This window comes from Castor canadensis, chromosome 18 (assembly GCF_047511655.1).
Source record: "Castor canadensis chromosome 18, mCasCan1.hap1v2, whole genome shotgun sequence".
Lineage (NCBI taxonomy): Eukaryota > Metazoa > Chordata > Mammalia > Rodentia > Castoridae > Castor > Castor canadensis.
The window spans coordinates 32,126,060-32,369,048 of NC_133403.1; the positions used below are offsets into that span (position 1 = coordinate 32,126,060).

General features: G+C 46.9%; 6 protein-coding genes, 1 long non-coding RNA gene and 3 other non-coding genes across 22 annotated transcripts; 8 read left to right on the forward strand and 2 right to left on the reverse strand.

Moving 5' to 3' along the window:
• Nucleotides 1-24,399: 24,399 nt before the first annotated feature.
• On the forward strand, nt 24,400-24,472 carry Trnav-gac (transfer RNA valine (anticodon GAC)). Its single transcript has one exon. It is a non-coding gene; the product is annotated as a tRNA-Val (tRNA).
• Nucleotides 24,473-37,877: 13,405 nt separating this feature from the next.
• Msi1 (musashi RNA binding protein 1) lies at nt 37,878-62,011 on the forward strand. Of its 5 annotated transcripts, none has more exons than XM_074060595.1 (15): nt 37,878-37,982; nt 38,152-38,192; nt 38,758-38,839; nt 38,941-39,025; nt 41,940-41,981; nt 43,691-43,783; nt 47,082-47,130; nt 48,566-48,648; nt 49,253-49,370; nt 52,645-52,725; nt 54,293-54,349; nt 57,223-57,291; nt 58,001-58,188; nt 58,584-58,647; nt 60,202-62,011. In XM_074060595.1, the coding sequence occupies exons 1-14, from the start codon at nt 37,924-37,926 to the stop codon at nt 58,623-58,625; spliced, it is 1,089 nt and encodes a 362-aa protein (XP_073916696.1). In that variant the 5' UTR covers nt 37,878-37,923; the 3' UTR covers nt 58,626-58,647; nt 60,202-62,011. The 5 variants fall into 5 exon arrangements, with proteins under 5 accessions (XP_073916696.1, XP_073916697.1, XP_020034663.2 ...); XM_074060596.1 differs by having other exon boundaries at nt 58,034-58,188; XM_020179074.2 differs by lacking the exon at nt 54,293-54,349.
• Nucleotides 62,012-67,954: 5,943 nt separating this feature from the next.
• Pla2g1b (phospholipase A2 group IB) lies at nt 67,955-79,810 on the forward strand. Its single transcript, XM_020179046.2, has 4 exons — nt 67,955-68,113; nt 72,613-72,772; nt 73,270-73,397; nt 79,600-79,810. Exons 1-4 carry the CDS (start codon nt 68,080-68,082, stop codon nt 79,716-79,718), a joined length of 441 nt encoding a protein of 146 aa, XP_020034635.2. The 5' UTR covers nt 67,955-68,079; the 3' UTR covers nt 79,719-79,810.
• A 4,374-nt stretch (nt 79,811-84,184) lies between these two features.
• On the reverse strand, nt 84,185-96,344 carry Sirt4 (sirtuin 4). 3 transcript variants are annotated; one of them, XM_020179062.2, is made up of 6 exons: nt 96,281-96,325; nt 94,850-95,026; nt 92,411-92,937; nt 89,207-89,501; nt 88,896-89,105; nt 84,185-86,365 (listed from the first exon to the last, which is right to left on the reverse strand). In XM_020179062.2, the coding sequence occupies exons 3-5, from the start codon at nt 92,905-92,907 to the stop codon at nt 88,953-88,955; spliced, it is 945 nt and encodes a 314-aa protein (XP_020034651.1). In that variant the 5' UTR covers nt 92,908-92,937; nt 94,850-95,026; nt 96,281-96,325; the 3' UTR covers nt 84,185-86,365; nt 88,896-88,952. The 3 variants fall into 3 exon arrangements, with proteins under 3 accessions (XP_020034651.1, XP_020034650.1, XP_020034652.1); XM_020179061.2 differs by lacking the exon at nt 94,850-95,026 and having other exon boundaries at nt 96,281-96,344; XM_020179063.2 differs by lacking the exon at nt 94,850-95,026 and having other exon boundaries at nt 92,411-92,908; nt 96,281-96,338.
• Nucleotides 96,345-100,462: 4,118 nt separating this feature from the next.
• LOC141419057 (U4 spliceosomal RNA) lies at nt 100,463-100,603 on the forward strand. Its single transcript, XR_012443729.1, has one exon. It is a non-coding gene; the product is annotated as a U4 spliceosomal RNA (small nuclear RNA).
• Nucleotides 100,604-101,250: 647 nt separating this feature from the next.
• LOC141419056 (U4 spliceosomal RNA) lies at nt 101,251-101,391 on the forward strand. The gene has a single exon (XR_012443728.1). It is a non-coding gene; the product is annotated as a U4 spliceosomal RNA (small nuclear RNA).
• Nucleotides 101,392-113,388: 11,997 nt separating this feature from the next.
• On the forward strand, nt 113,389-164,206 carry Pxn (paxillin). Of its 7 annotated transcripts, XM_020179065.2 has the most exons (16): nt 113,389-113,551; nt 125,701-125,869; nt 150,538-150,764; nt 151,082-151,197; nt 151,627-151,763; nt 151,852-152,053; nt 153,487-153,622; nt 155,101-155,973; nt 156,942-157,217; nt 157,477-157,785; nt 158,421-158,522; nt 158,817-158,987; nt 159,064-159,237; nt 160,253-160,334; nt 160,458-160,606; nt 161,959-164,206. In XM_020179065.2, the coding sequence occupies exons 2-16, from the start codon at nt 125,857-125,859 to the stop codon at nt 162,223-162,225; spliced, it is 3,234 nt and encodes a 1,077-aa protein (XP_020034654.2). In that variant the 5' UTR covers nt 113,389-113,551; nt 125,701-125,856; the 3' UTR covers nt 162,226-164,206. The 7 variants fall into 7 exon arrangements, with proteins under 7 accessions (XP_020034654.2, XP_020034653.2, XP_073917194.1 ...); XM_020179064.2 differs by lacking the exon at nt 125,701-125,869; XM_074061093.1 differs by lacking the exons at nt 113,389-113,551; nt 125,701-125,869 and adding an exon at nt 149,225-150,289 and having other exon boundaries at nt 151,145-151,197.
• On the reverse strand, nt 143,677-150,139 carry LOC141418874 (uncharacterized). Its single transcript, XR_012443536.1, has 3 exons — nt 150,061-150,139; nt 148,980-149,036; nt 143,677-144,024 (listed from the first exon to the last, which is right to left on the reverse strand). It is a non-coding gene; the product is annotated as an uncharacterized lncRNA (long non-coding RNA).
• Nucleotides 164,207-168,178: 3,972 nt separating the features above from the next.
• Rplp0 (ribosomal protein lateral stalk subunit P0) lies at nt 168,179-172,681 on the forward strand. The gene is made up of 8 exons (XM_020179044.2): nt 168,179-168,236; nt 168,508-168,609; nt 169,896-170,071; nt 170,182-170,269; nt 170,386-170,532; nt 170,646-170,831; nt 172,039-172,179; nt 172,446-172,681. The coding sequence occupies exons 2-8, from the start codon at nt 168,556-168,558 to the stop codon at nt 172,611-172,613; spliced, it is 960 nt and encodes a 319-aa protein (XP_020034633.1). The 5' UTR covers nt 168,179-168,236; nt 168,508-168,555; the 3' UTR covers nt 172,614-172,681.
• Nucleotides 172,682-176,125: 3,444 nt separating this feature from the next.
• Gcn1 (GCN1 activator of EIF2AK4) lies at nt 176,126-235,011 on the forward strand. Its single transcript, XM_020179078.2, has 58 exons — nt 176,126-176,174; nt 181,334-181,436; nt 184,888-184,951; nt 185,476-185,607; nt 186,063-186,171; nt 188,572-188,670; nt 188,759-188,893; nt 189,831-189,899; nt 190,009-190,117; nt 190,669-190,743; nt 190,976-191,104; nt 192,124-192,174; nt 192,529-192,627; nt 192,869-193,042; nt 195,568-195,720; nt 197,377-197,469; nt 198,339-198,414; nt 198,551-198,710; nt 199,978-200,167; nt 200,262-200,386; nt 201,136-201,314; nt 201,917-202,010; nt 203,115-203,228; nt 203,348-203,546; nt 204,882-205,037; nt 205,480-205,661; nt 206,481-206,561; nt 206,894-207,037; nt 208,636-208,763; nt 208,929-209,118; nt 209,335-209,405; nt 210,325-210,490; nt 211,038-211,232; nt 212,432-212,678; nt 213,285-213,406; nt 213,699-213,813; nt 215,010-215,189; nt 217,136-217,356; nt 218,666-218,734; nt 218,921-219,059; nt 219,162-219,358; nt 219,561-219,703; nt 220,208-220,325; nt 220,435-220,650; nt 221,875-222,039; nt 223,364-223,525; nt 223,788-223,880; nt 224,165-224,308; nt 224,401-224,670; nt 225,470-225,583; nt 226,040-226,270; nt 228,141-228,334; nt 228,440-228,554; nt 231,141-231,237; nt 231,645-231,793; nt 232,227-232,334; nt 233,579-233,797; nt 234,324-235,011. Exons 1-58 carry the CDS (start codon nt 176,157-176,159, stop codon nt 234,447-234,449), a joined length of 8,016 nt encoding a protein of 2,671 aa, XP_020034667.2. The 5' UTR covers nt 176,126-176,156; the 3' UTR covers nt 234,450-235,011.
• The last annotated feature ends 7,978 nt before the right edge of the window (nt 235,012-242,989 follow it).

The window sequence follows — 242,989 nt, forward strand, 5'->3', positions numbered from 1 at the left end:
CCTGTGCAGCACCACAGAACTGGAAAGCCTGGGATTGTGCCACTGCCCCTGGTCTTCCTCAGTGACTGTCTGTCCATCGTCTCTTGACTGGAGGATGGAGCCCCTGGAGGTAAAGATCCAGATCTGTGTTCTGTACAAGGGACTGAGCCACGCTCCCTGCACCTAGGGACCCGGATGCTCTTATGTCAGACAGAGAGGCACTACTAGGGTGGAAAATTCCAGGAAAGCCAGGGCAGTGGGTATCCCTCCTTCTATCCATCACCCTTCCGCCATCCATCCATCCATCCATCCATCCTTCTGTCCATCCACTGAGTCACAGATATCCATCATTCATGTTAATACTAACCACTAATCAAGGGGCATGCTGGTGAAGACTGTGAGTTCTGGGGCTGGACACGTGGCCCAAGCACTATAGCGCCTGCTTAGCAAGCATGAAGCCCTGAGTTCAAACCCCAGTACTGGAAAACAAGCAAAACAAAACAAAAAACCAAAAATCCCTGTGAGCTCTAGCACCTGGTATGGTGTTACATACCTATAATCCCAGCACTTGGGAGGCTGAGGCAGGCCCAGAATTGTGAGTTCAAGGGCAGCCTGGACTACATAGCAAGATCCTGTCTCAAAAAATAAAATCTGTGACTTCCTTCCTCCCTCCCTTCCTTCCTTCCTTTCTCCCTCCCTCCCTCTTTCCTTCCTTCCTTCCTTCCTCTCCTGTCTCTGTGCCTGAGTTTCCTCATGTGTAAAATGCAGATAATAACATTACGTCCATCTCATCTCATAGGGTCGTTGTAAGCATTAGATGAATTCTTCTGTTTAAAGTACTTAGAACTGGCTCATGCCTATTGAACAAACGCTAATGTTACTGTATTTATCATTAGTCAAGGAAGTTCTCAGGGGGATCCTGAGGTTTGAACACGGTGCCAGGGAAATATACAGGTAAGGGCAAACAGCTTGCTTTGGGGGTCAAGTCAGGGAATGCTGAGATTCCTCTTTTTCTTCTTTTTTTTTTTTTGGCAGTACTGGGTTTGATCTTAGGACTTAGGGCCTTCCTTGCACTTGCTAGGCAAGTGCTCTACCGCTTGAGCCATGCCTCCGGTCCTTTTCGCTTTAGTTATTTTTTGAATAGGGTCTCCCATTTTTTTTGCCCAGACCAGCTCGGGCTGCTATTCTGCTATTTATGCCTCTTTTGTAGCTATAATGAGAGGTGTGCTACAATGCCCACCTTGCTTGTTGAGATGGGATCTCAATAATTTTTTTCCCAGACTGCCCTCAAACCTCAATCCTCCCTGTTTTTGCCTCCTGAGATTGCTGGGGGGTTTTGTTTGTTTCATTGATTTTTGCTGCATACAAAGCTTTATTTTTATTTGGTTCAAAACTTGGGAGGGAGTCTAGGGCTGTTAACAAGTTGCCTGGATGCTTATAATCCTAGCTACTTGGGAGGCAGAGATCAGGAGGATCACGGTTCTAGGCCAGCCTGGGCAAATAGTTCAAGAGACCCTATCTTGAAAATACCCAACATAAAAATGGGGTGGTGGAGTAGCTCAAGTGGTAGAGTGCCTGCCTTGCAAGCATGAAGCTCTGAGTTCAAACTTCAGTGATGGAAAAAAAAAAGCTGCCTAGTGGCTAGAGAGAGGTTCAGGCTGAAGGCCATGCCAGGCACCCTCCAAGGCTGCTGGGGAGGCCTTCTAGTCATATGTGAGGGAAAGGCACTCAGAGATACTTGTCTCACCCGGCCTGGGGGGCTGCCAGCCTGCAGAGGTCAGTCAGGTGGTCACTCATCTTCTTGATGAGCTTCAGGGCCAGAACCCAGGGTGTGAAAGTCCAAAATGGCTTGGTTCAGACTCTTCTCCAGGGTGAAGGTGGCTTCCACAGCATGTGGGGTTTGCCTCACTCATCTATTTTGTTTTTTATTTTGGGTGGGTCTGGGGTTTGAACTCAGGACTTCACACTTACAAACCAGGTGCTCTACTGCTTGAGCCACATCTCCAGTCCATTTTGCTCTGGATGACTTGCCCTTGTAAGTGATCCTTCTGATCTCAGCTTCCAGAGTAGCTAGGATTACAGGCGTGAGCCACCAGCACGTAGCTGTCCCACTCACTTTGAGAAGGCTCTGTACATCCTGGAAGAGCGCTTGGCCACCACACTGATCGTGTACCTTCAGGGTGTGCTGAGGGCACCTTGGTACTTCTCAGCCAACTCATGGACGAATGGCCCCACAGTGGGCACATCGTCACCATTCAGTTGCAGCCCAATGAGAGGCAGGTGCAGGAGGCCTACAGGTGCAAATTGACCAGCAGACTGACAGCAGCTCCACCTCAGTGGAATAATTCTGATGAGTCTGGGAGGTCATGATTGGTTGTCAATACAAAGGTAACCACAAAGAAATGGTGTTGGCTGGTCATTGAAGGAGGACATGGATAATCCCAGGGTTGTGAATGGAGAGGAGATTCGAAGGAGGTTGGTGGCTGAAAGAGAGAGAGTCCCCAGGTCTGTTCTTCTGATCTGTCCAAACACTTTTTTTCTTTTTTTCAGTACTAGGATTTGAACTCAGGGCCTGTACCTTGAGCCACTCCACCAGCCCTCTTTTGTGACGGGGTTTTTTTTTTTTTGAGATAGGTCTTATTTGCCCGGGCTGTCTTTGAACGACGATCCTCCTAATCTCTGCCTCCTGAGTAGCTAGGATTTCAGGTGTGAGTCACTGGTGCCCAACAGTCCAAACACTGTTGAAGCAAGAAACAGATTCACAGGACCTCTGGGCACACTGCTCCAAGGTTCCTATTCTGGATTCTGTTTCCAGCAGTGATTGTTTAGAGTTCAAAGATGAGAGAAGAGAATGGACCCCCCACCCCCCCGCCTCCAGATGTGATATGAGGGGTTCCGCCCTGGTCCCCTTTAGGACTGAGACATGCTTTTCCAAATCCTTCTCTATGGCTTGCCCATGATTGAGAGCCAGAAGCTCAAGTTCATGGTTGCTTCTCAGTGTAACTCATATCCTTGAACATACACCAGGTATATGCTTAGCCCCCTCATCTCAACTCAGGCCACCTCAGCTCCAGCTCTTCCCTCTTCCCAGTCCATGTCCTTTCTTCCCACAGGTCTTGATCCCAAGAACCCCTGTCACTCTGCACTACAATGCCTAATGGCTTCTGACCAAGTCCAGGTCCCAGCTCAGGGTGGGTGGCTAAATGATCATGTGAGTGTGTGGGGGGGGTGTACTTGTGGAGTCACACACGTACATACATGTTCTCATGTGCTCACTGTGAGTCTCACTGCACAGACACGTGCACTTGTTAGCCTGTGCTCTGCAGGCATGGCAGTGACCATGCCAGACATGGAAATGTATGTGCATTTGATTCTCCTGTCAGGTTCCCACAGAACTCACCTCTGCTGGTTTCTCCTCCTTCCTCTTAGCACACAGAGCACACAAGTGGCCAAGAGGGGCCCAGATTCGGATGCCAAAGCCCAACTGCAGTTCCTTATTCCCATCAGGTTTATTTCCCAAGAGTAGGTCAAGTTTGGACTCTTGGAACATCAAGCTCTCTCTCTCTCTCTCTTTAAATTTCTTTTTTAATGATGCTGGAGTTTGATAGGCAGGCGCTCTACCATTTGAGCCACTTGGCCAGCCCTTTTTTAGGGGGATTGGATATTTTTCAACATAGGTTCTTTTGAACTATTTACCTGGGTTGACTTCGAACTGCAATCCTCCTGATCTCTGCTTTCTGAGTAGCTAGGATTATAGCAGTGAGACACCAGCGCCCAGCTCAAGCTCTGTTTTGACTAGGGTTGGCACATGGAGTGTGGAAGTCAACAGTATGGGTTTCCCAAGGACAGCAACCCCAGCCTTTAGTCCTATCTAGCCCCCCATGAGGTAGCTGGTGTCTTCTACCACAGTGGAGGTTAAGCTATAGTCCTGGTTAAGAGAGGATGGGGCTGGAGATGCAGTCAGTGATAGGGTACTTGCCTAGGGTGAGCAAGGCTTTGGGTTAGATCCCTAGCACCGCCTGATAGAGAAGAGGAGAGGAGAGGGGAGGGAAGGGCAGGGGAGAGGAGGGTGGTGGAAAATGAGATGAGAATGAGAGGGAGAAAACTGTGGAATGAAACTTTTGTTTTCATTATTATTAGTATTATTATTTTTTGGTGGTACTGGGGTTTGAACTCAGGGCCACAACTCTAGGCAGATGCTCTGCCACTCGAGCCACTCCATCGGTCCGAAACTTTTGCTTTCAAATCCCAGTTTTACCTCTTAGCTGTGTTACTTCAGCAACTTACTTGCCTTCTCTGATCCTCTATTTCCTTCCCTGTAAAGTGAGAGCATTATAATAGCAATAACATTGAAGGGCCACAGAAAGGACTCAACAAACGTTAGTTTTCTTATTATTTTGATCCCATCTCAGACAAGTAAAGGGCAGAGAAATGTGCTTTTCCACAGGAAAGGGCTTTCATCAAGTAGTTACATTATCTAGCCTTATGAAGCAGTGCCCATTTTATAGATGAGGAAACTGAGGCCCAGCAGAATGAAGGAACTTGCCCCAGGTCACACAACAAGCGAGTGACAAAACTAGATTTCAAAGGTGGTCTGACTCTAATTCTAACTGCCTTGTCATTGGGTCTAGAAGCTTCTGGGTAGTGGCAACTTACATGTGCTGCCTGTGTGCTTGTCTAATGTTACCGCCTCTGATAGAATATGCTGGGATTTGCAGGTAGTCAGATTTTATGGGAGGGAAAATAGACATTTCTCTTTGTGCAGAAAGAAATGCAAGTGAGACAGTTAACAGCGCTGAGCAGGGAAATGGGAGGTTCAGAAGGCAATTAATGCTTCTGTCTGAAACTGTAAACAGATAGTTAACCGGCTCTGACACCACCAGCACACAGACAAAGGCAGACAGAAAGAGCGCACCGCAAGGAAGCTGGGCATAGACTACGCCCAGGGTGGAAATTAAATGTTTTCCTGAAAGCAGAAAGGAAAACCATGGTTAAAACCAAGCCATGACTCTAAGTCTGTGACTCCACGACAGTGTAAATTTAGTGAGTAAAGGCACTTAATTTGTACCTAGGTGTTGTGAATCCTAAGGTCTTACTTGACATTCTTTCTTGACCTAAGTTTGTAAAACAAAAGTAATAATTAGAAGTGAGTCTTCAACATGCAGTCATTTTAATTATAGATATATGTGTATGTATATGTATCTTTTTATATCTGTATTGATCTGTTTCTATATATATATAGGGGGAGAAAGAGGACACGAGGGTACATATCATAGCATGTTAATTAGAATGCTTTTTTTTTTTTTTTTTGGGTGGTTCTGGGGTTTGAACTCAGGGCTTCACCTTTGCCAGGTGGACACTCTACCACTTGAGCCATGTCTTCAGCCCCTAGTAAGAACTCTTGGTTAAAGATGCCCCACCACTGACGAATGGATTAAGAAAATGTGATATCTATACACAATGGAATTTTATACAGCCATGAAGAAGAACGAAATGTTATCATTCGCTGGTAAATGGATGGAATTGGAGAACATCATTCTGAGTGAGGTTAGCCTGGCCCAAAAGACCAAAAATCGTATGTTCTCCCTCATATGTGGACATTAGATCAAGGGCAAACACAACAAGGGGATTGGACTATGAGCACATGATAAAAGCAAGAGCACACAAGGGAGGGGTGAGGATAGGTAAGACACTTAAAAAATTAGTTAGCATTTGTTGCCCTCAATGCAGAGAAACAAAAGCAGATACTTTAAAGTGACACAGGCCAGTAGGAGAAGAGGACCAGGAACTAGAGAAAAGGTTAGATCAAGAAGAATTAACCTAGAAGGTAACACCCACGCAAAGGAAATCCATGTGAGTCAACTCCCTGTATAGCTATCCTTATCTCAACCAGCAAAAACCCTTGTTCCTTCCTATTGTTGCTTATACTCTCTCTTCAACAAAAGTAGAGATAACGGCAAAATAGTTTCTGCCGGGTATCGAGAAGGTGGGGGGAAGAGGGAGGGGGCAGGTGGGGGGGTAAGGAAGGGAGTGGGGGCAGGGGGGAGAAATGACCCAAACATTGTATGCACATATGAATAAAAAAAAAAAGAACTCTTGGTTATAAGCAAGAGAAACACAAACAGATGCAAACAAAAAAATTAATAGTAATAATAATTATTGCTTACTCTTTCACAACTGGCTCCATGAGCTCAAGGATATCAATTAGTGGAGCTGGGCGCCCGTGGCTCACACCTATAATCCTAGCTACTCAGGAGGCAGAGATCAGGAGGATCGTAGTTTGAAGCCAGCTAGAACAAACAGTTCCCAAGGCCCTATCTCCAAAAAATCCTTACCGAAAAGGGCTGGTGGAATGGCTCAAGTTGTACTCCCTGACTTCAAACCCAGTACCGCAAAAAAAAAAATCAATTATTGTTCTTGCCATGTCTTGGCTCTGCTTTCTTTTGTGACTTCCATCTGAGACAGACACTCTCCTCCCCAAGGTGACAAGATGGAGCTCAAAAGTTTCAGACCTGCCTGCTTTTTCTTCCCAGTGGAAGAAAAAGAGAGGTGCTCTTTACAGAGAAAATCTCAGGGCTCTCTCTGATTGGCTCTCACTGGGTTACATGCTCATTCTTCAACCAATCCTGTGTCCAGGCTGGATCACAGGCCCAAGGCAGCTGCAGGATTGGAGGAAGCTCCATTCCAGGCACAGGGACTGGTATCAGGGATCCCTAGGGAAAATTGCAGCACCATCTGGAAGTTCCTGCCTTTTTCTTAAGTCAACTTAAGGGGAAGAGGTCATCAACAACAACAATAATAAACAATGCCAGGCACTGGTGGCTCACACCTGTAATCCTAGCTACTCAGAAGGCAGAGATCAAGAGAACGACAGTTAAAGTCAGCCCAGGCAAACAGTTGGAGACCCTACCTTGAAAAAACCCATCACCAAAAAGGGGCTGGTGGAGTGGCTCAAGCAGTAAGAGTGCCTGCATAACAAATGTGAGGCCCTGAGTTCAAACCCCAGTGCTGCCAAAAAAAAAAAAAAAGATGTAGGCCCTGAGTTCAAGCCCCAGTACTGCAAAAATTATATATCTATAAAATAAACAATAATGTTGGCAACATTTATTGAACACTCACTATGTGCTAGGTATTATGTGAAATGTTTTATGTGTGTTATATTTCTCCTTATCTTCATCTCAATTCACTGAGAGTTTAAGGAACTTGCTCAAATTCATATAGATAGTAAGGAGTGGAATTAGACAGTCGTTCTGCAAGTCCTGAGCTCTTAGCTCTGAGCTCAGGACCAAGAGGTGGTCTCTCTCTTTCTCTCTCTCTCTCTCTCTCTCTCTCTCTCTCTCCTCTCTCAGAATTACTGGCTTCCTGCCAAAGAGGAAACCTTGAGCCTCCTACAGGGGCCACCTTGCAAGGGTATAACCAGTGTGAGATGGCAGCTCTCATTTAGAGTCACTTATGATTCCCAGATTCCAGGGATTGTCCTGGAACAGCGCCCAAACATTTAGAGGTCTGTTGCAAAGGAAGTCCGATCCAAAGGTTTTTGTGGGCACAGGAGACAGGATTTCTTGGTGCCTCTGCCTTCCCACCCAGGAGGAATGTGCTAGGATTGAACTCCTGTTCTGTCATTAACTAGCTGTTTGTGCCCTTGAATAAACTTGCTTGATGTCTATAAGCCTCAGTTTCTGCATCCATTAAATGGGCACAATAGCATCTTCCTTAGAGGGTTGAGTTCTTGTTGTTTTGTTTTGTGGTACTGGGGATTATGTGATGATATTATTGAAATAAAAGCTGCTAGCAGGCTCCAGTGGCTCACACCTATAATCCTAGCTACTCAGGAGGCAGAGATCAGGAGGATTGAGGTTCGAAGCCAACCCTAGGCAAATAGTTCTCAAGACCTGCCTGCTGGGCTCTCTTACCTTCTTCCGCCTCTGTCCAGCATCCATGGCTGCACAGGACAAAAATGAACATTGCACATCTGCTTTCTGGGTTCAAGTCTCAGCTCAGCTACTCTCTTCCTAACCTTATAACCCTAAATCCCAGGTGAGAAACACACCTCCACCTCGAGGTCTGATGAAAACCTCTCTGTGGATGTGCCCAGCTCAGGGTTGTTTACTCTCTGGACAGACAGAGTTGGGTGAGTCAAGCTGCCTCGGGAAGGGCCTGAGGGGTCTGGTCAGCAGAGGGGCCCTCTCCACCCCACTTCCCATCTCCTGAATAATTCATGACAGACAAATAGTTGGGCCAGACCTGGGGCCCCCCTCCTCCTGCCAGGGAAAGGAAAAAAGTTTCTAATTACAGATCAGTAGGCCAGGCTCCCCTGGGGGGGGCCCCTGGGCGCTGCACACAGGGGGTATTTATGGGAAGAGAGGAGAGGGGAGGAGCTCGGTCCCTGCCCCTTTCCAGAAGGAACTCAACTCCTTTTGAAATTGTAGACTTGGCCAGCCTAAGTTCCAGGCGGGAAAGAGGAAAAGAAATTCAGAATCAATCAGCAGAACGGAAAAAAAGCCCACGGAATGGTCAGAGAGAAGACGTGTCCAGAAGAATGCCAGGTCAGGGAGGCACTTCTGGGGAGGACCTGGTGACCAGAAGTGGCAGAACACTGAGGGAAGAGATCTGTGAAAATCCCATGGAGAGCAAGGCAAATTTGGGGCTCCAAAGCGGGGTGTCCAGGCTAGAAAACTAGAAGCTCCGTTACAATTCTCAGCTCCGCTACAATTTCCTCATCTGTAAAATGGGCAGAAACTCTGAATCTACTTGACAGTGTTCCTGGGAAGTTAAATGAGTTCATATATGTGCAGTGCTTAGCATGCTGCCTGGTACAGAAATTAAAAATATATATTAGCAGTAGTATAGTTGTTATTCTTCTGTTTTGTTCAGGCAGTACCAGGGTTTGAACTCAGGGCCTCATGCTTACTTGGCAGGCGCTCTACCACTTGAGCCACTCCACCAGCCTGTATTCTTTATATGGTATTACCTTGATGAAGAAGTGGGTGAAGGGTGACAATGACAAGAGGACAGAGTCAAGGATGTTGCTGGGGAAAAGAACAAAGGCTGTAGGGCAGTTTAGCACAGAGATTCACAGTAAGGGCTCCCTCGGCTGGGCTGTAGCTCAGTGGGAGAGTGCTTGCCTAGTGTACGAGCAAGGAGCTGGGCTCAATCCCTAGCACATTCGATCCCCAGCACCTCCACCAAAAAAAAAAATCCCTAGCATCACACACACACAAAAGGACCCCATATGCTATACCATTATGTATGTATATATATAATGTATGTACATGAAGTAATTATATATTACATTATATAATTATATATATATATATATTTGCATTACTGGGGCTTGAACTCAGGGCCTCAAACTTGCTAGGTAGGCATTCTTACTATTTGAGCCACTCTGCCAGTGGCACATTTTTTGTGATGGGTTTTTTTTTTTTTTATATTCACATGTGCATACATTGTTTGGGCCATTTCTCCCCCCTGTGATAATTATTTTTGAGGTAGGGTCTCAAAAACTATTTGCACAGGCTGGCTAAGAACCAAGATCCTCCTAATCTCTGCCTCCTGAGTAGCTGGGATTGCAGGTGTGAGCAACCAGTGCCCAACTATATATAATTTTTTGAGACAGAGTCTTCCCATGTAGCCCAATTCCAGGTACTCCTGCCTCAGCCTCCCAAATGCTGGAATTACAGGCATGCACCTCCATGTCCAGTTCATCAGATTGTAATAATATGAATATATAAATAAAATTCATATTCCATATAAATATAAAATATATATTTTATATATATATAAAATTGGCCAGGTGCTGGTGGCACACAGCTGTAATCCTAGCTACTTGGGAGATGGATAGTCATGGTTCAAGGCTAACTTGGGCAAATAGTTCATGAGACCCTCCCATCTCCAAAAATAACCAAAACAAAATGGACTGGAGGAACAGCTCAAGCGGTAGAGCACCTGTTTTGCAAGCATGATGCCCTGTGTTTAAACCCCAGTCCCACCAAAAAAAACGAATTTTTTTTAAAGAACTAGGACCTGAAATCTAGGTTGCTTTGGCTCAGATCTCAGCTCTGCCTTTTACTAGCTGTGTACTCTTAAGCAAGTTGCTATACCTCTCTGGGCTTCCAGTTCACTGTCTTCAATACTGGTAGCCATGGCAATTAGTGAAGAGTAGGGAACAAAATGAGCAAGGTCCCTGTCCTCATGGAACTTAGTCTAGCAGAAATGTTTTGCAGATCTAGGGCATTTACTCATACTTTCTGTGTGCAGGGCCTGTGCCCCCTGCAGACCTTCACTCAACAAAATCTCACAGCATCCACCCTTGAGCTTACGTATGAAGAGACTGAATGAAACTCAAAGAAGTGAGGAGTGAGGTAAGGATGGGACAGAGGGGGTCACTCGACAGCACGGATGAACCTCCAAACTTGCACGCTAAGCAAAAAAAAAGGCAGACATAAGCGAGTACCCATTGTATGACTTCATTTATTTGAAATTCTAGAAAATGCAAACTACCCAATAGTAACAGAAAGTAGATCAGTGGTTGCCTGGGAACAGGGGTGGGAGGGACATTGACTGGGGACACAAGGGACCTCTTTGGGGAGATGGAAATGTTTTTCATGTGACGGTAACACTGCGAACATAGGTTTATGCACTTATTAGTGCTCATAAAACTGGACACTTCAAATTGGTGTATTTTCTTTTCTTTCTCTTTCTCCTTCCTTCCTTCCTTCCTTCCTTCTCTCCCTCCCTCCCTCCCTCCTTCCTTCCTTCCTTTCTTTCTTTCTCATGAGACAGGCAGAGTCTTGCTAGATAGTCCAGCCCTCCAACTTGAGATTCCCCTGCCATAGCTTCTAGAGAGTGCTGGGATTATAGGCATGTACTACCCCAGTGGGCTTTAAAATGAGTGTGTTTTTCTTGCACGTAAATTATACCTCAGTGAAGCTGATTTTTAAAAAGGGAGGTGGAAGAATTGTTTATCAGAGTCCTGCTGTTCTTCTTATATCATTTGAGTGTCTGATTTAAAGTTCATTTGTGGGCAGAAACTGTTTTGGATTCTCTTCACTTCTCAGCAAAGTTCTACCTTTTTTTTTGGTGCTGGGGGTGGAACCCAGGGCCTCACACAAACTAGGCAGGTGCTGTGTCATTTGAGCCACTCTGCCAGCCCTTTGTGTGTGTGTTGGGTATTTTCAAGATAGGGTCTCAAGAACTATTTGCCCTGACTGGCTTTGAACCTTGATCCTCCTGATCTCTGCTTCCCAAGTAGTGAGGATTACAGGCTTTTTTTTTTTTTTAGCAGTTCTGGTACACTCAGGGCCTCAGGCTTGCTAGGCTTGCTAGGCAGGTGCTCTATCACTTGAACCACTCCTCCAACACCAGCAAAATTCTTAAATCCAATTGTTCAGATCAACAAATATACCATGGGCACCTTACTTTCTTTTTGCTGGTTGCCAAAGTCACAGAGCAATTGTTCTAGTGGGAAAAAGAGAAGAAAATAGACAACTAGTCACAGTTCAGTGTGGGAAGTGTCCTGACGGCAGAGCAGTTCATTCCGGGGCCACACGAATAAATCCTGCACAAAGCCTGGAACTGGGAGTGGTAAAGATCCGGCTTCTGCCTGGGTTCAAATCTTTGCTCTGCCATTGCTGGCTGTATAACTTTGCATGATCTCCTTAGCATATCAGACCTCAGTTTCCCCCTCTGGAAAATGGAGATCACAGTAGCTCAAATTTAGAGGGAGGATGTGTGAATTAAAGGGGTCACTAATGCCAAATGCTTAAGAATTGTTAGCTGTTCCATTGTGATGGAGGAGCAGGGAGCTACAGAGGGGCCCAGAGGGAGGGAGGAGGGTTCACTTAACTCATCAGAGGTGGGAGAGGGGTCAGAGATGCTTTCCCAGCGAGGTGACACTTGAGGGAGGAACTGGCCAATTTAAGTGATCATAGAGGGTGTGTGGAGGGGAGGGAGTAGGAACAGCTTGGAGCAAAAGCTCAATAAATATTTGCTCAATAAAAAAAAAAAAATAAATAAGACTATGCAAGGTCTGCCTGTAACCAGGGAGGCAGACTGGGGGGTCGAAGGGGTGTCCCCAGGGGGCGGGATCAGGCTCTACTGGCAGGTTCCAGCCCCACCTGGCCTGGTCCTACCCCACCCTATCCCCTGATAGATGCTAGACTTTTCCAGATCTGCGACCTGGAGCCATCGGGAGGGGGAACGGTGGTGAGGGGGATCCTCGAGGGGTCTGCTCCCCCTAAAGAGAATGGGCCAAGTCCCTGCGCGGCGCCCCCGCTGTCCGCGCCACAAAGGGCCGCGATCAATGCGAGGCGGGAGCGGCCGAGGGGCCTCCTCTTTGTGCGGCTGTCTCGGGCCTGTTTGCGCCGCCGTCTCCGCGTCCCCATTGATCAGGCATGTGGAAAGATTCCGCCTCCCGGGCTCCCTTTGTGGCCGCGTTGCCAGGCTGCGCCCGCCCGGCGGGACCGCACCGCGCACCGCGCTCCCGCCGCCCCGGGCACCGCTGCAGACGCGCGGGCGGCGCGGGCCCCGGAGCACGTGCAAGTGCAGGCCGCCCAGGGATACCGCGGGTCTGGGAAACCACCACCACAACAACAACCAAAATCTTTTTCTTAGTGTAAGTATGTCCCACTCGTTTTTCCAGTATGTACGGGACATACTTACACTGAAAAAAAGATTTTTGTTTTTAATCTGACTTTCACACTGAACTGGACATCCTGTGGTTAATTTGGCATCCCGGAGACCTAGAAGCCAAGTCATTGAGTTTTGTGTTTGTTTGCTGGCTTTTTTGTTTTGTTTTGGTCTACCTCCTCCCTGAACTACTTTTTTTTTTTTTTAAACCCCTGAGCCAGAGTCTCCCTTGTAACCCAGGCTGGCCTCAAATCTGAGATCCAGCTGCCTCCACCGACTGAGTGATGGGGTTACAGGCGACCACCACACCCAGCTAAATTACTATTTTCAGTTTACTTTTATTTTTTTTTAATGATTCCAGAGATGCTCATGCTAAGCAAGCATGAGCAAGCTCCACCTCCAGCTCCGTCCGAGCTATTCATATATATCTTTTTCTTTCAATGAGTTCTTTTTTTTTTTTTTCTTAGTTTGTTTGAGACAGGGTCTCGATATTCAGCCCAAGCTGGCCTTGAACTCATGATCCTGCTGCTTTAGCCTGGAAGTGCTGGGAGAACACTAGTATACCACCTTGCTCCATTTAAATTAATGTATTTACATTTTTTGGCTTATTAACAGTGATGTACTGATGTATTCTTGACGTACATTAACTTGAAGAAATATTAACTGTATGGCAATGCATTTTTACCTATGGGGACACCCTGTGGCCACACCCACATCCGGAGATAGACTATTCCCATCACACTAGAAGGTCCCTCAAGTCCCCGCGCACATCCGTGCAGCTAATATTCTGACTTTTGTCATTGTAGATTAACTATTGTCGAATTTCACATTAATGGAATCATACAGTTTGCACTTTCTAGAATCTGACTTTGTCGCTTTTCATGTCTGTCAGTCTGTGAGTTTTGTCTACATTGTGGGTTGGATCAGACATTTGTTTCCTTTCCCCACTGGCTGAGGAGTGAGTCCTCCATTATCTGGCCGGTTCATGGTTTGTTATCCATTGTCCTGTTAATGGATATCTTAGCTGTTTCCAGCTTTTGGCTGCTGCCAGTAAAGCTGTATGATCATATGCGTACTGGTCATCATAGGGACTTAAACATATTTTTCCTAAGCAATATTGCTTGTGAATGCCTGGGCTCGAAACACTGATCTTACTTTTTCCTCCTGCACAATAAACGTGCATTACACCACTACACATGTGTATGTGAGCACTTTTGTATGAACCAAACCCACCTTTGGGTCCCCTCGATGGTCACTTGCCAAAGTGAAGAATAGAGGGCAAGAGAACAAGCAGGCCAGGGGCTGGGGCTGTTCTCAGTGGTGGAGCATGTGAAGCCAAGGCCCGGCATTCAGTCCTCAGCACTAAAATGGTGGATTCTGGGCAACTGCGTTCACTGCTCTGCTCCTTGGTTTCTTCATCTATAAAATGGGTGTGCTAATGGTAAGTATCTCCTCAGGTAGTTGGAATGGCAAAATGAGATAACGCCTGATAAAAATCCAAAGCACAGGAGTGGCCTGTAGTGTGTGCCCACCTGTGACCTACTATCAAGTGCTCATGATATCAAGCATGATGAATGGGGCAGGTTAGATGCCGACTTTTGGTCCTTTCTCATTTCTGCTCTTATCAACCCATTTTACAGACGAGGAAACTGAGGTTCTAAGAGGCAACTTGCCTAAGATGTCATAGTTAAGTTGCAAAGGCACCCACCCCGGGTGGTTTCTGCACCTGAGCCAGGCCCATGCCTGGAGATGAGACTGTGTTATAAGGAGGAGCTGGGTACCTTGCCTCTCCTGCCTGGGTCCCCATTTTGCACCCAACTCAAAAGCAAGCAGCTTTCTCTTTGGAGGGTGGGAGGAGCTAGGCTGGACCTTTCCAGGAGAGGCCAGGCCTGCCAGCCCAAGGGCAGGTGGGAGGACTGGCAGGGCAAGTCCAACGAGTCTTCCAGAAAGCAGGAAGCAGGAGAAGCCCGGCCCTCCTGCAGCCACAGCCGCTGGGCACAGCCAGCATTGCTACCTGCCATCTGAAGGGCACGGGAACTGCTGATCTCAGGCGATTAGCATAACAATCCCGATCCCAAGTCCTCAGGCCCCAAAGCTGTGTCTGCACAATCCCATTTCAAGCCAGCTCTTTCTTTAGCTGGCTAATTAGGGTATGTTGGGGAGGGGGGGTAATAACCTTCTTAAAGGGCCCTGCACCCAGGGCCCAGGCTGCAGATGGGAGCAGGACTCAGCCTGACAATACCTTCAGCCCTAGCAAAGTTGTGAGTGCCTCCCAATCAATTCCTCAACCAGGGCATAAGAACGCCTGTCCCCACCGACCCACCGAGACTTCAGGGGCTTCCCATTAACATCACACTGGCCCCTTTACTGCACAACTGTGGGATAGATGTGTCCTGTTTGCACTTGTCATCTGGAACTTGGCACATAGTCTAATGAAGAAAAGCTTGTATGGCAGACTTAGCTTTTTTATTTTATTGATTTTTTTTGCGGTACTGGGATTTGAACTCAGGGCCTACACCTTGAACCACTCCACCAGCCCCTTTTTTTGTGATTTTTTTTTTCTCAAGATAGGACCTTGTGAATTATTTGCCCAGGTTGGCTTTGAGCTGTCTGCCTCCTGAGTAGCTAGGATTACAGGCATGAGCCACTGGTGTCTGGCTTTTGTTGTTGTTGTTGTTGTTGCTGGGGCTGACCATGAACTCCGGGGGGCTCCAGTGAGCCTCCTTGCCTCAGCCTCTCAACTAGCTGGAACCACAGGCATTCACCAAGGCACATGCCAGGTTCTCAAACATAACTGGAGCACAGGTTCTCAAACATAACTGGAGTCCTAATGGTCTTGACCTTAGGACTCTATCTACCTACTTTAAGAGCCCATCCAGGTGACAATGAAGGCTGCAAGGTAGCCCCAACTGGGCAAGTCCCTCAGGGTCTTCCCTCTGGCAGTTCTTACTTCAGGTTCCTCAGCTCCTCTGTGACCTTCTGCCTTCCAGGTCCCAGAAGCCAAAGAGTGCAAAGAGGGTGGGATGGGCAGAGAATGAGCTTTGGGATGAGGTAGAGCTGGATTCAAATCCCGACTCTCTTCCTTACCCACTGTGTGTACCTTGGCTTATCTCTCTGATGCTCACTTTTCTCACCTGTACATGAGGACAATCAATGTTGGCTTCAGGGACTGAGCATGTAGAGTGGTGAAGTGCTTACCTAGCATGCTGAAGACCTTAGGTTTTATCTGCAGCTCTGCACACTAGCAAAAACCCTGTTTCAAAAATTTGCTTATAGACTGGGCACGGTGGCTCATACCTGTAATCCAAGCTACCTGGGAAGCAGGGATTAGGAGGATCTTGCCAGCCAGTGCAAAAAGCTGGTGAGATCCCATCTTCACAAATAAGCTGGGCACAGAAGGCGTGGGTGAACATGTACATTGGTAATCCCAGCTATTAGGGAGGCCATAGATAGTAGGACTGTGGCCCAAGGCCAGTCCAGGGAGAGAAGGACAAGACCCTATCTGAAAAACAAGTGAAGAAAACAGGGCTGGGGGTGTGGCTCAAGTGGTAGAGCACCTGCCTAGCAAGTGAGAGGCCCTGAGTTCAAACCCCAGTACTGACCAAAAAAAAAAATTGTTTATAAACATTTGTTAAAATAATGGGGGAAGAAGGGCTGGAGGAATGGCTCAAATGGTAGAGCGCCTGCCTAGCAAGTGTGAGGCCCTGAGTTCAAACCTCAGTACCCCCAAAAACCAAGGGGCAGGCCCAGTGAATGGAAGCCCTCTGTCACTCTTCTGTGAAAACATCTACAGCCCTATTACCAAATTGGTTATTGCTTCTCAGGTGTCCATTATATATCAGCCCCTGCTTAGTGCTTAAATTCTCTCTTCAATTCTCCTCACACCCCTGTTAGGGAAAGGGTTCTGTACTTTTTGAAGGAAAATGAAGGAAAGAAAAGAAAATAGAGAGGCAAAGTGACTTGCCCAAGGTCACACAGCTAGAAGGTTTCAAAGGGAAGCTAGAACCCTGTTGACCCTAAAAACCTCAGCTCTGGGTCTGGAAAGAGGGGAGTTGTCACTGCCACTACCTTTGTCCCATTCTGCTGGTCTGGCAAGTCCAGGTGTCTTTGATCACCCAGAGTGTTAAGAGCATTGCGCTGAGTTCTGGGGGAGAGCAGGGCACAAGACAGACCAGACACAGATATCCTCCTGCACTCCAGGAACCTTAGGGTCCTGCAGAGAAGTCTCCTGAGTAGGTGGTTCCTGAACTGCAGGGGAGGGGAAGCAGGCCAGGGAGAGGGAGTGCAATGCAAAGACCCAGGGGTCTACACTAGCCAGTGTAGCTGAGTGGGACCCAGTGAGAGAGGATGAAGAGCCAGGCCTTCCCTCCCTCCCTTCTTTCCTTCTCTCCTCCTTCCATCCCTTTCCCTTTCCCTTCAGCTCCCCTCCCCTACCTTCCCTCCCTCTCCCTCTCTCCTTCCTTCCTTCCTTCCTTTCCTACTACTTCCCAGGCACTGGGCCAAGGCGAAGGCATCTGAGTTTCTCCTGACTTCCCCCTGTCTTCCCATCTCCCCTCCTATCCCCTCCCCCTCTTCTTCTGTTCAGCTGCCCCACCCCCCACTGGTCCAGCTCTTCCCCCCTCCCCATCTCCATCCCCACCCCCTGACAATGAGTACTGAACCCTGAGACCAGCTCGCATAGAATTGCCCCTTTAAGGAATCCCTAAATCCGGACACCCCTCTCCTCCCCCACCTGAGAACCAATTAGGGTTCCCGAATTCAAGTAGAGGCTTTTGTGTGTCACGTGTTTGGGGAACAAAGCCCTCTGCGGCAGGAATAAAAGCTTCTATTCAGAAGCCAGTTAGTTCTCATTCTAAATGTTTCCACTCCAGCCTCGCCTTCTTCCCAGGTTCCCAGGGCCGCCCAGCTCGGCCTCACCTTCCTGCGCAGCACCCCGCATTAGTGCCCTACCCAAAAGCAGGTGGCCACAAAACCAAGGCTCTGCCCAGCTTTTCTTTCCCAGAGATCATATGACACCAGTCGCCTAAGAACTGGGCCCTGTGCTTGTGCTGCTCCTGCAGGACTATTGTCCTCAGTACAGCTGGGGAAACTGAGGCTTATAGCGGTCAGGACACTTGTCAGCTAGTCAGGGGGAGAATCTGGACTCTCTTGGCTGGTCCTAGGATAGGATGGGGTGAGGGAGAAGCTGCCGTTTATTTTTAACAAGATCTAAGGGACCGGGCGCCTGCTGGGTATTAGTTAGGGTTTCCCCACAATCCAGGTCAAAGTCACAGTCAAGTTCATGCAGCATAGGAACTGGAACTCAGGTCTCTGAGGGAAATAGTGGAGACCTCAGGTCTGAGAACGCACAGCTGGGGACAGTAGGAACGTTCATATAATGGAGCCATTAAGAAGAATGTATTGATACCGAATGGAAATTGATATATTGCCAAGAGAAAAAGGCAAAGTGCCCAGCATAATATAATCCTTTTTGGGTAAGAGACTGAGGAGTTACACACACACACACACACACACACAGTGCACATTTCTAAATATATAGAAAAACTGTAGAAGAATATAACATGAATTGTATTCACTTCCTATGAATTCATTTATTATATTTTTATTTTAGTTTTTGGTGGTACTGGGGGGTAAATTTAGATCCTCGTAACTGTGCTCTGCCACTTCAGCCATGCCCAGCCCTGTTTTTTCCTTTGAGCAGTGGGAATGAAGGGTAGAAAGAGGCACCATTGTGTGCCTTCTCAAAAACATTTTCTTACCTGGATCAGGTATGTATTTTATAAACGATAAATACTGCTTTTGTCTTATTAACTATTTTAAAGTGCACTCAGTATCTTCCCAGTGTTTTGCAAACATTGTTTCTATCTAGTTGCACATTTTCATCTCCCCCAAAGGCAAATCTGGGGGTCCATTAAATAGTAAACACTCCCCAGTCCTCCCTTCCCCTGCCCCCGGTGATTACTAAATACCTTCCACCTCTATAGATCTACCTTTGTGTCTGGCAAAAGGCTTCCGGGTTGACTTACCATGTCTTTGAAGTTCAAACCATGTCAGTAGCATTTATTCACTTACCATTCCTTTTTATGACTAAATTGTTATTACATGTTTATACCACATTTTGTTCATCCATTTCTCATTTGATGGATGCTTGGGTTGTTTCAATATTTAGCAACTGTCTTCTATGATCTTTCTTATACAAGTTTTTCTGGAGGGAAAGGAACTGGGGTTTGAACTCAAGGCCTTGTACTTGACACTTGAGTCACACTCCATCATATACAAGCTTTTATCGAAACACCTGTTTTAGAACCAGGTGTGGTAGTGCACACCTGTAATCCCAGAACTTGGGAGGCTGAGCCAAGAGGATCTTGAGTTTGTGGCCAGCCTAGGCTACATAGCAAGACCTTGTCTTTAAATACATAAATAAGTCTGGTGCAGTGGCTCAAATGGTAGAGTGCCTGCCTAGCAAGCATGAAACCCCGAGTTCAAACCTAAGTGCCACCAAAAAAAAAAAAAAATACATACATACATACATAAGCCCCTGTTTCCAACTCTTTTGGTAACTACATAGGAGCTGAGTCATATGGCAATTCTATATGTTACTTTTTTTTTTTTTAATGGGGCTGGGATTTGAACTCAGGGTTTCACACTTGCAAAGCAGGCACTCTACCACTTGAGCCACACCTCCAGTTCCATTTTGCTCTGGTTATTCTGGAGATAGGATCTTGTGAACTATTTGTTCAGGCTGGTCTCAAACTGTGATCCTCCAGATCTCAGCCACCCAAGTAGCTGGGATTACAGGCGTGAGCCACTGGTTCCTAGTTTTATGTTTTACTGCTTCCTGAACCACAAAACTGTTCTCCAGGGTGCCACATATTTTATATTCCTATGAGTACTATAAAGAAGGTTTCAATTTCTCACATTCTTGTCAACACTTGTTATTACCTATTTATTTCACTTATATATTTATTGTCATGCTAGTGGGTGTGAAGTGGTACCTCACAGTGGTTTTCCTTCTTTCTTTTTTGCAGTACTGGTGTTTGAACTTGGGGTCTTCACCTTGAGCCACTCCATCAGCCCTTTTTTGTGATTTTTTTTTTTTTTTTTTTTGAGATAGGGTCTCCTGAACTATTTCCCTGACCTGGTTTTGAACCAAGATCCTCCTGATCTCCACCTCCTGAGTAGATAGGATTACAGAAGTGAGCCACAGTTAGCGCCGGGCTAACTGTGAGTTTGATTTGCATCCTCCTGTTTGTCAATGTTATTGAACATATTTTCATGTGCTCTTTGATCATTTATGCTATGTCCTTTGGAGAAATACCTTATTTATTTATTTGTGGGGTTGTGGTTTGAACTCAGGTCTTCATGCTCACAGCACAGGCATGCTACCTCTTGAGTCACACCTCCAGTTCACTTTGATCTAGGTATTTTGGAATATAGAATTATTTCCATGTGCTGGGCTCAAACCTGGATCCTCCTGAACTCACCTTTCCAAATAGTTAAGATTATAGGCATGAGCCACCAGCGTCTGGCTGGAGAAAAACTTCTTCAAGTCTTTTGGTTGTTTTTTTTAGTTTTTTTTTTTTTTTTGGTGGGACTGGGGTTTGAACTCAGGGCCTTGCACTTGGTAGTCAGGCATTCTTACCACTTGAGCCACTCCACCAGCTCTTTCCATGTTTGTTATTTTTGGGACAGGGTCTCACTTTATGTCCAGACTAGACTAGACTGAGATTCTTCTAATTGTGCTGGGATGACAGGATACACCACTGTGCTCAACCACTGGTTAGAATGGGGTCTTGAGAACTTTTTATCCAGGCTGACCTGGAACCTTGATCCTCCCATTCTGCCTCCCAAGTTATCTAGAATTACAGACTTGAGCCACTGATCGCAGATCCCTAAGAGGAAATAACCTTTAAATTATCTCTAGTACCTTCAGATTTGTTTTTTTGCAAAGTATATGCATGTACAACTGTACTGTTATAATAAACAAAATTTGTTATAAAAAATAACTACAAGGGTCAGACATGGTGGTGCATAGGTAGGAGGACCGAGGTCCCAGGCCCACTCCAAGTAAAAAGCACAAGACCCTATCTGAAAAATAACTAAAGCAAAAAAAAAAGACTGGGGGGCATGGTTCGAGTGGTAGAGCACCTGGCCAGCAAGCTTGATTCCCTGAATTCAAAATCCCTGCACTGAAAGCGACAAACATGGCAGAGGTGTAACTCAGAGGTAGATCCTGGTTTAACATGAGGAAAACCCTGGTTTTCATCCCTAGCACCAAAAAAAAAAAAAAAAAAGTGGCCCAAACAAATACAGTTATCCCTTGTATATGTAGTGGAAGATTGGTTCTAGGTTCTAGGACCCCTACCTACAGATACCCACATCTTTGGATGCTCAAGCTCTTTCTATAAAATGGAATAGTATTTGCATATAATCCATGTACTTTTTTTTGAGACAGATCTTGCTATGTAGCTCAGGCTGACCTTGAACTTGTTATGTAGCCTAGACTGGCTGTATTCAGCAGTACACAGTGATGGGTAAGATGTGCCTGGGGTAGAGAGGCCTGGGTGGAAGCCTTGCTCTTCTTCCTACTTGCCATGTGACCTTGACCAAAGGGTGACATGTCTCTGGACCTCAGTGTCCTCATCCATCATGTAAAGATACTAACAATTAAAACTGCATCGTAGAGTTATCTATGAGTCAATGAAGTAACATGAGAAGTCCTTAGCCTGCAAAAAGGGCTCAATAAACACGTGATTATCATTATTACTTCAGTCCTAAGCAGGGCAGTGTGTCTGCCACACTCTACCTGTTTGTTCATTCAATCAAGATATACAGAGTGCCTATTATGTGCTAGCCACTCTGTGGGGAGCAGAAGAAAACAGTCCTTATTTCAAGAACAAAACCTCTGGTATGGTTATGTATAACTCTAATCCCAGCTCTCAGGAGACTGAAGCAAGAGGATCAGCAGTTTGAGGCCAGTGTGGCCTATGTAGTGAATTCAAGGCCAGCCTGGGCTACATAGGGAGACCCTGTCTCAAACAACAAGCAAGCATAGAACTTAGGATACAGAGACAATAACCCAGTGACAGTATACATGCACTCAAACAGACATTGCAGCAAATGCTACAGGGGAAAGAAATGGGGAAAAGGCAAAATAAAAGTTCAGAGAAGTGATCATGCAAGGTTTCTGCGGGGAACTGACACTTGTGCTGCAAACTGAAAAGGAGAAATGAATCGATGCGGTTTGGGAGGTAGACACTCCACACAGAGAGAAGGCCTCAGCAGAGGAAGCAGTTCAGGGATGGAGGCTCCAGCCTGGGCAAAGGCTGTGAATGAGGTTGGCAATTTCCAGGCTATGCAAAGCCAGTTGATAGGGAAGAGGTGAGGGGGACTATGGAAGGATGAGGCTGGAGAGGAGGCAGGGGCGAGATCATGCAGAGCTTTCCCATCCACTGTTAGAGCCTGGGTTTTCTCTACCATTGCAGGATAGCCACTGAGGAGTTTCAGCTGGGGTAAGGACAACCATGGCCACCAGAGATCACTATGCTGTCACATTTCACTAAGATATCTTGCTGGAGGAGGTGGCTCCTGGGTTTCCATGTCTCCCAAGGAGACAGAAATGATGGGATTCAAGAGTAGTTCAGAACCTGTGTTCAAGACCCAGCTCCCAATTTCTTTGTTGTGTGGCTCTGGGATGCTACGTATCCTCTCTGGACCTGGGGTTGTTCTTCTGTCAAGTGAAGATGGGGGTTGGGGGGACGGAAAGGGAGAGGAAGAGGGGGAGGGAAGGAGAGGGGGAGAGAGAATAAATGTAATTACCTCAGTTTTGGAAGAAAGGCTAAATAATCAATTGGTGTAAATTGCTTAGCAAAACACCTAATATACTCAAAGCACATGAAAAATGGTAATTTTGGCGACTGTTACTGTGTTACTGTTGTTATATCAGGTAGAGAGAAGTGGGCTTGGCTACAGTTAAAATATTTGATTCCCGGGGCTGGGATGTAGCTCAGTGGTACAGCGCTTGCCTAGCATGCGCGAGGCCCTGGGTTCGATCTCAGCACCAAAAAAGAAAAGACAAAAAAAAAAAAATTTGATTCCCAAGTAAAGTCCCAAGTAAAGTACTTAGGACTGTGCTTGAAACACAATAGGAATTTAGTAAATATTTGTTCCTTCTCCTCCTCCTCCTTCTCCTCCTCCTCCTCTCCCTCCTCTTCCTCCTCCTCCTCCTTCTTTCTCTCTCTCTCTCTCTCTCTCTCTCTCTCTCTCTCTCTCTCTCTCTCTCTCGTATTCAGAGCCTCCCATTTGCTAGGCAGACACTCTACCACTTGATCCATGCCCACCCCCTCCTTTCTCCTCTCCTGTCCTGTCCTTTCCTCGATTCTCCCCTCTTTTCTTTGATACAGGGTCTTGCTATTTTTCCCAGGCTGGTCTCAAACTCCTGACTTAAGAGATCTTTCTGCTTGAGCCTCTCAAGTGCTGGGATTATAGACATGCACTACCATGCCTGGTTGCTTTCTCTCTCTCCCTCCCTCTCTCTCTCTCTATATATATATATATATATTTTTTTTTTTTTTTGGATGATACTGGGGATTGTACTCAGGGCCTTGTACTTGCTAGGCAAGCCCTCTACCACTGAGCCACACCCTGGCCCATCTCTCTACTTCTGATGAGTGAGTTATATCCTACATCAGTCAGTCAGCCAACACTGGCTAAGCCTTCATGTGGGGCCATCACCATGGCTGACACTAGAGAAAATAGTTGGGCAAACGGGAAATCCAGAATTCAGCCAGCACAGGTACTCACCGGCTCTCCTTCAGTGATCACCCACTGCTCTATTTCTGGCCAGTCCTCTCTTTTCTCTCCATCCTACTCTACTCTCTCCCTCCCTTGAGCTTCCAGCTCTCTCTCTCATACTTTGCTTTATGTAATTTGCCATTTATTGGAGTGTACATTTTTTAAGAAGTGGCCGCAGGTCTTATGCAGGTTAGGACACCTCCAAAATACCTGCCTAGGACACCTGGGAAAGGTGTATTTGACCCATTCAATGCAAAGATGAAGCCACTCAGACCTAGCTGTGTGACCTTGGGCATGACACCTCTTTAGGTGGATCTCTGAGTGTCTCTATCTATAAAATACAAAAGGGCAGCAGAGACTCTGTATGGCAGCTGTTCTCAACCTTTCTGAAATTGGGACATTCCTAATGAATGACTTTCCCATGTGTCAGGCTTCCATGGGCATTCAGATAATACAGCCTGAAGTCCTACACAACCCCAGTTTTTCCTCTTTCCCTCAGGAGAGCATGTTCAAAGGCCAGGGAGCAAGAGTGATGTTATTATGGGCATAAACGTGACTCCACTTTCCTCATCTGTTTCTTTCTTTTCCTTCTGCATTTATTTATTTATTTTTTCTAATCGAGGAAAGCATTTTCACCCATCAGTAGAGGTAATGATTAAGAAAATCAGGCTGGAAGTGGGAGACCTGACTTTAAACATTCTTTATCATTTTTTGCCTGGGGTGTTCACTGGTCCTCAGTTTCCCTATCTCTGAAATGGGAAGATCATAACAGAACCAATCTCAGAGGGCTGTGGGGAGGATTAAATGAGATCACGCAGGAAAGTTGCCGAGCACCATTCTGAGTGTCTGTCAAGGGCTCACTGCAGTTGTCAATAAGCTAAGTGCCGGTGGCTCACACCTACAAGCCTGGCTACTCAGGAGGCAGAAATCATGTCTGCAGTTCGAGGCCAACCCAGACAAATAGTATCTCGAAAATACTCTACACAAAAAAGAGCTGGTGGAGTGGCTCAAGTGGTAGAGTGCCTGCCTGACAAGCATGAGGCCCTGAGTTCAAACCCCAGTACCTCCAAAAAGAAAAAATAAATCAATTTGTTAATATCTACTGTTATTGTTATTGGTTACATGTTCCATGGGACACCTAGAAAACTGGGCACAAAGATGATATCTAAACAGTCCCTTAGCTTCTGCCAAATTTGATCTTTCATGTGTTAGTCGTCCTGGGCACTGGTGGAAACAGATTCACTGTTTCTTTGCCTTGGTAATCCTATCCACTCCCCTCCAACATATCCCCTTCAAATTGTTTTGGTTTGCATTTTTTTTTTTCCGGTGCTAGAGATCAAATCAAGGGCTTCATGTATGTCAGGCAAGTACTCTAGCTCTGAGCCATATTCACAGTCATATCCTCAGCCCTATTTAGTAGTCTTTAAATAACCTTGCTCAAATTATATTTGCTATATATTTTTTTGGTTGTTAAGATGAATCCGTGTACAACTAATATTTGCAAATAAAATAGAAAAAAAGAATCTATGCTTACACAAAAATTCCATACTCATATTAACACAAAATATGTTTTCCTTTCCCCCTCAAATCTCATGTCGATGGGTGGTGTCAATGTTTTATGGTTTGATGTAAATCCTTTCAGATAGTCAGGTGAAGTGGTGCACACCTGTAATCCCAGCACCTGGGAGGCAGAGGCAAGAGGACCTCAAGTTTGAGGCCAGCCTGAGCTATGAGTGAGACTCTGTCTCAAAAAAAAAACAAAAAAAACCATTTTTTAGACATTTTCTTTCCATATAGAATCTTGCATTATCATTACCAATAAAATTGTCACTTTGGTGATTCCTCCCTTGGCTGCCTAACCCCTAAGGACGCTGCATAGCTCTTGATTACTTTCTTACCAGCTCTAAAATCTATAGAAAGTAGAACTGGAAAAACATAGGGAATCATCTTATCCAGAGACAGCAAATATGGTTGTCCTTGGAATCCACAGGGAGATTGAGTCTATGACCCTCAAAGATGCCAAAATCCAAAGGATGCCATTAGTGTGGCTCAAGTGGTAGAGCCTTTGCTTTGCAAGCACAAAGCTCTGAGTTCAATTCCCAGCATCACAAAAAAGAAAGAGGGAAAGAAAAATCCAAGGATGGTCAAGTTATTTATGTGAAAGAGTTCACTATTTGCATAGGACCTAGCATATCCTCCTGTAATAATTTAAATAATCCCTAGATAACTGTAATACCCAATACAATGAAAATGTTATGTAAATAGGTGTTACACTGTATTGTCTTGGTAAGAATGACAAATTTCAAAAGTCTGTACATGTTCAATACAGATGCAATTTTAAATAAATATATATATATATATTTTAGGTTGGGGATGTAGTTTACCACTAAAGCACTTGTCTAGCACATACCAGGCTCTGGGTTTGATCTCCAGCACTGCAAAAAATAAGTAAATAAATAAATATTTAGATTTTTTTAAACAACACATGGTTCGTTAAATTCACAGGTGACAGATGTGGAACCTTTGAATATTGAGTCTACTGTAGAAGGCATACCTTCCCCTAACTCCCAATTACCTGCATCCATGGCAGACATCACTAATCAATCACAGATTTCTATCCTTACCCAGTCCCAGCCACTACTGATCTGGAGAACAACTGAAACCAATTTCCCAACTCTGAAATAATCTGGCCACTTTCCATTTTGCACATGAATAAACTAGGGCTCAGAGAAGGGAAGAGCCTGATTCAAGGTCAGAGACAAAGCCCCAGGCTCCAGCTCCCTGTGTAATGTTTTTTCCACATATTCACTGGCTCCAAAAGTGATTTCCCTGTGATTGCTGAAAACCTGGCCTCTAGGGAGAGGACTCAGAGAGGGGACCTGACCTCTAGCCAGCCCTTGATCTTCGTGCCCTGCTTGAATGTAACAGAAGCCCTTGCCAACAGCCTGGTATCCCCTCCCCCACAGTCACCATGGACAGACCTGTGGTTTTCAGTTTCCCAAAATAAACACTTCAAAAATATATTTTTTTTAAATAAAGGAGGCATGCTCTTTGCAAGTTTGTTCTTAGCCTCTGAATTGTGGAGTTATTAACTGACCAGCCCAAATCAGATAGTTAATGACAGCAGAGAGACGACGTCTGTTGCTGAAACCATAAAACTCCCAAAAGCATCTCCCTTTCACAAACCCATCAAACCAACTCTGGCAGTCATTGAAAGTGACAGTGAGAAAGACAGAAAACCGGAGAGTCAGCAGGTCTAGATGGACTGTGGGTGTTCTCAGCTGGGCAAGCGGAATCATTTATTTAATTCCCTCCCCACCAGGGCAGAGGGAAAAGTCAGGAGGAGAATGGAGACAGGTAGAGCTGGGCTCTTGGAGTTGCTAGCAGTGTTACCTTGGGTATGTCACTTCAGGTGTCTTAGTCTGTTTCCTCCCCTGTAAGACATGCATATTAACAGAACCCAGTGCATGTATTGAGATGCCAAACCGCAGTCCCTAAATACAGACAATTGTTAAGAAGAAACACTTAGAGGGGGCTGTGTGGTCCCAGCTACTCAAGAGGCCTAGGCAGGAAGATCACAAACTCAAGGCCAGTCCCTGCAGAGAGACCCTTTCTCAAACCAGTTGTCACGCTCTATGTAATGATGGTTTGGGGGTTTTTTTGGCAGTAATGGGGATTGAACGCAGGGCCTTACACTTGCTAGGCAAGCACTAACCCCTTGAGGCATGCCTCCAGTACCACCCTTTTTTCATGATGTCTTAACCAATAACAGACTGTATAGATAATGATGATTTCATAAGATGTGAATGGAACTGAAAATTTTGGTTGTCTAGTGACATCCCAGCCCTCATAATATAGACACACATCCATGTGTTTGTGGTGATGCCGGCGTGAACGAACCTACAACCTGCTGCATTGCCTGCACATCCTCACAAAATGACAGCACATAGGATTATGTAGCGTGCATAACACTTGATAATAAAGGACCAGTTTACTGCCTTGTTATTTTCTTTACTATGCTTTTTATCATTTTTTTTTTCATTTCTTTTATTTATTTATTTGTTTATCATGTTATTTTTTGCTGGGACTGAACCCAGAGACTCACCCACGCTAAGCACATACTCTCCTACCAAGCTACACCCCCAGCCTTATCACTGTTTTAAAGCATACTACTTCCTTCTACTTATAAAAACAAAAAAGTGTACTGCGTAACCTCTGGCTGTGTTAAGCCAACAGGAACCTTGTACATCTTGTGCCTACTGACTCTTGACTGCATCAAAAGGCCACATCAAATGATTGACCTATACCATCTAGATTTGTGTAAGGACACTCCATGATATTCCATAACAATGAAACCACCTAGGGACTCATTTTTCAGAATATAGATCTCTGTTAAGTGACACATGAATGTATTAAAAAAAAAAAAAAAAAACACCTGTAAGAGAAAGAGTAGGGATAGCTGTCTGTCTCATCCAACATCTCATCTTCCAGCCCTACCACTGTCACTGCCTCCAGGTTAGCTTTTTTTTTTTTTTTTTTTTTTTTGGTGACACTGGGTTTTGGAACTCAGGACTTTACGCTTGCAAAGCAGGCACTCTACCACTTGAGCCACACCTCCAGTCCATTTTGCTCTGGTTATTTGGGAACTAATTGCCAAAGCTGGCCTCTAACCTCAGTCCACCCAGTCTCAGGTGTGAGCCATAGGCATCCTGGGTTAGGTTAGCGCTTAATAAACAAATCCTTAGTGTAACATTTGGGTCCTGAGGATGGGGTATGGTGGTAGGGAAGGCTTAGCACAAGGTCCCTGCCCTTAAGGAGCTGTCATTCCCATTTAATAGCCCAGAACCACTTATGATAGAAGGTTGATTGTATATGCATTAAAGAGATACTATATGTTGTGTTCATGATGGAAATTCTGGCATTAGACTTGACTTCAAACCTCAGCTCCCCCAACTTGCTGTCAATCTGGTCTTTATTAGTGAGTTTACCTCTCAATGTTTATTTTTCCTAGTCTGTTGAATAAGGTCCTGCCTCATAGAGTTTTTGTGAGGATTGAAAGAATGTGCAGGTGCTGAGTGCTTAGTACAGTGCCTGGCACAGTCATCATTCAATACACCTTTGCATTGAAATGATACTTTATCATTTTCTATGTGACTTTGGACAAACCACTTAACTTCTCTAAGACTTGTTTTCTTGGCCATTAAAATAAGAATATAGTGGCTGAGTGCAGTGGTTCAACATCTGTAATTCCAGCTACTCAGAAGACAGAGGTCAAGATGATCATGGCTGGAGTCCAGCCAGGGTAAAAAGTTAGTGAGACTCCATATCAAACAACAAACCAGGCCTAGTGGTGCATAACTGTTATCCCAGCTACATAGGAGGCATAGGTAGGAGGATCAAGGTCTAAGGCTAGAATCTGGCAAAAAGTGAGAGATCCTATCTGAAAAATAACCTAAAGGTAAAAGGGCTGGAGATGTGGCCCAAGTGGTAGAGCACCTGTGAAGGAGGAGCGAGGCCCTGAATTCAAAACCACAAATTCAAAATGTGAATATAAATATAAATATAGGTAATAGTTAGACCTCGTAGAATAGCTGAGATGATTCAGTGGGAAAATCCTTGAGAAGTGCTTAGCACTGTGTCTGGTATATGGAAAGTGTTTAATAATTTTTAGGTAATAATAATAATAACAAAGATAAAAGCAAAGGATCACGGGAGAAAAGAAAGTAAATTCATTGCGTTGAATAGGAATCAAGAAAAGGTTTATACCAAGTAAATGACTTTTTTTGGTATCATCTTTATTAAGATACAATGTACCTACTTCAATGCTTTTTAACAGATTCATAGAATTGTGCAACAATCCTGTAATCAGTTTCAGAACAGTCCATCATTCCGAAAAGGAAGCTACTACAATCCCTCCCCCTCAGTTCTTCCCCTTGCCCCCCAAACTCTAGGCAGCCACTAGTTTACTTCCTGTTTCTGTGGATTTGCCTCTGTGGACATCTCATGTAAATGAAATCAGAAAATAGGTGGCCTTTTGTTTCAGCCTCTTTTGACTTGTCACAGTGTTTTCAAAGTTCATCTGTGTTGTAGCATGATTCAGTACTGAATTCTTTTATTTATTTTTTTAGGTGGGACTAGGGTTTGAACTCAGGGCTTCGCACACACAAAGCAGGTGCTCTGCTGCTTGAGCCATACCTCCAGACCATTTTGCTCTGGTTATTTTGGAGATGGAGTCTCAAGAGCTATTTGCCTGGGCTGGCCTTAAACTTTGATTCTCCATATCTCTGCTTCCCAAGTAGCTGGGATTACAGGCATAAGCGTTGTGTGTGGACATATTTTTCTATTTCTTTGGGATATATATGTAGGAGTAGAATTGCTGGGTCATATGTTTAACCTTTTGAGGAACTGCCAGACTGTTTTTCACAGCACTGCACCATTTTACGGCCCTAATTTCTCTATGTCCTTGCCACACCTGTAAATAGCTGTCTATTCAATGCTAGCCATTCTTGTGGGTATGAAAGGTATCTTTTTTTGGAAAAATGTCTATTCGGATCCTTTGCCTGTTTTTTTTTTTGTTTGTTTTGGTGGTATTGGGGTTTGAACTCAGGGCCTCCGCTATTCCCCTTGAGCCACTCTGCCAGCCCTTTTTTGTGTTGGATATTTTTGAGACAGGGTCTCCCGAACTATTTGCCTGAGCTGGCTTTGAACCTCTATCTCTCCCTCCTGAATAGCTAGGGTTACAGGCGCGAGTCACCAGCATCCAGCTGCCTTTTTTTTTTTTATTTTTTTCTGGAGTGATACAATAGTTTTATTTGAAGCCTAAAGCACACATGTTTCTCTCATATAGAAGGGAGTTTCCTTTAGGGTCTTGGGTTCTAAGATAAGACTTTAATTCACCCTCTAACATGGTTTCTTTGGAAGTGAATTAGAAAGGGAGCAAGACACAGCCTGGGAAGAAATCATGAGTGTAGTTGGGAAGGTGCAAGAAAAGGGGAGAAGTTATTCAAATTAAGGTAACTAGCTGTGTGCAGGTGGCTCACACTTGTGATCTCTGCCTCCTAGCTACTCTGGAGGCAGAGATCAGGAGGATCATGGTTCGAAGTCAGCCAGGTAAACAGTTCTTGAGACCCTATCTCAAAAATACCCAATAGAAAACAGGGCTGTGGAGTGGCTCAAATGATAAGAGTATCTGCTTTGCAAGCATGAGGACCTGAGTTCAAACCCCAGTGCTACAGAAACAAAAACCAAATTACCAGAGCCCCAGCCTGAAGAGGTGGCAAAGGGAAAAAGCTCCCGATTCCTGGTGTAGGGTTGATGGTGCCTTCTTTCCACAGCAAAGACTCACTTCAAATAGAGGCGACACGGCTAGGATTACATTCCATTGTGAAAGGCCTACATGGTCACGGTGCACAGGGTGACTGGACCTTGTTGTACACTTTAACCAGGCAGGATGGTGGCCCAGTTTCCCAGCTTCTAGAGTCATTTTTGTCTTGAACCCAAAGGCCAAGGTCATTGAAGTGGCACTGTTGCAAGATTGCACCATGGCCTTCCAGCTCCTTCCACCTCACAGCACTCAAGGTTTAGCGGCATCTGGTCCCCTCCCCAGCACTTAGCCAGCCATGTCTGGGTTAGCAAAGGCAGACAGAAGGCGGTGATGGAAAGGAGGAGGGCTGCCAGGTGCACAGGCGTCGACCCAGGGGCAGCTCCCGGCCATGTTTAATTGACTTATTATTTTATTTGACAGTACTGGGGTTGGAACTAAGGGACTATCTTGCACTTCTAGGCTCTCTACCACTTGAGCCACGCGTCCCCAGCCTCTCTGACTGGGGTTTGAATTTAGGTCTTCCAGCTTGCAAACCAGGTACTCAACTGCTTGAGCCACACCTCCAGTCCATTTTGCTCTGATCTCAGGGGTTGGCCTCGAGTTGCCATGCTCTTGATCTCAGCCTCCCAATTAACTAGGATTACAGGCATGAGCCTCTGGCACCCTGCACTTTTTGTTGTTGAGATTGGTTCTTGGTAATTTTTTGCCCTGCTGATCTTAAATCACAATCCTCCTGATCTCTGCCTCCTGAGTAGCTAGAATTAAAGGCATGAGCCCACTGGTGCCCAGCATTGGGTCTTTGTTTTTTAATTTCATTTTATTGCTCTTGATGCACCAGCTCTTGATGGTGTCCTTTGAAGTGCGAAAGTTTTTAATTTAATGATGTCTAATTGATCTATTTTTTTCTATAGTTTTAGCTCTTACATTTAGATAATTTAGGTCCTTGATCCATTGTGAATTAAGTTTTGTATATGGTATGAGGTAGGGGTGCAACTTAGTTCTTCTAAGTGTGGATATTCATTTGTTCCAGCACTGCTCATTGAAGACACTTTTTTTTTTTTTTTTTTAACTCAATGCCTCAGCCTTGCTAGGGAGGAGCTCTACCACTTGAGTCACTCCACCAGCCCTTTTTATGAAGGGTTTTTTTTTTCTTTTTGAGATAGGGTCTCTCGAACTATTTGCCTGGGCTGGCTTCAAACTTCGATCCTCCTGATTTTTTTTTTAATTTTTATTTTATTCATATGTGCATACAATGTTTGGGTCATTTCTCCCCCCTTCCCCCACTCCCTCTCTTACCCCCCGCCCCCTCCCTGATCCTCCTGATTTCTGCCTCCTGAGTAGCTGGGATCATAGGCATGAGCCATCAGCACCAGGCTTTTTTTTTTTTTTTTTTTTTTTTAAGTATTGTCTTAAAACCCTTGTCAAAAATCAATTAACTGGGTTGGCAGAGTGGTTCAAGTGGTAGGGCGCCTCCCTATCTAGTGTGAGGACTTGAGTTCAAACCCCAGAACTGTGAATAACAAAACATAACAAAAAAATCAATTAACTGTAAATAGGAGATTTTATTTCTGGACTCTGAAATCTATTCTATTGATCTATATGTCTGCCATGCCAGTACTATACAGTGTTTTTTTTTTCAGAGCTGGGGTTAGAATCTAGGACCTTGTGTGTGTTAGGCAAGTGCTCCCCAATTGAGCCATACCTCGCCCCACCCCAGCCCTTTTTTTTTTTTTTCGGTACTGGAGTTTGAACTCAAGGCCTGATATTTTCGGGCACTCTACCAATGAACCATGCCCCCTTTCCTTTTTGCGTTAATTAGTTTTGGGATAGGTTCTCAAGTTTATACTTGGTCTGGTCTGGACTGTGGTCTTCCTGCTTATGCTTCTTGTGCAGCTGGGATGACAGGTACGTGCCACAGACACCCAACTTTTTATTAGTTGAAATGGGATCTTGGGAACTTTTTGCCTCAGCTGGCCTCCAACCTCAATCCTCAATTCTCTGGACTTCTGCCTCCAGAGTAGCTAGAATTACAGGCGTGAGCCAAGGTACCTGGCCCTACCCTAGTCTTGAAGATAACTCAATTTGAGCTGGGTCAAATTAACTGGATCAATAAATACACATAGAGCTTCCTTCTTTTAGTTTTGTTTTGGTGGGACTGTTATTTGAGCTCAGGGCTTCACGCTTGCAAAGCAAGTGCTCTACTGCTTGAGCCACACCTCTCATCTGTATTTCTCTGGTTATTTTAGAGATGAGGTCTCTTGAACTATTTGCCTAGGATTGACCTCAAACCTTGATCCTCCTGATCTCAGCCTCCCAAGTAGCTAGGATTACAGGAGGGACCCATTGGCACCTGGCAGAGGCTTTTTATTTTTATGCTTTAGAGTTGTTAAGGTGCTTCTGTATGCATGATCTCACTTCTTGCAGCAACTCTGGGAGGAAATGGAAGGTCAGAAGTCTAAGTGACATATTCCCTAGACCCACCCAACCAGAAACAGCAGGGATCCCAGGACCAACCTGTGGGTCTTCTGACTCTCAGTCAAAAACTCTCACTATCTCCTCTATTAACTCCTGGTTGAGCTCCTGGGAAGGAAAAAGTAACCTAGATGACCTTCGGTAAGTGAATGGATAAACTGGGTGCACACAGTCAATGAAATATTATTCAGCACTAAAAGCAAAATCAAAACAAACAAACAAAAAAAGCCCGGGCACAGGTGACTCACACCTGTAATCCTAGCTACTCAGGAGGCAGAGATCAGGAGGATTTCGGTACAAAGCCAACTGGGCGAATAGTTCTGTGAGTCCCTACCTCAAAAATACCCATCACAAAAAAGGGCTGGTGGAGTGGCTCAAGGTGTAGGCCCTGAATTGAAGCCCCAGTACCGGAAAAAAAAAAATTGTCTAAGCATGAAACACATGGAGGAACCTTAAGTGCAGGTAACTAAGTGAAGGAAGTGAATCTGAAAAAGGATACATATTATATGATTTCAACTCTGTAACATTCTAGAAAAGGTAAAACTATGGAAACAGTAAAAAAATCAGTGGTTGCCAGGCGCCTACATACTCAGGAGGCAGAGATCAAGAGGACTGCCATTCCAAGTCCAGGTAAATAGTTCTCAAGTGGCTCAAGCAGTAAGAGCGCCTGCCTAGCAAGCATGAGGCCCGGAGTTCAAAATCCCAGTGCTGACAAAACAAACAACACCAACCAAAAAAAAAAAAGTCAGTGGTTGCAGAGGACTAGGAGAAAGAGAAGGATGAATAGGTGGAGCATAGAGAATTCTTAGGGTAGTCAAAAAAATATTCTGTGTGACAAGCACTGGTGACTCATGCCTGTAATCCTAGCTACTTAGGAGGCAGAGATCAGGAGGACAGCAGCTGGAAACCTGCTCCACAAATAGTTCTTAAGACCCTATGTCAAAAGCACCCAACATAGAACAGAACAGGGCTGATGGAGTGGCTCAGGTGCTGCCTAGCAAGTGTGAGGCCCTGAGTTCAAACATCAGTACCACCACAAACACCCCAATTCTGTATAATTCTGTAATGGTAGATATATGTCATTCTATTGTCCAGATCCATAGTTCAAGACTGAACCCTAATGCAAATTATGGACTTTGGGTGATAACAATGTGTCAGTATAGGTTACAGCAAACGTCTCACATGGGGGACATCAATAATGGTAGAAGTTATTCATATGTGGTGATTGAGGACATATAGGAAATCTCTGTTCCTTTTGGCCAATTTTGCTGTGGATCTAAAAACCACTCTAAAAATAAAATTTTTTTTTTAAGTAAGGGAAGGTTCTAAAATGGCCTGATTATAGATGAAGAGTTCCTAATCAGCTTACAATATTTTTTTCCTTTTCCTGTACAGACAAGAACTGGGATGTCCTGGGTAATCCAGGGCTTTGCCTGGTATTGCATTTTTCGAAGAATGAGAACACAGCAAAATATTTTCAATGCTAAAACCAAACATACTATAATTTAATCTTTAGTTTTGTTCTCAAAGATGCTAGTATATTTTAAAGCAGTATTCCTCCAAGAGTGGTCCAAGGAAAACTTGTTACCAGCATCATCTGATAGAACAGCTTGCTTAAAAAGTGCAGTTTTCGACCAGGTGCACCTGGCTCACGCCTGTAATCCTAACTACATGGGAGGCTGAGATCAGGAGGATCAAGATTTGAGGTCAGCTGGGGGAAATAGTTCTTGAGACCCCCATCTCCAAAAATAACCAGAGCAAAATGGACTGGTAGAGTGGTTCAAGAGGAGGTAGAGTGACAGCTTTGCAAACGTGAAGCTCTGAGTTCAAACCCCAGTTCCATCAAAAAAAAAAGAGAGAGGAGATGAATTAGTCTCATCTTCCCTATGAGCAATTTCCTGATTTAAAATTGTGTATCGTCCTATCTCTGATTTGTCCCACCTTCCCTATCTCCCTTTCCTTTCTCATAGCACTTAATTGCTATTTATCTAGCTCTTATCTCTAGAAATTAAGCTTCATGATGGTAGGTGCTGAGAATATAGTACTTGGATCAGTGTCTGGGATGTAGAAGGTGCTCAATAAATGTAGAAGGTGCTATATCATCTTAGTGCTTGGGCAAAACGTCATTTCTCCACTATCTTTCTCAAGAGCATTTAAAAAAATTATAGCTGGGCACAGGTGGCTTATTCCATATAATCCCAGCTACTCAGAAGGCAGAGATCTGGATTGCAGTTTGAAGCCAGCCTGGGCCCAGAAAGAAGCTACACCTACATCCTCTAATCTCAGCCTAAGGATCACTTTTCCTTAATACTACCAAGATCCTCAATTTACCTCATAGATGCATTGTCCTGTGAGGGCTGCCCCTAGAAGGACTTGTTGCACCTAAGGTGAACAAAGTGAACTGAAGCTGTCAGGTGGAGATGAACCCGAAGTGGGAGAGGACTCCTCTTAAGTCCACCCACACACTACTCTGCTACCAACCAAAAGGAAATAGACACTTCCTCCTTCCAGGTCCAGAACAAGGGTGCTAGTATATGACTCCTATCTCAAACTACTTCTTACACAGTCTTGGTTGGCTAAATGGTCCTTACCACTTCCTATCCTCACTAGCAGGCAAATCAATGTTTATGGATCCTTGGAGTTCTACACACCCAGCGCCCCTCAAGAACCCCATGATAAACACAAGGAATCTCAAGTTCAGCCCTAGGAACGTTCAGATCCCTAACACCGGGGATAACACCTGCTGACTGTCACCTGGGTCTCTCCCAGGACACACCTGATGTTCCCCAGCTGTGTTGAGAAGGTAACCATCCTGTGTGGGATGCTCCCTACCCCCAATCCAGGGGATGCTGAGAAACTGTGGGACAGAGCAGGAGGGTACAAACAGGAAAAAGCAAGTTTGTTTGTAGTGTCAGGCACATAGGGTGGCAGGATATACCTGCTGAGAGTTCCCCCAAGGTTGGGGTGGGCGGAGGAAAAAAGTGCTAAGTGGAGGGAAGAAGCACCTCCAGGTTCTTATGCTCAGAGCTGGGGCACACATTAACCAAAGGTGTAGGAATACAGGATGGACGTGAAGGTGGGCGGTAAAGGGCATGCCACCACCGATTATCACTGGGTTGGTTATACTGGCTGGATTTAAGGAAGAGAGGAGGTGAGCTGGGAGGGAGGGGCTTCCGTGACAGAGACCCCCAGCAGGGATAGGCACTGTGATGGGGCGTTAGCTGCCTTAGCCTCGGCTTTGACCCTTTCTTGGCTGGTTTCAGGGCAGTAAAGGATCCTCAGGCTTGGATATGGAGGGGGGAATGAGTGGCCTCTGGCTTCAATGGACATCCAGGAACCAGATGGACTTTCTTAGAGTCCTTGCCAAGCTGGAGGGAGGCAGTTTTAGGGGTGGATGAAGTGGTTTGGGTGAAAGTACTGGGGAGGGGGGAATCCCCAAGACCCAGAAGATGGGGGAGGAGATAAAGAAGTTCGCCTGCACGGGGAGTGGTCTCAAGATGAGACGGACAGAGCAAAGTAACTCCAAACGCAGTGGGTAGGTAGCTCAGCTTCTTCCAATCCGATTGGACTGAGATAGAATTCTGCAAAAGAGGGGGTCATTCGGAGGGGAAGATACACAGCCGTGCCATCGGGCTCCTAAACTGGAAACGGGAGACTCTAAGAGACACTGACTTCTTTCCCAGCTCAGTAGGGAGCGGGCGGCGAGCGTCTGGAACCCGATTTCCCGAATCCAGACAGGAGTTGGAATGGGGCTGGCAAGAGCGAGACAGGGAGAGGTTTCTCATAATGAGGAGGGGGGGGGGGGAGTTTAGGGGACGGTAAACTGGGAACCCACACTCAGAAAGGGGGATTTCTCAACAGACCATAGGGACCACAAGCGTGGAGAGAAAGAGTTGAGACGGATTCTCTCTCTAGACAGCAAAGGCAGAAGGGATAGGGGAAACTGATACGGTTTCTACTGGGGTGCTAATGGAGGCTCCCTACTCGGGACGGGGGACACTGAGGGGGTTCCCCAATTGGATATGGGATACTAGGAGTGGACTGAGAGCCGCTAAAAAGGAACTAAATTAGATTCAGAAGAAATTGGGGCTCCCAGAGCGGCTTCTCGCTCCAACTAGGGGAGATTGAGGAATTCTCACCAGTTGGAATGGGTGGGGATTTGGAGGATACTAAGGCTATCTCCAACCCGGTCCAGGGAGATTGGGAGGCGCCCTTAAATTCTGGATAGCGGGGACCTGAGAGGGAGGACAGGGCGAGAGGGGGGGGTGTTCCCGATCCGGAACCGAGCTACCTTGAAGACACCGGGAAGCGTTTCATTCCGGGAGGGCGTTCCCGCGGCCCGGCCCCTGCGCTGGTGTGGGTGGGGGGTGCGGCCGCGCCCAGGTCCCGGCCCGCACCGGGATTCGGGGGGTCTGTCGCCCCCGGGGACCCGAGAGCACGGCGGGAGGGGGGTCCCGGCGCCGTCGCCTCCGCGGGCGCCCGGGCGCGCGGGCGAGCGCGGGGCTTTATGCGCGCAGGGCGGCGGGGGGAGGAGCCGGCAGGTCGGCCCCCGGCGGGCCCTCCCCTCGGCCGTCCCCGCCCGCCCGCCCGAGCGGGGTCGGGGGAGGGGGCAGCATGGCCTGTCCGTCCGGCCCCCTTCGCCGCGCTCCTCATCTGCCCCGCGCCGAGCGCCGCCGCCGCCGCCGCCGCCGCCGCTCCCCTGCCCGCGCCGCCCGCGGCTCCCGATGGAGACTGACGCGCCCCAGCCCGGCCTCGCCTCCCCGGACTCGCCGCACGACCCCTGGTACGACCCGGCCCGGCCCAGCCCGGCCTGCCCGGCCCGCGACCGCCCCAGCCCCGCCAACATGGCCGATCCGGGTCGGGCCGGGCCTCCCCGGGGCCCGGGCCCGCGCCCCCTGCGCCCTGGCGCCCAGCGCTCACGCGGGCCCTTTGTGTCTCTCCTCCTCCCGCAGCAAGATGTTCATCGGGGGACTCAGTTGGCAGACTACGCAGGGTGAGCCAGCCCGGGAGCGCCCGTCGGCCCCGCAGAGCACCCTGGACGCCCCCAGCGCCCCAGACCCGGGCACCCCAGCTCGGCCCTGCGCCCTGCTGACCCCGGGCACCCTCGTGCCCTCTTTCGCGCCCCGCTCGGGGACCCCGAGGGCGCAGGGCGATCCGCGAGTGCGCACGGCCCTGCGGGTGAAGGGGAGCAATAGAGGGGTTTAAGGGGCATCAGGGGGGTGGGCTGGGCCCCCGGGACCCGCCAGCGACAGCGCCAACTCCGCTCGCACCTGCGGCTCAAACTTTTTGTGAGGCGGCTCCCGGAGCGGCGGGAACCCGGCCGGAGCGGTTCCCCCCCCTCCTGCCCAGCTCGGCCCTTGGCTTCCCGGGGCCCCGGTGGGCGCCAGGGGGCTCCTGGAGAGGCCGGCAAGCGCAAGGGGGGGGCCAGGCTGTGGAGAGCGCGCGGGCAGCTTGGCGCGGGGGCGGCCGGGCCGCGCCGGGGTCACCCGGGGCAAAGGACGGGGGAAGGGGGAGGGCGTGGGGCCCGGGCTGGTCCAAAGGCGGGTGTGTGGTTACAGAAGGGCTGCGCGAATACTTCGGCCAGTTCGGGGAGGTGAAGGAGTGTCTGGTGATGCGGGACCCCCTGACCAAGAGATCCAGGTGAGCCCCTGACTCCCTCCTCCTGCACCCGGCTCGCCCCGCTTCACCGCTGCCACTCACTGCCATGTAACCATCTGCCTCTCCCTCACTACGCCGCGCAGGGGTTTCGGCTTCGTCACTTTCATGGACCAGGCGGGGGTGGATAAAGTACTGGCGCAATCGCGGCACGAGCTCGACTCCAAAACAGTGAGTGGCCCTCGGGGCTTCGGGGATCCTTAGGGAGAAGGGAGGCTGCGGAAGGAGACGGCCCGCACTCTCCCCAGGGGACAGTCGGACTGGGTCCTTGAGGAAAGGGAGTTTTCTGAGTAAAAGGGTTGCCATGCTTTGAAACTTTGTCACTAGAGTTGGGGGCAGAGAGGAAGAATGATCCCAGGTCGCGAATGAGATGCTAAACCCTCTCTCCGTAGCATTGGTGAGGGAAGAAGCAGTTACTACCTCCTCCCTATAAGTACTAATCTTAATGCCTCAGAGCTTGGGGTGGGGCTGGGTCCCTCCCCTAGCCCAAATTGAGTGAGTCAGGGCTGCAGTGACCCACGGGTGGCTTCTCTGAACTCTTAACTAGTATTTGGCTCTGCTGACACCCCCCCTCCCACCTAGACCAATGGCAATGCATCACTGAGTCCCCTCTCTCCCTCCTCCGCCGACTTTGGTCAATGAGCTCCTTGCTTTGTGTAGAAGACACGGACCTGCTTTGCCCATACAGGGGATTTATGAGACGAGAGCCAGCTTGCTTGGGGAAAAAAAAAAAGCACTCTGAAAACTAGATCTTAGCAGAAGCTGCTTGTTTGGCATTCAAACTCCTGCAACATTTTGCCACTGTCCCACTGCTCCCCAATGTCTTGAACCCTGCAGGGGGCGCTGGCGGAGGCCAATTCACGGGGAGAAGGAAAAGGAGAGAATCTGAAGAGGGCTTACTCAGTGATGGGGGTGTCTGTCTGCCAGGCGGCTGGGACAGTGTGAAAATCTCCGTCCACATTCCGCCCCCCCACTCTCCCCAGGCCCTGGGCCTCCCTGCTTGGGTCAGCCACTGGCTCCTGTTTACCTGCAACAATGGCTGGTTGTGCCCAAGAATTTGTTAAATTACCGCCTGTCCCCAGCTCCTGTTATCTGCCCAGTGGCTCCTACTCCTCGCAGTAATGAGCAAATGAGGCCAGGCCTCGACTTTGCCGGCTCTGAAAGGATCTTCTTGGCGCAGCCTGAGTGACCCAGGCTGGGAAAGGAGAGACAGTGGCCTATTGTTTTTGGTGATTATCTGCCATCAAGCTGCCTGTTCTCCTACCATCCCCTGTCCTCAGAATGCACTAGTGGCTTCTGCAGAACTCAGGAAGCTGAGTTTAGGGACTGGGGTTGGGGACTGGAGTAGTGGAAGATTGATAAGCAGGAGGAAGGATGGCGAGATGGGTATCCTTAGGACATAAGGACTCACCAAGGGCAAGGAATTTGTCTGTGTTTGGCATCTCTGGGCTGGGGAAGGGGGTGAGAGGAGGTTTACTGTGGAAATCTATTTGGGGTTCTGACTTTCACCTTTTATTTACTTGTTGGATTTTATTTATGTTGCCAGCTGTGAGTCAGAGTGGAGGTGGGTTGTGTCAGGGACTGGGTACACGTGGGTCTGGGGGAGTGTGGCTTGGGCACCATCTCCCCATTAGGGTCTGTGCAGGGGGACTGTTTGAGGTATGGAGGTGGCTAGGGAGGCTGCATCTAGGAGAAATAGAAGGATAAAAATGTCCATAGAGGTATGAAATCAAAACTTCAGTCAGGGGCAGTGGGTGTCTTTTTTCTTGAGCCCAGTGGGCCTTTGCTAGAAAGGGGATATTGCCCTGGTGTGGACTTTGTGGGTTTCATTATCTGTAGGCAGATTCCAGTAGGAGAGCTGGCCCCTTCCTGGTCTGTGCCATTCAGGCAGGCAAGCCAGAGTCAGTTTCCTAGAATGAGACTGAGTTTTGAACAGAAGGGACTTTGGGAAAAGATAGATCTTCCCTGTGATTGGCTGGTGAACTTAAATGATGTCCACCCATGTGGGTGGCAAGAAACTCTCTTGCCTCAATAGGTCCTGCATTGATCACAGTTTCTCAAGCCATGTCTCTTGCTGTTTGTCAGCACTGCTAGAATACCCAGGTGGATCTTGATTTTTCCCTCTGATTGTTCACAGCCAAGGGCAAAGGTGGCCTCCTGATAATAGCACCTTTGTTTGTGCAATGAAGGGCAGTTCACAAAGGGCCGCTTTCACCTACGTTATCTCTTTTGCTTCCCTATAGCTGCCTCTGGGAAAAGAGGGGTGTGATTATCCCCACTTTGCAGATTAGGGAACTGAGGCCCAAGAGGGGCAAACAAAATTACCAAGATCACAAGCCCCATAAACAGCCCAGAGTTTCTAAGTCCCATGCCCTTTCAAGTCAACACTCTGTCTTACCTGAGCCTACTTGCATTTTTAGGAGCTGTTTGCTTGCAGCCTGCAGAAGGGCTGCTAGAGGCTGGAGGTATTGGGCAAACAGAACTGAGACTATTCCTGGTGATTCTGAACTCTAATTTTGTAGCCTTTCTCAGGCAAAATGTATTTCCATTTGCAAGGCTTCCAAAGTCCAAATTGCATGCCTTCCTAGATAGTCAAGTCAGTTAGGCAAGGGAGGCCCTCAATGTACCTGACACTTGCAGGAACAAGAGTGGTTTATATCAAATAATGTATACACATGTGAGTAAAAGTAAAAACGATAAAATTTAAAAAGAAAGAAAAAACGGTTTAAAAAAAAAAAGTGTTTTATGTTATTTTTGGTTCTTGTTTTGTATGCCTTATCTCAAGTAATCTGCAAATGACCCTTTGAGACTGGTACTATTATTATTTGTCCATTTTGCAGGTGAGCTTGACCCTGAGGCTCAGAGAGGTTAGATAACTTGTCTAAGGTCTCACAGTGAGGAAGTACACAAGTTGGATTTGAACCCAGTCACTTGCTTAATCATTATGCTTTCCTGCCTGAGATTGTTGTGGTTTCTGTCACTTTTGTGTCTTGAGATGAGAGGTTGTCAAGGCGAAGTGCTGTATGGTACCGATCTAAAGTGTGATAACCAAAGACCCCTTCTGACCATCCCCTTTCTCTTTCAGATTGACCCTAAGGTGGCCTTTCCTCGGAGAGCACAGCCTAAGGTAGGTGTATCTGGCACTGGGAGGAGCTCTCTTACCTTGGGCTACTCTGGACAGTGATTTTCCCAATAGTCTCTTCTATGGCAGATGCTTCTGGAACCTGTGTTTTGAGTGTTTCTGGAATGGACTGGGGCAGGAAGAGGAGATGTCTGTTCTCTGTATAATGAAGAAAATATGCATCTTTCTTAACTGTCTTCTGGGGTAGACTGCAGAGGGGATTGGGAGAAAGGAGAACTGCTCAGCAGACTCATTTTCCTTTATTTGAATCCAGTAGAGTATGGACCCTGAGTCTAATTCCAACCTCATAGATCACAGCCTCTGTGCCTGGAGCCTCCAGGGGTCAAACACAGGGCAGGCTTGCCCCCTGAAGCTGAGCTAGAGTTAGGTTGATCGAGGGAGCTTACTTCTGACTCCCCCTGCCCCCATTCCCAGCCACCCTCCTACCTCTGGTGTGAGGCACGCTGGACTTGCATGTGGGGAGTGGGGGGAAAGTCTGTCACCTGTTGTCTTTCAACTTGGGTTGTCTAGGGCTGCTCTTTCAAGGACTCCGTTTGGTGTTCTGAGGAGAGGGGCAGAAAATGGGTTTCTGAGTAGTTGAACAACATAGCACTCAAAACTTGTGGTATAGGGTAGGGGCGTCAGATTTGATTCTAGGCCTCCAGGGGTCAAACACAGGGCAGGCTTGTCCCCTGAAGCTGAGCTAGAGTTGGGTTGAGCCAGGGAGCTTACTTCTGACTCCCCCTGCTCCCATTCCCAGCCAGCCTCCTACCTCTGGTGTGAGGCCTAGATTTGATTCTAGGCCTCATGACAAGTAGGCAGATCTTAATTGTTAAGCTATTGACTTTAGGAGACAGAAAGGGCAGTTACAGGATAGGAAGTCAGAACAGAACCCTTGAGTGTGCTGACTTATCATGTGTCTTAGGACTGGATCCATCTCCAGGAGCTCTCAGTTTCCCCCTTTATGCGGGGGTTGGTAGGAAGCAGGGGGCTTTAAGATTCTGAATTCCATTAAAGTCCCTAGCTCCTACCAGGGCAAAGAGAGAGGGACAGTTTTAGGAGACAGGAAAGGGGCATCTCTGGAAGGGGTCCAGCAGAGGGCCTGAAAGCAATTATGGAGCAGGTATTCGAAGGAAGCCACACCAGGGAGCACATGGTTGGAATTGGGTTAATTCCATTAAGCAGTTTGGTGACAGAAGGTGCTTTAGTGTTAGGATGGGGCTGGGAATTGCCGCGGATTAGCCATGCGCTCCTGGGGTAATTAGGACCATGTGTTCTTCCTAAAACAGGGTTGGGGCCATGGGGCTGCCAGAGGTTGTGTTGGGAGGAGGTTGATGAGGAAAATGTCGGCGTTAAGTTCAGGGAGACCCTGCAATGGCCTTGGTGTCTCCCAGGAGGACTGGTGGGGTCTTGGAGCTAGGCTGTGGGTCTGGGTCATTGGTCCGCCCCCTTTCCTGTGTGAGTCCTTAGGGAAGGCATTTTCTAGACACACTCCAGGGATGGAGGCACACTCAAGCCAGCCAGGGTGTGGGGTACACAGCTGCCTGTGACAGGCCTAGAGGCAGGGGTCCAAGGGGGAGCTTGGGGGGCCTTCTGAGAGGCTAGGGCCACAGAGAGCTTGTCAGCTGGCATCCTGGCAGGGGGGCTTGAGCCCCTGCTGGTGGTGGTAGGCCACAGGACTCAGATGCCCACTTTCTCATTCCCTCCCCTAACAGATGGTGACTCGAACGAAGAAGATCTTTGTGGGGGGGCTGTCAGTGAACACCACGGTGGAGGATGTGAAGCAATATTTTGAGCAGTTTGGGAAGGTGGGTCTTAACTCGGTGCAGGGGCGTTGCTTTCTGGGACTGTGAAAGTGTAGAATGGGTCAGTAGCAAGTGGGGACTGGCTAGGTCATCCCAATTCCTACAAAAAGTGAAAGGGGACTGGATCCTTCTGTGGGTGGTACATGGGCTCTTGGCCCATCTATGAGCCTCAGACTCTCAACATCCCCAAGGAGAGGAAGCCACCCGGTAATGTGCCTTTTGTTGCCCTTCCCCTGAGTTTTTCTCCTGCTTATCTGCATTCTCCCAAGGGAGGAGGTGCTCCAGTAGCCAGTTCAATCCAGTCACCCCTTGGCCTCCTGGGAGTTTGCACCTGTCCAGGCCAAGGGCAGCTGTACCTTCCCCCACCCCTTCCTGGGGAGGATGATAATTTCTCAATAAATATGACTCCCCACTGCAGTCAGTACACTGCATGCAGATGGGGCACTGGAAGCAGGAGCTGGGGGGGCTGCTGATTTCTGAGGTATTGGAAACTTAAGAAAGCACCCCAGATTCTGATCTGACCCAGAAGATTGGTTCTCAGCTCCGCGGTGCATCAAGGTTGGATTTTTGGGTCTGCAAAAAGGTAGGAAGTGTGGCACTGTAGACAACAGGGTGTCCCCAAAAAGGTGACCAGTGTGTACTTCGAGGTCCCAAGGGAGATGGTGGAGAGGGGTCCAAGTCTGAGGTGTAGTGGTGAAGGGGGCTGCTTTGCTTGTGCCAGGTGAGACAGAGCAGAGGTTGGTCTCAAGGCATCTAGCTCCCCAGCAGGCCAAGCTGGACGAGGCTCGGGAGATGGCCTGTGAGCTGAGGCTGGTTGAGGGGGTCCACAAGCCAGAGGATGCTGACGTGTGGGGGCCAGAGGCCTCGGCTCAGGCGTCTCCTTGGGGACCTGGGTCCAGGATGCAGGGCAGGCCCGGCCTGGGCCCCAGGAGGGAAGGGCGCTCCTGGGAAGCAGCAGGCCCGGCTCGGCTCCGGCGGGGTGTCTTTGTGTCTGAGCGCCGAGCATTAGCGCTCGCACTAATCTGATCCAGCAGCTGTGATTGGAGGCCGCCTGCCCCCGGGGCCGGCGTTGCCATGGCAACCGGGCCCCAGGAGAAGCCGTCAGCGGCCGCGTCTTTTGTTCGGGCCTAAATCGGCGTTGGCATGTGAAACCGGCCCGGGGAGGCCAGGGGGAGCCGGAGAATAGGCTGCCAGGGAGCGAGGGGGACAGCCGGGAATGCCAAGGGCCCCGCGGCAGGGGGCTCCCCCGCCCGGATCGAGGGGCCGCCACCGTGGGGGGAACAATGGTCAGCCGCCATGGCTGCCACTCAGGCTTAGCGGCCGCCGAACTTGGCGGCTCCCACTGGTCAGCAGGCTTCGGTCGCCTCCCCTCCCCCTCCCTCCACCCCCCCCCCCCCCCGCCCGCGCCCCCCTGTCCCTGGGTTCCCATGGAGACCAAAGCCTATTAAGGACACTGGGTGTGGAGCCTCCCTCCCCTTAGCTGGTCCCAGGAGGGGACATCGGTGGGGGTACCCTGGACCCCCAGCCACTTTCCTTGCTCCCTGCCCTGGCCTCAACCCCACCGCCCCACTGGGGGTCTGCATAGCCAAGGCCCAGGTTGAAGGGTGTTGGAGACCAGAGATGCTGGATTTGGAAGGTTGGGTGGAAGACAGCCGGAAGGACTGGATTTGGCCTGAATCAGTTTGTAGGTCGGGCAAGAACTCAAAACTGTAGGATTAAGGATGAAGGTGTGGCTGGTTCTTCTCTTTATTCACTCATCCATTCAAAAAATAATTGAGTACAAGTCAACCTGCTCAACAGAATGGTGACGATGGTCATAACTGACAGAGACCCTGTCCTCATGGAACCTTGAAGCCACTTCAGGCTCTCTAGCTTTGCCACCCTCCCCCATGTGACTGTGTGCAAGTCCTCCATAATAATGATAATAATAGCTGCTATTTATTAAACACTTGCTAAACCCCAGGTAGTTAAGGGTGTTACATGCACTCTCATTCAACTCCTCCCCAAGAGACAGTCACTCTTATACCCAGTTCCCAGGTGAGGCCTCAAAGTCATGGAAACCTGAATTCACTTGCCCAAGGTCACCTAACCAGCAAGTGCAGGATCAGCATTTCAACCTGGGCCTGTGCTTTGATCAAAACCCTTCTTCTTGGTTTCTGTTTCCCATTGCTTAAACAAGGGATGGGGAAGATGTGCTGAGCCTGAAGTGTCCCCCCAGTTTGGACAGGCCAGCTGATTTGCGATTTGAGACTCAGAATGTGGCCAGAGAGATGGAAGCAAGGGTGGCAGTCTGCCGCAGGAAGCTCCTTGGGAAAGAAGACGTCATTTCCCCTCTGAGATGCTCCAGGGTTCCTGCTGAACCAGTCTTGGTTCCCTAGCTAGAGGACCACCCTAGTTCGGGGTCTACACATTCCACTTTACTGAGGCAGGGGAGACCCCTGAAAACACATTAAGGGCCTGGAATGGGGTGAGGAGAGTGGGGGAAGCTGTACCCCTTGGTTTCCTTTATCCTTTGCATGACTGGCCATTTGGGGGAGGGTCAGGCCTGCCAGCCCCAATTTCCTCTAAGGTTGAATCAGACAGGAGAGCAAAAAGAAGGATGAGGTGCAGGCACAGGGAAGGAGGTGGCTCTCCACGTGTTTGAGAGGATGGCTGGAGGGAGTAGCACATAGCTATGTCTGGGGTTCAAGAGAGGTGCCTAATGTAAACCCTCCCCTTCCTTAGTCCCTTCTCCTCCCCCAATCAGTGGAAGGCAGGCAGCCCAGTCACTGAACTCTACTTGCTTTAATTACAGCCTCTAGCTAAAGGAAACCTCAATTAGAGAAAAGATCTGTACCAGGAGAGGGGAGTCAAGTCTGGCTGCTGCCCTGTCCTCCTGGCCTTTTGCAAAAAGGGAAGAAAGAGGCTTTTGCTTCCCTGTCTCATAATCTTATTCCTGTATTTCCTTCCCTAGCCGTTGCTCTGTGCTTCTTCCTTCTTGGTTAGGTTCGGGACTTGCTGTGTGACCTTTTGGAGGCAGTTTTACCTCTCTGAGCCCATTTCCTTATGTAGCCAGTGGAGGTCTTCCCCTGCAGGGAATATTGGGATGATGGGGATAAAGTGCCAGCTTAATAAATGCAGGCTGATCCACTGAGCATCTGCTGGTTGACTGGGGTGCTGTTGTATCCAGGGAGATTGTAGATGGAAACCCATTCCCTGAGTTTGGAGCAGATTTCAGATAAAGTCTGGAGCGGGCAAGAGGGGAGTGGGTGAAAGGAGCTCCTGGTGTTTGGTGGGTCTTCTACGGCAGGCTGTGTTTCAGGTGGATGATGCCATGCTGATGTTTGACAAAACTACTAACCGGCACCGAGGTGAGTGCACCCCTCCCCCTTCCCAGGCTGGGCTGGGGGGCCTTGGTCAGCCAGGGGGCTGCAGGTCACAGCTGCCCTTTCATCTCTCCTCCTGACATCCTATCCCTGAGGGTCTGCAACCTCTCCAGGGCCTGGCCTTACAGAAGGCTTTTGTCCCGAGTTTCCTGTGCTAGAAACTTGTCCAATTGCAGCCATGGAGAGAAGTAGAGGACAGCCCCCCCCTTCCCCCCCCAGCAGCACCCTCCACCTCCGCCTAGGCTTACCTTGTCCCTGGTAACTAGAGCTGAGGCCAGGCTGCCCCTGGGGTCAAGCTGACTCCACAGTCCCAGGCAGTCTGCTCTGCCCTGTCTCCTGCCCCAGCCTTCCTGCCCCCACTCCGTGAACCTGTGAACATTGGGCCATGCTGTGTGCTCTGCCTGATTTTGTTTTGTTTTTGGGTTTTTTGATGGTACTGGGGTTTGAACTCAGGGCCTCACGCTTGCTAGGCAGGCAATCTACCACTTGAGCCACACTGCCATCCCATTTCGTGTTGGGTAGTTTTGAGATAGGGTCTCTTACACTATCTGCCTGGGCTAGCCTTGAACTGAAGTCCTCCTGATCTTGCCTCTTGAATAGCTAGGATTACAGCATGAACCACTGGTGCATGGCTCTCCCTGGCTTTTCTAAGGGCCTTGCCTTCTGAGAAATTTCATCCAGCCCTAGGGATGTGCAGGAAGAGGCTGGGCTGTTTAGCCTCAGGCCTTTTGGCCTTTTGGCTGTGTGTGTGTGTGTGTGTGTGTGTGTGTGTGTGTGTGTGTGTACAAAGGTATGTTTGGGTATGTACACCTTTGTATAAGTTGAAATGAATGTTTAGGGATATTCTTTCTTTCCTCTTTGGAAAGCCCTTGAGGGAGAGAAAAGGCATATTAAGTATACAGTTGTCCTTCGTTTCTGTAGTTCTGCATTTTCAGATTTAAACAATTTCAGATGAAAAATACCCAGAAAAAAAATTACATGTAAAAGGTTGGGGATGTAGCTCAGTGGTAGAGCACTTGCCTAGCATGTGTGAGGCCTGGGTTCAATCTCCATCATCACCAAAAAAAACCCCTACACACAGCGTGGATTTTGGTATCAGTGAGAGGGTCCTGGAACCCATCTCCCTCTGATTCTGAGGGACGACTGTATTCTCATGGTACCTCTGCCACTTTCTAACTTGCTGTGTAACTTTGAGCAAGTTGCTTCACTTTGCTGAGCCTTGGTTTGCTCATCCATAATTTGGGACCAGAAACCCCGTCTCACCTGGTAGTTGAAAGTCTCCTTGTCTGTGGGCAGAGCCTTTCATTAACTCCCAGACACTTGGCCACAAAAGAGCAGCAGTGTATCTATATGGCCTGGGGGGAGATGTTGACCATGACCCTGGTTCTGACCCTGCCCTTGCCCCTTCTCCAACCTCTAGGGTTCGGGTTTGTGACATTTGAGAGCGAGGACATCGTGGAGAAAGTGTGTGAAATCCACTTCCATGAAATCAACAACAAAATGGTGAGCTAGATTACGCCTATAATCCCAGCTACTCAGGAAGATCTCAGTGTGAAGTCAGCCCGGGCAAATAGTTTTCGAGACCCTATCTCAAAAAAACCCTATCACAAAAATGGGCTGGCGGAGTGGCTCAAGGCGTATACCTTGAGTTCAAACCCAAGTACTGCAAAAAAAAAAAAAAAAAAAAGTGAGTTGGATTGCATGGAGGTTGAGGTGCAGAGAGAGACCGGGGCTCCAGCCTGAGCCAGCCAGAGAAGTTCTGGGGTTCTAGAAGCAGTCAGGGCTTCACGGTGAGCCGGGCAGAGCCTGTTCTCCTACCTCCTGAAAAGGTAGCAGAGAGGCAGTGTCACATAGTGGTTAATTGGGTCCCTCTCTGAGTCTCAGTTTCTCCATCTGTAAAACGGGACTCACAGTAACAAGAAGGCTGTGATAAACCTGGTATAAGCATCCAATGCAGGCAGGCAGGAGGACTTTCGTACATTGCCTTGCATAGACTGCCCTGCATAAATGACAATTATGAAATTCATAATGAAGAGATGTCTACCATGGGTTGGGAGGGGGAGAGTGACTTCAGCTGTGGGAAGGACTGACTGTTGTCTCACTGCAGGTGGAATGTAAGAAAGCTCAACCAAAAGAGGTGATGTCGCCGACGGGCTCAGCCCGGGGCCGGTCTCGAGTCATGCCCTACGGAATGGACGCCTTCATGCTGGGCATCGGAATGCTGGGTACGTGCTAGGCCAGCACCTGCGGCTTCTTCCTGCCCGGAACTGCTCCCAGGGTTGCGTGGGTGCTGCATCTCCTCTGTGGTCTGCCCTCCCCACTGAGTCACAGAAAGCAAGGCATCTCCACAGGTCTGGCAGTCCTGCCCAAGGTGGGGTTGGTTTGGTTGTAGAGTGCTGCCCTCTTGTGGTAACCAGAATAGTCCGGTTGCTTCATATTAATTGGTACTCTGTCCATCCGTCCAGTCTCTTATCCTTCCATCCACCTGTCCAGCTGTAGGTATAGAGCAAGTGTGCCAGGAATTCCAACAGTGACTTTTCTGAGATGTATGGCCCGTCAGGAGAAGACAAATAAGTGAGGAGATAAGGAGATTTAGATTTAGGGTGCTCAGGGAGAATGGTCATAGGGAACTGGACCAAGACTTAGAGAAACCAGAAAATGAGGAACATTTTTGCTGAGTCTGCAGGTTGAGCAGGCGTCAGTTACAGCAGGGGATGGGAGAAATAAGGGAAAAGTGTTCCTGACAGAGGGAAGGACATTCACGAAGGTCTTTGGGAGGGTGAAAAGAAAGCTGCCTCTTCTTATTCACTCAACTAATTTTTAAGGGGTTGCTTTTGAGGGGCAGGACCTGCTCTCTTCAAATGAGAGATAGGAGTAAGCGAACACCAATTACCACAGCGTGCTTGGAGGCTGTGGGAGGCCTAAGGAGGCACCTACTGCCCCAAGGGGTCAGGAAGCCTCCCTGGAAGAAGCAAAGACTGCAGTGAGCCTTGAAAGTGAAGTACAGTTGGGTGCTGGTGGTACACGCCTGTAATCCTAGCTACTCAGAAGACAGAGATCAGGAGGATCACGATTCAAAGCTAGTCCATTGCAAATAGTTCGAGAGATCTTAACTTGAAAATACCCAACACAAAAAAGGACTGGCGGAGTGGCTAAAGTTGTAGAGCAAGTGTGAGTTCAAACCCCAGTACTGTCAAAAAAAAAAGAAAGTGCAGTCAGTCACATTCTGGGCCTCGGAAAGGATGTTGAATTGAGGTTGGCCCCCAGGAAGCTCACAGTCTCCCTGCAGAGACAGATGGAATATACAGTACAGTGTTTTTTGTTTTTTGTGGAGTTTTTGTGGGATTGGGATTTGAACTCAGGGTTTCATGCTTACAAAGCAGGCACTCTACTACTTGAGCTGCACCTCCAGTCCATTTTGCTCTGGGTATTTTGAAGCTGGAGTCTCAAAAGCTATTTGCCCAAGCTAGCCTTGAACTGTGATCCTCCTCGTCTCAGTCTTCCATGTACCTAGGATTACAGGTATGAGGCACCAGTGCCTGGCAGTACAGGGGTCCTTTATGCCAGTTATGGGGGTACCCCACAGAGAGGTGCTCTGGGACTTCAAAGAAGGGGGTGTGGTATAGGCTAGAGGGTCAGAATTGTGATCACAGGACAGGTGGGAAGGAGAGCGCTGTCCAAACAGGGTACAGTCTTTCTCTTGAAGGTTTTTATTGTTGTTTTTAACTTTTTATTTGGAAGGTTACAAACTCTCAGAAGAGTAGCAAAAATAGAAAAACATAAAAATATATAACATAAGCCAGATATGGCAGTGCATACTTATAATCCCAGCTACTCAGAAGGCAGAGCAGACGGATCATGGTCCAAGACTAGCATGGGCAAAAGTGAGAGACCTTATCTGAAAAACAAACTGAGAGCAAAAGGACTGGGTGCATGTTTCTCAAGTGGTAGAGCACTTGCCTAGCAAGCTCAAAGCCCTGAGTTCAATCCCCAGTACCACCAAAAAACCCCATAACATAAAAGAACATACCCACATCATGGGAGTCACCTGGTAGCATTTGATCCCATTTGCTTTATCATTTTCATTGTGTGTATGTGCGTGCACACAGGCATGTTTGTTTATACACACGCATGATGATTTTTCCCTGAGTCACTTATGGGCAAATCATATGTGTCATGACCCTTTACCTTTATCCATAAAATTAGGAATCCTTTAATGTACCTACAATATAATTGCCATCTTCTTTCTCTTTTCTTGCAGTGCCCTCTCACCCCCAGCAGATATCTTACACAAGTGCTCTACCACTGAGCTATATCCCTAGCCCTTGTTTTGTGAGACAGTCTAACTGTGTGACCCAGCTGGCCTTGAACTCATAATTCTCCTATGTCTTACTCCTGAGTGCTGGGATTACAAGTGGGGTCCACAACACCTGGCTTTTTCTTCCTTTTTTTTTTTTTTTCTGTGTGGTACTGGGGCTTGAACTCAGGGCCTTTACCTTGAGACACTCTTTTTTCGACATAGGGGCTCTTGAACTGTTTGGCCGGGGTGGCTTCAAATTATGATCCTCCTGATCTCTGTCTCCTGAATAGCTATGATTACAGGCATGAGCCGCCAGTGCCTGGCTTTCTTTTTAAAAAAGTGTTTATGAGCTGGCTTCACTGTCGTTAAAAAAAAAAAAAAAACACCAGGCATGGTGGCTCATAGCTATAATCCCTGCAGCAGGAGGAGGCCAGCCTGGCTACATAGGGAGGCCCTGTCTCCAAAAATTCAGGAAAGAAGGAAGGGAAGAAGGGAAGGAGGAAGAGAACAAAAAGAAAGGACATCTAATAAATAGTGAGACAGATGGTTAAGAGCCTTGGTGCCAGGCAGATCTGAATTTGAATTTCAGTTGTACCACTATTACTAGCTATAGGGTTTTTCTTTGGGAAGACAAAAATCAGCACTTAGAGAAATCATGAGATATGTTCTGATGGTTATCAATGCTGTGAAGGGGAAAACAAAGGTGCCATGGTGGGAGGCAGGGCTGGGAAGACCTGTCCGTGCTCAGTGAGACCTCATTTGAGGAAGAATTCTAGACAGTCGACATACATAGCTTGTGCAAAGGCCCTAAAGTGGGGATGAGCTTGGCAAAGTTGAGAAACAGCAGGAAGCCAGTGTGTGGCTGGAGCTGAGGGAAGGAGGGCAGAATGAAGGAGATTTGGATAGAAGCCAGGCAGAAGCCAGAGCACCAAGGAGTTTTGGTAAGGGAATTGGACTATTCTCAGCCAGTTAAGTCTCGCCTCTCTGGACTTCAGTTTCCATGTCTCTGAAACAAGGCTCTTAATAGTATCTACCTATTGGGGTGCTTATGAGGTTTAATGAGATAAAAAAGCACAAGGCTTGGCATGCAGCAGGTATTTGGATTACCCATGATTGAGGTGGAGGAGGGGAATGAGTGGCTCAGATCCCCAGTGAACAGGATCCCAAGTGTGGGTGACACTGCCCCTTTGCCCCATCAGGTTACCCAGGTTTCCAAGCCACAACTTACGCCAGCCGGAGTTACACAGGCCTCGCTCCTGGCTACACCTACCAGTTCCCTGGTAAGTCCTGCTCCGTGTCCCTCTGCCACCAGCATGTCCCCTGTGCCCAGGCAGTCTGACTCCTCAGGGCGGTGTCTGGGGTGCATGGCTGGGGGTCTGCCTGCTGGAGGCTTGGAAGGAAGGGCACATCTGAGGAAGGAGGGCCTCTCCCATCCTTCTTCTCCCAGCTTCCCAGAAGCTGGGATGGGAGGCTCCTGTTGTAGTCCTGCATGGCACCATTCTGTCCCAGGCCCTTTGTCCTCTGCGTGCCTTTTGCCTTTCTGTCCTCCCCACCCTACTCTACTGTTGCCACTTCCACCTAAGAGGCCGCCGGGCTTGCAGAGGGGGATCCCCCGCTCCAAAGATCATGTGGGGCCTGCCTCCAGGGATAGACACATTTACAGTGACTGGAGTGCTGTGCTGAGCCCTTGCAGGGTCGCAGAGCCCTTTTGCTAAATGCTGAAGAACGACTTCAAACCTCTATTATCACCACTCTCATTTGTAATTCAACATGAAGGTAACACTGGACCTTAAATAAGTGTCAGGAAACCCATCAAAATTCTGGGTGATCCTGAGTACTCAGTGTCGTTTTCTTTGAAAGATCGAAGATCAAACTTTGGCAAGGCTTTTATTTGTTTTTGTGGCACTGGGACTCCAACCCAGGATCTTGTGTATATGCTAGCTGCCAAGTACTTTGCTACTGAGCTACAGCGTTAGCTGTTATTTCTTACTTTGTTTGCAGTGCTGGCTATCGAACCCAAAGCCTTGCACATGTTAGGCAAGTGCTCTACCACTGAGCCGCATCTCCAGGCCATTTTTTGGTCTTATTTATTTGAGGGGTCGCTAGTACTTGCGTCCTCTGCCCCTGGGGCTGTTATGATGGCTAAGCTTCCCAATAACCCCCAGGGAGGGGTGACTGTCCTCTTTGTACAGACAGGAAAAGGGAAAGGTACTCAGGCAACTTGACTAGGAAGTGGTGGCACTGGAAATGGAACCTGAGCCCAAGTCCAGCCTATTGGTTGGACTGCTCATCATTAAAAAAGAAAAAGGAAAGAAAAAAAAAGTCAGGAGCGAGGGGCTCATGCCTGTAATCCTAGCTACTCAGGGAGTAGGCAGAGATTCGTAGGATCGAAGTTCAAAGCCAGCCCAGGCATAGTTTGTGAGACCCTATCTTGAAAAAACCCCATCACAAAAAAGGGCTGGTAGAGTGGCTCAAGATGTAGGTCCTGAGTTCAAACCCCAGTATTGCCACAAAAAAAAAAAAATATGGATTATGGGAAGATTATTCTTTGGAACAATCCTTACTGAGCCTTCTAAGAAACATCCAGAATCCTAGCATGAGCATTGCTCCATGCCCAGGGTATAGGTGGCAACTGCTTGCTCTTTCTCTCTTCTTTGTCTCTCCTCTCTGTGTTGTCTGTCCCACCCGCCCTGCCTGCTGGGGACTCCTATCATCATCCCAAGCTCTTGGGTCCTGTGCATGGCCTGTACCCTCACCCAGTGTCCCTATAGGTACATTTGTCCCCCCTGGGGTGTGCCTGAGGGGCCTCCCCTCCTTCCTCCTAAGTTGTTTTACGTTTCATTTTAGAATTCCGTGTAGAGCGGACCCCTCTCCCGAGCGCCCCAGTCCTCCCCGAGCTTACAGGTCAGTTGCTCGGATTTCCTATGTCTCATAGGCCACATGGGGAAACAGAGAAGGGCCCAGGGACCCTGGGAAAGCTAGTGGGACCCTTTCCTCCTGCCCTCCAGCCCCCTGGCTGTGGGGACACAGCAGACTGTGTTTGGGCACTGACCGGTCTGTGTAGCTCCTTGCCCCTTAAGGGTGGGGCATAGAACCATGCCAAACAGATGGAGGCAAAGTCATTCATTCATCCTTTTGGCAAATATGTAGCACCTCCTGTGTGCCATGTACCATGGAGGCTCTGGTATCCAGCAGTGAACAGGCCAGGATCACAAACTCAGAGCACAGTGGGCCTGTGGGGGGTAGGGGAGAGACACTGCCCACAGGAGTGGGCATGCCTACACTCGGTGCCAGCCTGTCCTTCCAAGGGGATGTAGACCTGGTACCCTCACAGTTCATCTCTCCAGAGAAGCCAGAACCCAGATTTGGCTTTCATGTGAATTTTTTAATTATTTAAAAATACTGGCAACAAACTCCAAATTATCAAGACACCATAGGCCAAATGAAATGTATTGAATCATCCAGTCTGGCTTTAGCGATGGTCATTTGGGACTTCTGGGGTCACAATGGTCACTCGGCCATTTCTCTGGCTGGCACTTCACCTGGGCCAAAGAGCTGAGCTGTGGAACTGGGTGAGGCCAAGTGGAGGGCTGTGTGTGCACAGGGTGGGCTGCACGGGGTTTCCCTGTCCAACCTGCTTCTCCCCAACTCTATTCCATACTCTTCCCCCATCCTGGCCGTGTGTGGAGATATGAGTATGGACGCTGCTTTAGTTAAGACCTTCCTTCCAAGGGCTGTGCAGGGTGCCCCCAAAGTGGGAGAGGGTGAAGAAGGAAGGAGACAGAGGAGGAGATAGAGGCTCCACCACGAAATGAGGGGCATTTGATGAGCAATTGGGGTGAGGAGGGGTTCATTTTACTCATGTAAGACCTCTGGGTTGGCCCTGGGAACAAGTAGGGTCAGGTCTCACAGAATATGCAGGCTAAAGAGGGACACAAAAATCTATCACTATAAAGAAGTGATTTCTTTACATTGTGATAAAACTCGCTGAGGTTGGCTACTGTCCAAAAACTAGACCTCAGCGCGTTAGTGCCTGCACACCTGACTGGAGAGGTGTCCCCTCTATGGATGTCTTGGAGGGGAGATGCGGGTCCCTGGGCTCAGCAGTTCTTGGGAGTCTGGGGTCTGAACTTTTTCTGAGGAGAAAAGGAAACTTGGGTGTTTCCTTCATGTTTCATGTGGTCAGTACATGCTTATTGTGCCTATGCTGGACCACGCCCTTGGACACCAATGGTTGAGTTAAATAAGGCTCCTTCCTTCTGGGAGCTGATAGGGAGGAAAACAAGTGAGGTATTTCAAAAGGCTAAGTTTCATGGGGCAGATGAAGCATGGAAACTGTGCTAAGGGAATAGGGTGTGGGTGAGGGGCTGGCGCAGGACGAGTGTTCAGGGAAGGCTTCTCAGAGGAGGTGATTTCTAAGAAGGAGCCAGTTGCCTGGGGATGTGGCTCAAGTGGTAAACCACCTGCCTAGCAAGCACAAGGCTCTGAATTCAAACCCCAGTACTGCCTGCCCTCCTCCCCGCTCTGCCAAAAAAACCAAGGTGCCAACTGTATGAAGCTCTTAGAAAAGACCCCTCTGAGTTACAGGAACCATACAGTTCTAGATTTGAATCTTCCAGCCCAGTGACTTTGGCAAGGGTGTTCAGGACCCCTTGCCTCAGCTGTAGTTCAAGGTCAAGGTCACTCAAATAGCTCCGAGGGGTGCTTCTTGGAATGGAAGCTTAGTGTCCTGAAGGGTTGCCAAATGCAAACTCTGAAGCCCTTAACCCCAGGGAGCTCTCAGCTGAAGCCAACAGGTTATTGAAGTAGAGGTCCTACCAGGGGTGGAAGCACACAGCTGTAATCTCAGCACTGGGAAGAGGAGGGTCAAGAGTTCGAGGCCAGCTGTGCTACACAGCAAGACCCTGTCTCAAACAAAATTAAGCAAAACAAAAAGCAAAGGTCCCTTCTATTTCTTCACCAGACATGTATTAAGCACCTGCTGTGTACAGACCAAAGTGCTAGGTGCTGTGGAGAGTGGATGCAGACAAGCAACAAGGGAAAGGCAAGGCCCCTGTGTCTGAAGAGACAACAGAAGGGAAACTGCAGGGGCTCCTGGCATGGCTCAAGCAGTAGAGTGCCTGCCTAGCAAGTATGGCTCCCTGAGTTCGAGTCCAGTACAAACCACCAAAAGCTTAAAGAGAGAGAGAGAGAAAGGAAGAAAAGAAAAAAAAAAGAAAATGCAAGGGGGCTGAGGGAATTTGGGAGTTTGGGGGCTGATTAGTCAGGGAGATCCTGATGGGTACGCTGGGGAAGAAGGGGAGTGAGGGACACAGGACACACAGCAGAAGGAACACAGCAAGGCTGTGGCTTCCAGTGGAGTCTGTCCTCAGCCAGTCCCCCTTGAGGCAGGAGCCTGCATTTCTGGCTAGTCAGTGATGGTTGCGGAGAGGGACACAAGCTTCTGGCTGCTTGGGGCCAGGTGGTCCCTGTTCTGCCAAGGAGCCTGGAGAAGGGGCAGCAGCTCAGAGCCACCCTCTGAGCCCAGGCATCCAGGGGGAACCCGAAGCTGAGCTGCTCACTGGGAAGCCATCTTCATCCTTACCTTTCCCATCCATTGGGTCAGGGCACAGGATGGTGACCCAAGGTGGCTTATTTCTGTTTTGGCCCTGGGGCCACACAGACCCCCCGCTCTGAGATGGGGGTCAGGCAGGAGAGACTCTGCCCAGATGGTGGGCTTCCTTCATTGCCACTGCCCCTTCCCTGGCTATGCTGAGTACCCAAACCTTGCCTTTCAGCCATTCCTCTTACTGCTTATGGACCAATGGCGGCAGCAGCAGCAGCAGCAGCTGTGGTTCGAGGGACAGGTGAGGCCTTCTGGGAAGGGAGGGCAGAGGGCAGAGAAGCCCAGAGAGGAGAGGAGGTGGCTACTGTTACCTCGTGGTGAAGGGGCCCATTTATTCACTGAAGTGTTAATTGAGCACCTACACTGTGTCGGACATTGTACCATCACTGGTGATCCAGCCAGGAGTGACGCTGGCAGGGCCTCTGCCCTCTGGAGCTTACAGGCTATAGGGGCATCAGAATTAAAAAGACCATAATTCTGTAGGATATCTGCTCTGGGGGAAGTCTGGTACCAGAGGAGCTCTCCAGCTGGGGCCTCTAGAGAAGGCAGGAGAAGGGCAAACAAGGAGGAAGAAAATGCTTCTGGCTGAAGAGAGCACGTGCAAAGACGTGGAGACCAGTTAGCATGGCAGAGTGCAGGACTAGGGAGTGGGGACAGGAATCTGGGGCCACAGTGTGACATAGGTCAGCTATAGAAAAAGCACTAGGCGACAAGCTGGAGATAGGTTTGATGGGGCTCACCAGGGATGGCTGCTGAGTGGCCGGCCAGGAGGTGGTGGGACCTGGGGTGGCGACAGTGGTGAGGATGGACTTGGAGCGATCTGCAGGGATAAGGCCACAGGACTTACTGGGATGTGGTGGTCAAAGTCAGGGTGGGCAGAAGAGGTTGGAGGGATGCTTTGGGCCACAGTGGGTGCTGGGACTATCACCGTCTTCTTTCTGGGTTGTCAGGCTCTCACCCCTGGACGATGGCTCCCCCTCCAGGTTCAACTCCCAGTCGCACAGGGGGCTTCCTGGGAACCACCAGCCCCGGCCCCATGGCTGAGCTCTATGGAGCAGCCAACCAGGACTCAGGGGTCAGCAGTTACATCAGCGCCGCCAGCCCTGCCCCCAGCACCGGCTTTGGCCACAGTCTTGGGGTGAGTGGCCAGGCCTGGTGGCCTCCATCTCACCCTCCACCCTGGGAGACTCCCAAGATGGGGGAGGGAGAAGCCTTGCCTGTCTTCTCAGGCACAAGGGGAAGGAGAAGGTATGATGGATGGGAACAGCAAATGTCACTGAGGATTGCTGTGGAAGTTAGCATTCAGGTAGTAGACATTTAAGCATCACCTTCTAGAAGCCTGCATGCAGGTTTCCAGAGGGTACTGACTACATGCAGAGTCCTAGGCCCTGCCTTGGAGAATCTTTGAGCAAGTCTGTTGTGGGGTGATAGGGCAGAAAAGGGCCTGTACCTCACCATGGGGTCCCTGCGCCAGAAAGCAGGAGCCCGGGGCTTTCCCCAGCATTCTAGGAATCTTAATTGTTTTCTTTTCAGGGTCCCTTGATTGCCACAGCCTTCACCAATGGGTACCACTGAAGCAGGGGACAGGAGGCAGGAGGTGAGGAGCTGGGGAAGGACATGGGGCAGGGGTGGTACCAGGGAAGCTGATATTGGGTGATGTTGTCTGGGACATAGACCCCATTGCTGTCCTCAGAGTCCACAGCCCACTGCGGGAGAGAGACCTTTATCCAGCAGTGGTCAACAAACAGGAAAAGCAGCTCCGCACACTACAATTTTAAATCTAAGTTTAAACCACAGTCAGGCAGGCAAAGATTCTTACAGCTGACAACACCTAGCATTGGTGAAGGTACAGGGGAACTGTAAACTGGCCTCAGGGGTCCCAAAGGACAGTTTGACAGTACTTATCCAGATTTTAAACATTCATGCTCTTTGACTCAATAATTCTACTTCTAGGCATTTATTTTAAAAACTGCAAGTAGGGCTGGCAGAGTGGCACAAGTGGTAGAGCACCTGCCTAGCAAAGCATGAGGTCCTGAGTTCAAATCCCAATACTGCAAAAAATAAGTAAATCAGAAAATAAGAGAACCTGCAAATAGCTGAAATGACCATCAAAAGAAGAGTAACTAGATAAATTAGAATATATGCATATAGTGGGATATTACACAGCTATTAAAACGGGATACCTTTGACACATGGGTCTGGATCACAGTGCCTGGTGGAATGGTAGGGCATCATTCATTCAAATACTGAACCCTATTCTGGTACACACAGCAAGATGAACAAGTGAGACAACTCTCTCTCACTGTATAGACAAAAGTAAAGCAAACAAGCCAGCGCCTGTAATCCTAGCTACTCAGGAGGCTGAGATCAGGAGGATCTCTGGCAAATAGTTCCCCAGATCCCATCTCTAAAATAACCAGAGCAAAATGGACTGGAGGTGTGGTTCAAGCAGTAGAGTGCCTGCTTTGCAAGTGCAAAACCCCAGTCCCACAGAGAGAGAGAATGAGATAATTTCAAACAGTGTGTAGGGGGCTGTATTCAATGAGGGGTTCAGAGAAGGCATCTTTGATTTGGCTGGGTGTGGTAGCATGTGCAAGAAATCCCAGCACGTGGGAAGCTGAGGCAAGAAGACCGTGAGTTCAGGGCCATAGTAAGACCTTGTCTCAAGAAAAAGAAAAAGAAAAAGCCACCTCAGTGAGAGCCTATAATCCTAGCTACTGGGGAGATGGAGGAATCATGATTTGAGGCCAGCTGGGGCAAAAAGTTCTCCAGACACCCGCACGCATCCCAACCACGTGGTGACTCACACCTGTCATCTTAGCTATCAAGGAAAGCATAGTAGGAGGATCTCCATCCAGGCCCAAACCAGACCTCGTTTAAAAAATAGGACTGGTGGAGTGGCTCAAGTGGTAGAGCGCCTGCCTAGCAAGCTTATAAGGCCTTGAGTTCAATCCTCAGCACTACAGGGGAAGAAAAAAAACAGACATTTAAATAAATCCAGCCATTCAAAATCTGATCAAGGCCCCATCCAAATGGGGAACAGAAAGTGAAATCTGTGAACAAAGCTGTCCTGGGAGGGGATTGTTCTGGGGGCTCCAGAGAGGGAGAGAGAGGCCGGGCAGGCTCCCTACAACCCACCTCTGTCTTCCAGCGCCCCAGCCTGCAGCTGACTGAGGACCAGAGTGAGCCAGCTAGGGGGCTGGGACACCTCAGCCGCAGCCGCCCCGCCCCCACCGCGACTCAGCCTGCTACTGCCTGCCCCCTTCCCCTGCCCTACTGCCCTGAAGTCTGGCTCCCCTACTAACCTCCCCCTTTCCTGCCCTTGGCCTCTTTCCACACCTGCCCCTCTCCCTGCCTGCTTTTATTTATTTTGGATTAGCCGGATGCCCTCCTGTCCCCTGGATCTCCCCTCTCCCTTCTTGGGTCTGCCCCTCCCTCCCTGCCCATGCCTCTCTAGGACTCCTGCCCCCCCCAGAAGGCTTTTGTATTTGTGCATTGTAGAATGAGGGCGGAGGGAGCCTGCTATACACTGCAGCCCCAACCCTTGTTTTTTTTATTCTGACTTTCCCTCCTTTGCTCTTTAACTTTTTTTTTTTTGCTTTTTTTTTTTTTTTTTTTTTTTAAAGAAACCGTTTTTAAACTATTTCTAGGTTTGTGAATGTGAAGCCCCAGGCCGCAGGGGGCAAGGGGCCAGGTGCCCCCCACCAGCTGAGAACAAAGTGTGTATGTGGGTGTGGGCCCCTGGCCACCTCCCTCCAGCCCTGGAGAGGAGGGCAGGGCTGCGGGCAGGCCAGGCCGAGCCCCTGGAACCGTCCTGTATCATATGTAAATACTGTGAGGCGAAGCCCCTGCCCCTCTCTCTCAGACCCCCTTGGGGGTGAGGGCATTGCCTGATCCCACAGGGCAAAGGTCTGTGTCCCTCCCCCCCCACCCCCTGTTTTTGTCCCCTCCTCAGACACCATTACTGTAAGCTTGCAGGCCTCAGCTCTGGCCACAGCAGGCCCACTCTCTCAGGCCCTCGGGGTCAAGGCCTTGGGCCTGCTCACCCTGAAAACCCAGTTTGGGGGCAAGGGGCGAGGGAAGAGACGGGCTTGCCCAGAGCCACTGCTGGAAAGGAATTAGCTCTCCGAAGGTCTCCCCTGCCCCTGCCTAGGTTGGACCTTCATGGTTTTTGCTCTGAGCCCCTTCCCCATGAATGGGCCTCAGGGGGCACTTAGGTAAGGAGCAGATGCCAGGGGAACGCAAAAGGCTTCTCAGGGAATCCCCACATTCTCTCACTGAAGTTTCCCACCACGATGGTCCCGTGGCCGGAGCCCTTGGCAGCCCCTTACCCTGGAGCCCCTGTCAAAGGAAAAAGGCTCAGGCTGTGAATATGAAGTGTGACTTGGCCAGGGTGGTAGGGCTGAGGCCTACCCACTGTTGTCACTGTTCTGTGTCTCTCCCCTTCCCCCAGATCTGAGGTTGGGGGCCTATGCTCCCTGCCCCATCATGGCCCACCCTCTCAAAGCACCCTTTTGGAGAGTTAATTGTCTGTATGAGGTGCTCAACCTATCAGCCCTGGGAACACAAAGCAATAATCTTTATTACCAAGACGCTCGGCTGTTTGTGTTTGGGTTTTTTCTTTTTTTTTTTAAATGTTCCCTAATAAAAGAGAAGCTGCATTTTATTGGTTTTTATGTTTAATTTTCTACACATTTGAGCTGAGTCCTAAGAGACTTAGGTTCCCTTTTCCTCCCATCCCTGGACCCTCTCACCCCATTGGGCCCAACCATGGGTTCAGGGCCCTGGAATTCCGTTTTCTGATTTGTTTGGGGAATTTTTTTTTTTTTTTTTTTTAAGATGTTACATGGTGTTTTGAAGCCAGCAAGTTACCATCCTCCCGTGTCTCTTCTCTCCACATCTGTTTCTTTTTCCAGGTTTTATTTTGTTTTAAATTCCTAATAAATTATTTGAAAACGGTGCTAAGCTTGTGAGTGCCTTGTGTCTCTATGTACATCCCGGTCTAGGTATTCTGGGGGCAGCTTATTTGCCTGCTATAGAGGCAACAGAACTCCACCTCTATCCTCTTAGGGTTCCAGCCCAGGCCCCCAAAATTAAATAGACATAAGACAGATTAACAGGAGAAAGCTTTATCTATTTACTAAAAGCTTTACAAGGTGTGGATGCCTTCAAAAAGAAATGACCCAAAAGAACCAGGTGTGGTAATGCCCATCCTGTAATCCCAGACTCTGGAAGCTGAGATAGGAGGATCTCAAGTCTGAAGTCTGTCTGGGCTACATAGTGAGATGCTATCTCAAAAAAACAAATAAACTCCAAGTAAATGTTATTTGAAAAGAAATGACCCAAAGAAGCAGGTAGAGGTAGTTACTTATATACTGCACTGAACTGGACAGAATGGTATGTCATGAAGAAGCTACATTCTGTGCGAAGGCTTAAAAGGTAAGTTATTTTAACAAGGCCTATATAGAATTCTCTGTCAACTTCTCATCCTAAAGGGTATTACTTTTCTTGAAGTGCAAGGAAATTTCATTTTCTGCTTCTAAGAAACAGCACAGCTGAGCATGGTGAACTCTGCCTGTAATCCCAGCACTCAGGAGGTAGAGGCAGGAGGATCATAAGTTTGCCTGGGCTACATAGCAAGACCCTGTCTCAAAAAAACAAAAACAAAAACAAAGCAAAAAACATGCTGGAGGTGGTGTCTCGTACTTGTAATTCCAGCTACTTGGGAGGCAGAGATAAGGAGGATGGAGGTTTGAGGCCAGTCCTGGCAGGACCCCATCTAAGCCAATAAAAAAGCTGGGCATGGTGGTACACACCTGTCATCCCAGCTACTCAGAAAGCATAAATAGGAGGATGAGGCCCTGGGCATAAATGTGAAGCTGCATCTCAAAAACAACAAAAAGGCTGGATTAGTAGCTAGAGTGCCTGCCTAGGAAGAGAAAAGGCCTGAGTTCAAACCCCAGTACCATCCAAAACAACACCGCACAAAGTTCAGAGTAACTGCTTGTTTGTGCTGGTTTTCAAGTGCCTTTAACTTAGTCAACACGTCAGAGTATTGCCCTCACATCTGTTCTCCTGGGAGCTGCCTGACCCCACTTCACCCACTTCTATCTCCAGCTTCTTGACCAACCTCAGAGAAAAAGGAGAGACAGGAAGGACAGAAGGAGGGAGGGAGGAAGGAAAGGAGGGAGAGAGGGAGGATGAAAGAAAGGAAGAAGGAAGGAAGGGAGGGAGGGAGGGATGGAGGAAGGAAGGAAGGAAGGAACTCATTACTGGTGTGAATTTAAAATGGTGCAGCCACTATGGAAAATGGTATTTTTTTGTTGTTTTTTGTTTTTGTTTTTGCAGTACTGGGGTTTGAACTCAGGGCCTATACCTTGAGCCACTCCACCAGCCCCGTTTTGTGTTGGGTATTTTTGAGATAGTGTCTCGTTAACTACTTGCCCTGGCTGGCCTTAAACCACGATCCTCCCAATCTCAGCCTCCCAAGTAGCTAGGATTACACACATGTGAGCCACTGGTGCCTGACTATGTTTAGGTTTTTGAGGAACTGCCAAAACATTTTCCAGGGCTGGTGAAGTGGCTCAAGCAATAACAGCACCTGTCTTGCAAGTGTGAGTTTAAACCCTAGTACTTGAGTTTAAATCTGAGTGCTACTAAAAAAAAAAAAAAAAAATTTCTTTTTAAAATCATTTTGCTGGGCACCAGTGGCTCACGCCTGTAATCCTGGCTACTCAGGACAGAGATCAGGAGGGTCAAGGTTTGAAGCCAGCCTGGGCAAATAGTTCGAGAGACCCTATCTCAAAAAAAAAAAAAAAAAATCATAAAAATGGGCTGGTGGAGTGGCTCAGCAAGCGTGAGGCCCTGAATTAAAACCCCAGTGCTGCCAAGAAAAATTTTTTAAAAATTAAAAAAAAATAAGCAAACATGAAAATGATAAAAGACAGAAAAAACATCAGAATCACCTAGGGGGGCGGGAGGCGTGCCTCAAGCAATAGAGCGCCTGCTTTGCAAGCCTGACTCCCTGAGTTCAAACCCCAGTCCCACCAAAAAAAAAAAGAAGAGAAGAAAAATCCACAGATTTTAGATCCCTACCCTCAACCCGCACCCTCTGTTCCAAGAATCTCCATTGCTCTAAGTTCCCAGGAGGGTCGAGGCTCACTGGGGCTTGGGAGGTGTGGAGTGAATGCTGAGAGAGCAGTCAGGAGAAGAACCTGATGTGAGGCTGGTGGCTTTGGGTGTGGAAAAATGATTTGATAATCTGGGGTACTGCCTCAGTTTACCCATCTGTAGTAGCTCTTGGTTTGGGGCAGCCTAGGTAATGCACTCAGTGTCTGTTTAGTCACAGCACTCAAGATATGTCAGCTGCTGCTATTGTTATTGAAGAGCCCACCCTGGACTAAGAAGCAGATAGACGCAAGTTCAAATCCCACTTCTTCCTCCTTCTCGCCCTCCCTCCTTTCTTCCTTCTTTCCTTCCCACCCACCCCCTTTCTTGTTTTTGACAAGGTCTTGCTATGTAGCCCAGGCTTGGCTTCAAACATTCTCCTGCCTCAGCCTCCTGGGTGCTGGGATTACAGGCATGCACCACCACACTGGGCTCCATCTCCACCACTAGTTTGACTCCTAGCAAATTATTTAACCTCTCTGAACCTGTTTCATCGTCTATCAAATGACAGCAATAACACTGGTAGAAGATGGGTTGTTAGACTGCAAGACAACATAAGAAAAGCCTGGCACCTTCAGTGCCAAGCCTATAGGTGCACTCAACAGAGGGTATTTCCTGGAGCCAGGAGCCTTATCCTCTAAGGACCCAGCAGATGTGACCTTGCTAGAGTGTGGGTACACTGTCACCTGAAGCAGTCAAGAAGCTATTGATAGATGTTCTTTCCACTGGAGATTGTGCTTTTCCCAGGCTGGGAGAGGCTGTGTTTCACACACCTGTGCGTGGATCTGGGCCAGAGGAAGGTAAAGGCAGGAAGAATGCGGGGGGTTAGAGAGTGATCCAATGACCCACCAGGTTCATTCTTCTGCAGGGGACACTGAGGTTTGGCTGGTGTCCCTGGGAGGCATGCCTTTCTCTGTGGAGACAGCGTTGTGGTAGCAGCCTTCCCCTCACCCCACTAGCTGCTCCATCTGAGTCCCACACATGAGAATTTGTCCAGATTCCCTCATGGAAGGCATCCAGCGGGACCTTCGGAACTCCTTGTTCCGAGGTGTTCTTGTGGCATCATGTGTGCTAGATCCAACTCACACCTTCGTCCCGCTCTATGATGTCAGGGCCATTATTCAACCTTCCCTGAAAAATGGAGGAGGTTTTTGTCATTGTTGTGGGTGTATTTTGCAGTACTGGGAATCGAACCCAGGGCTATGTCCCCAGCCCTAAAATGGAGTTTGTAAGTGGACCTCTCTCAAAGGTTTGTGTCAGAGCAGGGTGCTGGTGGCTCATGCCTGCAATCCTAGCTACTTGGGAGGCTGAGATCAGGAGGATCATGGTTCAAGGCCAGATTGGGCAAAAAGTTCACAAGACCCTATCTCAACTAAAAGTTGGGTGTGGTGGTTCGTGTCTGTCATTCCAGCGACAGCAGGAAGCTTAAAATAGAAAGACCACAGACCAGGCTGGCCTGGGCAATGGAAGACCTTGTCCCCAAACCAACCAGAGCACAAAGAGCTCGAGGCACCTGCCTTATAGGCGTGAAGCCCTGAGTTCAAATCATGTACCACCAAAAAAAGACAAAAGTTTCGTGGCAGGTTCTTAGAATGGAGTTAGCACTCAGTTATCACTGTCTGTCTTAAAGAACTTTGATGCACCAGCTGCTCCTTCCTTAGACCACCCCCCAATCACCACATGGCATCCTCCAGCTCCAAATCCAGGAGTGGGTCCCTATTTCTCTGTTTCCCTGTTTCTCTGTCTTGTTCTGACCTGAAAAAATCCCACAAGAGAGGGACTTAGCATTTGGCTAACTACATCTTTCCTTTCCTTGGGCAGCCACCACTTGTGCTGGGGCCAAAGAGGCAGAACAATTCAGTCCCCCTGCAGTGGCCGCCACAGCCCCTACCTGCTCTGTGCTGGCACTGCCATAGGCTCTGTGAACAACCTTTGTGAGGATGGAAACAGTCCCTGTCTGGACTGTCACACGGCAGCCACCAGACACATGTCTTCCCAAGCACTGCAAGTGTGGCTACAGAGGTTGGGAAATGGAATTTCTTTCTTCTTCTTCTTCTTCTTTTTTTTTTTTTTTTTTTTTTTTTTTTGGTGGCACTGGGTTTGAACTCTAGGCAGGTGTTCTACCAATTTGAGCCACTCTGGCCACTCTGCAGTCCTTTTTTGCATTGTGTATTTTGGGTGTTTTGAAGATAGGATCTTGACCTATCTTGAAAAGCAAGATAACATGCTATCAGCCTGTTATTTGCTATCAAGGACTATTTGTTCAGGCCTCCTGAGTAGGATTACAGGTGTGAGCCACTGGTGCCCGGCTTCTTTCTTCCTTCCCTCCTTCCTTCCCTCTCCCCCTACCTCCCTCCCTTCCTTCTTCCATTCTTTTTTTTTTTTCTCTCTCTCTCTTTTCTTTCTTTTTCTGTGATGCTGGGGATGAACCAGGCCTTAGGTATACTAGGCAAGCTCTCTAACACTGAGCTTAGCCTGTACCAGAGTTTTGACAGCGACCTGTCACATGGAGTCAGGTGTGCAATTTCCCACTTGTGGCATTTTTTTTGTGTGTGTGTGGTACTGGGGCTTGAACTCAGGGCCTTCACCTTGAGCCACTCCACCAGCTCTATTTTTGTGAAGGGTTTTTCAAGATAGGGTCTTGAGAACTATTTGCCTGATCCTCTTGATCTCTGCATCCTGAGTAGCTAGGATTACAGGCGTGAGCCACCAGTCCCCAGCATGTGGCATCGTCTTGGTGCTCAACAGTTTCAGATTTTAAGCCAGGCACCAGTGGCTCACACCTGTAATCCTACTCAGGAGGCAGAGATCAGGAGGATGGCGGTTCAAGGCCAGCCCAAGCAAATAGTTCTTGACAGCAAATAGGCTGATAACATGTTATCTTGCTTTTCAAGATAGTTCAAGATCCTGGGCAAATAGTTCTCTCGAGATCCTATCTTGAAAAAAACCCATCACAAAAAAGGGTTGGTAGAGTGGCTCAAGGTGTAGGTCCTGAGTTCAAACCCCAGTGCTGCAAAAAAAAGTTTCAGATTTTGGATTTGGGATGCACAACCTGTATGGAGACAAACAGCATCTTGGTAGTCACTAGGGAAACAATGACTGCCAGTGGGTATAGGTTTCTTCTTGGGGTGATGAGAAAGTGCTGGACCTCCATAGAAGGTCCCAGAGCACAGTAAATGTACTAGAGGACACTGAGTTGTGTTCTTTAAGTGGTTAATGTTACAGCATGTGAATTTCACCCCCCTAAAAAAACGTTAAGTAGACATTTCATGTCTGTCCTAAACTTTATATTCTACAAGTCAGACCCAAACCTTTGGAACTCCACAGCCCAGGATTTTCTCACAAACCCACCCTGGAGAGTGGGGAGGAAGAAATATGAATTGTGTCTTGGAATTAGACTCTGCTTTGCTATTTGACAGCTGGGTGCGTTGGGCAAATTACTTCACCTGTATCCTCATCTGCAAAGTGCATGACTGATGCAATATTCAATGACACCCACCACCCAGACTTGACAAGACATGGAAGCAGCCGTCATGTCCTCCCTGTCCCCTCCACCCAGATGTCCACCAGGATTGCTCTCCCACTTCACTAAGCTAGGCTGAGTACAACAAATGAGGACCAAGAGTGCAGATCTGCAATCTCCAAAAATCATCCCTGTAGTTTAAAAAGTGCTGACCACAAATCCGTGGCATTGTTTCCAGGGATCCCTTGCAGGCAAAGCTCTCAAGGTTGTTCCCCCAACAGACTCAAGGCCAACCCAGTGTGGCTGAGAGCAAAGCAAACAGCCTTATCTTGGGGGCATGGGGCTCCAGACTATAAGAAGGGAGGCCACTAGTCATTTTAGCCCTCGTCCTCGCTCAAGATGAAATTCCTTGTGCTGGCCGCTCTGCTCACAGGTAAGGCACCCCTGTCTCTTTTGTGTGTGCTAAGATCTTCCTTCTCTTGGATGGGGGGGGGCCCAGGTCACAATTCACAGGGCGGGCCTCAGCTGGAGTCTCAATTCAAGGCTCCCTGTGGAGCCTAAGAACTCCTGGGTTGGGGTTCTCCCTCATACTTCAAATCCTCCATGGCTGGCATCCTTTCAGCCTCCATGTCTGAACTCTAATGACCCTCTTTAGAAGGTCACCCAAGCTAAGAAAGCTCCCCCTTCTTTCTCTCTGCATATCACCCTTCCCAGAACACACCTTTGCTTGCAATTTTTCTTCTTTTGGTGGGACTGGGGTTTGAACTCAGGCTTTGTACTCACAAAGCAGGCGCTCTAACACTTGAGCCACATCTCCAATCCATTTCGCTCTGGTTATTTTGGAGATGGGATCTCACAAGCTGTTTATCTGGACTGGCCTCAAACTGCGATCCTCCCCATTTCAGCCTCCCAAGTAGCTAGAATTACAGGTGTGAGTCACCAGTGCCTGGTAGCTGCAGTTTCTGTTTGGTTGGTCTTTGGTAGTATGAAATTTGAACTCATGGCCTCATACTTGCTAGGCAGGCGCTCTAGCACTTAAGCCAATACCTGTAATTTCTTATCTTGTTGATCCATTTACTTTGTGTGTGTGTGTGTGTGTGTGTGTGTGTGTGTGTGTGTGTGTGTGTGTGTCTGAGATGCTAGGGATCAAACCCAGGGCCTTTGCACATGCTGGACAAGAGCTCTCTCACTTGAACCACACTCCCAACCTTCACACACACACACACCCCTTTTTTTTTGAGCTGGAATCTAGAGAGCTTTTGCCTAGGCTGGCCTTGAACTCATGATCCTCCTGCCTCCACCACTGGAGTAGCTGGGACTACAGAAGTGAACCACCACTTCCAGCTTATGCTCTCTTCTCTTTAGACTCTAAAATGTCACAGGGTAGCCAGGCACTGGTGGCTAGGAGGCAGAGATCAGGAGGATCGAGGTTTGAAGCCAGCCCAGGCAAATAGTTCTCAAGACCCTATCTTGAAAAAAACCCATCACAAAAAAGGGGCTGGTGGAGTGGCTCAAGATGGAGGCCTGGAGTTCAAATCCCAATACTGCCAAAAAAAAAAAAAATCTCACAGGGTAGAGCTCTGTGCAAATGGGGGGAAGGGCTCTACTTGCCTGAGTCTCCTGAGCTAAGCCTTGAACTTGGTTTGGGTGAATACTCCCAGCTAGGAGCTGTATTTGTTCACTCATTCAACAAAAATTTACGGAGCACCTATCAGATGCCAGGTCCTTCTTTTTTTTTTTAAACTCACTAATTTATTGTCTTAATCACTTAACTCCTCACATACACATATAAGTATATTCACATATAAGTATACATATGTGTGTGTGCATATAGGAGAGAGAGCATACTGTGTGCAATGCAGGCCATAAAAGCCAGGAAACCTGCCTTGAGGAGCTCATGTCTTATCAAGGGTGAGAGAGAGGAATTAAGTAAACTGATGCATGCAGTCTGTCTGAAGTACTATGAAGCAAAGAACACAAACAGAAGTGATGACAGAGGACCCACTTAGCTGGTGGCCAGGAGGGCCTCTTTGAAGAGGTGGCATTTAAAGCAGGATCTTTCCAGCCTTTTGAAAAGTTAGGTGACAGCCAGATGCGGCGCACTCTTGAATTCCAGCATTTGGAGGCGGAGGCACAAGGATGAAGAGTTAGAGGCCAGCCTAGGCTACATAGTGAGACCTGGCCTCTAAAAACAAAGAAGGATGGAAGGGAGGGAGGCAGGTAGATGACAAGTGTGCCAGGCAGGAGAACGGGAGTGATGCAGGCTCTGAGGCAGGGATCGAAGGCCAGTAGGTGCAGGGAAGTGGATGGGAGGAAGGTGACATGACATAAGACAGGAGAGGTGGGCAGAGGCCAGACCTCAGGGGCCTTCTGTGGGAACAGAGAATTTGAGGTTTACCCAAAGGCAGAGGGCATTTGTTGAAAGTTTAAAGGAGGAGTAACAAGATACAACTCAAGTTTAACAAAAAAAATCAGTCTGGGAACTTGTGGAGAGTAGATCAAGGAGGGAAGAAGGGAGAGTGTTGCTGGGGACAGCACCTCCTAGAATTTGTCCAGTGGTGGCCCGGGCAGGGCTGGCAGTGGAGGGAAAGAAGAGATGAAGCAGACTCCAGGGTCTGTAGAAGGGAGAAACCGCAGATGGGTGCAGGGTTGATATTGGGGCTGAGGGAGTCTGAGACAGGTTTCAGTCACAGTGAGGCACAGACCTGACCCATCTTCACCCAGCCTCAAAATGGACCTACGGGGTGGGCACCGGTGGCTCACGCCTGTAATCCTAGCTACTTAGGAGGCAGAAATCAGGAGGATCACAGTTTGATGCCAGCCCAGGCAAATAGTTCTCAAGACCCTATCTCAAAAAAAACCCATCACAAAAAAGGGCTGGTGGAGTGTCTCAAGGTGTAGGACCTGAGTTCGAACTACAGTACTGCAAAAAAAAAAAAAAAAGGACCTTCAGATAGTCTTCCCACTGGTAATTTCCTGAGAACCTGGTGCACTGGCTCCCAGATCCGGGGCACACCTTTTGCTCACCCTTCCTTTTTCCTCCTGGTTTTCTGCCTACCTCTGTAGCAACTCGGGTCTTTCAAAGTCTCCTCTCTCCTCCACTCACTCTCCCTCATCCCCTTACTGTTTTCACTTTGCTTTGAAGGTATCAATAGACACCTGTCTCCTAATTTTTTTTTTTTTTGGCAGAACTGGGGTTTGAACTCAGGGCCTCACATTTGTTAGGCAGGCACTCTACCACTTGAGCCACCAGTCCCTTTTTGTGTTGGGTATTTTTGAGATAGGTTTTACTGGTCTCAAACCTCAATCCTCCCGAACTCAGCCTCCCAAGTAGCTAGGATTACAGGTGTGAGCCTCCAGCACCTGACTGTCTCCTTCATTTTAATGGCAGCAGAGTATTCCACTGTAGGCTGTAACCTGATTTATTTAACTAGTCCTCTGCTGAGGGGTAATAATGTCTAAAACGTTGCTAAAATAATGCTATAATGAACAGCCCTGTGTATCAGTTATGTATAGCATGTCATAAAATAGTTCGAAATTTAGCAGTGTGAAGCAGTAAACATGTCTCAGTTTCTGTAGGTCAGGAATGGGGGTGTGGCTGGCTTGGGGCTTCCCTTTTGGCTTAAGGTCTCTTCCAGAGCTGCAACTGAGGTGCTGGCTGAGGATAGGATCTCATCTGAGATTTGTGATTTTTGGCAGGATTTGGCTCCTTGTGGGCGGCTGGACTAAGAGCTCAGTTCTTTCCTGGCTGTTGGCTGGAGGCTGCCCTCAGCATCTTACCATACGGACCCTTCCATGGGCAGCTCACAGCATGGCAGCTGACCTTCCTCAGACTGAGCAAATAAGAGAGTGAACAAGGCAAAAATCGGTCACTATGTAATTTAATCTCAGAAACTATTCCCCAGCTGGGCATGGTGGTGCACACCTGTAATCCCAGTACTCAGACAGACAGCTGAGGAAGCCCCGCACCGATGGCTCATGCCTGTAATCCTAGCTACTCAGGAAGCAAAGATCAGGAGGATGGAGATTTAAAGCCAGCCCCAGGCAAATAGTTTGAGGGACTCTATCTTGGATGCATCCAACACACAAAAAAAGAGCTGCAGGAGCATCTCAAGTGGTGGGAGAGCACCTGCCTAGCAAGTATAAGGCCCTGAGTTCAAACCCCAGTACCACCAAAAAAAAAAAAAAAGAAGAAGGTGGTTGAAGCAGAAGAAGCAAGAGTTCAAGGTCAGCCTGGGCTGCACAGCAGGATCTTGTCTCAAAAAACATTTGCAAGGCCCTGTGTTTGATCCCCCAGCACTGCCAGAAAATAAATAAATAAAAACCCAAAATGAAAACATACTAAGTGAAAGAAGCCAGACACAAAAGGCCACACATTGTATGACTCCATTTACATGAAATATCCAGCATGGAAAAAAAATCAAGATAAGCAGTAGAGCAGGTGATACCAGAAGGGAGGAGCAGGGGAAAAGTGGGGTAGCCACTGACAGGTACAGGGTTTTTTTTCCATGACGATAATATTTAGGAATTAGTGGTGATTTATATATTTATTTATTTGTGATACCGGAGTTTGAACTCAGGGTCTACACCTTAAGCAACTCCACCAGCTCTTTGTTGTATTGGGTATTTTCGAGATAGGGAACTCTCAAAACCATTTCCCCGGGGCTAGCTTCGAACCACCATCCTCCTGATCTCTGCCTCCTGAGTAGCACCATGAGTCACCGGTGTCAAGCTTTAGCGGTGATGTTGGCACACCTTGTGAAAGCATTTACAAACCACGGAAGGGTTCATTTGATTTATGTTTTGGTGGGACCAGAGTCTGAACTCAGGGCTTTGTGCTTCCAAAGCAGGTGCTCTACCGTTTGAGCCACACCAACCCCCCCGCCCCGCCCCCACATCCCCACAGCCCTTGAACTTGCTGATTTCTTGCAGTGGGCGCTACTGCATACAGCATCGGCCCTCGGGCGGTGTGGCAGTTCAGTGGCATGATCAAGTGCGCCATCCCCGGGAGTAGCCCCTTCAAGGAGTTCAACAACTATGGCTGCTACTGTGGCTTGGGGGGCTCGGGGACCCCCGTGGACGATCTGGACAGGTAAGGGTTCCATCTGGAGGGAGATTGGAGTGTCTGTGTTGAGGGGGGGACAGGGCACAAACCAAGGATCTCAGGAGGGACGTGCATATTTGCTAAGGATAGCCACATGTTCGCCTCTTGTCCTGTCAAGAAGGTTTCAATGCTCCCTGCAGAGGAATGGAAAGCAGACTGTCCCAGATGTAAAATAGGGGGAGATGCTGCCCTCTAGTGGCACCAACCATCACCATCCCAATCCCAGTGTCTCATCAGTCCTTCTTTAAATAAAAGTGTCATTGCATCTTCAGAATATATAATTTTTCTATAGTCCCACAACCATGTTGAAATAACTTTTTAATAAACATGTGATAAGAGAGGGCTTATAGTTTTTCAAGCCATAAGGCCATTTCTCCAGAAGCATCTTGGCTAAGTCATCCCCACCTGTTACTGAGAGACGGCAGGTGAGGGCTGACCTCTGTGCCTGTCTACTGCCTTCCTCAGCTGTTCCTCCTCCTCTCCAGGTGCTGCCAGACACATGACAACTGCTACACCGAGGCCAAGAAGCTGTCCGGCTGTAAGATCCTCCTGGACAACGCCTACACCAACACTTACTCGTACTCGTGCTCTGGCACCGAAATCACCTGCAGCAGTACGTTTTGCCTCTTCTTGACCTAGGGATTCTCATTGGCCCTCAGCAGGCCTGGGGGGATATTGTAGCAATGATAGCCATGATCTATTGATCATTTTCCTTTTTAGATTTGTTTTTATGATTGCTGTGCTGGGGGGTACATTGTGACATTTACCAAAGTTCTTACAAGGTATCGTAATTGAATTCACCCCCTCCATCATTCTCCTTTATCCTCCCTCCTCCCATTCTTGATCATTTTCTTGGTCTCATTTAACCTCACAACAACCCTATGGAATAAGTACTATTATTATCCCCATTATACAGATGAGGAAACCGAGGCTTGGAAGACTGAACCATCTGCCCAAAATCACACAGCTTACAAATGATAGCGTTTGGTTTCGGAACACAGCTCTACATGACTCTAAAGCCTCTCCTGTTAATTACTAAGCTACACTGCTTCTTTGTTTAATAAAGAGTTGAGAGCTATATCATTTATTTAGGCTATTTAGCTATACCACTTTTAGGCTATTTTATCAACTATGCCAGATATTGGGTGAAGGATGTATACAAGACAGGTTTTACCATTCTCATTTCAAAGACATTTGAAATGAGGCTCAAAGACATTCATTTGCCCCAAATCATAGTTTGACAAGTGGTAGTTGACAGCTGAACTTAGTTTCATTTGATTTAAAAGGCTCTCATTTAAGCATCAGGCTCTGAGGTGACAGGATGAGACAAGTCCCTCTGTGGAGGCTCTTCTTATCTCTGAGCAGACAACTCAGAGAAGTGAAGGGGTTTGTCATACTAGCCCAGCATTCTAGGTTTTCTCTTTTTTTTTTTTTTTCTATTGCAAGACCTGGGGTTTGAACTCAGGGCCTCATGCTTGCAAGGCGGGCATCGTACTATTTGAGTCACTCCCCCAGTCCTTTTGCTTGTAGTTTGCTTTGTTTTTTTTCAGATAGGGTCTCCGGCTAACTTTGCTAGGACTGGTCTCGGACGCGATCTTCCATCTCTACCTCCTGAGTAGCCTGGACCACTGCTCCACCACGTCAGACGTCAGGCTCTTTCTTTCTTTCCTTCTCTCTCTCTCTTTATTATATCTCTGAGCAGACAATTCAGAAAAGTGAAGGATATTGTCATGCCAGGTCACCATTCCGGATTTTCTCTGTTTTCCTTTTTTTTTTTTTTTTTGTAGCACCTGGGGTTTGAACTCAGGGTCTCATGCTTTAGGCAGGAATTGTTTTTCCTTTCTTTCTTCCTTTCTTTTTCATTCTTTCTTTTCTTTTATTTCCTTCCTTGTCCTCCTCCCTCCCTCCTCCTCCTCCTCCTCCTTTTTCTTCTTCTTCTTCCTCCTCCTCCTTCTTCTTCTTTTTTATTTATTTTATTCATATGTGCATACAATGTTTGGATCATTTCTCCCCCCTTCCCCCACCCCCCCTCCCTCTCCCCCCTTACCCCCCCCACCCCCTCCATCCCCGGCAGAAACTATTTTGCCCTTATCTCTAATTTTGTTGAAGAGAGAGTATAAGCAATAATAGGAAGGAACAAGGGTTTTTGCTGGTTGAGATAAGGATAGCTATACAGGGCATTGACTCACATTGATTTCCTGTGCGTGTGTGTTACCTTCTAAGTTAATTCTTTGTGATCTAACCTTTTCTCTAGTTCCTGGTCCCCTTCTCCTATTGGCCTCTGTTGCTTTAAAGTATCTGCTTTAGTTTCTCTGCGTTGAGGGCAACAAATGCTAGCTAGCTTTTTAGGTGTCTTACCTATCCTCACCCCTCCCTTGTGTGCTCTCACTTTATCATGTGCTCAAAGTCCAATCCCATTGTTGTGTTTGCCCTTGATCTAATGTCTGCATATGAGGGAGAACATACGATTTTTGGTCTTTTGGGCCAGGCTAACCTCACTCAGAATGATGTTCTCCAATTCCATCCATTTACCAGCAAATGATAACATTTCGTTCTTCTTCATGGCTGCATAAAATTCCATTGTGTATAGATACCACATTTTCTTAATCCATTCGTCAGTGGTGGGGCATCTTGGCTGTTTCCATAACTTGGCTATTGTGAATAGTGCCGCAATAAACATGGATGTGCAGGTGCCTCTGGAGTAACAGTCTTTTGGGTATATCCCCAAGAGTGGTATTGCTGGATCAAATGGTAGATCCATGTCCAGCTTTTTAAGTAGCCTCCAAATTTTTTTCCAGAGTGGTTGTACTAGTTTACATTTCCACCAACAGTGTAAGAGGGCTCCTTTTTCCCCGCATCCTCGCCAACACCTGTTGTTAATGGTGTTGCTTTCTTCTTTCTCTTCCTCCTCCTCCTCGTCCTCCTCTCCCTCCCTCTCTTTCTTTCTTTAGTGCTGAGGATGGTAGAACCCATGGTCTCAAGCATCATACTCTGTTTTGCACTCATTGGCAGGTCCGACTTTTCAAAACTGTACAATCAACGGTGGAATTACCATGATTCAAATCCCAAAATGCCAGGAAATCATTTCATGCTTCCCTCCCTTTACCCTTATCCTTGGAATAATGGTTACATAATTTTAATCACAGGTAGGCATGATCCTGCCTTATGCATGCACCCACCTGAAATCCTTCCTTACTCCTGCCTGGAACACTGACCGCCACCTGTTTGCTTGGCACACCGCATCTGAGGCCTTCAAATTTCTCTTTCTGGAGCTGGAGGAGTAGCTCAGTGGTAGAGTGCTTGCCTTGGAAGCACAAAGTCCTAGGTTAGCCCCTCAGCACTGAAAAAAAAAGAAGAAGAAGAAAAAGAGGAGGAGGAGAGAGGGGAGAGAAGTCTTGGTGAATAAATAATGGACAAATATTGCTGGGCACCGGTGACTCAAGCCTGTAATCCTAGCTACTTGGGAGGCAGAGATCAGGAGGATTGCAGTTTGAGGCCAACCTGGCAAAAAAAAAAAACAAAAAGTGAGACCCTATCTCAAAAATACCAAACACAAAAAACGGGGGGGGGGGAGGGCTGGAGGCATAACTCAAGCAGTCATGTTCTTGCCTGCCTGGCGAGAACAAACGTCCCTTTCTTTAAAATCCCATAATACTCCTTCTGTCCTTCCATCACTCTCTCTATTCCTTCTTTGCTGTATTTTCTCCACAGACTTAATTACTATCTGTGTATTTAACTTACTTATTTTCTGTTTCCAATAGAGTGTAGGACCCACAAGCTCGCTCTCTCTCTCTCTCTCTCTCTCTCTCTCTGGGACAGGGTCTTGCTATGTGGCCAGGCTGTTGAGTCGCAATCCTCCTGCACGTGCCTCCTGAGAGCAGGGATTACAAGTGTACACCGTCATGTGTGGCTAAGAGATTGCTTTTTCTTTTCTTCACTGATGTATCCCCGGGATCTAGAGAGGAGCCTTGCAGACAGTCAGTGCTCAGTGAACATTTGGTGACTCTCGAATTCTACCTTTTCTCACTTAACACCCTGCTATTGGTCTCTAGTGCCACTATGAATAGTGGTCATAGTTACTATTCTAATTGCTGTATAAATATCACAATTCGCTTCCACGTCTTCCTAGTAACAGACATTTAGGTTGTGTCCCACTTTAGAAAGCAAAATAGATGGGAAATCACTTTTGCACTATGGGGCTGGGGATGCAGCTCGGTGATGAAGAGTGTATTAAGCATTTGGGAAGCCCTGCCCCCAAACCAATCACCAGCACCAAAAACAAAAAAGCAAAAAGAAACCATATAGCCCAGCATGGTGGCACATACTTGTGACTCTTTGGCAGACTGAGGTGGAGGACTGAAAGTTAAGGGCCAACCTTGGCTACATAGCAAGACCCTAGCCAGGTGCCTGTGCCTCACACCTGTAATCCTAGCTATTTGGGAGACTGAGATCAGGAGGACCACGATTTGAGGCCAGCCTAAGCAAATAGTTCATGAGACCTCATCTCCAAAATAACCAGAGAAAAGTTTTCTAGAGATGTGGCTCAAGTGGTAGAGCACCTGATTTGTGAGCACTAAATGCTGAGTTCAAATCCCAGTCCCACCAAAAAAAAGAAAAAAAAAAACTAACAAGACCCTGTCTCAAAATAACAAATAAATATATTTTTGCATTGCAGTTTGATCTGTAAGTGTTCCTTTCTGTGGATTCCAGACATGTTTTCTGAGACATATCAGGCATATAGTAGCTCCTTTTCCTTTTTAAAGACTCTTGGAACGTTGAGTGTGGAGGGCACACCTATAATCCCAGTACTTGGGAGGCTGAGGCAGGAGGATCTGGAGCTCGAAGCTTGGTCTACATAGTGAGTTCTGGCCAACCTGAGCTACACAGTGAAACTCTGTCCCCAGCAATGATCTGGGAAACAAGTCCATACATAGACATACCTAATTCTTCTAAACATCTATAATATTCCTCTTCAGATGTTCTGTAAATTTAGAAATAAATGTATTTTACAATGGAATTTTATGCAGCCATGAAGAAGAACGAAATGTTATCATTCGCTGGTAAGTGGATGGAATTGGAGAACATCATTCTGAGTGAGGTTAGCCTGGCTCAAAAGACCAAAAGTCGTATGTTCTCCCTCATATGTGGACATTAGATCAAGGGCAAACACAACAAGGGGATTGGACTATGAGCACATGATAAAAGCGAGAGCACACAAGGGAGGGGTGAGGATAGGTAAGACACCTAAAAAACTAGCTAGCATTTGTTGCCCTTAATGCAGAGAAACTAAAGCAGATACCTTAAAGCAACTGAGGCCAATAGGAAAAGGGGACCAGGAACTAGAGAAAAGGTTAGATCAAAAAGAATCAACCTAGAAGGTAACACCCACGCACAGGAAATCAATGTGAGTCAATGCCCTGTATAGCTATCCTTATCTCAACCAGCAAAACCCCTTGTTCCTTCCTATTATTGCTTATACTCTCTCTACAACAAAATTAGAGATAAGGGCAAAATAGTTTCTGCGGGGTATTGAGGGGGGGAGCGGGAGGGGGTGGAGTGGGTGGTAAGGGAGGGGGTGGGGGCAGGGGGGAGAAATGAACCAAGCCTTGTATGCACATATGAATAATAAAAGAAAAATGAAAAAAAAAAAAAAAAGAAATGAGATCATGTAATGTCACATAAATAATTAAAACCACAGCCCAGTGGTTACACCATTAAAAAAAAAAAAAAGACTATTACTACCGTTTAAAGAAATAAATTGTTTCCCAAAAAAAAAAGAAATAAATGTATTTTAAGGCAGAGAAATTGGTTTACTAAACATTGCCAAATTGAAATGTACAATACTTTGCTGCTTTAAGCATATAGCTTTTTCTTCTGGTGCTGGGGACTGAGCCCAGGGCCTCAAGTTAAGCAAGTATGCCACCACTGAGCTATACTCCCAGCCTCTGATGTATTATTATTATTATTAATTACTATTTGGCAGTACTGGGGACTGAACTCAGGACTTCACGCTCTACTGCTTGAGCCACTCCACCAACTATTATTATTATTATTATCATCATTATTATTATATTGCAATACTAGGGATTGAACTCAGGATCTTGCATTTGCCAGGCAAGAGCTCCACTACTTTGAGCCATGCCCCAGTCCTCAAATGCATTTTAAATGTTATGTTTGTGTGTGTGTGTGGTGGGGGTGGTGGTGCTTGGGATCAAGCCTAGAGCCTGATGCATGCTAAGCACGTGCTGTACCACTGACGTACATCCCCAGTGTCACTGACGTACATCCCCAGTGTCAAATACACATTTTCATGTTCTCTTTAGGGCTCGTAACTGCTTGTCTAGGTTATCAGAGACCCGTAATGCTACAGGTTTTGAAATCAGCAAGTTCACATAGGGTAGGAAGTACACAGGACTTTCAAAAATGCAGCTTTCATGCTTTCAGATCTCCAGATCAAAAGTGGGATGCTAGTTCTACTTGACTCTCAGATAAACAACAGTTTTTCATTATAACTGTATCCTGCAGAATATTTTCATTGTTTCTTAGAAAGTCAAATGGAACTGGGCACCCCAGTATATTTTTATTTGCTTTGTCTCTCAACCCTAAATTTGTACAAATAGAATGGCCATTCCCATGAACTCTTTCTACCTCTATTTGTGTGTGGGGGGGAGGGGACAATGGGGTTTGAACTTGGGGCCTCACGCTTGCTAGGTAGGTGCTCTACCACTTGAACCACACTGCCAGCTTCTTCCTGTCTCTGAATCATATAAAGCAGTGCCTCCTTGGCTCAGCTTTCTCCTCTTATCACTGTCCAGGCAAAAACTCAGAGTGCGAGGCCTTCATCTGTAACTGTGACCGCACAGCTGCCATCTGCTTCTCCAAGGCTCCATACATTGAGGAGCACAAAGACCTGAACAAAAAGACATCCTGTTAGAAACAAGTGTCACCTCTAAGAAGTGTCATCCCGACCTGCATTGTTGCTTTCACCTTACACTGTGCCTTCCAATAAAGCACCTTGTTGAAAGATCTCATGTTTGGATTTTGTTATGTTCTCTGGCTACTGATCATAACTGGATCTTTTGTGAACATCATTCCTTCCAGCCTTGGAAGCTGAAGTTGAATTGGAAGGACATGTCCAGGAAATGTCCTTGAAGTGTGAACAATAATTACTGACCATCGTCAACTGACTATTTACTCTGCACCAGGACTGTGTGTCTCTAAATCTTCTGGTAGCCCCTATAGGTAGTAGTGCTATGAGCAAATCTTAGTTTTCTAAGCTGAGGCCACATGCCCATGTGGTGGACTAGGGCCTAGTTTGAGCCAGATCTCACTCCCTCTCATTCATCCCATTCATCCGCCTCCATTCCCAATTGTCTTAAAGCATTGCTTTCTTCTCTCTCTCTCTCTCATTCTCTCTCTCTCTCTCTCTCTCTCTTTCCAGAGTTGCAGTATTTAGTGCAGGCTGGTGTGGAACTCCTGCCTTAGCTTTCTAAGGGTTAGGACTACAGGCATGTACCACCACACCCAATTATTATTACCTCTTTTAAACTCTTCAAAGACAGTCCAGTTCATGGTGGTTATCCTAGCTATTTGGGAAGCTGAGATCAGGAGGATTGTGGTTTGAGGCCAGCCCAGACAAACAGTTGGTGAGATCCCATCTCCAAAATAACCAGAGCAAAATGGACGGGAGGTGTGACTCAAGCAGTAGAGCACCTGCTTTGCAAGTGCAAAGCCTGAGTTCAAACTTCAGTCCCACCAAACAACAACAAAAAAAGCAGTAACAGCAGCTTCTGTGATTAAGCAGTTATGGCATACCCCTCTGTGATAAGAGCTTTCCACATCTCATCTTATTAAATGTCTAAATCAGCTCTGTGATATTGGCATAACAACGCCTCTCATTTAATGGATGAGAAACTCAAAAACTCAGAGGGGATATGTCACTTGTTCAAGATCACACAAACGGCAAAGCCAGGATTCAAGAGCTCTGTCTTCCAGCAGTGCCTGAGCTCTTAAACACTAAATTACCCAGCTAAGTTTCTCCATGAATATTTATGACTACACTGGCAATGGAATCACCAGAGTGAGGGGCAGAGAAAGGAGATGACACATGCCTGTAATCCCAGCACTCAGGAGGCTGACGTGGGAAGATTTCAAGTTCAAGGCCAGCCTGAGTTACATAGTGAGATTCTGGCTCAAAACAAAACAGAAGGACAATAGAGACTATGAGAAGTCATCAAGCAGCCGTTTCAAACCATTGGAGGTTGAAAGAACAGTGCCACTTCTGGACAAGTGGCAGACAGCAAAAGACCCTTCAGTTTGAAGAGGGGAATATGCACAGACTTATTTCTGTCCCACTATCTTCCTCATTTCATCAGTTCATTCAATGACTGCCTACTGAACATTTACCTTGAGCGAGGATGCACACAAAGTGCTGAGAATACAGTGTTTGGACCTGGAGTCAACTTTTTTTTTTTTTTCATGGTGGTACTGGAGTGTGAACTCAGGGTTTTGTGCTTGCTAGGCAGGTGTTCTATCACTTGAGCCACGCCTCCCTCTCCAGTTTTTTTGAGGTGTTTTTTTTCTTGAGAGTCTCACTGTGTAGCCCAAGTTGACCTAACTCATGATCCACCTCCCTCAACCCCTGAATGCTGGGATTACAGCTATGTGCCACCACATGTGGTCAAGACAGTTATTGTTAGTAGCTCTGCAATTCAGTCTGCTCTGAGACTTTTTCCCTGTTCTTCAAACTGGTATCCTTACATATACTATGTTTAATGCACCAGAAGATTTTCTTTGCACAATTATCTAGTTATTCTTGCATCTCTAGTTGTATTATTACAGCCACATTTTACAAATAAGGGAACTGGCTCAAAGAGGTAAGTGATTTCAAAGGTCACTTGTTTCCTGGTGGCATACCTGGATTGGAGTCCAAATCTTCTTAGAGAAGTGCCACCAGATTGTAAACTTGTTGAAGTCAAAACTGAGATGTCTTGGTCATCTTTGAATCCCCTCCTGCCTCATACTGTACCTGGCACTTTGGGGTCACTCAGTAAACAGCTGCTGAACACTAAAGGAAGTGTTATCAATACTCACAGTGGGCGATGAGCCATCAACAAATTGTAAAGGCCTTAAGCAAACATCTTTTAATGGAAAGAAACTGCAAGTCCTCCTCAAATAGAAGAAAAGTAGGCTTTTAGAAGATTGGTGTATAGTCCCATTTTTTTTTCACAGTAGGAAACAAGAAAGCAGGGCCACGTGAGTACTAAAGACATATCCCCTTTTTGTAAAATTCAACATCTTTTTTATTAATCCAAGGGTTGGGAGAGAAATAATAAATTTCTCTGTAGAGCGCCTGGCAACTGTGAAGACCTCGGTTCAAATCCCAGTACTGCAAAAAACACAACAAAAAAAATTTTTTTTCAGTACTGGGTTTTGAACTAAGGGTGTACACCTTGAGCCACTCCACCAGCCCTTTTTTTTTTTTTTTTTTATTCATATGTGCATACAATGCTTGGGTCATTTCTCCCCCCTCACCAGCCCTTTTTTGTGATGGAGTTTTTCCAAATAGGGTCTCACAAACTATTTGCCCAGGGCTGAGTTCTAATAGTTCCTTCTGATCTCTGCCTCCCCAGTAGCTAGGATTACAGGCGTCAGTCACTGACAACCGTAACAAATTTCTTTAACGCTCTTTTTGATGAGCAATCATTGTGCGAAGGGTAATGAAGTAAATTCTAGTAATGTGGCTAGGGTGATTTGAGTAGGTACCTAAGTAAATTAGCCTGATCGTAATTGAAATGGAATTACATTGCAGCAGCCACTGGCATCTTCACAGTGCCTAATACACAATACACTAACTCTTTTTTTCTGGTGAGACTGAGGTTTGAACTCAGGGTTTCACACTAGCAAAGGGCAGGCACTCTGCCACTTGAGCTACACCTCCAGTCCCCACAATACGCTTATTAAATAATTGTTCCACGAAAATATAGTATGGTGTAACCTTATGGCCTCAGAGAAAAAAAACCCCACGTGGCTGTGTTTACCTTTTCATGCCACGTGGTCCTGCATACCCACCGTTCAATCTCTGGTTCCCACTCTAAACCTAGATTACAGAGTAGGGTGTGTGATTGGATAGTTTATGGTCACGTGACTCGAGATTCTCTTGTTCATTGGTGCACAGCGGCCCAGCCACTGGCCTACCTCCTTACGGCTCAAATTCAGGCTCCGCCCCTCGCGCGCGGGCGGGGGAGGGGTCCGAGAGTGCGCGTGCGCCATGCCGGGTACTAGTGGCTACAATCGGTGTATGCTCCGAATAGTGAACGCGCCCTCCTGATCCACTCCTCCGCAGGAAGGGTAGAATAGGCGGTTGAGTATGAAAAGAAGCCGAATTCACTTGGGTGTGACAGTAAAGCCAACTTTTCTGCTGTGCTCGCCCCCCCTCAGTTTCCAGTTTGTAACCCCTACGTTATTTATTCCTGGGAGGAAGGTGGTGGTTGGGGAAAGTGAGGGGCTGAGAAGTAAAGCGAGCAGTCAAGCGATGGGCAAGCAGAGAAGCGACGGGGTGTTGGGCAAACCCAGGCCTCTGAGGAGCCCCAGGCTCAGGTATAAATCTCCATCCTTGCCTTGAAGAGAAAAATAGAAAGCGAAGGGATTTGCTGGTCTATCCTCCAGGCTTTTGCATTTATTGTCTTCTCTGTTTGCAATGCTCTTCCTTTTCCCGCCTGGTGGACTCTGTGCATCTTTCAGGACCCAGCCTAGGCTACTCGGAGTTCCTTAAGCTTTACCCTTCAACCTTCCCCAGGTACTGTTGCTGAGTTACTCCAACGGGTTCTACAGGATTTTTGTTTTGTTTTGAGGCAGGGTCTTGCTGTGTAGCTCTGGCTGGCCTGGAACTCTGATCCTCCTGGCTCAGCCTCTGTGCTACCAACCCCCGGGAGTTGGGGCAGGTTTCTATAGTATTAAAGACCAAGAAAGAGATCAGAACCCGACAGGTTTGGGAAATTGAATACACGACCAACACTGGGTGACCTTGTGTGAGTTTCCTGTGCTTCAGGATCCTCATCTTTTAGTTGTTTTGTTGTTTTTTTACAGTGCTGGGGATTGAACCCAGAGCCTTGCCCACTAAGCCACACAAGCTGCGAGGATCCTCTTTAAAAAGAAATTATAGTGCTCATATCACGTATCTTACAGTTGTGGGACTTAAGTGAACAAACGCGTTGTGAAGGGCTGGGGTCGTGGCTCAAACTGTACAACTCCTGCCTAGCAACAATCCCTGAGTTCAAACCCCAGTTCCATAAGAACCACCACCAAAACCCCCTGCAGATTAAATAACTTGCCCAAGTTCATCTAACTAGTAAGTAGCAACACTGGGACTGAAATTCACATAGGTCCAAACCTTAAGAGTTTCAATTCCATGCTGTATTCCTTTTCTAATAAACGAAGGGGGGAAAAAATCTCTTCTTGGGTTGAACTTTTTTTTGTCATGAAGTGAAATTTATGTTTTATGACATAAAAATTAGGGCTGGTGAAGTGGCTCAAGCAGTAAAGCACCTGCCTTGCAAGCGTGAAGCCCTGAGAGAAAAAAAAAAAAAAAAGCCCTATAGTGTTTACTCATAAAATTTGCCAGGCTCTGGTGGCTCATGCCTGTAGTCGTAGCCACTCAGGAGGCAGAGATCAGGAGGATTGTAGTTCCAAGCCAGCCAGGCTGGGCAAATAGTTCATGAGACCCTATCTCGAAAAAACCCAACACAAAAAAGGTCTGGTGGAGTGGCTCAAGGTGAAGGCCCTGAGTTCAAAACCCCAGCACTGCAAAAAAAAAAAAAAAGGCCTTGCACCTGTTTTCCACTTGAGCTACATCCCCAGCCCTGCCTACCACATTTTAATGAATCCTGGTCTCCTTGGTTAGGTGTACTTGCTGGCTTTTACTTCAATTTTTGGCTGACACAGTCGTCCATAATCTAACCATGATCTTCACACAAATGAGAAGCATTGTTTAAAAAGACTTGGCTGGGGATGTAGTTCAGTGGTAGAGCATTTGTCACAAGATCCTAGGTTCCATCTCCAGCACCACAAAGAAATTAAGTAAATAACAAGAAAAGACCTGATCTGGACCTTAGTTTCTTCAAAACTGGTGGTAGAAGCTGTACCACTTAGGAGGTACAGGCAGGATTTTGAATTCAAGGCCAGGCTGGGCTACATAATCCTTGTCTTAAAAAAAAAAAAAAAAAAAGAGTGCTTGCCTAGCATGTGTGAGGTAAAGTAAGGTAAGGTTCTATCCCAGCAGTGCAATAAATAAATAAAAATAATGAGGGGAAGGGCTAAATTTTTTGTCACTGTGTGCAGTACTCTGACATTTTCTGGTAGAGAATAAGGGTGGAGGTAGGAGAGTATATTTTCTGAGCTACTTCAGAGCACAAGTGGTATCTTTGTTTTGCTTTTGTTTTGTTTTGTTTGACAGTACTGGGTTTAAACTCAAGGCCTCATGCTTGCTAGACAGGTGCTATACCCAAGAAGTGGTATCTTTGTATCCTTAATACCTTAGTAACTATTAATGAGATTTGAGGATGAGAATGGCTTGAGATCCAAAAGACACAGATTTTAGTACAGTTGTTAGTACTTACTTTGAAGAACTGAGAATATGTTTCAAAACACCTTAGGATCCCCATCTGCCAAAAAGCTGGAATGAGATTTACAACTCTATAGCTCTTCAGGATTAATGATTCTGAGAAAACCTACACTTATGCTGATGAAAAGAACTCTTTGTGTTTTTGACATCTTGGATTTCTTGAACTGAAATTTGCTTCCTAGGCAGGTGCAGGACAAGTGTGTACTGCCTGCCCTAATTTTAGACAAAGGGCCTTCTGGAATGGCTTGTGATTGTTCCATCCACTTCACTCTTCAGGGTACATTGATTCTTTCTGGCTAACGTAGTAATCAAACAAGTCTTGCTGCTTTCCTGAGCAGAAACAACTCAACTTAACTTCCCATGTGGGAATTCACTGTTTTCTCTCCACAAACAAGGTTCAAGGCAGAAGTCTCAGTCTGACAGCTGGCATCAAGTAGAAATACTTAGAGAACTGTGTCATAAAGCCCCATTCTCTTTTTAGCTGGTTAAATATATGCAGCCTACACACGCAATGTGCTATTAAAAATGATTATTCTTTGGTTAATAAAAAAATTCATTCATGTTATCACTCATTTTTTTAAAAAATATATCAAAATGGCTCGGTTAAAAACACAACCATTTAGAATTATAAATTAAGCAATTTCCTTCTACCCTTATTCCCCAAATTAGTGAAATCTCTGGGTTAGCACTCTGGAGACCACTCTGGCCTACACATTTCCCAGGCTGTTTCTTCTGCCAGGTGACATAAAAGGAAATGATTGCAGTTTTCCCATCAAGAGCAGCTGCTTCTTTCAAAGTCTTCAGGGCAAATCTCATCCATCTGAAGACTTTAACCCCTGCTCTGAAAGCTGGGTGGTTCTGAGATGGGCTGGCTGAGAGACGTTGGTTTGCTGCCCTCTACTGCATGCAATCAGGGAGCTTCTATTAGTTTGAGGAAAAAGGGATGAATCCTTAGGAATCTGAAAAAAAAAGAAACAAGTTAATGGGAAAATAAGCTCAGAATGGGTTGGAGGGAATGATTGTGAAAATCAGCCTCCCCACTCAAAACCATTACACTGAGTTCATAGAACAATAGACACTATATATATTCAGTGAAAACAGGACACAACAAAACACTAAAGTGCCAGTGGCTCACACCTGTAATCCTAGCTACTCGGGAGCAGAGATCAGGAGGGTTGCTGGGCAAACAGTTCAAGAGAGCCTATCTCAAAAATACCCAACGCAAAAGAAGGGCTGATGAGGTGGCTCAAGTGATAGAGTGCCTGCCCAGCAAGCACGAGGCCCTGAGTTCAAACCCAAGTACTGCCAAAAAACACTAAGCACAGCTATCTCCAGCACTAAATAAAATAAATAAAAGCAAGATTTAGTTCTAGTTCTACCAGAATAACTTTGGTTGTCTTGGTGATGAGATTATGGGTAACTCATATTCTTTTATCTGTGTCACCTAAATTTTACAATAAATATGTATTATTCTGATAATACAAAACAAGTTTAAAAGTATATGGGAGGCTGGAGGCATGCCTCAAGTGGTAGAGTGCCTGTTTAGCAAGTGTGAGGCCCCAAGTACCCTCAGAACCACAGAAAGAGAGAGACAGAAAAGACCACTGAGTGTGGTGGCACACCACAGAGCTTATGTCAGCACTTGGGAGGCCAAGACAGAGCCAGCCTAGGCAAAGTTAGTGAGATTCTTCTGTCTCAAAAACAAAGCAAAAGGAAACAAAAATAATTTTAAAACGTTTTTTTTTTTAAATGTAATTTTGCTCATAGATTAAAATGGATTTAAAATACATGATTTACCAAATGCAGTTTTCAGGAGCGTGTTTGGATTCTGGTTCAAACAAGCTAACACTCAAAGAAGAGACAACCCAGGAAAATCTGGTAACTGGAATATTTGATGGAACTACTATTAATTTTTAAGGTGTGATTTTATACTACGATTGTAAAAAAGATTTAGAGATAATATAGTTAAGTATTTACAAATGAAAATAACGTCTGGTATTTAATCCAATGGCAGAGAGAGGGTATGACAGAGTAAGCGGGATGCAGCTAAAACAAGGGTGGCCATGTAGAGCTGGGGCGTAGCTCAGTGGTAGTGCTTGCCTAGCATGCACAAGGCCCTGGGTCTGAGCCACTGGCCATATGCTGACTGTAACTGAAGTCTGGTGATGGCTACCTAGTTCATTATACTGTTTGCTACTTTTGCGTATGTTTATAATTTGCTATAATTGAATAGTGGAACCATTTTCCACCTATTTTCATCACCCCCTCTTTTTTTTTTTTTCAGATTTCCTAATTCTTTAACCTTTCTTTTTTTTCTTTTTTTTTTGGCGGTGCTGAGGATTGAACTCAGGGCCTCAAATGTCCTAGGCAAGTATCGTATCACTGACACTGAGCTATACCCCTAGCCCTGCTATGTTGTATTTCTGCTGAAAATGCTTATCCAGAATCTAATAATGGAAGGGGGCGCAGAGAGATACACATTGCATAAAACAACTGGCCTGGACTCTTCAAAAATGCCTTGAATAATGAAGTCTGAAGAACTGACCTAGACTAAAGGCAATTAAAGGCATGACAACTAAATGTAGTATCTAAACTTCAATTAGATGCTGGATCACAAGCAAACCTATGAAAGAAATTACTGGGACTACTGGGGGAATTTGAATATAAATAAAAGTGTTTGTTTTGGTTTCTGGGGATCAAACACCAGGCCTTGTGCATGCCAGACAAGTGCTCTACCACTGAGCTACATCCCCAGCCCTGATAAAAGCGTTTCATCAATGCTAGATTTCAGGGTAGAGTTAACTATAGTTTTTAAAAATGTGTTTTTTCCCATGAGATACATGAATATATAACTACTTGAGGCTTTTTTTTTCACACTGGGTTTTTCACACTGGTTTTCTCTGGCCTTGAGATTGCTAGGCAGGCACTATTCCACTTGAATCAATCCCTCCCCGATACTTTAGTATTGTGGATTAAAGCATCATGATGCCTGTAACACTAATGGCTCATCAAGAAATACGTGTAAGTATAAATATAAGTCAAATGTATACAAGGATACACCCATACAATGCAGTATCATAACTCTAAGAGGAACTGGATGACTGAGAAATACAGGTAGATTGAACAATTTCAGTTTAGATCATTTTTATACCATTCTAATTTTGAAGCATATAAATCCGTTACCTATTTTGGAGGGAAATTTTTTAAATATTTGGGAAAAAAGTACATTTTAAAAAACAATGACAGAGCTGGGGATGTGGCTCAAGTAGTACAGTGCCTGCCTAGCAAATCAAGGCTGTAAATTCAAACTCCCAGTACCACCAAATAAAAAAGGCTCATTCCTGGGTTTCAGGACCAAAAAAACCCCAAAACCAAACCAAGAAAAAAATTAGTTTTAGTAAAGAACAGCCATATACTAAGAAGCCTAGAACTGTGGCACCCCGTTACTCGGTCCAATGGGAACCACGATGTATCTGAGCAGACCTTTACCTTTAGCAGAGGGACTCAGGGAAAGTCCCTGTTTGGCTGAGGAAGGTCAGGCTGTGGTCACTGTGCGTCTATAAGAGGCAGCAGCTCCCCGCAGCGAGAATTCAGTTTCAGACAGGCCAAGTCATCTGACCGTGTGGGCCCAATGTTCAGTATGGCAATAGGTAGCTTCTTCTCCCGGGCGGTGAGGATAAACCTGTAACCAGAGTACACCTGCCCAGATGGAAGACAATGTAAGAAGTCAATAGATGCAGGCAAGACAGTCCAAACAGGAGGGAGCAAAAGGCAGTTACCACCTTGACCCAGCCAAATACCTGCAGGGACGATCCCACCACCAGCAGGGAGTCAGCTTCTTGCACGCGCCTGTGCACGAAATCAACTTTGTCAGGATTCACTGTGTCCCCGAAGAAAACGACATCTGGCTTCAGAGGGCCTCCACATCGCACACAGGATGGGACCTGAAAGCTCTGCACCTGCTCGTCTGAGAGAAACACGTCACCATCGGGGGCCACGCCCTGGGCCTGGGCACTCCAACTGGGGTTCAGGGCTCGGAAGCGCTCCTGCAGCAACCCCCGGGGAGTCTGCTGTCCACATCCCAAGCAGAGGACCCTAAAAACCAAAGATGACACCCGCTGAACACTGTGTCCTTGGGAGGCACAAAGCTTCCAGAAGCACTTAATTCCCACCTTTTCCAGCCCTCTAGCTCTTTCCTTTCCTAATACCCACATTTTTGGGCCACTTTACACATTCCTATCCCTGATTGCTCACCTTCCTGCTGCAACTTTCAAGAAAAAGTAATACTCATGTCTCCTTACTCCCTGCTCAGCTGGCTAGATCACTTTAATCCTTAACCAGCAGCAAACCCTTTGACAATTTCTTTAGTACTCACATCAGTTTTCTCCCCTCTCTCTATTCTTTGCTCTGTTCATCTGCTGTTATTGTTGACACTTTTCCAGGCCTAGGGGGTATAGCTCAGTGGGAAGATCCTGTGCATGAGGCCCTGGGTTCTATCCCCAGCACCAAAAAATAAAAACAAAACCACTTTTCCCCCTTGGTTTCCATGCCTCAGTGCCTTCTGGTTCGTTCCTCATTCCTCTCATCACCAGAATACAAACTCCATAAGGGCAAGTGGTCCTTTGACCCTGCTCTGTGCCCACTACCTACAATAGTGTCTGCATCCTGGCTGCCAGAATGGCTCAAGTGGTAGAGCATATGCCCAGCTTTGGCATCATTACTGTTCTAATTCCCCCAGCACCACTTTAATCTGAGTCCTCAGGCTGACCTCCCTAACCCTCTCTTTTTAATCTTGTCTAGCCTTCCTTAGATGCTATTTTTATCATGTTGTTTTCTTTCTCAGAAACCACTAATAGTCTCTTTTTGTGTCTCACAACAGACCCAAACTGCACTGCCTGTTTTTCAAATGCAACCTTGATTTGGGTCCAGCCTTCCCATAATCTGATTTTATACTAGTCCCAATCCAAACTCTCCATAGAGATCAGACCAGACTCCCCTGGGTTCTACAAATTCCCTTAATTTAGAAAACTCTCTTTTTTTCCTCCTTTGCCTAGTCAAACTTGAGCCAGTCTCCAGACCTGTCTTAACCCATAAAAGCTTTCTTAATTACTCCAATCTCCACTAACCCCATTTCTTTGAATGTGCACATCATATATATTGAGAACTTTTTTTTTTACAGTACTGGGGTTTGAACTCAGAGCCTCATGCTTGCTAGGCAGGCACTCTAACACTTGAACCACTCTGCCAGCCCGCATGTATATCAAGGACCACACAATTTGACTATTATGCATTGAGTTGTTTATAATTGAACGTTATTTTTGTGTCCCTCACCACACAAACATTACAGAATTACAAAATTCCTGCATATAAAGTAGACCGTGCTTAAACTGGGTGTGTTGGCATACCCCTATAATCCCAACACTCCAGAGGTGAAGACAGGAGAATTACAAATTCAAGGCCAGCCCAGCTTACATAGTGAGACCCTGTTTAAAAAAAAAAAAAGTGGGTTTTTTTCTTTTTTCTCCAGTAGTGGGGTTTGAACTCAGGGCCTTGTACTTGCTAGGTAGGTGCTCTACCATTTGAGCCACACTTCCAGTCCCAGACTAGTTTTATAATTTGGCTTTAATCCCTCCACATTCCCAAGTAGCATCCCAATACACGCCATACATGACAGTTCCAGTAAACATATCATGATTGGCAGACTGATTTCAGTCCTCAGAGAAGGCTCCCTGGGACTTAAAAATAACAATGGTTCCAATTAGCAAGTTATTGCCAGGGCTGCAGGCATGACACCCTGCTCATATATCTGCTAGGCCACACTGTGTTCTGTCTGTCTAGATGCTGGAGATAAGAGCAGTAGCATATGCTGTTGGTATTCTGCACATACGTCCCCCAGGACACTCTGGAGGCCACCTTTTTGTGTTCTTCTTATAAGCAGCTTCCTGAGACTCTTCTTCCCTTTTTCTTTTTTTTTTTTTTTTGGGTGGGACTGGGGTTCGAACCTAAAGCTTCACACTCACAAAGTAGGCACTGTACAGTTTGAGTCACATCTCCAATCCCCTGAGTCTCTTCTTGCTGAGGATATTCTCTGACGTAGAATATTTCTTGGGAAGGGCAGAGTCAAAGTTATTGGGGAATAATTCTCCAAGAGTTGGCCTGGTCCCATGAAGGATGGGAGAGTCTGCATAAACATCCTAGCCTCCTCCTCTTTTCAGTGAGGTAATTCTTTTCTTTGGCACTGTGGGGTTTGAACTCAGGGTGTCAAGCTTGCTAGATAGGCGCCACTTGAGCCACTACCACCACTCCCGTTTTGTGTTGGATATTTTTGAGACAGGGTTTCTTGAACTATTTGCCTCGGCTGGTTTCAAACCTCGATGCTCCTGATCTCTGCCTCCTAAGCAGCTAGGATTACAGGTGTGAGCCACCGGCACCTGGATCAGTAAGGTAATTCTGAAGCAAAACAGTAACTGCCTAAAACAGTAACACACTAGTGAACGTACCCCCTTTTCTACTGCAGAGCTGGGGATAAAATGCAGAGCCTTGTGCATGGTAGGCAAGGGCTCTATCACTAAGCTACATACCTTGTCCTGAAAGTACCCTTTCTTGACTTTCCTCCTCCTCTGTTTATGTCCCTGCTTCCTCGCTGAGTTTACTGGGATCAACTCCAAGATAAACAACTTGCTCCCAAGTGCTTTTCTCAAGATCTGTGACAACCGTGCCAGGTGCTGGTGGCTCACATCTGTAATCCCAGCTATTCAGGAAGCAGAGATCAGGAGGACTGCGGTTTGAAGCCAGCCTGGGCAAATAGTTCAAGAGACCCTACCTCGAAAAAATCCATCATGAAAAAGGGCTGCTGGAGTGGCTCAAAGATGTAGGCCCTGAGTTCAAACCCCAGGACCACAAAAAAAAAAAAAAAAAAAAAAAAAACTAAGACAACTGCGATCAAGATAGTCAGTGTCACCCTGCCCTCATGGAACCACACACTCAGTTTTCAATCAAGCCACCTGTGCATGCATCCATGGAGCTCTGTCAAGCGCTGACTCCCTGCCTTGGTGTGCAAAGCATCCACATTTTGAGTCACCAACCAGTACAGCTTTCCGAGTTTCTCCCAGTTGCTCAAAGCCCAGTGTGCAGGGTTCGGCTGGTGCGAGGAGAACTGAGGCCAACCTACAAAGTTTCTTGCCCAGTACCGCTGGCGGATTGGAGCACTCCGTACAAAATCCACATGCTGGATGGGCCTCCGGTCAGTGCGGGCGTAAAGTCCCACCTTTTCTGACCTGTAGTCTGGGATTCCTGACTCAGTGGAGACACCTGCTCCAGTCATCACTAGAAGTTTCTTGGAAAGGGTGATGAAGCGCTGTAACTCTTTGACTTTCTGAGGGTCCAAAGGAGGACTTGGTGGAACAAACAACCCAATGGATCCATGGAAGCATGGACGGCTGAAGTTCGTGATCCAGTGGTGTTTTGTTGACCTGAAAGTCAACACACAGCTCATTCTCATTCTGTAGAAGAAGAAATCTCATCTGAGAAGCTGGGTTTTGCAAAAAACAAACAAACAAAAAAGGTAATCACCAACTGAACCATACAATGGAATATTATTCAGCCATAGAAATGAATGATGTTCTGATACATGCTACAACCTGGATGGACATCGAAAACACGCAAAGTGTGGGCTAGAAGTGTGGCTCAAGCAGTAGAGTGCCTGCCTAGCAAGCACGAAACCCTGACTTCAAACTCCAGTACCACCAAAAAAAAAGAAAGAAAACACGCTAAGTGTAAGAAGTCAGTTACAAAAAGACACACATACACACACAAAATCCACTAATTTGTTAATATTGTTTTTCAATCTCAATTGTCTTATAAATGTCATATTTTAAAAATTGGTTTGAGTTGGGATCCAAATAAGTCTTGTATATTATAATTGGTTGAATCTGTTTTAATAGAGAATTCACCTTCATAAATCATGCAATTTATTGGTTGAAAAAACTCATTTGTTTGTCCTGTACAGTTTCCAAAGGTCTGATCTTTGCCAATTGACAAATGGTGTCACTTAACACAATGTTTTAAATTTAAATCTGTATTTCCTGTAAGTTAGTAAGTAGCTTTAGAAACTTGATCAATCAGGTTTGATTTTTTTTTGCCAAGACCACATCTTAGGTAGTGGTGAGCTCTTCCATCAAGAGTCTTATAATTCTGAGCCATGCCTGTAATCCTAAATACTCAGGAGGCAGAGATCAGGAGGATGGCGGTTCAAAGCCAGACCAGGCAAATAGTTCTGTGAGACCCTATCTCGAAAAAACCCTTTACAAAAAAGGGCTGGTGGTGGCCCTGAGTTCAAGCCCCAGTACTGCAAAAGAAAAAAAAAAAAAGTCTTATAATTCTGGCTGTCTCTTTGCAATGTTTTATTTATCTTTATTTATTTATTCATTTATTTGCAGTGTTGGGAATGGAATCCAGGGTTTCACGCATGCTAAACAAGGGCTCTACTGCTGCACTTCCCCCACCCCACACCTCACCTCCGTCTCTTTGTAATGTTAGTAGCTACTGATGTTCAGGGCCTATTTTTTACTTTTTTTTTTTTTTAGGTATAAAAATGAACGAATTTCTGATACTTTCATGCTATTACATGTCTCCCTTTCTCCAGCCCTTAGCAATGATTGCTATTTCTATAGACTTGCTTATTCCAGACATTTATTTAATTAGAATCATACAATTTTTTGTGTTTTGGGGCTGGCAGAGTGGCTCAAGTGGTAGAGTGTCTGAGGCCTTGAGTTCAAACCCCAGTACCATCAAAAAAAAAGAAAGAAAAAGAGCCATGAGATGAAGGAAAATGCTTTATCCTTTAAATTTTATCAGTTAAAAACTCTTAAAAAGATTTTTGTCAGAAAATGAGACATAAAAATGGAAGAGAAGTTAAAACATTGGCTGTTTATCTTTTTTTTTTTTTTTTTTTTGCTGTACTCAAGGCCTTCACCTTGAGCCACTCCATCAGCCCTTTTTTGTGATGGGTGTTTTCAAGATAGTGTTTCTCGAACAATTTGCCCAGGCTGGCTTCAAACTTCGATCCTCCTGATCTCTGCTTCCTGAATAGCCAGGGTTATAGGTTTGAGCCACTGGATCCCAGCTTGTTTTATCTTAAATGTAAACAAAACTCAAATATCTGGGCCAGATAGTATTTTTTTCTTTAAATGCTTGCAACTGGTGATGGCCTATATAGTATTTGAAGAAAACATATTTGAAATTAAATGTACAAAGTGAACTAGGACAGGAAACAACTAATATTGCACCCTTGTACTGCCCTAGTTCTAGATCAAAATGAAAGCCAGGATGCATGATTATCAACAGATTGTTAACAGAGATAAGCAAGAGCCAATGCTTAAAAAAATAAACATCAGGCTATATACCAGATAACTGAGCCAAACAAAAAAAGGAAGACAGTGTACCCAAGCTAGAAAGAGACGGAGGATCTCAATCAAGAATCCACAAGTCAGATAGGGTGTGGTGGCATACACCTGAAAGCTCTGCCCTCAGGAGGCAAGTGGATCTGGATCTCGAGTGAGTTGAAGTCAGCCTGGGCGATATAGTGAGTTCCTTGTCAGCCTGGTCTACAGAGACTATGCCTCAAAAAACAGAAACAAACAAAACAATCTGTAATACTTTCTACAGAATAAAATCTTGTCTGTACACGGGATTATTTCATAACAGTCTAAGTCAATCATATCTCCCTGACCACCTAATAACCTAAGCCAGAGTTGTATTATGCTGCAGCTCTCAAATGGAAATTAGCTTCCCGTGGCTGGGGAATCTGCAAGGCTTTCTGCAACCAAGGAACACGACGAACACTTTAGTTCAAGCCCCAATGCCACCAAAACAAAAAAAAAAAGGAACACTTGGTTTATTAAAACACTGAAGGGAGGAGGGAGAAAAAATTGATAAAGCTGGAATCTGACATAACGTAAGACCTAATCTGTCTCTTCCAGCAACACCTGGCTGGTCAGAACTGAATTTATAAACTTCAAAAGATTAATAGGAAGGGCTATGGGTATAGCTCAGAGGTAGAGCATTTGCCTAGCATGCCCAAAGCTCTGGGTTCAAATCCTAGCACTTCCCCACTGGAAAAAAAAATTCTATTTTTTTCACCTATGACTACATCTAATGATGTCACTGTAAGAGTTAAATTTACCTATGTTTTTGGTTAATATTATCCCTTGGGGGACTATGTGTTCCCATAAGCCAACTTCCTGTTTTATAAATCTAGTTCTAGGATGTCAGGGCCTCCCCCCTAGTGCTGGGGATGGAACCCAAGCCCTCGTACCTCTAGGCAAGCCCTCTACCACTGAGCTCCACCCCCAGCCCAGTATGTCAGGTTTTCATGAAGTTATTGCTCAGAGTTTTCAGGCTTTTGATTTTATGAATGTAACTATATACATACACACCTCTCTTGTTTCTTCATTTCCCCCATATTATCTGTTTACTCTCCATTGCAAATTTTGCTGCTCGGACACAGAAAAAAAAAAAAAAAAGACAGCTGACAGCTACCTGTCAGCTTTGCTAGCAGTACAAATAAGGCTTTGGCGTATTCATTGATATAACGCAGAAATTCTGTAGTTACAACCCCCCCCATAGGCAAATATTATTTCATGTGTGGCTCTGCAAACCTGACTTCTGGACCCTGCTTTCTCCTTGACATTCCACGGCAACCCGTGAACAGCTAAACACACACAGTCGGGTTTCCTGAGGCCACAGGGACAGGGAAACCGCACTAAAAACACGTGTCTTCCAGGTCCCTCCAAGGACAAAAAGGAAAAATGGATTCCCTTTACAAGAAATGCACAACGTCTAGAAACCTGCAGCCCGCACAGAACACACTTTACCTTTCACAATTTAGGAGCACTTCCCATGCGACAGTAGGCTTGTCCAGCTACAGTTGCATCTTGGGAAATGTAGTTCACGAAGTCGATGTGATGCAAGAAAAACTACAAATCCCACAATCCTGCGGGCCTCGCCCTTGAGGGCCCCAGGTCGTCCTGGCACGCCCCCTGTCGGCCTTTATTGGTCAGAGGTTTGGAATCTCGATTCAGGATGTATAGCTGTCACCTGAGCCAATGATACACAGTGCTCTCTTTGAGAGAGACGTGGTTAGAGCATGGGTACCAATGTCCTCAGTGCAAAATAGCATCCAAGCAGCGCCAGCATAGAAATTCATCCTCTTACACTACAGGCTTTTAGTAATGGACCAGGATTCGACTCATCATTGTTTATGTTCCTTTCTATTCTCCACAACAGAATCAAATTCTCCACTATGAATAAAGTATCCTATAGTGAGTTGTGAAGAAATGTGTGCACAGACACCTGAAAAATTGATGTTTTATGGTTAATAAGAACAATTAAAGCCAATTATAATATGTATGGACTAGTGCACTCATCCACACTTGACTTCTCCAGTGTAATTTCTGTTCTTTTTTCTTTTTGGTGGTATTGGGATTTGAACTCAGGGCTTTGTGCTTGCTAGGAAGGTGCTCTACCACTTGAGCTACGCCAGCAGCCCTCTTTTCTTTTTCTTTCCCTTTCTTCGTTTTTGTGGTACTTGGCTTTCAACTCAGGACCTCTTGCTTGATCTACTATTTGATTCAAGCCCCCAGCCCTCCAATGTCATTTCTTACGTTTTAATTTAATGATCAATACAATGCCTGTATCACCCTCCCCCAGAGATTTTGACTTCATTGGTCTGAGGTGAGGCCTGGGTATCAACTCTGTTTACTTACTTCCCAGTTGTTCTTAATGGGTACAAATGGGAACCACTGCACTATAATATCACCTTTTTTCTTTCTTTTTTTTTTTTGTGGTACTAAGGTTTGAACTCAGGACTTCACCCTTGCTAGGCAGGCGCTCTACCACTTGAGCCCTAGAATTACCTTTTAAATAAGACATCTAGAACCAGGCACTGGTTCTAGCTACTGTCATCCTAGCTACTCAGGAGGCAGATATCAGGAGGATCATGGTTTGAAGCCAGCCCAGGCAAATAGTTCTTGAGAACTTATCTCGGAAATACTTAACACAAAAAGGGCTGGTGGAGTGGCTCAGGGTGTAGGCCCTGAGTTCAAGCCCCAGAACTGCAAAAATAAATAAATAAATAAAGACATCAATTAATGTGTTTCAGAAAATAACTGAAGAGGGACCTTGCAGACCACCTAAGAACCCTCTTTCCTTACCTCAGGATAAACCAAAAGGATTGGAGATATAGCTCAGTGGTAGAGTGTTTGCTTAGGAAGCACAGAACCTGGGTTCCATCCCTAGCATCAACAAAGCCAAACCAAGCCAGGCATGGTGGCTCATGCCTGTGACCCAGCATTGGGGAGGCAGAGGTAGCAGGACTGAGAGTTCGAGGGAGCCAGAGCTTTGCAATGAGGTCTTGTCTCAAAAAACAAAAACAAAATAAATAACAAAAGCCCTCAAAAAACTCTGAAACCCAGAGGGATAACATAGAAGCTAGAGGCAAAGTTTGACTCCTGGGCCTCCCATTGTACATACAGTTGTGAATATTGGTAAAGCGACTTCAGTTAGTAGTTTAGGAGATTTGTCCTTTCCCAAAAGACAATTTGGGACCTGGAAGTTTGGCCCAAGCAGTAGAGAGCCTGTTTTGCAAGCATGAAGCTGTGAGTTCAAACCCCAGTCCTACAAAAGACGATTTGGATAGGTCACTGTCTATAGTATGTACTAGACTGGGAGAATCAATCACCTGGCAGCCTTAGTTAACCCGATCACATTGCCTAAACGGACCAAACTGAAAACCAAAAACATTGCAGGGCTGCGGTATAATTCAGGGGTAGAGTTTGTGTTTAGCATGATGAAGGACCCAGGTTTGATCCCCAGGAGCCCCTCCAAAAAAAATATCCAGTACATTTTTTTGTACATATGAGTATTTGACAAGAAACTTACAAAAATGTTGAAATAGTGACGTTCTCTTCCCCTTTAATTTTATGATGAAAAATTTCAAGCCCAGATTACTTTTTTTCCAGTTCTCCAATGCAACGAGCATCATTAACAGAGCCTGGCTGGCAAAACAGAGTTCATGTGCTTTCACGCTTCAAAAAATGTCATGCTCTGTCAGCACCAGTGGCTCAAGCCTGTAATCCTAGCAACTCAGGAGGCAGAGATCAGGAGGATCAAGGTTTAGAGCCAGCCCAGGCAAATGGTTCAAAAGATCGTATCTTAAAAATACACAACCCAAGAAAGGGCTGGTGGAGTGGCTCAACATGTAGGCCCTGAGTTCAAACCCTAGTACCACAAAAAATAATAATAATAAAAATAAAAACTGTTGGCAATAATGGCACCGACAGGTTTCAGTTCTTACTGCACCCTTAAGCTCCTGTTTTCCAGGGTCACAGTCCTGCCTCCCAGGGTCACAGTCCAGCCTCAAGTCTAGCTTGAACCCTCCTTCTGCCCCAACCTCCAATTAGCATGAACCATAAGATCCTAACCAACCAGATCATGCTAAGTCCCACTGAGGGGTATTTAAGCCCCTGCCCCTCTCTCCCTCACTCTCTTGGCTCTCTGCTCTCTCCCTCTCCCACCCGGCAATAAAGAGTCTCTTGGCCAGATCACTCCTCTCCACGTGGTCACTTTGGGGCCCACATTTCCTTACACAAGTATACTAGGTTTGATCTCTAGCACTGAAAAGAAAAAAAAATGTTCATAGAAAATTTTTTTTCTTTTTTTCGGTATTGGGGCTTGAACTCAGTGCCTTCACCTGGAGCCACTCCACCAGCCCTATTTTTGTGAAGGGTTTTTTGAGATAGGGTCTTGAGGAACTATTTGCCTGGGCTGGCTTCAAACTGCAGGTCATCCTGATCTCTGCCTCCTGAGGACCTAGGATTATAGGCATAAGCCACCAGTGTCTGGCAGAAAACTCTTTTGAATTAAACAGAATTACCATATGATCCAGTAATTTCACTTCTAAGTATCTATCCAAAGGAATTGAAAGCAGGAGCTCAGGCTGGAGGCTTGGCTCAAGTGCTAAAGCGCCTACATAGCAAGTGCAAAGCCCTGAGTTCAAACCCCAGTACCAAAAAGAAGTCCTCAAATTAATACTGTACATTGTAGCAGCATTATTCACAATAGCTACAAGGTAAAAACGACCCAAGCTTCCATGGAAGAATGAATAGATAAACAGAATTCCATCCAATGGAATGTTATTCACCCATAAAAAGGAATTAAAAATCCTGATACGTACTACAACGTGGATGAGCCATAAAAATGTTATGTAAGTGGAATAAGGACAAATATTATGATTTCAATTATACAAGGTCTTTAGAGTGGTCAAATCCATGCAGACAGAAGATAGGATAGTGGTTGCCAGGGGCTGGGGAATCCAGAAGAGTTTCAATTGTGATGAATGGGGGTAACGACTGCACAACAATGTGAATAATTCAATGCCACTGAAGTTACCCTTATAATGGTTAAAATGAGCTGGTGGCTCGCGCCTGTAATCCCAGCCGATCAGGAGGATCGCGGTTCGAAGCCAGCCCGGGAAAATAGTTCACGAGACCCTAATCTCGAAAAAACTCATCACTAAAATGGGCTGGTAGAGTGGCTCAAGGTGTAGACCCTGAGTTCAAACCCCACTACCACACAAAAAACAAAACAAAACAAAAAAAAGTGGTAAATTTTATGTTCTGTGTACTTTCCTCATATTTTATTGTATATAACACCATAAACAATAAAACCTCTTTGGAGAAGGTTGTTGCACTGTGAAACAGGAGCCAAGAGAACATCCTGCCTCAAGCCATTTCCCTCAATCTCCCCTTGCATTCTCTGAATTAAGTCTATTAGCATGTTTCCTCCCATAGTGCTTTGCTTCAGTCTTCACCGAAATCTAGTAAATGAAATCACAACCGAAACCCTATATATTTTTCAAAGGATCTTCATATAATTTCGCTTGATTCCGTAAATTTTCAAGCAAACAGTAATGGAAGGTTTCCTCGTTGGGCTCAAACTCGCCTTTCTGTAATAGGAACCTCACTTACTGGGGGCGATGACGGGGGGCGGTGCTCCATAGCTTTGCGCAGTGGCAGTATCGTAGCCAATGAGGTTTATCCGAGGCGCGATTATTGCTAATTGAAAACTTTTCCCAATACCCCGCCATGACGACTTGAAATACAGTCGGCATTGGCAATTTTTGACAGTCTCTACGGAGACTGAGTAATTTCGGTCTTAAAGAAAGTAATTCCTTATATCAGTAAGTACAGAGTTGCTTCTTAGGTAAAGAAGCGGGGTTGTGAGTACTACTATAGTAATCTTTCAAGAATTAACGTTTCTCACTGCGATGTTTTTACCTGTATTTAGTATTTAAAGTTGGTTACTGGTATTTTCGTCTGTATTTTTTGTCATACACGCCCTTGTTCATTTATCAGTTCTCGTGCCACACTGACATTTGAAGTTAAAGTTGTAATTCCTTTGAAAGTTACCTTCTGATGAAAAACATCCCACCTCCTGTTTCTGCACCCCAGCACCTACTCAGTCGTGCACCCCACCCCACTTTTGCCCTTCCGACTCACGCTGGCTTTCCTGCCGCTGTTCTGAAATTCTCAACCCAGTCATCTTTGTGACGTCAGATCATTTGCATAAGAGTGCCCAGCATTCCAAGCGAGTGTTCCTCTCTTTCCAAAATCCGAATGTGTGGGCACAAAATAGTCCATTGACAAGAAACTTTCCACGCAGAAGTATTTAAATGTGATTGCTCAAACGGGAACGCGTTGTACCTACGAATGCGCGGTTTGTTACTCGCCGTCATTGTAAAGGGAGTTGTCAGCCCTGGGCAGTGGAGTGCGCAAACTCAGTCGCTAGCTTTGCGCAGTGGCAGTATCGTAGCCAATGAGGTTTATCCGAGGCGCGATTATTGCTAATTGAAAACTTTTCCCAATACCCCGCCATGACGACTTGAAATATAGTCGGCATTGGCAATTTTTGACAGTCTCTACGGAGACTGAGCGTTGTTGGTATGAAAGTTAGAGATGTTCTCTACTGAAAAAGGTTTGTTTTTTTTGTGTGTTTTTTTTAACTTTCAGTTGTAGGTGAAAAATTTGCGTACAACACGTGGCATTTCAAGGAATAGGTGTTATTGGTATGCGCTTCTGTAACTTTGGCACGCTCTGAAGTAGACATAGGAACGCGAGTTCTGGCAAAAAGCTATATACTCTGATAGGTTTGTGAGTAGTGTGATGGTAATTGTTATTTCTCCAGCGCCTACACGGTTCACTTCCATTGCCACTGAAATGAACAGATCCATCTAGAGTCACGGCTTTCCAGAAATGGGAGGGAACCCTGGATCCTTTCACCCAAACTCTTCAAAATGACTGCAGGGATATCAGCAGAGACTTGCTTGGGTCCCATTGTGGCTAGCTACTTCTTACCCGTAGTGTTGTGCTTGTTTGCACAATTCTAACCTCCAGTCTCATCCATGGACAGAGGTCCTCAGGAGCCAATACCCCTCATGGAAGATCCAATCCAGGTGGACCTGCTTAAGCCACCATTCCTAAAATACTCCTGGCCTGTAGTAAAATAATGTGGTCACCAAGGACAAAGGTGGTTCTACCTGCACTGGGGAGACAGCTCCAGCAAGACCCAGCTCTCCTTCAAGAAGCTCACAATAAATCAAGAACTTGTTGTTTTGGCAGTACTGGGAGGGTGGAACCCAGGGCCCCCAGCTTTCCAGGCAGGCACTGTACCGCTTTCAGTCACTCGCCAGCCCCAATCGTGATATCTGGATGCCTGATCAGGAAGTGGTTTAGGGGAGCAGAAAGAAAAGGTTATGTGTCAAACGTTATTCCACAGATTACTGATTACATAGGGAAATGTGCACCTTAATAGCTGGAGAGAGCAAATAGATTTTGCTTTAAATGGTCACTCAAACTCAGCATCATTAATGGTGGATGATGCATTAAGAGTTTACAATGTCATCTCTGAAGCTGTTTTGACAGTTTTTTGGGTTTTTTTTTTTTTTCAGCACTGGGGATCAATACCAGGTCTTTGTACATGCTAAGTAAGCAAGCCTCTACTACTGAGCTTTACCCTCTAACCCCCACCCCCGCCTTTTTTTTTTTTTTGCGGTACTGGGGCATGAACTCAGGGCCTATACCTTGGGCCACTCCACCAGCCCTCTTTTTGTGATGGCTTCTTTTGAGGCAGGGTCTTAAGAACTATTTGCCCTGGCTGGCTTCAAACTGAAATCCTCCTGATCTCTGCCTCCTGAGTAGCTACGATTATAGGTGTGACCTGGCTGCCCTTTTGTAATTTATTTATTCGTTTATTCACTCATTTATTTATTTACTTATTTAATTTATTTATTTTGGCAGTACTGGGGTTTGAACTCAGGGCCTCATGCTTGCTAGGCAGGCACTGTACCACTTGAGCTACTCCACCAGCCCTTTCCACTGATTTTTTTTTTTTTGTCTCCTTACACTTTGCATCTGAGGTGAGTGCCTTACTAGCCTCACCATAATCTTATAAACCCAGCAGTTGGGAAACTGACACACATCTGCTGATGTGACATGTATCAGTATGCTGCAAGAAAAATGATCCAGGACAAAAGAATACCACCTGCCCTTTCAAAAATCAAACTCAAACATTTTTGTGGGGGTGGGGTTGGGGTTTGAACTCAGTTCTTTGCACTTGCAAAACAGGTGCTCTACCACTTGAACCACACCTCCAGTTCACTTTGCTCTGGTTATTTTGGAGATGGGATTCTGTGAACTTTATGCCAAGACTGTACTCAAACCTCGATCCTCCCAATTTCAGCCTCTCAAGTAGCTTGGGTTACAGGCTTGAGCCACTGGTCCCTGGACTGAAACAGTATTTCTTAAACTTCAGCGTGCATGAAAATCACCTGGAAGCCAGGCACCAGTAGATCACTTCTGTAATCCTCGTTACTCAGGAGGCAGAAATGAGGAGGACCATAGTTCAAGGCCAGCCTGGGCAAATAGATTATGAAACCCTATCTTGAAAATACAACAGAAAAAAGGGCTGTTGGAGTGCCTCAAGTGGTGGAAAGCCTGCCTAGCAAGTATGAGGCCCTGCGGGCAAACCTTAGCACCACCAAAAAAAAAAAAAAAAAAAAAAATTCACCTGGAGAAGTTGTTTAAAAAGATTCAAGGTTTCAAGTCAGGAAGTTTGAGAAAGGGGGTCTTGGTGGGATTTGAACTCAGGTCTTCACACTTACAAAGAAGGAACTCTACCATTTGTGCCACACCTCCAGTCCACCATTTACTTTGTGGAGAAGAGTAATGAGGTTTAAATTCAGGGCCTCCTGCTTGCTAATTAGGTACTCTTTCACTTGAAGCCATGTCCAGGTCCTTTTTGCTCTAGTTTATTTTTTAGGTAAGGTCTAGTGCTTGTGTGTGGGTGGGTGGTCTGAAGGAGGTTCTGACCTTGATTCTCCTAGCTCCACTTCCTGGGTAGCTGGGATTACAGAAGTACACTACCATACATGGCCCAACATTTACTAGTGATTACAGTTCCTTCTCCCTTTCCCTCTGGAAAGTTTGAGCTTATACTGTGGAAGATTGGGAGGTTGGGAATGCTTTATTTGCCTGGGAATAATGCATTTTTTCTTCTGTCCAGGAGAATAGAATGCCTCAAAGGATATGATTTTATTACCTTGCCCTACAGGATATTAACCAGTCTATTTGTTGTTTTTTTGGTGGGATGGGGTTTGAAGTCAGGGATTCATGCTTGCAAATCAGGCACTCAACTGCTTGTCCATTTTGCTCTTGTTATTTTGGAGATGGGGTCTGGAGAACTAGTTACCCATGCTGGCCTCAAACCAGGATCCTCCCAATTTCAGCCTCCCAAGGAGGTAGGATTATAAGCATGAGCCACCCGCATCTGGCTATTAACCAGTTTTTTTTTTTTTTTTAATAATTTTATTATCTTTGGAATTAGTGTACATTAATAACACAAGGGGATTCATTGTGGTAATTCCATACATGTCTACAGTGTACTTTGAACAAATTCACCTCCTCCTTTATATTCCCATTCCCTCCTTTGTCCCCAGCCCCCTTTACAAAAATTCTTTTTTGAGGCAGGGTCTCCTCAATATGTAGCCCAGGCTGACCTTGAACTCTTGATCCTCTTGCCTTGCCTAGTGTCCTGTGTGCTGGGATTACAGATGCATCACACCACACCTGGCTTTATGAAATTTTAAAAGCATACACAATTAGTGGATATGTGCCAATGATGTAAAAGTTTAAAATATTCATAATTCTTAAGCTGGGAACTGGTGGCTCACGCCTGTCATCCTAGCTACTCAGGAGGCAGAGGTCAGGAGGATGGAGGTTCAAAGCCAGCCCAGGCAAATAGTTTTCGAGACCCTATCTCAAAAAACCCGTCACAAAAAATAGGGCTGGTGGAGTGGCTCAAAGTATAGGCCCTGACTTCAAGCCTCAGTACAGGGAAAAAAAGAAAAATTCGTAGGTCTTGCTTAGCATCTGCGTTTGCTCCCCAGAACTGAAAGAAAAGGAAGAAAGTAAAATCAGAACTAACGCACATCAATATCAGAATAGCAATTTTCCAGAAAAAGCGGGAGACAGGATAGAAGCGGAGCCTTAAATGAACATATAACATTTTATTTCTTTAAAAAAATGGAAAGAGTCAGGCACTGTTGGCTCATTCTGTTAATCATAGCTACTCAGGAGGTGGAGATCAGGAGGATGGGTGCAAAGCCAACCCAGGCAAATAGTTGGTGAGACCCTATCTCAAAAAAAAAAAAAGAAAAAAAGCTATCACAAAAAAAGGGCTGGTGAAGTGGCTAAAGATGTAGGTCCTGAGTTCAAACCCCAGTACTGCAAAAAAAAAAAGGAAAGAGAAATATAGCAAGAAATTAACACCTGATTAATTTTTGTGCCATCTGATTTGTTATTTTGTGTACCTTTTTTCTGGCAGTACTGGGGTTTGAACTCAGGGCCTCACTCTTGCTAGGCAGGCGCTCTACCTCTTCAGTCACTCCGCCAGCCCTGTTTTTTTGGTGTATGTGTGTTGAATTTTTTCAAGATAAGGTCTCTCAAACTATTTATCTGGGCTGGCTTTGAATGTGACCCTCCTGTCTGTCTCCTGAGTAATTAGGATTACAGGCATGGGCCACCTGCACCCAGCTTGCAAGTGATATTTTGCTCTTGTCTCTAATGCAACCTGCCCTTGGATTCAACAGATTGGTTTAAATGACTTTATTTATTTATTTTCGGTACTGGGGCTTGAACTCAGGCTTACACCTTGAGTCACTCCACCAGCCCATTTTTGTGATTTTTTTTTTCAAATTATTTGCCTTCGAACCTCGATCCTCCTGATCTCTGCCTCTTTGAGTAGCTAGGATTACAGGCGTGAGCCACAGGCTATAGGCTTAAATGACTTTTTAAATTATGATACAATTAATATAACAAAAAATTAATCATATTAGCTCAAGCCTGCCTTGCACATGTGAAGCCCTGAGTTCAAAAGAATAAAAATTGAAGTAGATCTCTGTGATTTTTACAGGCCTGTACCACCACGCCCTGCTTGTACATGTAGTTCCTTTTCTACCAACCATTTCTGCTAAACAATATTATCTTGAACATATTTCCATGTCAGCACCCAGTTCCCCCTTCTTCCTGTACAGATGCACCCTGCCAAATTAATCAGCTCCCCTATTGATGGACATTGACGTTGTTTCTGCTTTTTCCTCATTATAAACAACACTACAATGAACATCCTTGGGGTTACATCCTCTGTGCCTCCCCATGAGGCATTTCTAGGGGAAATTTCTATCAGTCGGATTGCCTGCTCGAAGGCCATGCATATTTTGAGGGGGAAACCCCCAACGGGGCACCCCTAAGACTGTATCAATATATTTGCCCGAGGAAGCTGCGTATGAGAGGATGTGGGGAATATTTGATGAGTGTCTTTGGAAGTGTTCTGAAGCTTTCACGTGGCTCACATGGAAGGGGAAGGTGGGGAGGAGGCAAAATCACACCCTCTCTCCTGCCCGAGGCCCTGGCTGTGCAAAACAGATCCAACATTCGTTTGCCCTTCAGCAGTTTTCTAGCCAGGAACCAGGATGGAGTGAGGTAATCCTTGTCTCAGAGGGGAAGGAATCTGGGCCCATCCCAGACTGACTGTCTTCCCCTTCACTGTGCCTGCAAATATCCTTGGAAACTTTAGCACCCAGTGGGGCAAACCCCACTGCACCCTCCCACCCCGTCTCTCGAGCCTGCCTGGACCCATCGTCTCAAGGGGCCAGACTCTGAGGGCCATTTAGCAGAGAAAGGGCCCATTCGTCCCCAACAATCTGCTCAGTGTTTAAGGATGTTTGTAAGAACCACCAGTTTCTAGGTTAAAAATATCCTATGCCCGAGGGGCCTACAGTGTCTGTCTCAGTACAGAGCTGCCTCGAAGTTCTACTTCTTCACCACTAGGGAAATTAAAATCAATCAATTATCATTTTCCCATGACACTTTGAAGCCAGACTTTCTGGGTTCAAATCTTGACTGTTATTCCCTAGCTGTGTGACCCTAAGCCACTCACTTAGCATCTCTGTGCCTCTCTGAGGATGTAAAAGGAGAGTCATGATCATGTCTGTATCAGAGGTCAGGGGGCCTCCACCCTAGAGTGCATGAGAATTGCTTGGGGAGTTTTTTAAAAATCCTGATGACCAAACTGCATTCCAGACCAATTAAATCAGGATGTCTGGGGATTGGGTCTTGGCAAAAAAGCCTTCCAGGTGATTATAATGTGCCTCCAAGGTAGAGGCTTGCTGCTGAAAAGGTGTATGGGTTTTAAATGAGATAATAGAGGATCTGGCAGGAGTCAAGTGCTTTAGGATGAGGTGTGGGACCAGCTATCCAAGCCTAGGTGGTGGTCAGGGAAGACTTCCTGGAGGAGGGCGTGATTGAGCTGTGAACTGAAGGAGGAGAGGAGATGACCAGGACATAGAGAGAAGGATGGATTTTAGCTAGGAGCTAGGAGACTGGATCTTGGAGGAAATACAGGTCATTCCAGGTTGGGATGTAGCTCAGTGGTTTAGAGCACACTACACAGGCACAAGGTGCTAGGTTCAATTGCCAGCACTGGGGAGAGGAGGAGTTATTTCCTGTGGCTGGAGTTGAGAAAGGAGGTAGCAGGGAGACCTGGGGAGAAAGGCACATGGCACTGGGTCCTCTACTAAGGTCAGAGGTCATGGAAAATCATTGAGATGTGGTAAGTTGTTGGGTTTTTCTTTTTTTCTTGGTCTTGAAAAAAAAAAGGGGTTATTTAGTGAAGTCTCTGTCCTACCCTTGACCTCCCCACACCGACTGCCAGGTGACTTTGGTGCCTATGGATTCCTCCAGAAATCTTCCAGTGTGTACATATCTCATAAACAGATATATTGCTTTCTCTACAACTGATACGTATGTTACATACTCTGTTCACTTTTTTTTTTTTTTTTGGAGACTGTTTCATATCAGTACACAATGAACCTCCTGGATCTTTTCTGGTCTGCATAGTTTTCCCTTGTAGGGCTGTGCTTAATTTATTTAACCAATCCCTTATCGATGGGTGTTTGGGTTGTTTCTAATCCTTTGCTCTTATTCATTATTTATTTACTGTAGTGCTGGGGGATTGAACCCAGGTTCTTGTGAATGCTAGATAAGTCTCTACCATTTGAGCATGTCCCCAGCTTATTCCTTTGCTTTTAAAAACAGTACTGCATTTAGGACCCATGGACTGTCTTTGTTGAGAAGCTCTATGGTTGGCCTGTGACAGGAGAGAGAGGCTTGGGTTGGGGGTTAGGACACTGGGATGAGCCGAGTCAGCTCATCCCTTTGTATCTCCATCTCCCTACCCTTCCCTTTTTTTTTTTCTCAACAATTTGTGTGTGTGTGTGTGTGTGTGTGTGTGTGTGTGCCGGGGATTGAACCCAGGGCCTTATGCACACTAAGCATGCACTCTACCTGTGAGCTACACTCTAGCCCCTTTCAAAGACTATTTCCTGAACCCCCTCAGCTGAACAAGGCACACAACAGCAAGACAGACATCATCCCTGTTCTCAGAGCCCTGGCATTTTAATGGGGAAGAGAGAGACAGAATAATAAACAGGCAAACAAATACAGAACATAATGCCAGAAGATGAAAGTAAAATAAATAAACCAGAATAAAGAGATAGAGTCTAGTGGGGGATGGAGAGACCTTAGATAAAATGTCCAGGACACACAGAGATGATATGTGAACAGCATGTCAAGATTTGTGAAGAACATTCTTTTAAGAGAAGGTTCAAAGTTTTGAAGACCCTGAAGTCAGAGCTAGCCTTTCAATTTTTTTTTTTTCCAACACTGAGGTTTGAACTCAGGGCCTCATGCTTGCTAGGCAGATGCTGTACCATTTGTCACTCCGCCAGCCCTTCAGAGATATCTTTTCAAGCTTGAGGGACAGTGAACAGCATGAGGCCAGAGGAGGCTGGAAAAAGACCAGATTTGAGGTGCAGCCTTGGAGACCCTGTAAACAGTTTGGATTTTGCTCCAAATGCAACAACAAACCCCTGGGATAGTTAAGCAGGGGACCGATGAGACTTAATTTACATTTTTTAAACATTACTTTGCAACCCATTTGTTCCACCCCTCGGTATTTATCCAAGAGAAATGAAACCATATGTCCACATAAAGACTTCTGCTCAAATGTTCATAGTAACTTTATTCCTAGCGGGCCCAAACTGGAAGAATAACCCCTACGCCCACCAACAGGATAAGGGCACATTCATACAAGGGAGCGCTACTCAGCAATAAAAAGGAGCAAAGTTAGTGATGTATACACAATGTGATTGAATCTCACAAACGTTGTGCTGACCCAAAAAAGTCATACTTCTCCCCCATCCCTCAAACAGTGCATTCTGTATGAATCCACATCTATACATCCATTCCAGAAAATGCAAACTAAGACTGAGGGTGTATGTAGCTTAGTGGTAGAGCATGTGTTAGCTGGGTTCCCAGGACCAAAAGAAAAAAAAAAAAAAGGAAGAAAAGAAAATTTCTGAGTGCAGGAGGCTCACATCTATCATTGCAGCTACTCAGGAGGCAGAGATCAGGAGGATTGAGGTTTGAAGCCAGCCTGGGCAAATAGTTCACAAGACTCTATCTCAAAAAAACAGCTCAAGGTGGAGGCCCTGAGTTCAAACCCCAGTATTGCCAAAAAAAAAAAAAAAAAAAAGAAAGAAAAGAAAATGCAAATAAGTTTGCAGTTACTGAGAACCAACTATGCTAGTACTTACTAAGTCCTTTTCTTTAAGTGAACCACTTTATTTTTTATTTTTTGGCAGTAGTGAGGATTGGAACTCAGGGTCTTATGCTTGCTAGGCAGTTGCTCTATCATTTGAACCACTCCACCAACTCCTTTTCTTGAGATAGAGTCTTGCAAACAATTTGCCTGAGGCAGCTTCAAACCTTGATCCTCCTGATCTCTGCCTCCTGAGTAGCTGGGATTACAGGCATGAGCAGCTAGTGCCTGGCTTCCACTTTTGTTTTTACTTAGCATTATCCTAAATAATAAAATTGAAATAATCATAGATTTGCTGGCTAATTAGGCATTTTTCTAATAGACATAAATGCTTAACTATTAAGAAATTTAAAATTGTATGTTCTCCCTCATACGCGGACCTTAGATCAAGGGCAAACACAACAAGGGGATTGGACTTTGATCACATGATAAAAGCGAGAGCACACAAGGGAGGGGTGAGGATAGGTAAGACACCTAAAAAACTAGCTAGCATTTGTTGCCCTCAACGCAGGAAAACTAAAGCAGATACTTTAAAGTGACAGAGGCCAATAGGAAAAGGGGACCAGGAACTAGAGAAAAGGTTAGATCAAGAAGAATTAACCTAGAAGGTAACACACACGCACAGGAAATCAATGTGAGTCAATGCCCCGTATAGCTATCCTTATCTCAACCAGCAAAAACCCTTGGTCCTTCCTATTATTGCTTATACTCTCTCTTCAACAAAACTAGAGATAAGGGCAAAATAGTTTCTGCTGGGTAGCGAAGGGGTAGGCGGGGAGAGGGAGGGGGGTAAGGGAGGGGGTGGGGGAAGGGGGAAGAAATGACCCAAACATTGTAAGCACATATGAATAAAGTAAAAATTAAAAAATAAAATAAGGAATTTGTTCACATATCACTTATACCTCTCTCATTCCACCAAGCATGTGTGGTCTCTCAGGCCACATTCGGGGATTTCTGCATGGGGTCACCCTACAGTGTGATATGCCAAGTTGGTACTCATGAACTATCTATTGCATGTTTATCTAGATATTACTGTTAGGGATGGCAATTTGTCAGCATCCAGCAAAAGGACCAGCAATGCACTGAGCACTCTGGCATAGCACTTCCATATATAGGAATTGATAATCTTCAGAAATAATTAAGGGTGTGCTCCAAGATTTAGCTACAAGGATGTTCTCCTCAGCATTGCTAATTATAGTGAAAACTTGGAAATAATTACATCTAACCACGGGACTGGCTAAGTAAATGCTGGTACAGGAATATGACATAATGCTATTTTACCCAAGGAAATTATTGTTTGTTTGTTTTTTTGTGGTACTTGGGTTTGAACTCAGGGCCTCACACTTGCTAGCTAGGTGTTCTACCACCTGGGTCACTCCACCCTCCACCACCCCAGAAATGGTGTTTTTAAAGACCATTAAAGCTGGGCACAGGTGGCTGACATCTATAATTCTAGCTACTTGAGAACCAGAGATCAGGAGGATTGAGGTTCAAAGCCAGACTGGGCAGATAGTTCTTGAGACCCTATCTCAAGAAAACCCATCACAAAAAAGGGCTGGTGGAGTGGATCAAGGTGTAGGCCCTGAGTTCAAATCCCAGCACAGAAAACAACAACAACAACAAAACAATAATATCTGTTTCTTTTCACTTTTTTTTCTTGGTGGAACTGGGGTTTGAACCCAGGACTTCGCACTTGCAAAACAGACACTCTACCTCTTATGCCACACCTCTAGTCTATTTTGCTTTGTTTATTTTGGAGATGAGGTCTTGTGAAGTATTTGCCCAGGCTGAACTTGAACCATGATCCTTGCAATCTCAGTCTCCCAAATAGCTAGGATTATAGGCCCGAATCACTGTTGCCTGGCTCTTTTTACTTTTAGAAAACAAAAAACAAAAAACACATGGCCATTAGAACATTTTAAATTGCATATGTGGCTTGAATTCTGTATTTAGTGCTGAGCTTAGAGTACTTATTGGGGCTGGGGGTGTGACTCAGTGGTAGAGCACTTTCCTAGCATGGCAAGGCCTGGGTTCCAATTCCAGCAAAGCACGCACACACACGCACACACACACACACACACACACACATACACACACAGTTTCAAGGTTCAGACAAGGCCACATCTTTCCAGGCAACCCCATGGTGCTGGACACTCCTGTGCAATGGGTCTGCCTCATTTTTCATAGTTTCCTGTTGGGTTAGCCTGTTTTTGTCAAATCTGAGTCTCTCCTTGCCCAGTCTTACTTATTTCCCCTTTCTTTCACAGGCATTACCCCTAACTTTATCTCATCATCTGCTTCCTGGAAGATGTAACTTGACACAGAGGAACTTGTGTCAAGGCCTTATGAGGGCCTGAACTTGGGGCCTTATGCTTGCTAGGCAGTCACTCTACCACTTGAGCCACTCCACCAGCTCTTGGTAGCTGAATTCTTCATGTACTTTTTTTTTTTTTGGTGGAACTGGGGTTTGAACTCAGGGCCTCAAGCTTGCAAAGCAGGTGCTCTACCACTTGAACCACAATTCCAGTCCAGTAGCTGAATTCTTGAGGGACAAAGAAAACTTGAAGCTGTGTGTGCAGAACATTTTTATATAAAATTGACAAACTACCATCACTCATAGTTGGGGAGGTTTGGTGATAAAGTTATTATCAATGAAAATTAAGTTAGATAATAGCTATATAGTATCTGTCTATTCAGGCACTCAGTAAATGGCAACTGTTACTATCATCCATCATTTTCTGAGTGTATGAGCAGAGCTCCTCAGGAAGCTGTACCTGGAATTGAGTATGACTTTCCTGTAGTTTTCCCTTTTTGTCTAATATGGGGTCCTTTCTGCCCCATGCAGAATTTTGACAAAGTCTCTAGGGAGGGTAGACATGTGAAGATTAAAGGGTACATCACCTCAAAAATACTGGGGCCTGGCTGGGCACTGGTGGCTCATGCCTGTAATCCCGACTATCAGGAAGCAGAGATCAGGAGGATCACAGTTCGAAGCCAGCCCAGGCAAATAGTTGCCGAGACCCTATCTTGAAAAATCCTTCACAAAAATAGGGCTGGTGGAGTGGCTCAAGGTGAAGGCCCTGAGTTCAAACCCCAGTACTGGAAAAAAAAAAGTGTTGGGGCTGGAGCTGGATGTGGTGTTTCACGCCTGTAATCCCAGCACTCTGGGAGGCTGAGACAGGAGGATTATCCTGTGCTACATGACACCCTGACTAAAAAAAAAAAAAAAAAAAAAGCCAAGGCTGGGGGGAGAAAAAAAAAATTACTGTATCTAGGATGGAAAGTCTGGCCTGTGACCTGCACAGCCATTAATCCAGAGGGTGACCCCAGGAAATGTCCTCCAAAGAAAGGCTCCTGGCCTTGCCTGGTACAGATTTAGGCTTCCTAGGAGGTAACCTAGGAAGACAGACAGAAGGACAGGTGGACAAATCCAACTTTCCAGTGGACAGGAAAGCATGTGATGACCGAGTGACTGATGAATGGACAGATACATCTGTCTGCCTGAAGGTCAGGCAAGTGACTTTGAGACAAGAGACTGACAGGAAGGGCTGCAGGCCTGGGAGCCTCCACCAGCCCGCTCGGCCGCCAGGGGGCGCCGCCGCCACGCCCAGGGTCCCCCCCAGCCAGGCCGGGCGCGCTCGGGGTCGGCAGCGGGGCGGAGCCAGAGCGCGCACGGGGCGGGGCCAGCATGCCGCGGACGCGCCAGGGGGCGGGGTCAGCGAGCGCGGGCACGCGCGGCGGCGGAGCGTTCCGTTCCGGGCCGAGGCTGGCGGAGGAAAAGTTGCGGGGCTGAGAGGAACGGCCCCGGGACAGGCAGCAAGCGCTACGCCGAGCCGGTCCCAACGCCAGCGGCTCCACCATGGACGACCTCGGTGAGTAAGCCGGAGGCTGAAGGAGAGGCGGCGAGGAGTGCGCGGCCCCGGGCCGGGCGGGCGCGAGCGAGCGGCGGGGGCCGCGGGATTCCCACCCCTGGCGGCCCGGCCCGGGTTCCTGTCCTTGCCCGTCCGGGCTTAGTGGGCCGGGATCCCGCGCGGGGCCTGAGTTCTGGGCCAGGCCAGCTCCGCTGCCGCCCCACAGCGGGAGGGCGGCCTCACTTAGGGACCCCCAACCTCGGCAACCCATCTCCCAGATCTGGCCCGGGGACCAGCTCGTCCTCACCTACCCACCCCAAGCCCCCTCAGGTGCAGGACTCCATGGACCACGCCATTCCCTCGGCTGCGGGACCCTCGCTTCACAGACCGCTCCCCACCCCCACATCACAGATGAGCTGCCCGACTCTGAGAGCAGCTGCTTAGTCTCATGGTTGCTTATCTCCGCGACCCCCTGGAGAGCCGCCCCCCCACTTAGCCTACTGGCACCCCCACTTCGGGGAATAGCCCTTCCGATCACACCCCTTTCATTTCACAAGCTAGAGATGAACTTGCTATGACCACACCCCCCATTTTCAATGACAAGTTTCCTAGTTTACTTCATTAACACCCCACCCCCCTTCAGGTCTGGTCACCCTGTTTCATGGACTGGCTACTCCGTTACCCTTTCTGGACCAGCTTTCCATTCACTGAACAGCTGCTCCCCCTTCATATCTAAACCTAGAAGTTCACCAGCCCCTGGTGAAATGCCAGAGGAATGAGGTGGGAAGTGGGCCTCAAGGTATGGCGGTCTCTGAACGTGTCCTGGCTGGCAGGTTCCCCCACCCCCAAGTTTCAGGCTGAGCTGGAAGCCACACAGGTAAAGAGAACAGGATGCCCATAACAGAGTTTTACTGTCTTCATGTTATTGGAGCCCTGAGGCTGCTCTTTTCAGTCTAGTCTCCATCTGGTATTAGGAGAGGGGAAAGAATCACCTGGAAGCAGACTCTAAACCCAAGGAAGTTGGTGCCAGGGTTCTAGGAATGCCCTGAGCGCTGTGAATCTCAAAGTAGAGGATTCCCTGCCTCTCCCTCCCCTTCATGCTCCTGAGCTAGGGAGGTGAGGAGGGGGGAAAATTTCTTCTCTGTAGGAGCCTTGTCTTCCTTCTTTGGACTGTGGGTGTGTGACCACTGATGCCTCCTCTATCCCAGGCGCTGAGAAGCAGAATCACCAGAAAGGACTGAGGAGCCTCTCCCAAATAGCACAGGGCACTACTTAAGGCTGGCCTTGGACTTCAGTGCTTCCCTGCAGCTTCCTTGTGGGATGAAAGAGCCCCGGAGAGATCCTGGAATTGGGGGTGGTGTAGGGTCCTACTTGTTTTGCAGAGTGCAGTGGCTGCCAAGCATAGTTCTGCCTTTGGGTCAGGCTTGGCATCTATTTTTCCAACGTACTTAGGGTTGGCATAGCTTCCAGGCAGGTATTTATTTTTTTCTTCACATAAAAATAACTAAGCTGAAAGGAGACTGGGGGATGTGCGTTGAATCAGGATATGAAAGTCTCTTTGCTTCCCCAGTGGGAACTAGGGAACAGATTTCAGTTTCTGATGTGCTGGTGTGGCTCTGTTGCTTCTGGACAGTCCTCGTGCTGTTTGAAGGACTGAGAAAGTCTTTGTAGAGTTCACAAAGTCTGGAATTCCTGTCTTCTGACGGTCTTCCATTTAGGGCCAGGAAACTGAGTTAGCCTCTGAAAGGAAAGAGAGTGTACTGGACGAGGAGATTGTAGGAATTGAAATTTGCTGTACTTCCCCCTGTCTGGATTTGTCCCATTCTCACAACAATCCTTTTGTAAGATCTTTCTAAGGCCATTGCCATCAAATTGAGAAATTGAGACTAAGAGAGGCTGATTCTCGCCTCCCAGGCTACCCAGACACTAAATGACAAATCCATGACTGCAAGCCCAGTCCCTAGCTCCTTGACATGCAGCTCTTGTGTAGTGAGAAGTATTTCTTCCTGTGAAGGGGATGAGCAGGTGATGGAAGGGAAGGGTGGCAGCAGGTGATGGCTGCTACTTGCGACTTCCGCTCCCTTCCACCATTGGCTTTCCAGTTGTTTGATCTGGGTTGCCTGACTTCCTTGATCTGAGCTCCCAGGGGGCCAGCCACGCCTGGCTGACCAGAGCCTAGGGTGGGAGGAATGGTGTGTGCAGGAGGGGAGAGGAATTTGCCTCTGAGGCTAGGCCCTGTCAGCTGTCTGGGTGGCTGCTCAGCACACCACCCGTCAGCTGTTTTCCTAAGTTAGGGTGCACACAAAGCTAGCCCTCTTGCTTTTATTTTTCTTCTGAGAGTGCTTTTAGCTGTGTGCTTCTTAGTCCCTAACATGGAAGAGTTTATGGTAGTCTGGCAAGGCCCAGGGGATCAGAATCTCTCTTATGACTTTTTTTTTAATCCTAAAAAAAAAAAAAAAATCTGTAGGGCTCTTCCCCTCCACACACTGGCCAGTGATGGAATCACCATGTGCTGTTTAATAAGTTACAAATTTATAGCTCTCTGAGCAGAAAAACATAAACACAGCGTGTCCTGCCCTTCTCTATGTGTTCCCTCTGCTTTGTGCTGCCGGGTGGCTGCTTGGTGGCTTTTCTCATTACTGTTTAGATGCTGGTTTGGCCAGGAGTTCACTCTGTTTGAGTTCTGGCTGGAGTTTCCTGGACAGAGTTCCCATAACATTGAGATGCGCTCTGATTACGCTTTGTGCCTGGACTCTTCCCCTCTCTGCTGGTTCATGTTCCTAATGTATTTGGGGTGTAAGGGTGTCAGGGGCTTTGACCACAAGTGTGGTCTAACAGTGATCATGCTTGCTCAATTGGAGACGGGCACGAGATTCAGATTTTTGAGTATTATGACAACCATCCAGGAGGGAGGGGTTTTATTTCTGTTTCGCAGATGCAGAAACTTGAGCTTGAGGTACATTCATTGGTATAGCTGGGGTTTGAACCCAGAATGATCCAATTCCAGACCTTGTCTTTCTTAATCATAGGACAGTAGGTGCTGGTGACTAACCAGGGGAAGAGCCACAAGGCCTGCTGAGTAATTGATAGTTACCTTTAAAATTTCTGCTCTGCTCTGGGGGCTGTACCCAGGCAATGGCCTGTGTGGCAAAGGGTGGGACCAATTCACAGCTTGATAGCTTTGCCTTCCCATACACTAGCAGGGGGCACAGCCAGCTGTTGGCAATGCCCAGTTACTGCTGGAATCTGGACCTGTCATCTTTCAGCTTCTCAGCAGTCTTGACCCTTTGGAAAACAGTGCCTCATTGTCCTTGGGGGTAGTGCTGGGGGGGGGCAGGGGAGTCGCCTGGGGCATTCCGGGCTACGGAACCTCCCCGTTTCCATGGACAGTCTGGACTTTGGGCTCGCCCAACTGTGGTGCCTCTGTATATTAGAGCACCCAGCTGCTGGACCTGTGGCAGAAGCAGTATTTGCCTATGGAGTGGTGGTGCCCTTTTGGTAGTACTTTGTCATCTGAATGCTAGGAAGAGGATGAACTAGAATTCCAACCCTGATTTGATCCCTAAGCAGGTGCCTTTTCTGATACACACAGCTTTGGGTGGAAAGGCTTGGGCTGTGTGTGTGGGGAGGCATAGCCCCATCACTTTGGGGCCAAGGTGTTCTAAGGGAACATCTCAATATTCCTTTTTTTTTATAGTTTCCCTAGTGATGGCCGTGCATTGAAGAGGCTAGATAGACTATTATCTGGAGGGACCAGACTTCTTGAGAGGCTCTGAGCAGCTCCTTTCCCCAGGTACCCATTGGGCATGGAGTTTCTGGTCTCTGAACCTTCTGATAAGTCTTTACCTTATTCCAAAGCCAGAGATGTTGAAAAAAACTTCCTTCCAGCTTCATTCCAGTCTTTTACCAGATAGTCCTGGTCTCAGTGCCTTCATTAATAAAATAAACATCTGTAGAACACTTTTCTTTTTTCATAGTTTTTTAGTATTGGGGCTTGAACTCAGGGCCTCCACCTTGAGCCACTCCACAAGCCCTTTTTTGTGATGAGTTTTTTTTCAAGATGCGGTCTCACAAACTATTTGCCTGAGCTGGCTTCAAACTGCAATCCTCCTGAACTCTGCTTCCTGAGTAGCTAGGATTACAGGTGTGAGCTACCAGTGCCTGGCATAGAGGAGGAAACTGAGTCACAGAGAGAGAGAGAGGGTGAGCCTACTTGCTCAAGTTCTGCATCTAGTAAGTGGCAAGAACTTGAATTCACACTGTCCGACTGCAAAGTAGACTTGTAAGCAACATTCTTTACACTTCTATTCGTGATACTGTATTTAACCTTGGCTGCCTATTGGTTTGATTACTTTCCATTTCTAGGACACCAAAAATCTTTTTTACCTCCTTCCCACACTGTTCAACAGCTGTGCTTTCCCTGTTCTCTGTGGCTTCTCTCTCTTTTGCCCTTTATTGGGGATATTACATTCTGGGTTGGAAGGAGAGTGTTGGTGATAGCGTCTCTTGATCAATGGAGGGCCTCACTCTCTCATCAGTGGCCACCTGTCCAGTCTACTTGTTACCCTTGAGACAGAACCAGGGGATTACAGCACGGCTCGAGCTAGATGTCTTCCTGTCCCACCACTTCTGATTGAGAGTCAGAAGCCCTCCTGTGCCCCCATCCCCACCCACACAGACACTGTCCTTCCTTGTATTTGTTCATGTATATGTACTTTGGAGCAATCCCATATCCAACGGAGAAGTTGTTGAAAATGTCAAGGTGGAGCATGGAGGATGTCCTGTGGGAGAGAGAGGGAGAGGAAGGCTTAGAAATGTTGACAAAGCAGCTTATTAGAATAAGAGGTCAGGGTTTTCCTTCTTACCAAACCTTCATCCACTGCCTCACGTCTGGTCTCAGTATACATTCACATCCTGATAAGTCTTTGAGCTAACTAACCAATTGCTTAACCAGTGAGGCTGAGAGCTAACCTCTCCAGGGAGGCTGTGGACACTGGGCCAGTGGCAGGCAGAACGTGTGGTGGACCAGGCCTAGCAGAGCCCCAATGGCCAAGTCTTCCCAAACTTGGCCTTTTAATGCTTATTTCTTGTGTGATTGTGGTATTGTGGTTTTATGGGAGAATATTGTTATTGTTAGGTGCATGCAAAAGTATTTAGGAGTCAAGTGTCATGATGCCTGTAGCTTACTTTTAAATGATAGTGTTAAAAAAAGAAAGGATGCGCGCGCGCGCGCGCACACACACACACACACACACACACACACACACACACACATTCCTTGGTATCTGCTGGGGGTTGGTTCCAGGACTGCCCCATACCAAAATCCGTGTTCAAGTCCCTTATTTAAAATGGCATAGTATTTGCATAGGACATATCACACTCTCCTGTATACTTTAAGTCATCTCTAGATTACTTATAATACATGATATAGTGTAAATACTATGTAAATTATTGTTGTACTATAATATTTAGGGAATAATGACAGGAAGACATAATCTGTACATACATTTCAGTACAGACACATTTTTTTCCTGAAAAAATTATTATTATTATTATTTTGGGAATACTAGGGTTTGAACTCAGGGCTTGGTGCTGCAAGGCAGGTAATCTACCAATTGAGCCATGCCTCCAGCCCTTTTTGCTCGGTCTTTATGGAGATAGGGTCTCACTTTTTGCCCAGGCCTGCCTGGGCTGAGATCCTTCTATTTTAAGGTTCCTGCTTTCTCTGGGATGACAGGTATATACCAGTAGGCCAAACTATTGGTTGAGATGGAGGTCTCATGAACTCCGTGATGAGGCTGGCCTCAAATTGCCATCCTCCAGGTCTCAGCCTCCCAAGTAGCTAGAATTTCAGGTGTGAGCCACTGGTACCCAGCTTTTTCATTCCTCTATTGGTTGAGTCTGCAGATATGAAAACTGTAGATAACAGAGGGCTTATTGTCTACGTACATGTACATGTATGTCTATATAGAGAGCATGCACTGTACATTTACAGAAAATGGCAAAGTGTTGGATATGAGTGGAAGTACATGGGTGTTTGTTGTAACAGTTTTTCAACTTCTCTATATGTTTAGACATTCTCACGGAAAAAAATTGTTGAAAAAAAGATAAAACCCTGCTTTTCCATGATGGGCTCTGAATTGTTGGGCCAGGGTCTCTGTCCTGCATCTGCCTGTGGTTGACCTGAGTGACTGTCTGCTTTTTGTGACTGTGCAGGTGACAGGAAGACAGGTGAGCAGATATGAGGCCAGAGGTGCCTCCAGTGACAGTGACTGCCGACTGTCAGCTGGGGACCTGGGTCACAGTGCTGCAGTCAGTGCAGAAAAAAATGACAGGGCCAGAAAGACAGTGCATTTCCACAGGTGTGGAAATGGCTCAGGGGTTATTTTAGGCAGAGTGAGATTAATCAGAGCAGGGGCAGAGCAGGAGAGATGTAGTTCTCTGGTTGGAGTTTGAAAGAGGTTGTCTGGGCTAGTGGGATACAGAGAGCGAGGCTTCACAAAACATCTAAGAGCTTCAGGCAACTTGAACCCTGGAGGCTGGAGAGGGGGCAGTTACCTTTTGCTGCACATCATGAACTTATCTGTGGTCAGAGGAACACCATTAGCCTGTGGCCCAGATCTGTCCTATCCAGTTCTTTAGCCTTTTAGGCTACTGCTTTTGGAATCGCCCATCTCCAAGGTCCCTTTTGTCTAGTTTGTGATGATTCGAAGCTGGGCCACTTGGGCCTCCCATCTGTTTTGGGGAAGTAGTTGGACTCTGGCACCTGTGGTTCCCTGGGCTCAGGCATAACTGAGGGCCTTGTTGCCTACTAGGAACATTTTGGGCTGCCAGCAAGGCCTCAGGATGGGACTGCCACTTGGAAGGGTCTTCACTGAGCCTCAGGTTTGTCTGTCAGCCTGCGAGGACAGACAGTTGGCTGCTTGGAGGGGCTCATGGGGGTCGTCACGTGAGGCCTTGAGTGGTGTGTCAGGACCTTACTCTGCTCTTGGAAAAGCAGTGCGATGTGTGCCTTATGGGGGCGGGGGTGGAGCTGGGAGGAAGCTTTATGTAATTCTTGGCTGGGGCTCAGGTAATTGTTTTAATGAAATGGAATGCAGCTTATTCAGAACTCGCTTGGCAGAAACAGCCATGTTCTGTTCTGTTTTCTTGTTGGGAGGAGCAGGGCACACATTTCCAGCTGTTTTGAATTGCAGGACCCTGGGTGAGCTGAGCAAGGTGGGTGAAAGCCTCCAGGGAGTGCCTTCCTGGTATAGTTCAAGGAGCTTCAAGGCTGCTTGATTCTCATCTGGACATCAGTCTGTGTGTCCTTGTGTGTGTGTGGTGGGGTGTTGGGGATTGAACTCATGGCCTTGCCCATGCAAAACATGTACTCCTACTGAGCTACACTCCCCAGGGTAGCTTTTTGAATGAGCCATGGAGACTTTTGGCCTCTTCTAACAATAGAGAAACGCTGTTCAAAGCAGGCTGTAGAATGGGTCCCACATCTGCCTTCTGGATCATTGGTGGCTGTGAGCCAGTAGCATGGAGGTGTGGAGCACACAATACAAAGACCTTCAGAGAAATGGGGTTTGATTTCAGACTTCATGCTTGCAAAGAGGGCACTTTGCCACTTGAGCCACACCTCTAGTCCATTTTGCTCTGGTTATTTTGGAGATAGGATCTGCTGAGCTTTTTTCCCAGGCTGGCCTTGAATGACAGTCCTCCTGATCTCAGCCTCCCAAATATCTAGCATTATAAGTGTGAGCCATCCACACCAGATTCACCAAAATATCTTTTATATCTCCCTGACCCCTGACCCATGTAGCCTAATGTGACCCCACAGTCTCTATTTGCAGGTCCATCTGGACTCCCTTCTCCCTCGTTTTTTTCTTTTCTTTTTTTGTGGTACCAGGTACTGGAGTTTGAACTCAGAGTTTCACGCCTGCAAGGCAGATGCTGTACTTGAGCCATGCCTCCAGCTGGCTTCTTTTTGCCTTTATTTCCTTCCTGTCTTCCCCCGCCCTACCACCACCGTGCTACTGGGGCTTGAACTCAGGGCCTACACCTTGAGCCATTCCATCAGCCCTTTTTTGTGATGGGGTTTTTTTCAAGATAAGGTCTCATGAACTATTTGCCTGGGTTGGCTTCGAACTGTGATTCTCCTGATCTCTGCCTCCTGAGTAGCTAGAATTACAGGTGTGAGCCAGCAATGCCCAGCTTCTTCGTAACTTTTTTTACTTTGCTTCTTTTTCTGCTTTTTAGCACAGCCTGGTTCATTCTTCCACATTTTCTGACATGTATCCCATTCTAGTGGCCATATTTTCATCTTCCTTCCTTAAGCTGCTCTTGGTTCTCTGTAGAACCTCCCTGTCTTCCTCTCCCTGCATCCTTCTCTGATTCCTTTGTGTGGGTGCACCGTTGTGTTTTCCCAAAGGATTTCTCTGGACTCCCTGTTTTTCTCCTAGGTATCTCAGTCAGTTTATCTACTTGCATGACCTCTTTTAGAACTTGTGTTCTGGTGGCTCCTAAATTTGTTTCCGCTCCTGACGTGGATTCTATTGTCCAGATTCTTCCGGTTTGCACACTAGCAAAGACCTGGCTCATTTCCTTTTCACTCTCCCTTTGAGCCTCATCTATTGTCTGATATCTCTGTTGTGGCCCCTCTTCTCTGGTCTGAGTTAAATAATGGACATTTGTGAACCCCTTTTCAAGTTGAGGGAACACTCTCATATCTTTCATCATTTTTTACAAGATTCTGACAATAACCCTTTAAGGTAGATAGCAATTGTCTTGATTTACAAATGAGAAACTACACTGAAGCTGAGAGGAGTTAGGGGAAGGGGATACACCCAGTGTCATCACAAATAATGATGCAAGAACTTGAATCTAGGTCTTCTGATGCCTGACCTTATCTCTTCATTTTTTCCTACTGGAAACACAAAGGCAGATAACGGAAATTACAGGTTGGATTTGACCTGTAGACCAGTGTTTCTTGGCCTTTTTGGTTTAAATACCAAATTAATATTAATATTCCAAATTGGTTACCAATACTTAAAACATCAGGAGATTGCACCTCAAAAATTGAGATTTGACTACACTGGATGCACATTTTCCATTGAGCACTTCCTTGACCTTGTAGTCCCAGTCCTGGTATTTGACCCTCTGTGTTCCAACATTAGCCTAGCTTCCCTTCCACATATTCCTACCTGGCTTAGGCGGTTTCTAAAATGCCTTCTCTTTGCACTGTATTTATAACAAGCACTCAGTTGCCAGGTTTAGGTGGTTTCTTGAGCTACACTGTCTGAGTTAGAGTTGACTTCTGGCCACACCGAACACCCAGCTCTACCTTGGGTCTGTGTCAGTCTTCTTTTTTTTGGAGGGAGCAGTCCTGGGGTTTGAACTCAGGTCCTTAAGCTTGCTAGGCAGGTGCTCTACCATGTTAGCCACTCTGCCAGCCCCTCTGCCTTGGGTCTGTATCTTTATCTAAGTCACAGAAAATAGCCTCCTTCCCCTTATCTATCTCCCCCTACCCTTTCCCTTTAAGAATTTTGTGAAACACCTTTTGGAGGTTTTTTGTTTTTTTTTTAATGAAAACCAACTAACCTGTTAGCCCTCTCACTTAGACATACCTTGGCAGATCTATGTGTATTGGGATTTCTTTTGTCTCCCCCTCTGTCCTGTAAGCTCTTTGAGGACAGGGATTTTATCAGCCTTTCAAGTGTCTCTTACCACCAAGTACCACTATTCTCTCTGTGGTTGCTTCATAAATATTTGATGGTGGTTGATGATTAAATGAGTATGAACAGTGGATGCCCAGTGTGATTCTAAACCTCTAGCGAACCACTCTGGAGAGTCTGAGTGAGAAGTTCTCTGGGTTCTGGCTGGGGAGGCTGCCTGATGCCACAGACAGAATCCAGGTCATTCCTACTTGGGTCAGTACCAGTGCTGCTGCTACTTGCTTCCTGTGTGACCTTAGTAGGTCACTTTATACTCTGAGCCTCTGTCTGTCCCACATTCAGAAAACACGCACATTTCTCAAATTGTTTTCAAAGTGCTGGGTACTATTCACAATAGCCAAGTTATGGAAACAGACAAGATGCCCCAGCACTGACGAATGGATTAAGAAAATGTGGTATCTATACACAATGGAATTTTATGCAGCCATGAAGAAGAACGAAATGTTATCATTTGCTGGTAAATGGATGGAATTGGAGAACATCATTCTGAGTGAGGTTAGCCTGGCCCAAAAGACCAAAAATCGTATGTTCTCCCTCATATGTGGACATTAGATCAAGAGCAAACACAACAATGGGATTGGACTTTGAGCACATGATAAAAGCGAGAGCACACAAGGGAGGGGTGAGGATAGGTAAGACACCTAAAAAACTAGCTAGCATTTGTTGCCCTTAACGCAGAGAAACTAAAGCAGATACCTAAAAAGCAACTGAGGCCAATAGGAAAAGGGGACCAGGAACTAGAGAAAAGTTTAGATTAAAAAGAATTAACCTAGAAGGTAACACACACGCACAGGAAATCAATGTGAGTCAATGCCCCGTATAGCTATCCTTATCTCAACCAGCAAAAACCCTTGTTCCTTCCTATGATTGCTTATATATACTCTCTCTACAACAAAATTAGAAATAAGGGCAAAATAGTTTCTGCTGGGTATTGAGGGGGTGGGGGGGAGAGGGAGGGGGTGGAGTGGGTGGTAAGGGAGGGGGTGGGGGCAGGGGGGAGAAATGACCCAAGCCTTGTATGCACATATGAATAAAAAAAAAAAAAAAAAAAAACAAAGTGCTGGGCAAATGACAATGATTAGCATTGGTTCTTGGAATCATCTAGACATTACTTTGGGGGTTTGGCTTTTGCTGTCTCCCTAAGTGCTTAAACTTCCATTGGACATATATGCTGGCCACATTTTCTGTGGCTTTGGTGGTGGGTATTAAATCACATGTGCCTGCTTGACTGTTCTGCTGCATGGGGGCAGAAATCTAACTTTGGTTGTTTTCAGTAGAATGTAACTTAGGCTATTTCATGGGCCTGCTGGTTAGAGAATGTTTGGGGCTCCACTCTGAAGGTGCACTGGTCATACCCCAGTGCTGGTAGTGTAAGGTTGGGTTTTGGTTTGGTGACATCTCATTTCCCCTAAGCCTCTTTGGTGGCTTTGAGGAGGAAGTGGTGCGGAGAGGAGGTTGTTTGGTGGCTTGGCTTATACTAATCGCTCATCTAACGCTACTATTTGAGAGCTGCCACAGTGAGCCACTCTGGGATCCACTCCCAGATCAACCCTGGGCTTCTCCTAGCATTCTCAGGCTGTAAAGGATGCTTTGTGACATCCATAGAGTTCCCGGGGGTTGGGCTAGGGTAGGGTGGGTGGGTGACCACTGAGGCTCTTTTTTTGTTGTTGTCATACTAGGGTTTGATCTCAAGGCCTTCACCTTGAGCCACTCCACTAGTCTCCCACCCCATTTTTATGGGTTTTTTTTGAGAGAGGGTCTCATCAGTTGTTTTCCCAGGCTGTTTTTGGGTGTGATCCTTCTGATCTCTGCCTCTTGAGTAGCTAGGATTATAGGCGTGAGCCACCGATACCCAGCTCCTGAGGCACTTCATAGCAGCAGAAAAAGGAAGAATTGTTTTTTTGGACTGTGAACTGTAGTTGGTATCTGGTGAGTGGGCACTGTTGTTAGATGGAAGCTGGCCCAGTGACTGTACCCTTTCCAGGGCAGTTGATCGGTTGGGCCTACCTTGGGCTCTGTGGTGGTTTGATGTGCTCAGAGTCCTGGCTAGGCTTTTCCTCTGTGTTTCTAAGAACACTCCTCTTCCTTAGGTGGAAATGGGAATGTCCACACTTGGTTTCCTCTGGACTTGCTGTTTCCCCTGTGGACTCCTGGCTCTGCTGGTTGGCTGGGGTGGGTTTTTCATTCCTGATGTGCTCTGGGACAGCCTGGTTGGGCTGGCTCCTTTGGGGTGGGTATTAAGGAGCAGTCATGACTCTTGGAATACTACAGTCATTCCTCAGACACCAACTTGGCTGCCCTGCTAAGCGCTCTTGGTCACATGCTGTCTGTCTTGGAAAGTCCTCTGTCCCCAGGAGTATATGTCACCCTTAATATTAGCCTAGATGCATCTTTGGGGTAGGTAGCTATTAGCTAACTGGGTGAACTCTTCTCCCTGCCTTTCCACCTTAGATGGCTTCTTCTGTTGTATCCTGAACTTTCCAAGAATTCCTGACCCTTCCCTGTCTTTGGAAGTCAATATGTGAAGTTATTTTGCCTGGTGTGCTGAGGCAGCCAAGCCGGAAACAAGCTGGGGAAGAAGAGGAGTGTCACCTGGAGGTGGTTGTCATGGCTTCCTGTGGTCAGTTGTGGTCATCTGTTTCTAAACATCCTGTTTGTGCCCCTAAAGTAGCAGGGACACTGACCAGGAGACAGCTGTTCTCTGCCTAACCTTGGGCAGAGCACAGGGCAGGCTAGGGCACCATGATCTATTTGCCCCAGCAGGGGCTTGGTGTTCTGGTTGGTGCCTGTTCGGGGTGTTGTTGGTAGTAGCAGCTCCCGTGAGCATTGTCCTGGCCCTGTACTTCTTCCTCCTTTGCCTGCTTCCAGAGCCTTTCCCTGGAGTGTTTTGGTTTTGCCAGGTAGATCTTAGATCGAACATGCCCCTTCTGTGCTCCCAGAAGTAGAAGGGGCCTTAGGGTGCCTTTCTTCTGTGGTTTTTGGGGGTCTCCAGCCATTACCTTCTTCAGTCAGAGCTATGCCCTTTGTATCTATTTATGTATTAGGCTTTTGTCTAAGACTGCAATTGCAGAAGGGGTTTGTGGTTTTTAAACATTTGAAAATAAAAATATAACAACATTTGAAAATTAGTTATCGAGTTCAACCCCTTTGTCTTACAGATGGACATATTGAGTCCCTTCGAGGAGGAACTACATGTCCAATACACTTAGTAGAACAGGCCTGTGCTTTTTTCCCCTTTTTGGGAATATTTGAGGTGTTTTCCTTCTTTCTGAAACTCCACATCTGCCACAGTGTAACCTCAAGCCCTCTCCCCTCCCCCCCACCTTTCTCATGTTACTTAGTATCTGACATTGTTATTTAGTTTTTTTGTGTGTGTCAAATGAGATACATGCTTATTATAAAAGGAAAACTACAGAAGTGAAAGTTCCTTTCTTTCTTCTCCTCCTCCTCCTCCTCCTCCTTCTCTCTGTTTCTCTTTCTTTCTTCTCTTTCTCTCCGCCTCTCCTCCCTCTCTCTCCCTCCCTCCCTTTCTTTTCTTTCTCTTTCTCTTCCTCCCTCCCTCCTTCCCTCCCTTCCTTCCTTTCTTATCTTTCTTTCTCCCTCCCTCCTATCCTTTCTTTGCACTGAAGATTGAACCTAGGGCCTTGTAACTTGCTAGGCAAATGCTATGCCACTTGAACTATGCCCTTAGCCCTTTGGTTTATTTTGGTTTTGAGATAGGGTGTCCTTTGCCCAGGCTGGTCTTGAACTCATGATCCTCTTGCCTCCACCTCCCAAGTAGCTGGGATTATAGGCATGTACTATCACACCCAGTTCCAACCATTTTCTTTGCAGTTACAATCATGTATATCATATACATACCCTTTATTATATATATATGTACATAGATATATAATGTATATTTTTTGGTGGTATGAGATTTGACTTCAGGGCCTCTTGCTTGCTAGGCAGGTGCTTAACCACTTGAGCCATGACCCTTTTTTTTTCTTTCTTTTAGTTATTTTGCAGGTAGGGTTTCACATGCCTCCCTTGTAGCTGGGATCAGAGGTGTGTACCACCACAGATTATTGATTGAGATTGTTTTTGAACTGGCTGGCCTCCAATCTCAATCCTCCAGATTTCTGCTTCCCCCAAGTAGCTGAGATTATAGGTGTGTGCTACCATGCCTGGTATTATTTTTATTTTTGTGGTGCTGAGGATCAAACCCATGGCTTCACATGGGCTGAGCAGGTGCTCTACTACTGAGCTACATTTCTAGCTCCTTTCATTATTACTATTATTATTTTGGCGGCACTGGGTTTAAATTCAGGGCCTTACACTTGTTAGACAGGTGCTCTTACAGCTTGAGCCACTCCACCAGCCCCTGCTACTGTTTTGTTTTGTTTTGTTTTTTAACTAGTGTAAAATACACATAGTATAAAATGAACCATTTTAAAGCGTCTAATTAAGTGACATTTAGTACGTTCACAGTGTGTAACTCCCAAAGGAGTTTCCATGACCCTTAAGCAGCCACTTCTTACCACCTCTCCTCAGCTCCTGTCAACCTGTACTCTACTTTCTTTCTCTACAGATTTAGTAGTTTGGAACATTTCATATAAAAGCAGCCCTGTAGTATGTGGCCTTTTGTGTCTGGCTTCTTTTCACTTAGCATGTTTTTGGGGTTCATGGGAGTTGTAGGATACATCAATACTTCATTTTTATAGCTGAACAATATTCCATTGTATGTTTATATCACATTATATAATGTATTGCTGGATATTTGGGCTGGTTCCATCTTTTGGCTATTGTGAATAGTGCTGCTGTAAACATTCTTTTTTTTTTTTTTTTTGCTGTAAACATTCTAAAATCTTTTGGTATACACCTGTTTCCTTAACTGATATAATAATTGCAAGCAGTGATAGGATGTTTGCTCTGTTTTGGGTACAACCCATGAAGTAGGTATTCTTTTTTTATTTTTTGGTGGTACTGAGTTTGAACTCAAGACTTCATGTTTGCAAAGCAGGTGTTCTACCCCTTGAGCCACACCTCTAGTCCATTTTGCTCTGGTTATTCTGGAGATTGGGTCTTGCAAACTGTTGTGTGGGCTGGCCTTCATTACTCTCGAACTCAGCCTCCCAAGTAGCTAGGGTTATAGTCGTGAACCTCTGGTGCATGCTAGAAGTAGGTATCCTTAAGAGAGGACACAAAAGCAAAAGAGTATGAGTGGCTTGGCTGAAGAGTCATTAATGAGCTACTGAACTGGGATGGGGACCCAGAGACTGCTCTTTAGCCTGCTAACCACTACATCCTTCTCTGATTACATTATAGACTCTCTTCCAATTCTCATTTGCCATGAGGGTGATATTTAAGAGTGACTCTGGAGGGAGGGAGGGAGGAGACAGGCTGAGGCATGTATAGGTTGCGTTTTACGCAGGTGAAAATCATCTGTGGATGATACATAGTGTGCTTTGGGCTGAGCATGGAGGAAGTGGTCAGCCAGGTGAGTGGGAGAGAGGGTTATTGAACACTGACCCCTGCCTAGATTATCAGGGATCGAAACCACGGGAAATAAGGTGTGAGCTGGTATGCTTCCCAGTGGACAGGGAGGCCTCTGGGCTGTGCAGGAGGAGCATTTTCTGCTGTGTGCCCCTCTTCCAGCCTCCTGTGCTTCTGTGAGCAAGGCCTGGGGCTCTTCCATTCCTCAGACTAATAGCTTGTTGGCCCTCTGTCCTCTTGCCCATTAGTTCTTATGTCATTTGCTTTCATCTCTCTCTGATATCCTTGTGAATGGCTTTTGCTCAATTATTGAGCTTTCTTAGTTGGGGAGTTGACATCTCCCACCTGGAGAGACAAGTGAATGTGTCTCTTTTTCCTTTCAGTTCTTTTTGGGGGGGGGCGGAAGTGGGGTTTGAACTCAGGGCATTATGCTTGCTAAGCAGGCACTCTACCACTTGAGCCACTCTGCCAGTCCCCAGTTCTGTCATTTTTGCTTCACCTACTTTGAAGCCCCATTATTAGCTGTGCATACATTTAGGATGATTATGTCTTCATGCTGAAGTGACCCTTTTATCATTGTGAATCACCCTCTTTACCTCTGTTAGTATTCCTATCTGGAAGTCTCCCTTTTCTATTAAGAACAAGAATACCCCAATTTAGCTTTCCTTTCCCCTCCCTTTCCCTCTCCTCCCATCACCCCTTTCTTTTTTCTTGGTACTGGGGTTTGAACTCAAGACTTTGTGCTTACAAGGTAGATGCTCTACCACTTGAGCCATACCTCCAGCTCCCTTCTTCTTCATAGTCAGTTTAATAAAGTAATTGATTGGGGCACCTGTAGCGGTGACTTAGGCTCAATCCAGATGGGTGTAATCTGTTTAATAATCTGAGGAGGACTGTGCAGGTCAGAGCCTTACTTGCATTTCTTTTCTGGAAGCATCCCGTGTCTTAGAACCTTCCCCACAGGACTTTTCTTGAAGTGATTCTCGGATCCCTGGTAGGCATCCAAACTGATCCTACACTTTTGAGGTTCTTTTTGTTTTTTGTTTTTTGGTGGGACTGGAGTTTGAACTCAGGGCTTCACACTTACAAAGCAGGCACTCTACTGCTTCAGCCATACCTCTAGTCCTAGGTTCTTTTTCTTTGAGCAAGCCAGCGCTTACCTTCTCCAGGGACTTTGTGTTAAGGTTGGTATAGTAATTCTGATTTGGTGAGTTGCCACCTCTGGGCTCCCTGACCAACTTCTTCCTGGATGAGAGTGAACAGCTGCAAGTCAGGAGCAGGCGAGGGCAACCTGGAGTTCTATAGCAGTTGCCACTCCATCTTCCTCAAAGGCCATTTTGATTTTCTTTTTCTTTTAAAAAGATGAGGTCTTGGCTGGGTGCCAGTTGCTCATGCCTGTAATCCTAGCTGCTCAGGAGGGAAGAGATCAGGAGGATCTTGGTTTGAGGCCAGCTAAGGGAAATAGTTCATGAGATCCTATCTTGAAAATACCCAGCACAAAAAAGGCTGACAGAGAGACTCAAGTGGTAGAGTACAGGCCTAGCAAGCATGAAGCCCTGAGTTCATACCCTAATACCACCAAAAAAAAAGAAGATGAGGTCTCACTGGGTGTCAGTGGCTCACACCTATAACCCTAGCTACTCAGGGTGCAGAGATCAGGAGGATTATGGTTTGAAGCCAGCCTGGGCAAAAAAAAAACGAGACCCTATCTCAAAAATACCCAATACAAAACAGGGCTGGCAGACTGGCTTAAGTGGTAGAGCACCTGCCTAGCAAGTGTGAGGCTCTGTGTTCATAACCCCACTATCTCCCAAAAAAAGTGTGCCCAATTAGCAAGCTTGAGATCCTGAGTTCAAGTCTGTGTACCACTAAATAAATAAACAAACAGAAAAAAAGTCTAAAGAAATTAACAGAAGTGTTCCGAGAACACTATTTTTTTCCTTCTTTTCCCTTCCAATTTTTGTAATTTTTGTCTTCCTCCCTGGCTGGTTTTCCTGCTGAGGCTCCCTAATCCAGCGTGCCTTGTGGTTCATCTCATCTGTGGGGCAGTCATGATAGTCAGTGATGCTATCAGTCTCTCTGGGCTGCAGAGCCCACTGTGGATGTTACTAACACAGTCCAGCAGTGCACGTTTCACGAAATCTGCACATTCCAGCCTACGGCTCCTGCCTCTTCTCCATGGGGAGAGGCTTAATCAGATCTTCAGGACTCTGGGACTGTCACTGTCCTTGTTCCTTCTTGTCCTGTCACTTGATAATGCCCCTCCTCTTTCTGCAGCCCAAGCCAAGGTGTGTCTGTATCCCCCTTCCCCCTGCCCCTGTCCAAGGCCCAAATCCTGCCTGGTGCTCACACTCCCTCCTGTGCCTCATTCCTCAGCACTGAGTCCACCTCACCCACCTCCTCTTCCCCACTGCAAGGGAGCCAGGCAGGCCACACAGTGAGCTGAAAGCTTAAATGCCCACAAGGGGCTGTGCTCTGGCCACAAAATCTTGTAGAATATTCTTTTGATTTTTCTTTTTTTTTTTTTTAGTAATGGGATTTGAAGGCACTTTACCACTTCAGCCACACTCCCAGAACCTCCTTTTTTTTTTCCTTAGTTATTTTTTGGATAGGATTTTGTGTTTTTGCCTGGGCCTGAGCCTCTGCTTAAGCCTCCTTTGTAGCTGGGATGATAGGCATTTGTCACCACACCTGGCTTGTTGGTTGATTTGGGGTCTTGCTAACTTTTTGCCTTGACTGTCCTCCAACTGTGATCCTTCGATTCCCCCTCCTGTTTCTAAGGCTAGGAGTGGTATGGTTGAGTGGGGAGATCATAAGTTGATCACAATAGATGGGATGCTTCCTGGGATACAATAGGGAGGCCCAGGTCCTATGCTTTGCATATACTGAGTGCTCGTGGAGGACCTGGAGGTGGCATGAGCTGCAAAGGAAGGCATATCTCTGCAGCATATGGCTTGGTGGGGGCTATTAATTCATTTGTTCTCTGTCATCTGTGGAGCGCCTATTATGTGCTAGGCTCTACCTGATGCTCAGGTGAGGCAGATGGGTATAAGCATGCTCCCTGCCCGCTCCCTGCCCTCACTTGGCTGTTCAGCATCTGTGGGACAGGAACTGCTTGGCAGACAGTTCACTCCAGTTTGACATGTGTATCGTCTGGGAAGTGCGTGATTCTTTTGGGAACAGAAGTGGGGCCTCAAACGTGCATGGGGAAGGAGGTTGGGGGGTCCTTCTTGGAGGAAATGGTACTCTAAACTGCTCTTTGTTTATGTTTATCTTAATGAGAGTCTGGACATTTAAAAAAGCCCCAAACCTTCATCCTTTATATCCATGGCCATTCAATAAGAACATGTGGTACTTCTTATCAGAAGAGATTTCTACAATAAAACCAAAACATTTACCCTTGTTTGCAGTAGGACCTGAGCTGTGAGTCTCAGGGGAGAAGAAAGGATTCACCCTGTAAAGAAAATAGGAGGCTAGACTAGGGAGGGGAACAGCATGTGCAGAGGCCTGGGGGAAAGGAGGCATGTGTGTGTGTGTGTACGTGTGTCTGTGTGTGTGTGTGTGTGTGTGTCTGTGTACACTAATGTTGAGTTCATTGACTGTGATTTGGTATCCTATATCCTTCTAATTGGATTTTTCAAGCAAATCAAATAGCCTGAGCCACAGGGCCAAGGACAGTTGTGAGGTAGCCTTAGTATGGCAACTGAGATGGTGGCTGGGGCTTTGGTGTCTATTGTCCTCTGGTGAAATCTGGTTGAATTCTGTCTGTGTGAGGTCTCTGGGCTCATCTGAGCCAGTTCTGAAGGGCACATCCACGAGAGCTTGGGGCCTTCTGGCCCTCAGGTTGACCTGCCTGTTCATGTGGCAAGAAGGACCTGGCTCCTCTGATAACATGCTTTGCCTTGCCTCTCTTCCTGGAGGAGCGTTATTGGACATGGAGCTGGCTTTGTATGTGGTTTGCTGAAACAGACTTCAGCACAGATGGGAGCAGGCAGAAGGAGCCTGCTATTCCCAAGTGCTCTCAGCATTCTTGGAGCAGGCTGCATGCAACCTCCAGAGCTTCTCCCAAAGCCTGGCAGGAAAATGACTTGTTTTTAGCAGAGGGGCAGACTGGAGTGGGAACATGGTATCATTTTCCAAACTGCTACTTTCCGGACCCCTGACAGATTCATAGGAAATGTGGCCAGGGAAAGAAAGTCTCTTTGGCCCCCCTTGGATCACCCCATGGGTCTGCTTGTTCTTGATCTGACTCAGTCCTTGCTGCCTCCTCACCCTACCCCTTCCATGGACTTCTTCCCCTCTCCCCTTGGCCCTGCTCCCCTCCTGTCTTCCCTATCTCATCTGGTGGCTGTCCCATCCTCCTGTAGGAAACGTGGGAGGCATCCTGTACTCCCTCTTTGTTCACATACACTCAGTTACTGGGTCTTGTTAATTTTTCCTCATTTCATTTAGGGCATTGCAACTTTTGGTTTTCCTCCAGTTGAGCCCTGCCTCCCTCCTTTCTTGCCTGCACCCACTGGCTGAGCAATCTAAAAGGCAGGCCTGGTCCTGCCGTTCCCCTGCCAACCACCCTCTGCAGCTGCCCTTGTAAGTCCAAGCTCCTGGGCAGCCCCTGGGCCCTGGACTCCCCTCCACCAAGCTGGTACTTGCACTCTGAGCTCCAGGGTCCTGTATCCAGGCACTTTCCCAGGTTGCTTCTCACCTCCACCTGGAAAGCCCCTCCCTCCCTCTCCCCCTGACTTTCTGCTAACTCCTGTGTGCTCCCTCCTTATGATAGTTTCCCACTAGTTAGTGCTTCCTGGGGGCAGACACTTATTTCCTCTTGTGCTCAACATGAATTTGTAGATGGTTTTGCGGCTGCCACTGATAAACGTGAGGTTGCCCCTGGTAAGAGGAATGGAAAGATTGGAGGAGGCAGGTGAGACAGGTATGAGTAGCTCTGCCCCTTTTCAAGAATAGCCTCAAACACCCACCGAGGCTGCCTCTGTTTTGTGCCTCCTGAATTGTAGTGGTTTTGCTGTAGAGGAGCATGTGCTGCTTGGGCCAGTGCACAGACAGGTCCCATTCCAGAAATTCCAGTCACTTGGGAATGAAGTGAAGATGAGACAGCTTCAGCCCTAAGTAATCAGACTCCTCTTCAGAGAACAAGCAGTGAGCTGAGAGGGGCAGGGATGTGTAGTCAGCTCTGTCCTTGGGCAGATCCCTTTGTGGATTACCATCTTCACTGAACTGTGACTGTTAGTTCTATCCCAAAGACCCACACATGACATTTTGTGTATAATTTCAGGTGGTTCACATTCACAGATCCCTGGAGGTCATGCATAGACTCCAGGTTCAGATTTCTGATGTAAGGATTAGTTCCCTTCCTGGGGTGCTCCTCCATCTCTTTCCCTGGAAAGGGAAAAAGGCAATGAGTAGTCCCTTTGCCCCAGGGGTGGGGAGCTGAGCTGAGTCAGCAGAAGGAGGGAGGATGGCAGGTCCAGATGCAGGTCACACTGAGCAGGTGGGCACCAATGATATCTGACACTCATAGCCTCTGGAGTGAGTCTTGGGGCAGGCTGGTGTATGGATGCTCCCCAAAGTCTGAACCTTGGAGTCAGGAGTTAGCGAGCTCAGTTGGCCCCGTCCCAATCTCCTTCCTTGGTGATGTTTGTTGGGAGCACTGTGGGGCTGGGAGATTAACCTTTGGATCAGATGTCAGGAAGACCAGCAGTGCCTTTCCTCCATTGGCCTTGTGCACTGAGCGCCCCACACTCCCAGCACAGGGTCCCTGGATATTTGCACTTGGTGACCCTTGAACTTGGGGATGGCTTTTGAAGCCAGGGAGAAAAATCAGAGCTTTGGTTGGGTCTTGCAAAACCTCTCAGCTTTTTACCCAGGATTTTTTTTTGACAGGTCAATGGTCTGGTCCTGGTGTCTTAACAAATGGAGCTGAGGATGGTATGGAGGATCAGGCTGTCCAGTTGATATATTTTAGAGTCCTTCTCTGCAGTTACTAGTTTGTAGTGCTTAATATTCTCTCATATGTGCTCTGTGGGGGTGGTCAGGGATGTCAGCTTTGTGGGTAAGATAGCTACTCAGTCCCCATTTGTCTATCACCTGGCATCATCTGGTAGGGTAGGCACTAATGCTATGGACTATATGCTTTTGATATGCTACACGTGCTTTATGTTTGTTATCTTATTTGTTCTTCCAAATGACCACAGTCTCCGTGATGCAAGAGGCCTAGTATACCCATACTGCAGATGAGGAAACTGAGCTCAAAGAGGTACCTTGCTAACAAGTGACAGAGCTAGGAACTGAACCCAGGTTGTTCATCTGTAAAACCCATGCTGCATTTTGGTGCAAACTGACACTTCTGAATGAATGAAGTGGGGAAAAAAAGAAAAGAATTTAGGGCTGGAGGCATGCTCAAGTGGCAGAGCACTTGCCTACCAAGCACGAGGCCCTGATTTCAAACCCCCAGTACTGCCAAAAAAAGAAAAGGAGCTACATTTCATGCTGCATCCAAAGAAGACAGCCACTAGTAATGGCTGTCCTGTAGGAAAGTAGACCCGTACACATGCTGCTTGACTTAATAATGGGGTTGCATCCAAATAGACCTATTGTAAGTTGAAAGATATCTTCTCTCTCTTTTTTTTTTCCTTAGCAGTACTGGAGATTGAATACAGGGCCTCATGCTTGCTCGGTAAGCGCTCTTCCCACTTGAACCATTCTCCCAAGGCCTTTTATTTATATTTTGTTTTTGAGACAGGGACTCACTAACTTTGGACTGGCATTGAATTGAGATCCTCCTGGCTCTGCCACCTAAGTGGCTGGAATTACAGGCATGCTCTACCTCCTTGGCTGAAAATACCTGAAGTTGAAAATACCTTTAATGCACTTAACCTCTTCTTCATCATTACTTAGCAACCCAGTACACAGTAAAGTATTCATTGTTTACCTTCATGATCTTGTGATTCACTGCTCCTGCCCAGCATCCCAAGCATTACACTGCATTTTGCTAGCCCTGGAAAAGATCAAAATTCAAAATCTTAAGTATGACTTTTACAGAATATATATTGCTTTTGCATCATTATAAAGTTGAAAAGTTGTAAGTGAAACTATCATATGTTAGGGACCATCTGTATTGCTAGCTCTTTTGACTGCTCCTAGGAAGCTAAAAATCTTGTTTTCATGTGAAATATCTTAATTTCTACAGATTAACTCACATTTCTTAGAAAGTAGAGACATTTGTGGGGGGATTCATCTACAGGCCTCATACTGGGGGCCTCTGCCTCCCCTTACCCCTTTCCCCTGGCTCTGCTGCCTCTAGAATCTCCTCTGGAAGAAAAAGAGTCAGTTACTTGGTGAAAGAGATCTTGGAAGACTGGCTCAACCCTTAGCTATTTATGATTTCACCAAAAATCACCATTTTACCAAAAAGGTAAGGTCCAGAGAGGTGAGAAACCAGAGCATCTGGTAGCCAGGAAGACAAATCTACACTCTGGAGGCTGTGATTGTGAATTAGAGCAGTCTGAACTCAGGCTTCAGCTCTGCCCAGCCCACCCACCTGCTCCCTGGGCTCCTGTTTCTCCTGCTCCAAAGGCATGGGGGTTGTCTTTCACCCCACACTGAGCTGCCCTTGGCTCTAAGAGTATCACAGCCCCTGGGATCTTTTCTCAGAGTACCTGGACACTAGGAGAATGTCACAGCTGTCTTTGTACCTTGGTTAGAAATTTGTCTCTCTTGTAGAAACAGGAGTCCTTGTTCATGGTCAAGGGTTTTTTTCAGCACTGGGGTTTGAACTCAGGGCCTCACGCTTGCAAGGCAGACACTCTTACCACTCGAGCCATTCCGACAGCACATTTTTTTGTGTGTGTGATGGGTTTTTTCGAGATACGGTCTTGACAATTGTTTACCCAAGGCTGGCCTCGAAACTTGATCCTCCTGATTTCTGTCTCCTGAGTAACTAAGATTACAGGCTTGAGCCACTGGTGCCCGGCTGGTCAGGAGGATTTGACAGTGTCATTCCAGCTCTGACCTCATCTAGGTGTGGGGAAGGAAATGGAATGGGGCCACTGAAGGTAAACATCACAGTTTGGGGCACAGTGAGGAGGGGTGGAAGAGGAGAGAGACTTCCAGTCTTTAAAAAGGAGAAAGAAATTACATCAGAAAGTGTTGTAGCGGGACCAGTGCTTGATCAGCTCACTGACTTCTGTGGTGACCATTTCCTGTGTGGACATGAAGATGGGCAGGAGAAGCAGCAGCCCATCTGACAGTTTTGTTGCCACTGAGGTTGCCTCATTAACCACTGGGGTCTCTGATCTGCACACGGTTGTAAAGGGGCAGAAGCAGAGAATTTCATATACCATCAGTCCTTAAGAAGTTGAACCAGAGTCCCCAAGACAATATTCCCCATGCCTGGCACAGAGCAGAAATGATGAGTTTAAGTATTGCAGACTTATGGGCTGGCTGAGTAGCTTAAGTAGTAGAGCACTTCCCTGGGAAGCATGAAACCCTGAGTTCAAACCCTAGTACCACCAAAAAAAAAAAAAAAAATGTTGTGGACCTAGGCTGTGCACTTCAGAGTGGAGAGCAGTCCCTATAAACACTGCAGAATCTAGCACCTGGTAGAACAAGTGAGGACATGGGCTACCCGAACAGATGCACCCAACTTCCCTCTGAGTATTGTCTCTACTAGAAAACCTTCTCCACAGTTCAAAATCCAACTTCTAAACAAATTTTTGGAATGCTCCCTGTGTGTACATTGGGGACTTCCTGTGTGATGTTTCTGGGCATTACAGCCAAGTGCTGCTGTTGCCATCTGTCCTGGCTCTGCTGGGTTGGATTCCCAAAGTCCCAGACTGTCTCCTGCAATAAAATCCAAATCAGGAGTGAAGTGATCCCACCCTCTTCTGCCCCTATCAATTTCTTGGTGTAGTCAGCTGGGAGGCCAGTTCAGCCACGCCAACTCAAGCAGGAGTCCTGGAAATTCTCTGCCGCATTAGCCTCAGGGCACAGATTCCTTTGCTCAAGAAGCCTGGCAGCTGCTTGGCTCCAGGCCTCAGTTCTTGGGTTGGTGGGTTTCTTGAAGGTTGAGTATAGGCTCTTATTTTGGGGCACTATCCCTTTCTTTCTTCCTCCCTCCCTCCTTCCCTCCCTCCATCTTTCCCTCCCTTCTTTTCTTTTTGGTGGGACTGGGGTTTTGAACTCACAGTTTCTTGCCTGCTAAGCAGGTGCACTACTGCTTGAGCCACATCTCCAGTTCATCTTGCTCTGGTTATTTTGGAGATGGGGTCTTGTGAACTATTTGCCCGTGCTGTCCTTGAATTTTGATCCTCCTAATCTCAGTCTCCCAAGTAGTTTGGATTACAGGCGTGGGCCACCAGTGCCCACGTGTTTTTTTTTGAGCTATCTATCTTATTAGATAGCTCAGGCTGGCCTGGAACTGCTCAGCCTCCCGTGAGCTGGGATTGTGCTGTGTTCCTATATTACGTGTTGGCATTGCACCGTCTTATTTGGGTCCTATTCTACTCTGTCCTCCCCTGCACCCTACAAGTGAGCCTTGCCAACCAAACGAAGTGCATAGAGGTCCCTGGATGCATTTTTTTGTTTGTTTGTTTTAGGAACGTCTGTTTTCCCTCTTCTATTGTGGTTTCCCAGCATGAGCCTGCAGCCACCATCTGCTTCCTCCTTGCCCAGGAAGAGGCAGATTTCCCAACACAGAGAGCCAACAGGGATTTGGGCTTTCAGCAAAATCAGTCCTGTTTAGGATAGTGTCTGGAGGCATCCCTCCTTTTTAGGTCAATACCATTATCCCACCAGGACCTCATGTTGGATCATGCCTGCCACCTGTAAGCAAGTGTAGAAGCAAGTGTAGAGAGCTCGGGGTGGAGGTACTGAGATGAAACTTGGAGCTTTTCTGTGTGGCACAGGTTCTTTTTTAGAAGGTGCCAATTATCTGTGGTGACATCAGCTGTCAAGGGACCCCAGAATTCTCTGGGTCCCTGAACTCAGCAGATAGCTTTCAAATCTTATGAGGTCAAGAAAACCCAGGACTGGATGGTGTCAGTGCTTCTAGTGAAGCAAAAGTGGCATTGTGGATCAATTAGGGGTATATCTAGGGGCAGCTGACTTGGCTCTTCCTCCACACTTCTCAGAACTTCTGACCATCTGAGATAGTGGTTTCAACTTGTGTTCCTCCACAACTTCCCCTACAGATGATACCTAGGGTATGTCTCGGGTTATGTGCACTTCCTAACTTTCACTCTTTCAAAAAAGCACATTGCAGGCTGGGGTGTGACTCAAGTGGTAGAGCACCTGCCTATCAAGCATAAGGTCCTGAATTCAAACCCCAGTACCACCAAAAAAAAAAAAAAAAAAATATATATATATATATATATATATATGTATATATATATGAAGGCATGTTGGAACATACATGGGTAGGACTGACCGTCATGGAGTCATGTTGAATACACTTCAATTGATTTTCTCAAAATAAAAGCAAATCTGTTGCACATGTCAAAACTCGATGTTTACTTATCAAAGATAGGTGGCGGTAGGTACACCTCATAGATGATTGACCTCACATCAAGCTTGAGAACCAGGGGCCAAGTTCAGCTCCTGGCTCAGGCCTGTGTTTTTCTCCAGTGTACTTGTCCCTTCTGCCATTCTCCTGGCCCCAGATGTGGGGCAGGTGGGAATGGCATTTACAAAGGAGGAAACCCAGAACCACCTGCACTTTTGTTCAGTAGAGCAAGTGCTTGGGTGAGGTATGTGACTGTAAATCAAGTCTGGGTCAGGGAGTCTCTCCCTCAGTTTGCTGGCTTACTGTACACAGTGGAACTCTGTCTGTCTGTCTCCCTCCTGATGCTTCTCATGCCACCTTTATGAGGGTGTAGACTGTGTCTTGTCTTGCATGGTGATGCTCGGATAAGAGCAACAGCAGTATGAGGAAAGCATAGGAGGAAAACACTTGTGCAAGTCCACCTGGTACAGCAATATGTTAGGTTAGAATATAGAGCCTTCTGTGAATTCTTGAACTTCCCCGTGCCTGCAAGGGGCCCATCTATGGCTTAGGACCTTAGAGCACTTGAGGTAGAGGAGGGGGAAGGAGGACATAGGCCAGAGTAGGCAGTGGTGGAGCACTCCCTGTGGCCCACCTTCTTGAATTCCTCCAGAAGCCTCTGGAGACTGGTGCCAAATAAGGAACAGCTGCTGTCTCTATGGGGTGGCCTGGGATGAGTTTTGTCTGCCTGCAGTGTTCACTCATCATATAGCCCTGGGCCCCTTTGTCCTGATGTGTAAAATGGGGTCATGTGGCCAGTCTCCTAGGACATGTTTAGGAAGGCTTATTTCCCTCCTCTTTGCTCCCCTAGCTTCTTTCTGCCACACAGCCCTATCTTTGGTGGCACTTTGCTGGGGCAGGGGTAGGGGCTGCTCTCTCCTGTGCTCGTTCTTCTGGGGTCTCCTATGGACCTTGGGTAGGTTCAGGTTCAAAGCCACAAGGTTCTCAGGCAGCTGTGAGCTCCCAGCAGGCAATAGAGAGGGGGAAGCACTGTAGCCCTGCAGCTTCTCTATCTTGGCTCTGCCCTTGCTGGGCAGCAAGTTGGAGGCTTCTGGGCTCAGCTGATGTTCTCCAAGGAGGACTTGGAATGAACCCCAGGCACAGAGGGGTGAGGTCAGTGGTTTGCTCAGCAATAAGGCCCAAGTTAGTGACGACCTGTCATAGCTCCTAGGATCCCTGGCTGCAGTCCCTGGCTCCAGCTCCTCCCCCTCCCATCTGCAGGGAGATGAAAATCAGTGACTCGGATCTATTTACCACAAGTCTCCTCTGTGTCAGAGTGGGAAGCCCACATTTATGTTATCCCCAGCCACCATGATAGCTTTTGCATATTTTTTCACCCACTATTCAACATGTGCTCTATGAGGTATCTGAGTAAGCTGAAGCCCAGAATGATCTAGTAAAATTCTTACCAGGCTAGTGAGTGGTGGATTTGAAGCCACCTGCCTGTCTCTTGGGAGGCCTATTCTACTCTGCCATGCTGCCAAGCATGTAGGGTACCAAAAGGGTGTACAAAGAACCATGTGACTATCCCAGGCCCCAGAGACACCAGAGCAGCCAAATGTGTGGTATGGATAGGGGTGGCTTTATGTGTGGACAGTGGGGACTTTGTGGTGCTGCATAAAACTGTCCACTGAGGTCTCTAAGTACATGTGCAAAGGAGCCTCTCTAGCTCACATCTCACTTGTATTTTGCATTTGGCTTCATAATGTCGCCTTGCTTGTTTTAAGACAGTGATTTAAATTTCTTATTCTGAGTAAATTTGACCTCCAGAAGGTGTTCTGGGTTTATCCTGAGGTGACCTCTGTATCTGCAGGTTTCACATCTGTGGATTCAACCAATGGCTGATCCAAAAAAAAGAAAAAATAATTAGTACTGAATGCACACAGACTTTTGTTCTCATTATTGTTGTTCCCAAACTGTTTAGTATAATAGCTATTGCACAGCGTTCACATTGTGGTAGGTATTATAAGCCATGTAGAGATGATTTAAAGTATCCAGGAAAGCTCTCTGCTGGCAGACTCCACCTGCGGCCCCTGCCATGCTCCCCTTTGTATTTCCCTTTCCTAACTTGTAGTAAACTCCCTTTACACCCTCCCCCAAAAAAACTATACAGGAGAAAAGATAAAAATTTAAATAAAAGAAGGCAGGGGCAGGGGCATGGCTCAAGTGGTAGCATGCCTACGTAGCAAGCATGAGGCCTTGAGTTCAAACCCCAGTACCACCAGAAAAAAAAAAAAAAAAAAAGGGAGCCGGGCACTGGTGGCTCACACCTGTACTCCTAGCTACTCAGGAGGCAGAAATCAGAAGGATCATGCTTCAAAGCCAGCGTGGGCAAAATAGTTAGCAACCCATCACAAAAAAAGATTGGTGGAGTGGCTCAAGATGTAGACCCTGAGTTCAAACCCCAGTACTGAAAAGAGAAAAAAAAAAAAAAAAAAGGAAAAAAAAGTAGGAAAGTTAGGCACAGTGGCTCTCAAAAACAAGCAAGTATATTGATTATATGCAACTCCTATGCCATTTTACATAAGGGGCTTGAGCATCTGTGAAGGAATATCTGAAGACTGTATTGTGACTGTATTCTTTGTTCAGCACACATTCATTCTAGCCCTTTATGAGAGACCTACAAGGGTGTCCATGCTGTGGGTATTCAGGAAGAGGAAGGAAATCCTGCCCACAGGGACAGTCTAGTAGGAGAGATGTGAGTAAAGTGTGGAGCACATGCAAAAAAGGTGGGGCTTTATCCAGGCGTGGTAGTGCAAGTCTTTAATCCCATAATCCCAGGACTCTGGGAGGTTGAGGCAGGAAGATATTGAGACCCTGTTTCAAAAAAACAAAAAATAGGTGGGGTTCCAAGAAGTTCTAATCAGTGGTATCTGTGAGAAGGGGTAGGATAGGGAGAACCTAAAGTTGAGGGCTGCAAATGTGTTCAAAAAGGGACTGAGTGTGGATTTGGATCCAGTCTATGTTGTTGACTGTGGATGATGAAAAGAAAGGGACACATGAAATGGGGAGAGGACCATGAAGGAAAAGTTGGTGGGATTTGGAACAAGTTACATGTGGAAACTAGAAGTGGGCAGAGCTATGAAGGGTACTTTAGGAAGGAGAACCTGAAGTTGAGCAAGCAAAAGGCAATTAGTGGGAAACACTGTATGACAAAGGAAGAAGCGCTGGCCTGTTCTCCAGCTATCTTGGGCTGTGTTCATTAGGTAGAACTTGCCAGCAGAGAGTGGGTAACTGGTACTGGGGAATCCGCAGACATCACAGAAAGATTGCAGCTCATCCCAGGAACAGGCAAACTTTTGAACTTTTTGTTCGGGTCTTTGTGGGGCCAGCGATGACTCACTGCTGAGCCCCTCCTAAACTCTGTTGGTGATTAGCAGGGGGAGAGGCCCAAGGAACCGCCCTGCTCTGCAACAGACCCACTTGCCTAGAAGAGCCAGATTGCAGGAAGGGACTGGAGTGGATTTGGAAAGGCTGAGGACATTTCCAGCACATGAGTCTCCTGGGCTTGAGGCCATTTGTCTTTTTGTATGTGAATCTGTGTTTTACCCATTGAAGGAACTGTGGGGCCCTCAACTTGACCTTAAAAGGTTCAGAGCCTGTGGGCGAGCTGAAGAGGCAGATGAAATCTGACCAAGGAAATGTGTCCTTGGTATTCTGGAACCTCTGGGGTGGGGGTGGGGAGGGGAACACTGATCTTGGCCATGATGATGAGTTCTTTAAGGTATGAGACTTAGCTGCTCCGCTAGCCTGTATTGTGACTGAGCTACAATGTAGGGATGGGTGCATGTGCTCATAATGAACCTGGCCCCTTTGTCTCCTCTCACCTGGTGCTGTGCAACCTCTAGAGCCCAATCACATGGGGAAGCTGTAGCAGCCAGAGGCCTGTTCTGTGGATGCTGTGTGGGTGCTAGGCATCTGGTGCAGAGGGGACCTGGCACAGTGGGGCTTCTGCCTAGAGCTCAGGGTGACCTCTAGTTGCCTTTCAGCCTTTATTGTCTTGGGTCTCCCCCTTACCTGTGCCCCATGACCCTTGGCACAAGTCAGGCATCCAAAGAAAGCAAACCTGCCTGCACACTCATGTTGTGTCAGCCTCTGCAAGGCAGGGTACTGGGGCAGACAGGAAACCAGCCTCAGCACATAGGCATAGGAAGCCTGGAAGGAACCACCTCACCAAGCAGCCAGCCCCCTCCCCTAGCAACAGGTTGGAAACTCCAGCCTTGTCCCCTGGTTTCCTGTGTGTCACCCCAGCCCACACTTCCTTCAGGGCTGTGAGAGTAAAATGGCAGTTCCTGTTGAGTGAGGCATGAGTCAGCAAGGGAGAATTGGTGGCTGAGTCTTCATAACCTCCAGGCCTGGCTATTAAATATTTAAATGACACTGTGGTATTGATTGCTTCTCATCCATCCCCTTGGGGAGAGTAGTTCCTGTCTGGGAGTCAGATAATAGCAACATCTTGGATTTAGACAAACTACCCAAGAGCTCAAAGGTGCTATATAAATCTCTCCCATAATCACAGCATCCCTCCTCAGCTTGCTACAGGAATGGGGACAAGTCAGGTTCTGCACATTTTACTGATAGAGAAGATATCCAGAGAGGGTTTGTGACCCATTGCTGGGCACCCAGCAGGCTGGGCCTGCAAGATGGCATCCTGGCTCCCACTCCGTACCAGCTGTTTTCTCTGCTCACTGCTCCTTCCCCATTCTTCTCTTCACAGTTCTTCTGTCACTCAACTGTTCATTTAGCTGCTGAGAAAATGATATTGAGGAAGATAGACAAGGCCCTAGTCTCTGGAGCTTGATTCTTAAGAGAGCAGACAGTTGACAAGAACCCAAATGGGCAGGAGAGGCCCCTCTAGGAGTCTGAGTTCCTAGTCAGTGTCCAGCCCTAGGTCCCTAGGCTGGGAGGAGCAGAGTGGATCTGACCTAATTGTGAATTGGTCTTTACTGGCCACAAGTCTGCCTTTCCTCTGTGAACAGGACAGGACGGTTATCAGGATAAATATACCCAGCTCCCCATTCCTAGGGTGTTACTCACCCAGTAGAAGTACCCCGCTGTGGATTAGATTACCTCTGCTCTAACTGCTGTGGTGCTGGGGCTGGGGGAAGGGATAGGGACTGTGGGCCAGGGGAGCGGGGAGCTGCTTTCCTGCTCTGCTCTCCTTCCTAATCTGGAAGAACCTCACCAAAGGGGCCCAGATAAGACCATCCCTGAACTCTTCCTGCTGTTTACATACCTTCTTTCTTAGAAAGGGCTGAGCCCCATTCACAGTGTGTATCCTTGAGCCCACATGGCCCTAAGCGGGCCCAGCAGTTTCTGTGACACTGGAAGTCTCTAAGGGTGTCCAGGTGGTCAGCAGGGAGCCTAAATCTTCCCTTGACCAGAGTTCTGGGCTCAACAGGATAGATGGATTGTAGGGCTGGCCTTCCCTAGATTCCCTTGGCTCAGGGACTTTGTGGCATTGGTGCTCTTGTCTGGGAGTTCCATATGTGTGGACAGTGGACGGGGCTGTTGGGAAGCCCTTTAGTTGAGGCAGTCTCTTGCTGCCTGTTTGGGGTTTCAGGGAGTGTTTGCTGCTGCTTCTGCCTTTCGGCTCCTGAGAAAGCTGAGGACCATGGAAGCTGAGAAGCCAGCCTGAAGAAAGAAGGCCTTGCAAAGAGCTGTGCTTCTTGTGGCCTCAACAATACAAGGCATGGCAGGCCAGAGGACATGGCTCTTCTAATGCCTGGGGCTGCACACACAGGAGTCTGCAATGGGAGGGTGGGCTAAGTGGTGGGGGCCCAGCAAGACAACCTGCAGATGCTGAGAGGAAATGAGAAAGTTGCTCAGCTTTCAGAAGTGAACTTTAGAGGTTCGCACGTGGAGATCTATCGATGCTTTGTGTTGGACAAAATGGTGACCTTCCTGCTGGAACAGCACTGGATTTTATGATATATTGGATAGGACAGGAGGTGCTCTCCATTTCGAGGGCTGAACACTTCTCAGTTCCTGACTGTGTGCTCTTTCAAGCCCTGTGCTAAGTGGATACTTTTTCTTTTAATTTTTTTTATTATCATATGATTATTTTACTGGGGGTACATTGTGACATTTACAAAAGTTCTTACGATATTTCATAGTTGAATTCACCCTTTCCATCATTCTCCTTTACCCCCCTTTCCCCCATTCCTGGAATAGTTTTGAGATGTCTCATTTTTCTGTTTTCATACATGAGTATGTAATATTTCCACTACATTCACCGCCCCCCCCACATACTCTTTCCTTATATTCTCCCCCCTTCCACTGGTACCAACCCCCTTCTTTTTCTTTTTTTTTGGCAGTACTGGGGTTTGAACTCAGGGTCTTGTGGTTGGTATGCAGATATTCTAGCATTTGACCCATGCCCCCAGCCCTTTTTTCCTTTTTTATTACTTGTTTTTGCCTATGCTGGTCTTGAACCATGATCCTCCTGATCTCTGTCTCCCAAGTAGCTAGGATTATAGGTATGTACCTCCATGCCTGGCCCAAGTGGGTACTGTATGTGTTTTCTCATTTAATCTTAATCCTGTGAGTAATATTGTGGCATTCCTATGGGACAGGCAAGGAAACTGAGGCAACAAGCATCTTGAAGCATCCTATATAGATAATTCAGCCACTGAGTAGGATATGTAGTTCCAAATCTCCCTGTGCAAGTTGTAACAAGCAGTGCCCTCAGAGCCTGAGAGGAGAGAATGGAACAGTTCTGGGTCCTTCCCTTCTCACACGATTGAGCCATCCTGGGTGGACCTTTATTTCCTTTCTCAGCATCTGTCCAGTATCAGGCCACTGGTTTTGACAGTCTGTCACATACTAAGGTGTGGTGGCTGGGCCTAGGTAGGAGGAAGAAGCCTGGCTTATGAAAGAGCCTTGACTTGTCTCTTTGCTCTGCTTGGGGATGGGGTGGGAAGGTTTAATTCATATTCAGTCTTTCTCTTTCTCTCTGGGGATTGAACCTAGGGTTTCCTAAGCAACAGCTCTACCTCCAGCCACATTGATTCTCCTTAACCCGTTATTGACTGCTATGTGTCAGTGAGCTGGCCTGGGTCCTCAAAGTGTGTGGTCTGGGGGACAATCCCCCATGTTGGGGGTGTGAGGGGACTCTTACCTCCCTCCACTGTTTCCCTAGGTTGGAATGAGAACTTGAGGGTCATAGCTGCAGCATTTGGAATGTGGGCAGACTGGCCCCTCGGGTCCCCTCCTTTTCAGGAAGACTGTGGGACTGGGAATGCCAGCATCTTAACCCCGTCGGGGCTACAGACCTGTAAGCATCACCTGCTTTCTGAGGATTACAGTCAGATGCTGGACCCAAGGAATAAGGGTCTCTTCCTCTTGATCTGGTCCTCTGTGTACTATATTGGACTACCAGCCTTCCCTGGAGCAGCCTTTTGGCCCAAAGCTGCTGCTGCTCTGAGCTGTTGCTTGGGCCAGACAAGGCTGTGAGGTGGAAGTGGACTGTCCCGCAGCACTGTGTTTGTAGAGAGGGCACTCTCTCTACAAATGAGAGAGGGTGCCCCTCTAAGCCCATGAACTCATGTAGCCCTTAGGTTGTACCTCCAAACGATATATTCCAGGTATAGCCCCAGGCTCTTGGAACCTAGGCCATTTTGTGCTCCTCTTTGTAGCCTATCCCTCCATCTCAGCTAACTTTTCTCAGGACTGAAACTTCTCACTTTGCACCCCCTCCCCCTGCCCCCAAACTCAGCTCAAATTCCATGATTGCATGAGGTTACCTTTGGTTACTCCCAGTGGCCTTTGAACCAATGGTGCCCTCTGGTGGTCAGCAGCAGATGGTCTGCATCCCTTCCTCTGCAGGGCATAAGCTCAGTGGCCTTGCTGGCTGAACTTTGAGACAGCCTGCCTGTCCCTCATTCCCACACCCATAGGTTGCATGGTCTCACCCGATGACCTTGGCTTTCTCCTTTCTGTGGATGCAAGTTCCAGGGCCTGTGTCTGCTGACCCAGAGAGGCAAAAAGACTGCAGAATCCAGGGAGGTTCCCTCCAAAAAGAGGATGAAAACCCTAAGGAGAGCTTTCTCCCACAGAGTGATTTGAGTCAGGATGGTCTTGGGCCTGGACCCAGCAACTTAGTAGAGTGATGCTGAGGAGCTTGGAGGCCTCCTATCTTAAACAAGGACTCTAGACTGTTACCAGGCACCTGTCCTTCTAGCAGGTGGGAAGGAAGGCTTTGTTTCTGGCCTTTCAGGGTTCCAGTAGTCTCAAACACTTTCCTTGGGGTATGAGTAGAAGGAATATCTGAGCCTGCCCATTGGGTATTCAGAGCTGAGTAAAAAGTAGCTGTGGCTGAAACCTTGGAACAATCCCCTGGATGAGGCTCTACCTTCAAGTGAACTGCCTTGTGAAGTGTCTTCCTGGCTCTGTTTACTCAAGGCAGGGGAGGAGTGTGCTGAGCTGGCTAGGGGACTTTGGCCCTTAACCATTTTGCAGCCTGTGTGGAAATATTAGGCATCAGCAGACATCAGAATCCAAAGTAGATCTCCAAGTTTACGCCTTGGCTGCGTCCTGTATTCCTGACTCTCTTCCTTGAGAAGTTTGTGGGGGTATCTTGGGAGCCAGGGACACCAAGTCCTGTTCAAATCACCAAGCAAGGACTAAGGGCAGAGAGAAGAGGAAGCCATACCAGAGACCCTTGTGTAGGCGCCTGCTGGGGTTCTTCCCTCTCTCAGGTAGACAGATGTTTGGAGAGAACTGCGAATGGTATGCCTTCTCCTGACATCACACAGGCTGCACTTCGAATGTTACTTTATTACTCTATATTTCTTGTCAAGGTTGCTGTGTCCACATCTTGCCTAGATTCTGCTGAGAAGAGACTGAGGAAGATAAGTCAGTCCTTTGCATCCAACCCTTCTCCTTGGAGGAGGATCTTTTCTGCATTTCACAAAACAATTAAGATCTGATGTTTGCAGCTACTAAGTTAATCTGGTATTTGCTATCCCTTATAAACTTACACAAATACTGTGGGGTAAGAGTTACTGCCACAGTTTTACCACAGTTTACCAAGGAAAGGGGCTCAGAGAAGCTGAGTGATTTGCTGTGCAGCTTAGATAGTAGATGGAGGAGCTGGGACTTGAACTTGGGTCTGGCTCAATTCCAGGACTAGTTCTCTCTCTCTCTCTCTCTCTCTCTCTCTCTTTTTTTCTGATCCAGGACTGCACCCTCCAACCAGTAGTTGAACCAACTTGAATATCTGTGTTGAAAGAGCCTGTTGAAATCATAAACCAGAATCCAACCCATAAACTCAGAAAGCAGACTTAAAATCATGCCACGGGTGCAGGAGTGTAGGGCTTTGATGAACGGGCAGTGGAATCCCTGACTCAAGAGTATTTAGCAGGGATGGCTGGCCATTTGACTTTCATTGAGTGTTTAGAGCCTGAGAGACCTGATTTCAGAGTCTATCATTGTTACTTCAGCCAGTTTTGGCAGTGGGGAGCATGGCTGACTCTGGAACTCACTTTTGCCTTTGGTGCTAGTGTTCTTGTGGGGAGGAAGGCAGATAACACAGGTGAAGCTCCTGGCCCTAGTAGGCATTCAGGTCACCACTCCTGCTAGATTGGGCCCAGAGGAAATAGGGACACCATGTGGAGTCACGACAGCAGGTGTGGCCCTAGAGAGGCCACTGGGATTGGCCCTGGACACTGGTTCCCTTTTCCACTGTTACCTAGACACATACCAACTCCTTCTAGTTCCGGTTTGTGGGAGACAGGAAGCCAGATATCTTCTGAAGGACCTGGAGGAAGCAGCAGAAATTCACCTTCTTCAGAAGTAGATCAGAACCAGAGTCTTGGGCCTTGGAACAGGCTTCCCCTCTGACCATCTGGGTAGGAATCAGGGGTAGGTGTGGCTGCCCTAGGGAGTAGGTCATCAGGGCAGGCAGGGGGAGAAGGCTTGGCCCTACAGTCCTGAGTGAAGGCTCTGCTTCCCTCTTCTCTCCTCTGGGTGGGAGCAGGGGAAGGGCCATAAGGGAGGATCTGATTGGCAGCCTTCAAATCTTATCTCCACCCCTGCCCCGGAATTCAGGAAGTGGAACAGCAGCCTCTTGCAGGCTGGATGTTTGGGACTTGGGGATTCTGAGGAATCATAGAGTCCTGCCTTCACTGTCTCTGTTAACTGGGACCAGTCCCTCCACTTCAAGTTCAAGTCCACCATTCTCAACTGCAAACAGAGGTTCAGAATTACAACCTTTTGGGTTATTAGGCAGATCAGCCAGGACCATGAATGTATATACTTAGCACAGTGTCTGTTGTTAGTAAATGGCAATGAACACAGCCACTGTTTCCTCATTATTATCCTGAGGGCAGGGATCTAGCAGGTCATCAGGGAGCTCAGTGTGAGCAAGTTCAGGAGCAGTGCAGGAGTGGGGGTGTGAGACCTGGGACTGCTCTGTATGAGCTGTGGGGCTGTGAGGGTCCCAGGAGGGGAGGAAGGAGGTTGGAAAGCCAGCTGTAGTTGTATCCTTCTCTGTAGACAGGGAAGACTGGGGCCCCCTATTGGCTGCTGGGGGCTGGGGTAATGGAAGGTTCCCCTTGAGGGTCTGTGCTACTGTTAAAAGCAGAGTAGCTGGGCCCTGGAGCCTCTAGGGCTGGGCTGCTTGCCAGACTTCACAGAAGCAGCTAGCAGAGCAGTCCTGGGCCCTGACTTGCTGAGGGGTGGGGACAACTGTGCCACTTCATTCCAACCCCCACTTCCCCACACCCCTTACCCCATATCCCAGAGCCTCAGGAAGAGCTTGCAGCTTGGGGTTCTGCTTCTACCTGGTCAGGAGTGCAGGTGCTCCTTCGGGGTCCCCTCCTGTCTGTAGTTTGAAAAAGCCTAAGTACCTGGAAGTTCATTCGGGGCCTAGTGCTGCCTGGCCCCTCCCTATGACGTGGGGGCCCCTCCTCTCTGTTCTCTGTGGTGCCCTGTGGAGTCAGAGTTCCAGGCAGGCATTTCTCACTGGTACCAGCCAACGGCACAGCCCTGTGGGGAGGAACATAAAGCCAGGTATCTGACACTCAGAGGTAGGAGAACCCCAAGCACCTTCAGTCTGGGCTTGGAGAGAAGAGGGCAGCTTTGGAAGCCAGCTCTTGGCCAGGCTGGTCTCGGATGGCAGCTTCCTGTCCTGAGGCCAGCCATTTCTCCCCTGGGTGGGGCAGGTGCCTAGTAGTCACTAGCTCTGAAGTGTAGGCACTGTACCTGGAAAGTTCCCAGCAGGCCTAGCTTTCACCTGCTCCCGTGCCTTCTCTTTGCAGACGCCCTGTTGGCAGACTTGGAATCCACCACTTCCCATATCTCCAAACGGCCTGTGTTCTTGTCTGAGGAGCCCCCCTACTCCTACCCAACTGGAAACCACACCTACCAAGAGATTGCAGTGCCACCCCCTGTCCCTCCACCCCCATCCAGTGAGGCCCTCAATGGCACAATCCTCACCCCCTTAGACCAGTGGCAACCTAGTGGCTCCCGATTCCCCCACCAGCAGGTAAGGTGGGGACCAGTGCTGGGAAACCCCCAGAGATTTGGGGGTAAAAAGAGCTTATCTGACAAGGGTTTGGGGAGCTAGTAGAGGAATGGGATTATAGGAATGGATCAGGGGACTTGGCTGTCTCCAACCAAACACTGCCTTTTCCACCCACCATGTGAGGAGGGCAGTGACCAAGTCTTAATCACCCGACCAGACTCTGGAAATTCCCTGTTGAGACTGGGTGTGAGCATTTGCCATCTGGAGGTGACTCGGGCTTCAGTCCCCCATACTTTCTCTCCCTTTGGGGAGTTCTCTGAGTACTCATATTCCCACAGCCTCCATCCCCATCACCCGTGTACAGCTCCAGTGCCAAAACTTCCGGTGCCTCTAACCCTCAGGACGGTGTCAGCAATACGTGCTCCCGAGCAGGCGAGGAAGAGCACGTCTACAGGTATGTCTACCCCCAGGTGTTCTCCCTCCTGCCAGGGTCAGAGAGAGCTTAGATCAGGGATCAGGATTGGCAACTGGACCTTAGAGGGTACTGCCTCCAGGGCCACTGGTTTAACTACAGAAAGCCCTGAGGCTCCTGGCCAGCTCCCATGCCTGTCAACTACCCCTTTTTCCTGTCACTGTCATCTCCATATAACTGATGGTCTGGGCTGTCCCAGCATCTCTATGTCATTGAGGAACTGAAGCAAGACTTCCTTCCTCCCCTTTCCTCACCACATCTCTTTCCTACCCTCTGCTTTCTTGCTGAGGGAGACTTTATATCTGTTCACCTTATTGGACCTTGAGAATTTGCGGACTGCCAAGCCAGTGTAAAGCTGAAGAGTGTTTCTCACTTCTTCCCTTTGCTTTGCTTTCCTTTCCTTTCTCAAAGCTTCCCCAACAAGCAGAAGTCGGCTGAGCCTTCACCCACCATAATGAGCTCCTCCCTGGGCAGCAACCTCTCAGAACTTGACCGTCTGCTGCTGGAACTGAATGCTGTGCAGCATAATCCTCCAGGCTTTCCTGCAGGTAGGATTAGGCCCCAGGTCACCTGCTGGCTTCTGGATCCCTGGAGGGCTCAAGAGCTGAAGAGCTTTTCTCTCTCCTTCTCTCCAAGATGAGGCCAACTCAAGCCCCCCACTACCTGGGGTCCTGAGCCCTCATTATGGCATCCCAGAGAATAACAGCCCCGTGGGGGGCAAAGCTGGCCCTCTGACGAAAGAGAAGCCAAAGCGGAATGGGGGCCGAGGCCTGGAAGATGTACGGCCCAGTGTGGAGAGCCTCTTGGATGAACTGGAGAGCTCTGTGCCCAGCCCTGTGTGAGTATACAGCAGGCTCTCCCCAGGCTGGGGAAGGTCTTGCCCAGCCAGGCCCCATGTTCCAGTGTTTGTCACTTGGCCCTGGTATCACCCATTTCCTTAAGTGTCTCTTATTTGCTAGGCCTTGGGGTACAGTACGTGTAGCAGGGACACCATTCCTGCTGTTAGTTAGCCACTACTAATCAGGAAAGGCAGGCATTGTGCACACAGTGGCTTTGCAGCCACATAATAGGGTTCAAATTATGTTCTGCTAGTTACTATGTGTGAGCCTTCAAGCTTTAGTTTTCCATCTGTAAAATGGATAAGCAAAAGTTGGGGGAGAGGGCTGTATGCCTGTAATTCCAGCATTTGGGAAGCTGAAGTAGGATGATGGCGAATTTGACACCACACTAGTTATAGAGACTGTGTTCCAAAAAACAAAAAAATCAGCTCTCCCTCATATGTGGACATTAGATCAAGGGCAAACACAACAAGGGGATTGGACTATGAGCACATGATAAAAGCGAGAGCACACAAGGGAGGGGTGAGGATAGGTAAGACACCTAAAAAACTAGCTAGCATTTGTTGCCCTTAATGCAGAGAAACTAAAGCAGATACCTTAAAGCAACTGAGGCCAATAGGAAAAGGGGACCAGGAACTAGAGAAAAGGTTAGATCAAAAAGAATTAACCTAGAAGGTAACACCCACGCACAGGAAATCAATGTGAGTCAATGCCCTGTATAGCTATCCTTATCTCAACCAGCAAAACCCCTTGTTCCTTCCTATTATTGCTTATACTCTCTCTACAACAAAATTAGAGATAAGGGCAAAATAGTTTCTGCTGGGTATTGAGGCGGGGGGGGAACGGGAGGGGGTGGAGTGGGTGGTAAGGGAGGGGGTGGGGGCAGGGGGAAGAAATGAACCAAGCCTTGTATGCACATATGAATAATAAAATGAAAAAAAAAAAACCAAAAAACAAAAAACAAAAAAATCAAAATTAAAGAAACAAAAAATGGGATAAGTATACATGGAGATAAGACTAATAACTACTTTGATAGAGGTGAGAACAAATAACATATGCATAATACAATGCTATGTTCATGGAAAGTACTTAATAACGTTAGCTCCTGTAGTGTTATATTATTGTAATTATCTTGCTTCTATGTACAGTTACATTGTGGAGGATACATGTGGATGCTTGGGTATATTTAACAGGCAAGCTTTCCTCTGGACTGGGATAGAAGAATCTTTGTGGGAGAGGTGCCGTTTTAGCTGCCCTGTCTTTTCCCTAGTCATCTCACTCAGTGATGGGTCCCCAGGATTATGGGCACTGGTGGTCTTCCCAGCATTGGAGGCATTGGGATCCCAGTGTCTGAGCTGAGATGTTGACTTGATCTCCTGCATGGCCTGGAGCTGGCTTCTGGGCTCCCCACTGACACATGCCTTCCCTGCAGCCCCGCCATCACTGTGAACCAAGGTGAGATGAGCAGCCCACAGCGAGTCACCTCCAGCCAGCAGCAGACACGCATCTCGGCCTCCTCCGCCACCAGGGAGCTGGACGAGCTGATGGCCTCCCTGTCAGACTTTAAGGTGCCCTGTGTCCCCTCTGTCTTCCTTGCTCCCCATCCTTTTCCTCCTTATCTCAGTGTGAGTAGCTGGACCTTGACCCTTCAGTGTTTGAGTACCTTCCCCTGAGTTAGCAACCCTATAATAACCTGGCCTTGCCAGGACAGCAGGATTCAGGGGAGGGAGGCCAAGCAGTCTGTGGGGATTGAGCTGCATGGCAGCCAGTGAAGGCGGAGAAACCAGAGAAGTGCTCAGTTAGACATTCCTTCCTCTGCTACACTCCCAGCCACCCAGGTCAAGGGAACCAAGAGTCTGGGACACAGGGACAAAGGGCCCTGTGTGGACGGTTACTCTCAGTGGGGGAGGGTGTGCTCTGCTGGGCCCTATGGGCCTCAGGATCCCATGCCTGAGAGGCTACTTGCTCTGGAGCTCCATCTCCCACACTAGCTGTCCTCAGCACATCCTCTGCCTCTGGCAGTTGAATCCACAGGCCTCTCTTGCTTGTCTCCTTCCTTTCTTCCCTCTTTCCAGGGTCTGTGAGTTTCCACAAGCCCTGTCTTGGAAACCTAACCTGTCAAGCCACTGGGCCTGCTTGAGGAGCCCTGCCCCACCCCTTCTAGGCCTCTTCAGGCCTGCCAACCTCAATGTTTTATTTAGAGGATGCAGTACCTTGATGGGAATTGATATTGACAGAAGTCTCCAGTAGTTGCTGACTTCAGCTCCACGTGGCTTAGCTGGATACCTTTGGGGCACAACTTAGGGAATATGAGAAGGGAAGGAAGCAGTCCATTTATTCTTGGCCCCAATGGTGCCTCCTGCCTTCCTTTGGCTGGGGCTGTCATGAAGGTGGGAGTGTGGCTGGTGGTGGCGGGTTGAGTCCCGGCTTGTGAGCCCAGCTGCCATGGTTCTGAGTAGTTGGTGAGAGGCAAGTCAGTAGGTTCAGGCACTGGTCTGCCCTGGTCCCTTGAAGGCTGCTCTTGCTTTCCAAGACAGCCATTATCCAGATACCCCATGAGGAGAAGCTGCACTGCTTCTGTCTGTGCCCTTCCCGGGAGCAATGACCTAGGGACCTAGGAAAGCTGGTACTGTCTGAGAGTGAAGAAGCTGAGAGTGGAGCCAGCATAGGAAGCTGAGCGGCTTCCTGTGACTGACTTCTCCTTGGTTTGCACCTGGAGCTGGCTGCTCCCTGGTTAACCATCTCCCTCACCTTAGTCTTCTCCTTTGTACCCACTCCTGGTAACCTCACAAGCATGGCTTTATGACTGCTTTCTGTTTCCTGGGTTTCATGAGATTCAAGGACATGAAGCCAGGACAGCCTTTTGTGGGGTCTGAATCTTCAGAAGACTCCATGCCTCAGTTTTGCAGACACCTGGAGCCAGACAGTGTAGATGGTGGCTCTCTGAACCCTAAGGCCAAGCCCACCCTTGCTGTGAGCCTCCTTCCTTACCTCTTCCCATTTTTCTCTTTCTCCTTTCCCCCGTCCTTTTGTCTTTCTCCTCCAGACCAGCTCCTCTGCTGTGGCTCTGAGCTCCCTGGAGCTGCTACCTAGCTCAGCTCCATCCCTACCCCACACCATGCCTTGTTTGCCTTCTCCTCTCATGCCTTCTATATTCTGGCCATCTCCCACTAAACCCTCCCCTCAAGGCCAAGACCATACCCCAGAGATACTCTGCACTGAGAAAAATACATGGGGCCTTTTACCTCCTGTGGCCCCCAGCTGGCTTGATTTGGCTGGCTTCGGGATGATGTCTGACACCCATAACTCAAAGCTTCCCTCCATGGAGGGTTCTCCAGGGTTACTTGATGCTGACAGCCAATCTCGAGTTAGGAATGACCTCCTGAACACAAGTGAACCCTCTAGGTTTCTCCTATGCCACACTCCACCCCCTGCTAGGAGCCCAGAATCCCAGGAACCTGGAGACTCCCAGGGGCCATTGGCTAACCCTGTGTGTCCAGAGGAGACTGTGGATGCCACTTGGAAATGGTCATGGGCTTTGTCAACATCCAGTCCCGAGACTCCCCATGGGGCCACTTGTAGCTTACAGGAAGTAACTGAGCCAGCTGTTGTAGCAGTGGACCATCAGGCCATCTTCCCAGATACCTGGAGTCTCACAAAGGAACGGCAGCAGAAGGAGAGGGCACAGCCAGAGCCAGGGGGTGCAGAAAGCAGCTGCCCTGCCCCATCTGACAAGGAACAGTTGAGTGCAGAGATGCCTGGGAAGGGAAGCCTGGGGGAAGCAACCCAGGGATCTGAGATCCCAACGATCCCAGAGGGCACCACCGACGCTGCTCCTGGGACCAGGAAGGAACAGCTGGAGCATCCACAGACCATGGGCATGGGCAGCACCACGGAGAGGATTTCCACCTCTGGCCAGGCAGGCGCCAGCTGCACAGCCACTAGGCATGGCCCTCGGAGGCTGAGCGTGGGCCACTCCTCGCTAACTGCATGCAGCCTTCACTACAAGCATGTCTGCACGGGCAGAAAGTGCTGAGGGGCCATGCGCCAAGAACAAGCGCTCAGCAGTGGGCCTTGTAGAGCCAGCAGAGCTTCCTGGACTCACTGTTCCTCATAGTGATGACACTCCTTTTGCTTGTTTAAGACTTCTTCCCTTTAGACAAGCTGTCCTCAACATTCTGATGTGTAGAATGGTTAAAAGTGTGGATTTTGGAACCCCATAGACTCACAAACTACACCATCAACACTTGCTACCTTTGTGACCTTGGGCAACACCCCAGACTCAGTTTTCTCATCTTTAAAATGGCCATTTTCCACCAAGATTGTGCAGAGATGATTTAAGTCCTGGAAAGTATATAGGACACAGCCTATGGCTCCTCAGCAAGCAATACCATGGCTGCCACCACTGGTGTTACTTGTTTCTTGCTTGATGAAACTGGTATGCCCTTTCCTGAAACAAAGCAGCAACAAAAACCCTGAAAACACTGCAAGCAAGTTGGTTATAATATAAACAAGGGGGGGAAAAAACCACTTCTCTCAGAAGAGAGAGAAAAAGAAAACCTTATGCCCTGTCAAGAGCAAATAATTCTTGTGATAACCCTATGAGGTAAACCAAAAAAAAAAACAAAACCCATTTTGAGGATGGAGAGACTGAAGCCCCTGGAAGTTAAGTGTCTTGCCCAAGGTCCGAGGCTGAGTTGGAGGTGAATTCCAGGCCAGAGGGCTCTCTTTCAGCTTGTACTCCTGAGCCAGTCTTGCCTGCCCGCTGTCTACCCCCCTCAGCTTGGCTCTTGCCTGGCAATTGTTTTCTGCCCTGTCCTCCCTTGAATTGAGTGGCATTGTATCCTGCCCACATGGGACAGTGACAACTTCCCCCTCCGCCCCCAGATCCGCTCCGTGATCAGGAGGAGTCGGGAGACGGGCCATGCTCACCCCATGTCCCGGGAGCCCTCCCCTCGCCGCCGGCTGGACCCCACCACCCTGAGCAGGACCCCATCCCAGGAGCGGCTCATCGCAGAGCTGCAGGGCCGGCTGGGCATCCAGCTGGAGGCAGAGGAGGCAGCAGGGCCAGGAGGGACTTCCACCCAAGACTGGCTGACTGAGGGCATCATCATCACTGTGCAGCCACGTGGGAGGCGGGCTGGGGGGCAGCTTGTAGAGAAGGTAGCCAGGAATTGCTGGGTGGCCCAGGGCCCAGGAAGCAGGTATCCAAATGCTTCCTTGGCCCCAGCACTGGCCAGAGAGAGATGTGGGGGTGTGGGGTGGGTTCATGTATTCTGTGGCCTTGTAAGGCTGGCCTTGCTCTTTGTGCTAGAGTGAGAAGGCCCACGGGAGCCTGGGTACATTACTTTCCCAACCCCTCTGCTTGCTGAGCTGATGATTTCTTCTATCTTCCTTATCTGTTTCCCTCCTTTCTTCCCAGGTTGTCTTCCCTCCTGACTCTCCCATTCCCCTGAGAAGAACCATCTCTGTTGTGGCTTCTCCTCCTTCTGTTCCTTTGCTCCAGCATCACCCAGATGCTTCGGCCAGCAGCTCTTCTCTACCCAGGCTTCCCACTTCCTCCTCCACGGGGCCTTTGACTTGCACCCTTGGTTCTCCTGGGGTCCAGAGTTCAGGGGAAGAGCCCCATGATGAGGATGGGAGAGGCCCCACCTCTCCTGCTCCTGCACCCCACACCATGAGGTCCGTGGGCTGCCAGACCAATGAGGACCCGCTCTTCCATCCGATGCAGGCAGGCCTCCCAGGGGCCCCAGCACCAGCCCTTCCTGTCCCATTCTGTCTGAGCTGTCTCCTACCTCTGCATGCATGCCTGTGTGCATGAGTGTACACACACACACATAAACACACACTCTGTCCTTCCATCTACAGCCTCAGCACATTAACTATAGTTCTTTAGACCTTGTCCCTAGAGTCTCACTGAACCTGATGTCCAGGCCCACCATTGGGAAATCATTTGGCTTCTCACTTTCCCCTGAGGACCCTTCCTCCTCACTGCCCTTTATACTGGCATGAGAGGAAGCCATACCCAGATTGAAAAACAGAAGCCCATGTTCTCCTTGTCCAGCCACCAGGCCAATATCTGCTGAGACCTCTGTGCTCATCTCCCCTTCCTATGTCCCATGACTTTGGGTGGCTTACCTCCCTCTCCCTCTTCTCTCCCTGGACCTCTTCCAGGTTGTTTTGCTCTAGTTTTTTTTCTCTCTCCTGATTTTAGTATTGCCAATGGAGGAAAAAAATCCTCTTATCTCATCTGAATTCCCTTGTGTGAAATGGCCCAATTACAAGGTCTCTTATTCTTTCTTAGTGTTTTTTTTGTTTGTTTGCTTGTTTGTTTTTAATTTCTCCTCCTTTACTTCCCTATCGAAGATGCACGGTCTGGAGCAAAGAACGGATGGAGAGCAGCACTGGGCGGCTGGTTGGCCTCCAAGCGGCAGGCAGAGCAGCCCTGAAGGGCAGGACGAGGGAGGGGTCAGTGCCGGGATGGGGGCTGAGTTCCTGCTTGTCATGTTTCCCTGAGCTTTATCATGCAGCAGGGTGCCATGAGCCCTTCCTTCTGACCTCTGGGAGCCCCCAGTCACTAGAATGGCTGGCCATTGTCAGTCCCACCTTTAGGGCTCTTCAAGGTCCCTGGAAGACAGTGTGCTTTTGGCTTTTTTCAGCCTGTTAGTCCAGAAGGGAGAAGAGGCCCCTGGTCTTGGTGCTGTGAGATTCCTGCCCCATGCTGTGGTAGTCCTGACTGGTCCTTTCTCCCTGTCTCTGCAGTTCATGACCCAGGGGAAGACCGGGAGCAGCTCACCCCCTGGGGGACCCTCGAAGCCCGGGAGCCAGCTGGACAGCATGCTGGGAAGCCTGCAGTCTGACCTGAATAAGCTGGGGGTTGCCACGGTTGCCAAGGGGGTGTGCGGGGCCTGCAAGAAGCCCATCGCTGGGCAGGTGATGAACTGAGCAGGTGGGCATAGTTGCCTCTCTTCTTGTTCTTGCCCTGAGCCATCTTTCTCTTCCTCTTCAGGTCGTGACAGCCATGGGAAAGACGTGGCACCCTGAGCACTTCGTCTGTACCCACTGCCAGGAGGAGATCGGATCCCGGAACTTCTTTGAGCGGGATGGACAGCCCTACTGTGAAAAGGACTATCACAACCTCTTCTCCCCGCGCTGCTACTACTGCAACGGGCCCATCCTGGATGTGAGTGCCTGCTGGGGTGGGGGCAGCTGGGTTCGCCCTGATTTCGGCTCCAGCCCCAATTCATATCATCTTCACTTTAGCCCTGGTTTGGAGGGTGAGGGCTCAGAGACATGTCACAAGCCAAGGCTCACACAGCTAGGAAGTGGTAGAACTGGGAGTCAAGTCTGGGCCCTTCCTATTACATTTTCAACAGCCCCAGCTCCCTTTTGCCTCACATTCTGGATTCCTTCTGCTGAGACCCCCAGAGATTAGGAGCCCTGATTAGATAGACAGGTAAATAAATGCCAACTGTCTCACTCTTCCCCTATGTGATGTCAGCTTCTTTGAGCCTAAGTTTGTTTGTTTCTTTTTTTTTTTTTTCTTTTGGTAGTACTGGTATTTGAACTCAGGGCTTTGCTCATACTAGGCAGGCACTTTACCAGCCACACCTCCAGCCCCGGACTGGTTTTGGACCGTGATCCTCCTGTCTAGGCCTCCCATGTGGCTGGAATTACAGGCACCTCCACTGCCCAGTTTGTTGAGATAGGGTCTTGCTAATTTTTTGCTCTGGCTGGCCTTGAACTGCAACCCTCTTGATCTCAACCTCCCAAGTAGCTGAAATTATAGGTGTGCCCTTATCACATCTGGTCCTAAGTTTCTTAACTTTTAAAATAGGAGTCATGACAGAACTTATGACCTTGATTGCATGTGAGGATTAAAGGAAATAGTATGTGTCTAGTATATCACATCCTTCAATGAACTTTTTTTTTTTTTTGGGTGGGACTGGGTTTTGAACTTAGGGCTCCACACTTGCAAAGCAGGCACTTCACTTGGGCCACACCTCCAGTCCTCCTTCAATAAATCTTAATGCTTAGTGGTATCTGTATCATAATTAGGAGAGACCATGTTGAGCATTTTGCTCTTTCCTTGAGTGTGAAATGGGGTAAGGTAAGAAGGACATTTTTGGCCACAAATCTTGGCTGTGACAATCTCTCTGGCACAGTAGCAGCTCAGCTTTGATCCCTCTCTTTCACAGAAAGTGGTGACAGCCCTTGACCGGACGTGGCATCCTGAGCACTTTTTCTGTGCCCAGTGTGGAGCTTTCTTTGGTCCTGAAGGTATAGTAGGCCTGGTAGATGAACCCACTGCCTCCTGGAGGGCCAGGAGACTCTGCTGATGTTGGAGTCAGGGTGGCTCCACCCCTAGAGGCCCTAAATCTGCCCCAAATCCCCACTCCTCAGGGTTTCATGAGAAGGATGGCAAGGCCTACTGCCGGAAGGATTATTTCGACATGTTTGCACCCAAGTGTGGCGGCTGCGCCCGGGCCATCTTGGAGAACTACATCTCGGCCCTCAACACCCTCTGGCATCCTGAGTGCTTTGTGTGCCGGGTAAGGAGCCCCCACTGTACTACCTGGTTGGGAACAGGAAGTGAAAGGGAAGGGCCTTCCCTGTTATTATTTTTCTATTTGGCAATACTGGGGTTTGAACTCAGGGCCTCACTCTTGCTAGCCATGCATTCTACCACTTGAGCCACTCCGCCCGCCCTTTAGGACTTCCCTTGTTGTGTCTTTCTCATTTGGGGTTCTAATGGGGTTGTGTAGGCAGGGGGTGCATCTCCTCACATCCAGTCAGTCCTGGGCCAGGGCTGGAACAAACCAGGAACAAGGGAGACACGTACCCTGTGTCTACTTCTACCATCATCTCAGATCCTCTTATACCTAAAGTGTATGGGTGGAGAAAGTAGCTAGAGGCAGGGTCTGCCAGTCCTGTGTGGAGGCCTAGCACTGGTCATATTATCTGGGAGAAGAGCATGTAAGAATTAAATGAGATCATGCGAATATTAAACAGACTCGACAGAAATGGACAGTGTTTCTAGATTGCATTGTGGGGGTCTGGGGGCCCACAGATGTTACTAAGGACCCAGTAGATGCTCTCTGACAAGTCAGTTTTGGAAATACTCTTGTGCAGACCTTCTCAGATCCTTTCATACCTACATGTGCACAGGGAATCTCCAAATGCAAATCTAGGATACAAAGTTAGAGCTCAGATCCCTTTTTTCAGCTCCATGGTTTCTGACAACACCTTTGCAGCCACCTGCTTAAGTGCCCAGGAGTCAGACCTGTGTTTGAATTCAGGCTGTGCAACTTACATGACCTTGGGCAGGTCTCTTAACTCCTACTCCTTAGTTGCTTTCTCCCAAGAGAGAATTAAACAAACCTTTAGGCTGAATGTAGTGGTACATGTCAGTAATCCTATCTACTTGGTAGGCAGAAATAGGAGGGTCACAGCTCAAGGCCAGCCCAGGCAAAAGTTAGTGAGGCTCTATCTCAAAAGCAAGCTCAGCTACTCAGGAGGTGGAGGTAGGAGGACTGCAGCAAGGCAGGACAGGCAAAAACATGAGATTGTCTGAAAAACAAACTAAAATCAAAGGACTGGGAGTTCAGCTCAAGTGGTAGAGTGCTTGCCTAGTAAGGATGAGGCCCTGAGTTTAGTTGCTATACCATCAAACCAACACACACGCACGCACGCACGGACGCACGCACACACGCACGCACGCACGCACACACACACACACACCCCAATCCCCCACAAGCACTGAGCCTAGTACTCAGCACACAGGAATCAACCAAGTGGGAGGTTATGAGGCTGATGTCCCTGTGCATCTCCCTGGGTGCTACTCCGGCTGGAAGGGCCAGCCCCTAAGCCCCTTCCCTCCAGCTGCCCATCTTCTCTCTGGCAGGAATGCTTCACGCCATTTGTCAACGGCAGCTTCTTTGAGCATGACGGGCAGCCGTACTGTGAGGTGCACTACCATGAGAGGCGAGGCTCACTGTGCTCTGGCTGCCAGAAGCCCATCACAGGCCGCTGCATCACCGCCATGGCCAAGAAGTTCCACCCCGAGCACTTCGTCTGTGCCTTCTGCCTCAAGCAGCTCAACAAGGGCACCTTTAAGGAGCAGAATGACAAGCCTTACTGCCAGAACTGCTTCATCAAGCTCTTCTGCTAGGCACCCCTTCTCCAGCTGCCCCTCCCCCAGCCAGTGTCCCCAACTGCTACTGACCTACAGCCAGCAGCTGCCCCTCCCCCAGCCAGTGTCCCCAACTGCTACTGTGACCTACAGACCTCACCCAGGGGTATGGGGTAAACCTGAGGGAAACTGGAACCTCGTCCTCAGCCTGGTGCAGGATGGGAAGAGGGCCGTGGGGGGTCCTGCCTGCTTCTCCTCACCCCACCAGAGCCTCAGGGCTTCCTGTCCCCTTCCTGCAGCTCTCCTGGGCTGCTCACTCTTTATCTTCCCCAGAGGCAGAGGCTGGGGCCTGCCCCACACCACATGCATCCCTAAGAACTGGCCTGGCCTGGCCAGCACCCCACACTGGAGCCATCTCGCACTCATATTTCAGCAGTGGAACTGGGGCGGGAGGACAGGCAGAGTCAGCTTGGGGCCCTTTTTATTCTTATTTTTCCCTGACTTCATTATCTTGAGAGTACTGGGGGACACCTGGCCCCCTTGTGACAATGCCAGCATAAACTCATCTATCCAAAGGCGGAGGATCCCAAGGGTTCTCAGAAAGTTCCTTGGGCTCCCGCCTTCAGTCTCCTTAGGGCCTGGGCAACTGCCTTCCTTCCCCCTGACTGTCCCTTTTATACCTGCTCTGGTTCTACTGAGAAAGGCCTCTCCCCAGCAATAATGTTTTATAGCCACTTCCTCCATCTCCAGGGGACGGCGTGAGGTGGGGAATGTCACCTGTGCCTGGACACTGTACCGACTTTGATAGATTTCTACACTGAGGTTTCAATTCGTATTGCTCAAGTTGCTTTTACTTCTCTATACAAGATGATTTTGAAGAGATTTTAAAGATGTTCCCTTTTGTATTCTCTTCGTCCACTGCTGCTGGTCCTGTCACTGACCGTGGCTTTGGTATGGACTTTGCTTTGTACTGAGGGCTTGGGGTGGGGAAGCAATTTGTATTTTATTTTTTCTTAGCACAAGCAGGTGAACTGGGAGTACCTCTGTGACTCCCCTTCTGTAACTTCACAGCTCCCCAGGACTGTTTTATAAACTGCTGTATTTTGAAACCCCTTCCTTACTGCCCAGGCCTGTAAGCTCTTAATTAAACACCTGGAATTCCGAACCTCATTTGTCCTGTTCCTGAGAGAGGAGAAGGGTGAAATACACTTTGGGGGGCTGCTTCCTGTCTGAGTAAGCCATTAGCCTCTGCTCCCCTATGAGTTTTTTGGCAACAAAGAGAACCCATTGACATTCTTGGCCTCCTCACTACATCTCCAGGGCTCGCTCTTCTGCCTCCTCAGGAAAGTTGGTATCTGATTTTGACCATGAAGACCACAAGGGTCCCTGGTCTTGTTGATTTCACTGGGCACATCATTTCCTCAAATTTCCTGCCCTTCCTGGAGACTGGGTGCAGGTTCTTCCCCTTTCATAGGTGGGATCTGTCCTCAGGAGGTTTGGAGAGAAGGCCTGAGGCAAGAGGGTTAGGGGGCCTGGCTGGATTTAGGGCAGAAGGATAGGATTCTGTTGGAACAACAGGAAGCCCCAGCGTTCTCTTTCCCAAGGATGAAGCAGGAACAGCCAGGCCTGGGGTTCCTGGTCAAATGAAAAGGACTGCCGATGGATCTATAGGGAGGGATCCAGACCAGTTCACTAGCCTCCTAGCTGAGTGTGCTGGGGATTCAGAAGAGGGTTCCTTTGTTGAGGCCAGACTGGGAGCAGCTCAGGTCTAGGGAGGTCAGCCTGGGCCCTCAAAAGGTCTGACATCTCCACTTCCACCCACAGGCCTTATTGCTCTGTTTACAGTGACCTACCCTGGACCCCTCCCCAGAAGGGCCTGGGGTTTCTGGGGTCCATCCTCTGGGTTAATGGTTATTTGATCATTTGATTATGAATTTTATTTTCTTGTATAAACTTCTAACCTGGCTTTTTCCATTTCAATTTCTGTGATTTATGCCAATAAAATTTGCCATTATTTTCACCTGTGCTATGCCATTTCTTGGTGATCTGACAACCTAGTAGGCCCAGCAGAGAAACCAAACCCTCTTCAGGCTCAGAAAGGTCAGAAGGAGGGTAAATCATTGGCCTTCTCTTCCTGGAGGCCCAAAGCCCTGACAATGAGAACCTGGTTTTTGCCGGCGGCTGCAGGTCTTACTGGACTCAGCATGAGTTTTACTTTCTTTTCTTTTTTTTTTTTGTAATACTGGGGTTTGAACTCAGGGCTTTGCATTTGCTAGGCAATCTACCACTTGAGCCACACCTCCAGTCCATTTTGCTCTGGTTATTTTTGGAGATAGAGTTTTGCAAACTGTTTGCCTAAGCTGCCCTCGAACCTTGATCCTCCCTATCTCAGCCTCCCAAGTAGCTAGGATTATAAGTGTGAGCCACCTGTGCTGATGAGCTTTACTCCTAATTGGGCAGTTGATGGAGGAAGGGTTGGGGGAGGGAGTGCTTTTGAGGCCCTGCAGTAGACCCTGCCCTAGGGCTGCCATTTGCATTTGCTGGCTGTGGACCTATGGGTGGCCTTCTACTCACAGATAGGGAAAGAGGCTGGAGAGAAGAAAGAGACATGCTGAGTGACAGCAGAGCCACTGTGAACCTCGGATTTGCCTTTGTTTGTGTTCCTGTGTGGAGCTAGGCATCAACACATTGGGTGTAACCACTTCCCAGGAATGCCACTGACTTACGGTTGCAGGTCGGTCTCTATCGCCTCCTTCTGGTCATGTCCATATTTGCTTGTATGCTTCCTGTCTGCACTCTTCAGATCTCAGGTTCCCAAAGCTATCTGTAGGGCTTTATTCTTCCTTGAGCTATAGCCTCAGTTTCCCTGCTGTTTGGAACAGTCCTCCAAAAGGAGCCTATTGAATTCTAGTTTAAACCCTGACCACTTCACAGTGAGCTCAGAAGTGAACATGACCTTCAACCCTCACCCCCTAAAATATATGTACATACATATACATATATGTATATATGTAAAATATAGATATAAATGTATTTCTATTTGTAGAAACGGTGTAGCATACTTCATTCTAATTTGCTTTTTCACTCAATTGTGCTTGGTGGCGCATCATGAAGCTCACACCTGTAACCCTAGCTACTTGAGAGGCTGAGATCACGGTTTGAGGCCAGACTGGACAAATAGTTCACAAGACCCCCATCTCCAAAATAACCAGAGCAAAATGGGCTGGAGGTGTGGCTCAAGCACTGCTTTGCAAGTGCAAAGCCTTGAGTTCAAACCCCTCCCCTTCAAAAGAGAAATGTACCATGAGAGTAAGTATATACTTGGAAAAGTACATTTAAAGGGAAACAGACTTGGGTTGGAAGAGACTGTAACATAGTGAGGCCATGGGCTTTGAACTTGCTCCTATATCAGTTCTGAAACCATCATTTACTGACTGAGAAACCTGGGTAAATTATTTAACCTCTCTGTGAGTTTTCTCATGGGTAAAATGAGAATACTAATAGTGTCCTCCTCAGAGGACTGTTGGAAATATTAGTGTCAGGACATGCACAAAGTACTTAGCGCAATGCTGAGTGGGCATAAATGCATTGTCATTGAAGCAGGATCTTAGCAGTAATCAACTTTAGCAGTTCAAACTGATAGCTCAGTTTGAGACACAAAATAAAGGGGCTTGGCTCAGGGCAGTGATAGGGAGTCAGTGGTAGAACCCTTGCCTAGCATGAGCAAGGCTCTAGGTTGGGTCCCAGCACTACCAAAAATATTTTGTAAAACGCGGGCTGGGCCGGGCACTGGTGGCTCACTCATGTAATCCTAGCAACTCAGGAGGCAGAGATCAGGAGGATTGTAGTTTGAGGCCAGCCCAAGTGAAAAGCAAGAACCTATCTCAAAAATAACACACAAAAAAAGGGTTGGTGGAGTGGTTCAAGTAGTAAAATGCCTACCTAGCAAAGGTGAGTTCCTGAGTTTAAACCCAAGTACTGCCAAAAAAAAAAAAAGGAAGATCTGGATATTCATGTTTTTATAAAGCTTCTGGGATGACTTTGATGTGTAGTTAGGTTTAGGAACCATGACGTGAAAAGATGGTTTCATGAGTAAGTGTCCAAAAAGGCAGTATTACAGAATTACTGGCCAGGGTGTGGCTTAAGTTGTGAGAGCCTGCCTAGCAAGTGAATTCAAACCCCAGTACTTCCAAAAAAAATAGAAGATGCCAGGCACTGGTGGCTCACGCCTGTAATCCTAGCTACTCAGGAGGCAGAGATCAGGAGGATCGAGGTTCAAAGCCAGTTCAGGCAACTAGTTCATGAGAGACCCTATCTCAAAAAGAAAAATTCATCACCAAAATGGCCCTGAGTTCAAACCCTAGTAACACACACACACAGAAAGAAAAAAAAAATAACCAAAAAAGAAAAAATTAGATGCAGGACAGGAATATTATAACTCTACTCTTAGATTATCCTTGTTGAAGGAAGTTTGAGAAACAGAACTAGGGCCCAGATACATCTACAGCCAGCTGTTTCTTGGTTACATATGGTCTAGATAAGCTCACTGGAAATTCCTAACTTGATTGGGTATGAAGGGTGGAGCTAGGGAGACACATTCCTTCAGTCTTCAGATCTTTCATTTAAAAAATACTGAGTTGACAGTGAAGGCACACACATTTGTGCTGTAATCCCAGCACTCAGGAGGTGGAGGCAGGGGGATTGAAAGTTCGAGCCCAGACGTAGATAGACCCAGTTCTGAGAAACAGCAAAACAAGGGTTGGTGACATGGCTCAAGTGGTAGAGGACCTGCCTAAGCAAGCACAAGCCCCTGAGTTCAAACCCCAGCACTGTTTCTCCATCCCCCCCATAGAACAAAACAAACAAAAGTGTATTGATATAGTACAATTATTCAGATAAATGTTAAGTGAATGTATATAATAAAAGAAGCCAATATTTATTGACTTTCTCACACTCGATTCTCATATGAACTCTAAAAGGTGTACAATTATTATTCCCATTTTACAGACAAGGAAGAGAAAGCAAGATCAAGAAGGGGGACCCACTTCCTAAGATAACATAGCTAGCAAGTGGCAGAACAAGGTCATCCCGCATTTATTGATTCAACAGGGCATTGATTATATGCCTACTATGTGGTAATAAATAAATTGGTGAATTAGAAGGTGTAAGTCCTCTCAGGGAAGGCAGGCAGAGTAAGGGGGAGTGGTAGAAAGTTTTTTGGTAATTTTAAGTAAGGGACTCAGGATAGGTCTCACTGAGCAGGTAATATTTGCAGCAAGACTTGATAGGGGTGAATGACTCAGGTGGAATATTGGATATTGGGTAGGATCATTCCAGGAAGACAGAAGAGCAATCTAAAAGCTGTAAAACCAGGGCTTGCCCTGGAAAAGTGCAGAGAATGGTCTGGCTAGGAGAACAGTCCTGGAGGACTTTGTAGGCAGTCTCTAAATTTTAGATTTTTACTCTGAGGGAAATGGGGAACTTTTGAGCAGATGAGAACTTAGGTTTACAGGATCCCTCTGTTTTCTCTGAGAAAGAACAAACTGGAGAAGACATGAGCCCATTCTTTTTTTTGCAGTACTGTGGTTGGAACTCAGGGCTTTGAGTTTGCTAGCCATGTGCTCTACCGCTTGAACCACGCCTCTTCCCCATTCTGCTTTTCAGGCATTTGCAATTATTTCTCAGCTCCTTGACATGCTGTGTAGTTTCCTGGCCAGGGGGCCAGGAAACAACACAGAAGTCACGCAAAATGCGGTTCTTAACGCAAAGACAGCTCCAGTCCAGCAGGAGGCAGAAGTTGTGAGAGAGCGTCTTTAATTTAGGGCAAGCGCTATCCTTAATTATCCTACTTAAAGGCGGCTTCCTGTTGGTCTGAGTGATAGTAATTTCATCCAATGGCTTGCCTAAGTTAGCTCGGCTTGGACGGACGGACGCCGGCACCAGCCAATAGAGAATGAGGCTGTCCGTGGCTTCCGATTGGCCTCACCGTTCACATATAAAAGACACGCGCCTTGCTTTGGCCCTCCTTTCGCCGGGCGTCCTCGGGAGAGGTGCGTGCGGTGGAGGGTCTGTGCTGGGGAATGGCGGCAGGAAGCAAGGAGTCTTCGCGAAGCCGGGAGGGGCGGGATGGGGGCATGGTTTGAGGAAGATGGGGCTCGAGCGCGTCCCACCTGGGGCCTCGGAGGCGGCTCGCTTCGTGCAACTGGTGGCGGCGGCCGCTCCCCCCCACCCCCAGGCTCGCGCGTGGTCAGCTTTGTTTAGGCCTCGGATCGGGGAACAGGTGTGGGAGTGACCGGGCCTGAGCTCCCTTTCTCCCTTCAGTGACATCGTCTTTAAACCCTGCGTGGCAATCCCTGACGCACCGCCGTGATGCCCAGGGAAGACAGGGCGACCTGGAAGTCCAACTACTTCCTTAAGATCATTGTAAGTGCGGAGGGGGTTTGTGGAGGTTTATCGTGCTGCTTCCGCCCTGGGTCCTAGCAGGGATGATTACCTCCTAGGCTCTGGTTCTTGGTGCCATTTTGGGTAAATCACCTGTAATCCTGATTTCCTGAGTTTAGGTCCCCTTGAATACACGGGTTCAGGTAGGTCAAGGGGCCTACCTTAGTGCGTTCCTTTTTTCTCCCTTACCTCCGTCTTTGGGAAAGCCGGGGACAAGGAGTGACTCACTGTAAGGAGGCAAGTTGTGGCACATTTAGGACCTGTCAGTCAGGAAACCACATGTCCAACGATTTCTTTGGCCCTTAAGGTGGGTCCTCCTTAATCAAAAGTGCTGGCCATGCTGCTCTTCAGGAATTGGGCTGCGTTACACAGCTTAGGTTTTATTTTAATTTCCCACATTTATCTATTTAGTTTTCTTGATTACTTTTTTGGTTTCTGAAGTGGTCTTGGTCTGTAGCTCAAGATGGCCTAGAACTCACCGGTCTGCATGCCTCCTGAGTGCTGCCCTCTACGCCTGACTACCCCATTTATAGTAAAGGTTTACTGTCATAAAAAAAACTTCAATATGGTGGGGAACATAGCTCATACTTGCCTAGCAAATGCAGGTAAGGTGAAGGCCCTGAGTTCAAACCCCAGTACCACCAAAAAGAAATGCACAGTAACCATTTGTGCACAAATTGAATTTCTACAAGTAATATCTTGTACTATTTGGTTTATGTCATGTTTTGAATGTTGTAAGTCTGTCCCTTGATGGGCGTATTTGGGCTTTTACTTTCTGTTAATGGAGTGATTTTAGTAAATTAGATGCCTCAAAATTGGAGAAGCCAGGTGCTGGTGGCTCATGCCTATAGTCTTAGCTACTCAGGAGGCAGAGATCAGGAGATTGTGGTTTGAAGTGATCCTAGGCATAGTTCATTAGACCCTACCTGGAAAAAAACTACCACAAAAAAAATAGGGCTGGTGGAGTGGCTCAAGGTTGTAGGCCCTAATTTCAAGCCCAAGAACTGCAAAAAAAAAAAAAATTGGGAAGAAAATAGTACAAATCTAATATTAGACTAACATAGAGACCTAATCTTCACCATAGCTAGTAAGCAAACTAGGATAAACTCTGACATGGCTCCTAGTGGGAAGAATTGTCCCAATCTTTGAGTGACTTCAAAAGCACAGAAAGGAGTGAGATGGTTATGGGGCTTGGTTTCTGTTGACATTGTCCCCCCCCCCCACTCTCCACTCTCAAAATTTTGCTTGTTTCTGGCTTATTTTCATAGCAACTTTTGGATGATTATCCAAAATGCTTCATTGTGGGAGCAGACAATGTGGGCTCCAAGCAGATGCAGCAGATCCGGATGTCCCTCCGAGGCAAGGCTGTGGTGCTGATGGGCAAGAACACCATGATGCGCAAGGCCATCCGCGGGCACCTGGAGAACAACCCAGCTCTGGAGAAGTCAGTCAGTGCCTCTGCAGCGCTGCCCTCCCTTCCTGTCGTCCGGCTCCCTCTTCCTGGAGCAGAATGATGCTTTTAGGTGATGGTGTTCTGTAAACTTCTCTTTGCAGGCTGTTGCCTCATATCCGGGGGAATGTGGGCTTTGTGTTCACCAAGGAGGACCTCACTGAGATCAGGGACATGCTGCTAGCCAATAAGGTATGAGGAAAATCAGGTTCCATAACGAGAACTTACTTTGACCTTTAAAGCAAAACTGACCATTCTCAGGTTGTATTGGTGGGGAGACTTCTCACTGTGTTGTATTTTTTGTTCAGGTGCCAGCAGCTGCCCGTGCTGGTGCCATTGCTCCATGTGAAGTCACAGTGCCAGCCCAGAACACTGGTCTGGGGCCCGAGAAGACCTCTTTCTTCCAGGCTTTAGGCATCACCACTAAAATCTCCAGAGGCACCATTGAAATCCTGGTGAGTGGATCAGGCTCGCCAGCAATAGCCAGGCACATGTGCTGGGGGACATCTGGAGGCTGTGGGCTTTCTGGATGTCCAGATGTTAACTGCCCTGTTGTCTTTTTCTGCAGAGTGATGTGCAACTGATAAAGACTGGAGACAAGGTGGGGGCCAGCGAGGCCACGCTGCTGAATATGCTGAACATCTCCCCCTTCTCCTTTGGGCTCATCATCCAGCAGGTGTTTGACAATGGCAGCATCTATAACCCTGAGGTGCTCGACATCACAGAGGAAGCTCTGCACTCCCGCTTCCTGGAGGTGCGTGCTGCCAGCCCTGGCCCCTTATAAGTGCTAGATAGCATGACCAGGGTTAGGTCAAGTCCTGACTGCACTGCCTAAACTAGCTGTGTACCCCTGTTCCCCCATCTGCAAAAACAGCAATGACCAAGATTGGAGAGTTTAATGAAGTAATGAGTTTAAAGCCTAGAGATGTGCTGGGCATGTAGTAAGTGTAGTTCTAGGGTCTATAATGTCATTCTGAGTAGTGTCACGAGTTGAAAGAGAAATTAGGTCATAAATGTTGACATTGCTAAGCATCTTTCCTTGGGGTCATTAATTGTCCTTTTTTTCTGAGACTTGCTAGATTTCACTATTAAAATGTCCTTTAAGTGATGAATAATGATAGATGATGAGTTTTTTTTTTTTCTTTTTGGTAGTATGTGGGGATTGAACCCAGGGCCCTCAAGCTTGCTAGACAAGAACTTGAGTTACACTGAGTCACATACTCAGCCAGTCACTCAGCCATTTTGAGATAAGGCTAACGGTACAGCCTCCAACTTGTGACCCTTCTAACTCTACCTCCCAAGTAGCTGGGGTTATAAGTTTGCAACCCCCTTAAGCCCCACTGCCTTAAACAAAAAACTGAAATTATATGCTACAAATACAGTCCTTCCATATCTGTGGGTTTCACATCTGAGGATTTAACCAATTTAGGATCTGAATGGAAGTTTTATCTGAGCTAAACAAACTGAATACAGTAACAATTGACAGCATTCATGTTGCTATGAATTGGAAGAGATTTAAGATACGCAGTAGAAAGTAGGCTGTATGCAAATGTTACACCATCTTTGCACAAGGCACTTAAGTATTCATCTTGGTTTCTGCAGGGGGTCCTGAGGCTAATTCTTTATGGATACCAGGGGGTGGCTAAATTAGCTCCATTTACTTTTTGGAAGTCTCACTAGTGGTTGAAATTCATATCTGGAACTTAATGGCTGTCCTATTTATAAAGTAAACATGGTATATGGGACACCACCCACTTTTGGAATAAGGGCAAAAAAATTAAACTGATGGGACTGAATTGTCCTGTTATGAGCATTTGGTGTGAGATAAAACATCGTCTTTGGGGATGAGCTATTATCCAAGTCTGCTGTGGATTTTTTTTTTTACCCGTGTTGAACTTCCCTCGGATGTCACTCCCGTAGGCTAACTCAACCTAAAATGTAATCTTTCTCTCTTCAACAAGGGTGTCCGCAACGTTGCTAGTGTTTGTCTGCAAATTGGCTACCCAACTGTTGCCTCAGTGCCTCATTCTATTATCAATGGGTACAAGAGGGTCCTGGCTTTGTCTGTGGAGACTGACTACACTTTCCCACTTGCTGAAAAGGTAAGAAGATCCCACTAGGACCACAGTGGGCCTCACAACAAGGTGACAGAATGAGTTAGTGCTTTTACATAGCGGGTACATTTTAGAGATTGGGGGCAGGGTATATTTATTGTGTGTTCTCACTTCAGAAATGACAACACTCAGAGCTGGACCTCTGTCTCCTCAGTAGGTCATATCCAAGCTCTCCTGCTTAGGTCTCTTCCATAGGGTTGTGGGTAGTAGAAGGGTGTGAATGATTGCTTTTGACCACTAACTTCTTCCTTCAGGTCAAGGCCTTCTTGGCTGATCCATCTGCATTTGTGGCTGCTGCCCCTGTGGCTGCCGCCACCACTGCTGCTCCTGCTCCTGCTGCTGCTGCGGCCCCTGCCAAGGTTGAAGCCAAGGAGGAGTCGGAAGAGTCGGACGAGGATATGGGATTTGGTCTCTTTGACTAATCACCAAAAAGCAGCCAATTCAATTTTATTTGCAAAAGAAGGAAATAAAAGCTTACTTTCTCTTAAAAGTCTTCATTTTGTACACTTTGGGACTTATACAATGGTGAGAACAAAACTTTGTACTTGGGGTTGATATTTAGTATCTTTGTATCTAAATGAAGCCACTGATTTTCTAGTAACTTACTGAGTGTACATTAGCTCCCCCCCAGTCCCCCTCCCCCCAGTGCACAGGGGATGTGTTCCACGATCACCAGTTGGATGCCTAACACTGCAGAACGTACCAAACTTTATCTTTCGGTGGTACTGGGGTTTGAACTCAGGGCCTCATGCATACTAGCCAGATGCTCTGCCACTTGAGTCAGGCTCCCAGCACTTTTTTGCTTTATTTTTTTCCGATGGGGGTTTCTCATTTTTGCCCAGACTGGCCTCAGACCATGATTTCCTTACCTACAGCCTCCTGTGTAGCTGGAATTAAAATTACAGGTCTATATCACCACACCTGGGTTATTTGTTGATATAGTCTCAACTTTTTGCCTGTTCTGACTTCAAATTTTTTGAACTTGTCTTCCAAGCTGCTGGAATCAGGTAGGACTCACTACACTCAGCCCCAAACCTTTACGGTTGTCCCTTGGTATCTGTGGGAGAATGGTTCCAGGATTCCCTTGGATACCAAAATGTGGATAATCAAACACCTTTCATAAAATTTTTCATTTGGGGGTTGGGGTGGGGGTAAACTATTTGCATATACCTGTACACATCTTCCTGTATACTTTCGACCATCTCTAGATGGTAATGTAGAAATTACGGCAAAATGTACATGTCAGTATTTTTAAGCTTTTATTAACATTGTACAAGGGAGTTTTGTAGTGATAATTCATCCATTTGTACTTTGATGATAACTTTTTTCTTTTTACTGTGCTGGGGATTGAACCCAGGGCCTTGTGCATGCTGGGCAAGCACTATACCACCGAGCCACCTCTCCAAGTTGTGTCCCTTTCCCTCTTATGAGGTGGTCTTGCTGAGTAGCCCAGGTTGGACTCAAACTGGATCCTCCTACTTCAGCCTCAGGAACATACCATCAAGCCTGGCTATGTGTAACGAAGTTTTTCTATACTTTGTAGATGAATCTGGATGCAGAACCCTTTAATATGGAGGGCCAGCTGTACTGTTTTTTCCTATATGTACCTATCAAAAGTTTATAAACTAGGCACAGTAAGATTAAAAGTTTGTAGTAATATACTGTAATAAAATTTGTGTTTAAGCATAAGGGTTACTTAAACACAAGCACTAAGTTTCCAGTCAATCTAATCAGGCAGTGTATGCACTGGATATGTTGGACAAAGGGATGATTAACCTCCCAGTTGGGAGAACATGATTTCATGCTATTCAGAATAATGTGATATTTAAAGCAATAGGATTTTCTGTTACATATTTTTATGCCATGGTTGATTGGGTAACAGGGTGGAAAGCAAAATGGTGAAGAGGACTACTGTATTTTTCTTGGACTAGAATTGTTCCACCAGGTGCCAGTGGCTCACACCTGTAATCCTAGCTACTCATGAGGATGGCAGTTCGAAGCCAGCCTGGCCAAATAGTTTGTGAGACCCTATCTCAAAAAACCCTTCACGAAAATAGGGCTGGTGAAGTGGCTCAAGGTGAAGGCCCTGAATTCAAGCCCCAGCCCTGGTACCACCAAAGAAAAAAAGTTCTTTGGCCATCCAGCCAGTAATGTCAGTCCATATGGGTATTCAACAAATACTCAGGTTTCTAAAGAGCAGGGTTATTTCAATTCATAATCCAATTCATGAGCAGGTGGTGACAAGTAAGGAGAAACCAAGAGATTGCTGAAAGGGGCCAAGTGCTGGTGGCTGGTACCTGTAATCCTAGCCATTTGGGAGGCTGACATCTGGAGGATCACAGTTCTAGGTCAGCCTTGGCAGTTCATGAAACCTCCATCTCCAAAATAACCAGAGCAAAATGGACTGGAGGTGTGGCTTAAGTGGTAGAGCACCTGCTTTGCAAGTTCAAACCCCACTCTCAACAAAAAAAGATTGCTGAAAGTTGTAGGCATTTTATTTATGAAGCTTACGGTGCACTTGCAGATCTGTGTTGATCTACTTGTAATTAGATCTCTGTCAAAGCCACTGCTGAGGACTACAACTAAACTAGTCTACAAAGCCACTACAGGCATAGAGTCCAATTTGGACAACTTCATGGACTGTGATGCTCTTTTCCTACAACTGCTTCTAGCCTCCTACCTTGTGGCCCAGGAACATCACCAGGGCAGGCTTCTCAGCATCTGCATTTCTAACCCTCAAGGTTTTCAACCTTAATATGAGACTGTAACAGGTGCTTAAAAGCTGGTTTTGCTGAAAAGCACTGACTCACAGGAAGAAAGCTTGGCATCCCTGCCTCCATTTTGTATGTTCTTGAACCATTCTCTCTTGTAGTCACCTTGGGTTCCAGAAAGGACAGGACTGACATCTTTATGACAAAGGACCAACACTACTCCTTAGGACCAGCAGAATCTTAGACCACCCTCTAAATGAGGACAATTACTTACAATGAAGAAGCTGCATTTCAGTCTAGGAGTAATCCTTTCATGGGAACCAGATTGCTCTCCTCAAGTGATGACAGTGATGAGAACTTCTTCTAAATCCTCTAAGAATGAGGACTGAGATAAGGGTCAACCAGGCCCCACCTGACCAGTCCTGAGACAATGAACTGTTGGATTACCTGCCAGCTGCCACCTCTGACCACAGGAACAAACCTGCAAAAGGACTATTTCTATACATACTTTTTGTCCCCCTGCCTTGATTCTTTGTCTATTTAAAGCTAAAGCTTGTGTGCATTCTGAAGATGGCTAGATGGCTGAAGGTGGGCTCAGTGCTTACTTTGCCTCTTCCCATGGCTGGGCCAGGCCAGGCGCATAATAAATCTTTCTCTGTCCTTCATCACGTTTATCTGTCCTTTTTTTTTTCGTTGTACTGGGGATTGAACCCATGGCCTCACACATTCTAGGCAAGTTCTCTACCACTTTAGCGATACCCAGAGTCCATCCTGTCTCTCTTACTTTTGGTATAGGGGTGAGGGACCAGATCTGACATGGAAGCCCAGGAGTTTGGGCCTGGGGTCTAAAACTCCAGTTTTAAGAATAGTTCTTCCTTTTAACTAGTTGACTCCCCGGTGTCTATGAAGCACAGTTTCTCTAAAAGAATGCAGTCTTCAGGAAGGGTCCCCATGACGGTGACCCAGCTGGATGTGTAGGTATCAAGTGGGTCCTGGCCGCGGGGCGATCTCACCATGTTACCATCCTCAGGCCCTCGTCACCCTCGAGGCCAGGCTGAGAAGGGGTTAAGGGCCGGCCCTGGCGGCCTGCGACCCGGCTGCCAACTCCACGCCAGGGTTGCAGCGGCCGCCATCCCGCCCCGGGGCGCCACGCCCCCGCCGGTCTATAACACGTTCTTAGCCTCGCCCTGCCGCGTGGGCCTCGTCGTGACCCGGAAGCGCTACGAAAGCAGTTCCGGAGTCAGCGTCCGCAGGATGGCGGCCGACACGCAGGTGAGGCGGTCGGCTGCTGGGCCAACGCGGCTAGCTGCTGGGCACAGACCGTTGCCATTTGGCCGGACTGCGCGGCCTAAGGGTGCGGAGGGTGATGGCTGCGGAGGGCGCGGCCCGGGGTCGCTTCGGGACCGCTCCTCACGGCTCTTGGCCCTGCTGGGCCCTGGCGGCGCAGAGCGATCCCGGGCTCCCGGAGGCAGGGGTTCGGGTTCGGCTCGGGCGGCTGGAGCCCTGCGGGGCCTTCCTCTGAGCCCACAATCGCTGAAGTTCACCTTTGGGAGACCCCGCTACCTTTTCCCAAAGCCCTCCCGCAGCGAGCCTATGGCCAACGCCGAGTATTCTTTTTTTAACTTTGTTTCAGCAAATGGTTTTCTGGCATGTACTATGTGCAGGGACTTAAGAGTGGAGTCTTTGGATTTGTACAGATTGGGGTTTGAGTCCCTACTCTTCGGTTTCTGTGAGACAGTGGACAAGAGTCAGTCTTTTAGTGTATAAAGTGGGGTTGAAGTCATACCTATTTTATAGGATGGCTGTGAAGAGTCAGCGAGATAAAGTAAAGCCATATATGTTGGTTCTTTTTATTAGATCTAGGGTCAGGTAAAAGAACTCTCCTCACCTGGGAAGAGTCTTGACACCTTTTGAGTGTAACATCTGGTGCGGACCTTGTCCTATTTGGAGTAACTGTTCCAGCCTTCCTTTCCTCCCTCCCCCCCAATTCTCGTTTGTAGCTGTGTTTTAGGCTGAAAAGATAATATTATGGGAAAGAGAAACTGGTGTCTGAAAGACAGCTTGGCTCCCTTGGGTCTCCAGGCTGAGGAGGGTAATGAATTTCTATGTGTAGACCCAGAGGTCAAGGAAGGCGACCACTTAACCCCAACATTCAGAAGGCATTTAGTGAGGATCTTCCCAAGCAAGGCACTGGCAGTTTGTTTAAAGTTGAGTTATACTGAATCATAGGAAGAAAAGAGTCTTGGTCCTTTGGGGGTATTTTTAGGGGCTTTTACAGAGTAACATGCTGAATGTTTCACATTGATACACATGCATAAAAGAATCTCTCTAGAGCTGTGCTGTCCAGTATGGTAGCCACTAGATATTTAGTTAAATACATAGCTACATGCTTACTTAAATTAGTCAAAATTAAAGGAAATTAAAAATTCAATTCTTTATTTGCACTAGCCACATTTCAATGCACAGGTGGCTGCATGTGCTTGTGGCTACTGTATTGGTCAATGCAGGGAAACATTTCCATTATCACAGAAAGTTCTGTTGGATCGTGCTGCTCTAGAAAGATACCTCTGAACTTAACAGCTGTTTGCATCTGATTTCACCAACACAATTTTGCTAAGGGTCTTAGTGGCTTCCTCATTTTTATTGTGACAAGGTTTCAAATAGGTAACTTTTTTCTTTTTCTTATTTTGTAATGTGGGGATTGAACCCAGGGCTTCATTCTAGGCCTGAGCTACACCCCCAATCCCTCAATTTCTTTTCTTTCTTTTTTTCTTTTTTTGTGGTACTGGGGCTTGAATTTAGGGCCTACACGTTGAGTCACTCCAACAGCTCTTTTTTTTTGTGATGGATTTTTTTGAGATAGTGTTTTGTGAACTGTTTGCCTGGGTTGGCTTCAAACTGCTATCCTCCTGATCTCTGCCTCCTGAGTAGCTAGGATTATAGGTGTGAGCCACTGGTGTCTGACTGTATATTTTGTTGTTCGCATTGGGAGTTGAACTCTGAAACTTTTGCTTCCTTAAGCAGGTGTGCTACAACTTGAGCCATTCCATCAGTCCTCTTTTTCTGATTAAGAAAAAGAAGAGCCTTGAACCTGAAAAGCTCTTTCATCTTTGTGAGAAAAACTATAGCCGAGAGTTTGCTATTATCACATGGGAGCACAGCTTTGTGGGAATTCTAGGTAGAGGGTGGTACATGTATCTGTTTTTGCTGTCTCCTTGAACCTCACTAAAGCTAGTAAAGGATTTAAGAAAATAATCCTGGGTTGGGGCATAGCTTAGTGGTAGAATGCTTAAACATGCATGAGCCCTGGGTTCCATCCTCAGCACTGTACACACACACACACACACACAAACAAACCAGAACACAAAAACAAAACCAACAAAGCAACAATAACAATAACCAAGGATTGTTAGGATGAGAAACAGACAGCAGCAGAAAACTTTTTGAAGTAAGAAAGTGACAGTCATAAGTTTAGCAGGCCCAAGGAAATGAATCCTAATCTAGCACTTAGGCAAACTGACAACCAGCCCGGAATACATTGCAGAATCTTAAAGAAGAAAGTTGATGGTACTAACATCAACATAAGGGTAGTATGGGGTTAGATTTAGGAGGATTGGTTAAAAGCCGGGTTGAGACATAGTCAGATTCCCTGCTCTCTTCTTCCATGCTGGCAAAAGACTAGAAGTTTTCTCTCTGGAGATTGTAAAGCAGGAAATCACTGCTTTGTGAGCCAATATTCAAGGAAGGTACCAACAAAATAATTAAACTCCCCCAATTAAAGGATGTTTCTAGACTGATAGTTTTTAGGACAATGAATAAAAGTAGACTCACAATAAAGCACAGTATCTTGAAATAAAGAGAAGATCCAGAACCTTTCAGGGAGAAAAGGTAGCTCTCATTCAGAGGATCAAAAATCTGAATTGGCTGGCTGGCAATTGGTGGCTCACACCTGTAATCCTAGCTACTCAGGAGACAGCAATCAGGAAGCTCTAGCTAGCCCTGGGTAAATGGTTCAAGTGACCGTATCTTGAAAAAACTCACCACAAAAAAGGGCTGGTGGAGTGACTTAAGCATCAAGTGCTTAACAATCGTGAGGGCCTAAGTTCAAACCTCAGTGGCACCAAAAAGAAAAAAAAAACCAGAATTGGCCAGGAGTGGTGGTGCACTGTAATCCTAGCACTCGGGAGGTTGAGGCAAGAGGATCTCAAGTCTCATTTGAGGCCAACTTGGGCCACATAGTGAGTTTCAGGGCCGCTTGGGATATGTAATAAGATTCCATTTAAAACAAAAAGCTAGGATGGACTTCATAATTACAACTCAAAGTTAGAGCTCAGTGGAGAAATGTTTCTATTATTATAAAGGAAATGATTTCAATGCAGATTTTGGAGTCTAGACAAACTCATCTGTGAGGCTAGAACATTTTTAGATTTTAAGGGCTCCCCAAAAATGGAGGGTATACTTCACCCAAACACAAGAAAGAGTGCATTTTCAGAGTGATGAACTGCAGTCAGCTGTGGAGGATCACCTGCCAAATTGGGGCAGGAGAGAAAAGTGAGAAAGACTCCTTCAGGAGGACAGGATTTGATAGAATTTCTGATCTGTATTAAAATTTAGTCAAGTAACCAAAGATTGAGGATAAATTATTAGTAAGAATGGATAAAACAAGGCAAACTGATGTGAGGTGGGAAGAGGCAGTTATTAACTCCAGGGGAATAAAATGCTGGCAGGGTAAGAAACATAGTTTATTAGATGGAACTTGAATGACATTTATAGATAAAGCAAACACTGACTCCATAGCTGGCCCATATTATGAAACAGAACTGTTGGAGAAATGGGGGAGGGTGTGTGGTGGAGTCAGAGGATAGGTTGAGGGTAGTAAAACTGAAAAGCCAAGAAGTACCACCACAGGCACATCCATATTTGGAGATACGGGGATGTCTACTGAAATATTAAGCCAGACTCAACCCCTAAAATTGACCCTGGAAAATGAGGATGAGGAACTGGTTTTTATAGCAAATCATCCAGAACTCTGTGACTCTGCCTTTTGAATTATGTACATCTCTGACTATAAAAATAAAGGACATCTTAAAGTTAAAATAAGAATTTTATGTCGAAGTTTGGAAATTAGTTTATTGCCAAGAAAATTATAGCAGGACTTAAGCATAAAGGAAAAACTGAGCGTGGTTTTATTTCTCAGCATCCTCTTGAGTCATGCCATTAATAAGGACTGCCTGTGAAATGTCCTTAAAGGAAAAAGGCAACTGCATCAGAGTGTTGGTTAGGCGAGTCTTAGTATGCCCTGCTGTACCACTTCTGAATCCACAGCCTGCCCACTTTACAGCTTGTATAGTACTGCTCAGGAGCAGATTTTCCCAGTGGGACTCTTCGCCAACTGTCCCCTCCCTGGGTCTTATGTCCTAAGCAGGGGTCTGCAGCTGTGTTAACTGGATGGCTGTTGAGGGCTCATTATGTGTTAGCATCGCTTTTTAGACCTATTTGGTTTCAGGTTTAGTTTCAGAAATGCAGGTGCTGTGGCTCTGGGCTCCACTGTGAACAGTGACTTCCCCTCTTGGAAGTGGTCTTCATGACTGATGATGCTACTGACGCCTCCCTTGCAGGCTTGGTAATATTAGTAGCCGACTTTGTGCTCAGGATGAGAGTAAATGCTGTGCATACTCTATCATTAATTTCCATAGCAATCATATGAGGTGCATTGGATAGATGAAGAAGTGGAAGGTCAGGAGGTGACATTATTTGACTTGATTTTTACAGCTAGTAAGAGGCAGAACTAAGACCCAACCTTTTTGTTTTCTTTTTTTTTTTGGTGGGGGAGGGACAGGATTGGGGTTTGAACCCAGGGCTTCGCAGATGCAAAATAAGTGCTCTATCGCTTGCGCCACACCTCATTTTGCTCTGGCTATTTTGGAGTTGGGAATTTTGCAAACTGTTTGCCTGGGCTGGCCTTGAACCGTGATCCTTCCGACCTCAGCCTCCCAAGTAGCTAGGATTATGGGCATGAGCCACCAGCGCCCTGCTAAGATCCAAGCTCTTAACCTTTCATCTTTAGCCAGTGTGCTTCTGCTCTGGCAGACTGGCTAGGATACTGACATTCCCTGTGGGAGGTCAGAGTAAGATACTATAAAGGAAACATGCTGGCACATAGTAAGCCCTCTCTACTGAAAGGATATTTTCTGTGCAGTGTTTGTTCCTGTTGCCTTGCCTCTTTGCCCAAATTTAAGTAAGGTATATTGGCGTTGGATTAAAATAGTACATCTCAGTTGGGGGTGATTTTGTTACCACCGCCTGCCCCAGAGACAGTGTCTGGAAAAGAGTCATAATATGGCAGTTGTGGTATATGCATGCTGACATGTGCACACACACTCACTGTAGTCTGACTGGTGACATTTTCTCTGTGGGTTTGGTCTTCACAGGTTTCGGAGACACTAAAGCGTTTTGCAGGGAAGGTGACAACAGCCAGTGTGAAGGAACGGAGAGAAATCCTCAGTGAACTGGGGAGATGTGTTGCTGGAAAAGGTATTTATTTACCATCATGTACCCTGGATGCTGTTTCATTTTAAAAACAAGTTGTGTTTTCTCTTAAGAACCATACCTCCTTTTCCCCTCTCTGCAGACTTCTGCCTTCACTTTTCATATTTACTATAATATGCATTGAAACAGTTGAACATTTGGGTTAGTGGAGAGTTTATCCACATAGGTGCCAAAGCTGTTTATAGTTTTGACCATTATTGGAAATGTTTTGAAAGATAACAATCTTTCTTGAGTAGTATACTGGGTGCAACAACATTTTTTTATAATGGGGCACCATTTTTTCCCAGTTTGTACCATGGAAGTCAACAAGATGTTAAAAGTTGATTGGGCCAGTAAAAAATCCCAAGATCCAATAAGATTGAGAGATGTCATGTTTTCTAGAGCCCTCTTGGAACATTCAAAAGGTGTTTTAATTTTATATACTTTTTTTTTTTTTTTTGGTGGGATTGGGGTTTGAACTCAGGGCCTACACCTTGAGCCACTCTACCAACCCTTTTTTTGTGAAGGGTGTTTTTGAGATAGGGTCTTGGGAACTATTCACCCCTGCTGGCTTCGAACTGTGATCCTTCTGATCTCTGCCTCTTGAGTAGCTAGGATTACAGGCATGAGGCACCAGCGCCTAGCTTGGGTGTATTTGTTTTACTGTACGATAATGGTCCCTAGGCCAGCAGTGTCAGCATCAGCATTGCCTCAGAACCTGTTAGAGAAAGTCTTAACTCCACCTAGCACTTCAGATTTAGAAAGCCTGGGGGTGGAGTCCATCACCTGTGTTTTAGGAGCCCCTGGGTTATTCCTGTTTGCGCAAATTTGAGAATCGCGGCTCTGTGGAGTTGGTTCTATCAGCTTTTATTGGTGAAGCGCCTACTTCCTGCCACTATTCCACCACATTCTCACTTGCTGATTCTGACCTGCTGTTGCCTGGGCAGCATACTCAAGCTTGTTAAAGTGGTGTTGTAAGTGGAGTAAATTGTGTGAGCTTCTAAGGTGTCCTTCTCTGGATGAATGCTCTAGTGTATGAGTTTTATGACCTCCTATGAGGTCTTCCTGGTTACTTTCTCAAGAGGGTTTTAGTTAGGCTGTTCTGTGACACCAGCTGTACACATGTGCTGAGCCATGTTGGTTACTCTGCTTTCAAAATAACCACAAATCCTACCTCCCTCTCCCATGGTTTATGGAGTGAGGAGTTTGACTTGTGTGAGTGAAGTTTATGAGCCACTTTGTATCTTTTGAGGGTGATTTTGCTTTTCTGGAGCCTTGGAATTCTACAGTTCAGGGTGAATTGTATTTGTAAAGTGTAGTTTGATGTGGAAGTTGGCTATGGAAATACTTTCTTCACAAAATTGTTAATTCTCTCTCTTTTTTATTTCTTTCTAATTTTCTGAGTCCAAAGAGGGGTTGATGTATAGTGGTAATTATTCTGGCTTCCTTTGTTAGGGCAGCAGATAATTGAGTGAGTGAACCAAAGCTGGGTGAGGTGTTTCCAGCCATACTGAGGAGTTGGGGATCTTCTCAGAGCTATCTGAGAGGCAGTTGGCTTCATCTCCCAGCCTGGCCCTGCTCCTCAGTCCTGCCTCCGTAGACTTGATCATGGAGACTTACTGAGGCAGCATCTCTCGTGTTTGATCTTTCCTTTAGTGCCACAGTCAGTGATGAAAGGCTTAGCCAGGCTCTGTGTTCTAACCATGGCTGTGTGACCTGCCACAGGTTACTTCATCTCTCTGAGCTGTCTCTTGCTTTGAACATGGAGATAGCAGTGGTACCCCTCATAGGGTTGGTGTGAGGAGTAATTGAGAACATGCATGAACATGTTTAGCACATCTCCTGACTGGTATGCTTGCAGCCTATTTTAGCAGATATTACTGTTATTTTCCTAGCCTGTTTAACTCTGTTTCTGACCTAAGTTATACGGTTTTCTCAATGTTGAGAGCCCTGGGGGAACTGAATCCCTATATTTTATTCATTTACTCTCCATCATTTGTGTGCCTGAAATGTGACATCTTGTGAGCCGTGTGGGTCCTTTAGTCTCTGGTGTCTTCCTCCTTGTCTGTCTCATGTTCAGGCTGAATTTCCCCTACTCAGGGTTCTCCTTGTTGCCTGCCATACAGCATTTGTCCCAGTTGTCTTCTGAACATTTCCTTGCACTCTTGTTCATCCCAACTGCCTGTTTCCCTCTGCTTAGATTCCTGTTGTTTTCTTCATCTTAAAGTGGGCTTGGATAACAGATCCCACCTTGGGGAGTGAATGAGTTAATGTGGTATGAAATGCCTGGAGCAGCACTAAGTACCAGGTATCATCAGTCCATTCCTTTCTTACCCCTGCATTTTTAGTCATTTTAACACCACTCATACATACTTCCCTCTCTCTGCATTTCCTGATAGCCTGCTAATTTATTAGGCCAAGCATCGGGGTCTTTCAGACTTCAGAACCCACTCCAGTTATAGGTGCTCTTCCCTTTTCTGACTCCTCTTGGTATTTTAGTCTTGCTTTTTTTTTTCTCTCTTTGAGAAAAGGTCTTGCTTGTTGCCTTAAGACTTGAACTCAAGGGCTTAAGCAATCCTCCTTCCTCAGCTCCCCACATAGCTGTGACTATAGGGTGCATGCCCTGTTTCTTGCCTTTACTACTATTATTAATTTTTGGTGGTTTTGAGGTTTGAACTCAGTGCTTTGTTCTTGTTATACAGGCGTAATACTGCTTGAGACACCTCCAGCTCCATTTGTTTTTTTTTTTTTTTTTTCTTTTTTGACATGGTCTGGCTCTGTAGCCCAGGCTGTTCTTGAACTCAAGATTCTCCTGCCTCTGCCTCCTGAGTGCTGGGATTATAGATGTACTTCACCACACCCAGTTCCTGGCTTGTATTATTTTTTAAACTGTGGTATTAGAATGTACATAAAGAAAGGTCCCATATTATAAGCAAACAGCTTTCTGAATCATTGCAAACTAAGCAGCATCCTGTGTAACCAGCACCCAAGTCAAGAAGCAGAACAGTTCCAGTACTCCTGAACTTCTGCTCCGCAGCATGAATGTTTTTTGGGTTTTTTTTTTTTGTGGTACTGGGGTGTGAACTCAGGGCCTATACCACCTTGAGCCACTCCACCAGCCCTTTTTTATTGATGGGTTTTTTGAGATAGGGTCTTGCCCTGGGCTGGCTTCAAACCACGATCTTCTTCCTGAATTTTGCCTCCTGAGTAGCTAGGATTACACACGTGAGCCAACAGCACCTGGCTAGCATGGAAGATTTTGAGGCCCCTTGTACTGCTGTAGTTTTGTTTGTTTAACAAATGTCTACCCTAAGCTTTTCTGCATCAAGGTTCTAGAGTTCTATTTTTATCATTGCTTTTTTCTCCTGGGAATTTTATAAAGATACGGGGAGTGCCTGGTGAAAGTAGATGCTCACCATGTTGTTTTTATTGATCAGTTTGTGATCTTTGGTTTCAGATCTGCCAGAGGGAGCAGTGAAAGGGCTCTGCAAATTATTCTGCTTGACTCTGCATCGATACAGGTGAATCTCAACCAGAAGCATATTATACAGGGAGGTAGTATGAGACAGTGGTTACAGAGCCCAGGCATTGGAGCAAGACTGCCTGGAGCCATGTCTACATTGGATCCTGGGCAAGTTACTTAACCTGTCTACATTTCAGTTTCTTTATCTGCAGAATGGTGATACCATTATTTATCTCAAAAATGGTGGTTGATAAATGTAGAGGCCTTCTCATGAGTGCTCAGAATATATATGCTGTCATTAGTCATGCATATAAATGCAGTTGGCCTAGTTCGAAGCCATTATTATAAGTATTCTATAAGTGTAGGTGCTGCCCTGATACTCCTGATGGCGTGTTTGCCCTTGCCATCTACTTTTAGAACTCTGGGAAGAGGTAGATTTATCAAGTTATTTCCTTATCCTATCATCTGATCCACTGAACTATAGTGAAGTCAGTTTTTTCCAAGAAATACCAGTGCTTGGCCTAAGAACCTTGCCCCTCCCCGAGTTCACACAGTCACTTTTCCTCTTCTTTCCTCCCCCAGAGATGCAGCCTCCCGCCGGGCTCTGCAGACAGCCATCCAGCAGTTGGCTGAGGCCCAGCCAGAGGCCACTGCTAAGAACCTCCTGCACTCTCTGCAGTCTTCAGGCATTGGCTCTAAAGCAGGTGTTCCTAGGTAAGAGGGTAAAGGTAGTAGGCCCCCAGGGATTGGTGGAATCTTACTCAGCCAGATAGGCTGGTGCAGATGTGAGCATCCCTGGTTCATAGCCCTTTGCACTCTGAATGGCACCTGACTTCTGCATCTAAACTGAGAGAGGAGCCAGGATGTGGCCAGCTCAGTGTACAAAACCACTTTCCTCAGGAGCAGGGTTGGGAACCAGCAGAAGCAAGGTACTGGATGGGGAAGTCATCTTTTTGTTTTCATACTTGCAAGTGCCAACAGATAGGACTCTAGCTAATGAGGGCTGGGCTACTTGTCTTAAGTTGTCACAAATAACTTGTGGGAAGCAAGTTTCAAGTTCTTCTCTATTATGTACTAGGCAGGGCCTTAGGGTGAATGTTTGTCCTCCAAGAGGAGGCTGCTTCTTTGCACTCAGCCTTCTCCTCCTTTCTCCCTCCTCTCCTCTACAGTAAAAGCAGTGGTTCGGCTGCCTTGCTGGCCCTGACGTGGACCTGCCTTCTAGTGCGCATCGTCTTTCCCTCAAAAGCCAAGCGGCAAGGAGACATCTGGAACAAATTGGTAGGTTCCTGGGTCTTTGAAGCAGTGAGGGTCAACATCCTGCACAGAGTCAGAGAGCACGGCTAACATCCTCCTGCATGCTGAGTGCTCTCACAGGTACCTGGGACAAAGTGCTTTGAATTGTTCCAAGGCAGGTGACAGTAGGGAAATGAGTTCCACGGAATCGCATTCATCTGTTCATTACATGTTTTGAAGCTTCTCTGAGTTGGGCATGATTCTAGGCATTGGGAATACAGTGATGAACAAGAAAATGTGAGTTCTGCCTTTATGGCATGTAGGGAAGGTAGACAAAAAGCAAGGAAATTAGAAAATGCAGTAATATATATCATGCCAGTTTTGTTTTGTCTTTTCCCAAGTAATCATTCTTTTCCTTGTGTTTGGATTTTAGTGTTGAAGTGGATAATAGAGTAGTGTGTCTTGGTCCTAAAATTCTCTCCTCTCTTTCTATCCCTGCTCCTTGCACATTCCCTGGTTTTCCTCAGGCCTTCGCACTTGCAAAGCAGGCACTCTACCACTTAAGCCACACCTTCAGTCCATTTTACTCTGGCTATTTTGGAGAAGGGGTCTTGTGAACTATTTGCCTAGGCTGGCCTGGAACCACAATTTTCCTGGTCTCAGCCTCCCAGGTAGCTAGGATTATAGGCATGAGCCACCAGTGCCCAGCTGTGATTTGTTTTTATTTTATTTATTCATTTTTTGCTGGGACTGGGATTTGTATTCAGGGCTTTGTGCTGGCAAATTGGGTGCTCTGCCTCTTTAACCACACCTGTAGTCTTTTTGCTCTGGCTATTTTGGAGATGGGTTCTCATGAACTGTTTGGCCACTTACCTTCTATTGAATCTGTTTCCTCATTTGCAAATTGTGAAAAAGTATCACCTACCTCAAAGAGTTGTTATAAAGACTGACTTAGTTGAGATTCAAAATGACTGGTTGCTGATGTCAAGTGTACACATAGGTTGTAGTTGGTTCAACTGCTCAGGGATGTGTGAGGGCTTCCTGTGTGCTGGATGCTGTTCTAGCAGCTGGGTCTAGTGTGTGAACAAGGTAGAGGTACTCCTTCCTCCCATGGAGTATACACTCTGGGAATGGACAGTAAGCAAGTCCACAAATAAACAACAGAATGAAGAACATTGCTGAAGAAAAGCAGGGTGGAGGATAGAGAGTGGTAGAGGGTGGTGGGATTGAGTCTTCTGAGGAGGTAATGTTTGAGCAGGGACCTGGAGGATATGAGAGAACAGGCAATGGCCAGATTACATTCCAGGGAGAAGCAATAGCAGTATAACTCTGAATATGATAGAAGCTTTAAAAACTTGTTTTATCATGCAACTGGAGTTTGAACTTAGACACAGGTGCTCTGCCACTTGAGCCACACCTCCAGTCCATTTTGCTCTGGTTATTTTGGAGATAAGAGTCTCACAAACTATTTGCCTAGGTTGACCTCAAACTGTGATCCTCCTGATCTCAGCCTCCGAAGTAGTAAGTAGTTTAGGATTATAGGACTGAGCCGTTGGTGCTTTGCTAAAATCTTTTTTTTTTTTTTTTTTTTTTTTTTGGTGGCACTGGAGTTTGAACTCAAGGTCTCATGCTTGCTAGGCAGGTGCTCTTACTACTTGAGCTACTCCGCCAGCCCTAAAAACTTTTAATTATAAAAAACAAATTTGGGTTCAAGGCCAGCCTTTTCTACATAGCAGGTTTGAGGCCAGTCTGCACTACTTAATGAAACCCTGTTTCAAAAACAAAAAGGAAGAAACAGATGAAACAGAAGTCTGTTCTTTTCCTGCATGGAACTTGTCTTACTGAATTCATGCATTTGCCTTTTTATTTAATATTTTTTTCTTCCTTTGGACTATAAAGTACAGGAAAGCACCTTGTTCTTTTTATTTTTTTCTCATCCATTTCTACCTTGTTCTATCTTGTTCCCCATGCATATTCATTGTCTGACTTATAGAAAGTGTTCAACAAATATTTATGTATTTTTGGTAGTATTGGGGTTTAAACTGGGTTTTGGTGGTACAGGGTTTTGTGTGTTTATTAGGCAGGTGCTCTACCACTTGAGCCACACCTCCAGCCCAACAAATAATTAGTAAATAAATGCGTAAGTGCAAGGCTTGTGTATGGAAATGTAGTGCCCAAGTCACATTCTGCTTTGAGAGGTAACATACAGATGAGTTAGAAATTAAAAAAAAAAAGAAAATACTTAAGTGAACAGTATGGTTAAAGGACAGGACTAAGTGCAGGAGGATGAAAGGAAGAGGATCAGGGTTGAGTTAAGTGAAGGAGACATAGTAGAGACAAAGCCAGATTTAGAGGACCTGAAGAAGGTCTTTGGCAGACTGTGAGGGCCATAGGACCCCCACTCCCATGTCACATCCTGACTTAAGCCTTTCCTGGCCCTGGCAGGTCGAGGTTCAGTGTCTGCTGCTGCTGGAGGTACTAGGTGGCTCCCACAAGCATGCTGTGGATGGTGCTGTGAAGAAGCTCACCAAGCTGTGGAAAGAGGTGACAGGAGCAGGCAGGAGGTAGTAGATGGTGCTTGTTCTGTGCCTAGGCTGCTATCTGATCCACCTTCCTTCCACTTCCTCTTCAGAACCCTGGGCTGGTGGAACAGTACTTGTCAGCCATTCTCAGCCTAGAACCCAACCAGAACTATGCTGGCATGCTGGGGCTTTTGGTTCAGTTCTGCACAAGCCATAAGGAGATGGATGTGGTCAATCAGCACAAGGCAAGTGCCAGGCACAGTGTCTATGGATTTGCCACATTGTGGACTCACTGGGGGGAAGGAGTGGGAATTTGCTTTGACCTCATAGCCTGAGCTGCTGGTCTCATCTCAAGACTTGCTGATTTTCTCAGATGAGACCCTGGCCCTTTTCAGTGATAATGAACTTCAATGAGTTGGTAAGTTTTTCCTGCAGTTCTGGCTTGTGGTAAAACCTGGCATAGTTATGGGATTACATTATTATTATTATAATATATTATATATGTATTATGTATATGGGATTGTAGTATATTATTGTTATCATAGTTATAGTTTGCTTGTTCATGCAGCCATTTATTCACCCTCATTGGGAAACTACCATGTGCCAAGCACTGTGCCAGGTTTAGTGATAACAGCAGTGTGCAGGGAGCTATGATCTTTGTAGAAATGAGTCTGAAAAGGAATCTGACATCAGGGAAATGATTATAATGATGATAAGTGCTACAGAGGAAAAGTGCAAGAAGCTGTGGTATTCTACAGCAAGTGACATGACTAAGGCTGTTGATCAGGGGACATATCTCTGCAATGAAGGGACTTTGAGTGGGAAAGGAGTTAGCAGGTGAAGAGGTGAGGAAGGGGACTTCAGGCATAGAAGGCAGTCGGAGAGAAGGAGCATCCAGGAGGCAAGTGGGGCTCCAGTGGCGGGAGTGAGTGAGAGAGGTGAACTGGGAGAAGAGAAAGTCTTGGAAGCCATGCCAAAGCCTTTGAACTTTCTCCCAGGGGCATGGAAAGTACGGAAGACTTTGCCATGGGTTGGCATGATCAGTGGGACCTGTATGCTTAACGTTGAGATTTGGGGACATTGGTTTGTGGTTTTTGGAGGCTTTGACAACAGGGATGGACCTCTTAGGCTGTGGTCAGACATTTTGTAGGGCCAGGATCTAGCTTGATCTCTGTCTTCCAGAGTGCCCTGCTGGATTTTTACATGAAGAACGTCCTGATGAGCAAAGTGAAGCCTCCGAAGTACCTGCTGGTGAGTGGCAGCATAGCTTAACCACCCAGACAAGCTGGATCTCTTCACTGCCCTTTATTCTTGATCTGATCCCTAGAGGGCTGGATCTCTGATTCCTTTCTCTTTGTAGGACAACTGTGCTCCTTTGCTCCGATACATGTCACACTCAGAGTTTAAGGATCTGATACTGCCTACCATACAGAAGTCCTTACTGAGGAGTCCAGAGAATGTTATTGAAAGTAGGTTCCTATCTAACAGGATGATGGGAGGGGACATGTTGCCTGGTCAGCTCTGTTCCTCCTGCTTGGCCAGCAGGGTGTGAGAGAGATCAGACACCCATTTTAGAATATGCTTAAAGTCATGGTCATTTCTTGTTAGAGAAATGCTTGAAAGTGTAGCCACTTAGAGTGCTACATGTATTGTAGATGTTCAAGATGCTCCTGGAGACTATTTAGGTTAAAAACCTCTTATAGACAGTTTGGAATTGGCATAAAAGTGGCTTTTGAACCATAGACTATGAGGGTTAAGTCTCTGTCCCTGCTTCTCGTGGTGTAATGGGTGTCAGTGGAATATTAGAGGGGCAAGTTTTTCCTCATTGAGATTAGGGAAATACACAGCTTTCCAGCAGAGCTTTGGTTCAAGGATATGACTATCTGCTTCCCTGTAGAGGTGAAGGGCAGTTACATTATCATGTGGCTAGATACTTGGCCTGGTGATGTTTGCTGGGGATTAGGGCAAAAATGCCCATTAATCCCTGAGTCTGATAGGGCAGTATTTTCTGTCCCCTTAGCCATCTCTAGTCTCCTGGCATCTGTGACACTTGATCTCAGTCAGTATGCACCGGACATCGTGAAAGGCCTGGCTAGTGAGTATGCCACACGTTGGGTTTTGGTTGTACTTGCTGCAGTTCTTACGGACGACAGCTCAGGTTAGAGATAATGCTTTAACCTCCTCCAAACGGGCAGAGTTTATTTTTTGAGATCCTTTGTAATTAGAATAGAGAGTTAGGAGTGAAGAGCTGGGAGCGTGAGAAGGACAGATTAAAGTCTGAATGCAGAGCTGCTGAAAGCCCCTGAGCAGTGGCTCTGTGTGTCTAGATCAGCTGAAATCCAACAGCCCCCGCCTGATGGACGAAGCTGTGCTGGCCCTGCGCAACCTGGCCCGCCAGTGCAGCGACTCCTCAGCCATGGAGGCCCTCACCAGACACCTGTTTGCGATCCTCGGAGGTGAGTAGACTTTCTCGGCTGCTGACATGGCTGAGGTGTGTCCTAGTATTCCCCTGGAGCCTGGATCTGGCAGGGACTTGATTCTGACTCTGTTTGTGGTGAGGCTATGTGATGAGGGGATGCCCACATTGAAATGTATGTGTGCGATGTGAACAAAAGCACATACTGGGCAGTGTAAGTGGGGGTGATCTCATTGTTTTTAAGTATATATGCTTTTGTATGCAAGGCAGAAAAGTGAAAAGAAATATATCAAGATGTTAGTAATGTCTTTGAGTAGTGGGAACGTGGTGATCTAAAATATTTTTTCCTTTATAGTTTTTCAGTTTCTCAAATTTTCTATAAGACCCTAGTATATTTTTTTAGTGACAGTAGGGTTTGAACTCAAGACTTCTCATTTGCAAATGAGAGTGTGCTTGGGCCACACTTCCAGTCTTTTTTTTTTTTTAATTTGAAGAATACACAAATATTTTTATGTCTTTCATTTAATGTAAAACACAAATGCTGATTTGATATATATTCATGTAAAACTTTTTCCTCTTACATTTACAACTCAACAGATTGGTAAATCCTGAATAACTGCTATAATCATTATATGGAGCATACTATATTAGTATTTCCAAAGTGTTTCCTAATCCATTTCTTCTTTTATACTCTAAAACATCTTTATTATGTTGTTTGATATGATAGCACCATAGGAAGATAGTGGTGCCCAAGATTAGCCCAACCTTCAGCCAGCTGGGTTAGGCTTTTGGCAGCTCCCGCACATTGAACTTGGACTGTGCTGAATTGCAGCTCAGGAGCCAGGTGAAGGCATGAGAAGGGGTGTATGGCTCCATCTTGCTCAATTGTACTTTTTAGATAGAAAACAAAAGGCTAGTAAATGTGATCTTAGACCCAGTTTTATACCAGAAAGGCTACTTCTGCAGTCTGCATATATCATGTCACCTCATGGCTGCACTATTCCCCCCCTGGGGAAATGGAGCAGATGTGAACTTGAACCTTTGTTTCTCTCTTCTCAGGCTCAGAGGGAAAATTAACCATTGTAGCCCAGAAGATCAGCGTACTCTCAGGTAGGAGATTTCTCCTCAGATCATGGAAGTGTGGTGTAGTAATGGGGGAGGTTTAACATAACTCTCAGGTAAGGCGAGTCCTTTGAATCCTGACCTCTCTGACAGTGTTGGCTGTGCCAGCCTGCCTCCCAGGACTCTGCTGCCTGCCTGCGTGGCAAGAGGCCTGGCTTCTATAAAAAGGCAAGACTGTGGAGGGAGAATTGACGGAGGGTTAGTAATGGCCAGGGGAGAGGCATGGCTGCTGGGGACCCAAAAGAGGTCTGTGACCCGGTGTGCCAAGGTGGCAGTGGCAGGAAGACTTGCCTGCTGTGGTTTTGTGCAGATGAGGGGCCGAGCAGGGAATCTGCCTTTCAGGAATTGGGAGCATCAGTCACCATGTGGTGTCCGGGTCTTCTGGTCAAGTCCTGAATGGGACCGTTGCTGAGCTTTTTATTCCGTTCCTCCAGCAGGAAGGTAATTCTGTGCAGCATGGGGGGGTGCAGTCCAGACCCATCCTTGACTGTGGTTTTTCCCGTCTGGAGCCTTCCATGAGCCCCTTCTGAAGACACACCATCCTTTGCTAGCAGGGCTGGGAGTTGCCTGAAATGTCACTATTTCCTCTTCTGGGCCTCTGGCTTGCTTTCTTGTGCTACTTACGGTGATTTGATGAGGTTGTAAGATGTTATACTGACTTATCTTGTGCTGCTTGTCCTAGTGCATGAAGGCACCTTGGTACACGCTGTTTCTGTCCTGGCTCTCTGGTGCAACCGGTTTACTACAGAAGTGCCCAAGAAGCTCACTGACTGGTTTAAGAAAGCTTTCAGCCTTAAAACCTCCACCTCTGCAGTGAGGCATGCTTACCTGCAGTGCATGCTGGCCTCCTTCCGAGGTAAGAAGCCTCCTCTGCAGGGGTAGCCAAGTCTTCAGGGCATTTTCTTCTCTTTTTTTTTTTTTGGTGGTACTGGGGTTTGAGCTCAAGGCTTACACCTTGAGCCATTCCACCAGCCCTTTTTCATGATAGGGTTTTTTGGAGTCTTGCAAATTATTTGCCCTGGCTGGCTTCGAACCAATATCCTCCTAATCTCTGCCTCCTGAGTTGCTAGGATTACAGGTGTGAGCCACAGTGCCTGGCTTCTTTAGGGCATTTCCACCATTCCAGGCTTTCCCTTTTGGTTCAGCTTGTTTTGCATCATTTCTTCCTGAGCCTTTGGGCCTTTTAGTCATTCATAAATCCCAGAATCAGAGCTCAGTCTTAACAACAAATAAAGGACTTCTCCCTTTAGCAAACTTTATTTAGTGAGGACCACAAGCAGAACCTGTCACTGCAACATCTGAAATTGTGGAGAAACGATTCTTATGAGACTGATTTTTGTTTTATTTTTGGTGGTACTGGCGTTTGAACTCATGGCGTAATGTTTGCTAGGCAGATGCTCTACTGCTTGAGCTACTCTGCCATGCCAGCCCAAGTATTGGGATAGGGTCTTGCCTTTTTTTTTTTTTTTTTTTTCCCCCCCATGCTGGCCTCGAACTGCCATCCTCTTGGTCTCCATCTCCTGAGTAGCTAGGTTTATAGGTGTGAGCCACTGGTGCCTGGCCCTGATAAAACTGATTTAAAAGGTTTAACTTCATACATACTTGACTCTGGTTCTATTAAAAATGACCACTGCCCTTCTTTTAGTGCTAACACAGCTGCTGACATAGACTTTGGTGTCTACCTCTATGCCAAGCAGAGCCAGGGAAGCGTCAGATCTGGATAGGAGCTTCATTCCCAAACTAGTAACCTTTAACATTGACTTCCACCTCTATAATAAGCTTGTATTTTTTTGAAATGATGTATTTCTTTTAGATTTATGATGAGCTATGTTTAAAGAAATGTCCAAGAGATTCCAGAACCGCCCCTAGAGAAGGGACATCCTTCTGTATGAAATGTGTCTTGTCTGATGAACTTTGTACCTATATATATCCCTTAATGGTTAGGGAAGAAGAATATGACTGGAAGGATTTTTGGCACTGAGTTTAAGAGCAATGCATCTTTTCCTAAAACACATATCCAGGCTCTGAGTCATAGATCATCTCTGTGCAGTGGTTAGTGAGGTTTATGCAAAGCCACAGAGAGTGCTGATGAAGTCTTAGATTCTCATGTGTGGAAATGTACAGTTAGTACTACCTTAGGGATTGAATAAACTCATATCCTTGATTTAAAAACAGTCTGTGTACTCATGTATCAGTTTGCATTTTTGCCGCCTTAATCAGGCTTGGTTTTAGATTGAATTGTAGATGTCAGAGACTTGGTTTAACCTAGTCTCTTCAGTTGAGCTAGCTTTGTTCCGTGCTTTAAAAATAAACATAGTGTTGGGGGTCAGCAGTTCTAGCCCCAGTACTGCAAACGAACGAGCACAAAGTATAAAATAAGTCTTTAGGATAAGCATTTCTCAGATTCAAATCCATGACATTATCTGAAATAATGGTTTCCTTGTGAAATAGTCTGATATGCCCAGTTAATAGTTACAATAACATGGGTTTAGCTATAGTTTTAACTGGGTTCTCTCTTTTTGGTGGGACTAGGGTTTGAACTCAGGGCTTCATGCTTGCAAAGCAGATGGCTCTACCACTTGAGCCACACTTCCAATTCATTTTGCTCTGGTTATTTTGGAGATGGGGTCTCATGAACTATTTGCCCAGGTTGGCCTCGAACCTTCATCCTCCCAATTTCAGCCTCCCGGGTAGCTAGAATTACAGATGTGAGCCACCAGCAACAAGCTGCCCTTTTTTTTTTTTAATGGTACTGGGGTTTGGGCTCTGGGCCTAGCACTTACTAGGCAAGCACTCTACCACTTGAGCCTTCACCTTGAGCCACTCTGCCAACCCTTTTTAAGATAGGTATTTTCGAGATATGATCTCACAGACTATTTGCCTAGGCTGGCTTCAAACCATGATCCTCCTTATCTTTGCCTCTTGAGTAGCTAGGATTATAGGCGTGAGCCACTGGGCCTGCCTTTTTTTTTTTTTAAATGGCTTGTTTGTTTAAAAAAAAAAAAAGCAGATTTCTGGTTTTGGAATTTGGGTCCAGAGGTTGCCAGGTATAAGGGAAGAGTACCAGATTGGAATTGATAGGCTTGGTGTTAGTGCTGGCTTCACATCAACCAGACATATGATCTTAGGGAGCTCACTTAAGGTTTCTGTTTCCTTATCCATCAGATGAATAGCTGGACTATTGGGTTAATAAACATTCTTCTGTCTCTAATTTTGTATTCATAGAGTATGAGTTGAGCCCCTGATTCTAACTCTAGTTCCTTTTTGTATTTGTCACATTAACTGAATGGTTTTAGCCAGCTCACATGGGTGGATAACTCCTTTCTCAATCTTGTCACTACTGAAGATCAAGATGTTCTGTAAGTTGTTCTCTCTTTACAGGTGACACACTGTTGCAGGCACTGGACTTACTGCCCTTACTCACCCAGACAGTGGAGAAGGCAGCCTCTCAGAGTACTCAGGTTCCTGTGGTCACTGAAGGGGTCGCTGCAGCCTTGTTGCTCTCGAAGCTTTCAGTGACTGACTCACAGGCTGGTAAGATTCTAGAACATCCAGGGTGGTACATGACAAGGGCTTCTTTCAGAGTCCTTGGGAGAAGTGCTTTGGTTTTTTGGATCAACTTGACAGCCACAGGGCTGTCACCTGCAGGGATGAGCCTCAGGGTTGTAGTGGGGAGGCAGCCAAGGGACTCTGTTACTGTCCTTGGCTCTGTTGCTCTGATGCTCTGCGATGTTGGCTTGGAGTTGATGCCCTATAGACCTAGGCTTAATATCAGAACTTTTTGTCTTAATTGCTTATACATTTATAGGGTACAAAATGGTATAATGTGAAAAGCTTCCGCTTAGCCCTGTCTTTCAGCCACTAAGTTTCCCTCTTTGGATAGTATTGCCACTTTTGTGCCGAGATATAGTCAATGTGTAATGAAACATGCTCTGTAACATACTGTATACACCGTGTTATATGCTGAATACATCTTAGAAATAATTTCAGATCAGTATGTCAAAAAGAGCCTTTTCACTCTGTTTTGTGGCTACCTAGTATTCCGTGCTTTCATTAGTTTACCTCTGTTCGCCAGCTTTCATTGTTGTGGCAAAATACCTGAGAAAATCAATGTAAAGGAGGGAAGGTTTATTTTTGGCTCATAGCTTCAGAGACTTCAGTCCATGGTAGATTATCCCATTGCCTTTGGGTCTGTGGTGAGGCAGCACACCATAGTGGGAAGGACAGCATTGTGGAACAAAGGTACTCACCTCATAGTGGCTAGAAAGCAGAGATAGAAAAAGAACTAGTGTCCCAATATCTCCTTCAGGGACATATACCCAGTACCTAACTTTCTTCCACTAGGGCCCATCTAAAGGTTCCACCAACTGCTAATAGTATCATAGGCTGGGTACCAAGTCTTTAACACATGTGCGTTTTGGGGACATTGAGGATCCAACTAAAGCAGCCTCCCACTCTCTGCATGTGCATGTACCTGAACTTGTTCCTGCGGTGAGAAATGGGGTTCAGCTCTCTGCATGTGTTACTGTGTACCCACTATGAATGTGCCAAGGCCCTAGACTACCTTGCATGGATGCAGAGATGAACATGACCTCACTTCAGCAAGTTTCAGGGTGCTTACTATACTCAGGATGCTTATTCTTTGCAGGACCAAAATGTCTTTGTAGTTTAACACAAAATAAGGCATGGAGGTTTTTTTTTTTTCCAGCACTGGGTTTAAACTCAGGGCCTCATACTTGCTAGGCAGTTAGAATGGTTTTGAAGAAGAGACTGCTTTTACTTTGAAGAATGGGAGAAGCTATTTGAAGGAAGAGTTTGTACTAGAACCCTGAGGGCCCAGAAAGGTTTACTCTTCTGAAGGAATGGCCACAAGTTTAAACAGTCCCAGTAAGGGGAGCTGTGTTGGGTGATCCTCAAGTATTATAGTTTGGTGCCTGTGCAGGTGGGAATTCAGGAAAAGTCACTCCTGGGGGCTCCTGCAGGCAGCACAGAACTATGGGAGGTTTTCATATAGGAGGTGATTGCCAGGACTGGAGTTCATTCTCATAGGGAGAGCATTGAGCCTACGAATGACCCAGTTGGCTAGGGTCCTTCACAAAGCCTGCCCCAGCAGCTTCAGGATGGAGGGATCCAGCTCTGGGGGACCTGGTTCACTCTGTCATGGGGTAACTAACCTTAGGTTTCTTGCAGAGGCGAAACTGAGCGGTTTTTGGCAGCTGGTTACGGATGAGAAAAAGCAGATTTTCACTTCTGAGAAATTCCTGCTGTCAGCTTCGGAGGATGGTGAGTTTCTTGGAGCCAAGTCTTTTGACTCCAAGGGAGGACCAGTTCCTGACCACCTAATTGGCTGTTGGCCATTCAACTTTGCAAAAGCCAGAAGAATGTGAAGAGTAGCTTGGCTGTTGTTGCAGTGAATTCATTCCTGTGGGAGTGTCACGATTAGGAAGTAGGGGGACCCGGGAGAACTGTGGAGACAGAGTAGTGATGCTTGTAGAGCTGTGATACTAGCTGCAATTATAGCTGATTGGATAATTGGTGCTGTCTCAGGTTTTCTTATGTTAAGGGGAGCTGGTGGAGTGTGGCAGGCTACTCTCCCCCACCTGGAGACACAGACACTACTGGTTTCTGCCCTGGCAGAAAAGGAACAGTTGATCTCTAAATGTATGTGTAAAATTCTAGGTTGCCTTAGAAGAGTCTGCCACTAATTAGTGATTTGAAAAATCTTTTGACTCATACATCACAACATCCTATTAATGAGCTACAACTGTTAGTCACTTCCTGGTTTTTAAAAAATTTTAGTTAACTTTTTTTTCAAAGTGGAACTGGGGTTTGAACTCAGGGCTTTGCACTTGGAAGACAGACATGCTGCTGTTTGAGCCACACCTCCAGTCCATTTTTCCTGTTATTTTGGAGATGGGATCTTGAGAACCATGTCCAGCTAATAATTCTGACTTATTAAAATAAGTGTAAACTTTTCTTATGCCAAGATGTGTGTCGATAGTAAGGAAAGAAAATGAGCAGTAACTTCACATTTAGTGATAATCATTTATATTTTGGTGTTTATTTTCTAGTTCATTCCAGTTCTTTGTGTGTGTGTGTGTGTGTACACTTAGCTTTTTAAAAAATAATTCCACTGTTTCTTCCTCTTACAGCCCTGTGTACTGTGTTGCGTTTGACTGAGAGACTCTTCCTTGACCACCCGCATAGACTCATAAACAACAAAGTTCAGTATGTGAGGCTTGCTTATTTTGTCCCTTGGGCCAAACAAGGCAAACCCTGGCAGGAATCTGAGGAGTGGTGTGTGAGAGAGTTGGCTAGTGCTATCCTCTGGCTCCCCTATGACTACCTGTCCCTGTGCTTACAGGCAGTACCACCGGGTCCTGGTTGCAGTGCTCCTGAGCCGCACCTGGAACGTGCGCAGGCAGGCTCAGCAGACAGTGAGGAAGCTGTTGTCCTCTCTTGGGGGCTTTAAGCTGGCTTATGGCCTCCTTGAGGAGCTGAAGGCTGTTCTCAATTCTCATAAGGTGAGGGTGTCTGGGCCCCGGAACTGGGGCTTTTGGGCCCCATACTTATAACCAGGAGTTTTGGCTGGTTTACCCCTGAGCTGTTTTCACTCAGACTCTGGATGCCAGAACCTTCTGCTCTACCCTTGAGTTCTGATAATATCTTTCATATAATTCCTTGTTATTTCAGAGACCTTTTTTCCCCCTTCCTGTGCCTTTTGACATGTAACTCAACCCTTTTTGAATATCTCACTTTTTTCCTTTTTGGAGGGACTGGGGTTTCAACTCAGGGGTTCGTGCTTACAAAGCAGGCACTCTACTGCTTGAGTCAAACTCCAGTCCATTTTGCTCTGTTTATTTTTGAAGATGGGGGTCTCACCAACTATTTGTGCTGGCCTCATACCATAATCCTCCCAATCTCTGCCTCCCAAGTAGCTATGATTACAGGCATAAGCCACCAGCACCCTACTCATGAGCACTTGTTTGCTTGCTCTCTCTCTCTCTTTCTCTTTTGTGTGTGTGTAGTACTGGGGTTTGAATTCAGGGCTTTGTACTTGTTGGGTGAGTGCTCTACCACTTGAGCCATGCCACTTGCCTTTTCTAACCATTCTCCCTTTTGACTTCATGGTACCTTTCAAGGCAGATAGGGCTTATAATCCTTACTTGATACGAGCTGTCTGAGGTTCTAGGGGATGAGATGACCTGCTTGGTGTCTCCCAGTCAGTGGCTGGAAGAATTGGGAATAGACCCCAAAGGCCTACCTCCTGTTTCAGTGATCTGGGTGTTGTGCCTCACCGCTTCCCTCCCCAAGCCTGCTTGAGGCATGTGAGCCAGACAGACTTGTGGACTTGCACCAGGTCTGGACCAGTTTCCATTTCTTTCTCTTCCCCATAGGCTTTTTTCCTTTTTTTTTTTTTTTGTGTGTGTGTACTAGAACTTGAACTCAGGGCCTCACACTTGCTAGGCAAGTGCTGTACCTCTTGTGCCACTCCACCAGCCCTATTTTGTGTTAAGTATTTTTGAGATAGCCCATGCTGACTTCAAGCAGAGCTATTCCTGATCTCTGCCTCCCAAATAGCTAGGATTATAGGTATGAGCCACTGGCGCCTGACACCCATAGGCTTTTTTAGGTGCATTGCTCACGGCCTGTGGGTCATAATCAGGAAGCTGGGCATCAGGCTCTACTCTTATCAGGGACCCTGGAGAATAGCATGACTGGGGATATCCCTGGCATAGTTCCTGCACAGGGCTCTGAGTAGTGGGGACTCAACCTGTTGTCTCCATGCAGGTGCTGCCCTATGAGGCTCTGGTGACTGATGCTGGGGAGGTGACTGAGACAGGCAAGGCCTACGTGCCTCCACGGGTCCTGCAGGAGGCTCTGTGTGTCATCTCTGGGGTTCCAGGGCTTGAGGGTGACGTCACTGGCACTGAACAGCTTGCCCGGGAGATGCTGATCATCTCCCACCACCCATCCTTAGGTCTGTGACTGTGGTGGGTATGGGAGGGGGAGGGCTGTTGGGCAGGGTGAGAGTAGATGGGGTGGAAAGCTTTAAGGAGCCCCCTCCCCTTCAGTGGCAGTGCAGTCTGGACTCTGGCCAGCACTTCTCACCAGGATGAAGATTGACCCTGAAACCTTCATCACCAGGCACCTGGATCAGATCATTCCCAGGATTACCACACAGTGTCCTCTGAACCAGGTGATGGGCACATGGGCTGGTTCTGGCCTCAGGTAGGGGGGACTTTCCTCCCAGGAAATAGGAAGGGAGAGCTCAAAGAAATAGTAAACTGTGGGCTTGGTCTCTTGGTTGTAAGTGACTGAAATGCATATTGGTTTAAGCCTAAAAGGAAACTTACTGCCTTGTTTACCTGTGAAATCCAAGGGTGTGACTGGCTTGGGCTAATGGTGCTGTAGGCAGTCAGCTGGTGCCCTTGGGAAAGTATTGGTGGTATCTCTCTTACTCTCTGTCCAATTCATTGGCTTCCTGCCTCTGTTTTCCATGCTGTGGGCTATATCCTCTTTCTGTCAGAAGAGAGCTACTAGAGTTGCACGCATACATCTTTTCCTCTTGTCAGTTCCACTGGTGAAGCATGCATTTTCCAGTAACCTTGACTGTCATGGGGTCTCATTGTCCCCAATCTGGCTCAGGTCCTATGCTCATCTCTGAGCCTGTCCTGGTCTAGGTCATGTGCCCACCTCTGGAAAAGGCAAGAGTAGCTGTACCTGGACCATGGAGGTTGAGGGTGTGGAAGGAGTGTGTCTCTCTAAGTCAGAGTGCCATTAGCAGACTAAGGGATGGAAGCTTGCTTTCTACTCTGGGCAGTGTTCAGAAAGAACAAGGCAATGGGAAGAAGGGGAACCAACTGCCAGGGGCACTTAGGCATGATGGCACTTCATTGTGGTGGCCAGTTGTGGCACAGACTGACCCTGTCCATGTTTGTCTGGCAGTCTTCCATGAATGCCATGGGCTCCCTTTCAATCCTGTCCCCGGACCGGGTCTTACCACAGCTAATCAGTACCATCACCGCCTCTGTGCAGAATCCTGCACTGCGTCTAGTGACTCGGGAGGAGTTTGCCATAATGCAGACCCCTGCCGGGGAGCTGTTCGACAAATCCATCATCCAGAGGTGAGACACCCCCACCCCCTAACACACACACAAATCATAAGGCGTAGTTACTTTGCCTATCCCAGCCTGAGTTTCCTGTATGATGGGAACAACACCTTCTCTGTAGGGTCATTTGAGGAATGAACGAAACAGCCTGTCCATTCACTGGGTAAATATCTGCTGTGTTCCTGGCCTGGCACTTAGGCCCTGGCTGTCCATGTATCTAGGATCTGGCACTGTCCTGGCTAGCTGGAATCTGGGCATGGTAGTACATGCTTATAATTTTAGCACTTGGGATGCTGAGGCAAGAGGATCTTGAATTCAAGGCCAGCTTGGGCTACATAGTGACTTTGAGACCAGCCTGGGCTAAATAGAGATCTTGTCTACAATGACCTTGTGTATATTGAAATCCTGTCTCAAAAAACAAGACAAAATAGTAAGTTAGTTGGGATTGGGATTGTAGCTCAGTGATAAGAGTATTTGCCTAACATTTGAAAGTTAATTCTCCAGCATCACAAAAAAGAAAAAAAAAAAGTTAAAGCTAGCTGGGATTTCATGGCCGGTGGGAGGTTGAGGGGCTTGGTGGCTCTTTTTGAGCTGACCGGCCACCTGCTCTATTTTAGTGCCCAGCAGGACAGCATAAAAAAGGCCAACATGAAGCGAGAGAACAAAGCTTATTCCTTCAAAGAGCAGATCATTGAGCTGGAGCTAAAGGAGGTAAGGCCATAGAGGCATCTCAAGGGGTTGCCTAGCTTGGTGGCTTCAGGCTGCTAGCTCTCTGCTGCATGAAGGCTGTTTGCTGGGATCATTTCCTCCATCCCTTGTTCTCTGGCCACACTCTCTTCACTTTGTCTGTCTCCCACTCAAGGCAAACTAGTTTCTCCCTAAAGTACTGCTGCTCGATCCTGTGCCTGTCCCCCAGCTTCTTGAAGGCTGAGCCCCATCTGGGTTCCTAATAGCAAGCATGGGGCCTGATGTAGTGGGGCATCTGGGGCATCCTGCTTTGAACAGAGCTGATTCTGACAGCAGAGTGCAAGGGTTTCTCCTGTCTCAGCCTGTGTTCCCTCAGTTTTCGAGGCTGGATTCTTCTTGACTTTGACATCTCAGCCCACATGGTTCCTTCTCAGAGAGGTGATTGATCCTCTGTCCATTATCCACTAGACTCCACTCTCATCCTGGTTACTGTGCATCATACTCATTTCTTTCATGACATTTCTCATGCTCCACCATCATCTTGTTTGTATCTGTTCACTTGTTTTTTATCTGCTTTCACCTGCTAGATTGTGAGCTCCAAGAGGGCAGGGACTTTACACACCACCTGCAACTCCCCACCCTCCACCCCCATATCTCTAGCGTTTAGAACAGTGCCTAGTATGATACAGATGCTCAATAAGTACTTGAAAGAGTGAGTGATCCCTCTGCCTTGCTATCTCCAGCTACTTGAGAAGGCTTTGTCCAGGCTTCAGCTTACATTGTAGGAGGGACTGGCAGGAGGGGAGGGTGAAGTTTTGAATCTGAAGCTATTTGGCTACCAGAATACCCTTTGGAGATCATTGAGAGACCTTATATTTCTTTAACATATTTCTCTCCTTCAGCAGAGTCAAGTGAAAATTTGCTTCTCTGTTGCTGTCTTTGTTCTGTAGACATTCAGGAGCTGTGGACTTTGTAGGGGAACAGGAAAGCCACATGATGGTCTTGGGTGCCAGTCCCAGACTTGGAGGTGGCCTATTAGTCTCTGTGGAAGCAAACTTACCTTCCTTTGTTAGGGAGGCAGGTCTTTTCCATGGAGATCGAACTGTTTTTGCTATCCTGATCCTTTAGGAGATAAAGAAGAAGAAAGGCATAAAAGAGGAGGTGCAGCTGACCAGTAAGCAGAAGGAGATGCTGCAGGCCCAGCTGGACAAGGAGGCAGAAATCCGGAGGCGGCTGCAGGAAGTAAGTGACTGTCACCACCACATGCCCACGCCAGAAGGGTTCTGGACAGCCCAGCCCCATTCCTTGTTGTCCCAGAGTGGAGTCCTGCTGACCTAGCCCCTGGGTGACTCTGCTTGCAGCTGGATGGGGAGCTGGAGGCGGCGCTAGGACTGCTAGACACCATCCTGATCAAGAATCCTTCCGGCCTCACCCAGTACATCCCTGTTTTGATCGACTCTTTCCTGCCCCTGCTGAAATCTCCCTTGGCTGCTCCCAGGATCAAGAGCCCTTTCCTGTCCTTGGCTGCCTGTGTCATGCCCCCTAGGCTCAAGGCTTTGGGTTAGTCATTTGCTGGCTGCGGGGATGGCCCAGGGCAGTGTGAGAGTTGGGGTGGGGATGCCATGAGTGCTTATGGAGGGGCATGTAGTAATCTAAGCTGGTGAATTTTGTTTTCACATGGAAGCAGCCTGGATATGCTCAGGAGTGACATAATGTCTCTTCTCTTCATTCTGCATTCTCTCTGCCTTCACTCTGAGGACCAGGTTTTACACGCTAGTCAGCATTTTATCTTCCTGAAATTTTTTTTGTTTTTTGAGGTGCTGGGGATCAAACCCAGTGCCTTGCACATGCTAGGCAAGCACTCTACCAACTGATCCACATCCCCAGCCATGTAGCGGATTTAAAATTATGAAGTCAGAAGTTCCATGGCAGTGAGGATAGTTTTGTGCAATGTGACCAAGTCAATGCAGCTCAGAGGTCCTGAGCAATCGTGTGTCAGTTGGAAGTAGATGTCTCTTTGATCTTTAGTTTTCTGTTAGTTCTGAAGAAACAAAAGACAAGTAAGATGGCTGAAATTATAGTGACCTTATTTTTGTAGATTTTTTACCAACCTGAAGCAGACTTCTTTCCTAGCTTAAAGGGTATATTCCCAGGGGTAGGATGGAATCTACAAATGGTTTTGAGTGGAAAAATCTGTGCATATGAAACCTGCCAGAAGTATTAATCTGATTGATTGGACTTGTTGCTAGTCAGTTTTCTAAGCTTGTTGCCTAGGTATTATGTGGCTAAACCTTTATTCTTGGCTGAATAACCCTTGGCTAACTTGTGCCTCCTCTCAGCACACTTAGAACTTTGTGAGATCAAAAGGGCAGCCCCACCGGGCGCTGGTGGCTCATGACTGTAATCCTAGCTACTTAGGAGGCAGAGATCAGGAGGGTCACGGTTCTAAGCTAGCCCGTGTAAATAGTTCATGAGACCTTATCTTGAAAACTACTCACAAAACTAGGGATGGAGGAGTGGCTTAAGGTGAAGGCCCTGAGATCAAGCCCCAGCGCTGCACAAAAAAATAGGTAGTTCCTAGCTATGTGTGTGGGTGCACACCTATAATTCCAGCACTTGGGAGGCTGAGGGAGGATTGTGAGTTTGAGACCAGTTTGGGCTACATAATCAAACAAAACAAACAAAAAATCACCCAAAAAGGCAGCTCCTGTCTTCTTCCTGTCCTCTGGCACTATCACAGTGATCAAGTGAGAGATTAGGTTGAAGACATTTTGGCATAGTAGAAGAGATTATATTCAGAGGGACATGATTCTGTCCTGGGCCCCTTATTTGTGTCAGGGATAGATTCTGCATCTTTGTGCAGGTCACCCCTTAATGATCCTCTTTTCTTCACAGGCACTTTGGTGAGCCATGTAACTCTGCGCCTGCTGAAGCCAGAGTGTGCTCTAGATAAGTCCTGGTGCCAAGAAGAACTATCAGTGGCTGTGAAGAGGGTGGTGACGCTCCTGCACACCCACACCATCACCAACCGGATGGGCAAAGGCGAGCCAGGTAAGGGACTGGATGGGACCAAGGGCATAGGGTGGAGTGAGCTGGTGTGGGGAGTGCTGTAGGAGCTACTGTGTCACTCAGGCTTCCTGAGCCTCTGGCCTTGGACGAATGCTTCTCCCTGGCCTTGGTTTCCTTGTCTGGAGAATGGGGGTTGGATTAGTTGGAGGATTTGAGTCCAGTCTTGCTATACTGTGGATGTCTGTGACCCTATTTCAAGGTTTATTTTGGTGTTTGCTTCTCTGTTGAGTTTCATATTCTGGAACTAGGCAGTTTGGGGTAGAAACAGGCTTAGCTTTAGCCCTGAGCTACTATCCCTTTCATTGCACTGCCGGCTTCCAGGCATCAGAAGAGCTTCCAGTTTCCCTCCTCACTTGCTTTGAGGCTGCATAGGCAGCTGTGGCCAGGCTTACCCACAGATTATGGCTGTCACTTGCTATTGCAGATGCTGCACCCCTGTCTGCACCAGCCTTCTCCTTGGTCTTCCCGTTGCTGAAGATGGTGCTTACTGAGATGCCCCACCACAGTGAGGAGGAGGAGGAGCAGATGGCCCATATTCTTCAGATCCTTACCGTCCACGCCCAGCTGAGGGCCTCCCCTGACACCCCGCATGGGCGTGTGGATGAGGTTGGCAGGTTGCTCTGCTATCCCCTTGGTTTCAGGTGGCTCAGGGAGGCAGGCACTCATGACTTTGTGACCTATGAACAGTTTTGGTGGGGAAATAGAGGGTATGTTTATATCCACAGCAGGAGCCCATGGTATGGTGAGCTTTTTAATGCACAATCGAGCCATGTTGCTTCTTGTAATGACTCTCTACACTGGGTCTCTGTCTGTGTGTCTTTGTCAGTGTGTGTGTACCAAACTACTTTATTGGTTTTACCAGCTGCATGAAATCCTACACTGTGCATGTATCATGTTTTATTTGACTCTATACCTATTGATGGATTAAGATTGTATCTAACTCTTCCCTGTTTGGAATAGCACTGTTATGTGTTCTCTTCTGTACATGCCCCTTGCACACCTGAGTATATATAGGATATATAGGACATAAGGTGGAATTGCTAGGTTATGTGGCATATTCTGAGCTATGAGTTCCTTTTTTTTTCCTCAAACCTAACTCAAGCTCAGGAAGTAAGAATATTGTCAATGATGGATGATGTCTTTTATTTTTTTATTTCTTTCTTTGTAAAGTTGAGTATTTCTTCCTATGTTTATGGTCCACAGAGTCTGTGAATTTCAACCATGCTTCAGAATTTATATTTAATTCCTGGGAATCATGGTTGGCTGGGGTGGTGCTTGTGGAATTTGTTATAAATCTCATGGGGTTATTACAGCGAGTCAGTTGTGTTCCCCTGAGAGTGAGAGAATACCATTTGATTGACCTTCAGGCATGATTACAGACCTTCTCCACAGCTTCACCCTGATCAGTTTGCTGTTCTTTTCCAGAATGGCCCTGAGTTGCTGCCTCGAGTGGCCATGCTGCGTCTGCTGACTTGGGTGATCGGGACCGGCTCACCCCGACTACAGGTGATATGCTTTCCAGTTGGCTGCTGCTGTGACTGTTTTTGACCCTGACCTCAGGCTCTGGCATAGTGGTCAGCTCCTAGTTCTCTCTCAATTCTTGCTTTTGGACTTGTGCAGAAGGGGTACTTTTGAGAGACAGCTGACTGTTCTTAGTTGTGAGTGGTTTCTCATGGGTCTGGTTATTGGCCCAGCGTGCTGCTAGGGTCTTAGCCCTAGTAGGGCTGTGGGGTGGGTATTCTTAGTTCAGAGTCCTCTGTGAGTCCCTCAGCTCATCACCTGACCACAGAAGTAAGTGATCTGCTGAACTGAACCAATGGGTTGATAATCCTTCTCAGGTTCTGGCCTCGGACACACTGACCACCCTGTGTACCAGCAGCAGTGGCGAGGATGGCTGTGCCTTTGCGGAACAGGAGGAGGTGGATGTGCTGCTCTGTGCCTTGCAATCCCCATGTGCCAGTGTACGGGAGACTGCACTCAGGGTGTGTGCCACTGCGGTGTCCCTTGTTATTCTATGCAAGTGTTTGAGCTGCATAATGGGCATTTGAGAGAGTGTCCCTCACCCTGATGGCGGGTCTTGGAGGCAAGTGGAAGTGGTTACAGGACAGGTAGGGCTCCTTCTAAGAACTGGAGAACTAAGCATGTCATGATGTATCACTGCATTTTCACCTAAATGTCAAACTGGAATGTGGGTCCTAGGACCATTACAGGTGGCTTAACACAGAGGATTAGTGAGTTTCTGTAGCCTACTATCTCCAACTACTGCTCCTAACTGGTTTTTCTGGATGGCTTTTGAATCACAACTAGAGTCCCCATAGAATGATAAGACAGTGGTTCCCAAACACTAATGTGCAGCCTCCTGAAATTGATATGTGACTGAATTTTTCTTTGGCCCTTGGTAAAATGTGAAAAGTGATGTTAGTATGGTAAATTTTTCTTAAAAATTCATTCAACAAAGAGAAATGCACTTTTTCTGAGCTTTTGTCTGTGTTTCTTTCTTTCTTCCTTTCTTTTTTTTTTTTTTTTTTTTCTTTGTTCTTTTTCCAGTACTGGGGTAGAATTAGGGCCTCCTACTTGCTAGTTTTTTTGGATAGGGTCTCATGTTTTTTACCTGGGCTGTCCTGGACCACAGTCTTCCTACTTACGCCTCCTGCCTAGCTTGGACTTCAGGTGTGCACCATCATGTACAGCTTATTGGTTGAGTTAGAGTCTTGTTAACTTTTTTGCTGGGGCTGGCCTTAAACTTGGATCTTCCTGATCGCTGCCTCCTGAGTAGCTGGGATTACAGGCATGTACTACCACACCTCTGGCCTGATGTTATTTATTTAGATTAATTTTTTACATTGAAAAAAATTCTGCCAGCACACAGCGTCATTTCACAAACGAAAACGCCATTATTGTTAATTGATAGAAGGATTGAGCCCGGGGCTTGCACATCCTGTGCGTGTGCTGCATACTACTGAGCTGTGAGTTGCTGCCCAGCACTACTTAGACCACTGCGGTCCAGTGGCACCATGCTGCCTGTGCTGCATTCAGTAGCCACATGTGGTTATTGAACACTTGAAGAAATGTGGCTGGTATGACTGATTAACTTATACTTAATTGGTTTTGGTGGGACTGGGGTTTGAACTGACGGCTTTGCACTTCCAAAGCAGGTGCTCTGCCACTTGAGCTACACCTTCAGTTCATTTTGCTTTGGTAATTTTGAAGATGGGGGTCTCACAAACTATTTGCCTGGGCTGGCTTTGAACCTTGGTCCTTCCCTTCTGATCTCAGCCTCCCAAGTAGCTAGGATTATAGGTGTGAGCCACTGGCACCTGGTTAACTTACGGTTAATTTTAATTGGTTTACCTTTATTTTTCTCTTTTTTAATAGTGTACAGTATACAAAGGGTTGTCATTGTGATATTTCCATACATGCATATAACGTACTTTGATCAAATTTACCCCAATTTACCTTTACATAGCCACATGCAGCAGCTAGTGGTTTTATCTTGGATAGCAGATGGGAGGGAGGTGAGGAGGCAGGTTGGAGGCTCCTGTAAGAGGTCGAGCCTCACACATTGCCATCCTCCACTCAGGGGCTGATGGAGCTCCACCTGGTATTGCCAGCACCTGATACCGATGAGAAGAACGGCCTGCACCTACTGCGGAGGCTCTGGGTAGTCAAGTTTGACAAGGAGGAAGAGATCCGGATGCTGGCTGAGAAGTGAGAGCTGGTGGGAGGCTGCTTTCTCTTGTCCCATTCCCTCCTCCTTAAGAGATAATGGAATACAGTGTGTCAGCTTTCAATGAGAGAAGTACCTTCTCTAGGGCCAGGATTGCTGGGGCAGGTGCTGCAGTTCCTTGCAACCCCACCTTTGGTCTGCTGCAGGCTCTGGTCGACTCTAGGCCTCGATCTGCAGCCAGATCTCTGCTCCTTGCTTATTGATGATGTGATCTACCATGAGGCAGCTGTGAGGCAGGCCGGGGCTGAAGCCCTCTCCCAGTCAGTGGCACGGTACCAGCAACAGGCAGCGGAGGTCATGGGCAGGCTCATGGAGATCTACCAGGAGAAACTGTATGTGAGTGACTAGGGCAGTTGCTGGGGTCTGGAGGGTGTGAGGGTGGGTTGGACTTTGCTTAGCCCCTCATGACTGCAGACAGGAATCTTGGGGCTCAGGGGGGCTGTGACTGGTTTTCTGCTTCTCAGCCTAGTGCTTGCCCATGCCCAGGCTATTGGTCTGCCCATCTGGGCAGGGTCAGGCACTGCCGGGCATTTATGCATTTGTCTGTTGCAGCGGCCACCCCCAGTATTGGATGCTTTGGGACGAGTGATTTCAGAATCGCCTCCAGATCAGTGGGAAGCCAGGTATAAACCTAAGCTTTCTGACACGTAGCAGATTGGTGGGTGATGTGGGAGGTAGCATGGGATAGTGGTTCACAGGTACAGAAAGAGCCATACTGCCTTGAGTCTGAGAGACCTGAGTTAAGTGCTGGCTCCTTTGGTGCCAGTTGCGTGTCCTTGGGCATGGCGTCTTTTTTCTCCCGGCCTCTGTTTCTTCATCTGTGTGAAGAGCCCAGTAACAGAACACTGTGATAAATTTCCTTCCCCTCAGCTTCCACGAGTAGTAGTTGGGGGGGGTAGGCAATCACCTGGGAGCAAGTGTGACCTTGGAAGACACTTGTCTCCTACAGAGTAGATTTCATGAGACACACAGTAGTGCTAGTTTTTCGGAAGGGCTGGCCCACATGCTCTTGTGGGGCTTTGTGTGTCATTGTGGAGTGGTGCATGGGCCTGATGCAGGGGTTTTTTCTTCACTTTTTTTCTCCCCACTTCAGACCATTCCTTGGGGATAGAACATAGATTCTTTGCCCCGGGGACATTCTTAATGCTCTGTAACTGAAAAGAACATCATATTGCCTTTGTAGAGTATGTTCCCTTTGGAGGGCCTTCACATCTGTTTCTTTTACCTCTTTCCTCTCACAACCTGCTGTGGAGACAGAGGGGTGGGCATTACACTCACACACAGGGAAACAGGCAGAGCAAGTCCCTTGCTCTAGGAAATTCTGTAGGAGGTAAACTCAGGGTAGATGGCTGATCTCCATTTTACAAGTGGATTGTTCCAGAACATCGGTCAAGTGCTGGGTGGTGGGCTCCATGTTGTGCCCTGTCCCGAAGTGGTGTTTGCTGCTGTCCCACTCCCTGTGTTGTGTGCTGGCATGATTCCGTTAGCACAGAAGGTGCCTAGCTGGGTGTTGTCTCCTCACACGCTCCCACTTCTTTCCAGGTGTGGTCTGGCCTTGGCCCTCAACAAGCTCTCTCAGTACTTGGACAGTTCTCAGGTGAAGCCACTCTTTCAGTTTTTTGTCCCTGATGCACTCAATGACAGAAACCCAGATGTCCGGAAGTGCATGTTAGATGCAGCCCTTGCAACACTCAATGCCCATGGGAAGGTGAGAAGTTCTCTGTAAGTTGAGATGGGGACTCAGAAATGTTGAATGTCAGGAATCCTGTCGGGGCACTAGTCCCTCTTAGGAAATTAGTTTGTATTTCTTTTTTTGTTTTGTTTTTTGGTGGGGACTAGAGTTTGAACTCAGGGCTTCAGGCTTGCAAAGCAGGCACTCTACTGCTTGAGCCACACCTCCAGCCCGGCTTGCTCTGGTTATTTTGGAGAGGGGGTTCTCTCAAAGTATTTGCCTAGGCTGGCCTTGAACCTCAATCCTGATCTCAGCCTCCCAAGAAGCTAGGATTATAGGCTCAAGCCACCAGCGCCTGGCTGTTTTTCCTTTAAACGGTCAAAAAGACCCTCAGAGATTTTAAATTGTTAGAAATTGGCTGTAAGTCCTGCCAGAAAACTGGAAAATCCCTGGGCATCACTGGTTGGCTGGCTTCAGTATTCCTGTCCCAGAGCCTACCTCAGGCTTAATCCCCAGGGCAGAACCTGTTACACTGATGCAATCCATGGTGTGACCTGTGACTCTGGGGGGATGGGCTTTCCAGGAGAATGTCAACTCACTGCTGCCAGTGTTTGAGGAGTTCCTGAAGGATGCGCCCAACGACGCCAGCTATGATGCTGTTCGGCAGAGCGTTGTGGTCCTGATGGGCTCTTTGGCCAAGCACCTGGACAAGAGTGACCCCAAAGTGAAGCCTATCGTTGCTAAGCTTATTGCTGCCCTCTCCACCCCCTCCCAACAGGTACCTGCCATCTGGCCCAAGGCTCATGAGCCTGCTGAAAGTAGGCTGTGGAGTGCTAGGGGCCGAATGGGCTGATCAGTAAGCAGTCTACCCTATCAGGGAGGATCTCTGGGGAGGGAGACACTTTGTTCTAAGAGATCTAGAAATTTCATTTTTCTATTCATTTGCTAGTAGTCTTTTTTTTTTTTGTTTAGCATAAGTCTTACACTTCAGTATACAAAAATTTAAAAAAGAAAATGGGTTGGTGGAGTGGCTCAAGTGGTAGAGCACCTGCTTAGCAAGTGTGAGGCCCTGTGTTCAAACCCCAGTACCGCCAAAAAAAACAAAATTAAAAAGACAGTCTCTCTCTATGTTGAGCCTTTTCCTGGTCTTCTCCATGTGTTAGTTAATACACGTTGCAGGTGTCTTTAATGCAGACTCTCTTTTTTTGGTGGGACTGGGGTTTGAATTCAGGGCTTTGTGCTTGCAAAGCAGGTGCTCTACTGCTTGTGCCACACCTCCAGCCCATTGTGCTCTGGTTATTTTGGAGAGGGAATCTTGCAAACTTTTGCCTGGGCTAGCCACTGACCTTGATCCTCCCAATCTCAGCCTCCCTTATAGCTAGGATTATAAGTGGGAGCTATTACTGGTACTTGTCTAATGCTGACCCTTAAGCCACAGTGAAAAGGATTCTTTTTTGTTGAAAAATATGCATTTACATTTGATTTTTGTGATGTGCTTTTTGGATTTGTCAGAGTATCCTCAAAATTCACAGTTGAAAACATGTCTCCAAAATTGTAGTCAAATTATCAGAAAACCTGCCCAGCAAAAGAACTCTACTTAGCTTGGTAGCACAGTACCGTGGCTGGAAGATGGGATTGAGTGTCTTGGTATCACTCAGTTTGGCTCTGGTCTTGTAAGGCCCAGTGTGATTTCCGTGTTACTTTGACAGGTCTGGAAACCAAGAGACAGGCCATTTTATGGAGGTGAAGCAGTGCACATCTCTTTCTAAATCTTTCTTTCTAAATGGGCCCAGCGCTCAGTTTAGAGCAGAAATAGCACCACAGGGCTGATGCTCTTGTCATTAATAGATTGCAATGTGTACCCTGTCAGAGATGAGACTTGGAACATTTAGTAATGGGTGCTGTGTAGGGCTGTTGATTGCCAGGAACAGGCTGTTGTTGAACTTGTAGCACTGACCAGGCGAGCCCCTTCCACAGGTCCAGGAGTCTGTGGCCAGCTGCTTGCCACCTCTTGTGCCTGCCATCAAAGAGGATGCCGGAGGGATGATCCAGCGGCTTATGCAGCAGTTACTGGAGTCAGACAAGTATGCAGAGCGCAAAGGAGCTGCGTATGGGCTGGCTGGCCTGGTGAAGGGCCTGGGAATCCTCTCCCTGAAGCAGCAGGAGATGATGGCAGCGCTGACTGATGCCATTCAGGATAAAAAGAACTTCCGCAGGCGAGAGGGTGGGTGTCTGTGAGCTGCATGCTAGCAGCATGGGAATTTAGTGCCCATGCTTCTCCCTCTGCCAGGTGTGTGTGTGGCAGAGGGAGCAGCTGTGTGACCTATTCTAGCCCTGTCCTTGCTGGGATAGCTTGAACCTGTTTTTTTGTTTTCACTTGTGGTTCTGTGGATTAAACCCATACTTGCACGTACCAGTATTAGCATTCCTATTGAGCTACACTCCGAGCCCTTCTTATTTCATTTTGAGGCAGGGTCTTTTTAAATTTTCCAGGCTGGCCCCAAACTCAGCATCCTCTTGCCTTAGCCTCCCAAGTGATGGGATTGCAGATGTGTGCCTCCACACCTGGCTCTGGCCTGGACTTTCTAAGTTCTAACTCTGCAGCACTCTTAGCTGAGAGAGTCTTTGCCTTTGTAGTTGTTGGTACTAGGTTGACACACTGCCCTCCTTCTTTCTACTCTGCCATATCCCTGACTGGGTGCTGAGACCAAATGTGTTGCACTTTAATTTCCCAGCTACTCTAAGTGAGGGTGAGGAGGTGACAGGAAGGCGCCAACCCCTTTTGCCCATGGGATGTTTCTTTCTCAGCTCTCCCACCTTCTTCCCCCAGGAGCCCTGTTTGCCTTTGAGATGCTCTGTACCATGCTGGGGAAGCTCTTCGAGCCCTACGTGGTTCATGTGCTGCCCCATCTGCTTCTGTGCTTTGGGGATGGGAACCAGTATGTTCGTGAGGTAAGGCCCAAGGCTGCTCGAGAGAACTGCTGCTTGGTGTGTGGCTCTGCCAGGGAAACCTCCAATGTGAGGTAAAGCCCCTGCTGCTGGAACCCTTTTTGCCCACATGTGGGGCTCTAGTTTCTGGGACAGGTCCTCTTGGGCTCCCTCAGACACTGGAGCTTTGTGAGATGTGTTCTTAGCTATCCCTGTGAGCTCTGTATGTGTTGGTCTTTGGAGCACTAGGGCTAGCATCAGGTCTTGACTGTTGCTTGGGTGAGGAGGCTCTGAACACCTTCTCTCCTCCCTTGAGGCTGCAGATGACTGTGCCAAGGCTGTGATGAGCAACCTGAGTGCTCATGGGGTGAAGCTGGTGCTCCCTTCCTTACTGGCTGCTCTGGAGGAGGAATCTTGGCGGACCAAAGCTGGTAAGGCTGTGCCCTCCTATCTCTTTCTCATCTTCCTGCTCTGACAACTGCCTTCAGCAGGGATCCAGGTACAGGTAGCCACACAGCTATTGTCCTGTGGGTGTGGTTTCCAGCCCAGGAACAAGGTCAAGACTCAAGACTCTGCATGACTTTAGGCAGCTTTATTTATTTATTTATTCATTCATTCATTTATTTGCGATACTGGGGTTTGAACTCAGGGCCTTATGCTCGCTAATCCAGTGCTCTACTTGAGCCACCTCTAGTCCTTTCTGTAGTTTTGTGTACATTTGTGCCCAGAACAGGTCTCTGACACAAGCCGTGGCCCTAAATCAGGAAATCCAGAGCTTGAAAGCTGTTCTGTGGCTTTAAAGCTTTTACCCTTAGTAAAACTTTTTAAAAATATAATCTTGGCTAAGCACTGTGGCTCACATCTGTAATGCCAGCTACGTGAAAGGCAGAGCTTGGGAGGATCACAGTTTGAGGCCAGCCTGGGCAAAAAGTTAGCGAGACCCACCCCTAATCCCAACAAATAAGCCAAGTGTGGTTCTTAACCTTTAATCCCTCCTAGCTATGTGGGAGGTTGAAGGTAGGAGGATTATGGTCTAAGGCCAGCCCTTAGGCAAAAAAAAAAAATAGATCCTACCTGAAAAACAACTAAAGCAAAAGACTGGGGGCTTGGCTCAAGTGGTAAGGGGCCTACTTAGCAAAAATGAGGCACTGAGTTCAATGTTGAAACCCCAGTGCTACACTCTTCCCCCCAAATTAAAAATATACATATATGTAAAATTGGGAACCCTTATGAAAAATGAATGCAACCAGAGTTACTCTGGTTGAGGGAGGGTCAAGGTCTGGGGCCTTCTCACTTGACTGTGCTGTGATCCTTTAGGTTTTGCTTGAAGGTTTGAAACATACATTTGTGAATGAGGCAACTGAGGCCAGAGAAATTCAGTAAATTGATCTTGTGTCCCTACCAGGATGCCTCCTCCTGGCTTCGCTTCTTTGCCCTGTATCACTTGCCCTTCACCTGGGATTCCAGGTGGCCTCAAGGAGCCTTTTGCTCCTTCTGCCTCCTCCTGGGAACTGCTTGAGCATGGTATGGATGTGGGGTGGGTGACCTTACCCTGGGCAGCCAACATAGGTGACTTGTTGGCCATCACCCAGTGATTCAGTGCTGGACACGTGTCTTCTATCTGCAGGGTCAGTGGAGCTGCTTGGAGCCATGGCATATTGTGCTCCCAAGCAGCTGTCGTCCTGTCTACCCAACATTGTGCCCAAGCTCACAGAGGTGCTGACTGACTCACATGTGAAAGTGCAGAAGGCTGGACAGCAGGCACTCAGGCAGATCGGCTCTGTCATCAGAAACCCGGAGATCTTGGGTACAGCTCTCTATGCGGGCCCTTGCTCTGGCTGCATGCTCAGCCCCCTTTGGACACTACAGGAGTTTACCCATTCAGCTAAGCTCTTTGCTCTCTGAGGACAAATAAGTCCACATGAAATAACCTAAGGGCTGGGAATGATTCGTTGAGGGGAGTTTGGAAGCAGTCTGTTCTCCCACTGGTCTGGAGCAGACTTCATTGGCTGCATAGGGAGGGACATAAAGTCACTGGCTTAGAGCAACGTGACTAAGAGATTCCCAGTCTGCAGCATCGAATGACCACATCAGCACCACCCAAAATGCTCGGTTCTTTGGGAATTTCCTGTTCCATCTCATTCCAACAGGCTTGTGACATGATGGGAGCATGAGGCAGAGGGTTAGTCCCTTCTCTGTTGGCTTTAGTATAGTTCCTTTCTGAGGGATAGAGACTGATTGCTAGGAATGAACCTCACCGGTCACCTCGACTGGCGTATTATCTTTTGCACTTTAAGTTTCAGCTTGGAGCATTAGTGTTTGATACGTGTATTTAAACCAGGGTATTGCTAGATATTTTTTCTTTCAGAAAATGATGAGTCATTTCATATAAATCATACAGTATGTGTGGGATTTACTTTGTTGTTTTTTGAGACAGTCTCACACGTACCCCCAGGGTGGCTGAATAATATATCACATTTTGTTTCTCCATTGATAGACATTTGGGTTGTTTCAACTTTTGGCTCTTAAGAGTAATGTTGCAGGGCTGGGATGTAGCTCAGTGGTGGAGTGCATGTCTAGCATTCGTGAGGCCCAGGAATCCAACCTTGGTAAACCACCCCTCCCCCTGCCAAAAAAAAAAAAAAAGTAAAGCCGCTGAGAACTTTTGGGTGAAAATTTGTGTACAGTCTTTTGTGCAGGTGTGTTTTTTGTATTCTTGGTTAGTGACCGAGGACTGGAAGTGCTGCATCATATGATAACTTTTTGAGGTTCTGCCAGACTCTTTTCCAGTGTCCAGATGGACATTCCCAGCAGCAACTTATGAGGGTGTTAGTTGCTAACGCTGGTTATGTCTTTGATTATAGCCATCCTAGTTGATATGAAGCATCATCTCCTTGTGGTTTTGATTTGCATTTCTTTCCATGTGCTCATTGGCTATTTCCATATTTTCTTTGAAGAACTGTTTTTCAAATCCTTTGCCCATTTTTAATTTGGGTTATTAGTTATTCTTATTGTTGGCCAACATGAGTCCTTTTTTTTTTTTTTTTTGGCTTTTTAATATGAATTATCTTTATTTTTCTATTTTTATGTTTTGGCAATAGTAGGGTTTGAACTCGGCTCTGTCACACTTGTAGGTAGGAACTCTACCACATGAGCAATTCAGCCTGCTCCCAACATGAGTCTTGATAGTGGTTAAACTCTTTGGACTTGTGGAAAAGATACATGAGGTATTCCTCTTGAAATTCTGTTGAGCTATTTATTTATGCTGAGTTTTTGAGAACTCATTTTATCTGATCTTGGCTGCTCTAAACAAGTGTGCTTTATTTCCACCACTGGATCAAGGACCTTTGGTGTTTTAAAATAGATTTTTTTTTTTTCCCTCCATAAAACCACTATTTGGTTGCTGGATCCATAATAAATCCATGGTGCCAAAGAAGCAACCCTGCGGAGGCTCATCACTGTGGCTGCGGCTCAGTGTCCCTTGAAACCAGCCCACAGATGCCTGCCCATTCACAGGTTGCAGTGTAGAGGGGGTGACTGCTGCCATTTCCACACTGACCTCTCCATTCTGTTAGTAGAGCAGGGTTTGCTTTTTTGCAGGCAGACTAGCTTCTCCAACTGATAACTTACATGACTTCAGGGAGGAGGCACCCCAGTCTCCCTACTCTTCTAGTTCACTTTGGTTCTGGGGACCTCATGGCTCTGCCACTTCTCAGATGTGTACAAACCAGCCTCTCCTGTGTTGACCTGCAGCCATTGCCCCCGTCCTGTTGGATGCCCTGACGGACCCATCGAGGAAGACCCAGAAGTGCCTACAGACCCTGCTGGACACCAAGTTTGTCCACTTCATTGATGCCCCATCCCTGGCCCTCATCATGCCCATTGTCCAGAGAGCCTTCCAGGACCGTTCTACTGACACGCGGAAAATGGCAGCGCAGATCATTGGCAACATGTACTCCTTGACAGACCAGAAGGTAGCAGCTCTGCTGGGGCTGGTGTGGGACAGGTGGGGAGGAGCTGATTTAGGATGCAGAGTCCCTTCCCACAGCAGCCATGGAGGGATATAGGCACTGTCACTGATTGCATTTGCATGGAGAAATGGACCATTTGGGGTGGGAGGTTGAAATTGCCTCTCTGGGTATCTTCCAGAGTGCGGTGGTTTAATGTCTTCACTAGTTTAGTCCTCAGCTGAGGTCACACAGGCTGAGGTGCAGGAAAGACTATCTTCCTGAACCTTTCAGGAGTGTTGGGAAACTAGCTGCAGTTTTCCCTTCTTGTAGTGGTTTCTGGTCATGAACATTCACTTCTGTAAACCTCTTAGAGGAATTGAGCCTAGTTTGGGAGATCTGCTTTGTTATTGCTCCCAAGAGCTTGCGTGTGTGGTTTCACCATCTACCACAACTCTGCTTTGAAGAAGAGATACAGAGGAAGTGTGAGTTTTAAAAAAATTGGGAAATTAAAAAATTAGATACTGGGTGTAGTGATGCATGCCTGTAATCCCAGCACTGGAGAGGCTGAAGGCAAGAGATCATGAGTTTGAGACTCATCTCAAAAATAACTAGAAAAACAAAAATTTTTCTTATAGTTCCCTAATACTAAAACAGTTACTGCTTATGTTTTTACAGTTGGTAAAAAATACGTTTCTGAACATTATTTTCAAGTGATAACAAATTACTCCTAAAACTGATTTTTAATCTATAATATCCCAGCAAGTTTATATACCATAACTTACATAATTCTGTCATTGTTCATACAGTGTCTAAAGTTTTATTTTATTTTATTAAACTATTTTAAGGGCTGCTGCAGTGAACATTAGCCATTTTCTATATTTAAAATTATTCCCTAAAAGTGAATGTTACATCAGGAGATATAAACATTTTGAGGTGAAGAAAGAGAAGATTATAGTGAAATTCTTGCAGGAAAGTACCAGGAATAATTTCCTAAGGATTACAGAGTCTGGGTTGGCTTTGGTTCCAAGAGGATGATGGCAGGAGAAATTGTGCTTGGCACTGTAGCTGGTGGCTCTGTTTGGCCTGCTAGGGAGGGTCCCGGAGGAACTGTGTAGGAGTTCCTGAGCAATTGCCCAGTGCCTTCAAGGAGCCATTCGGAAGGGGAGCTTTTTCCAGCTACCCAGATGTTCTGTGTGTAGTGAGCTACTCATGCTTGGGGGATTGCTGAGCACTTCTTGTCAGCAGAATGGTTCAGTCAAGGTCCACCACAGAACACGGCCTGGAAAAAGCAAGAATCCGGTCTCCACCTGAACTGCCTCTTGTGTTGTTGTAGGACTTGGCTCCCTACCTACCCAGTGTGACGCCTGGCCTGAAAGCCTCACTTTTGGACCCTGTACCTGAGGTGAGTTTGGGGTGGAGGGATCTCACTATTTTATCCCAGTCTCTGGAAAATTGATTCCTGGGAATTTCCCAAAGCTGCATTTATGTCTGTCAGGCAAAGGAAAGGAGGCCAGGGGCCCCTCCCTACTCCTGTGTGTGGCTCCCTTGCTCTGAGCTGCATCTCCTCACTATTTCCGTTATCTGATAGGTGCGGACAGTGTCTGCAAAGGCTCTTGGGGCCATGGTGAAGGGCATGGGGGAGTCATGTTTTGAGGACTTGCTGCCATGGCTGATGGAGACACTGACCTATGAGCAGAGCTCTGTGGATCGTTCAGGTGCCGCACAAGGTGAGGCCAGAGGAAGTCCAGTGGCTAGGAAGTTCAGACTAGGAATGCCCTCCAGGGGCCCTCAGATCAAGTAGGTTCATTCATTCCATCCTTGTCTTGCAGGGTTGGCTGAGGTCATGGCTGGCTTGGGGGTGGAGAAGTTGGAAAAACTGATGCCAGAAATCGTGGCTACAGCCAGTAAAGTGGATATTGCACCCCATGTCCGAGATGGCTACATCATGATGTTTAACTACCTGCCCATCACCTTTGGGGACAAGTTTACCCCTTATGTGGGGCCCATCATTCCCTGTATCCTCAAAGTAGGTACCAGTAACGCCAGTGAGGAGGGAGGAAAGGAGGAGGCAGGATGCCACTGCTGTTGTGGGGAGCAAGAGATGCCTGCTGGGGGCCAGGTGGCAAGAGTCCTGTCCTGCTCTTCAAAAGGGTCCCAATTTTCTTTTGAACTGGGTGCCCAAAGTCAGTGGTGGGGGTAGCCCTGGATGACCTACTCTGTGTACCCAGGCTCTGGCTGATGAGAATGAGTTTGTGCGTGACACTGCCCTACGTGCGGGCCAGCGGGTCATTTCAATGTATGCCGAGACGGCCATCGCATTGCTGTTGCCTCAGCTGGAACAAGGTCTCTTTGATGACCTTTGGAGGATACGGTGAGGACTTGGGCTCAAAGGCCAGTGGGTCTAAGCTTCTAGTACTGAGCTACATCCCCCACCTCTTACCATTATTAAAGTAACATATGTTCATTAGCAGAAAACTTGGAAAATGTGTGGAAAAGCATATGGAAATGTAAATCACTTTAACTCTTTTCCTATTCCAGTATAACCATCATGAATATTTTGGGTGCATCCTTCCAGTCTTCTTTGTAGTGCTGGGGCATGCCCCAAGATTGTCCCTTGAGGCTACAAGACTGTCCCTTGAGCCTAGTAACTGATTGAACTTAAGTCGTTATGCTTGCTAGGCAAGAGCTCAACCACTTGAGTCACACCTCCAAACCCTTTTTTTTTTTCCTTTTAGTTTGTTTTTTAGATAGGTTCTTATGCTTTGCTCAGGCTGCTCTTGAACTGTGATCCTCCCATCTCTTCCTCCTGAGTAGCTGGGATTACAGTCATGAGCGACCATGCCTAACACTATAACTCTGTCTTTGACTTCCTCAGGTTCAGCTCTGTTCAGCTCCTTGGAGACCTCCTGTTCCACATCTCAGGAGTTACTGGGAAAATGACCACAGAAACTGCCTCTGAAGATGATAACTTTGGAACTGCCCAGTCCAACAAGGTGGGTACCTGGGTTGGTTTCCTCCATTTGCTGGTAGCGGGGTGCCCTGGTGCCTGTGCTCTAGATGCCTCACCACTCTGTGTTCTCCTTCTTCTTCTGTGGGCTGCAGGCAATCATCACTGCCCTGGGGGTTGATCGGCGGAACCGGGTGCTGGCAGGGCTCTACATGGGTCGCTCAGACACCCAGCTGGTGGTGCGGCAGGCCTCGCTGCACGTGTGGAAGATTGTTGTTTCCAATACCCCCCGCACCCTGCGTGAGATCCTGCCCACTCTCTTTGGACTCCTTCTGGGTTTCCTGGCCAGCACATGTGCAGATAAAAGAACAGTAAGTTTTCTGGGCCTTGCTCTGCCCCAGCAGCCCCCAGTGCCTCCTTTCAGAGAACAGAGAGGTGGATCTGCAGAGCCTGGAAGAGGTTCAAGTGTCCCATATCTCAAAGAGGAATATTTAGTTAGTCATTCAGGAAATCCTTACTAGGTGCTGAGCAGAGAGAGACCCTGGTGTCTGGAGACATAATGGAAAAGAAAGGCAGCCTCATTCCTTATTCTGGTTAAGGAGGTGCATATTAATCATATAATCACACAGAGATGTTAAATGCAACAGGGGCAAATGCAACATGAGCAGATGCTTGCTTATGATAAAGAATGTGGCCTAGCAAGGAGGTCAGCCGATGTTTCTCAGAAGAAAAGATGCTTGAAGATGAAAGATGAGTAAGGAATAACCAGCTGAAAAGGTGATGAGAGACTTTCAGATAGAAGAAATTGTGCTTTACATACCAGGCTTGTGTGTGCAAAGGCCCTGTGGTAAGCAGGGCCATGGAATGCGGTAGGGGTTGAGCAAGGCCGTTTTTGACTAGAGTAAGAAATCAGGGAGGTTGGTGAGCTGGGTGGGGACAGGCAGATGGAGTTCAGTGGTTCGGAAGAGTGATGCAGTCTGCACTTTCAGTCCCTAGCCTTATAAGCAAATTGTGTATTTAGCTTTAAAGAAGGGTATCCAGGACTTGGGGGCATTGCTCCAAGCCCTGAGTTCAATCCTCAGTAATACCCCCAAACTCCTGCACACAAAAAGAAAGGTCTGCCTCAGGGAGGAGATAGATTTTTTTTCCCCCTTAAAGCATTTGTTCCAAATTCAGCTCCCCATCAGCAAAAGCACAGGGATAGGTCTACCCAGGGAAATTGGCTTTGAGCATGCTGCCTATGGTGAATTTCAAGCTTTAGTCTGTGCGAAACAGAGATAATGGTTTGTTTTTGTTCTGTTCTGTTCTGTTTTTGAGGTAGGGCCTCACTGTATAGCCAGGCTTGCCTTGAACTCATGATCCTTTTGTCTCTGCCTCCCTAGTGCTGGGATTATAGGTATGCACCACTCTCCTTGGCCCAAAGAGTTTTCTTTAGTAGTGTGTTTTCAGCATCTGTAGGGGTAACAACATTTGGGAAGCTGTATTAATGATTCAGATAAGGCCTGTGAGCTTCCAAGGCCCTCATATGGAGTTGTCTTCTGTACATCCTGGGGTTTGCAGGAAGTTGGATATCCTGACTTGATCTCTACTGACAGATTGCTGCAAGGACATTGGGCGATCTTGTCCGGAAGCTAGGGGAGAAAATCCTCCCTGAGATCATCCCCATCCTTGAGGAAGGCCTGAGGTCCCAGAAGAGCGATGAGAGGCAGGGCGTGTGCATCGGACTGAGTGAGATCATGAAGTCCACCAGCCGGGATGCTGTGAGTATTTGCAGAGCCCTGCAGGTTGTGCACCTGCAGGTGCTTGATTAGAGGGTAGGCCCCGATCATAATTAATATCCAGGCCCTTGGGGATACACCAGTCTCATCCTGGAGGGTGCTGCTGGCAGCAGGGTGCTGGCTGGGCGACATGTGAACTGTTCTTAGCTTTCTTAACAGTTTTTGCAGGTTAAGAGCTAAGCAGTTTAGGACTTCCTCGAGTGACGTTTGGAAACTGAGGATGACTCTCTCACCACTGGCGGTTTCTGTAGATGAGTCCCTTTCATGTCACCCTACCAATTAAGTTAAAATGTGTGGTGCTTCTTTAGCGGGAAAGGGGGTGTGTATGCTCGAGAGTGGCAGAGGGTGGCTGGGAACAGGAGGGGCATGTGCTCATTCTTAGAAGAGGAGTCAGCAAGAGTTTTAAGTACCCAGTGGGTGGAAATGTATTGTCTGGCAATACTTCTGTTTCCATAGTAGCAGCATTCAAGAGGTTTGGAGTACTTGATTGTAAAGGCATGACCTTACTTTCTAAGTCATTGATCCTCAAAACACTCCTAGGGAGTAGTTTGACAGTGCACATGGACTTTGAGGTGGGTGTCAGTATAGAGGCAAGTATGTGAATGACCAGTTAGGAATGTAAGTAGCAGCCAGTTGCTTAGCCTGGGCATCCTAGTCAGGTTTTCTGGATACCTCTTCTGTGTGTCAGTGTGAGTCTTATATTTGGTCTTTATATGGCAAAGAATCCAAAGACATTCTGAATAATTGAGTAGTTACTGAATCTTTGGCGGCTGAGTCATGCCCACAAGGTGCCCACTATCCAGTGATGTAGCTGACACACCAACCAGTCAGTAGAGTTCAGAGTGAGCTTTGCTGTGGTGAAATTGGTTACTAGGCAACAGAGCCATCATTGAACCTGTTAGAGATCCAAAGACCTTATAGAAGAGGAAGTATTTGGGTTTTGGTTTGAGGCTTGAAGGACTTGGAGTTTTCCAAGAGGATGAGCAAAAAAAAAGGAGTCCAGGGAAAAAGAAGGCAGGTGCTTCAAGTCTTGCCATGGAAAGAGTTTAGAGTTCATGTGGAAGGCAGGAAGTCTCTGAAACTCACCTGGGTAGTTGAACTCTCAGTTATTAATTCTGGGTAAGGAATTCATGTGGGTACATCATGTATCCTCTGTACTTTTTTTTATATTTCAGTATTTTTATAGAAGTCCAGCAGAGGGAGTTGTGGTTTGGCTGGGTAGAGCCCCTGGCTCACATCCCCTTGCTTGCTTCTGCTTGCTCTGGGTCTTTTCAGCATTGTTACAGTTATGCTTGCACTGTTGCAGGTGCTGTTTTTCTCTGAGTCCCTTGTGCCTACGGCCAGGAAGGCTTTGTGTGACCCCTTGGAGGAGGTCCGAGAGGCAGCAGCTAAGACCTTTGAGCAGCTGCACTCCACCATTGGCCACCAGGCTCTGGAGGACATCCTCCCATTTTTACTGAAGCAGCTGGTGAGTGAATCTACCATACACCTACCAGTGTGGCTTTTACTGTCTTTGTAGCTGCCAAGGCAGTCAGAATGTGGGCCTTCCAGGGGGAGTGGGTGCAGCATGATGGCAATGTGGTTTTGTGCTTCTCCTTGGACAGTGAGTAAATTCAGGTGTAATGGGAGACAAGGAGGTAAGTGCAGGAAGCATTGGTGGTGACTGGTTCAGAGACCAGAGTTGTGGCAAGAGGCAACTCTTCAGAATTCTCCCCTATTCCCACCTGCAGGATGATGAGGAGGTATCAGAATTTGCCTTGGATGGTCTGAAGCAAGTTATGGCCATTAAGAGTCGTGTGGTGCTGCCCTACCTCGTGCCTAAGGTAAATCCCAACACATGGCAAACACCTACAGGTATCCAGAATCCACATCATAGTTTCTGGGCCTGCTGTAAGACCAGTTCTGAACATAGATGCTGGGGGAGGGCTGCTGGTGGGTGCAGTGCAAGTGGGATGCTCCCCCTTGTCCTGTGTGATTTGCTGGGGGCAGCCCTCAGCTCTGAGCAGGGGGCACGGGTTCCCCTGCTCACCCTTCCCTTCCCAGCGCCATGCCTGGCACCGAACAAGTGCAGTCTTCATCAAGTTGATGTTGTTCATCATTCCACCAGCTGACGACACCACCTGTCAATACCCGAGTGCTGGCTTTCCTTTCATCTGTGGCAGGTGATGCTCTCACCCGTCATCTTGGTGTGATTCTCCCAGCAGTCATGTTGGCCCTGAAGGAGAAGCTGGGAACTCCAGAAGAGCAATTGGTAAGAGGGTTACAATCACTTCCATTGCTTTCTAACAGCTGTCTTGCCCCTTATGATCCTTGCTCAGCACATATGTTCCCTGTGGTTTTTAGGAGATGGCCAATTGTCAGGCTGTGATCCTCTCAGTAGAGGATGACACTGGGCACCGGATCATCATCGAGGATCTGTTGGAAGCTACTCGCAGCCCTGAGGTGGGCATGAGGCAGGCTGCTGCCATCATCCTCAACATCTACTGCTCCCGTTCCAAGGCTGACTACACCAGCCACCTGAGGAGCCTGGTCTCAGGCCTGATCCGCCTCTTCAACGACTCCAGTCCTGTGGTTCTGGAGGAGAGCTGGGATGCATTAAATGCCATCACTAAGGTGAGGGGACTGCTGAACCCACAAGTACCTTTTTTTTCTTTCTGGTGGGACTGGAGTTTGAACTCAGGGTTCCATGATTATAAAGCAGGTGCTCTACCGTTTGAACCACACCTAGTTCATTTTGCTTTGTTATTCTTGGAGATGAGGGTCTTATGAAGTATTTGCCTGGGCTGGCCTTCAGCTGCAATCCTCCTGATCTCTGCCTCCCAAGTAGCCAGTATTACAGGCACGAGCCACCTGCACCCAGCCATAGCTTTTTTTTTTTTTTTTTGCGGTACTGGGGCTTGAATTTGAGGCCTACAGCTTGAGCCACTTCACCAGCCCTTTTTTGTAATGGATTTTTTTCCAGATAGGGTCTTGTGAACTATTTGCCTAGGCTGGCTTCAAACTGCAATCCTCCTGATCTCTGCTTCCTGAGATCAGGAGCCACTGGTGCTTGGCGACAATCAGCTGTTGATTGGAGAAAATTCCAGACATTTGTTTTTGGTTTGTTTGGGGGGTTGTTTGCTTGTGAGTCAGGGTCTTACCCAATCTAGTCTCCTGGGTTCAAGTGATCTTTCTGTCTCTGCCGCCCAAGCACTGAGACTATAGGTATGCATGTGCCACCATGCGCAGCTTAAAAATCAAGGCATTTGTAATTCTAGATTTCGACAGGCCTCCTATCACTCAACTTCAACACTGATCTGCTTGTGGTCAGTCTTTTACCTCCTGCCTATATCCTCCCCCTGCTCTGGTAGTTTGAAGCATCTTGAGAAGGGAGGATTGTACCTCATCACTGTTTCTCCCTGGATTCCCACAGAAGCTGGATGCTGGCAACCAGCTGGCACTGATAGAAGAACTGCACAAGGAAATCCGGCTCATTGGCAATGAGAGCAAAGGCGAGCATGTGCCTGGCTTCTGTCTCCCAAAGAAGGTGAGCCAGAGCCTGCTTGTGCAAGGTGCTCGAGCATGCGGCCCCAGGTCTATAGCGGGGTAATTGAGCAGCAGTGCTTTAGTCTGACTTTGTGCCCTAATGTGCCTTTGAGCACCTTCACGGGTAGTGGTGGCCAGATGGGGACAGGGTTCATTCATGCTGCTCTTTGGTTTAAGCTATAGAGACCACCCTTGCCAGAACAAGTGGGTCACAGAAGTAGCAGCAATGCGGGTTACCTGTGTGTGATCTGCCTGTTGGGGCTCTTGTCCTCTTGTCACCATCCAGTCAAGTCTGTTGCCTAACCAGCATCTTCTTGTCTGTGATCCTAAGATCACATTTCATTATCTCCCATGGAACTTATGAGAGAATGGCTGTCAGGAGTGCCTTGCTTTGGGCTAGAGACATGTCGACCCAGAGTTTTTGAGCTTGGAATCTCAGCTGTGGTTCTCTTTTTAGGGAGTAACCTCCATCCTTCCAGTGTTACGGGAAGGAGTCCTCACTGGCAGTCCTGAGCAAAAAGAGGAAGCGGCCAAGGCCTTAGGCTTGGTGATTCGCCTGACCTCGGCTGATGCCCTGAGGCCCTCTGTGGTCAGCATCACTGGCCCTCTAATTCGCATCCTGGGGGACCGGTTTAGCTGGAATGTGAAGGCGGCTCTGCTCGAGACACTCAGCCTCTTACTGGCCAAGGTAAGTGACTGATGAGTTTGTTCTGTTGGTCTGTTTGTAGGAGACTGACATGAGGTGTTCTGTGGCAGCAGGGCAATGGCTTTAGTATGGAAATCACCAGGCTGAGGGAGTTGAGTTCTTGGACTCTAGACACTATGGTTCGGTACCAAGTCTTCCCCTTAGTAGCTCTGTAGCCAGCAGGACCTTGGGAGAGCTGTGTAACTTCTGAGTCAGCTTCCTCACCCACGAGATTAACACTGCTTGCCTCATGCAGAACTAAGCGTGGGGATAGGAGAAATGATGCCAGGCACTGTGCCTGGCATACTGATACACAGAAATTGCTATTATTTGGAAGAACCACTGCTTCAAAGGAGAAAATTCAGGACCACATAAATACAATGGAAACGTTGCTTAAAGTTGGTTCAGCTCCTCATTATAACCACATAAAGGGAGATGCAAAGATCTAATGAGAATAAAAAGGGAGTCTGAAAGAAACTGAAATGATTTCATTTTTTGCCAAAAGTTTAAGAAGCAAATATCCAATATGGTGACTATTTCTGATGTTTTACAGGGCAATAACTAAACCCTTAAACTTAAAAAAAAAAAAAAAAGTACAAAGAGCCAAGATTTGCTTAAAAGGATTAAAAAAAGGGTTAAAGAATTCTGGCATGAGATTTGAAAGCACATGTAAGCTTAAGATTATAGCTTTTAGTCAGTGGCTCACATTTATAATCCTAGCTACTTGGGAGGCTGAGATTGGGAGGATCTCGGTTTGAGGTCAGTTAGGGCAAATAGTTCGAGAGACCCCCCACCTCCAGAATAACCAGAGCAAAATGGACTGGAGGTGTGGCTCAAGCAGAAAAGTGCCTGCTTTCAGTTCAAACCCCAGTCCTATCCAAAAAAAAAGAAAAGAAAAAAATTGTAGCTTTTTCCTTTTGAAAGTGGGTATGGGGAACTACTTTCCAGCTACCAAGTGGCATTTTATCAGCCTCATTTTGTGGAAAGTTGAGTCTTTTAAAAAACAAAATTAAATATTACCTTTACCTTGCATCCTTTTCATGGTGTTTTTGTACCTCCAGCTACCAGTGCATCCCTTACTTCACGAAGCTTGTCCCTGACCCTTGTTCAGGGAAAACCTCCCATAGTAGGAGGTTTTTTGCCTCAGATTTATCAGTTTCCACTGTAGTATACCTTTTGGCAGCCTGAAAACCCACCCAAGTCCAGTACTCCTGGGCTTAGGTTGGCATTGGACCTCTAAACAGCTGTTTTGCATTTCCTATTTAACAAGAAGTAGATCTTTACTCATCTGTATTTTATCAAAAGTGTGTCTGTTTTTCTACATATAGTCAGAGATTGATCTGGATTTGTAGCTAGGTTGGTGCATACATGCACAAGGAGGACTCTTCAAGGTCATTTGTTATATAGGCTTGTTATTAGGGCACAATGTGCAGTGCTTGGCTCAGTAGCCATTGCTCAGTTGATGGTGCCTGCTATTACACAGTCCGCTGCTGGCCACTATCTGCCTGCCCTCCTATTTAATGGATTCAAAGAAGGAAGGTTTGAGTTGCCGTCCTTATGGACAGTGCGCCACTAAGCTAGACCCTAATTTTAGCTAGGCTGCAAGACAGCTCCCTCTGACAATGGCTGCTGCTGCCACCACCTCCTCTGCCACCTCTTCCTACCAGTGTGATGAAGGATGCTGAAAATGGATGAAGAGACTGAGCAAAACCTATGCTTGTGTGCTCTTCTCTCTTATAGGTGGTCTGTTCCCACTCTGTCAGAACTTGCTTAACTCATGGTGGTTTGTGATTGTTTGCTCTCATGCCTATAGTGCACTGAGTCTTTGGGGTCCACTACAACCATTGTTTTTTGGTGTGGGTTTTTCCCATAGGTTGGGATTGCCCTGAAGCCCTTCCTGCCCCAGCTGCAGACCACCTTCACCAAAGCCCTGCAGGATTCCAACAGGGGCGTACGCCTGAAGGCTGCTGATGCGCTGGGGAAGCTCATTTCCATCCACATCAAGGTGGATCCACTCTTCACAGAGCTACTCAATGGAATCCGTGTTATGGAGGATCCAGGTGTTAGGTGAGGTGGTGCTGTAGAAGTGCCATGGCCACCAAGAGGCCACACCTATGCTAGAAGAAGACGGTGGTGGGGGGGAGCCAGTTAGATGATGCATTGTTTCCCTAGGGACACCATGCTGCAGGCACTGAGGTTTGTGATTCAGGGAGCAGGCGCCAAAGTGGATGCTGTCATCAGGAAAAATATTGTCTCGCTCCTGCTGAGTATGCTGGGACATGATGAGGTACTGCTGTGGGTGGGTACTGGGTTGGGGGCTCCACTACTTCCCCATCTGCTTTCTCTGGTCAGCTTCTTCACGTTGTGTTCTGGTACTTATGTCATTCTGTGGTTTACCAAGCCTTCTCTGGTTGTGAGGGAGTCAGGCAGGTATTATTTATATTGGTGATTCCGGGATTTTAAAAATCTTTTAATTTTTGTGGTGTTGGGGATTGAACCAGCTTATGCATACTAAGCTCTACCATTGTGCCTCCAGCCCGATGATGCTGTTTCATAGGTAAAGCAAGTATTGAGAGTTCCAGATCTCTCACTAATTTGCTCTCTGATCTTAAACAAGGTAGTTTTCCTCTCTGCCACTCATTTCCTCCTTTGTAAAACAGGTTCCTTTGTTGGTTTAGGAAACATTTACAGAACTCAAGGGCCTTACCTAGTGGTATGTGAGACCTTATAGTCACAGATCTCAGGAATCTTAAGTGTCTGGTGGGATGAACCTTCTTTGGTATATGTCTAGGGAGGAAGACTGTCCATTGCCACACTATCAAGTTGTAGAGTCAAAACCGGAGTCTGCCATGTGACTCCTGGTTGTATCCATTTCTATCAGCCCTGACCATTCTGGAAGCATTTAAGCTCCCATTAGCTGCAGTAGGCCCAATAGGGGAGGGGCAGGTCTGTGGATAAGAATTTGTCGTTTTCCCTTTCACAGATAATCTGTCCTCTGTTGTAGGGGTCTCATTTACATTTGTAGGACTGATCTCTGGAGAATGGGGCTTTGGGTTTGTAGTGTGTGTATGTGTGCTGGGGATTAAACCTAGGACCTTGTGCAGGCTAAGTAGGTGCTCTGCTAGCCCTTGGCTTTTGTTTTTTGGTGGGACTGGGGTTCAAACTCAGAGCTTCACTTTTACAAAGCAGCGCTCTACCATGTGAGCCATACCTCCAGTCCACTTTGCGCTGGTTATTTTGGAGATGGAGTCTTGTGAACTGTTTGCCTGGGCTGGCCCTGAATCTTGATCTTTCTGATCGCAGCCTCCCAATTAGCTAGGATTACAGGTGTGAGCCACTCAGCTTTGCTCTTGTTTGGTTTTTTTTGACAGGGGGTGGTACTCGGGTTTGAACTCAGTCTCATGCTTGCTAGGCAGGTGCTCTAATCACTTTAGCTACTCTACCATCCCTTTTTTGTGTTGGGTATTTTCAAGATAGGGCCTCATGGTCTATTTGCCCAGGCTGGACTCAAACCATGATCCTCCTGATCTCTGCCATCTGAGTAGTTAGCATTACAGGCATGAGCCTCCGGTGCCTCTCTGTTGGATATTTTTGAGACAGGATCTCGCTGGCCCAGGCTGGCCTTAAACTTGGAATCCTCCTGCCTCAGACTCTTGAGTGCTAGGATTATAGGTGTATACCACCTGTGTGGTGTTACACTTCACCCCGGTGCGCATTACTGCTCACTTATCATGGCTCTGCAGATCCTCAGCTGCCTGCTGACTACAGCTCTGGCTTCTCTGGCAGGAGTATCTACCAGGGCTTTTATAGGGTGATGCACTGTGCAAGCAAAAGTTAGTGTTTAAACAAATTTGCATTTTTACCACAGCAGAACTTAAAATAGCCTACATTGGAGAGAGTGAGAGTCCTGGATGGCTTTTTAGCCTGTCTCAGCACCTGGCTTTTTTTTAAATTGGAAGTACTGGGGTTTTAACTCAGGGCCTCATGCTGCCAGCCCTGGCATCTGGTTTCAAATTAGAACTCAGAAGCCCAAACTGCTGGTGATCCATCTTCTTATCCTCAGAACTTCCATTTGGATTGAAGAGGATATTACTTCCCTACAGGCAGTTGGTTGGTTGGGACATAGTCAAGTTGGCACCTACTAATAATACAATACATAACTTAAAATTCCTTCTCTATATTCCAGAATTAACTGGCTAAAGGAGTAGTAAGGAGCTGTTTATGTATCTGGTCTTGATTTTTGAAGAAGACACTTGCCTTTCCCCATTTTCCTTAGGTTGATCAGAGATTTCAGTTTGACTACCTAGGACAAGCCCAATCATTTAGGTGGCAGTGGGGCACAGGCACAGTGAGCTACCAGGGAGTTGTCTGGGCACAAGATGACACACAAAATTGTGAGAGGGGGGAGCTCTAGCTGGCTTCCCAGGTGGCCATGGGCAGGTGGCTCCCCTTTCTGTGCCAGGGTCCTTCCCAGCTGTGCCCCTCTCTCTCAGGGCTGTTGATAGTAACTGAGATACTAAATGTAAAGTGTTCAAACTTCCTACAAAGAAAGGTGCTATGTAAATACTGTTATTATTGCTATTGTGATGATGATTACCATATGCATACACGCTGGAGTTTTCTATAATTAAGTGCTGGGTGTATAATTTTTAACTCCCTACCAAGTTGTAGTGAATGGCAGTTCCATTCTGGTGCTGGGAACACAAGTGCCTAGAGTGAGGATGACTTTAAGAGTTCCTGGGCTGATGTGTCCTACTCTTTTCCCTACCCTTCCTTCTGGCTCCACATTTCTTCTTGCCCTTGTCCCTGGGGTGGGGTGGGGGGCTGATGATGTGGCCCATACTCCCTGTCACTCCCCTCTTTACTCTGTCAGGACAACACTCGGATCTCCTCAGCTGGGTGCCTGGGGGAGCTGTGTGCCTTTTTGACAGAAGAGGAGCTCAGTGCCGTCCTTCAGCAGTGCTTGCTGGGTAGGTCTCTTATGCATAGGAAATCTCCCCTCAGATTTGGCCTCTTTGCCCTGGGAGTGAATTCCCGGACCCCTGTGTCCCTTCCCCTCAGAGGATTTTAAAGTCCCTGTACCACTTCTGCTTTGGGAATTCAGTTGCTAAAACAGACTCCAGTTTCCAGAGCTTCTGTAGCCGTGAGTGTCACTGCTCTAAGAACAGCCACAAACCAGGAGTGGTTTGTGAGAGACTTCTCTGTAGGACCCTCCTGCCACAAAAAAGGAAAGGTGCACAGTGTGGCTTGGGGTTTTTTCCACTGTGTCCTGAGTCTGCACCCTGGTCTTGGGGGGAACGGGAGGAAGGTCTCTGGATTTCATGGGTGGGGTGTGCTGTGAAGTGCAACTTGACCCTGTAAATATTCTTCCATCCAGCTGATGTGTCTGGCATTGACTGGATGGTTCGGCATGGCCGGAGCCTGGCACTGTCTGTGGCTGTGAACGTGGCTCCCAGCAGACTCTGCACAGGCAGATACAGCGCTGAGGTTCAGGACATGATCCTCAGCAATGCTGTGGCAGACAGGGTAAGGCCTTCAGAGAGCCATGCTGTCCTTCCCCTGTCCCAGATAGACCTCTACAGCCACCACCTTGCTGCACACAGGGGAATTCCCCATCTGGGTGGTCCAAGCCTGGGTTCTAGTTTTACCTTGACTAGGTCCTGGGACCAGTGATTAATCCTTTTGGGCTCTGATTTTATCAGCTAAACAATGTAGTCCTTGGGTTGGAGGTATAGATGTCCTCTCTTGGCCAGGTCTCTGATCCTTATTCCTTGGAACCAGTAACTTTGTTCCTCAGCCCAACCACCAGGGAATGAGGAACCTTTGATATGAAGTAGTGCAGGATGAGAGGGTGATGAAGGGTCATGGAAGTTCATGGGGAATGAGTCTCCCATGGCTCTGCTGCTCCAAGGAGGGAGAGGGATGCTTTCATCTGTCTAGCTTGTTCCATATTCCACAGATCCCCATTGCAGTGAGTGGAGTCCGGGGCATGGGCTTCCTGATGAAGTACCACATCGAGACAGGAGGTGGACAGTTGCCACCCAGACTCTCCAGCCTGTTCATTAAGGTGAGTGGAGGCAGGGACCATGTGTGATCCCCAAGCCTGGCTTTGTGAGAAGGCCCCAGAACCAGAGCTCACTGGAAATGCACCTTTGGCTGGTTGGATTCCAGCTCTCCATGGATGGCCTTCAGGAGGTTTCTGGACCCTTGGGAATGCAGGGCAAAGTATTTCTGTGTCTGTTTTTCTTGGGCTGAGTGTCTAACTTTTGATCAGATTCTTAGGTAGACCTGTGACCCCAAATTAAGTTAAGAACCACTGTTTTGGGTATTTTTTCTAGACACCCTGATTTTGTAAAATTAGAGGCGGAGCTGGGTTCAAACGCTCTCTTTGTTTATATATTTTTGTAAATTTGAGACAAGTTCTCACAGAGCCCAGGCCAATCCCAAATTCATGATCCTTCCTTGGCCACCCAGTTGCTGGGATTATAGGAGTGCACCACCATATCTGATTAGGCTTGAATCTTAATAAATCTCTCCTGCCTCCCTTAGCTGGTATGGAACTTATTAGTGCGATTAATGTGTCAGTTTCAGGCTCTAATAAGAAAAGCCAGGGGATCTGACAATGGGACTCCCACTGCCTGTGTGATGGAGCTTACTTGTCAAACATTAATGTGCACAGAAATCAGAACTAGAGTCTTCACTTTAATGGGATGGGGCCATGCTGTAGATTCTGCCTTTGTGACCCACAACTAGGCAATTCCAGTGTGCTGTGCTTGGTCTTTGCTGAGTAATGAGGTTCAAAAGGGACCTTCCCCTCCACCCCCACAGACACCCAAAACCTGAGTTTCCAGGGAGCCTGATTAAATTGGGCCTGTGTGTGATGGCATCAGCTTGCATTTACTCATTCACTCAGCATTTATTTACTGAGTACCCAATGTGCTAAACCCTAAAGGAGTGGAGATGAATAAGGCAGGCAAGCCCTGGAGCTCAGGGGGAGGGCCCTAATTTAGATAGGATTGTCAAGGGAGACATTTGGAGGGATGAGAAAGAACCAGCTGAGTAAGGATTCTGTAGCAAGCATGTCCCAGGCAGTGGGACCAGGTGGAGCAGAGACCTGGGCAGAAAGGAGTGTGGCTTATTTGAGGAAGTGAAAACTGTGTGGGCCAGGTGTAGTAAACCAAAGGGAGAGTGGTACCAGATAAGATGCTGTGGCATCCGAAGGGAGCAGTGGGCTCAATGTTGATGAAGGGAGAGTGTTGGGGGTGGGAATCTGAAGCAGACTGGAGGTATCTGTCTGTGTTCTTCTCACAGTGTCTTCAGAACCCATCCAGTGACATCAGGCTGGTGGCTGAGAAGATGATCTGGTGGGCAAATAAGGACCCACTGCCTCCCCTAGAGCCCCAGGCAATTAAGCCTATCCTGAAGGCTCTTCTTGACAATACCAAGGATAAGAACACTGTTGTGAGGGCCTACAGTGACCAGGCAATCATCAACCTGCTCAAGATGAGGCAGGGCGAGGAACTGTTTCAGGTAGGAGCCTGGGCCTGGAGTGCCCTGCAGGGTATGCTGTGGACATTTGTCCTGTTGCTCTTCTGCACATTAGTATATAAGCACCATTCTCTTCTCTGCTGCCACATATGTGTTAGCTGTCACGAGCAGATTGAGACTCAGGTGACTGGCCTAGTGTCTGAAAACACAATGCCTGAAGTTTTCAGACTTCTTCAATCAGCAGAACCTTTCAAAAGAAAGCTCCCATGACACCCAGACATGTGCCACAGATCCTAGCAGAGCTGTCTCATTGACACCAAGAGCCCTGTGCCCTTCGCCCCTGTTCCCAACAGCCTTTAAAGCACTGAAAACTGCTACTTGAACTCCCTCAGCTTAGGAAAAACATGGCAAGATTTTTCTCTTGGTTTTCCTTTGAACCATCTGATTCCCTTGCTTTGCCAAATTCCACTTCAGTACTTCTCATTCTGAGTTTAGTATCTGTCTTTGTCTGGGGAGGCTGAAACTGTATTTTCTGACTGTCTCTTCTCATACCCATCCTTCCCCACAGTCCCTCTCCAAGATCCTGGATGTGGCCAGTTTGGAGGCACTGAATGAGTGCAACCGAAGGTCCCTAAAGAAGCTGGCCAGTCAGGCCGACTCCACGGAGCAGGTGGATGACACCATTCTGACGTGATAGGCTGGGCCCTGCTGCAGCCATTCAGCTCCACATCTTTGTTCACTTGTTTTCATTTTTGAAAATATGTTTGTTCTGATGGGGAGCTTAGAAGATGGCATTCCCAGAAAATATTTTAATATATCAACTGACCACAGCCAAAGCCTTAATTCAAACCCACACACAACTGAAAATTGCCTCCTCCATCTCCCACCCCTTTCTTTGGAGAAGAGAAGGAAAAGCACACATAAGCCTCAGCCTGGGGGCTGGCCATCTAGCTCAGTGTGGCTGGGTCTGGGACAAGGAGGATTGAAGTTCGGGTTCCTCTTTTCTTGTACTTGCGCTCTGGATGAAGAGCTCGCACCACCCACCTTTGCCTAAATCCTGAGAGGGGCACGGGACTATAGTTCTGCTGGCATGGTGTGTCTTGGCTTGGCTTTTCAATTTTGTGTGGCCTGATTGGATCTGACCAGTCAGGTGAAAGTAATACTCACCCAGCTCTGGCAGTTCCAGGTCAGGGAAAGGTGTAGGTTTACATGCAGGCCGTTTGAAGGAGGAATGTTTAATAAAGGCTTTGATTTAATCTTGATAGAAGCAGATTTTTTTTTATTACCTAAAAAACATCCATTAAACATAAGAGCTTCCTACAGCAGGAGTAAGGGAAGGTTTGCAACTGTTTTTATATGTATGGGCAGTTCTCTGGTTTCTGGGCACCCCTCTCCTGCTTTCAGAAGTTTTACCCATCCCTGTAGACTTCTCTGTCCTGAGGTCATGCAGCCAGGCCTGGGACCTCTCTCAGTGTTGGGAAGGCAGGGGCTGAATTAGCCACTTCCAGGCTCTGTCCTGACATGGAAGGTAGGGAACTTCTGGTGGTCAAGCTGTAGAGAAACCCATTCACTGTAGAGCAATGTTGCTTCAGTCCAAGGACTTGGAAGAGGAAACCAGAGTTGCAGTTCAGCATCTGCCTTCTTTATGAATGACTTCCTTCCTCCTGATTCTTAGAAGGCTGTGACACGTGTCCTGTGTGATGGAGTACACCCCAGTGGGCTCTAGTGACGAAAGTTTTTCTGGTCTGTTTCCCTGATTACAATGTGGAACAAACCTTTATCAAAATTTCTGGCCAGAGAAAGGAAGATAAACAAAAACTGGTGGTAGTGAACTCACTTTGTAAAAGGTGTAAAATGCTGTACCAAAAAAAGCAAGCCTTTGCTTATTAATAATGCAGCAGAGGTAGAAAGGAGACTTGTGACTCAACACTTGTGATACGTAAGACAAGGTGACCTCTAAGATGCTTCTGATGAAATCCTTGCTTTCTGTGCCTGGGCTTTGTATGTCACACTGGCTTCCTATTGTCTTGCAGCAGACCTGGTCTCAGCTGGCTCCAGGTAATTGTAGAATCCCAGGGTTAGAAGGGACCTTGAGAGGTCAGTTGAGTTGGTTTCCATAGCCAGGCAGCCAGTGGTTTCAGTTTTTTGTAGCTATGGTAACTGTTCCTTACTTCTGGGATTCAGATGGTCATCAGTGTCCTCCCAGCTGCTTAGGGCATCTGTCCAGCAAGCTGTCTGCCTATGTGGTCACCTCTCCAGGTAGTGAAGAGTTTCCACCTCTGCTGGGCCCCATAGGTCATCTTCAGTGTTTCCTCCAGGGTCTTAGGTTAGACATTTAATCCACCTCTGGCTTTTAGTCATCAGTCTACAACTGAGGTCTACATATGGCAGCTCAGTGGAAGACAGTAAGCAAAATCCAAAGGAAAAACACCAGCTTCCAGTTCCAGAAACTGGAGGAGGATGAGATCTCTGTGTTCAGAATAGATGGCTGGAGGTTGATTCACAGACAGAGATGACTCAAAGGCTCCTGGAGCATGCTGAATTGCATTCTCTGAGTCTGCAAGGAGGGTGCAGGCTCCCAGGAAGCCAGCAGCAAAGGGCTATCACAGAATGACAGTAGAGCAGGCAGAATGGACCTTGTCAGCCTGGGGTCATAGCAGACCTGGAAACAGCTCAGGCCAATCTTGGAGGAAGTGGAATTTGGTAGCAGAGAAGCAAAAAGCTGTTTGTCCTGGTGGCTCCCAATGCTGTTTAGCCTTGGGCAAGTCATCTAACCTCTTTGGGCTTTGTTTTCTCATCTGTAAAAAAAGGAATATGGAATAGAAGCTCTAAAAATCGATTATTCTCATTTACCTTTTAGGTGTAATTAGTGGTAATTGTAATAAAACATTTGACATCTTTTTATTTAATCCTCTCAAGCATTCTATAAAGCAGGTTCTCTTGTTAATATTTTTCCAGAGGAGGAAATTGAGGCACAGAGGTCACTTGGTCAGGGACATATGGCTAATAAATGGCAGTCTGTCCCCAGAGGTTACTGTTAGCCTTTCTCTCACCTCTTCTGTGCTGGTGGGTTAGGTGTAAGCATTTTTCATCCTTTAGAACAATGCCTCCAGACCTTTCCTGTCTTGGCACTCACAGGAAACAAAAATGTACATAGAGCACTCTGGGTAAAGAGATGAGCCAGCTCCATATGAATGGCCTAGGAGCTCTACCACCCCAAGCCCCACCCAGCTGCCCTGCAGGGACACTGGCCGGGGAAGACTTTAGAGAAGACAAGTTGTTCTCGAAGACCTTTCTGTTCCCATGTGTCTGAAAGTCAGTGGAGAATGGTCACTGACAGAATAGTCAGAGAAAGCTGTCTAAATTGAGCATTCAATTCCCAACCTTTCAACTAATTTAGAGCCTCTGGAATCATGGGCATCAAGGTGCTTCTACAGTATGGGTTAGGTAGTGTGACATGGTTCAGACATTCCTTTGAATCAAACTTGCAGGTAAGTTCTCCATCCACACTGCACTCCTAGAGGACTTACAGAGGCACAGGAAAGGGTGGGGCTGATACAATTTTGGAAGCAATGATTTGGAAACTGCATATATTTTAGAGGCACTGGAGTTGAACTCAGGGCCTCAGGCTTGCTAGGTAGATGCTCTGCCACTTGAGCCACTCCGCCAACCTCTTTTTGTGTCTGGTATTTTCAGGATAGGGTGTCACAAACTGTTTGTCCTGGCTGGCTTCTAACCATGATCCTCCTGATCTCTGCTTCCCAATTAGCTGGGATTATAGGCATGAGCCACCAGCACCCAGCTGGAGACCGGATTTCTCTGAGAATTTAGGGATGTTTTTTCTAAGTATAGAAGGCTTCAAGCCTTTCTAAATTAGAACAATAAGGAAAAGTAGAAGCTAGTTCTTTTGTGTGTGTGCTGGACATGGAGCCCAGGGTCTTGTGAGTGCTAGCCAAGTGCTTACACTGAGCTACGTCCCCAGCCCTGGAAGTAGTCTTAACTTAGAAGTCTAGGTTCTAACATACTTGAAAATGTAGATACTGTGTGACTTCAGAGTAATGGTATAGTGGAGCCACAAGGTCTTTGAAGTTAGATTTGAACCCAAAGTGTTGCTTGATACCTCAGTTCTGTGACCGAGGCCATGTTCCTCAGCATGCCTCCTCTGTACATTGTAGTGCTTCACAGGATTGTCACCTGAATGGAGTAACACAGTGCGCTCTGCACAGGCCAGTCACACAGGAGGTTCTCATCTGTGGATGGTGTAAAATACGGGATTTCAGGAAAAACAGGCACCTTTCACCACATAAGGTGTGTCACAGTACAGTGCTCTCACATCTCCCCAGATGTATTGTCAACTTCATGGAGCTCCAAAAGCTACCAGCAAAATCAGATTTTTGGAAGACTAATGATGGTAACTGTGTATGATGATCCAAAACAGTGAAGGAGGTGTCGGCACATGGAAGGGTCTCCACTGGGCATGGGCAGAAGGCACTTGCTTCAGCCACTTCCCACATAGTCCTCCCTATTTTAGGACATGTAGAGCTGAGGCACAGACAGAAAGCATCGCTAAGGTCACGTAGTCAATTGGCAGAACTGGGAAAAGACCAGTTCTTAATTCCCTGGTCACCAAGCCCCAGCCATTCTATAAAAATAATTTGGGAGGTGAATTTAACCAAAGAAATGAATCAGGTTCTTGGCACTGGGTTTCAGTTTCCATAAGAGTTAGAGCCCCGATTGCTTCATTGGGTGGTTCTGAGCTGCTCTTGGGTTCTATTAGGAGGGTTAGGAAGGTTCCTCCTGTCTGCAGAGTGGAAGTGGAGTGTGACATTAACAAAGTTGAGGAAACTGGAAAAACTGGCCCAAGGAGTTGCTGTGGTGGAATTTCTAGGTGAGATCTTTCTGAGGGTGCCCAAGCAGAATACCCCAGGTCCCTTCTGGTGCCACTCTGAGACACTCTGTATTGTGAAATGGCAGCCAGCCTGGTCACAGATAGAGAGTGCTTAGAAGTCCCTCAGAGTTGGGTCTCACACTCCCATGAATGTGATAGTCCTTACCACTTGAGTCTCACATGCAGGTGGGAAGTTGGGGTACAGTATTATCTGATCCAGCTTTCTCAAACAATTTGGTCTCAGTACCCCTTTATACTTAGAAATTATTGAGGATTACTATTGACATTTGCCGTCCTAGAAATCTCAACCAAAGAATTATTAAAAAATAATATGTATGCCTGTAATCCCAGCACTCAGGAAGCTGAGACAGGAGGATCATGAGTTTTGAGGTCATCTTGGGCTACACAGAAAAACAAGATAACCTTCACGATCGCTGGCATAAGTAACCATAACATAAAATGCTTCCAAAACAAAAACCCTGTTAGTGAAGAGGTCTTGTTTGGCATTTTTGTGAGACTAATGTCTAGATTCTCATGTCTATGCCTGCATTCAATCTTAAGATATCACACGTCCCATAAGCATTAGAAAATGCAGTACTTGAAAACAAGTGAGAGTGAACAGTCAAACATGTTTATGAAAGTGTTTTTACTTTGCAGAGTCTTTGAAAGGGGTGCTAGGGAATCCTGAGGTCTTCCAGACCACATCTGGAAAACCAATGATCTAATCCACAAGAAAGGGATAGAATCCTACTGAATGGTTTGGAAGTCCAGGGAGGGGGAAGTTGAGCATGACTTAGAGAACCCCCAGATTTGTCCCACACCCCACAGAAATTCAAGAGGGCTCAATTAGATTATTGTTGACATTCTTTCTAACTCATACAGTTCTACATGTGGCTTCACTTTATTCTTGAATGACTGGGGATCAAACCAAGGCCTTGTACATGCAAAGCACTGAGCTACATCTCCAGTCCCCCACACACCTTTTTGAGGTAGGGTTTTGCTATGTAGCCCAGGCTGGACTTGAACTCACAGGCTTCTGAGTGTTGAGATTACAGGTGTGCACTACTGTGTCCAGCTTCTGGCTTTAATTCAACAGGTGGATACCACATACCTACTGTAGGGTAAGTTCCCAGAGAATACAAAGTTGAAAAGATGTCCTTGCAGTCACAGAATTTATGTTTACTTGGTTTCTGGGGGCCATGTTGGTACAGCAAGGCCCACTGCCAAGTCTCTTGAAATGGCCTCAAGCTTGCAGGTATGGGAGAAGGGCCAATTTCCACTTCCATCTGAGGGGTCAGATGCAGTCCATGGTTCCTGCCCTCTGGGACCAGTATGTTGAATGGTACCCCATTTGGCATTTAAGGTCCCTGTCATCCTGTCCACCTACCTGCCTTCTATAAATTGATTCACTCCCTGCTTCTACCTCCTTGTATGATCACGGCCTATGTCCCTAGCACTCAGCTTTAGTTTTCATAGTTTGAAATCTGGATATCCTGGGTCCTTCCTGACGTCTCCTGCACTGACCTCTGTCTCTGCAACTGCTGCCTCTGTCTCCAAAGCTTGAGGTCCCCACTTTGCCCACTTAGCCTTCTCACTGATGTCTCTTTCTGACCCTCTTCTTTGCCAAGGTTAAGCTCTCTAAAGTGCCATTAGCCTATCTTCTCAGATTCTCAATCCCTGCCATTCACTGGCTGCTAATCCTCCTGCTGTCCTGAAAACTACTTCAAACCCAGTTCACCACCAACCATTTTCTTTCTTTTCACTCACTGCCAAACTTGTCAAATGAATAGCAGAGACCTGCCATCACTGTTCCTGTAAACCACTGCATGTTCCCTGTCTCCTTACCCTGCAGAATGGAAGCCCTGAAAGCAGGGTTTTTTGAGTTTTGCTTACTGCTGAATCCTCAGCTACTAGACCAGTGCCAAGCATCAAGCAGCCCTCAAATAAGGAATGAATGACTTGTCTTCTCCCAGTATACTGAGAGCTCCCTGAGGACAGGGGTGTTTTGCTCATGTAGCCATAGTGCCTAGACACACATATTTATTGAATTAATGAGTGAATCCAGTTGCCAAGTAAGTTATTTTTTAAAGTTGCTTTGTCTGGTTACTATTGTTTGCATTGTTTTTTTGCATCTGCCCTTTCTGTTGTCACCTCACACCTGGGCTTCAGCCATAATGTTTATAGCTCTGTAGGTGAAGTCTAGCCTGCGTGCTTGTGCCACATTAGTTTGCCCAAATAATATTCTGATACAGCTCCTCTGCTCCGAAACTCCAGGACCCACCCCCCGCCCCCCCATTGTAGTTTCTAATGTACAAACAGGCGATGTTGCAAAGCTCATCTGCAAGCTGGCTGTTCAGACAATAGAACAAAGTTTCCCATCCATGGAACATTCTGATCAGGTCACACAAAGTTTACATATAATATACAGTATATGTATGTATGGAGAGAAAAAGAGGGAGTCTTAACAAATGTTACCGAGTTGTGGAGTTTGTTTTTGTGTGCAGGACTGGGGTTTAAACTCAGGGCTCCATGCTTGCAAAGCAATTGCTCTACGGTTTGAGCCACGCCTCCAGTTCGAATCGCAATTTAAGTAATGTAAAATAATGTTTCTAGGGAAAAATGTGCAGAGAGATTCATTTTGGGATGTCTGGCACATGTCCTAGCCTTAGGGAATTCCCTTCCAAGCCAAAATTAATGATTCTCAGCCGCTGTGACAGCAGCTGTCTAAATGCACCTGACATTCAAAGCCCTGACATTCCAGTGTCAGCATGAAACCTTTATGTTGAAATCTTCTCCCCATCATTCTAGCTAACAGTGATAGCTTTTCCCCTCTGGAGTCTAGGTGGCTTATTTGACAGCTGTTCTATCTACTATATTATCATGCATTTTTAATTTCTCATGAGTATGTCTTAACTCTGATGAGACTAAAAACTCTTGGCAGAGAGGGAAAAGACTATATTCTTACATCCTCTACAACCCATGGCACATAATAAATAAATAGTTACTGAATAAATGGAGGAATGAATGCCTGTTGTGTTCCGGATGATACACACTGAAGCACGACCGGAAATCTCATTTTTGTAATTGTCAGTTTTGCTTTACTCTCCCACAGTATCTCAGAGCCCTAATACTAACAGGCTGCCTTGGAAATGTGAGACTACAATAGGAAATGGCTCAAAATAGGAAGGGGACACAGTAAGATGACCTTAATTAACATTAGTTACAGTTTTTCACAGGTCACTTACAAACATTTTCACATCTGCAGTATTCTGTGAAGAAACTGGGGCTCTGAGACAGTGACATAATTTATCTGAAAGCTTTTCTGGGGTTGAACCAAGATTTCAAAGTTGGCATTGAAACTGGAATCTTTTCTACCCCAGAGTAGTTGTGAAGATGAGGTACAGTGACCTACTGCCTCACTGGCTGAGCAGGGCAGTGTTGTTTGAGAGCCACTCTGAGGCTTCTTTCTTCCCATTCCGAAAACTGCTATGTCAAAGGGGTTGGCACTACCCTCTCCAGACCAACAAGGACTTTTGAATCAGAATATGAAGCCCGGGCGCTGGTGGCTCATGCCTGTAATCCAACTACTCAGGAGGGAGAGATCAGGAGGATTACGGTTCAAAGCCAGCCCGGGAAAATAGTTTGAGAGACCCTATCTCGAAAAACCCCATAAAAAAAATAGGGCTGGTGGAGTAGCTCAAGGTGTAGACCCTGAGCTCAAACCCCAGTGCTGGAAAAAAAAAAAAAAATCACTCTCCAGCCAGTCTTTAGATTCCATGTTCCCTGACATGCCACACTGATATCTTTGTTGGTGGAAAAACTCAAAATTTGAGTATTTGAGTCAGACACTCCACTGCTGTTCAAAGATCTTGCTTGCAACATTGTTTATAATCACAAAAATTATGAACTGCATGGATATCTATTAAGAGCAGAGTGGTTAAGTGACAGGTACAACCATCGGAGCACAGGGCCATGGGACAGTCACAGAAGAATATTGTGAAAGAGAAAAAGCAAGGCGCACACTTAGATGTTTGTACAAGTATAGGAAACTCATGGAAGGGCATTTATACATTCAACTACATTTGTTAAGCATTTTACGGTATCCAAGAACTTACTAGCAGAGGTTACTTGGGAGGAGTGCTTCAGAATGAAAAACTATTGTTTTTTAAAAAAACTTAAATCACGAGGTTTTTTTTTTTTTGGAGGCACTGGGGTTTGAACTCAGGGCTTCAGGCTTGCTAGGCAGGCGCTGTTACCGCTTGAGTCATTCCGCCAGCCCTGAGCATTGCTGTTTTACAAAGTGAAAGAAAAGAAAGTCTGATAAAATTAAGTAGCACTGCCCAATA

Excerpts from the sequence above, each read along its gene's own strand:
- Sirt4 (XM_020179061.2), bottom strand. The coding sequence starts at position 92,907 with ATGAGAATGAGCTGTGTGTTGACTTTCAGGTCAACAAAACACCACTGG. Across the intron at positions 89,502-92,410 it reads CTCCATGGATGCATGCACAG|GGTCCTCTGCTTGGGATGTG; the intron begins GTGGCTTGATTG and ends TTTGGTTTTTAG. Across the intron at positions 89,106-89,206 it reads TGGTGGGATCGTCCCTGCAG|GTGTACTCTGGTTACAGGTT; the intron begins GTATTTGGCTGG and ends CCATCTGGGCAG.
- Msi1 (XM_074060595.1), top strand. The coding sequence starts at position 37,924 with ATGGAGACTGACGCGCCCCAGCCCGGCCTCGCCTCCCCGGACTCGCCG. Across the intron at positions 48,649-49,252 it reads ATGAAATCAACAACAAAATG|GTGGAATGTAAGAAAGCTCA; the intron begins GTGAGCTAGATT and ends GTCTCACTGCAG. Across the intron at positions 52,726-54,292 it reads CTACACCTACCAGTTCCCTG|AATTCCGTGTAGAGCGGACC; the intron begins GTAAGTCCTGCT and ends GTTTCATTTTAG.
- Pla2g1b (XM_020179046.2), top strand. The coding sequence starts at position 68,080 with ATGAAATTCCTTGTGCTGGCCGCTCTGCTCACAG. Across the intron at positions 68,114-72,612 it reads GCTGGCCGCTCTGCTCACAG|TGGGCGCTACTGCATACAGC; the intron begins GTAAGGCACCCC and ends GATTTCTTGCAG. Across the intron at positions 72,773-73,269 it reads CCCGTGGACGATCTGGACAG|GTGCTGCCAGACACATGACA; the intron begins GTAAGGGTTCCA and ends CCTCCTCTCCAG.
- Pxn (XM_074061092.1), top strand. The coding sequence starts at position 150,169 with ATGACGTGGGGGCCCCTCCTCTCTGTTCTCTGTGGTGCCCTGTGGAGT. Across the intron at positions 159,238-160,252 it reads GCAACGGGCCCATCCTGGAT|AAAGTGGTGACAGCCCTTGA; the intron begins GTGAGTGCCTGC and ends TCTCTTTCACAG. Across the intron at positions 160,607-161,958 it reads CTGAGTGCTTTGTGTGCCGG|GAATGCTTCACGCCATTTGT; the intron begins GTAAGGAGCCCC and ends TCTCTCTGGCAG.
- Gcn1 (XM_020179078.2), top strand. Across the intron at positions 192,175-192,528 it reads GAAGATCAGCGTACTCTCAG|GAATTGGGAGCATCAGTCAC; the intron begins GTAGGAGATTTC and ends TCTGCCTTTCAG. Across the intron at positions 231,794-232,226 it reads GCAATGCTGTGGCAGACAGG|ATCCCCATTGCAGTGAGTGG; the intron begins GTAAGGCCTTCA and ends CATATTCCACAG.
- Rplp0 (XM_020179044.2), top strand. The coding sequence starts at position 168,556 with ATGCCCAGGGAAGACAGGGCGACCTGGAAGTCCAACTACTTCCTTAAG. Across the intron at positions 168,610-169,895 it reads ACTACTTCCTTAAGATCATT|CAACTTTTGGATGATTATCC; the intron begins GTAAGTGCGGAG and ends TTATTTTCATAG. Across the intron at positions 170,832-172,038 it reads TGCACTCCCGCTTCCTGGAG|GGTGTCCGCAACGTTGCTAG; the intron begins GTGCGTGCTGCC and ends CTCTTCAACAAG.